The sequence below is a fragment of the Sinohyriopsis cumingii genome, chromosome 19 (genome assembly GCF_028554795.1).
Source record: "Sinohyriopsis cumingii isolate HCF-2022 chromosome 19, ASM2855479v2, whole genome shotgun sequence".
In the NCBI taxonomy this organism is placed as follows: domain Eukaryota; kingdom Metazoa; phylum Mollusca; class Bivalvia; order Unionida; family Unionidae; genus Sinohyriopsis; species Sinohyriopsis cumingii.
In genome coordinates, this window is record NC_142979.1 from 671,292 (window position 1) to 959,649 (window position 288,358).

Sequence of the window (288,358 nt, forward strand, 5' to 3'; positions counted from 1 at the left end):
TTCACAAATCTAAGGGTGTGTGTGTGTGTGTGTGTGTCTGTGTGTGTGTGTGTGTGTGTTAGTGTAAGATCGTGTGGATAGTATTTTGTTTTCCCCGTGTGTGGTTAGTATATTTGTTGGTTTTTCCTGTTCCCTGTGTGAATAGTATATTTTGGGTTTGTTTTTTCTTCTTCCCTCTGTAGTGTGTGTGTGCGCGCGCGCTCTCGTGTGTGTGTGTGTGTGTGTATTGGTCTATGTTTGTCCTTATAAAACTCCCTTTATCCCTATCAAATACATTCTACCTACCTACCTACCTAAGTAGCGCGTATTCAGGTCAGCCACTTGCAACACTCTTGCCATTTATCCCCTAGTGTCCAGTACAGTGACGTCACTGACGCTGGAAATTTTGAGACTATAAATATGGACTTGGGGGTTTTCCACAGGTTGTAGCTATACATATGTACTAGAGTTCATAAACAGGAACATCACTCAAGCTGAGGCTATAATATGTTAGTGGGTTTTTCCAAAGGAATAACCTACAAGTTGTAGCTATAAATAGTGAGATTTCATAGGAATTTCAGCTGATCATAGCTATAAATAGATACATGAGTGTTTATCCACGATCGTCACACAAGTTGATATTGTAAGTAGTTACTAGGTTTATCCATTTTAGTCTAAACCATTGTAACTTAATTTTCGGGGATATGTTTATTCTCCTTTAAATTCTGGGACAATTTCATCATTTATGCGTTACTTTGAGCTTTTCCGTGATTATAGCTATTTATAGCATCATTACAATTATGCAAATTTTGTAACACCCCAACAAAATTTCAGGTCTTGGTAATGCTCTATATATAAATCTCAGGCTTGTACTAGTGTATGTCTGTCTCTGTCTCTGTTGTGTTGGCCCTCTACCATCATTGTCCCTAGACAGGCCCTATACAATTTCCCCATTGTCCCTAGACAGTCCCACCATGTTAAATTCCCCTTGAGGCTAGAGTTGCCCAAGACTTTTTCCCATGTTAAATTCCCCTTGAGGCTAGAGTGCCGGGCTTGTTTTCCTCATGTTAAATTTCCATTGAGGCTAGAGTGCCGGGACACTATTTTAACGTTAAGCTCCCATTGAGGCTAGGCTCCCCCACATTACTACTGTAATGCCAGTGTGATTTACATCACCTAAAGTTTTTTTTAAACAAACTAAAGCCTATCGCGCCATCAGTCTCAATACTCACTGTGTTTTACTTAACATTACCCAGTGACAGTTCATTTGATGTGTTTCTCCACAATACACTATATTTCACTGCAATATTACCTCGTGTCACCCAGTTGGATCACGAAGCCCATTGGGAAGTGGCTGTGGTCGACATAATTCGCCCTAAACAAATCAAAAACATCGCTCAAAATAAATAAAAACTTTTGAGGTCGAAATTCTGAACGACCAAGTGCAAAAATACTTGACTGAAAACTAAACTGTAGATGCCTCTATGAAACGACCAGTGTTCCCCAATACTCATCGGTACATCTATATGTTGAAAATTACTGCAGGCTTTTATTTTAGTGGCCAACATTTGGTGGATACGATTGCTTCCAAATTCAATGCTCTGTTTGGCAAAGCCTTGGACAAAACCAAACGAAGTGTCACCTCGAGTGCCATAAAGTGGCTAGTCGCCTACTTATGACATTTTCTGAATCCAAACGTTGTCCATTAAATGTTATCCTGAATTGTTTTACATTTTGGGAGGAGACCATTCATCGTCTATTCATGATATCCATCACCATCAACTTGGATGTTTCGTATTTTCCGTTACCCTGTAGAACTGAGCCAAGGATTAAATTTGATCTTTGTGTACCCTGATGTGGTGGAGTACAACGTGGTAAGACACAAATCCGCACCGTTACTGAGAGTCATTCCTTTCAAAGTGGATTCTGCCACAACCAATGACGAGGAAGGTTGAAGCACCTATCATGTTCACCGCGAATTTGTACACCCTCACTATTTACCCGTTAGTAAGTCGTATTTCGACAGTGTAAACATTAGTATGAAATGAGATCTGGGACAAAATATTCCATTCTCCAAAGCGAAAGTTACAGTGAAACTGCATTTTCGAAAACGATTCTCTAACGACTCTTAAATCATGTATCATGTGTACCGAGGAGTCACTCAACCGCGAGGACATGGTTTAGGAGATACGCTGAAATCGGCGTCTCGTTCGGTGGCCCCCGTTTTGAAACTGACGTTGACACGAGGATTGCACGATTTGAAAGGTGTCGCTTTTGATGCACGTCAAAGAATTTCTCCAAAATGTCATCATCAACAAACAAAACCCTAAAGAAGCTTTCTTGAGAGCAGGCAAAAATGCCTTGCTTCAAACTGGCAAAGATATTTTGGACCAACGAGAAACTCCTATAAATGCCCTGGACGCTGCTGAGCCAGGTATTCCTGCTTCCCTGACACCACAGTAAGGACAAGGTAGAAAGAGACGACCAAGACACCCCTCCAGAGGACTTCACATCCACAGAGCTAGACAAACCAAGAAAAGATGATCGGTCCGAGAATTATACTTTTTTGATTATTAAATTAGATAGAAAAAAGATGCGCCGAGAGTCTTACGCATGTTCCAAGTCGGAACTGGATCTGTTTGCAATGCCAACCACTATTATGACGATGTAAGAATCCCAATGGGTATAATTTCATCCCATCTCCTCTTTGACAACCTCGTCCCGCATCGAATTTGAAATCAAAAGACATCCTGAAAATTACATCGATCTGTGTAACAGTTATTTGTGTTTGAAATTCAAAGTGTAAGAGCCAGGTCGGTACCGAACTAGACACCGAAGAGGCAGTAGCTCCCGTCAACAGTTTCATGCATTCGTTGTTTAGCGAAGTGGATTTGTACTTGAATAACAAACTGGTCAGCATTAGCATGGATACTTACCCTTATCGACCGTACCTCAAAAATCACTTGACGTACGGAAAAGAAGCCAAAGCCACCCATCTGGATGCCTGCGTGTTATGGACACAGTTGGCGAATTCAATAAGGTGGCGGGTAAAGTTTCCACCAATAAGAGATTCGACGAACGTCAAAAGAAATTCAAACTAAGCCGTAGTTTAGAACTGTTGGATCGTTTGCTTTTGGACATGTGGTTACAAGAGACGTATTTGCTGAACGTTGTGGATGTACTCCTAAGACTGAATTGAAGCAGTATCGCTTTCCATTTGATGGCTGATGATGCTGATTACAAAACCATCATCCAAGAAGCCTGACTTTACGTGCAACGCGTGGTAGTGTTACCTAAAGTGGAAAACGACATATGTCACACTTTGAGCAGAACGACTGGCAAGTATCCGATACGACGCCTGGAAGTGAAAACCTTCATCATTGCCACTGGACTCCGATCCAAGATCGAAGACCATCTTATCCAAGAACCCAAGCGTTTAATCACTGCATCGTTAGCAATGCAACCTTCAACGGAGACCATGATCAAAATCCTTTCGAGTTTCAGCACTACTAAAGTTAGTCGCGATCGCAAGACCTTGTGTATCATTCCGCTCAAACCTGACATCGAAAAGAAGAATTGCTTGAGGTCATACTTGTCCCTGTACGAAGCTGCCGGACAATTAGAGATGAACACCACACAGCATTTCGTTCGACGATTATGCAGGAAGCTACACTTTGTGGGCCTTTGATTTCACTCCAGACCAAGGCAGCGACGAGGAACATTTCCACCCTATAAGATCCGGTCAGACTCGTATGGAATTTCAGTTTGCAGAAGGTCTACCTAACACAGTGAACGTCATCTTGTATGCTGAATCCGACAATACGATATAAATCAACATTATGAGAAGTCATTTTTGACTATTAGAAGCTATAGAAGACTCTTATCCCTCTTTAAATGGTGGAGAATGTTCAGAAGTCGAATGGAAGGATATCGTGGAAGCAGAACCACCCACCCAAAAAACAAACCAAAGACGAAGCAGTGATGATGGTCATGTCCAGATGGCCAGAACAAGAACAACAATTAGTCTCCTGTTTTGCCAAACACATGTCAGAAACCATTACAGGTCTGGTCAAGAAAGATTGCTATGGATGTCAAAACGATCATCCCAGTCAAATTCAACACGATAACTGTCTGATGCTGAGTCAAGAAGAAAAATTAATCGATTATCTGGAGGACGTTTGTGATCTAATCTCGGACGATGCAGTCTTGCATCAGTGGTATAAAGACTTGCGTGATCATTCCTTTCCTCCACTGATTGCTCTAGAGATCCAATCGCATCGAATCTCTCTTGGCCCAGAGTACGGAGACGAAGAGAAGAGACGATTACTTGACAGAGATTTTCAAGCAACAAGTCAGGATTGAATTAAGGACTTATCATTACCTGTGAAAGAACAAAAAATGGGTACCTGAGAACTTTATTGCCTTTTGAAAAACAGTTTTTTACACCGCTTCTATTATCCTGTGAACTTCCTCATCGCAAACCTAAAAACCATGAAGCTTATGTCATCAACAAGGACGAAAGTTGTCTCCCAGGAACCCACTGACTAGTCGTCTACTTTCCCCACGATAACTGCCGTGGAGCATTTTGATTCGTACGGATTGCGGCCTTTGGAAGGCGACATCATTGAATTTTGAAACGAATTGCCCAGACGACACCATTAGAAAATGTGAAATTACAAGGCACAGATTCCATGGTGTGTGGACAATATTGTGTGTCTTTTATTCATCAACGCAGTCTTGGATATGCCTTAAACCATTTATTGACTTATTGTGATCGTAACTCTTCTAGAAACGTTGGAAAAGTAGATATATGGTTTTGTGACCATTGCGGATATCTCTTGTCTTTAGCTAGGAAACGAAGTGTACGTCAATGTAGACTGTCGAGTGGACACGAAAGAGTTCTCCTTCTCCTTCCGCAGAAGCAGACCTTATCCTGTGGGAAAGCCTGCAGCCAGGCGGGACGCAATCTTAAACGATAAGAGATTGCCACAACTCTCCAACAAAACAGCCCTTTTCGGGCTTACCCGCAACAATCTGCAAAAGAGATAGTAATCAAATTCACAAAATATTTGTCTGTCTTGTTGTTTGTCTGAAGGTTAAAAATAGACGTGTCTATAAACACTTAGCTTCTCTGATTTTGTAAGAGAGTGTGTATGTGTTTGGAAGAAAAACGTGTACGTGAGTGTTTCTTATAGGCCAGCGTGCACCATGTTATGGACAGTGAAGTGGGTACTGTTGAGTTTTTCATCTTTTTATCATCATTCAGGTTGCCGTTTAGAATGGAGAAAAATTAGCCACCAGTCCTACAAGGACTATGATATAGTCGTGGACAGCGAAGATTGCTGCCGAATTACATCAATAATATGAGTCTTTTTGACTTAGATGATTGGTACTGTTGTGTGTGTGTATATATATATATATATATATATATATATATATATATATATATATATATATATATATGTGTGTGTGTGTGTGTGTGTGTGTGTGTGTGTGTGTGTGTGTGTGTGTACACCTTGTATACTAAAATTCCAACTCTAAATAGAATGATTTAGGAATTTTTTTAACTTTTATTGATTTGACATATTGCACAGGTGGCTTACATATTATTATTATATTGTATTGTCCATTAAAATACCTGGACTGGATATGATTGAGTACGGACTGGCGTTTCAGGGCTATGTGTGTTTGCACATTCTGCTGGGTCAATTTCCTCCCTTGCCTATCCCAGACATCAGTAACATGACGAAGATGTGGACAAACTTCCACCCGTCAAAACACAGGTGGCCCGATGCGACGTCATAGTAGCGACCAATCGCAACGGGCGTCACATACTGCTTTGGTAGACACCTGGCTCAGTAGAACACACTGATGAATTATTATTGAACATGAGTGCGTGTTGGGTTCATTCCCACTCATGCAAGCCTTACATTCGGGTCGTTAGGGACATTAACCTTTAGGTGTTAGTCCAACTACCTGATGGTTTAATTAAATAGTGCTCAAAGAGTACAGCAATGCCTGGGAGATGAGGCAAAAGCGTCTCAATTACAAATAGTCAGTTAGTCAGTCATTGTGAGTTTTTGTGTAAAAGGCTGTTTTCCTTCATGTCCGCGCTTTAGACGTATAAAGCAGAGCGTTCGTTAGGCTGCTACCCATTGTTGATTCGTCAACTTCATAAATAATTAACAGAATCAGTAAACTTCTTGAACTCCAAATGCAACTGGAGTATGCCAGGCGCCTCCTGGACGAGCTGGCCATGGATGCGATCTAGAAAACTGTCAGGATTGAAGAAGAGAAGCAGGAGAGGAAAAATAAGAAAGAAGAGAAGAGTACAGTCCTTCCACACCTGATGATTAGGTCTCTGTGTGAGGTAAAGCCTGGGGTGGGGAAGCCACCACGTCAATCACAGCCAGATCCACAACCACTACCACAAGTACCAAGAGCTGTTGTCCCCCAAACAGTGTCTTCAGAATCCGAGAAACTGAAGATTATGGTAATGAAGCCAATCAAACTGCCTCTGCGCTCCAAACCAAAACTGTGAATTGGGACAATGACTCGAGTAGGAGATGTGTCTATGGTGCCCGGCTTGGGAGATGTCAGCATTAACCAGGTGTATTTTGGAGTTGGAAAAAAAATCTCTTCTTATGGCTAACCAGATCTCTAGTAAAGAGAGACTGATCAAGTTGCGAATTTGTGTGAATGTGAAACAGTGTGACTATAAACACTAACTCCTTTACTGATATGTGTGTGCTTGGAGCGCGTACGCTTGTGTGCATTTGTGTATGTGTATTTGTGTGTGTGCGTACGTTTGTATGTGTGTTTGCATGGATGTGTGCACCCGTACGTTTGTGTGTGTATGTGTATTTGTGTGTGCATGTACGCTTGTGTATGTGTTTGTTTTATATCTTAAAAAAAATATGTTCCTACACTCAAAAAGTTTGATATTAATGTCTTGGCTTGTAAAAAAATTTTTTAAGTTACCAATCTCATCATTGTGTATTGTTGGGTAGGTGGTACGGCTAGCTGATGAGACGGGATGTTTTCCTTCAGGTCCGTGCTTGAAAAATATAAAGTGAAGCATTCGTCATTCGCGCCATTCAACATTGAATAAAAAAAAAATGATCAGCAATCACCTAGACAAAACGATTAAAGTGCAGGAAGTAGTGGATATCATAGAAGATATATGAAATGTTAGTGAGGATGCAGGATGGGGCTTATAGCTCGTAAAGACTCAGCATGGAGGTTACTATTTTGAGGAAAGGGAAAGAAATATTAAATAAAATAATCAAAGAAAACGAAGAAAACGAGGATGAGGATGATAAAAGAACAAATGAAAAGATGGAACGAAAAAATTGAAAAAGAAGAGAATGAGAAGAGAAGAAGACAGGGACGAAGAAACAGGAGAAGAAGAAAAAAAGAAAGTAGTGGAGAAATTAAGATGTTGTTGGAGGAGAAGACGAGAAGACAGAAGTTAGACGACAAAAAGAAGTTACCCAAAAGCCCAATTCAGGGTCATACAATTTCCTCGAAGAAAAAAAATTATCTTGCCTAAAAGTGGGGGGGGTATGTGTGCGTACGTACGTTTGTATGTATGTGTGTTGTGTGTGTGTTTGTATTCGCTCGTGTGTGTGTGTGTGTGTGCACGCTTACGTTTGTATGTGTGTGTTTGTTTTTATATGTCTATGTCTCTAACCCTGTCTCCAGCCACGTTTCTATGTCTATATCTACTTGTTCCTAGGGTAACACGTATTCAGATCAGCCCCTTGCCACATTGTTCCACCCGAGTGAGGTCAGCCACTTGCAACATTATTACCAGTGTCCAGTACCGTGACGTCACCCCTCTTCAACTGCTATAAACCCTAGACAGTCCCAATGCATTGTCGCTCTACATTCCATAGGTTAAATTCCCATTGACCCTATACAGTCCCAACCTATGTTCAACTTTCCATTGATCCGCTATAGTCCCACCCATGTTAAATCTCCCCTTGGTATTGTCACATAGACCCTATAGGCCAACAAACAGCCATTTTTTACATAAAAGTCCCATAGACCGTATATTGTCCCCCTTTACTACTTATATATGTTCTTGCAGTCGATATAGTTGAGTTTTAAGAGCACTGGTGCGTGAGATAACATTGTCGTTGTGCCGAAGATCAACAAGGAAATTCGTGCCAGATATATGGGCTCTGGTATGCATTTAAAACGTTGTACGTAAGACTTCGTTTCGATAGTGGGAATAATAAGAATACGAGTATCGGTAGAGAGGGGTAAGTATCTGGAAGGGGGGTGTACACGTGGGTATTGGCGTCATGGGGGTGACACCAAAATAACTGTATATAAAATTTTGAATTTTTGTACAGAAAGGGGTTCCATGGGGTTGACACCATAAGTTACCGCACATGACTGTCTATACAAAATTTTAATTTTTTGTAGGAAGGAGTTTCATGGGGGTAACACCATGAGTTACCGCACTGGGTGACACCAATCCTAGGGACGCCATTGCTGTACATGTGGGTTAGATAGGTCAGATAGGTATTTTGGTCTGGAGGCAGTCAGCGAAATGTATCATAGAAAACAGTTTGTGTATTTGATCCTGTAGCGATCAAACCAGTGGTAGCAGGGGAGGAGTACTCGGTTCTTGGTATTCAAAGGATGATTCGATAAGGTGTGTTTTGAAGTTTTCAAGTTTCTGTAGAAGATAGCTCATACGAACCAGACAGAAGAGAATTACATTAGTCTAGTCTAGAGAGTACTAAGGGACACACAAGTGGTATCAGTTGTAAGAAAAGAGCTGAATACCTCTCGATACTTAGAGAATGTGGAAAGTGCATAAGGATACACAGTGCAGGATTACCCATTAAGCATGTTAAGCACGTATTTAAGGTACCAGCCCAACTGGGGCACCAAAAATGATTCAAATTAATTGCTGATGATAAAATTGAAATGAATTATATATGACCAGTATATAACCATTTCGATCTGCATGCACGTGTATTTGATTTAGAATGATCACAACACTAGTATTTTCCCACCTTTTAGCTTTTAATATTGTTTTTTTTTGTGTCACGTTTTTTGTGAGTGGGGGGGTGCGGGTGGGGGTGGGGAGGTCACCATAATAATTTCAGTACTTAGAGCTTTGGAAGGCCTTAATCCGGTATTCAGGATACTTGCTATAAAATTACAAGGAAATGTGGCATACTATAAGAATGAATGTAAATCTTGGTAAGAGCGAGTCGGTCTGTTAGTAATTGCGTGTTTTCAACAACAAAAAAAAGACTGTTACTTTGCTTTTATCCCGCGAACGAATGTTTGTCATTAAAAAGCGTTATGTGATTGTGTGTTTTTATGACAAAATATATCTACCTGCCGTCCTTCCTTTATCGGTTTGTTTGTAAGTGTCGTTGCGCGACTGCGTGTTTTCTTTTAAACTAATACCCCTTTTTCCACTCTTTCCATTATTAATTTATAGCTGTCAAAGTCCAATTGTGTGTTTGCATGATAAACCCGTATTAGCATGTGTCTGCCCTTTACTGTTATGTTTGTAAGTGTGTCAGTTCTTTAGCTGAATTTTCATTTGCTATTTCAAACAACATAACACCGATATTATTATCATTAGAAATATCAAAACTGAGAACGGAGCAAACATTTCGAGAAGTTTACTCTCTCTCTCTCTCTCACTGAACCAACTGATCTTAGTTTAAATGTTTCAATTCATTTTTTTTATTTTAACAAAAAGTTGTAAACGTAATATTTTTAGAATCGAAACTTGCACTATATACAAAATCCTTGTGACATTCCTTGAAAACTCAATGAGCAGACGACAAAAACGATGTGTTTGTCCTCTATGAATTTTTAACGATAGAAACATGAGATGTACTTAGAAACATGTAAAAAAATGAAAATAGGTTTTATTTGTGATATCTTTTCTCTGAAAAAATCGGGCTTTAATTTTTTTTAAATGTTTATATACTTTCCAACCTTTTGAGTCTGAAGTTGTACTATTTCTAAATGACGGGCCATAAAGTATGAACAGCTTACCCTAAACAATAAGTCATGTGTGTGTACAACAGTGTATGTATATTCTTTATCAATGACGCTTTAAATTCCTTTTAGCCCATTTACTGACTTGGGTACCGATGATTTCATAAAGGGTGGACAGAGGGCATGGATTTTCTTTTGAGTCGGAATATAATGTTTGCTGTACATCAATACAGTTCGCTGGTTTTCTTTTCTGGCTAATGCAGTTACTAAATATCTACCCTATATATCCGAACAAGATTATCTCTTTCAGCTAATGGAGTTACTGAATATCTACCTCCGAGCAAGATTTTCTTTTTCAACTATCGGAGTTATAAATATCTACCACCGAGCAAGATTATCTTTTTCAACTAATGGAGTTACAAAATACCTACCTCCGAGCAAGATTATCTTTTTCAACTAATGGAGTTACTAAATACCTACCTCCGAGCAAGATTATCTTTTTCAACTATCGGAGTTAATAAGTATCTACCTCCGACCAAGATTATCTTTATCAACTAATGGAGTTACTAAATATCTACCTCCGAGCAAGATTATCTTTTTCAACTAATGGAGTTACTATATATCTACCTCTGAGCAAGATTTTCTTTTTCAACTAATGGAGTTACTAAATATCCACCTCCGATCAATATTATCTTTTTCAACTAATAGAGTTACTAAATATCTACCTCCGGGCAAGATTATCTTTTTAACTATCGGAGTTACTAAATATCTACCTTCGAGCAAGCTTATCTTTTTCAACTGATGGAGTTACTAAATATTTACCTCCGAGCAAGATTATCTTTTTCAACTAATGGTGTTGCTAAATATATCTACCTCCGACCAAGATTATCTTTTTCAACTAATGGAGTTACTAAATATCTACCTCCGAGCAAGATTATCTTTTTCAACTGATGGAGTTACTAAATATTTACCTCCGAGCAAGATTATCTTTTTCAACTAATGGTGTTGCTAAATATATCTACCTCCGACCAAGATTATCTTTTTCAACTAATGGAGTTACTAAATATCTACCTCCGAGCAAGATTTGCTATTTAAAATAATGGCGTTACTAAATATCTACCTCCTAGCAAGATTATCTTTTTCGAGCTATGCGAGAGCCGGAAATCTTTGTCGAGAGAAACAAAAACATGCCAAGAAAAGAATACTTGGTCTAAAAAGAAAATGCTGCAACTCCCTACCCAGGAAAATGAAGTGGTTTGCCCTTTAGTGCATGAAAAATAATTCCAAATCTGTTGCGTAATAAACGAATTTTTATGGTTTTCCAGCCTTGTTCAAATTAGTGGATTCTGAGTGAAAAAGCTGATGTCTAATATGAATTGAGCCATTACAGAGAATAAGAGGAAATATTGATTGAACTAGGAAGCTGCATGACACTTTTTTCCTCGATAATGTAAATTCAATTACTAGATTGTGATAATACCATACGACTGTCAAATGATTATCTGACGGTTTACATTCCGCAAGGCTAGAACACTAACAGCCTGCTGTATAGATTCTTAGATATTGGCTTTGAGATAAACACGGTTTCAGACGTGTCACTTGTATGCTGTGTTTCGCCATCGCTCATATACAAAGCTTACGTTAGGTCTCACTGGATAGTTTATCTGGTGAATTTTCATACGACAATGACCTATTGCAGAAAAAGGAGAATAATTTTACACTGAAGATACAAATTAAAACAAAGTAATGATTTTTGTTGAAAGTATGCATGTGAGATTTTGACTGCGGCAATCAGGCTAATTCCTTATACAACTCGTGGCTTTTATACTGAACCAATACTGCCACCAACCCCTCTTTATTACATTCATTTTTACAGCAAATAGCTATTTTGAATGTTTTCCTGTGACAAGGCAGCTAAATAAATCAGTATGTGCCTTATGCATGAATGAAATTCACTAGTACTATAACAAATTAGCATACTTTTCACTATCCCTCGACCATCTTGATTTTTAGATATTTACCTCTGTAGCACACATACGCAAATACGTAAGCCAAGTCGGCAGTTCGTTTGCAGCCCAAGTTACGCATTTGATCTCCAATGCTAGTCTATTTTTTTATTGTTGTTGTAGGGTTTAACGCCATTTTCCAGCACACGATAGGATATACATGGCGGCCAGTATTAATGGTGGAGTAAGAATCCGGGAAATCCCCGGAAAGAACCACCGACCCTCGAGAAGCAACTGGCAAGCTTTCTCACATACCCACACTGGCCGAATCCGAGACTCGAACACACGCAGACAGAGGTGAGATGGCAGTGATCCGTAACGGAGAGCGCTTTAGACCACTCGACCACTTGGGGCCCCCCAGTGCTAGTCTAACTGTGACAGGCAATCACCAAACAAGCCAACCCATTTTCAAGCCTAACTCAAAGCAAATCTAAACCACATTACAGAATTAGCTTATGTGCGAATTTATAAATGCTAGGCTTATGATAATTATGTTCATGCCTTGTACGTAAAAAAATATGGAGGTATCAAAATACAAAACTATCTAGTGAGACCTTATCTTGGAGATGGAAAATAGAAATAGAGCAGGTATTCAGTGGATGTTTGTGTAAAGCAATTTCTATTTAAAGCTATTTAATGAAACACATACAGAATAATATCTATATGTCTATCTATATAGTTATCTATTTGTCTGTCTGTCTGTCTGTCCATTCGTGCGCCCAACTAGAAAGCGATTGTTATTTTACTATCAATATATACATGTCAGAGGCCAATAGGCACAAGTGTACAGAAGAAAGTGAGTTCTTTGTTTACATCTTCTATCCAGTGCTTTATTATTTGTTTAAAAATCACCGGCCATACTGCAACATTTTTCTGTTTACATCAGATTTGCATTACATGAATAAAAGTAGTTATGCTCGCACAAAAAGAATTTTTAAAAATTATAAAGTGTAAAGAAGAAATAATATTTTGATTATTCAAACTTATCTACGATTTTCCACTTACAGAGTACGCTAACCGGAAATGACATGCATTTATCCCCACAAGACGATGTACATGCTTCTTCTTGTTAAAAAATAAAACACTATAAACTATGGAAAGGAAACATTTAGATTAAACTATTGGACACGAATTTAATGTTCATTCTTATATCGATGTGCGTGCACGACTCACTAGATTGTGTCACTTTCAAAACTGTTCCATTGTTTAAATTTTGAAGGTAATGTACATATTAAGTTAATTTCCTTCTGTTAGATTTTGATACTCAACACCAATGAGAAATATATTAAATACCTATGACCTTCCATATTGGACTGGTAGTCTTTTATTTCTCTGTGAGTGACAGACAATTACATAAGTAAAATGTTCACACCTGTATGCGCAACGTCACCGTTATTTTGATTGCCCTGTCTCTTGTCTCCGATGTTGCCTATCGGAATCGGATATATGGTTGTTCAAAAAATACTTAATGCCATATAAAGATTCGTACCTACGCAGGTGCCAGTGATTAAGAATCAATACAAGTAAGAAAGGTAATATTTTATGTTTTAAAACATTGTACTAAATGGGAGATGAACATTTCTATCGGAAATTATAAGTCAATTTTCCTGTCAATGTATTTGTTCACCTTTCGTGGATCAGATTGTTTAATAATGAAGCATACGTGTATCTAAGTGATGGATAAAAATAGGTCAGAACCGACTTCCCTATATTGGTGATATCGATATTTAATCAGCTCCAGTAATAACGGTTTGCGAGTATAATTGCAGAGTCAGGTTTGGCACTAACCCATTCTCGTCCGACAGCACTAAAAACTATATAAAAAAATTCCTAGCGCAGTATGTTATATATAAAACTACTAGTTTGAAGAAAAAAAGAATTACAAGAGAAAACACAGCAACTCATTTGTTTGGCAATATTACAACACTAAAATAAAATAATAAAACACTTTCTGCGCACAATGCAGCGAAACAGCGGCATCCTAAGTCAAGTAGTGCACATTCGATGCACACTAACCGCTGTGCAAACAATAGTTTAAGAGTTTGTACACATTGTTATAATGCAAGAAAGCTACATCGTACTGTGTTTTTAGAGGACGGTGATAGAAAGATTTAGAGAAAATACGTTTTTGTTTACAACTTTGGATGGTAAAGTGTTGAAATATAGCACCCAGATGATTTAAAGTGTTCATTTTTTAAATTTCAAATATCCGATACTAACCAAAGTTTTAAATAAAAACCAGGTTTACAGTTTGCTTTCAGTGGGGATCTTTATACCTTTCAGCTTATTGCTCATGGGCTACTCGGGAAAAAGGTACTGACTCTCTGGGTGAATGTAATTTTTATAAATATGTCGTTGCATTCTTAGTAAACGAGTATATGGTTACAAACTAAGAGTAGTGAAGGGGGGCACCCTACGGACAATGGGAATTAGCATTACAGGGACCCCTGGGTCACTCTACGGACAAGGGAAATTTAACATGGAGAAAAATCGTGGGTCACTCTACGGACAAGGGGAATTAACATGGAGAAAATCGTGGGTCACTCTACGGACAAGGGGAATTTAACATGGGAATAAATCGTGGGTCACTCTACGGACAAGGGGAATTTAACATGGGATTTTTTTTTTAAAAATTTTTTTAAAAAAGGGGTAGGCAATTCAAAAGACTATCTCTTTTCGAGAAATATGGCTGGCCCTGAAAAGGGCCTTTGGTTTTTCTTCTTCTAATTTCTTCTTTTCCTCCACCAACTTCTTATTTTATCTCCAACACTCTTTCTCTTCTTTTTTTTCTCCTTCTCTTCTTTCTTCTCTTCCTCCTCTTCTTTCTTCCTCTTCTCATTTTCCTCTTCTTTTTCAATTTTTTCATTCCATTCTCTCATCCTTATCCTTTCCTCTTCATCCTCCTTTTCCTCCTTTATTTCTTTCAACAGATCACTAATGATTACCTTCATTTTTCGTAAATTGTTTATCTCCATCTTCACTCTATGGGGACTATATGAGTAGTGATCCTCGTTTAGGTTAACCAACATTTGCTCAAACATTCCTAAATTGTCCATCACGTTTTGCAATTTTTCCATTTTGTTAAGGTGGTTTGATGCCATCTTCTTTTTATTCTTTGCAGAATGGTTTGAACAACTAATACTGTGGGTTCTTATACGAAAAGCGCGAACGTGAAGGAAAACATCCCCTAAAAACATAAAATGGATCTTACCTAGATCATGACCCAACAACGCGCGGACGTGAAGGAAAACATCCCCCTACTTTCTCATTTCATATAATATAACCCTAACTATACTCTCCACATTTGCTAAGAAACCCATAATCTACTATTCACACAAACTTACCTGAGCTCTTACTAACACACAAACACATACACTTATACTATTAATAAAGAGTTAGTGTTTATTTTCACACTACTCTACCTACGCACATTGGCAAATTAATAGTTATTTCTTTTCTAGAGTATTGGGTAGCCCTGAAAAGGGCTGTTTTTTTAAACTCCAGATGCACCTATCTAATGGTTGCACCTTCCTGGCCTTGCGCCGCACACGCATCTTCTTCCCCAGTCTTCTTTCACCTTTCTTCTGGGGAGCGCAGAGGGAGGATGGTTCGCTTCAGCACCCCAATCCTCTGTTTCAGGAATATTAAATGACATCCTCTCTTCTCTTTTCTTTTCCTCTTCTTCCCTCTGTCTTCTCTCCTCTTCTTCCTTCTTTATTCTTGCTTCTTCTACTATAGCCTCCGCTGATAGTTCGTTTACTATCCGCCTGGCATATTCCAGGTGCATCTGGAGTTCTAACAGTTTCACTATTCTGCTAGTCATTCTTCTGGCTGTGTTGATCAATCAACAAGGGTAGCTGGACTGCCCAACGAGTTTCAATTTATACTGAAAGCGCGGACGTGATGGAAAACATCCCCCTAAAATCATAAAATTCATCTTACCTAGATCATGACCAAAAACAACAACGCGCTGACCTAAAAGAAACACTCGCTCACTTTTTTATGCTACCCATCACTTCAATAGACTATCCACATACGCAAAGCAATCCAATCTAACCCCTAATATACACCTCAAACAACCCCAAAAACAAACATCATTTTAATCTACTATCCACACCAACCTACTTTATCACTTACAAACACAATCACACTAACTCATACGCTTACATTTTTAAAAGCTAGAGTTAGTGTTTATTTTCACACTACTCTACCTATACACATTGGCAAATGGATCGTTATTTCTTTTCTAGAGTATTGGGTAGCCCTGAAAAGGGCTGTTTTTTGTTTTTTTTTTGCTATGGCATTCTTTTTTCAGTTTCTAAGAATGCGATGTCCTCTGAGGATAGACTTTCTGGCGATTGGTCTGCTTCTTCGGAAAGAGAAGAAGAATTCTTTGGTGTCGATACGACAATCCACAAAGCCTCTGTCAGCTTCAGGTTGCTGCTGCTGTTGCTGTTGTTGCTGCTGCTGCTGTTGCTGCTGTTGCTGCTGTCTCTGAAGTCTGTACTTCTCTGTCCATTCTTCTTTCTCCCTGTTCATTTCTTCTCTGAAGAGCTCTTCTATCAGGTCTTCAGTGATTTTTAACATTCTCACATTCTCTATTTCTTCTGGCTTCGGTATCAGACTGTGTCTGACCCTATGCAAATTCACGTAGGCTTCGTTGAGCTTAGCTAGTTTGGAGCACATCTTCTTAGGAGGATGAGTCGACAATGGATGGCTAGACTGGGAACAACCCGGTTCTTAAAGTGAAAGCGCGGACGTGAAGGAAAACATCCCCCACACGGTTTTCGAGCCGCAATGTTCATGAGAGGGATAGTAAGAAATGAAAGAGCATCAATCCAACATTCTTCTAGCTAAACAAACCACAAAGGCATTTTTTTCAAAACACAACATTTTTTATTCAAAAAATCACTTAACACTAAACAGCAACATTTTTAACAATAATCCATCACTATAACATCAAACAATTTTTTTCAAATCACAAACATTTTTTTCTTCAATTACAATCTACTTCAAACAAGGCTGACAACGTTGTGAATGAAATTGTGATTTCCACTGTTGGAAATCATTAGGCCATTGATGGACACTACGTTTCCTAGCTTGAGACAAAAGATAAGCATAATGGTCACAAAACCATCGATCTACTTTCACATCGTTTCTAGCAGAAGAACGAGGATCGAAATGAGTCACTAAATGTTCTAAGGAATAGCCCAGGCTGCGATGATGCAGAAAATACACACAATATTGTCCACACACCAAGGAATCTGTGCCTTGTAATTTCACGTTATTGAATCGGGTGGTTTGAGCATTTCTTCTCATAAAGTCAATGATATCGTCTTCCAAAGGGGGCAATCCGTACGAATCGAAATATTCCACACATCCTTCTTGAGGAAAGTAAACGGCTACCCAGTGGGTTCCTGGGAGATGACTATCGTCCGTGTTGATCACGTAAGCTTGATGGTCTTTAGGTTTGCGATGAGGGAGTTCATCTTTAGCACAGACGACGGGATTCCAAGAAGACGTATACGAACTGTGGTTCAAAAGGTAATAAAGTTCCCAGGTATCCATGTTTTATGTGTGCTTTTTTCTTCTTCACAGGTAATAATAAGTCGTCAATTCGATCCTGACTTTTTGCTTGAAAATGTCTGAGGAATAAACGGTTATTCGTTCTGTTTCCTCACTCTGATTCAGGAGAGCTTCGATACGATGGATCTCTTGAGTGGTTAATGGTGGACAAGAATGTTCACGCAAGTCTTTATACCACTGGTGCAACACGTCTTTGTTCGAGATGAGACTCCAAGCTTCGTCCAGATACTCGTCCAATTTTTCTTCTTGACTTAACATCAGGCATTTATCGTGTTGAATTTGACTGGGATGATCGTTTTGACATCCATAACAATTTTTTTTGATCAATTCCGTCATTTTGTCGACCAAGTGTTTGGCAAAACAGGAGACTAAATGGGCTTCTTGTTCTGGCCATCTCGACTTCATCAGAACTTCTTCGTCTTTGTCTTGAGATTCTTCTCCTTCCACGGTCTCCTTACATTCCATCTCCAAAGTTTCTCCACTAGGTAAAGAGGGATAACAGTCTTCCATGGCTTTCTAATAATCTAGAATGACTTCTCTCAAACTGTTGATTTCTATGGTATTATCGAATTCTGCATACAGGATGACGTTCACCGTTACATCAGGGGCTGGGTCTGCAAACTGAAGTTCCACACGAATCTGGCCTGATTTTATAGGGTGGAAATGTCCCTCGTCGCTGCCTTGGTCTGGAGTGAAATCGAAAGCCCACAAAGCGTAGCCTCCTGCATAATCTTCGTACGTAATACCGTGACTGGTGTTGGTTCCTAACTGACCAGTGGCTTCGTACAGGGACAAGTACGATCTCAAGTAATTCTTCTCGGGATCAAATTTAGGCTCAAAGGGCCGGGTACACAAGGTCTTGCCATCGCGACTGACTTCGATTTTCTTCACGTTGAAGTGTTGAAAGTTGAAAGGATTTTGATCGAAGTCTCCATTGAAGGCTGAATTCAGGACCATACCAAGGATTAAACGCTTGGGTAACTGTCCTTGGAACAGATGATCTTCGATTATGGATTGATGGTTACGGGGAATGGTGAACGTTTTCACTTCCACACGTCGTATGGGATACTTGGCAGTCGTTCTGCTCAACGTTTGACTGATGTCATTTCCCACTTTAGGTAACACTTCCACGCGTCGTACGTAGAGTTTGGCCTCCTCGATTTGGCTTTTAGGATTGCCACCAGTAGTAGCATCACTATCAGCCAACAAATGGAAAGCGGCACTGCTCCGATTCAGTCTCAGGCGAACATTGACACCGTTCAGCAAATATTTCTCTTGCAACCACATGTCCAAATGCAAACGATCCATCAGTTCTAAACTCTTCTTATTTAAGATTTTGCTTCGTCTTTCCTCAAAGCCGTCATTGTCTTTTTGTATTATGTCAAACTTGTTCGCTTCGTCAGGTTCCCATACCACACAAGCATTGAGATGAGTATTCTTGGCATCTATTCCGTACGTCAAGAGATTTTCCAGGTAGGCACGGTAAGGGTAAGTATCCATGCTGCTGCTGACCAGTTTGTTGTTCAAGTACAAGTCCACTGAGCTGAACAAGGAATGCATGAAATTGTTGACGGGAGCTATATTCTCAGTGCTTTCAACTCCATCACCATTCTTATCTATAACTTTGACTTTCAGGTACAAGTAACTGCTATTCAGATCGATGTAATCTTCGGGCTGTCCTTTGATTTCAAACTCGATGGGAGCTGAGGCTGTCAATGAGGAGACGGGGTGAAATTCCACCCATTGGGATTCTTGCATCGTCATCATGGTGGGGGGCATGGCAAACAGATCCAGTTCCGTCTTGGAACAGGCGCAAGACTCTCGGTGCATCATTTTTTTGTTGTTGCTGTGTCTCAATAATCGAAAACGTCTAAGTCTCGAACGGTTCTTCTTTTCTTGGCCTTTCTCGCTTGAAGTCTGGTGAAAGGGTGTTTTCTTTGTCGTCGTCTCTTTCTGCCTTGTCCTTGCTGAATGCCTGATTCGGTAGCCTGCAGGGCATTTATAGGTGTGTCTCGTCGGCCTAAAATGTCTTTGCCTGTTTGCAGCAAGACATTTTTGCCTGCCCTCATGAAGGCTTCTTTAGGGTTTTGTTTGTCGATGATGACATTTTGGAGAAATTCTTTGCCTTGTGTCAGTGCCGCATCTTTCAAGGCGTGCAATCCTCGTGTCACCATCGGTTTCAACACCGGGGCCACCGAACGAAAGGCCGATTTTAACATGTCTCCTAAACCGTGTCCTCGCTGTCGAGCCACCCCTCGGTACACTGGATACATGACTTACGAGTCGTGAGAGAACCGTTTTCGAAAATGGAGTTTCACCGTGACTTTTCCTTTGGTGAATGGAATATCTTGTCCCAAATCTCCTTTTATAGTAATGTTGACCGTGTCCAAATACGACTTGCTGACCGGCAAATAGTGAGGATGGACAAATTCGCGGTGGACGTGGTAAGTGTTTCCACCTTCCTCGTCAGCGTTTGTGGCAGAATCCACTTTGAAAGGAATGACACGTAGTAACGGCACGGAGGTGTGTCCCACCACGTTGTATTCCACCACATCGGAATACACGAACATCAAATTCTGTCCTTGGTTCAGTTCTACCGGGGTACGAAAATACTGGCCAAAAGTCTCGTTGTCGTAAATGATGGATAATTCGGGGGGTTTTTTTTGTTGTTCTACTCTCTTCCTCATCTCCATGTCACCACCCAACATGTCGAACAATTCATCACAAAAATAGAAACCCATGATTTTATCCTCAGGAAATTTTATCAGGAAGCGACGAGCTGTTTTGTGGTATTCCAGGGTGACAGTTTTGTTCTTGACATTCTTAAAAGCTTCCCCAAACACGCCATTAAACCTGTTGGTTATGGTGTTGACCAAATGTTGACCACTAAAATAATAACCTGGGGGAACGAACAAGTGATAGATGGTGTAATGTTGTTTTTTTGTGCTAGGGGTTTTATGCTTATATTTGATATTGTCATCCATCCACTTTTGCAGTTGTTCGTCATAAACTTCCACATCAAATTTATTTTGATTGGCAACGACATTGAGGACTTGGGTCGGGTGAATCATTTCTACTAAAGCCACTTCCCAATGGGCTTCGTGATCTAAGGGGATGGCTTGAGGTAATTTGGCCGTGTAACAGCACAACGTGTTGTTGGGAAACACCTCCATGGAACTGTCACTGGGTAAGGTTAAGTAAAATTGGTTTTCGTGACTCATAATTCCAGAGTTCTGTGGCTGTCCGAGGGGTTAGTGGATGTCAGAGGCGTGTCTCCGCCCAAAATGGGGTTCTGGTTGTGGTTGTTGGAGTGGTGACTGGCACTGGCACTGGACACAACGTTCCCGTTCGAGGAGAATTTCAGGGAGGGATTGGGAAGCAGGTAACCGATGCAACTGCTCAATAAAATGGTCCACAATTGTTTGTCTCCTTGTTGCAAACTCAAATTGGCGATGGCTGCCCCGATGACACAATACACCACGAAGATTTGGCAGAAAAAGACGATTTGCGTTTTAGGCACACGTTCTCCACACCACACCCACAAGGGTTGTTTTTGTAAATCTTGCACAGAAGAACTAGGGGAAGAAGGACTGGTCGACGTAGCTGCGTCTGTTGCTGTGTGAAAGGGCATGATGGTCACTTCTTCTTTTTATAGTCGATGACTTGCGAAGCGTCGATCCAAGAATCGAAACTGGGTGGATATCCTTTCCAACGTACTTTGACTTCTTTGACACGTCGTTTGCCCACTTTACGGGTTCTGCGTTCGAGAATGCTTTCGATGTCGTACACGTCGTCTTCTTTTTTGGTGACACGTTGTAACTCGGGCAAATAAAACGTTCCTTTGAGTACTTCTCCGTTCATGTCTTCCAATTTATAGACGGCAGGATGACGGCCATGCACTCGTCCAGTGACGCGAAACAGTTCGGTCGTCCAGTTAGGTAAGTAACCTTTGTCGAAAGTGCGTTTGGTTTTGCCAATGCGCACCCAATCTCCTACGGTCAACTCTCCACTTTTCTTGGGGACAGCCCTCGTCGGGGACGTACCGAACAGGCGCTCGAACACCAGCACTTCGTTGTCGGGAGTCACGTCTTGCGGGGCACGTCCGATGCTTCGATGGTAAGATTGGTTGTACGCTTGCACCAGGTGCGGTAAGATGTCGATGTACTTCAGAGTGTGGTGATGCGTAAAATATTTCCACATGCGTTCTTTCAAAGTGCGTTGAAAACGTTCCACGATGCTGGCTTTGGTTTCGGGATTCTCGGTGGTAAAAAAATGAATGTCACGTTTCTTTAATTCTTTTTGGAAAGCTTGGTTCAGAAATTCGGTGCCTTTGTCCGTTTGCCATCGAAGAGGGCGACGACCGCTTTGTTTCAACACTCGTTGCAGGGCTCGCACTAACTCGCTGCTGGATTTGGAAGTCAAGGGCACGACCCAGGCAAATTTGGAAAAGACGTCGATGACACAAAACAAATATTTGTAACCACGATTGTAGCTGGCCAAATGAGAGACATCGGCTAAATCGGCTTGCCATTGATGATCGATGCCTTCCACTCGGGTGCGACTTCTGGCAAACTTGCGTCGAATGGGTTTGTGTAAAGTGTAGGTAGCTTGTTCTTGTAACCATCGTTGCACTTGAGGTAAACGGAGACTTTTCAGTCGCGTTTTGGCAGCACGATACAATTTTTGAACTCCTGCGTAACCTGCAGGATGCGAGGGATCGTAGTAAATGCTGGCTAAGACTTTTTCCATTTTTTTATTTTGTGTTGGTGTGTTAATAAGTCACCCACTCTTCGGTGATGCTACTTTGGGTGGGTCGAAAGGGTGGTTTGGAAACGGATTTACGTGTCCGATGGGCTACGGGAGTAGAAGTCAAAGGTAGTGGTGGAGGTGGCAATGGAATGGCTTTGGTTTTCTTTTCTTTTTTCACTTCTGGTTTCCCTTCTTTCTTTTTCACTTCTGTCGAAGAAGGCGTGGACATCATCTTTTTAACCCAAGCTTTCATTTCTTCTCGTTGGGGTGTGGGGGACGGGGTCAACAAGGATCCTGCAATCTTACTCGAAATGGGAGCTGCTGACGGTGTTTGAAACACTTCGCGCGTCTCTTCTTCCTCAGGTCTTTGTGGGGTAGCATCTCTGGTGACGGTTGGGGATGACAGTAGTGGTGGTGGTGGTAATGATGGTGCTGGACTTTTCATCAAGGTCTTAAAATCTTTTAGAGTGGGTAAAGCTGTTTCGTCTAAAGCTTTCTGGTGAAAGAGTTGCAGTCTTTGCAAGAGTTGACCATACTTTTGCGATTTTTCTGTTTCGGACAAATCTTGACGATCCATCAAGGACTGCAATTCGTGTTGTAACTGGGACATCTCGCTCAAATTGGGATTGGGAGGTAAATGCGGGGTGCGTTGTTCTTGCCACCGATGGTATTCCATCCATCGTTTGTAAGGCACTAAAGCTAGTTTTCGTCCTTCCATGGGGTTGTCAGGGGTCGATTCTGAGATCTTGGGACTTCCGAAGGCCTTTTTATCTTGCTCCCATCAGTCCTCCCAACATGGTTCCCAAGACTCCTTTTAGTATGGGGCCTAACAAGAGAGGTAAAATGCCTCCACGTTGGACCAACATCTTCTTTTTTTGACGAATGGGAATTTTCTTTTGAACCATTTTCCGAAGAACGTGACGATGTTTGCCTAAGCATTGTTTCTGGTGTTTGGACAAAGGGATCGTGCCTTTCAAAACGTTCAAACAACATTCGCACACGGTATCGATGACCTCTTTGGAGGCCGTTTGAATGAGTTTTTTTCGTAGGGGTGGAGAAGCTTTGGACAGGACAGATAACATGTCCCCATGTTTGGCTAAACGTGGTGGCAGTCCTTTCCTTTTCTTTCCTTGGGGTTTTCTGGAGGGTGACATTTTTTTTGCTTGTGGGTTCCGGGACATTCACCGAACAGACACTAACGTCGATGACTTAACGCACACCCTTTTATCTTTTTTTGGGACTATCGCTTTGTCATAAAGGTAACAATGTTTTTCCGAAAATCGCCAAGGAATCCTCCCCTTTGTTGGCGCCTCTTTTTCTTGGAACGACTGTGTCTTTTTTTAGGGTAACGTCGATGCTTGGCTAAGCGCTTTGTCGGATGACGCGTCTGCCTTTGTCTCTTTCTTTTGTGGCTTTTTGGAGGTGACATCTTTTACAAGTTCACTGATACCCCCGACTTGGTCACAGGTCTTTTTATACTGGAACGCGTCGCCACTGATTGTCTTTACGTTTTATCAGTTTGAGGACAGGCATGACACGTCGTGCAGGGGTACGTAACGGACTAAATCGAGCCAGTTCTTGTTTGGACAAATCCAGTAAACTTTGTAACATGCCCGATCTTTCTTGGACTTTGATTTTGGGAGAAGGTACTTTGTGAGCAGCAGCCACTGCCGCTAAATTGGAAGGTCCTGCCACTGGGGAAGTTCTTTTGGGGGTCATCAACGGAGAAGTTCTTGGTGTAATCAACGTCTCCAAGTACTCTTCAGTTCCTGGTGACATCAACGGAGAAGTGGACAAACGTGAGGCTGCCGGAGACGCTGTGGCAGGTCGTGGCTTGCGAGTGTAAGGTTGCGTCCTGGCCGAAGTGCCTCTCTTGCGACTAGTTTTCTTCTTCTTCTGTGGACTTTTCTTTTTCTGGGGACTTTTTCTCTGTTTCTTTTTCTGGGGGCTTCTTTTCTTTTTTCGGGGTGGTGTCTGGTAAGAGGAGGGTCCTGCCACTGGAGAAGTTCTTCTTGGGGACTTGGTCTTTTTCTTTTTCTTCTTGGGGCTTCGTTGAACTTTTGTCTTAGGGATAACTTTGGGGGCATTAGGATCCCATCTTAAGAGTGAGCGAATGATGACCCCTCCTAGAGTACCGCTCCCTCCAGGTTTCAAAATGATTTGTTTTTTGGTTTGAGTGTCGATGCGGGGATCGGCCAGTTGGACCAAAGCGACTTTGTTTCTATCGAAAAAGCGTTGGGTTTGATGAGGAATCTGAATGATTCCTTGGAGTAATTGACGTGCCGTCACCGTGAACCATCGTAAGACTTCTTTGAGACTAGCTTCTAAGACACGAGCTCGTGTTTGTGGATCTTTTTCTCGGCTGATGCCATACAAGGCACGAATCAATTTGACGGGAAGATGCGACTGAAGGGACGTCATGTTCACACTGTGTGAGACAGACGAAAAAGGGTCTGAGGTTTTTATAGATTTTTTTCATGGGAGGAGTGAAATGAAGTCGAGGACGGAGACGTGTACAGGACAGGCCCTCCGTCTTGGCACCAGTGGTGAAACAAGTGGGTACGAAATCGCAAATCCTCGGGGGTCGTAGGTTTCAAATCGACGAGTAAATAGGCGTGTGGCGTTTGAGTGGCATCGTCGTACGCCTGAGTCAGCCAAGGCGTTCCTAACTGTTTGGCTAAGACTTGCACTTGCGATTTATCTCGAGGACTTTTAAACAAGACCACGTAATGCGCATTGAGACTGATGGTGCGATGGGCTTTACTTTGTTGAAACAAATTTTGGGTGATGTAAACGACACTGGCATTACGGTGATGCCCTTTGCGCGTGAACCACAATTTAATTTCTTCTTCGTCTTCTCCTAACATGTCGTCGAAAATGACCAAATGGGTTAGACGGGAGTCAGAGACGATGCCATCGTCTTCTTTAGGAATGCCTTCCACAAACACGATGGAATCGCCTTGACTTTCTCGCAAGAGGTTGTACGCCGATTGCCACTCTTTGTAACACCACACGATCCGTTGAGGGGGCCGATCGATCAAATGATGTTTATGTTCGATCAAACGTTTGACGAATTCGGTTTTGCCAGAACCACTAGGTCCAGCAATGAGCATGTTAAAGGGATGGCGAAGATACAAAGCCTCCCAACTGGCACGATCTAAGTGTTCGTCGATGACTTTGACAGTAGAGGAAGAGGGAGCAGAGACAGCAGAGGTAGCCATGGTGTGAGAAATGTCACTTGTGACACGAAAAACAAACAAGACAAGAGTTTATATACTTTTTCAGAACACGTTTATTGAATGTTTCAAATATGAACACGAAAGACAAAAATACATACAACCCAAATAGTGATGTACAGGAATATAAAACACAGCAAAGCGATCAAAGTGAAATATAAACAAGTGTCTGTACAACATGTTTTGGGTAACCAAGATGTCCTAGGGACAGTGTGTAATGTTCTTACAGTCTCTACATGAGGTATTGTCACACAAGTGTCCTCCCGGAATGACCTTTCAGGCATGTCCATGACAGTCCTGTCCTGAAGCGAGTGGTTGTTCTCGGTGACGGGTTCTTCTGGCACCGTCACTAACACGGGTTGAAAAGTAACTTTTTTCCTTGAACAACTCTTGTGCATACTGGGCCACTTCTTGGGTCCAAGCCTCAAAACCCCCCTTTTTCCAATCACGAACATCTGTCCAATGAGGGTGTAAGTCACAAGCTACACACACATCGTCATACACGTCTTGGGTCGCTAAAAGTTGACGAATCTTTTTTTCCTGTTGAGGTCGAGAAGTATCCAGATGAAAACGCAAGGCTTTGAACAAAAGGAGTTTTTCGTGACCATTTAAGGCCATGGAGGTGGTAAGTAATGATCGTAAAGAGTCCACAAAGAATCGGCTGGTAAACGAAATCCCAGAAAACAAGTCACTAAGACACACACCACTTGTCGTCCAAAATTGAATGGATAAAGTTCTTGTAATAATTGATGGTAATGATCCACGGTTTGAATATGGTCATTGAGTTCCTTCCACGGAATCTGTTGGATGACATGTGACATAAACCGTGGCATGGCAGCCTCTTTTTATATTCTCTTTTTTTCGGATGCAATAGACGTACTTTCTAGCCAGAGATCTTCGTTCTCCAGTAGGGAATCTAAATCTTGCATACTGTAACCGAAACGTCAGAGTTCGTTTAGGTGTTTCCTCTTCCTCTAAGTAGATTCCACGTAAAATATGTTGGTAATCCTTTAACTTGTCTTCCTCAATGCATTGCACTAGGTGAATCTCGAAGTAACCATAATCATGAACATGTCGATCATTAGCGACCTCAAAGTTTTGAACAATGTCTGACCATTGAAAGAATTTCTGACGAATCAGTTCTTTTATACCATTCAAGTACCAGTGGTTAAAGATCTGGTGACGTATCGGATGCAATTGTTCTTTACGTTTCACTTGTATTTTGACCAGCTCTCGGTAAATCCTTTCTCTCAACTCCACAGGCAAAGCACGAATGTTCTCTTGTAAAGTATCCATGAATAGGTCATACTAAATCCTCTTTGGTCTGACACAAGAAATGTACTCTTTGCACAAACATGGTTTCACTTCAGTGTCGAATTTAAATCGTTGAGTCACTAATCTACACATTACAATTCGTTCAGAAGTTTCCTCTTTCACCAAGTTGACATTGCGTGAAAGATGTTGGTAATTCGTTAACTCTTCCTCTGGAATTCGATGCAGTACGTTTACAATGTAGTAGATAGAATCGTCAATACCAAACCATTCCTTTTTATAACCAGGAGGTCGTTGATCAATGTCTGTCCAATGGAACACTTTCAATTGAATCAGTCCTTGTATAGCCTGAAGGTACCAGTGGTTCAAACACCGGTGACGTATCGGATGCAATTGTTCTTTACGTTTCACTTGTATTTTGACCAGTTCTCGATAAATGCGTTCTCTCAACTCCACAGGCAAAGCACGAATGTTCTCTTGTAAAGTATCCATGAACAGATGATTATGGTAAAAAGTTTCTTCAATGTCTCGGTCCCACTAAGGGTAAGTAATGACAATTCGGTGACCATCGAGCATGTTCAACGTAGGCCGAATCTTGCGGTTCCCAGTGGTGAAGTGACACACCGCAACTGAAGCACTTGACTTTATCTCCTTCGCCCAAGTAGAAAAATCCGGCTCTGGCTAATTCTTCGGGGGTCGGTCCTCCCAGATACTTTGGCCATTTTCCTTTGAACGATTGAAGACGATTTTCAAAGTCGCAGTATTCCGACAAACGCACAGGAAACGAATATTCGTCTTTCACAGGTTCGTTTCGATAAGGGTTGGGTGACATGAACAGGAGTTTGCTCAGGGCTGGATGACATCCGTAGGGGGGTAGACGTGAAGGTGAACATTCCCCTTTAAACCCGGTAAAATGTCTAAGAGGACGAGCGGCATCGCTTTCGCATCCCTCAGGTTTGACACGCACAGCATCACTTTCCATGACAGGGGCAGTGAAAACAAAGTTCCCATGATGCTTTACGGCATCACTCAGGTCACAACGTGCAGCATCGGTCCCATCGCAAGGCTCACAATCGCACTCGTCTGCAAACTCCGTTACGCAATTACAATGGTAACCACATGGACAATCGCAGTTTCCTTCCGGACATTTTCCGTCGCAATGCATGGGTCTTATCCATCCAGTATTAGTCACACTAGAGGAAGATACAACTTTTTTACAATCCCCAAACTGGAACGATGTCTTTTTCAAAGTATTCATCTTGTTCGCTCGGTCTTGGTAGTCACAATGAACTATCGATCTTGACCATAGCCCTTTTTTATACTAGTCTCAATGCAGTCTCCAACTTGTACATCTTTCCTTTTTTACGTTTTTTATGTCCTGTTCTGGAAGGTACCGTCTCTAAGGTACCGTCAACATTGTACCGTAATGTGATGGATGGAAAGGCCATAGAAAGGTAAGGGCAATTCGGAGACCATCGAGTATGCTCCAGAATAGCTGAATCTTTATAGATACATAGATCCATTCGTAACTTCAGTCCGCAAGCGAAACACTGTACCTCGTATCCCAATCCTGACTCAGGTCCCAAGTAGACAAATCCTGTTCTAGCTAAAACATGCGAAGAAGGTAATCCTTCCCTATCCGTAGGCCATTTCTGAAACGTGTCCAATCGACGGGCACAATCACAATAGTCAGGTAAGAAGACTGGAAAATGGTAGGGTTTGAACTTGGAGTTCTCATCGGGTTTCTCACTCGATTCTTGCTGTGGCGAAGTCATCTTTCTGGTGGGTGGCTATCCTCTTACAACCAATGTTTTATACCAACGTGTCCATACGGTAAGGTGAAATGATTGGGAAGTCGAACTCGCTTCTGGTATACAATTTGATAGACTTTTTCCAAGGGTCGACTGACGATGTGGTGAGTGGGTAAACGTACAATCTTGTTAGGTTGATAGGTGGTCACTTTAAAGTTTCCATCCTCTCCCGATTGCAAGGCTTCTTTCATTACCCCAAAGTTGACCACTCGACTGGTACGATAATTCAGAGTCAGTCCTTTCACTTTGCACGTCGTGTGCACTTCTCCTTGTTTGTCACGGTATTCGTAGCCGTAATTTTTGGGACCGCCACTGACAAAACTTAGAATCTTGTCGTCGGGATGCTCGTCTGTCCAGGCTCCTAAACGGTCTCCTTCGATGCTAGGGTGATGTTGAATCGGGTGATGGATGTAGATGCAACTGTCCGTGTCAAAGTACAGGACGCGTTCTTCTAACAGTTCTAAAGCTTCGTACAATTTTAAGCGAGCATGGGCTGTCACGTAAGCCGCAATGATGACATTTCCAAAAGGGTCGTCTTGTACAAAGTCCAGATCTTCTTCGTAATTGACCAAGATCAAATTCTCTCGAACGACGTCCACGTGTTTCATGTATTTGGTTTTGTCGTGAATCATCTGGAAGTAGCGGGAAGGTTCTGTCAAATATTCCGTCTTGGGTAAACACGGCCGTTGTGCCATTTTACCCCACAAGCAATTTAACATCACTTTGGCAAACGATCGCCTGCCTTCGTTTTTCTCGATGTGGTCTAAAGTGATGCCTTCTTGTTCGTAATATTTCTCTTTGAATTTTATTTGGTCTTCGGGAGTGTGACACCAGGAAGGATAGCCGCTAGCTTCTTGCTTCAGTTTCAAAAAGGCATCCACGTAGTCGGCGAAAATGCCTTTCTGAGTAGGGTCACCCTTGCGATACTGTTGTGTCTTGGGAAAGTGGCAAATTTCGTACACTTCTAACAGTTGGTATCCCATGTCCAGAGCTTTGAACAATTCCACGCTGACCCAGGTTCCCGTCAAGGCCCGTTCTTCCTGGCTGTGCTGACAAGGCTGGTCTTGGTTGCACGTTTCGGCACAAGTACGGCACAAGGGAAACATCAGTTTGCCTTGACAATGGTGAGGTAAGACGGGATGGTATAGGTTCGTGGGAGGCAAAACTTTGCACTTGATCAAGCCTTCGTATTGTCGAATGTTTTTCAGGTCGATGTGTTCCGTCAGCAATTGCGGGTGCCCTACGGGAAAGCGACAATATTTGCACACGTAGGGATACAGCGAACACACGTCCAAGTATTTGATTTCTTCTCCTTTCTCTTCGTCGGCTTGGTACAGCAAACAGGTGGCATTGGTCCTTCCTCCGTACAAACTATCCCTCGGATTCAGCGGGTCCACGAACTGGTAACTTTCCACGGCACGTTTAAACTCGGGATCGGTTTTCATACGGTGATCGTACTCGTGTTCCCACATTTCCACCACTTGGTATCCTTGCTGTTCTAACTTTAGGCGTCGCTGACAAGTGTCCTGGTACAAGTCTTCCATGGTTCGTTGCAAAAACTGATTTTTAGTGCCACGGTCAGGGTAACAGACGGGACATCCGTGAAATAAGCAACCGTTAAACTCGTACACGATCTTGGGGTTTTCTAAGTCCCAGCCATCGACCGAATACGTTCCGATGGTCTTTTCACCCCCTCCGTTGCGGGCATGCTGAATCCACTTGTCTTCCTTGTCGCACAAGTAATGTAACCAACGTAGGGCTTTGACCGAGTATTGACGTTTGACAAAGTGGGTCGTTTGAGGACTGATGACAGCCACGGTCTTTTCAGGCATGAATCGTTGTCGATACACTAAGGAACACGCTTTGGCAATGGTGCAAGCTTCTTTCAAAGGATCGACCCCTCCGTGTTCCATGAACAGTTCTCGAAATTTTCCACAGCAACGCCGTAAAATGTCCACGTCGGAACGACAATACTTCAGCATTTCTTCCTGAAAGTCGAAAGGGTCCGAGGCGTGAGCCTGGTACCAAGCGTAGAAAGCTTCTCGTTGTTCGGTACGCATGTTGTCGGGGTCGTAATAGTGAGCCTCAGGTAAATGGGGTAGAACGGCATGTTGATTGGCTTCCGTATTGAAAAAGTGTGGAAAGTACCCTTTAGCCATTTCTGTCATTCCAAACGTTTTAGGCATTCGACTCAAAGGCATGGCCAAATAGCTCATCGAATCTTTAAACTGTACTTGTCCCACTTGCATGAAAATGATTTTGGCCCCGTTCAAAGTCACTTTAGGACGTTCGGTGCCTTGTTCCGTATAGTACCTCAAAAGAAACTGTCCATCGTATCCGGAGAAATTGTGAGCCATCACCGTGGCATGACGATGACAATCTCCGTAACGTTCGATGTCCTCTTGGCTCCACGTCTTGTCGACGGGGTCTAAGACCCATTGGGCAAAATCGGCTAACGTGTTTGGTCCCCGAAAGATTTTTTCACGCCCTCCAGGAATCTTGCTGCAGTGAGGGCAATGACTGAAGATAGGTTCTTGAATGCACTTCTCGCACGCTCGATGAGACACGCAGAAATTAGGAATGTGAATGCCAGTCTCTTGCATGCATTCGAAATCGAAAAAGATGAAATTGCCTTTCTTCTTGTGACCGTCCTCTTTCTCTGGTGGGGGTTGGTATTTTTGCACGTAACATTGGTGTTCCAAGTCCACGATGTGGTGACAAATGTGACATTTTTTCTTTCCTGAACATACGTGTGCCTTGGTATTATTGGTACGTATGACTTGTTCACACGTAGAGCACAATCTCAGCAGTTGACAAGCACATTTCTGCTGTGAACCTTGCGTCTTCAAATGTTGTTGGTAACATTTAGGGCTGACAAACGTGCGCAGACAAGTGGAACAAGGCACTGGTTCTTCGCTCAGACAGGGTGGAGAGGCCAAACATCCTGAGCATTTCCATCCACAATGTTTGTGTTGCTCTCGATTATTATAACCATGGTCACATTTCTCACAATAATAAACATATCTCAGGAATCCAGTGATACTGGTAATGGTATCGAAATGGTCATCGTGATGATAAAGGTGAATGTATTTTCCGTCCTTAAAGTCTTGGCCTCGAAACAACAGAGGTCCGCGCACTTCTTGAGGGTGCACTTTCAAGGTGTAGCGTGGAGCTAGGGCATCTTGCAATTTTTGCATCTCAGGAATGCCACAGGGTGTGTCTTTGGGCAGTCCGGCTTGTTGTAACAGGAGTTCTGCTTCGTTTCGTTGTTTGGCTCGGTCGGAACGTTGAATAGTGTCCCAGGTTCTTTTCCATTCTACCGTGTCGTTCTTGTTGGCATAGGTTCGTCCCACCACGATGGCACGGGCTAAACACATCTGGTCATGAGGGTTGTTAATTCGGACGAGACTCGTTTTGGTGTTGCGAAGGTCGTCCACCAATAACATCTTTTTGCGTCCTGTCCCTTGAGGAGGAGAGACGTGGGTCATGTCCAGTGTGGCTTTACCATCGGTGATGTCAAACTGATCGTTAGATTGTTGTACGTGTTGAATCTTGTCCATGACTTTGGAAGCAGTCAATTCTGCAGGGGTGCTAAACTCGATCCAAACAGGGGATTTCAAACCGTCGTGTTGTATGGAAAGTCTCAAGCGATCGTCTTCTTTGGGTTGACATTGCTGCTTGAGTGAAGTGAGCAAAGAATCCCACACCTCGGTGATGAACCCTTCTGCTTTCTCTAACGGCACTTCAGCCTTGAAATCTTTAAACTTCACCGTGTATTTGTAAGCCGTGGTTCTAAATTTTCTAGAGGAGCGCTTTTCCGTCTCTCGAATGGAATAGTACTTTTCAGGGTTGACTAAGGGTGGTGAACTTGGTTTAGAGGGTTCTGATTCTGGTTCACTCATGTCCTCTTCAAAATCACTGGCATGAATTTGTGCCAAGATTTCAGCCCTGGTACGAGGCGATAGATCACGTTTCTGCCTCTTACTTTCTTCTTCTTCTTTCTTCTCGAATGAATGGGATCGTTTCATCTTGAAAGCAAAAAGTCAAATGACTCAAGTTCAAACACCATAAACTACTTTATAGTCATAGCAAACCAGCGTATATAAAAGGGTGTGTGTCTTGTCCTTTCACTATTCATTTCACTCTCAAACCAAGCACAACGATGGAAGAGACTGACCAGATGGAACGTTTCGTCAGAGCTTTGCGAGGGGTCATTAGAAAATTCTCTTCAGACCAGCCTACGGACTACTCTCCTTCCTTTAGAGATAAAAGTCAAGATACTTGCTATATCTGTCAGAAGAAAGGGCATTGGTCTTCAGAGTGTCCAGACCGTCAAAAAAGAAAAAAAACAGGGGATAAAAAAGACAAAAGTCAAGATACCTGTTATTATTGTAAAGAAAAAGGACATTGGTCTCCAGATTGCCCAAAAAAGAAACAAGAGGAGTCAGAAGAAAAGAGGAATTCTTCAGAGGAAGAGAGGGATTCTTCTGAGGAAGAAAGAAGACAGGTGAAGAAACAGGAGAAAAAAAGAAGAAGGGAAGAAAGCGAGGAGGAAGAAGAAGAAGAGGAAAAGAGTGTAACGGTGAAGAAATTCAAAAAACAGAGAGACTAAACAAGGAGAAAAGAAGAAATTAATGAACTTTTCATTAAAGTGTTGTGTTATAAATTGTGAATTGGATTGTAAAAAATGGAGAAAAGAATAAATGAATGATATAAGGTAAGTGTCTTTGAGTTGTGATTTTAAAATAAGAAGCTACACTCACGCACTCATACACAGACACGTACTAAAAGGGTAACATGGGTGAGTTTTTTTGAGTTATTGGCAAATTGAAATTGTATTTCTTTTCGAGAAATGTGGGTGGCCCTGAAAAGGGCCTTTTTTCTTCATGGTGTAGGGGTGAGTTTAAGCAATCAATTTTAACTGCCTTAAGCCTTTGCCACGGCCAAGGCCTACTTCTGGACTGCGTAATGTTGATGATGATGATAATGATTGGGTTGAAATCACTAAGGGTGGTACGGTAGGCTTAGTCACAGGGTTGACGTGTTTAGCTCGGGAAGGTCGTATTCTCTTCGGTCGTGATAAAGAAGTCTGATACATTTGTTTCAGACTTCTTAACTCCGCTAAAATGTCCAACAGTACCGTGACCGTTTGATTTTCACCCTCTTGTTTCTTTGCTGCTACTTCTTCTTGCTGTTGTTGCTGTTGTTTTTTTCTTACCTCTTCTTCTTGTTGCTGTTGCTGTAGGAGAAAAGTCTGTTCCGCTTCCTTTTGTCGTTGTATAAATTTCTCCAATTCTTCTTTCTGTCTCTGTCTAAAATTCTCCACTTGCGGTAATGAAGAAAGTAACGAAGGTTCCGGAACAAATTCTTGCGAGGAGAGAAAATCCACAAAATCCCAATTCACCTCTTCTGAAAGTAAGTCCGGGTTCCCTTGGGCAGTCTCCCCTGCTGGTGCACCCCACTGGATCGTTTTCTGAGTTTCCGTCATGTTGAATCACTGTCGCATAGATTGACTGCACACAAGCGCTAGCGAATCTATATTGACTAAGTGACGTCACAGACTGCTCTCTTCGGATTGGATGCGGCTGGCTGAATTTTGTAACGCGTGTTCGGATTGGTAAATGAACTCAATCCGTTTCAATCCTTCCTCCGCCTATAAATAAGCGCCGTTGACTGCATTGATTCACCTGTTCTCGTCGCTTCAAGATGTGGACTACAGTTGAGTCATCCACCCTTGTGTCTTCCATGATGTTTCGGACAGACTTGCTCATGTATGTCCGATCGAAGTGGACCGTTGTCCACAGGACCAACACCAGCCTGTGGATACGTAGGATCTACGTTGAAAGACAAGGATGCCTAAAAAGAGTGCTGATGTACGGACCAACAGTGAGACGTAGCCTAAGAACAAGAAGAAGACCAATGCGGTGCCATTTATGTTAATGAATACATTAACATAAAACCCAAAGGCCCTTTTCAGGGCCAGCCATATTTCTCGAAAAGAGATAGTCTTTTGAATTGCCTACCCCTTTTTTAAAAAAATTTTTAAAAAAAAAATCCCATGTTAAATTCCCCTTGTCCGTAGAGTGACCCACGATTTATTCCCATGTTAAATTCCCCTTGTCCGTAGAGTGACCCACGATTTTCTCCATGTTAATTCCCCTTGTCCGTAGAGTGACCCACGATTTTTCTCCATGTTAAATTTCCCTTGTCCGTAGAGTGACCCAGGGGTCCCTGTAATGCTAATTCCCATTGTCCGTAGGGTGCCCCCCTTCACTACTACTAAGTAACAGAGAGAATCAAAACCAACAAGTTTTGTAAAACAAAACAAATAATTTAATTATCAATGTTATAAATGACAGGTAATAAACAGAATAGTATTTGCCTAAAGACAAATGTCGCGTTAAACACAAAACATTAATTAACTATGTTTTCTATGCAGCATATTAATATCCACTCCAAGTTGTATAATTTATGTTTTTGAAAAACCTGCTTAAGAAGTTAATAGGGCCACCATCCAACATGAATATCAAGGTTGCTATAAAACCAATTAATCCATATGACCACCTGATATATGGGGCCCCGAGTGGCCGAGTGGTCTAAAGCGCTCGCCGTTCCGGATCACTGCCATCTCACCTCTGTCTGCGTGTGTTCGAGTCCAAGGCTCGGTTAGCGTGGGTACGTGGGTACGTGGGAAAGCCTGCCGTAGCTTCTCGTGGGTCGATGGTTCTTCCCTGGGTTTTCCAGGGTTCTTCCTTCACCAGTTATACTGGCCGCCATGTATAGCCTATCCTGTGCTAAAAAATGGCGTCAAACCCTAGAACAACAACAACAACAACAACTACCTGATATGACACGGGTTTTTACCCGACAAACATTACAGCTCCGGTTGCCTAAGTGGTTAGAGCATCCGAATCGGTTACGGAAAGTCGCGGGTTCGAACCCCAGCCAAGTCAAACCAAAGACTTATAAAAATGGGCTCAGCATTAACAGGTTAGTATTAGGACATGATGGCTGAGACACGATGCTACATGTCTGCGGCGTGATACGACTGGACGAGACATAATGCTACATGTCCCCAGTACTGGACAACACTATAAACTGCCACACTGCAGACATCGTACCGATATGACTGGAAAATTGTTAAGGCTACGTTAAAAATCCAAATCACACAACCTCACACACACAGACAAAACTTTACAGCAAAATTTCATCTCTTAAGACTTAAGGCTTTGTCTCTATGGGTTTAAAATGGCGTATGCTTGCACAGCTTTTATCGTTAGATACCTAGCATGACATTTGCCTCCAGCTCAGTGTAAACTTAAACAAAACACGATTTACCATACAACATTAAGCGCCTGGTAGCGCCTAGCACGCTTTATGAAATAACTACTGAGGTTTACAACTGGTCCGAGGACAGTCATAGATAATGAAGACATCTGAACCTGGCAACACGTGCATTTTTATACCAATTAAGAGGCACGGGTCAAGTTTAAAGTTAATACTTATATAAGCCTTTGAGACTGACCAAGAGTTTAACTATGATACCTGCAGCATTATGTCTTAAATGTAACGAACAGGATTAACTAACTAAGACTTCAACTGGAGATTTTGAAAATATTTTCTAACGAGGGTAGTGAGGTGTTTTTAGAATTTAAAATTCACACTACTATACATGTGTATTTAATTGTCTTTTTGAAGCCGACCTTTAATTATGCCGATCAAGTATCTCAAGGACGGTGCAGGAGACGTTATACGTGTGCTTGAAATAGACGGTTACTACTTTCCCTCAGTTGATAAAACCATTCCGAACCATGAAGAAGTGGTCCAGTCCATAAATACATGGAAAGCTAGAAATGACGACGTCATGATATGTGCGTATCCCAAAGCAGGTATGTGCATTGCAGTTCAATTCTTAGTAGAAGACTGTTTATATTCAACTGCAAAATTTACTTTTTTAATCATATTTTAAAACTAGCGAAAGAAAAAGCTTTATTTATACAATATCAAGCACAATATGACCATCAGAAAATACTATTAATATGTTATATGCGGAAAATGAAGGAAAACGATGTTCATAATAGTATGACTCTATGGTCTTAAAATAAGCATTACCTAAGAGCGAAAGCCAACAAGTTTTGTAAAATTCAACAAATAATTAATTTTACCTAGAATACAAAGTGAAAATATAAAAACAATTACGGCATTGCAAATTAAATCCCAAATAAACATAGAATGGCTCATGCAAGTCCTAATGAATAATGTTATAAAATTTAGTGATATTACAAATAATTTCCATCAATAGAAGATGTTGATTTGCCTGTGGCGGCCATTAGTTTCAAATGTACTAATGTACCAACGACCTGAATTGCATTGGTGTGCCAGCACTTTTTGTTGAATCACAGTAATATAATCCAAGGTTTCCTTGATTGAATTAACTATAATTCCCATTTAATGTCTCTTTCCAAGAACATTTTAGATGAGCACTTTGTATTTCTAGAGAAGACTACTTTGATTTAAATAATTTCAGCCCAAATCAAACACTGAACACAACAAACGATTCTGTCTGAAGATCTTATAACAAGAATAAATAATGTTCCCAGTAAACAATATCGTATAGCCCTATATTTGAATTAGGTCACAATTAGCATTTTCTATATATATAAAATATTACTTAATGGAATCATCAGTTCTAGAAGAGTCTGCTACTAAAATTATAATAAACAAAATGGTAAACACAAACGTCCTTGACTCAAACCAAAACAAATATGCTTAATTCTATTGATAATTATCTTAAATATTAAACCCACATTCATATAGAAACTATTAGAGAGAAAAAGTAAAGATTTTCGTCAGGTAGCCAATGAACTTGATTTCGAACAAGATCAGCTACAAGATATAATTTTTCATAGCCCATAGCAGATAATACATTTAAAAAACTAGTAAAGAATGAAAATTAAATTTGCATACCAATAATTAATTCAACAATATATGTGCAATTATAATTATGGATTTGAATGAAGTTAACGCAACGTTTTATATATATATATATAAGTGCATTTATGGTCAATATTTTCTTCCCACATTTTGGATGATTTTGTGACTGAAAGTCAAATCTTGCATAACATGGAACAGGTGTCAGATTAGGTCATAATGGTTCCTCTTTTCGTTCAGTAAAATGGTTGCCTCCTCAGTCATTCATTCTTCTTGACGCCATTTCCCATCGAAATCTCCTGCAGGCACCCATTGGTTATGGGAAGTGACGTCAATGTTGCTGAATGGGTCAGCCGAGCGAATACCTGTGAGCAAAGACACGGCCATGTTGGAAATCGTGACTCAGGAAACATATGACAACATCAAATCACCGAGAGTTCTTAACAGTCATGTTTATTTCCGCATGCTTCCAGAGGACTTCGTGAGACAAAGATGTAAAATTGTACACTGTCTGAGAAACCCGAAGGACGTTGCAGTATCGTTTTACAACCACCATTTTAAACTTCTGGAATATGAGTACAACGGAAAATGGGAGAATTATATCCATCGCTTTATCGACGGACAAGGTATTCGTTATTCGTCTGGATGCAGTATCATTGAAAAGAGGTGTTAGAGATTTACTTGTGCATTTGTATCATATCCTAAACAAAATTTAGTTTCTGTGTTTGCTTTTTGCTTTCGTTCACCAATCGAAATACAATTTTCATATCTATGAACGTGAAAAGCTTCGTTAAGAATATATTGTGTTTAAGGGGTGTTTTATGTATATATTTCATTCAGGGTTTGTTTGAGGAATGAGGGTTGGGAAGGCGTTTTGTTTTTGTTGGTTAGAGTATTGGCTATATCCTGCCGAACAAATGGAAACTAAGTGTCGTTTTTCGCAAGGACATCCAAAGTCAGCTGACCCCAGCTGGCTTGAGTGGCTGTCGAACACGCTTAACCAATGAAACATGGAAACGCTGTGATATATATATGTGTGTGTGTGTGTGTGTGTGTGTGTGTGTGTGTGTGTACATATATATGGTAAAATGTGACTCTTATCTTGACATTCAACATAGATGAATTAATTATCAACGTCCTGTATAGTTTCAATCAATATAAAAATTATTAATATTTATGACTGTTCCAAGATTGTATCATTTCGCCTTAAAGCGTGACATAACATATCTCTGACAAAGTATTTGAAATATTCTTTCAGTGGACTATGGTTCTTGGTTTGATTATACCTTGGACTGGGAAAAAGTGATCCGAGACCATCCAGGGTATCCAATACACGTCGTAAGATACGAGGACATGAAAAAGGTATAACCAGATAAACAAAAAGCAACAACAACAAGAATCATCATCATCATCATTATCATCATCATCATCATCATCATCATCATCATATAGAGCGTATACTTGCTATTGTTAAAGGCTGCAGGATGATATAACTTACATACTAAAGAAAACATCTCTTCAACTTGTAATAACATTTATCATGAAACGAACGAGTTTGTTAGAACGATACATACAGTTTCTAACAACCAAACTAATGACTGTTGGCATAATACAGACAGGACATCTGAACTGCAGAACAAACTGAATAACACAGCCGTAAAACTAGACGTAATCTGCCTACAGGAAACCCTCATAACACAAGAACACAAACGCCTGCCCAAACTACAAGGCTATACCCAGGGAATCTTTAAAAACAGACCCATGGGGCAGAAAGGGGGTGGACTAGCAATTTTTTTAATAGATACACTAATCTACTATGAAATAATAGAAGTACCATCTAACCTAAACATCAATAACAGCATCGAAATAATGTCAGTAATGATAAATATAGGAACCACAAACATTCAAATAAAAAATGCCCTACCAACCTAATCTCACTAAAGGCAATCACTAATAACAACAACAATCTAATGATCTGTGGCGACTTCAACGCACACAGTGAATTATAGGGAGGTAAAGAGAAAGATCAAAGAGGGAAAATGGTTGAAAAATGGATAACTGAGAACAATCTGGTCATCTTAAATGACGGGTCGAAAACTAGATTAAACCCTGAGGATGGCACTCTCTCAGCCATAGACCTAACCATCACTACCCCAAAATTGGCTCAAATCACAAATTGGTGGATAGATCAGGAAGATACGTTAGGAAGTGACCATTTTCCCATCACAATCAATATTCAAACAAAAACTCAACACATTCCAAACGAAACCCCACCTAAATGGAGGTACCAACAGGCAGACTGGGACCAATTCCAATTATTACTAGCTAGAGTAAATCCAGATAACTTAGAAAGCCCAAGTATTGACATGTATTATGATAACATAACAGATACAGTTATAGAAGCAGCTAACCGATGCATCCCAAAGACAACTAATATCCAAAATAAAACCCTGTACCATGGTGGACTAAACAGTGCACTATAGCACATAAAGACAAAAAAATGGCCTTAAATAAATATAAACGCACCAAAAATTCTATCTACTTCCAGCAATATAAAGATAAAGAAAAAGCACATACAAAACTATAAAAACTGCTAAAATTAATCTATGGCAAACCTTTTGCTCTAAACTGAGTCTAAAATCAAACTCGAAACAAATATGGGACAAGATAAAAACCATAAAAGGGAAAGCAACTACCTCCGCCCCAAAAATTAAAAATGCCATAACAAATAAAGATAAGGCAGACCTCCTAGCGAAGCATTTTTCGAACATGAGTAGCAACAATAATCACACCAGAAGCTTTCAAGAACACAAAAAACTAATGGAGGTAACCCAACCTCAAATGTTTCAAGACCAAGGAACAAAAGAATCTCACCTAAATAGCGACATCACAGTACATGAATGGAGGATAGCCCTACGATCCAAAAACGAAACATCCCCTGGTAAGGATCAGTTAGGTTACATTATCTACAAAAAAAACTACCTATTAATATAACAATAGCCATAATCAAACTCTTTAATAGGATATGGGATAAAGGCCAACTACCCACCAAATGGAAACAGGCCATAGTAATACCAATCCCCAAGCTAGGTAAAGATCCCAACAGCATAAATTCGTACCGACCCATCTCCCTTACAAACAATATTTGCAAAATAATGGAGACAATAATCGCAAATAGGTTAAAACACCACCTAGAAACCAATAACCTACTCTCCATAAATCAATGTGGCTTTCGGAACAAACGGTCCACCACTGACCAACTTCTCAGATTGGAAACAGACATCAAACTCGCTTTTAACGCACATAGGAAAACCGATCGCAACCTCATAGCGGTTTTTTTAGACCTAGAAAAAGCGTTCAACATAGTATGGACCAATGGACTAATGGCCAAATTAAACCAATTTGGAATAACTGGACGCTTGTTCAACTGGATTGGCGATTTCCTCACAGGCCGGAAAATTACCACAAGAATAGGCAACACCCATTCGGAAGAATTTTCACTTGAAATGGAACACCGCAAGGCAGTGTAATAAGTCCCTTACTATTTAATCTAATGGTAAACGACCTTGACCTCATTGCAGCCTCCGCAAAAATAAACTTGTCACAATTTGCAGATGATAGTGGCATATTGAGGAATGGAAATCCTGCCAATAACACAGTATTTAAAGAAATCCAGCAGAGCCTAGACAACAAAGGGAGATGGGCGGACATATGGGGTTTCAAAATATCTCATGAAAAAACTGTGGCAATCATATTCACCCCCAAACGAAATAACAACCTAGTCTATCCAAACTTCTATATACAAAATCAATTAATCAAATACGTAACAGTAGTAAAATTCCTAGGAATGTTCTTTGATAACCACCTCACATGGAAACAGTATATTGAACAACTCACCCAGAATTGTAACAAAGATCTCAATTTACTCAGGAACATCACAGGGACTGACTGGGGATCCAACCAGGAAACCCCCCTCACGATATATAAAAGCCTAATTAGATCAAACCTGGATTACGGTTGCCAAGCATATAACTCGGTAAGCAACCTGTACTACAAAAACTTGACACTATCCAGAGAAAAGCCGTACTATTATGCACAGGAACACTCCCCTCAACATCATTAGAAGAACTACAAACACTAACAGGAGAACTACCCTTACAATTACGTAGGCAAGAACTGCTCCTCCGATACTCCATTCGATTAGATGCCCACCCAGACATCCATCCCACCAAAATAGCTATAAATAAGTGTAAAGTTGTCTTCAAACCCAAAATCATACCCATCACACCAAGTGGCAAAGTAATCCTTGAACTAAGAGAAAAGATACCTCTACTAAAAAACAGGTAACAAACAATACAGACCAGAACAAATCACCATGGTTACCAAAACCACCAAGGATTAACATTGAAGCTACCAAATTAGGCAATAAAGAAGGACAAGAAAACTTACTAAAACCTGTACTGGTAAACGAAATCAACCAAAAATACCCGGACTATGTTAAAATATATACCGATGGATCAACAACAAACAACCCACCAAGAACAGCAGCAGCAATAGTCATCCCTGAATTCAATATACAAACGGGATCCAGATTATTTGACTATTGCTCCATTTACACCACTGAATTCTGAGCTATACTTGAATCACTACAATGGATCAAAGACAACCAAATACCTAAAGCAGTCATTATAAGGGATTCCCCACGTTATCAAATCGATCCAAAATCGCAATACACACTCTAGGGAACAATTCCTCGACAGAGCATGCCAATTAATCGACGATATCACCACAGCACATAAATTAGTCGAGCTCATGTGGATACCGTCGCACATTGGAATATCCGGCAGACAAAGTTGCAAAAACCAAACTAGGAGATCAAAACTCTATCAAGCTTAACTATAGCTCTACAGAAGCAATAAGCTTCGCACAAACATATAAAGACCAAACATGGCAAGATTTTTGGAACTCCTCCACAAAAGGTAAAAAGCACCATGAAACAAAAAAAAAAACTTAGATAGGAACATACAGCTACCTAAGGGTACCTATTTAGAACAGAAAACCATAAACAGGATAATAACTGGAAAAACTAAACTAGCAAGCAGTTTTGGAAGGTTTATAGGACCCAAACCAGCAACCATTAACTGCTTTAACTGCCACACCACCGAAGATCTACACCAGGTATTCAATATATGCCCAAAATATAAACCCGCTCGGAAAATATTTATCAAAAACCAAAAAGAGATTGGATCATCACACACATACCCAGAGTTACTTATGGACTCTAATAAAAATAAACCATCAGCATATAAAAATATAAATCAATTCATAGACTCAGCAGGACTTAGGAGAAAATGTAATTACTATCCCCACAAAACCAAAAGACCCAGTAACTAGCTAAATAAATTTAAAAGCCACCACATAAAAACCCATAACATATCATTCAATTTTATAAAAGTATTAATAAATAATTCACTTACGAAGCACCTATAAAAAACTAAGGACACCGCAAAATCGGATGTCCTAGATGTCCTTAACGAACCGAGTAATCAGCTAGGATTCCGATCCTAGATGTCCTTAACGAACCGTGTAATCGGCTAGGACTCCGGTCTCTTGCTAAATAAAGTATGAATAACATTCAGTCTCTAAAAACATTAATTAATGAATAACTTAAAGGGGTAATATCTAAAAACTTATAAATAACATAACGTATGAAACACACCCTAAACACCTCGACTAGTAATACCATAATAACCTTGAAAATCTCTCGTCATGCATGATTTCTACTAAGAACCTCTATAAACAGCATAGAACATTCCCCCCCTCCTTTTAGAACATTTTGAAGAAGAAAAAAAGGAAGAAAAAAATTGAAATTTTTTCTTCTCAAAAAACACCAGGCAAATGCAACAAGAAACCAGCGATGTAAAGCAAGTAGGTCCTACTTGCTTTACATCGCTGGTTTCTTGTTGCATTTGCCTGGTCCGTTCCCGAGCTCTCCTTCCCACTAATGACAGCCAACCATTCAAATGTAAGGACCTTTATGGACACACAGATTGAGGTCAAACTATCAGGGTTCCTTGAATCCATAAAAGCCTGGGGGAGGTGGCACCATTCCCTTCCCCAGGAATAACTAGCAGGCTGCGGTACAGTCAGAAAAAAGTGGCACATGCACAATTGTGCGCACGCCACTATAATTAAACTCAACAACAACAACAACAAGACAGGGCCGGATCATGTCTAATGATTGGGTGTTGGCGGGGTTTCCAAAATTTCAAACCGGCCTTGAAATTCCTGGAAAGGGTACCAAAGTGAAAGTCTGTGTGCATATTTATTCAAAATGTTTGCTTAATACTCAATAAACATGTCCAAGAAGAAGAAAACAAACGATGGTCATATTTCAAGTGACAAGTGACTACGTTTGTGTAAGTTTTTTCTGTTTAGCCGGGGGGCGGGGCGGAAAGCCCGGAAACCCTGAAAGTAACAATACTTTGTAAACTTGGCCCCAATAAAACCCATTTACTAAATCATGCTTGTACGAACGCTCCCCTGAACCACTTTTGGACGACAAAATTAGTAACCTTTGCATTATCCGACTCACCTGTGTACAAACTGATCCGACGAGAGAGAGAGAGATTATATAGTCTAGTCTGTCTATTACTTACTCCGAAACCTAACTAAATCACTTTAACGCGGCTTTTAAATTATTTCTATTTTTTAATACCCTCGTCGATGTGACATGATCATTTTCACAATTTATCAAATTTCATGTGAGAATCCACCATTTTTACTTTTGTTAAAAAGCTGGATAACCTAAGTCAAATATGTCAGCAACCTCTAATTTCCTTTTTTCTAAATGATGGCTGACCGCCATGTAAATACTCCTCTATGCTTACTCTTTTCAAATTTCGGAAAAGAAGTTGACTCGCCGCCATTTAAAAAAAAAAAAAAACAATACTTTTGCATCTTTCGCAAAGAAAGCTGGCTCACCACTACTTTAGCTCAATCGACCACGTTACACCGGTTGAAAATCCTGGAATAAGTTTAGAGAGCAAATTGAGCAGATTAGTTACTGTGTTATTGACCTAATAAAATTAATTTACTTTCTAAAATTAATAATAATAAATTTGGTTCTGAATCAATCGATTTAGTCCTCAATAACAGATTATCAAAATGATAACTGCAACATATTTGTATCAATATAAATCTAATTTACTAAAATGTATGACATAAAATACATATTCATATACTTCTTAGCTTTAAAAAAAAAAAAATATGCAAGATACACATGTAGATTTGGAAGAGGAAGCTGGTGAATGTACCCAACGTAGGTATCTCAAATTTTTGCTGCAGAATATCAAAAATATGTTATGTAGAGAGTCTTTTATGAATTAGGGCAAAGGAACATTCAAGTACGAAATAGACCGCAGGTCGTGTAAATGGATGTTTAAAGATGGAGTTAGGAGCTGGTTGATATATTGTAGACATATATTATGAAAAGACTGTAATGTCAAAATGGCTTCAAACTAATATATGCATTAATTAAAACGTAACCACTATTGTACTGTAGTAAGTCCTTATTATGATACTATATAATCAAACAAAGCATATATATATATATATATATATATATATATATATATATATATATATATATATATATATATATATATATATACATTGTAAGACACTATAACAAAGATTCTGGCAAGTACCGAGACCGTATGGTAAATAAAGCTATTCAAAGGGGTCTTGAGAACTGCACGCGCTTTCTTTGATTTTCCCATGATAAATGCCTGTCAACAATTACAATTTCAAGTTATGGATATTATTTAATTTGGTTCCCTGGACAAATATATTGATATCCTCTAATTTCTATATTCTTTGCAGTGGTCCATTTGGCATACAGCTAGATTTTTTAATTGCATTTTTGTTTGCGATGGGGTTGTCGCCACAAAATAACAGTAAATAACAGTATCAAAGGGATTATATTACTCATGGCGGATAAGGTCGAGTCATCAGCAAAAAAAGATCGTTTCAGTGGCATTCATATGAACAGGTAAATTATTAATGAAAATGAATTAAGCTAGTGAGAGAATCAGTGATTAAAGAGAACGAGTTCTGGAAGTTCGTTGGTAACCTTGTTATATGAATGGTATAAACACATAAGTACTTTAATAACTACTCGTTTGGCCTTTTCAGTATAAGTATTACTTTAGAATTATGTATTTTCTGTCTTTTTTTTCTCTGAGGCCGAGAAAATTATTTCATAAAAAATGAATTTTGGGAACTGATGAAAGGTTCTTCTCTTACTAATGGTACATCATGCTAACTTTAAAAAGCATATAATCTAACTGAACTCTCTCCAGTTCTGTTTTTGTAATAAATGAAATATTGCTGATAGATATTTTTTTGATTAATAAAAAAAGTATTTTATCTAGAACTTAATTGCACAAATTAATGGAACAATGATTATAACCACTTATTTGAAATTCTGAGTTACCTTTTATGATATTTAATAATATTTCAATTTTTTCAGAAGGTTAAGGATGTTTATTTTGCTCTCTAATTTGTAAGTTTTATCTATTTTAATACTGATTTGCTAACTTAACTTCAGACTTGTTCTCTTCGATTTTCTGCTGTATGATTATTTGGCTCTCTCACTAACTCACTATTCTTTCTTTCAACCCATAATGCGTTGGTTCACTTAGGCTCATGCAATTACTTCATTATTTTAGTCAATATATCTTGTGCAGTCAAGCAATCAATAGCAAATCGACTTATTTAAATTGGAATAATCAGCTTACCAACTACTTTAAACCTCACGTCCGATGGTGGTCTTATTTTGGATCTACATTCATGTTCAAATGCAAGCTGTACCAGCTGTAAAAGTATAATGTAATGCTACCTGATTAGATTATTACTTATAATGTGTGTCTCAATTGCCATTTATTTAGATAAAATCGACAAGTAATCATACACGAATAAATAATTAGACATAGATAATCAGACATAACAAATTTCCTATTTTAAACTCGGTTTTAATTGGTAACATACTACATTCAAAGTTTGCACGTCTCACAAACCCAAGTTCCGGAATATCTGTTTTTAACAAATATCAGTACACCCACTATAAGCAATATTTATAATTTGATAGTTTCACAGACAAAATATTTGTAACGGACTATAATTAGGATTTATTATAACATTTTGACAGTCAATTGTTTTAAATGCTAAATTAAACATATTTATTTGTTTATTTAAACACGGTAATATCAGTTAACCTTTTATTGCACATTTCGTATTTCAATGGATTCTCTCTGAAATTTATCCGTATGTGCATCGTTAGAGCATAATTGTAAAGAAGAAGAAAAGAACAAAAACAAACATTTTATTGCAAACTTTACAGTGGTACGTATTCAATAGACAGTTCATCATATACTTTATACTTGGATGGTTTATCTACCAAATGTATCAATATATTTTCATTATTTACAACAACGTTGCCAGGAATGTTTGATTGTAAATATACCATCATAATCAACAACATTTTATTAGAAACACATTTTAATAGCTTTTATCTTTAGTTCGAGAACATGGGGTTGCAAAGTTGGAACTTGTGAACTTTTTCGCGTTGTTTATTTCGATACTTTATCTATTTCTGGACTGTTATCCTCATCTTAATCATCAAACAAATACTTATTATATCATTTAAATAAGATTACTTCTAAAGTGTTAAAAGTAGTAAGTATACGTTATGAAAATGGTGACAAGCCAGTTTTTCTTTCTCAAAACTTGTAAAAGTAGATATTGTAGACGAGCATTTTTCAAATTGGCGCTGAGATACTGTTTTGGCGTTGAGCCAGCTTTTTCCAAGAAATGAATGCATCTTGACGTTTATCTAACCCAGGTGATCCTCTTTTTTCAAACAACAAAAATGTTGGATAGTTATACGCTGGTTGAAAAATTCTGAAAATGATGCATGGTTACATTGATGAGCTCTGTTGTGTTTTTGTTCTTGTTTTATTTTACTTCAAAAAAAAAAAAAGGCTGAATACCTATGTAAATTGTTGACTTTCTCGTTCGGCATTTTCCGTCTACTTTCAAAGAACACTTTAGATTATAAAGTGTAAATATAGAAAATACGGGATTTTAGAAAGGGCAAGGTTTTGTCCCAGTGTATTAATATATTTTGTGTTGTGAAATATATGTATGTGTAAGAGTGCTTGTCGATGACAAAAAAAAAAGCACTAAACATAAAATAGTTCAATACATCACATGTATCTCAAAATCTGATTGGTTAACAGTTCACGTGTATCATCAATAAACAGTAATTGGTCGAAAGTGGTCGATAAGACATTTGATTCATAATGACCATTATTGTCTCGTAGGACAGAATAAAGGAGACACGGCGTCTGGCTCGATTTTTGGATGTGAAGGCGGATGAGGAGTTAATACAAAACATCTCGGAGGCGTGTGAATTTGACAGGATGAAACAAGAGAAAGATCCTGTTGACATGGGAATGTATCGAAAAGGTGCGGATACACATAAAATGAATTTAATATAAGTTGTTCCTTCGTGTCCTTCGTTGTTCAGCCTAGCAAAGACTCTTGAAAGTACTACTGAACCATAAAAATGAACTTTCGGTTTTCTTCCTAGTCATACAGTAGTTACCTCCCTTATATAGATACCATTGTAATATCCGTTTATTTGCGAGACAAACCGACACTTCACACAATACAAGTATATTAAGTATACGTACATTTATCCCTACAAGACGAAGTACATGCTTCTTGTTGTCGAAATATAAAACACTATAAACTATGGATAGGGAATATTTAGATGAAACTAAAGAAAACTGATTTACTGTTCAGCCTTATATTGGTATGCGTGCACGACCTACTAGATTGTGTCGCTTTCAAAACTGTTCTATTGTTTCAATTTATTTTGAAAATTCCTGTTAATACAGGTAAAAAGAATCAATGCTGGCTTCCCTGTATCGGCAGACTTTATTAAAAAAAAGATGAAAGAAATCGGCACACTTAAAGAATCCAAAGGAACCAAACTTGACTTCCTTTTGTTGGCCGACTTCAGAAGAAAACATCGGCACACTAAAAAGATACCAAAGTCAATTTTCCGGGGTTGGTTTGCATTGTAATAAAATAACCTATGTATTTGATATCCTGTCGGTAAGTTTAAACAATTAGTTTTTTGCTCCATGCCAGTTGTGTTTATCACCCGGGCTTCTATTTGTTTGCCATATGTAATCATAACTGATGTTTGCAGGTCAAATATTATACACAATAATAACTTGCTTTAATAATACTTATGTAACCCATGCTAGCAAAAAGATTATCATTTGCACTCACATTGAATGCATTTTAAAATAATGATTTTTTTTATTTGCGAGATACCGACTTATAGTTAAGCTGGATACAATACAATCAGTTTGCAATAAGTAACTTATCATGCGTAAATGGCAGGTGCCTTCATGCAATCGGGTGATACTTTCGTCTCATTTGCGATTTTGTTATTTGTCATAAGCGATACACACTACACTAAGGATGCATACGCAAGCCGGCATCCGCTACATATACGGAGTTCGTGGATATATATTTTTTAAAGATAATTTTCGCATGATGAAAAAAGAAGGAATATATGATAACAATGCAAGGTTAATTTCTTTCATTTTATTTTCAAACAAGTGTATGTTTATCAATTTATTTTGTACCGTGAGTGTGTGTGTAGGGTGGGGCGGGGGCACAAATTAAACACAAAATATTTCCTTCCTAATTTGTACTGAATAATGGAGCAAATATGATTGACGATATTGACAAGTAATGACAAGCTTTCAATTTACGCGCGCACACACTAAGACAACTTGAAAAAATAAAAACAAACAATAAAATTAACTGGTAAGAGTTTCAGATTGCAGCAACTAAATAATGACAAAATGCTCAGCATTATTCTCTCTCTCTCTCTCTCTCTCTCTCTCTCTCTCTCTCTCATGTGTAATCTAGTATGTATTGTATGCAGCTGTGTTACAATGTGAAGCCTAAAATTAAGTATATTTGTTATAATATCTCATGTACACTACCCTTAGCAAAATGTATACGTATTATGTAGAGTATTATCTGTTACGTATTTTTGTTTTATAAATGATTATTGATAATTTGACCGGAAGACTTAAATTGAGAATGTCGTTGTGTAGATGCATATATTTGTTTGCATAAAAAATGTATATAAATATTTTAATTAGAACAAGCAAGATATGTCAGTTTGTGCTTTCTCTCATAAATATGTACGTTACGAAGTATGATTATTTTCTTTCAAAGAATATCAAAATAGCTTGTTTAAATTTAGTTTTTTTTCTCCCTGAAACCTATCTTACATAGCGTCTACTTTTTTGTTGAAGAAAAAGAACGTACAAACTATTGTTAAGTTTGGCCGAATTGTATTTCAAGTTGGGCCGAATTGTCTTTGGGCCAAATTCACTATAATCCGGCATAAATTATACAACTTTCCCATCCCTATCCTAATAAATCCCACAGATTAAATACACTTTTTTTCTGGTAAACATGGTTTTTCGGAAAAAGAAAGAACGCTTTTTCCCCATCATCACTCTTTTGGTTACATCCGTATGCAACACAGTGCACCATATTTGCTGTACAAAAGCACGATTGTACGCTGTATCACATAGACATTTACGTGGGGAAATTAAGCACTTGAATGGCTAGGTTGAATAGAAGGGATAAATGTACGTCATATCCGGTTTTGGTACGCGGAAACTACCGATTGTTTACGGAGATTGCCGAATAATTTTTTCATGTTATAAAGCGGAGTTTTAAGTCTAATTAAACATTTTTATGGTGTGCATGCATAACCAATGCGTTTTGTTTATAACTATAATAATATCACACGTTTGTACAATATAGGTGGCAGGTGACCTTTAGTTAAATTGGCTTTATTCTACAGTGGTATTTTACTTTCATGGCCGGCATATTATGCAAGAAAATGTAACACATTATCTTTTAATGAGTTTTCTTTGTCTTATATATATATATATATATATACATATATATATATATATATATATATATATATATATATATATATATATATATATATATATATATATATATCCAACTAATCATTTTCTTACAATCTGATACAGATGTTTGTATCAGCTTATGTGTCACCAGTCCGACGAAAACTGGAAACTACTTCAAGATGTCACATAAATTACCCCCAATTCATTAAGATCTAAAGAAGTTAACAATAGCTATAGAACTGAAACGAGTGTATTATTTTTTGAAAAGTATGAGCAGTTTCGAAATTTGTACCGTAGCAAAAGTCCAACAGTCTTTTCAACAACGTATGAAAGCAAAATAACTATCCACAAGTCGTTTCGTAACGATCGCAGTCCATCTTCAAGTCTCACATCGTCTGCATCCAGTGTGAACAATGAAATCGCTGAAATACTTCGGTGCGTAAAGCAGATGAAAAGCAGCATCACCCTCAACCACTTACATGAAATAAATTCTCCATCATGAAGGGTAATTCAAATTACTAACGCTGACATCGAGTCAATTCAGCGTGAACACGTTCATGAGAATGTGTGTGCGTGCGTACGCGCGCATTTATGTATGTGCGTGCTTTATTTTCTTTAAGCGATTCTGTGTTACTTGGATTTCAAGTACTGATAAAATATCTAATCGATGCTTGCATGTTTTAATAATATCAACAAGATATGCAGTTGTTCTTTATATAACAAAACGTTTGTTGTACATAAACGTCTTACTTTTAGAGTGCTCCTCACATAAATAAAAAAAATTGACTCTGTTGTATCGAGAGTTTTGTTACGAGAGTGTTTTTGATCGAAATAAAACATTTAAGTTTCTTTTAAAAAATTAGTCTTCAAGATATTCAGACTTTCAAAAATTCAGCGTGAATGTGCAATCGGTATAATTATGGCGGGACGTCCAATGCTTATGTGTTCTACTAGCATATGAATATGCAATCTGGATAATTATGGCGGGAAGTCCAATGGCCATGTATAGTACTTGCATAACTGTGAGCACACACAGCGACTTCAACCAATCATGAACTCTTCAAACGTCGAGTTACTCGACAAACAGTCCGGAATTGGTAGAGTGTTTATAATTCGCCAAGACTTCCATACAAGGACTCAGTTTAGCACCATTAACACGTCATTCAATAAGGTAATTGCATTGTATTCCCTTGTATATCTCTTCCACGACCACTCATTCATATATGTTAATGATACAAGGAACAAAATCAAACTCGACTTCTCTCACATTTTGAACTTACCTATTGTGTTTTCTTGTCAGGTCAAGTTGGGGACTGGAAGAATTGGTTTACTGTTGCACAGAACGAGCTCTTTGACGCAGTGTATGTCGAAAAGATGAAAAACTCTCAAGTCCAGTTTAAATATGCATTATGACATACATTTGGAGTAAAGACAGGGTAATAGTCAATGAAACAAGCGCCTCGTTTCAATTATATCTACAGCGCATTCGTACATAGAAAAAAAATTGTATTTCAACAAGCATAATATTTCTTTACTTTTGAATATACATTGGCTCCTATACTCTTGTTGAGTCCTTGTCTCATTACAACTTGTGATTCAATTATAATTCTCTAAATATTAGTGAATCACACATACACACACACACACACACACACACACACTACATAATTGGTACATTTCATTAGATGACGAACGTGTTACTTAGAATTGATACTGTTCATTTTCATATTGAGGATCTTTTCCTTCTAGGATCAAAGAATATTTTTTATTTTAATATTTTGTTGCCTTTGACGATAATTTCAATATGCAATAAAAGAAATCACTACTTATATGAATATCAAAATAAATAAACAGAATGTATTTTCGTACCTATGTATTCACTTGATGTACTATAATAAATGGCTTTAAAAATAATCTCTTTACTTGTTAGCTTTTTAAGTCTGATTTTTTAGCTGTTACAAAACTCATTTCATAATCCTAGTCCTGTAAATTCTTACTAACTAAAACACACATCCAAACAAGGACAGGCTTTTGCAAAGATACACAAATACGGATACGTGCACATGTCGATGACGTGTTTCATGTCGAACGAGTTAATTACGAGAGAACCACTTTTCCGGCGTAACGGTGACGGTGGTATCAGTAATATTTAGTAGCTGCGTTTAAGTGGTTTTTTAATCCAATAGAAATAATAGTATAATTAATCCTTAATATGTTATAAATTTCTGTCTTGCCGGAAGCGGAAATATACGTCATGCATATGGCGTTTATAAACAAGACTTCGCGTTCCACGAATCATTTGTTTCAGTACCGTACCTCATTGCCATCGGATAAAATCGAATCTCCATAGTCCTACGCGTGGATCTGACAGACACTGAAAAAGTTCATGTTTTGGTAACGTTTAGAATTTCCAGTCCACTTATTTTTTAGTATCCTATCAGATAAAGTATTGCAAATTCATGTTAGGGAGAGTTATAGATTTTAATTATATATTCCAAATGACGCGTGTCGCTTTCAGAAATTGAAAGTTGGCGTTTGACTGGTGAACCGTAAGGTCAAAAGAACATGGTCCCTTATTATTGTCTGTCAGATATACACGTAGGACTGAGATCTGATTTTATTCAGATTGGTATCGTTCTACAGCGTCGAGCAAACCCCAAGTTTCAGAACAGAATCTGTAATTATAGGTATTCATGGAAATATGTCACAAAATAAATAATAGAAGACAAGATTTATTCTTGTTTCCATTGACGATAAAAAAGTAAATGTGAAAATAGTATAATATATTTAAAAAGTAAAGTGCAAACCAGGATTTCTCGATATCTCTTGTTTACGATATAGAAAGTTTATTTTGTGCAACTCAATACGTCAAAAGCAAATTTGTTTCCCAGGAAGAAAAAAAAACATAAAAAGTATCGATTTGTGAAGTTAATTAAAGCTGAGTTGCAATAAACCGACAGAGATTCAAATTGCATCCCTTTAGAAAAGACAGTATTTATTCGATCGCTAAACAATCGTTAATAGTATGGGATAAATGAGTCCTCACCCACCCACCCCTTTATACAATCAGTCGTGGGCGGCATTATGATTTATTTTAAAAAGAATTCAAACAAATACACGAGATGTTTTCTAAAATTATGAGTAACAACTGTATATAAAAAGAATAAAGAAAACGTTAAAAACAAATTTGTTCCTGTATTTTGACAAATTATTCGGTGCTCTAAAGGTTACTCAATAATCTGGAATAAATTTTTAAAAAAGTAACAATAAAGATCAAGAATTTGTATTGCTTGCCACTCTAAATTTACATGAATTTTAATTTAACCTGATAATAATCGATGCAAATGCACATGTGTTCATTCGCGTTGAAGACAATATTTTTTATTCCTTTTAGATATAAAAGTGACTGCACCCATGAGTTGCAGGTTTTGTGAGAGTGAGAGAGCACGCACACACAACCTTCCGTAGCAGTAAAAAGTGAATGGGGCTTCAGATTTTTGTCAGATACTCATAGTAAAAATATTTCTTTTTAAGATCGCATAATTATACAGGTATAGTTGGGACTATGTGGATAGGCTTTAGAAAAGCATTTTACACGTGTACAGTCGGGACAAAGAGGGTATGTTTTAGAAAAGCATTTTACAAAGGTATTGTTGGGGCTAAAAGGGTAGGTTTTAGAAAGGCATTTTACACGTGTACAGTCGGGACAAAGAGGGTAGGTTTTAGAAAAGCATTTTACACAGGTATTGTTGGGGCTAAAAGGGTAGGTTTTAGAAAGGCATTTTACACGTGTACAGTCGGGACAAAGAGGGTAGGTTTTAGAAAAGCATTTTACACAGGTATTGTTGGGGCTAAAAGGGTAGGTTTTAGAAAGGCATTTTACACAGGTATAGTTGGGACCAAGGGGGTAGGCTTTAGAAAGGGATTTTACACAGGTATTGTTGGGGCTAAAAGGGTAGGCTTTAGAAAGGCATTTTACACAGGTATAGTTGGGACCAAGTGGGTAGGCTTTAGAAAAGGATTTTACACAAGTATAGTTGTGACAAAGAGGGTAGGTTTTTAAAAGAGCATTTTATGTGTACAGTCGCTTATAACGACTTTGTATACTACCGTATTATTTGCTTATAACTCGAGTTCAGACCCAGATCTGCCTTCGCAAAATGTACTGGCACATCTGGAGCTGTGTTGTTTGCAGTTGGGCTAGACTGATAAATACATACGATGCGTCTTGTCCTTTACTTAACATAGGTGGCTATACGCATTTTTAAAAAATCTTGAGTGTGAAATAGAAATCACTACATTTGGAAAACATAAATGTTCTATTATTAAGGTCTTAATAATGACACTTTTAGAATTATCGTAACATACATTAAGAAACGGGTAAATGGCATGAAACGACAAAAAATTACAGGAAATTATAAATTAAATTTGTTTTCTACGCACAACTGTTCAATAACCGTATGTGCTCACTTATACATGTAACTAGAGTCAGACTAAAACCTGCAGAAACCCAGATTAGCAATCGCATGATGTGCCCAAAAATCTATTTCTTTATAGTTTGTAAAGAGTTATCAGTGGAACAAACAATGTAGACCCTTATCAGCCGGTGCATTATGCGACGGTACATCAGTCTGTTTGTTGTCTGCAGCTGGACTCAAGTTGTAAGCGAATATATACGGTGATTGAAAAATACTTTATATTGTAACATGAGAATGGCGGTTTCAGTATTTGCAATGAATTCAACTGAGGGTAAAGCAAAGAAGTAGAATACCGAATTGAAAACACCAAGGAAACACAAAGTAACCGTTTTACAAATTATCCTGCATTATTGTCCCCAGGGTAGAAATAAAGAAACTAAATACACTATCGCATCTTCTCACCCATTCACCTCGCACGACTACGTTGCCCTTAATTTGCACATTTCCACAACTAAGATTTTCCCCTTCTAAACTAATTTCTGTCCTTGCATTTTTAGCCCTTTTCTTCGTTTTTATTCTAACTTCATTTATTGTTGATCTGAAAGAAAAATGTTATTGGCTTACCTGGTTCAGAACGACTACCGCCAACATCCTATAAAATGTAACGTCGCTAATTAGATTTTTTTAAAAAACAATTCATGTTTTCACGTTTTTGCTGAAAAGTCGTCAACCAAGCCTAAATAAACCAAACCATAATTTCAAAGGGTGATGTGTAGGTAGGTGCTAGTATGCACTTGGACAGAGATTACATTAAAATGGATGCGACTAGGCTTTACAAAATGAGGAATCAAAGTGAAGCGCAAACGCTTGAGCACCAAGGATAAAGACATACATACTTCAAGTATTAAAATACTGCAACATGCTTCCATAAAACGTACACAAGAAGACAAAGCTTGATGACATATGCCTGGCTACAATGCATAGTAACAACATCCAAATATGCAAATAAATGTGAAGCAGTGTTTGAAAAGAACATCTAACGTATTAGGACTGAGTTCAGATTAGACCGGATGGTATTAGACTTTACAAACGATCCCACGACAAGTACATGGAAGACTAATCCTGCAAGTAAATAATGCAAAACAGTTTACGAAAATCATATTTTCTCACAACATTTAGAAAATATTTTAACAGCGAATGAAACTTGTCTTCTTGTGAATAGAAAAGATATTTCATAGTTATATTTATATATATATATATATATATATATATATATATATATATATATATATATATATATATATATATATATATATATATATATATATATATATATACTTCCACTTAAGAGACCGCTCCGGTGGCTAGTGGTTAAAGCATCCGCCTCGGATGCGGGAGGTCGTGTGTTCGATCCCCGACCGAGTCATGCGAAAGACTTACAAAAATGGTACTAACAGCTCCCTCGCTTGGCGCTCAGCATTAAGAGGTTAGTGTTAGGACTGGTTGGCCTGGTGTCAGGATAATGTGACTGGGTGGGACATCCTGTTACATGTCTGCGGCATGATGCCCCAGTGCTAGACATCACTATAAACTGTCACACTGCAGACATCGTAGCGATATGACAGAATTTTTTTAAAGCCACGTTAAAAATCCAAATCACACACACACACACTTCCACTTAAGAATTTACGTATACAGTTAATGACGACGTAATTTCTGGTTTGTTTAGTAAAAGTAAATGCTAGCATCTAAAACAGACAGAACAACTGAAAATGCTCAACATACTGTGATCGCGGGAAAATGATGGTCCATTATTTATTTGAGTTTTTGCAGCTATAATGTTTGCTACAAGATTAAAGCAGTGCCATAACTTGACTAGATGTAGTGAGTCGCAAACATATACATCAGCACGCGTATTTCGTTAATAGTCTGCAACCAAACACCTACATCAACAACGTACGTTCTTGTATGAGGCGCCGTAGCGGACAAATGCTGGTCCAATCAGAACGGCGCCGTTGAAATTTTAATGTAATATTTCCAGAATTCCAGTTTCATATGTTGTATGTAAAAAAGATCTTGTCCTTAAAGTTCCATTTTCTAGGTCGAGATTTTAGATTGTATCTATTGAATTAAACAGTAGTGGTTGAAAGTTATATTTTCAATGTCGAAGTTTTAGACTGAGTCTTTTGAAATACACGGCGGTGGTTGAAATTTCAATGTCATACGTCGAGAATTCCTAATTTGCGTATTGATTCAAAGAGTTTATGTTGAAAGTTCCATTTCATATGCTGAGTATTTATATTTCATTTGTTAAATTACACAGCGTTGGTTGAAAATTCCATATCCAATGTCGAGCTTTTAAATTGTATCTTCTAAATTACACAGCGGTTGATGAAACTTTAATGTCATATGTCGAGAGTTTCAATTTAACATGTTGAAAAATATTGATTGTGCTGAAAGTTCCATTTCGTATGCTGAGTTTTTAGATTGTATCTGTGCTTTTCAGAATTTTTGTTTTTATATGGTGAAATGATGTGTCTTTTGAGGCCAGTGAAAATAGATATGCGATACTTCACTTGGGGCCGATGATTTACCAAACGGATACGAATATCTTCATAGTGATAATGCCCCTTTTGTTCATTTAGTTACTAGAGGGTGATGACTGCATATATATATATATATATATATATATATATATATATATATATATATATATATATATATATATATATATATATATATATATATAAAATGAACCCTATCTTGGAGTCAGTCAGTTACCTTAGGCTGTTTCATGTCTGTGTCGTACTAACCACCTCGCTGGGTTTTTTTGTTTTTTTTAGCTGTTGGTGAAACATGTCTTTTTGGTTCTAACCTTCTCTTTGGGCATTCATTTAACTGCGGGTGATGGTTGTCTATGTGGTAATAATCATCTTTTGGTCTGTCAATTAATTGGGTCTAATTCGTCTTTGTCGCACAAACAATCTCTTGGACAGTCATTTACCTACGACTGATGTTACGTGTTTAGGCTCGGATAAACAGTAACACAGAAAGAGTGAAAACAACAAGCTTTTTAAAATTTAACAAATAATTTATTTCACTGTGAAAATTCTGTAAAAATGAAAAAATAAGAAATTACGGTTTCAAGAATTAAATCCAAAACTAATCTAAGAATAATCCACGAATTATTTTGCAAAAGTCATAGTAACAAATGTTCTAATAATTTCAAGTTGGAATCCTGATGGAAAATCCAAGATGGATGACGATGACGTATGCTGTAGTCAGTAATGTGCTTATCTACAGTTCCTTGTAGAAATACAAATAATGGCACACCGGTGTTGGAAATCCAAATTAAATCTGTAAGCAGTATCTTTCCAAAAGTTCTATATGAGCACTCTTCAAATATTTCCAGAGAATAAAGAATTAATCTTTTTGAAATCCAAATGATCTGAAGATAATTAACTCAAAATCTGGAAACAACAAAGAAAACAACTTGATACCACGTGCAAAAGCCCAAAAACTGAGAGAGAGAGAGAGAGAGAGAGAGAGAGAGAGAGAGAGATCTAAAACAAATGTTATATTGCATCATAAGACGCATTTTTCAAAATTCCCCCAAGTTGCGAAATCAGAGGGGGGTCACGTGATCATGTTTATATCATGTACACACAATATGGCTTTGATTAGACCAATGATTTTATTCCCATAATAATAAAAAAAGGTGCTAACTTCTTAACCCACGTAGTCCCTTCATGATCTTGACAACAATCAATCATTTTAAAATAAAATAGAACTTTGTTTACTAATTTTGAATCAAGGTCAGCTTCCAGGCCAACACCTGGTGTTTATGAAAAGAAGATATGTTTGTAAAATGTTTTCTTTTAGAAAGGTGTAAATGATAATTATCTTTTATTGAAAATGGGCTTTTTCGTAGATGAAAACTACTTTCATATTGTGAATATACACATGATTGTGAGAAAAATTGTTTTAATTTTAACGATCTTGTGCATTTGAAAAATGCTTCTGCTAAATTAATATTATCGCGTACCTTGGTTCTCGGACAATATGATAACCCCTTACCTAGAAGAATGTAATCACTATTAGTTAGAATTCGCTTAGAAATGTTTAACATATTTTCTTTTCCTCTTTCGATTTCCTTTTTCCTTTTCTTTTCTTTCCTCTATCTGTTGTATTCTAATAAATCTCCTATTCTTTCTTCTGCTTGTATTGTCTGCAACAGATCCTTGCAGGTTTCCATTTGTCTTTGTATTGTTGCTATTACGGATATGTTGGATTACTGTGTAATTTTCTTTGCCCTATTGTTTTATTACTGTATCTACATAGGTTGCCTTTTGTGTGCCTGGGACTATTACGTTTTTTGCTTGATCATTTTTGGAATTGTTTTGAATGGGTCTATCATATTTTTCTGTGTGATTTGGTTGATAGGTGATTCTTGCTTTTGGCAACTCTTGTTCCATTTTATTTTCATTTCTTGGTTGTTGTTTATTCCGTGAGTGATTTTTAGCTACTGTGCGTTTATTATTAACATTAATGAAGTTAATTTCCTCTGCTGATTTATTTGGTTGTTGATTATCTTTTTTTGATTTCTCTCTAGTAATTTTTTTTATACTGATGTTCTTCGTTGTAGATAGATAAATAGATATAAAGACAGACAGACGGATATATATATATATATATATATATATATATATATATATATATATATATATATATATATATATATACAGACAGACCGATAGATAGATTAGATAGATAGATAGATAGATAGATAAACCACTATGATAATTAAATTATTTGCTAAGTTTTACAAAACTTTCGGCTTTTTTGCTTCTTTCTGGCACCTTGTTTGTAACAGATTGTCAGTTTCTAAAGCAAATGTGTATTTTTTCTAGACGGTAGACTAGCGGGCAGTTTGTTAATGTACGATCCATGTTTGGATTTAAATAAATTATCTTGTAGAATTTAATTGTTTTTGTCTGTTTGCAAAATCTACAGATTAAGTCATAGTTTGATTATACCTTATCCCCATAATCTTTAAAAATTTGTTCTTGCTGTTGTCTTTTGGGTTTGTTAATAGTTAAAACCATTAGTATTGCAAAGTAGGGTGATAACATATTATAATATAATACAATATAATATAATATAATATAATATAATATAATATGATATAATATAATATAATATAATATGATATGGTATGATATTATATGATATAATATGATATAATATAATATAATACAATATAATATAATATAATATAATATAATATAATATAATATAATATAATATAATATAATATAATATAATATAATCTTTGTCCGATACTATAAAATATAGTTAGTGAACTTTCCTTTCTTATTTGCCAACAGAGTACAACGAACAATAATAGATTGTATTGGATGCATCTGGTAGTCAAACTGATCAAAATTAACTCATCTTGCGTCAGAGTTCATTTGTGTCTATCTTTGCTGGACGCTTTTTATTTTCTTTTAATGACCCTAGACAATGTCCATAAATTATATAGCTTATATTACTCGTTTCGCAAATGCCCAGTTTTAATCATTTTCAAAAAAATATTTCCTTATATCTGCCTTGGAGCAACACCTCGGTCATACATGTGTCAGGCATGAGTGATTATCGCACTTGGTCATAGATGTGTCAGGCATGAGTGATTATCGCACTGGGTCATACATGTGTCAGGCATGAGTGATTATCACACTGGGTCATAGATGTGTCAGGCATGAATGATTATCGCACTGGGTCACAGATGTGTCAGGCATGAGTGATTATCACACTGGGTCATAGATGTGTCAGGCATGAGTGATTATCGCACTGGGTCATAGATGTGTCAGGCATGAGTGATTATCACACTGGGTCATAGATGTGTCAGGCATGAGTGATTATCGCACTGGGTAACAAGTAAAATTTGAAGAGCACAAATTTAATCCGACTGCATTCCACAATGCAGATTACAATGAAGATATGAGACACAAAACAAGACAATGTGCTTTAACATATGACGTCATGTAGAGATAACGCTAGGATAAAGCTGGGTCATATTTCACCGTTCCTTTGAAACGTTGTAACTTGTAAGGCTTAGCACACGCCACAAAAGCTCTCGTATTTTGGAAATAGTTCGTTATTAAAACATTTCCAATGCTATATTTATCTCCATAATCAAATGATCGCCTTTACAAATCTACTTTTTAAATAAATTATTTTGTGTGGCTGTTTATCTCAAACAATCTCACGACTCTCTTCAAATATTTATTTTGAAAATTTCTTTTTTTTCCTCTTCTTTTTTGTTTTTGTTCTCAATGCACTATACACAGGCATGATATGGCTAATAATGTATTAAAAATGCCGTTATAGTTAGTGAAACTGAGACAAAAACCAGCTTCAAATAAGACTCTTGAACTTTTAAAATTATGAAAACAATCAGTACAGCGGACCTTGCATTTAACTTAATCTTTCCTTAAGACAAGATACACTCTACATTTTCAAACAGAAAGTAAGATATAGAGCACAGCTACTTTTGAGTAGATATTAGGAATTATTTCCCAAGTGAAGTGAAAGCATTGTATAGTCATCTTTTTTAAAGCAAACACGATCGATCTGTAGCGTTACTACATCCATTGAGAAACTTGCGAAATGTTACAGTACTTTTGGAACAGCGCCTTTTTGTACAAATTTAGTTAGTACCATTACTGCTTCAAATTGTGTATTTTGTCAACTTTATGAATGTGTTCCAGCAAAAATCAAGCGATTTTTGATTTTGTCAAGACATTTTTCCACCAATTTATACAATGAACATTCTGTCTGGGAGCATTGTGGAAACATCACAGAGTGGTCATATCTAACAGACTTCAGAGCAAGCATCTTTAAGAAAAGATCGGAAGGATCGTGAGTTTCCCTGTAAGCATTTTGGTCCTCTATTTACCCATATTTTGATCATCACTGGCAGTCATCATTTATCGCTAGTTGGAATGAACTGCTTCTTGATCAATGACGCAAAGCGACCATGATCCCATTCGTCAATGCTATCAAAATACTTCTTTTCCACCAGCAGCAATACATTTGATATTCAACCATTTGTCAATAGTTTTTAGATTTAAGCTGTGTTGTAAACTTATTCTGTATATCTAGTTTATTTCATTTAAACCCATTTTTATGTTTCTTGCTATTTTTGGTAATAATTCATTTGTTTTTATAGTGTTTGTTAGACTTTTTTTGTTTTATGTTTTTTTGTATGCATACTGTTCTTATTCCTTTATGTGTGAACTTAAAATTGTAAAGCGCTTGGATATATTTTTTTAAAAGATTAATCGTTCTATTAAGTCATCATCATCATCATCATCATCTTATTATTATTATTATTATTATTATTATCATCATCATCATCATCAACATCATTATTCTTATTATTATTATTATTATTTATTATTATTATTATTATTATTATTATTCAATAACATCCTTGACGTGTGTAAAGTTGTATAAATATTTGAATACGATTCGTTCTGTAATTTTCAGACACAACATTATGATGAGATTGATCGCTAGTTTGAGCCAAAAAATCTGTTTCGTTTCCTGTTCACTGCCATTACATGGGTAACTTTCCACTGATCGTTGTATGTAATGGAACTAAGAATTTATTAATAAGGATGCGTTTCGGAAATACAACTCTCGATAACCAAGCATTTCAGTAGTCTGCGATTGCTCTTTTCTAGAAATAAACGTTGCTTAAGTTCCAGTTACTTTCCTAAATATATTTAATATACGTAAATATCAATGACTGATTTTTACCGATCACATGGACCAACCTCTCAGCGATGATGGTGATGATGATTTTATCAGTTTTTGCACGTCCATATCTCATGTGATTTTTTTTTTATTAAGAGAGAGAGAGAGAGAGAGAGAGAGATTCTTTGCAGGATAAATTATGTTTTAAATTCATTAATATGTATGTCAAAGTGCAGTAACAACGATGGAGTCGACCTCTCCGGTGGCCTGGTGACTAGAGCGTCCGCCTCGAATGCGGGAGGTCGTGAGTTCGATCCCCGGCTGAGTCATACCACAGACTTACAAAAATGGTACAACAGCAACCTCGCTTGGCGCTCAGCATTAAGAGGTTAGTGTTAGGCCTGGTTGGCCTGGTGTCAGGATAATGTGACTGGTGGGACATCATGCTACATGTCTGCGGCATGATGCCCCAGAGCAGGACATCACTATATACTGTCACACTGCAGACATCGTAGCGATATGACTGAAAAATTGTTAAAGCTACATTAAAAATCCAGATCACACACACACACACACGGTGGAGCCAGAGAATCATGACTTGAGTTCTGAATGTGCTCACCAGTGAGATTTATTTTCACTTTATACGTGCGTGTCCTCTAAAATATACACTATTAATTAATTAATTAAAAATGAATATTTTAGAGGACACTCTCACGTATAAAGTGCAAATAAATCTCACTGGTTAATTCTACGCATTTGATTTAGAAACTGGCAAACTGTTACAAACAAGGTACCAGAAAGAAGCAAAAAAATCCAAAAGTTTTGTAAAACTTAGCAAAGAGTTTAATTATCACATTGTTCAAATATCTATCTATCTATCTATCTATCTATCTGTCTGTCTGTGTATCTATCTATATATATCAATCAATATATCTATCTATCTATATATATATATATATATATATATATATATATATATATATATATATATATATATATATATATATATACAACGAGAAACGTCAGCATTGAATATGACTAGAGAGAAATCAAAAAGAGATATCAGCAACTAAATAAATCAGCAGAGGAAATTAACTTCATCAATGTCAAAAATAAACGTGCAGTAACTAAATATCACACATTGAATAAACAACAACCAAGAAATGAAAATGAAATGGGACACGCATCGCCAACAGCAAGACTTTACCTATCAACCAAATCACACAAAAGAAATAATAGACCCATTCAAACCAATTCCAAAAATGATCAAACAAAACATTAATTAATTAATTAATTGATTAAGTAATTAATTAAGCAGGCAGCTAATCAATTAACCAATTAATTAATTAACGATTTAGCCTTCCGAAATGCAGGCCCGGATTAAGAAAGCGGTGGGGGACATAGTGGGCATACCGTTACATTCATGCTGTTTTAATACAAAATTTGCAAACATCCGGATCAAGGTGCATGTCTGTTCTTTAGATGAATATCATCACCACACCATTATTCAAGACTTTACTTTATTACATTCAAAATTAACCTTGTATGTTTATTAACAAGCTTACAATAAGCGTTGGAATAATGAAATCATCTCTGTCCATACACCCATAGTTCTGTCCATCCATCATGATAACTCATCCTACAGTTGTATAGAGAATTTAATGAAACCTGGTGGAACTAGAAGAGTCTTTGTTTTCTTTCTCCCCCACCCCTTCTATTTTACGGCAACTAGAAAACCTAACTGGGTCAACATACAAACACATGTATGGCTACAAAATTTCATGTCTGCCCCCAGTGTAATTTCATTATTATGTATACAAGATTTTGTAACATATTTCGAAAAGTAAAAACAAATTAAATCTATTTTAAAAAATGTAAACTTGCTGTATAGTCCTTAAAATCTAATAGTGGCATCTGCATAATAATACAAAGGTGCCAATTAAATTTCATTTGTTTATCTAAAGTGAATCTTACTTAAGCCTACTTATACTGTTATGTCAAGAAAGCTAAGCCTGGATTTACTTATATGGCTTAAAAAAGAGAGGGAAGGAAAGACAGGTTACTATACTTCTAATGTTGATAATTATATTATGTTGCAAACGTTTCAAAAATTTTTTTTTTTGAGGGGGGTGTCCTCATTTTGAATGGTATAAGCATGAGTTCCTATTAGATGTTTTCGGTCACCTTTTTCAATTTTGTTTTCATTGTCTATTCGCATGTGTATTGTTTTCTTGATTATATATTTGTGTTCCCTTGTTACATCATTCGATTATTTTGTCATGGAACAAAATCGTTTTATTGTCTGAATTATCGGGTTACCGTGTCCTTCACTTGTTGAGGGTAAAGCTTTGAAAACCTTAGACATAATGCAGGTGAATTTATACAAACATTTATGACAAATAGTGGTGTGAAATCTTATAAATATATAAATTTTCATGGACATTTTATTTTTATCCTCGATTTCGTTTGTTTTTTCTCTGCCTCGAACAACTTTCTCTTTGATATCACCAGTCAACCTATTTTGAACTCTTAAGATTTGAAAATAATGTATTCGTAATTTAGTTAGCGAATATATTCAAAACTGAATGATCGAATGCTGGAACATAGGAACACAGGAATTTATGATCAAGAAGTAATACACCCCTTGGTATTGTCACATAGACCCTATAGGGCAACAAACAGCCATTTTTTACATAAAAGTCCCATAGACCGTATATCGTCCCCCTTTACTACTTATATATGTTCTTGCAGTCCATATAGTTGAGTTTTAAGAGCACTCGTGAGTGAGATAACATTATCGTTGTGCCGAAGATCAACAAGGAAATTCGTGCCAGATATATGGGCTCTGGTATGCATTTAAAACGTCGTACGTAAGACTTCATTTCGACAGTGGGAATAATAAGAATACGAGTATCGGAAGAGAGGGGTAAGTATCTGGAAGGGGGGTGTACACGTGGGTATTGGCGTCACTGGGGGGGGTGCTGACTGCACCGGGTGACACCATCAGAGGGGGTGACACCAAAATAACTGTATACAAAATTTTGAATTTTTGTACAGAAAGGGGTTCCATGGGGTTGACACCATTAGTTACCGCACATGACTGTCTATACAAAATTTTAATTTTTTGTAGGAAGGAGGTTCATGGGGGTAACACCATGAGTTACCGCACTGGGTGACACCAATCCTTGGGACGCCATTGCTGTACATGTGGGTTAGATAGGTCAGATAGGTATTTTGATCTGGAGGCAGTCAGCGAAATGTATCATAGAAAACAGTTTGTGTGTTTGATCCTGTAGCGATCAAACCAGTGGTAGCAGGGGAGGAGTACTCGGTTCTTGGTATTCAAAGGATGATTCGATAAGGTGTGTTTTGAAGTTTTCAAGTTTCTGTAGAAGATAGCTCATACGAACCAGACAGAAGAGAATTACATTAGTCTAGTCTAGAGAGTACTAAGGGACACACAAGTGGCATCAGTTGTAAGAAAAGAGCTGAATACCTCTCGATACTTAGAGAATGTGGAAAGTGCATAAGGATACACAGTGCAGGATTACCCATTAAGCATGTTAAGCACGTATTTAAGGTACCAGCCCAACTGGGGCACCAAAAATGATTCAAATTAATTGTTGATGATAAAATTGAAATGAATTATATATGACCAGTATATAACCATTTCGATCTGCATGCACGAGTATTTGATTTAGAATGATCACAACACTAGTATTTTCCCACCTTTTAGCTTTTAATATTGTTTTTTTTTGTGTCACGTTTTTTGGGGGTGGGGGGTGGGGGTGGGGAAGGCACCATAATAATTTCAGTACTTAGAGCTTTGGAAGGCCTTAATCCGGTATTCAGGATACTTGCTATAAAATTACAAGGAAATGTGGCATACTATAAGAATGAATGTAAATCTTGGTAAGAGCGAGTCGGTCTGTCAGTAATTGTGTGTTTTCAACAACAAAAAAAGACTGTTACTTTGCTTTTATCCCGCGAACGAATGTTTGTCATTAAAAAGCGTTATGTGATTGTGTGTTTTTATGACAAAATATATCTACCTGCCGTCCTTCCTTTATCGGTTTGTTTGTAAGTGTCGTTGCGCGACTGCGTGTTTTCTTTTAAACTAATACCCCTTTTTCCACTCCTTCCATTATTAATTTATAGCTGTCAAAGTCCAATTGTGTGTTTGCATGATAAACCCGTATTAGCATGTGTCTGCCCTTTACTGTTATGTTTGTAAGTGTGTCAGTTCTTTAGCTGAATTTTCATTTGCTATTTCAAACAACATAACACCGATAATATTATCATTAGAAATATCAAAACTGAGAACAGAGCAAACATTTCGAGAAGTTTACTCTCTCTCTCTCTCTCTCTCTCTCTCTCTCTCACTGAATCAACTGATCTTAGTTTAAATGTTTCAATTCATTTTTTTATTTTAACAAAAAGTTGTAAACGTAATATTTTTAGAATCGAAACTTGCACTATATACAAAATCCTTGTGACATTCCTTGAAAACTCAATGAGCAGACGACAAAAACGATGTGTTTGTCCTCTATGAATTTTTAACGATAGAAACATGAGATGTACTTAGAAACATGTAAAAAAAATGAAAATAGGTTTTATTTGTGATATCTTTTCTCTGAAAAAATCGGGCTTTAATTTTTTTTAAATGTTTATATACTTTCCAACCTTTTGAGTCTGAAGTTGTACTATTTCTAAATGACGGGCCATAAAGTATGAACAGCTTACGCTAAACAATAAGTCATGTGTGTGTACAACAGTGTATGTATATTCTTTATCAATGACGCTTTAAATTCCTTTTAGCCCATTTACTGATTTGGGGACCGATGATTTCATAAAGGGTGGACAGAGGGCATGGATTTTCTTTTGAGTCGGAATATAATGTTTGCTGTACATCAAGACAGTTCGCTGGTTTTCTTTTCTGGCTAATGCAGTTACTAAATATCTACCCTATATATCCGAACAAGATTATCTCTTTCAACTAATGGAGTTACTGAATATCTACCTCCGAGCAAGATTTTCTTTTTCAACTATCGGAGTTACTAAATATCTACCTCCGAGCAAGATTATCTTTTTCAGCTGATGGAGTTACTAAATATCTACCTCCAAGCAAGATTATCTTTTCAACTAATGGAGTTAATAAGTATCTACCTCCGAGCAAGATTATCTTTTTCAACTAATGGAGTTACAAAATTTCTACCTCCGAGCAAGATTTTCTTTTTCAACTATCGGAGTTACTAAATATCTACCTCCGAGCAAGATTATCTTTTTCAACTAATGGAGTTACTAAATATCTACCTCCGAGCAAGATTATCTTTTTCAACTAATGGAGTTACAAAATATCTACCTCCGAGCAAGATTATCTTTTTCAACTAATGGAGTTACTAAATATCTACCTCCGAACAAGATTATCTTTTTCAACTATCGGAGTTACTAAATATCTACCTCCAAACAAGAATATCTTTTCAACTAATGGAGTTAATAAGTATCTACCTCCGAGCAAGATTATCTTTCTCAACTAATGGAGTTACTAAATATTTACCTCCGAGCAAGATTATCTTTTTCAACTGATGGAGTTACTAAATATCTACCTCCGAGCAAGATTTTCTTTTTCAACTAATGGAGTTAATAAATATCTACCTCCAGGCAAGATTATCTTTTTCAACTATCGGAGTTCCTAAATATCTACCTCCGAGCAAGATTATCTTTTTCAACTGATGGAGTTACTATATATCTACCTTCGAGCAAGATTATCTTTTGCAACCAATATAGTTACTAAATGTCTACCTCCGAGCAAGCTTATCTTTTTCAACTAATGGAGTTACTAAATATCTACCTCCGAGCAAGATTATCTTTTTCAACTAATGGAGTTACTATATATCTACCTCTGAGCAAGATTTTCTTTTTCAACTAATGGAGTTACTAAATATCTATCTCCGAGCAAGATTTTCTTTTCCAACTATCGGAGTTACTAAATATCTACCTCCGATCAATATTATCTTTTTCAACTAATGGAGTTACTAAATATCTACCTCCGGGCAAGATTATCTTTTTAACTGTCGGAGTTACTAAATATCTACCTCCGAGCAAGCTTATCTTTTTCAACTAATGGAGTTACTAAATATCTACCTCCGAGCAAGATTTATCTTTTTCAACTAATGTAGTTACTAAATATCTACCTCCGAGCAAGATTATCTTTTTCAACTATCGAAGTTACTAAATATCTACCTCCAAGCAAGATTATCTTTTTCAACTAATGGAGTTACTAAATATCTACTTCCGAGCAAGATTATCTATTCAACTAATGGAGTTAATAAATATCTACCTCCGAGCAAGATTATCTTTTTCAACTGATGGAGTTACTAAATATTTACCTCCGAGCAAGATTATCTTTTTCAACTAATGGTGTTGCTAAGTATATCTACCTCCGACCAAGATTATCTTTTTCAACTAATGGAGTTACTAAATATCTACCTCCGAGCAAGATTTGCTATTTAAAATAATGGCGTTACTAAATATCTACCTCCTAGCAAGATTATCTTTTTCGAGCTATGCGAGAACCGGAAATCTTTGTCGAGAAAAACAAAAACATGCCAAGAAAAGAATACTTGGTCTAAAAAGAAAATGCTGCAACTCCCTACCCACGAAAATGAAATGGTTTGCCCTTTAGTGCATGAAAAATAATTCCAAATCTGTTGCGTAATAAACGAATTTTTATGGTTTTCCAGCCTTGTTCAAATTAGTGGATTCTGAGTGAAAAAGCTGATGTCTAATATGTATTGAGCCATTACAGAGAATAAGAGGAAATATTGATTGAACTAGGAAGCTGCATGACATTTTTTTCCTCGATTCTGTAAATTCAATTACTAGATTGTGATAATACCATACGACTGTCAAATGATTTTCTGACGGTTTACATTCCGCAAGGCTAGAACACTAACAGCCTGCTGTATAGATTCTTAGATATTGGCTTTGAGATAAACACGGTTTCAGACGTGTCACTTGTATGCTGTTTTTCGCCATCGCTCATATACAAAGCTTACGTTAGGTCTCACTGGACAGTTTATCTGGTGAATTTTCATACGACAATGACCTATTGCAGAAAAAGGAGAATAATTTTACACTGAAGATACAAATTAAAACAAAGTAATGATTTTTGTTGAAAGCATGCATGTGAGATTTTGACTGCGGCAATCAGGCTAATTCCTTATACAACTCGTGGCTTTTATACGGAACCAATACTGCCACCAACCCCTCTTTATTACATTCATTTTTACAGCAAATAGCTATTTTGAATATTTTCCTGTGACAAGGCAGCTAAATAAATCAGTATGTGCCTTATGCATGAATGAAATTCACTAGTACTATAACAAATTAGCATACTTTTCACTATCCCTCGACCATCTTGATTTTTAGATATTTACCTCTGTAGCACACATACGCAAATACGTAAGCCAAGTCGGCAGTTCATTTGCAGCCCAAGTTACGCATTTGATCTCCAATGCTAGTCTATTTTTTTATTGTTGTTGTAGGGTTTAACGCCATTTCTCAGCACACGATAGGATATACATGGCGGCCAGTATTAATGGTGAAGTAAGAACCCGGGAAATCCCCGGAAAGAACCACCGACCCTCGAGAAGCAACTGGCAAGCTTTCTCATATACCCACACTAGCCGAATCCGAGACTCGAACCCACGCAGACAGAGGTGAGATGGCAGTGATCCGTAACGGAGAGCGCTTTAGACCACTCGGCCACTTGGGGCCCCCCAGTGCTAGTCTAACTGTGACAGGCAATCACCAAACAAGCCAACCCATTTTCAAGCCTAACTCAAAGTAAATCTAAACCACATTACAGAGTTAGCTTATGTGCGAATTTATAAATGCTAGGCTTATGATAATTAGGTTCATGCCTTCTACCTAAAAAATTAGGGAGGTGTCAAAATACAAAACTATCCAGTGAGACCTTATCTTGGAGATGGAAAATAGAAATAGAGCAGGTATTCAGTGGATGTTTGTGTAAAGCAATTTCTATTTAAAGCTATTTAATGAAACACATACAGAATAATATCTATATGTCTATCTATATAGTTATCTATTTGTCTGTCTGTCTGTCCATTCGTGCGCCCAACTAGAAAGCGATTGTTATTTTACTATCAATATATACATGTCAGAGGCCAATAGGCACAAGTGTAAAGAAGAAAGTGAGTTCTTTGTTTACATCTTCTATCCAGTGCTTTATTATTTGTTTAAAAATCACCGGCCATACTGCAACATTTTTCTGTTTACATCAGATTTGCATTATATGAATAAAAGTAGTTATACTCGCACAAAAAGAATTTTTAAAAATTATAAAGTGTAAAGAAGAAATAATAATTTGATTACTCAAACTTATCTACGATTTTCCACTTACAGAGTACGCTAACCGGAAATGACATGCATTTATCCCCACAAGACGATGTACATGCTTCTTCTTGTTAAAAAATAAAACACTATAAACTATGGAAAGGAAACATTTAGATTAAACTATTGGACACGAATTTAATGTTCATTCTTATATCGATGTGCGTGCACGACTCACTAGATTGTGTCACTTTCAAAACTGTTCCATTGTTTAAATTTTGAAGGTAATGTACATATTAAGTTAATTTCCTTCTGTTAGATTTTGATACTCAACACCAATGAGAAATATATTAAATACCTATGACCTTCCATATTGGACTGGTAGTCTTTTATTTCTCTGTGAGTGACAGACAATTACATAAGTAAAATGTTCACACCTGTATGCGCGACGTCACCGTTATTTTGATTGCCCTGTCTCTTGTCTCCGATGTTGCCTATCGGAATCGGATATATGGTTGTTCAAAAAATACTTAATGCCATATAAAGATTCGTACCTACGCAGGTGCCAGTGATTAAGAATCAGTACAAGTAAGAAAGGTAATATTTTATGTTTTAAAACATTGTACTAAATGGGAGATGAACATTTCTATCGGAAATTATAAGTCAATTTTCCTGTCAATGTGTTTGTTCACCTTTCGTGGATCAGATTGTTTAATAATGAAGCAAACGTGTATCTAAGTGATGGATAAAAATAGGTCAGAACCGACTTCCCTATATTGGTGATATCGATATTTAATCAGCTCCAGTAATAACGGTTTGCGAGTATAATTGCAGAGTCAGGTTTGGCACTAACCCATTCTCGTCCGACAGCACTAAAAACTATATAAAAAAATTCCTAGCGCAGTATGTTATATTCAAAACTACTAGTTTGAAGAAAAAAAGAATTACAAGAGAAAACACAGCAACTCATTTGTTTGGCAATATTACAACACTAAAATAAAATAATAAAACACTTTCTGCGCACAATGCAGCGAAACAGCGGCATCCTAAGTCAAGTAGTGCACATTCGATGCACACTAACCGCTGTGCAAACAATAGTTTAAGAGTTTGTACACATTGTTATAATGCAAGAAAGCTACATCGTACTGTGTTTTTAGAGGACGGTGATAGAAGATTTAGAGAAAATACGTTTTTGTTTATAACTTTGGATGGTAAAGTGTTGAAATATAGCACCCAGATGATTTAAAGTGTTCGTTTTTTAAATTTCAAATATCCGATACTAACCAAAGTTTTAAACAAAAACCAGGTTTACAGTTTGCTTTCAGTGGGGATCTTTATACCTTTCAGCTTATTGCTCGTGGGCTACTCAGGAAAAAGGTATTGACTCTCTGGGTGAATGTAATTTTTATAAATATGTCGTTGCATTCTTAGTAAACGAGTATATGGTTACAAACTAAGTAACAGAGAGAATCAAAACCAACAAGTTTTGTAAAACAAAACAAATAATTTAATTATCAATGTTATAAATGACAGGTAATAAACAGAACAGTATTTGCCTTAAGACAAATGTCGCGTTAAACACAAAACATTAATTAACTATGTTTTCTATGCAGCATATTAATATCCACTCCAAGTTGTATAATTTATGTTTTTGAAAAACCTGCTTAAGAAGTTAATAGGGCCACCATCCAACATGAATATCAAGGTTGCTATAAAACCAATTAATCCATATGACCACCTGATATATGGGGCCCCGAGTGGCCGAGTGGTCTAAAGCGCTCGCCGTTCCGGATCACTGCCATCTCACCTCTGTCTGCGTGTGTCCGAGTCCAAGGCTCGGTTAGCGTGGGTACGTGGGAAAGCCTGCCGTAGCTTCTCGTGGGTCGATGGTTCTTCCCTGGGTTTTCCAGGGTTCTTCCTTCACCAGTTATACTGGCCGCCATGTATAGCCTATCCTGTGCTAAAAAATGGCGTCAAACCCTAGAACAACAACAACAACAACTACCTGATATGACACGGGTTTTAACCCGACAAACATTACAGCTCCGGTTGCCTAAGTGGTTAGAGCATCCGAATCGGTTACGGAAAGTCGCGGGTTCGAACCCCAGCCAAGTCAAACCAAAGACTTATAAAAATGGACTCAGCATTAACAGGTTAGTATTAGGACATGATGGTTGAGACACGATGCTACATGTCTGCGGCGTGATACGACTGGACGAGACATAATGCTACATGTCCCCAGTACTGGACAACACTATAAACTGCCACACTGCAGACATCGTACCGATATGACTGGAAAATTGTTAAGGCTACGTTAAAAATCCAAATCACACAAACTCACACACACAGACAAAACTTTACAGCAAAATTTCATCTCTTAAGACTTAAGGCTTTGTCTCTTTGGGTTTAAAATGGCGTATGCTTGCACAGCTTTTATCGTTAGATACCTAGCATGACATTTGCCTCCAACTCAGTGTAAACTTAAACAAAACACGATTTACCATACAACATTAAGCGCCTGGTAGCGCCTAGCACGCTTTATGAAATAACTACTGAGGTTTACAACTGGTCCGAGGACAGTCATAGATAATGAAGACATCTGATCCTGGCAACACGTGCATTTTTATACCAATTAAGAGGCACGGGTCAAGTTTAAAGTTAATACTTATATAAGCCTTTGAGACTGACCAAGAGTTTAACTATGATACCTGCAGCATTATGTCTTAAATGTAACGAACAGGATTAACTAACTAAGACTTCAACTGGAGATTTTGAAAATATTTTCTAACGAGGGTAGTGAGGTGTTTTTAGAATTTAAAATTCACACTACTATACATGTGTATTTAATTGTCTTTTTGAAGCCGACCTTTAATTATGCCGATCAAGTATCTCAAGGACGGTGCAGGAGACGTTATACGTGTGCTTGAAATAGACGGTTACTACTTTCCCTCAGTTGATAAAATCATTCCGAACCAAGAAGAAGTGGTCCAGTCCATAAATACATGGAAAGCTAGAAATGACGACGTCATGATATGTGCGTATCCCAAAGCAGGTATGTGCATTGCAGTTCAATTCTTAGTAGAAGACTGTTTATATTCAACTGCAAAATTTACTTTTTTAATCACATTTTAAAACTAGCGAAAGAAAAAGCTTTATTTATACAATATCAAGCACAATATGACCATCAGAAAATACTATTAATATGTTATATGCGGAAAATGAAGGAAAACGATGTTCATAATAGTATGACTCTATGGTCTTAAAATAAGCATTACCCAAGAGCGAAAGCCAACAAGTTTTGTAAAATTCAACAAATAATTAATTTTACCTAGAATACAAAGTGAAAATATAAAAACAATTACGGCATTGCAAATTAAATCCCAAATAAACATAGAATGGCAGTAGTAAATGGGGTGAGATTAGCGACAATGGGAATTAGCATTACAGAGACCCCTGGGTCAGATTAGCGACAATGGAAATTTAACATGGCGAAAAATCGTGGGTCAGATTAGCGACAAGGGAAATTAACATGGGAATAAATCGTGGGTCACTCTAGCGACAAGGGGAATTTAACATGGAACTATAGTGTGGGTCTGTCTAGCGACAAGGGGAAATTAACATGGGGAATAGAGTTTGGGCTTTTGGGATTTTTTTTTTAAATTTAAATTTAAAATTAAATTTAAATTTAAAAAAGGGGTAGGCAATGGAAAGGCTATCTCTTTTCGAGAAATATGGCTGGCCCTGAAAAGGGCCTTTGGGTTTATGTTAATGTATTCATTAACATAAATGGTACCGCATTGGTCTTCTTCTTGTCCTTAGGCTACGTCTCACTGTTGGTCCGTAAATCAGCACTCTTTTCAGGCATCCTTGTCTTTCAACGTAGATCCTACGTATCCACAGGCTGGTGTTTGTCCTGTGGACAACGGTCCACTTGGATCGGACATACATGAGCATGTCCGTCCTAAACATCATGGAAGACACAAGCGTAGAAGATTGCACATCGGTCCACATCTTGAAGCGACGAGAACAAGTGAATCAATGCAGTGAACTGCGCTTATTTATAGGTACAGGAAGGATTGAAACGGATTGAATTCATTCACCAATCCGAACACGCGTTACAAAATTCAGTCAGCTCGCATCCAATCCGAAGAGAGCAGTCTGTGACGTCACGTGGTCTATATAGATTCGTTAGCGCTTGTGTGCAGTCAATCTATGCGACAGTGATTCAACATGACGGAAACTCAGAAAACGATCCATTGGGGTGCACCAGCAGGGGAGACTGCCCAAGGGAACCCGGACTTACTTTCAGAAGAGGTACATTGGGATTTTGTGGATTTTCTTACCTCGCAAGAATTTGTTCCGGAACCTTCGTTACCTTCTTCATTACCACAAGTGGAGAATTTTAGACAGAGACAGAAAGAAGAATTGGAGAAATTTATGCAACGACAAAAGGAAGCGGAACAAGCTTTTCTCCTACAGCAACAGCAACAGCAACAAGAAGAGCTAAGAAAAAAACAACAGCAACAACAGCAAGAAGAAGTAGCAGCAAAGAAACAAGAGGGTGAAAATCAAACGGCTACGGTTCTGTTGGACATTTTAGCGGAGTTAAGAAGTCTGAAACAAATGTATCAGACTTCTTTATCACGACCGAAGAGAATACGACCTTCCCGAGCTAAACACGCCAACCCTGTGACTAAGCCTGTCGTACCACCCTTAGTGATTTCAACCCAATCATCAGAAGTAGGCCTTGGCCGTGGCAAAGGCTTAAGGCAGTTAAAGTTGATTGGTTAAACTCACTCCTACACCATAAAGAAAAAAGGCCCTTTTCAGGGCCACCCACATTTCTCGAAAAGAAATACAATTTCAATTTGCCAATAACTCAGAAATAAACCCCACCCATTTTACCCTTATAGTACGTGTCTGTGTATGAGTGCTTGAGTGTAGCTTCTTATTTTAAAATCAAAACTCAAAGACACTTACCTTATATCATTCATGTATTCTTTTATCCATTTTTTACAATCCAATTCACAATTCACCACAGAACACTTTAAAAAGTTCTTACACTTCTTCTTTCTCATTATTTAGTCTCTCTGTTTTTTGAATTTCTTCACCGTTTTTTCCTCATTTTCTTCCCTTCTTCTTTTCTTCTCCTGTTTCTTTGCCTCTTTTAAATAGAATTGTCTTCTTTCTTCCTCTTCTTCCTCTGAAGAATCCCTCTCTTCTTTCGAAGAATCCCTCTCTTCTTCTGAAGAATCCTTCTTTTCTTCTGACTCCTCTTGTTTCTTTTTTGGGCAATCTGGAGACCAATGTCCTTTTTCTTTACAATAATAACAGGTATCTTGACTTTTGTCTTTTTTAGCCCCTGTTATTTTTTTCTTTTTTGACGGTCTGGACACTCTGAAGACCAATGCCCTTTCTTCTGACAGATATAGCAAGTATCTTGACTTTTATCTCGAAAGGAAGGAGAGTAGTCCGTCGGCTGGTCTGAAGAGAATTTTCTAATGACCCCTCGCAAAGCTCTGACGAAACGTTCCATCTGGGTAGTCTCTTCCATCGTTGTGCTCGGCTTGAGAGTGAAATGAATAGTGAAAGGACAAGACACACACCCTTTTTATATACGCTGGTTTGCCAAGACTATAAATTAGTCTATGGTGTTTAAACTTGAGTCATTTCACGTTTTGCACTCAAGATGAAACGATCCCATTCATTCGAGAAGAAAGAAGAAGAAGAAGAAAGTAAGAGGCAGAAACGTGATCTAACGCCTCGTACCAGGGCTGAAATCTTGGCACAAATTCATGCCAGTGATTTTGAAGAGGACATGCGTGAACCAGAATCCGAACCCTCTAAACCAAGTTCACCACCCTTAGTCAACCCTGAAAAGTACTATTCCATTCGAGAGACGGAAAAGCGCTCCTCTAGAAAATTTAGAACCACGGCTTACACCTACACGGTGAAGTTTAAAGATTTCAAGGCCGACGTACCCTTGGAGAAAGCAGAAGGGTTTATCACCGAGATGTGGGATTCTTTGCTCACCGCACTCAAGCGACAATGTCAAGCCAAAGAAGACGATCGCTTGACACTATCCATAGATCACGACGGTTTGAAATCCCCTGTTTGGATCGAGTTTAGCAGACCCGCAGAACTAACCCCTTCCAAAGTCATGGACAAGATACAACAGGTGCAACAATCTAATGACCAGTTTGACATCACCGATGGTAAAGCCACACTGAAAATGGCCCACGTCTCTCCTCCTCAAGGAACTGGATGCAAAAAGATGTTATTGGTGGACGACCTTCGCAACACCAAAAAGAGTCTCGTCCGAATTAACAACCCTCAAGACCAGATGTGTTTAGCCCGTGCCATCGTGATGGGACGAACCTATGCCAACAAGAACGACACGGTAGAATGGAAAAGAACCTGGAAAACTATTCAACGATGCGACCGAGCCAAACAACGAAACGAAGCAGAACTCCTGTTACAACAAGCCGGACTGTCCAAAGACACACCCTGTGGCATTCCTGAGATGCAAAAATTGCAAGATGCCCTAGCTCCACGCTACACCTTGAAAGTGCACCCTCAAGAAATGCGTGGAACTCTGTTGTTTCGAGGCCAAGATTTTAAGGACGGAAAATACATTCATGTCTATCATCACGATGACCATTTCGATACCATTACCAGTATCACTGGATTCCTGGGATACAGTTATTATTGTGAGAAATGTGACTATGGTTATAACAATCGAGAGCACCACAAGCATTGTGGAATGAAATGCCCAGAATGTTTGGCCTCTCCACCCTGTCTGAGCGAAGGACCAGTGCCTTGTTCGACTTGTTTGCGCACGTTTGTCAGTCCTACCTGTTACCAACAACATCTGAAGACGCAAGGTTCACAGCAGAAATGTGCTTGTCAACTCTTGAGATTGTGCCCTACGTGTAGACAAGGCATACGTACCAATAGTACCAAGGCACACGTATGTTCAGGAAACAAAAAATGTCACATTTGTCACCGCATCGTGGACTTGGAACACCAATGCTACGTGCAAAAATACCAACCCCCACCAGAGAAAGAGGACGGTCACAAGAAGAAAGGCAATTTCATCTTTTTCGATTTCGAATGCATGCAAGAGACCGGCATTCACATTCCTAATTTCTGCGTGGCTCATCGAGCGTGCGAGAAGTGCATTCAAGAACCTATCTTCAGTCATTGCCCTCACTGCAGCAAGATTCCCGGAGGGCGTGAAAAAATCTTTCGGGGACCAAACACGTTAGCCGATTTTGCCCAATGGGTCTTAGACCCCATCGACAAGACGTGGAGCCAAGAGGACATCGAACGTTAGGGAGATTGTCATCGTCATGCCACGGTGATGGCTCACAATTTCTCCGGATACGATGGACAGTTTCTTTTGAGGTACTATGCGGAACAAGGCACCGAGCGTCCTAAAGTCACTTTGAACGGAGCCAAAATCATTTTCATGCAAGTGGGACAAGTACAGTTTAAAGATTCGATGAGTTACTTGGCCATGCCTTTGAGTCGAATGCCTAAAACGTTTGGAATGACAGAAATGGCTAAAGGGTACTTTCCACACTTTTTCAATACGGAAGCCAATCAACATGCCGTTCTACCCCATTTACCTGAGGCTCACTATTACGACCCCGACAACATGCGTACCGAACAACGAGAAGCTTTCTACGCTTGGTACCAGGCTCATGCCTCTGACCCCTTCGACTTTCAGGAAGAAATGTTAAAGTATTGTCGTTCCGACGTGGACATTTTACGACGTTGCTGTGGAAAATTTCGAGAACTGTTCATGGAACACGGAGGGATCGATCCTTTGAAAGAAGCTTGCACCATTGCCAAAGCGTGTTCCTTAGTGTACCGCCAACGATTCATGCCTGAAAACACCGTGGCTGTCATCAGTCCTCAAACGACCCACTGCGTCAAGCGTCAATACTCGGTCAAAGCCCTACGTTGGTTACATTACTTGTGCGACAAGGAAGACAAATGGATTCAGCATGCCCGCAACGGAGGAGGCGAAAAGACCATTGGAACGTATTCGGTAGATGGCTGGGACTTAGAAAACCCCAAGATCGTGTACGAGTTTAACGGTTGCTTATTTCACGGATGTCCCATTTGTTACCCTGACCGTGACACTAAAAATCAGTTTTTGCAACGAACCATGGAAGACTTGTACCAGGACACTTGTCAGCGACGCCTAAAGTTAGAACAGCAAGGATACCAAGTGGTGGAAATGTGGGAACACGAGTACGATCACCGTTTGAAAACCGATCCCGAGTTTAAACGCCTCGTGGAAAGTTACCAGTTCATGGACCCGCTGAACCCGAGGGATAGTTTGTACGGAGGAAGGACCAATGCCACCTGTTTGCTGTACCAAGCCGACGAAGAGAAAGGAGAAGAAATCAAATACTTGGACGTGTGTTCGCTGTATCCCTACGTGTGCAAATATTGTCGCTTTCCTGTTGGGCACCCGCAATTGTTCACGGAACACATCGACCTGGTCAACATTCGACAATACGAAGGCTTGATCAAGTGTAAAGTTTTGCCTCCCACGAACCTATACCATCACGTCTTACCTCACCATTGTCAAGGCAAACTGATGTTTCCCTTGTGCCGTACTTGTGCCGAAACGTGCAACCGTCCTGTAACCGTCTTGCCATCACAGCCAGGAAGAACGTGCCTTGACGGGAACCTGGGTCATCGTGGAATTGTTCAAAGCTCTGGACATGGGATACCAACTGTTAGAAGTGTACGAAATTTGCCACTTTCCCAAGACACAACAGTACCACAAGGGTGACCCTACTCAGAAAGGCATTTTCGCCGACTACGTGGATGCCTTTTTGAAACTGAAACAAGAAGCCAGCGGCTATCCTTCCTGGTGTCACACTCCCGAAGACCAAATACAATTCAAAGAGAAATACTACGCACAAGAAGGCATCTCTTTAGACCACATCGAAAAAAACGAAGGCAGGCGATCGTTTGCCAAAGTGATGTTAAATTGCTTGTGGGGTAAAATGGCACAACGACCGTGTTTACCCAAGACGGAATATTTGACAGAACCTTCCCGCTACTTCCAGATGATTCACGACAAAACCAAATACATGAAACACATGGACGTCGTTCGCGAGAATTTGATCTTGGTCAATTACGAAGAAGATCTGGACTTTGTACAAGACGACCCTTTTGGAAATGTCATCATTGCGGCTTACGTGACAGCTCATGCTCGCTTAAAATTGTACGAAGCTTTAGAACTGTTAGAAGAACGCGTCCTGTACTTTGACACGGACAGTTGCATTTACATCCATCACCCGATTCAACAGCACCCTAACATCGAAGGAGACCGTTTAGGAGCCTGGACAGACGAGCATCCTGACGACAAGATTCTAAGTTTCGTCAGTGGTGGTCCCAAAAATTACGGCTACGAATACCGGGACAAACAAGAAGTGCACACGACGTGCAAAGTGAAAGGACTGACTCTGAATCATCGTACCAGTCGAGTGGTCAACTTTGGGGTATTGAAAGAAGCCTTGCAATCGGGAGAGGATGGAAACTTTAAAGTGACCACCTATCAACCGAACAAGATTGTACGTTTACCCACTCACCACATCGTCAGTCGACCCTTGGAAAAAGTCTATCAAATTGTATACCAGAAGCGAGTGCAACTTCCCAATCACTTCACCTTACCGTACGGTCACGTCGGTATTGGTCTGTATATAAAAAGGAACCCTAGGCAAGATCGATAGTTCATTGTTCATTGAAGTAACTTACCATGTCGTTGACGAAGAAGAAACCAGATTGGTTAGGAGTCAAATGTTGGACATCACCGAGACCAGGGTTTTGAGGCTTGGACACAAGAGGTGGCCCAGTATGCACGAGAGTTATTCAAGGAAAAAAGTTACTTTTCAACCCGTGTTAGTGACGGTGCCAGAAGAACCCATCACCCAGGACAGGACTGTCGTGGACAGGCCTGAAAGACCCTTTCGGGAGGACACTTGTGTGACCTTACCCCTACTATAGAACTGGTTAGAACTTTACCCAAAACATGTTGTACAGACACTTGTGTTTATTCCACGTTCATGGTTATCATGTGCCTTTTATTCTTGTACTTAAGTCTTTGGCTTTTATGTATTTTTGTCTTTCGTATTCATGTTTGAAAAAAACATTCAATAAACGTTTTCTGAAAAAGTATATAAACTCTTGTCTTGTTTGTTTTTCGTGTCACAAGTGACATTTCTCATACCATGGCTACCTCTGCTGTCTCTGCTCCCTCTTCCTCTACTGTCAAAGTCATCGACGAACACTTAGATCGTGCCAGTTGGGAGGCTTTGTATCTTCGCCATCCCTTTAACATGCTCATTGCTGGACCTAGCGGTTCAGGCAAAACCGAATTCGTCAAACGTTTGATCGAACATAAACATCATTTGATCGATCGACCCCCTCAACGAATCGTGTGGTGTTACAAAGAGTGGCAATCGGCGTACAGCCTCTTGCGAGAAAGTCAAGGCGATTCCATCGTGTTTGTGGAAGGCATTCCTAAAGAAGACGATGGCATCGTCTCTGACTCCCGTCTAACCCATTTGGTCATTTTCGACGACATGTTAGGAGAAGACGAAGAAGAAATTAAACTGTGGTTCACGCGCAAAGGGCATCACCGTAATGCCAGTGTCGTTTACATCACCCAAAATTTGCTTCAACAAAGTAAAGCCCATCGCACCATCAGTCTCAATGCGCATTACGTGGTTTTGTTTAAAAGCCCTCGAGATAAATCGCAAGTGCAAGTCTTAGCCAAACAGTTAGGAACGCCTTGGTTGACTCAGGCGTACGACGATGCCACTCAAACTCCACACGCCTATTTACTCGTCGATTTGAAACCTACGACTCCCGAGGATTTGCGATTTCGTACCCACTTGTTTCACCACTGGTGCCAAGACGGAGGGCCTGTCCTGTACACGTCTCCGTCCTCGACTTCATTTCACTCCCCATAAAAAAATCTATAAAAACCTCAGACCCTTTTTCGTCTGTCTCACTCTCAGTGCGAACATGACGTCCCTTCAGTCGCATCTTCCCGTCAAATTGATTCGTGCCTTGTATGGCATCAGTCGAGAAAAAGATCCACAAACACGAGCTCGTGTCTTAGAAGCCAGTCTCAAAGAAGTCTTACGATGGTTCAAGGTGACGGCACGTCAATTACTCCAAGGAATCATTCAGATTCCTCATCAAACCAAACGCTTTTTCGATCGAAACAAAGTCGCTTTGGTCCAACTGGCCGATCCCCGCATCGACACTCAAACCAAAAAACAAATCATTTTGAAACCTGGAGGGAGCGGTACTCTAGGAGGGGTCATCATTCGCTCACTCTTAAGATGGGATCCTAATGCCCCCAAAGTTATCCCCAAGACAAAAGTCCAACGAAGCCCCAAGAAGAAAAAGACCAGGTCCCCAAGGAGAACTTCTCCAGTGGCAGGACCCTCCTCTGACCAGACACCACCACCACCCCGGAAAAAGAAAAGAAGCCCCCAGAAAAAGAAAAGTCCACAGAAAACTAGTAGCAAGAGAGGCACTTCGGCCAGGACGCAACCTTACACTCGCAAACCACGACCTGCCACGGCGGTGACTGCGTCTCCGGCAGCTTCACGTTTGTCCACTTCTCCGTTAATGACACCCAGAACTGAAGAGTACTTGGAGACGTTGATCACACCAAGAACTTCTCCGTTGATGACCCCCAAAAGAACTTCCCCAGTGGCAGGACCTTCCAATTTAGTGGCAGTGGCTGCTGCTCACAAAGTACCTTCTCCCAAAATCAAAGTTCAAGAAAGATCGGGCATGTTACAAAGTTTGCTGGATTTGTCCAAGCAAGAACTGGCTCGATTTAGTCCGTTACGTACCCCTGCACGACGCGTCATGCCTGTCCTCAAACTAATACGACGTAAAGACAATCAGTGGCGACGCGTTCCAGTATAAAAAAGGCCTGTGACCAAGTCGGGTATCAGTGTTTTTTGGTGCTCCTGAAGACTCAAAGATGTCACCCTCCAGAAAACCACAAGGAAAGAAAAGGAAAGGACTGCCACCACGTTTAGCCAAACATGGGGACATGTTATCTGTCCTGTCCAAAGCTTCTCCACCCCTACGAAAAAAACTCATTCAAACAGCCTCCAAAGAGGTCATCGATACCGTGTGCGAATGTTGTTTGAACGTTTTGAAAGGCACGATCCCTTTGTCTAAACACCAGAAACAATGCTTAGGCAAACATCGTCACGTTCTTCGCCAAATGGTTCAAAAGAAAATTCCCATTCGTCAAAAAAAGAAGATGTTGGTCCAACGTGGAGGCATTTTGCCTCTCTTGTTAGGCCCCATACTGAAAGGAGTCTTGGGAACCATGTTGGGAGGACTGGTGGGAGCAAGATTAAAAGGCCCTTGGAAGTCCCAAGATCTCAGAATCGACCCCTGACAACCCCATGGAAGGACGAAAACTAGCTTTAGTGCCTTACAAACGATGGATGGAATACCATCGGTGGCAAGAACAACGCACCCCGCATTTACCTCCCAATCCCCATTTGAGCGAGATGTCCCAGTCACAACACGAATTGCAGTCCTTGATGGATCGCCAAGATTTGTCCGAAACAGAAAAATCGCAAAAGTACGGTCAACTCTTGCAACGACTGCAACTCTTTCACCAGAAAGCTTTAGACGAAACAGCTCTACCCACTCTGAAAGATTTTAAGACCTTGATGAAAAGTCCAGCACCATCACCAGTACCAGTACCAGTACCAGTGACCAAGACAGAAAAAGGAAAAGAAGAAGAAGAAGAAGGGTTTCAAACTCCACCAGAAAAAGTACGCAAGTTAACAACACCACCTACCTCCAGAATTGGATGGATTAAAAAGATGATGGCCACCCCTTCTTCCTCACAAGAGAAAAAGAAAGTGAAGACAGAAGTGAAGACAGAAGTGAAATAAGAACCGATATCCCCCGCTCAGACATCCTCCTCGTCTTCGACACCTATTGCCGGTCGCACACGCAAAGCATTGCAATCCAAGAAAATACCCCAAGAGAAAAAGAGTAGCATCCTCCAAGAGTGGGTGCCTTATTAACACACCAACCAACACAAAAAAATGGAAAAAGTCTTAGCCAGCATTTACTACGATCCCTCCCATCCTGCAGGTTACGCAGGAGTTCAAAAATTGTATCGTGCTGCCAAAACGCGACTGAAAAGTCTCCGTTTACCTCAAGTGCAACGATGGTTACAAGAACAAGCTACCTACACTTTACACAAACCCATTCGACGCAAGTTTGCCAGAAGTCGCACCCGAGTGGAAGGCATCGATCATCAATGGCAAGCCGATTTAGCCGATGTCTCTCATTTGGCCAGCTACAATCGTGGCTACAAATATTTGTTTTGTGTCATCGACGTCTTTTCCAAATTTGCTTGGGTCGTACCCTTGACTTCCAAATCGAGCAGCGAGTTAGTGCGAGCCCTGCAACGAGTGCTAAAACAAAGCGGTCGTCACCCTCTTCGATGGCAAACGGACAAAGGCACCGAATTTCTGAACCAAGCTTTCCAAAAAGAATTAAAGAAACGTGACATTCATTTTTTTACCACCGTGAATCCCGAAACCAAAGCCAGCATCGTGGAACGTTTTCAACGCACTTTGAAAGAACGCATGTGGAAATATTTTACGCATCACCACACTCTGAAGTACATCGACATCTTACCGCACCTGGTGCAAGCGTACAACCAATCTTACCATCGAAGCATCGGACGTGCCCCGCAAGACGTGACTCCCGACAACTAAGTGCTGGTGTTTGAGCGCCTGTTTGGTACGTCCCCGACGAGGGCTGTCCCCAAGAAAAGTGGAGTGTTGGCCGTAAGAGATTGGGTGCGCATTGGCAAAACCAAACGCACTTTCGACAAAGGTTACTTACCTAACTGGACGACCGAACTGTTTCGCGTCACTGGACGAGTGCATGGCCGTCATCCTGCCCTCTATAAATTGGAAGACATGAACGGAGAAGTGCTCAAAGGAACGTTTTATTTGCCCGAGTTACAACGTGTCACCAAAAAAGAAGACGACGTGTACGACATCGAAAGCATTCTCGAACGCAGAACCCGTAAAGTGGGCAAACGACGTGTCAAAGAAGTCAAAGTACGTTGGAAAGGATATCCACCCAGTTTTGATTCTTGGATCGACGCTTCGCAAGTCATCGACTATAAAAAGAAGTGACCATCATGCCCTTTCACACAGCAGACGCAGCTACGTCGACCACTCCTCCTTCACCTAGTTCTTCTGTGCAAGATTTACAAAAACAACCCTTGTGGGTGTGGTGTGGAGAACGTGTGCCTAAAACGCAAATCGTCTTTTTCTGCCAAATCTTCGTGGTGTATTGTGTCATCGGGGCAGCCATCGCCAATTTGAGTTTTCAACAAGGAGACAAACAATTGTGGACCATTTTATTGAGCAGTTGCATCGGTTACCTGCTTCCTAATCCCTCCCTGAAATTCACCTCGAACGGGAACCCCGGGAACCTTGTGTCCAGTGCCAGTGCCAGTCACCACTCCAACCACAACCAGAACCCCATTTTGGGCGGAGACACGCCTCTGACGTCCAGCAATATCCCCTCGGACAGCCACAGAACTCTGGAATTATGAGTCACCAAAACCAATTTTACTTAACCTTACCCAGTGACAGTTCCATGGAGGTGTTTCCCAAGAACACGTTGTGCTGTTACACGGCCAAATTACCTCAAGCCATCCAGTTAGATCACGAAGCCCATTGGGAAGTGGCTTTAGTAGAAATGATTCACCCGACCCAAGTCCTCAATGTCCTTCCCAATCAAAATTTTTTTGATGTGGAAGTTCATGACGAGCAAATGCAACAGTGGATGGATAGCAATGTCAAATATGACAAGAAAACCCGTACACAAAATCAAAAGTACACCACCTATCACTTGTTCATTCCCCCAGGCTATTATTTTAGTGGTCAACATTTGGTCAGCACCATAGCCTCCAGGTTTAATGTCGTGTTTCTGAAAGCTTTGGAGCATGTCAACAAAAGTGTCACCATGGAGTACCACAAAGCAGCTCGTCGCTTCTTGATGAAATTTGAACGAAGTAAAATCATGTCCATTTTATTTTGTCCTGAATTGTTTGACATGTTGGGCGGAGACATGGACATGAGAAAGACCATGCTCAAGAAAAACGAATTACCCATCGTTTACGACAACGAGTCTTTTAGCAAGTTATTTCGTGCTCCGGTAGAACTGAACCAAGGACTGAATTTGATGTTCGTGTATTCCGATGTGGTGGAGTATAACGTGGTGGGACACACCTCCGTACCGTTACTGCGTGTCATTCCTTTCAAAGTAGATTCTGCCACGGACGCTGACGAGGAAGGTGGAAACACTTACCACGTCCACCGCGAATTTGTCCATCCTCACTATTTGCCTGTCAGTAAGTCGTATTTGGATACGGTCAACATTGCTATAAAAGGAGATTTGGGACAAAATATTCCATTCACCAAAGGAAAAGTCACGGTGAAACTCCATTTTCGAAAACGGTTCTCTCACGACTCGTAAGTAAGTCATGTATCCAGTGTACCGAGGGGTTGCTCGACAGCGAGGACACGGCTTAGGAGACATGTTAAAATCGGCCTTTCATTCGGTGGCCCCGGTGTTGAAACCGATGGTGACACGCGGATTGCACGCCTTGAAAGATGCGGCACTGACGCAAGGCAAAGAATTTCTCCAAAATGTCATCATCGACAAACAAAACCCTAAAGAAGCCTTCATGAGGGCAGGCAAAAATGTCTTGCTGCAAACGGGCAAAGACATTTTAGGCCAACGAGAAACACCTATAAATGCCCTGCACGCTACCGAGTCAGGCATTCAGCAAGGACAAGGCAGAAAGAGACGACGAAGAAAACACCCTTTCACCAGACTTCAAGCGAGAAAGGCCAAGAAAAGAAGAACCGTTCGAGACTTAGACGTTTTCGATTATTGAGAAAAGAGACAAAAAAAATGATGCACCGAGAATCTTGCGCTTGTTCCAAGACGGAACTGGATCTGTTTGCCATGCCCCCCACGATGATGACCATGCAAGAATCCCAGTGGGTGGAATTTCACCCCGTCTCCTCACTGACCGATTCCGCTCCCATCGAGTTTGAAATCAAAGGACAGCCCGAAGATTACATCGATCTGAATAGCAGTTACTTGTACCTGAAAGTCAAAATTTTAGATAAGACTGGAGGTGCTATAGACGATGAAGCAGTAGCTCCCGTCAACAATTTCATGCATTCCTTGTTCAGTGGAGTGGACTTGTACTTGAATAACAAACTGGTCAGTAGCAGTTTGGATACTTACCCTTATCGTGCCTACCTGGAAAATCTCTTGACGTACGGAATAGATGCCAAGAACACTCATCTCAATGCCTGTGTGGTATGGGAAGCTGACGAACCTACCAAGTTTGAAATATTGGAAACTGATGAAAAGAAAGACAACAATGATGGATTTGTAGAACGAAGAAAGAGAATCACGGGAGCCGACACAAGTTTAGAACTGATGCATTTGGACATGTGGTTGCAAGAAAAGTATTTGCTGAACGGGGTGGATGTCCGCCTGAGACTGAATCGTAGCAGTGCCGCTTTCCATTTGATGGCTGATAGTGACGGTTACGAAACCAAAATCCTAGAAGCCAGACTCTACGTACGCCGTGTGGAAGTGTTACCTAAAGTGGGAAACGACATCAGTCAGACGTTGAGCAGAACGACTGCCAAGTATCCCATACGACGCGTGGAAGTGAAAACCTTCACCATTCCCAAGGGACAGCGATCCATGATCGAAGATCATCTGTTCCAAGGACAGTTACCCAAACGTTTGATCGTTGGTATCGTCGAGAATACAGCCTTCAACGGAGCTGCCGAAAAAAATCCTTTCTACTTTCAACACTTTGGCGTGTCCAAAATCGAAGTCAGTCGCGATGGCAAGACCTTGTGTACCCGACCTTTCGAACCTGACTTTACCAAGAAGAATTACTTGAGATCGTACTTGTCCCTGTACGAAGCCACCGGACAGTTAGGAACCAATACCAGTCACGGTATTACGTACGAGGATTATGCAGGAGGCTACGCTTTGTGGGCTTTCGATTTCACTCCAGACCAAGGCAGCGACGAGGGACATTTCCACCCTATAAAATCCGGCCAGATTCGTGTGGAAATTCAGTTTAAAGACCGAGACCCTGATGAAACGGTGAACGTCATCCTGTATGCAGAATTCGATAATACCATAGAAATCAACAGTTTGAGAGAAGTCATCCTAGATTACTAGAAACCATGGAAGACTGTTATCCCTCTTTACCTAGTGGAGAAACTTTTAGTGTTGGATTATTGCTAAAAAAATGTTAGAGTTGTTGTTGTTTAGTGTTAAGTGATTTTTGAATAAAAAATGTTGTGTTTTGAAAAAATTGTTTGATGTTATATTGTTGGATTATTGTTAAAAATGTTAGAGTTGTTATTCAGTGTTAAGTGATTTTTGAATAAAAAATGTTGTGTTTTGAAAAAAATGCCTTTGTCTTTTGTTTAGCTATAAGAATGTTGGATTGATGCTCTTTCATTTCTTACTATCCCTCTCATGACACTCACTAAACGTTGCGACTCAAAAACCGTGTGGGGGATGTTTTCCTTCACGTCCGCGCTTTGACTTTAAGAACCGGGGTTGTTTCCAGTCTAACCATCCATTGTCGACTCATCCTCCTACGAAGATGTGCTCCAAACTAGCTAAGCTCAACGAAGCCTACGTGAATTTGCATAGGGTCAGACACAGTCTGATACCGAAGCCAGAAGAAATAGAGAATGTGAGAATGTTAAAAATCACTGAAGACCTGATAGAAGAGCTCTTCAGAGAAGAAATGAACAGGGAAAAAGAAGAATGGACAGAGAAGTACAGACTTCAGAGACAGCAGCAACAGCAGCAACAACAACAACAGCAGCAGCAACCTGAAGCTGACAGAGGCTTTGTCGATTGTCGTATCCACACCAAAGAGTTCTTCTTCTCTTTTCGAAGAAGCAGACCTATCGCCAGAAAGTCTATCCTCAGAGGACATCGCATTCTTAGAAACTAAAAAAGAATGCCATAGCAAACAAAAAAAAACAGCCCTTTTCAGGGCTACCCAATACTCTAGAAAAGAAATAACAATCCATTTGCCAATGTGTGTAGGTAGAGTAGTGTGAAAATAAACACTAACTCTTTTTTAAAAAAAGGTGAGGGTATGTGTTTGTGTTTGTAAGTGGTTAAGTAAGTTGGTATGGATAGTAGATTAAAATGATGTCTTTTTTTGGTGTTTGAGGTGTAAATTTGGGGTTAGATTGGATTGCTTTGCGTATGTGGATAGTCTATTGAAGTGATTTATAAAAAATTTTAAAATAGTGATGGGTAGCATAAAAAAAGTGAGTGAGTGTTTCTTTTAGGTCCGCGCGTTGTTGTTTTTTGGTCATGATGTAGGTAAGATCAATTTTATGTTTTTAGGGGATGTTTTCCTTCACGTCCGCGCTTTCACTATAAATTGAAACTCGTTCGGCAGTCCAACTACCCTTGTTGATTGATCAACACCAAAAATGAACACGAGACTGGAGAAACTGTTGGAACTTCATGTGCATCTGGAATATGCCAGGCGCCTGTTGAATGAACTGGCCGCGGAAGCCATTGTGGAGGAGGGAAGGATAAGAGAGGAGGAAAGAAGAAACAAAGAAGAGGAGGAGAGAAGATATAAAGAAGAAGAGGAAAGAAGATACAAAGAGGAGGAGAGAAGATACAAAGAAGAGGAGGAGGAGGAAAAGGAGAGAAGAAGAAGAAATTTCAGAATCCCAGAGAGCGAAAATTGGGATTCTGAAGCGACATATCCTGCCTCTGCTCTCTCCCGCCAAAAGGTAAAAAGTAACTGGGGGATAAGATGTGTATGCGGCGCCAGGCCTGGAAGGTGCCACCATTAACCACGTGACCATGAAGTTCCAAACAAAAAACAGCCCTTTTCAGGGCTACCCAATACTCTAGAAAAGAAATAACCATCAATTTGCCAATGTGTAGGTAGAGTAGTGTGAATATAAACACTAACTCTTTTTCAAGATAGTGTGAGGGTATGTGTTTGTGTGTTGGTGCTTGTAAGAGCTAAGGTATGTTTGTGTGAATAGTAGATTATGGGTTTCTTTATTGTTTCTTAGCGTAGGTGAAGAGTATAGTTAGGGTTCTGTAAGCGCTCACGTACGATTGTGTGGATAGTAGATTATGGATTTTGTTTATTGTTTCTTAGCGTATGTGGAGCGTATAGTTAGGGTTTTGTAAGCGCTCACGTACGATTGTGTGGATAGTAGATTATGGACTTTGTTTATTGTTTCTTAGCGTATGTGGAGAGTATAGTTAGGGTTTTGTAAGCGCTCAAGTAAGATTGTGTGGATAGTAGATTATGGATTTTGTTAATTGTTTCTTAACGCAGGTGAAGAGTATAGTTAGGGTTTGTAAGCGCTCACGTACGATTGTGTGGATAGTAGATTATGGATTTTGTTTATTGTTTCTTAGCGTATGTGGAGAGTATAGTTAGGGTTTTGTAAGCGCTCAAGTAAGATTGTGTGGATAGTAGATTATGGATTTTGTTAATTGTTTCTTAGCGTAGGTGAAGAGTATAGTTAGGGTTCTGTAAGCGCTCACGTACGATTGTGTGGATAGTAGATTATGGATTTTGTTAATTGTTTCTTAGCGTATGTGGAGAGTATAGTTTGGGTTTTATTATATGAAATGAAAAAGTAGGGGATGTTTTCCTTCACGTCCGCGCTTTTCGTATAAGAACCCATAGTATTCGTCGTTCTAACCATTCTACAAAGAATAATCTAGACAAGATGACGCAAGTGACTGATTTATTTAATCAATTGAGGCATATCTATTTCTGGATAATAGATGCAGTATATGCTATAGAAAGGATACAAAAGGAATGGGAGTATGAAGATAAAGAACACTTGGTAACCAGTCAAGTCGAACGTATAAAGGCCGCCAGACATATAATAGAAGGAATGATAGAAGATGAAGTCAACAAATCAAGAGGATTTATTGACCCACCTTATGTAAGAGTGGGGAGTTTGAAGGAAGCACTGGATTATGTCATCCAAGTCCGGTGCTTCCTAGAACATATAGTGTATTGGACGGAGTTGTCATATATGAAGAGGGGACTGAACAGGTTGAAAAAAGTAGAAGAAATAATGAAACAAGTGATGACCCAAGAAGTAGAAAACATAAAGGAAAGGTGGACTAAAGAAAGAAAGGAAGAACAGAATAAGAAGAAGAAATTAGAATTCGACCAACTGAATAACAACTGGATGAAAATACAGGCCAAGTTCCGAGCCATGGGTCACCCGGACTGGATACCAGAAACAGAAAAGAAAAAGAAGAAAGGAATGATGGACAAAATAAGAGGATGGTGGAAAAAGTTAAGAAGTTAAAAGAAGAAGAAGAAGAAGAAAAAACCCAAAGGCCCTTTTCAGGGCCAGCCATATTTCTCGAAAAGAGATAGCCTTTCCATTGCCTACCCCTTTTTTAAATTTAAATTTAAATTTAAATTTAAATTTAAAAAAAAAAAATCCCAAAAGCCCAAACTCTATTCCCCATGTTAATTTCCCCTTGTCGCTAGACAGACCCACACTATAGTTCCATGTTAAATTCCCCTTGTCGCTAGAGTGACCCACGATTTATTCCCATGTTAATTTCCCTTGTCGCTAATCTGACCCACGATTTTTCGCCATGTTAAATTTCCATTGTCGCTAATCTGACCCAGGGGTCTCTGTAATGCTAATTCCCATTGTCGCTAATCTCACCCCATTTACTACTAATGGCTCATGCAAGTCCTAATGAATAATGTTATAAAATTTAGTGATATTACAAATAATTTCCATCAATAGAAGATGTTGATTTGCCTGTGGCGGCCATTAGTTTCAAATGTACTAATGTACCAACGACCTGAATTGCATTGGTGTGCCAGCACTTTTTGTTGAATCACAGTAATATAATCCAAGATTTCCTTGACTGAATTAACTCTAATTCCCATTTAATGTCTCTTTCCAAGAACATTTTAGATGAGCACTTTGTATTTCTAGAGAAGACTACTTTGATTTAAATAATTTCAGCCCAAATCAAACACTGAACACAGCAAACGATTCTGTCTGAAGATCTTATAACAAGAATAAATAATGTTCCCAATAAACAATATCGTATAGCCCTATACTTGAATTAGGTCACAGTTAGCATTTTCTATATATATAAAATATTACTTAATGGAATCATCAGTTCTAGAAGAGTCTGCTACTAAAATTATAATAAACAAAATGGTAAACACAAACGTCCTTGACTCAAACCAAAACAAATATGCTTAATTCTATTGATAATGATCTTAAATATTAAACCCACATTCATATAGAAACTATTAGAGAGAAAAAGTAAAGATTTTCGTCAGGTAGACAATGAACTTGATTTTGAACAAGATCAGCTACAAGATACAATTTTTCATAGCCCATAGCAGATAATACATTAAAAAAGTAACAAAGAATGAAAATTAAATTTGCATACCAATAATTAATTCAACAATATATGTGCAATTATAATTATGGATTTGAATGAAGTTAACGCAACGTTATATATATATATATATATATATATATATATATATATATATATATATATATATATATATATATATATATATATATATATATAAGTGCATTTATGGTCAGTATTTTGGATGATTTTGTGACTGAAAGTCAAATCTTGCATAACATGGAACAGGTGTCAGATTAGGTCATAATGGTTCCTCTTTTCGTTCAATAAAATGGTTGCCTCCTCAGTCATTCATTCTTCTTGACGCCATTTCCCATCGAAATCTCCTGCAGGCACCCATTGGTTATGGGAAGTGACGTCAATGTTGCTGAATGGGTCAGCCGAGCGAATACCTGTGAGCAAAGAGACGGCCATGTTGGAAATCCTGACTCAGGAAACATATGACAACATCAAATCGCCGAGAGTTCTTAACAGTCATGTTTATTTCCGCATGCTTCCAGAGGACTTCGTGAGACAAAGATGTAAAATTGTACACTGTCTGAGAAACCCGAAGGACGTTGCAGTATCGTTTTACAACCACCATTTTAAACTTCTGGAATATGAGTACAACGGAAAATGGGAGAATTATATCCATCGCTTTATCGACGGACAAGGTATTCGTTATTCGTCTGGATACAGTATCATTGAAAAGAGGTGTTAGAGATTTACTTGTGCATTTGTATCATATCCTAAACAAAATTTAGTTTCTGTGTTTGCTTTTTGCTTTCGTTCACCAATCGAAATACAAATTTCATATCAATGAACGTGAAAAGCTTCGTTAAGAATATATTGTGTTTAAGGGGTGTTTTATGTATATATTTCATTCAGGGTTTGTTTGAGGAATGAGGGTTGGGAAGGCGTTTTGTTTTTGTTGGTTAGAGTATTGGCTATATCCTGCCGAACAAATGGAAACTAAGTGTCGTTTTTCGCAAGGACATCCAAAGTCAGCTGACCCCAGCTGGCTTGAGTGGCTGTCGAACACGCTTTACCAATGAAACATGGAAACGCTGTGATATATGTGTGTGTGTGTGTGTGTGTGTGTGTGTGTGTGTGTGTGTGTGTGTACATATATATGGTAAAATGTGACTCTTATCTTGACATTCAACATAGATGAATTAATTATCAACGTGCTGTATAGTTTCAATCAATATAAAAATTATTAATATTTATGACTGTTCCAAGATTGTATCATTTCGCCTTAAAGCGTGACATAACATATCTCTGACAAAGTATTTGAAATATTCTTTCAGTGGACTATGGTTCTTGGTTTGATTATACCTTGGACTGGGAAAAAGTGATCCGAGACCATCCAGGGTATCCAATACACGTCGTAAGATACGAGGACATGAAAAAGGTATAACCAGATAAACAAAAAGCAACAACAACAAGAATCATCATCATTATCATCATCATCATCATTGTATAGAGCGTATACTTGCTATTGTTAAAGGCTGCAGGATGATATAACTTACATACTAAAGAAAACATCTCTTCAACTTGTAATAACATTTATCATGAAACGAACGAGTTTGTTAGAACGATACATACAGTTTCTAACAACCAAACTAATGACTGTTGGCATAATACAGGCAGGACATCTGAACTGCAGAACAAACTGAATAATACAGCCGTAAAACCAGACGTAATCTGCCTACAGGAAACCCTCATAACACAAGAACACAAACGCCTGCCCAAACTACAAGGCTATACCCAGGGAATCGTTAAAAACAGACCCATGGGGCAGAAAGGTGGTGGACTAGCAATTTTTTTAATAGATACACTAATCTACTATGAAATAATAGAAGTACCATCTAACCTAAACATCAATAATAGCATCGAAATAATGTCAGTAATGATAAATATAGGAACCACAAACATTCAAATAACGCACATAGGAAAACCGATCGCAACCTCATAGCGGTTTTTTTAGACCTAGAAAAAGCGTTCAACATAGTATGGACCAATGGACTAATGGCCAAATTAAACCAATTTGGAATAACTGGACGCTTGTTCAACTGGATTGGCGATTTCCTCACAGGCTGGAAAATTACCACAAGAATAGGCAATACCCATTCGGAAGAATTTTCACTTGAAAATGGAACACCGCAAGGCAGTGTAATAAGTCCCTTACTATTTAACCTAATGGTAAACGACCTTGACCTCATTGCAGCCTCCGCAAAAATAAACTTGTCACAATTTGTAGATGATAGTGGCATATGGAGGAATGGAAATCCTGCCAATAACACAGTATTTAAAGAAATCCAGCAGAGCCTAGACAACATAGGGAGATGGGCGGACATATGGGGTTTCAAAATATCTCATGAAAAAACTGTGGCAATCATATTCACCCCCAAACGAAATAACAACCTAGTCTATCCAAACTTCTATATACAAAATCAATTAATCAAATACGTAACAGTAGTAAAATTCCTAAGAATGTTCTTTGACAACCACCTCACATGGAAACAGTACATTGAACAACTCACCCAGAATTGTAACAAAGATCTCAGTTTACTCAGGAACATCACAGGGACTGACTGGGGATCCAACCAGGAAACCCTCCTCACGATATATGAAAGCCTAATTAGATCAAAACTGGATTACGGTTGCCAAGCATATAACTCGGCTAAGCAGCCTGTACTACAAAAACTTGACACTATCCAGAGAAAAGCCATACTATTATGCACAGGAACACTCCCCTCAACATCATTAGAAGAACTACAAACACTAACAGGAGAACTACCCTTACAATTACGTAGGCAAGAACTGCTCCTCCGATACTCCATTCGATTAGATACCCACCCAGACAACCATCCCACCAAAATAGCTATAAATAAGTGTAAAGTTGTCTTCAAACCCAAAATCATACCCATCACACCAAGTGGCAAAGTAATCCTTGAACTAAGAGAAAAGATACCTCTACTAAAAAAACAGGTAACAAACAATACAGACCAGAACAAATCACCATGGTTACCAAAACCACCAAGGATTAACATTGAAGCTACCAAATTAGGCAATAAAGAAGGACAAGAAAACCTACTAAAACCTGTACTGGTAAACGAAATCAACCAAAATTACCCGGACTATGTTAAAATATATACCGATGGATCAAAAACAAACAACCCACCAAGAACAGCAGCAGCAATAGTCATCCCTGAATTCAATATACAAACGGATCCAGATTATTTGACTATTGCTCCATTTACACCACTGAATTCTGGGCTATACTTGAATCACTACAATGGATCAAAGACAACCAAATACCTAAAGCAGTTATTATAAGCGATTCCCCACGTTATCAAATCGATCCAAAATCGCAATACACACTCTAGGGAACAATTCCTCGACAGAGCATGCCAATTAATCGACGATATCACCACAGCACATAAATTAGTCGAGCTCATGTGGATACCGTCGCACATTGGAATATCCGGCAGACAAAGTTGCAAAAACCAAACTAGGAGATCAAAACTCTATCAAGCTTAACTATAGCTCTACAGAAGCAATAAGCTTCGCACAAACATATAAAGACCAAACATGGCAAGATTTTTGGAACTCCTCCACAAAAGGTAAAAAGCACCATGAAACCCAAAAAAAAAAACTTAGATAGGAACATACAGCTACCTAAGGGTACCTATTTAGAACAGAAAACCATAAACAGGATAATAACTGGAAAAACTAAACTAGCAAGCAGTTTTGGAAGGTTTATAGGACCCAAACCAGCAACCATTAACTGCTTTAACTGCCACACCACCGAAGATCTACACCAGGTATTCAATATATGCCCAAAATATAAACTCGCTCGGAAAATATTTATCAAAAACCAAAAAGAGATTGGATCACCACACACATACCCAGAGCTACTTATGGACTCTAATAGAAATAAACCATCAGCATATAAAAATATAAATCAATTCATAGACTCAGCAGGACTTAGGAACATGATGTAATTACTATCCCCACAAAACCAAAAGACCCAGTAACTAGCTAAATAAATTTAAAAGCCACCACATAAAAACCCATAACATATCATTCAATTTTATAAATGTATTAATAAATAATTCACTTACGAAGCACCTATAAAAAACTAAGGAAACCGCAAAATCGGATGTCCTAGATATCCTTAACGAACCGAGTAATCAGCTAGGATTCCGATCCTAGATGTCCTTAACGAACCGTGTAATCGGCTATGACTCCGGTCTATTGCTAAATAAAGTATGAATAACATTCAGTCTCTAAAAACATTAATTAATGAATAACTTAAAGGGGTAATATCTAAAAACTTATAAATAACATAACGTATGAAACACACCCTAAACACCTCGACTAGTAATACCATAATAACCTTCAAAATCTCTCGTCATGCATGATTTCTACTAAGAACCTCTATAAACAGCATAGAACATTCCCCCCCCCTCCCTTTTAGAACATTTTGAAGAAGAAAAAAAGGAAGAAAAAAATTGAAATTTTTTCTTCTCAAAAAACACCAGGCAAATGCAACAAGAAACCAGCGATGTAAAGCAAGTGGGTCCTACTTGCTTTACATCGCTGGTTTCTTGTTGCATTTGCCTAGTCCGTTCCCGAGCTCTCCTTCCCACTAATGACAGCCAACCATTCAAATGTAAGGACCTTTATGGACACACAGATTGAGGTCAAACTATCAGGGTTCCTTGAATCCATAAAAGCCTGGGGGAGGTGGCACCATTCCCTTCCCCAGGAATAACTAGCAGGCTGCGGTGCAGTCAGAAAAAAGTGGCACATGCACAATTGTGCGCACGCCACTATAATTAAACTCAACAACAACAACAACAACAAGACAGGGCCGGATCATGTCTAATGATTGGGTGTTGGCGGGGTTTCCAAAATTTCAAACCGGCCTTGAAATTCCTGGAAAGGGTACCAAAGTGAAAGTCTGTGTGCATATTTATTCAAAATGTTTGCTTAATACTCAATAAACATGTCCAAGAAGAAGAAAACCAACGATGGTCATATTTCAAGTGACAAGTGACTACGTTTGTGTAAGTTTTTTCTGTTTAGCCGGGGGGCGGGGCGGAAAGCCCGGAAACCCTGAAAGTAACAATACTTTGTAAACTTGGCCCCAATAAAACCCATTTACTAAATCATGCTTGTACGAACGCTCCACTGAACCACTTTTGGACAACAAAATTAGTAACCTTTACATTATCCGACTCACCTGTGTACAAACTGATCCGACGAGAGAGAGAGATTATATAGTCTAGTCTATTACTTACTCCGAAACCTAACTAAATCACTTTAACGCGGCTTTTAAATTATTTATATTTTTTAATACCCTCGTCGATGTGACTTGATCATTTTCACAATTTATCAAATTTCATGTGAGAATCCACCATTTTTACTTTTGTTAAAAAGCTGGATAACCTAAGTCAAATATGTCCGCAACCTCTAATTTCCTTTTTTCTAAATGATGGCTGACCGCCATGTAAATACTCCTCTATGCTTACTCTTTTCAAATTTCGGAAAAGAAGTTGACTCGCCGCCATTTAAAAAAACAAAACAATACTTTTGCATCTTTCGCAAAGAAAGCTGGCTCACCACTACTTTAGCTCAATCGACCACGTTACACCGGTTGAAAATCCTGGAATAAGTTTAGAGAGCAAATTGAGCAGATTAGTTACTGTGTTATTGACCGAATAAAATTAATTTACTTTCTAAAATTAATAATAATAAATTTGGTTCTGAATCAATCGATTTAGTCCTCAATAACAGATTATCAAAATGATAACTGCAAAATATTTGTATCAATATAAATCTAATTTACTAAAATGTATGACATAAAATACATATTCATATACTTCTTAGCTTTTTTTTAAAAAAAAAATATGCAAGATACACATGTAGATTTGGAAGAGGAAGCTGGTGAATGTATCCAACGTAGGTATCTCAAATTTTTGCTGCAGAATATCAAAACTATGTTATGTAGAGAGTCTTTTATGAATTAGGGCAAAGGAACATTCAAGTACGAAATAGACCGCAGGTCGTGTAAATGGATGTTTAAAGATGGAGTTAGGAGCTGGTTGATATATTGTAGACATATATTATGAAAAGACTGTAATGTCAAAATGGCTTAAAAGTAATATATGCATTCATTAAAACGTAACCACTGTTGTACTGTTGTAAGTCCTTATTATGATACAATATAATCAAGCAAAGCATATATATATATATATATATATATATATATATATATATATATATATATATACACACACACACACACATTGTAAGACACTATAACAAAGATTCTGGCAAGTACCGAGACCGTATGGTAAATAAAGCTATTCAAAGGGGTCTTGAGAACTGCACGCGCTTTCTTTGATTTTCCCATGATAAATGCCTGTCAACAATTACAATTTCAAGTTATGGATATTATTTAATTTGGTTCCCTGGACAAATATATTGATATCCTCTAATTTCTATATTCTTTGCAGTGGTCCATTTGGCATACAGCTAGATTTTTTAATTGCATTTTTGTTTGCGATGGGGTTGTCGCCACAAAATAACAGTAAATAACAGTATCAAAGGGATTATATTACTCATGGCGGATAAGGTCGAGTCATCAGCAAAAAAAGATCGTTTCAGTGGCATTCATATGAACAGGTAAATTATTAATGAAAATGAATTAAGCTAGTGAGAGAATCAGTGATTAAAGAGAACGAGTTCTGGAAGTTCGTTGGTAACCTTGTTATATGAATGGTATAAACACATAAGTACTTTAATAACTACTCGTTTGGCCTTTTCAGTATAAGTATTACTTTAGAATTATGTATTTTCTGTCTTTTTTTTCTCTGAGGCCGAGAAAATTATTTCATAAAAAATGAATTTTGGGAACTGATGAAAGGTTCTTCTCTTACTAATGGTACATCATGCTAACTTTAAAAAGCATATAATCTAACTGAACTCTCTCCAGTTCTGTTTTTGTAATAAATGAAATATTGCTGATAGATATTTTTTTGATTAATAAAAAAGTATTTTATCTAGAACTTAATTGCACAAATTAATGGAACAATGATTATAACCACTTATTTGAAATTCTGAGTTACCTTTTATGATATTTAATAATATTTCAAATTTTTCAGAAGGTTAAGGATGTTTACTTTGCTCTGTAATTTGTAAGTTTTATCTATTTTAATACTGATTTGCTAACTTAACTTCAGACTTGTTCTCTTCGATTTTCTGCTGTCTGATTATTTGGTTCTCTCACTAACTCACTATTCTTTCTTTCAACCCATAACGCGTTGGTTCACTTAGGCTCATGCAATTACTTCATTATTTTAGTCAATATATCTTGTGCAGTCAAGCAATCAATAGCAAATCGACTTATTTAAATTGGAATAATCAGCTTACCAACTACTTTAAACCTCACGTCCGATGGTGGTCTTATTTTGGATCTACATTCATGTTCAAATGCAGGCTGTACCAGCTGTAAAAATATAATGTAATGCTACCTGATTAGATTATTACTTATAATGTGTGTCTCAATTGCCATTTATTTAGATAAAATCGACAAGTAATCATACACGAATAAATAATTAGACATAGATAATCAGACATAACAAATTTCCTATTTTAAACTCGGTTTTAATTGGTAACATACTACATTCAAAGTTTGCACGTCTCATAAACCCAAGTTCCGGAATATTTGTTTTTAACAAATATCAGTACACCCACTATAAGCAATAATTATAATTTGATAGTTTCACAGACAAAATATTTGTAACGGACTATAATTAGGATTTATTATAACATTTTGACAGTCAATTGTTTTAAATGCTAAATTAAACATATTTATTTGTTTATTTAAACACGGTAATGTCAGTTAACCTTTTATTGCACATTTCGTATTTCAATGGATTCTCTCTTAAATTTATCTGTATGTGCATCGTTAGAGCATAATTGTAAAGAAGAAGAAAAGAACAAAAACAAACATTTTATTGCAAACTTTACAGTGGTAGGTATTGAATAGACAGTTCATCATATACTTTATACTTGGATGGTTTATCTACCAAATGTATCAATATATTTTCATTATTTACAACAACTTTGCCAGGAATGTTTGATCGTAAATATACCATCATAATCAACAACATTTTATTATAAACACATTTTAATAGCTTTTATCTTTAGTTCGAGAACGTGGGGTTGCAAAGTTGGAACTTGTGAACTTTTTCGCGTTGTTTATTTCGATACTTTATCTATTTCTGGACTGTTATCCTCATCTTAATCATCAAACAAATACTTATTATATCATTTAAATAAGATTACTTCTAAAGTGTTAAAAGTAGTAAGTATACGTTATGAAAATGGTGACAAGCCAGTTTTTCTTTCTCAAAACTTGTAAAAGTAGATATTGTAGACGAGCATTTTTCAAATTGGCGCTGAGATACTATTTTGGCGTTGAGCCAACTTTTTCCAAGAAATGAATGCATCTTGACGTTTATCTAACCCAGGTGATCCTCTTTTTTCAAACAACAAAAATGTTGGATAGTTATACGCTAGTTGAAAAATTCTGAAAATGATGCATGGTTACATTGATGAGCTCTGTTGTGTTTTTGTTCTTGTTTTATTTTACTTCAAAAAAAAAGAAGGCTGAATACCTATGTAAATTGTTGACTTTCTCGTTCGGCATTTTCCGTCTACTTTCAAAGAACACTTTAGATTATAAAGTGTAAATATAGAAAATACGGGATTTTAAAAAGGGCAAGGTTTTGTCCCAGTGTATTAACATATTTTGTGTTGTGAAATATATGTATGTGTAAGAGTGCTTGTCTATGACCAAAAAAAAGCACTAAACATAAAATAGTTCAATACATCACATGTATCTCAAAATCTGATTGGTTAACAGTTCACGTGTATCATCAATAAACAGTAATTGGTCGAAAGTGGTCGATAAGACATTTGATTCATAATGACCATTATTATCTCGTAGGACAGAATAAAGGAGACACGGCGTCTGGCTCGATTTTTAGATGTGAAGGCGGATGAGGAGTTAATACAAAACATCTCGGAGGCGTGTGAATTTGACAGGATGAAACAAGAGAAAGATCCTATTGACATGGTCATGGCCAATATATGGAAGGACCAACAGCTGGGAATGTATCGAAAAGGTGCGGATACACATAAAATGAATTTGATATAGGTTGTTCCTTCGTGTCCTTCGTTGTTCAGTCTAGCAAAGACTCTTGAAAGTACTAGTGAATCATAAAAATGAACTTTCGGTTTTCTTCCTAGTCATGCAGTAGTTACCTCCCTTATATAGATACCATTGTAATATCCGTTTATTTGCGAGACAAACCGACACTTCACACAATACAAGTATATTAAGTATATGTACATTTATCCCTACAAGACGAAGTACATGCTTCTTGTTGTCGAAATATAAAACACTATAAACTATGGATAGGGAATATTTAGATGAAACTAAAGAAAACTAATTTACTGTTCAGCCTTATATTGGTATGCGTGCACGACGCACTAGATTGTGTCGCTTTCAAAACTGTTCTATTGTTTCAATTTATTTTGAAAATTCCTGTTGATACAGGTAAAAAGAATCAATGCTGGCTTCCCTGTGTCGGCAGACTTTATTAAAAAAAAGATGAAAGAAATCGGCACACTTAAAGAATCCAAAGGAACCAAACTTGACTTCCTTTTGTTGGCCGACTTCAGAAGAAAAAATCGGCACACTAAAAAGATACCAAAGTCAATTTTCCGGGGTTGGTTTGCATTGTAATAAAATGACCTATGTATTTGATATCCTGTCGGTAAGTTTAAACAATTAATTTTTTGCTCCATGCCAGTTGTGTTTATCACCCGGGCTTCTATTTGTTTACCATATGTAATCATAATTGATGTTTGCAGGTCAAATATTATACACAATAATAACTTGCTTTAATAATACTTATGTAACCCATGCTAGCAAAAAGATTATCATTTGCACTCACATTGAATGCATTTTAAAATAATGATTTTTTTTATTTGCGAGATACCGACTTATAGTTAACCTGGATACAATACAATCAGTTTGCAATAAGTAACTTATCATGCGTAAATGGCAGGTGCCTTCATGCAATCGGGTGATACTTTCGTCTCATTTGTGATTTTGTTATTTGTCATAAGCGATACACATATCACTAAGGATGCATACGCAAGCCGGCATCCGCTACATATACGGAGTTCGTGGATATATATTTTTTAAAGATAATTTTCGCATGATGAAAAAAGAAGGAATATATGATAACAATGCAAGGTTAATTTCTTTCATTTTATTTTCAAACAAGTGTATGTTTATCAATTTATTTAGTGTGTATGTGTGGGGGGGGGGGGGCAAAAATTAAACACAAAATTATTTCCTTTCTAATTTGTACGGAATAATGGAGCAAATATGATTGACGATATTGACCAGTAATGACAAGCTTTGAATTTACGCGCGCACACACTAAGACAACTTGAAAAAATAAAAACAAACAATAAAATTAACTAGTAAGAGTTTCATGTTGCAGCAACTAAATAATGACAAAATGCTCAGCATTATTCTCTCTCTCTCTCTCTCTCTCTCTCTCTCTCTCATGTGTCATCTAGTATGTATTGTATGCAGCTGTGTTACAATGTGAAGCCTAAATATAAGTATATTTGTTATAATATCTCATGTACACTACCCTTAGCAAAATGTATACGTATTATGTAGAGTATTATCTGTTACGTATTTTTGTTTTATAAATGATTATTGATAATTTGACCGGAAGACTTAAATTGAGAATGTCGTTGTGTAGATGCATATATTTGTTAGCATAAAAAATGTATATAAATATTTTAATTAGAACAAGCAAGATATGTCAGTTTGTGTTTTCTCTCATAAATATGTACGTTACGAAGTATGATTATTTTCTTTCAAAGAATATCAAAATAGCTTGTTTAAATTTAGTGTTTTTTTCTCCCTAAAACCTATCGTACATAGCATCTACTTTTTTGTTGAAGAAAAAGAACGTACAAACTATTGTTAAGTTTGGCCGAATTGTATTTCAAGTTGGGCCGAATTGTCTTTGGGCCAAATTCACTATAATCCGGCATAAATTATACTACTTTCCCATCCCTATCCTATTAGATCCCACAGATTAAATACACTCTTTTCTGGTAAACATGGTTTTTCGGAAAAAGAAAGAACGCTTTTTCCTCATCATTACTCTTTTGGTTACATCCGTATGCAACACAGTGCACCATATTTGCTGTACAAAAGCACGATTGTACGCTATACCACATAGACATTTACGTGGGGAAATTAAGCACTTGAATGGCTAGGTTGAATAGAAGGGATAAATGTACGTCATATCCGGTTTTGGTACGCGGAAACTACCGATTGTTTACGGAGATTGCCGAATAATTTTTTCATTTTATAAAGCGGAGTTTTAAGTCTAATTAAACATTTTTATGGTGTGCATGCATAACCAATGCGTTTTGTTTATAACTATAATAATATCACACGTTTGTACAATATAGGTGGCAGGTGACCTTTAATTAAATTGGCTTTATTCTACAGTGGTATTTTACTTTCATGGCCCGCATATTATGCAAGAAAATGTAACACATTATCCTTTAATGAGTTTTCTTTGTCTTATATATATATATATATATATATATATATATATATATATATATATATATATATATATCCAACTAATCATTTTCTTACAATCTGATACAGATGTTTGTATCAGCTTATGTGTCACCAGTCCGACGAAAACTGGAAACTACTTCAAGATGTCACATAAATTACCCCCAATTCATTAAGATCTAAAGAAGTTAACAATAGCTATAGAACTGAAACGAGTGTATTATTTTTTGAAAAGTATGAGCAGTTTCGAAATTTGTACCGTAGCAAAAGTCCAACAGTCTTTTCAACAACGTATGAAAGCAAAATAACTATCCACAAGTCGTTTCGTAACGATCGCAGTCCATCTTCAAGTCTCACATCGTCTGCATCCAGTGTGAACAATGAAATCGCTGAAATACTTCGGTGCGTAAAGCAGATGAAAAGCAGCATCACCCTCAACCACTTACATGAAATAAATTCTCCATCATGAAGGGTAATTCAAATTACTAACGCTGACATCGAGTCAACTCAGCGTGAACACGTTCATGAGAATGTGTGCGTGCGTGCGCGCGCATTTATGTATGTGCGTGCTTTATTTTCTTTAAGCGATTCTGTGTTACATGGATTTCAAGTACTGATAAAATATCTAATCGATGCTTGCATGTTTTAATAATATCAACAAGATATGCAGTTGTTCTTTATATAACAAAACGTTTGTTGTACATAAACATTTTACTTTTAGAGTGCTCCTCACATAAATAAAAAAAAATTAACTTTGTTGTATCGAGAGTTTTGTTACGAGAGTGTTTTTGATCGAAATAAAACATTTAAGTTTCTTTTAAAAAATTAGTCTTCAAGATATTCAGACTTTCAAAAATTCTGCGTGAATGTGCAATCGGTATAATTATTGCGGAACGTCCAATGCTTATGTGTTCTACTAGCATATGAATATGCAATCTGGATAATTATGGCGGGAAGTCCAATGGCCATGTATAGTACTTGCATAACTGTGAGCACACACAGCGACTTCAACCAATCATGAACTCTTCAAACGTCGAGTTACTCGACAAACAGTCCGGAATTGGTAGAGTGTTTATAATTCGCCAAGACTTCCATACAAGGACTCAGTTTAGCACCATTAAAACGTCATTCAATAAGGTAATTGCATTGTATTCCCTTGTATATCTCTTCCACGACCACTCATTCATATATGTTAATGATACAAGAACAAAATCAAACTCGACTTCTCTCACATTTTGAACTTACCTATTGTGTTTTCTTGTCAGGTCAAGTTGGGGACTGGAAGAATTGGTTTACTGTTGCACAGAACGAGCTCTTTGACGCAGTGTATGTCGAAAAGATGAAAAACTCTCAAGTCCAGTTTAAATATGCATTATGACATACATTTGGAGTAAAGACAGGGTAATAGTCAATGAAACAAGCGCTTCGTTTCAATTATATCTACAGCGCATTCGTACATAGAAAAAAAATTGTATTTCAACAAACATAATATTTTTTTACTTTTTGAATATACATTGGCTCCTATACTCTTGTTGAGTCCTTGTCTCATTACAACTTGTGATTCAATTATAATTCTCTAAATATCAGTGAATCACACACACACACACACACACACACACACACACACACGCTACATAACTGGTACATTTCATTAGATGACGAACGTGTTACTTAGAATTGATACTGTTCATTTTCATATTGAGGATTTTTTCCTTCTAGGATCAAAGAATATTTTTTATTTTAATATTTTGTTGCCTTTGACGATAATTTCAATATGCAATAAAAGAAATCACTACTTATATGAATATCAAAATAAATAAACAGATTGTATTTTCGTACCTATGTATTCACTTGATGTACTATAATAAATGGCTTTAAAAATAATCTCTTTACTTGTTAGCTTTTTAAGTCTGATTTTTTAGCTGTTACAAAACTCATTTCATAATCCTAGTCCTGTAAATTCTTGCTAACTAAAACACACATCCAAACAAGGGCAGGCTTTTGCAAAGATACACAAATACGGATACATGCACATGTCGATGACGTGTTTCATGTCGAGCGAGTTAATTACGAGAGAACCACTTTTCCGGCGTAACGGTGACGGTGGTATCAGTAATATTTAGTAGCTGCGTTTAAGTGGTTTTTTAATCCAATAGAAGTAATATTATAATTAATCCTTAATATGTTATAAATTTCTGTCTTGCCGGAAGCGGAAATATACGTCATGCATATGGCGTTTATAAACAAGACTTCGCGTTCCACGAATCATTTGTTTCAGTACCGTACCTCATTGCCATCGGATAAAATCGGATCTCCATAGTCCTACGCGTGGATCTGACAGACACTGAAAAAGTTCATGTTTTGGTAACGTTTAGAATTTCCAGTCCACTTATTTTTTAGTATCCTATCAGATAAAGTATTGCAAATTCATGTTAGGGAGAGTTATAGATTTTAATTATATATTCCAAATGACGCGTGTCGCTTTCAGAAATTGAAAGTTGGCGTTTGACTGGTGAACCGTAAGGTCAAAAGAACATGGTCCCTTATTATTGTCCGTCAGATATACACGTAGGACTGAGATCTGATTTTATTCAGATTGGTATCGTTCTATAGCGTCGAGCAAACCCCAAGTTTCAGAACAGAATCTGTAATTATAGGTATTCATGGAAATATGTCACAAAATAAATAATCGAAGACAAGATTTATTCTTGTTTCCATTGACGATAAAAAAGTAAATGTGAAAATAGCATAATATATTTAAAAAGTAAAGTGCAAACCAGGATTTCTCGATATCTCTTGTTTACGATATAGAAAGTTTATTTTGTGCAACTCAATACGTCAAAAGCAAATTTGTTTCCCAGGAAGAAAAAAAACATAAAAAGTATCGATTTGTGAAGTTAATTAAAGCTGAGTTGCAATAAACCGACAGAGATTCAAACTGCATCCCTTTAGAAAAGACAGTATTTATTCGATCGCTAAACAATCGTTAATAGCTCTGATGTCGTCAATTGGGGCACTGTGAATTCACCATTTTCATGGAGTACCAACTTTCTAGGATTTTATGGTTGTTGCAGATCATGAATGCAAAGATATAAAACAACAGTTATTTTCTGTTGAAACAATAGAACCCCTCCCCGATATACGAGTTTAATTAGCAGCAAAATTGTAATTTTTCACAAAACCTCGAAAATTTATACATGAATTTACAGTATGGGATAAATGAGTCCTCACCCACCCACCCCTTTATACAATCAGTCGTGGGCGGCATTAAGATTTATTTTAAAAAGAATTCAAACAAATACACGAGATGTTTTCTAAAATTATGAGTAACAACTGTATATAAAAAGAATAAAGAAAACGTTAAAAACAAATTTGTTCCTGTATTTTGACAAATTATTTGGTGCTCTAAAGGTTACTCAATAATCTGGAATAAATTTTTAAAAAAGTAACAATAAAGATCAAGAATTTGTATTGCTTGCCACTCTAAATTTACATGAATTTTAATTTAACCTGATAATAATCGTTGCAAATGCACATGTGTTCATTCGCGTTGAAGACAATATTTTTTATTCCTTTTAGATATAAAAGTGACTGCACCCATGAGTTGCAGGCTTTGTGAGAGTCAGAGAGCACGCACACACAACCTTCCGTAGCAGTAAAAAGTGAATGGGGCTTCAGATTTTTGTCAGATACTCATAGTAAAAATATTTCTTTTTAAGATCTCATAATTATACAGGTATAGTTGGGACTATGTGGATAGGCTTTAGAAAAGCATTTTACACGTGTACAGTCGGGACAAAGAGGGTATGTTTTAGAAAAGCATTTTACAAAGGTATTGTTGGGGCTAAAAGGGTAGGTTTTAGAAAGGCATTTTACACAGGTATAGTTGGGACCAAGGGGGTAGGCTTTAGAAAGGATTTTACACAGGTATTGTTGGGACTAAAAGGATAGGTTTTAGAAAGGCATTTTACACAGGTATAGTTGGGACCAAGTGGGTAGGCTTTAGAAAGGGATTTTACACAAGTATAGTTGTGACAAAGAGGGTAGGTTTTTAAAAGAGCATTTTATGTGTACAGTCGCTTATAACGACTTTGTATACTACCGTATTATTTGCTTATAACTCGAGTTCAGACCCAGATCTGCCTTCGCAAAATGTACTGGCACATGTCGAGCTGTGTTGTTTGCAGTTGGGCTAGACTGATAAATACATACGATGCGTCTTGTCCTTTACTGGGGCCCCGAGTGGCCGAGTGGTCTAAAGCGCTCACCGTTACGGATCACTGCCATCTCACCTCTGTCTGTGTGGGTTCGAGTCTCGGATTCGGCCAATGTGGAAATGTGAGAAAGCTTGCCAGTAGCTTCTCGAGGGTCGGTGGTTCTTTCCGGGGATTTCCCGGTTTCTTCCTCCACCATTAATACTGGCCGCCATGTATAGCCTATCGCGTGCTGAAAAATGGCGTTAAACCCTACAACAACTACAACAACAATTGTCCTTTACTTAACATAGGTGGCTATACGCATTTTTAAAAAATCTTGAGTGTGAAATAGAAATCACTACATTTGGAAAACGTAAATGTTCTATTATTAAGGTCTTAATAATGACACTTTTAGAATTATCATAACATACATTAAGAAACGGGTAAATGGCATGAAACGACAAAAAATTACAGGAAATTATAAATTAAATTTGTTTTCTACGCACAACTGTACAATAACCGTATGTGCTCACTTATACATGTAACTAGAGTCAGACTAAAACCTGCAGAGACCCAGATTAGCAATCGCATGATGTGCCGACAAATCTATTTCTTTATAGTTTGTAAAGAGTTATCAGTGGAACAAACAATGTAGACCCTTATCAGCCGGTGCATTATGCGACGGTACATCAGTCTGTTTGTTGTCTGCAGCTGGACTAAAGTTGTAAGCGAATATATACGGTGATTGAAAAATACTTTTTATTGTAACATGAGAATGGCGGTTTCAGTATTTGCAATGAATTCAATTGAGCGTAAAGCAAAGAAGTAGAATACCGAATTGAAAACACCAAGGAAACACAAAGTAACCGTTTTACAAATTATCCTGCATTATTGTCGCCAGGGTAGAAATAAAGAAACTAAATACACTATCGCATCTTCTCACCCATTCACCTCGCACGACTACGTTGCCCTTAATTTGCACATTTCCACAACTAAGATTTTCCCCTTCTAAACTAATTTCTGTCCTTGCATTTTTAGCCTTTTCTTCGTTTTTATTCTAACTTCATTTATTGTTGATCTGAAAGAAAAATGTTATTGACTTACCTGGTTCAGAACGACTACCGTCAACATCCTATAAAATGTAACGTCGCTAATTAGATTTTAAAAAAAAACAATTCATGTTTTCACGTTTTTGCTGAAAGTCGTCAACCAAGCCTAAATAAACCAAACCATAATTTCAAGGGGTGATGTGTAGGTAGGTGCTAGTATGCACTTGGACAGAGATTACATTAAAATGGATGCGACTAGGCTTTACAAAATGAGGAATCAAAGTGAAGCGCAAACGCTTGAGCACCAAGGATAAAGACATACATACTTCAAGTATTAAAATACTGCAACATGCTTCCATAAAACGTACACAAGAAGACAAAGCTTGATGACATATGCCTGGCTACAATGCATAGTAACAACATCCAAATATGCAAATAAATGTGAAGCAGTGTTTGAAAAGAACATCTAACGTATTAGGACTGAGTTCAGATTAGACCGGATGGTATTAGACTTTACAAACGATCCCACGACAAGTACATGAAAGACTAATCCTGCAAGTAAATAATGCAAAACAGTTTACGAAAATCATATTTTCTAACAACATTTAGAAAATATTTTAACAGCGAATGAAACTTGTCTTCTTGTGAATAGAAAAGATATTTCATAGTTATACATACATATATATATATATATATATATATATATATATATATATATATATATATATATATATATACTTCCACTTAAGAGACCGCTCCGGTGGCTAGTGGTTAGAGCATCCGCCTCGGATGCGGGAGGTCGTGTGTTCGATCCCCGACCGAGTCATGCGAAAGACTTACAAAAATGGTACTAACAGCTCCCTCGCTTGGCGCTCAGCATTAAGAGGTTAGTGTTAGGACTGGTTGGCCTTGTGTCAGGATAATGTGACTGGGTGGGACATCCTGTTACATGTCTGCGGCATGATGCCCCAGTGCTAGACATCACTATAAACTGTCACACTGCAGACATCGTAGCGATATGACAGAATTTTTTTTAAAGCTACGTTAAAAATCCAAATCACACACACACACACTTCCACTTAAGAATTTACGTATACAGTTAATGACGACGTAATTTCTGGTTTGTTTAGTAAAAGTAAATGCTAGCATCTAAAACAGAACAACTGAAAATGCGCAACATACTGTGATCGCGGGAAAATGATGGTCCATTATTTATTTGAGTTTTTGCAGCTATAATGTTTGCTACAAGTTTAAAGCAGTGCCATAACTTGACTAGATGTAGCGAGTCGCAAACATATACATCAGCACGCGTATTTCGTTAATAGTCTACAACCAAACACCTACATCAACAACGTACGTTCTTGTATGAGGCGCCGTAGCGGACAAATGCTGGTCCAATCAGAACGGCGCCGTTGAAATTTTAATGTAATATTTCCAGAATTCCAGTTTCATATGTTGTATGTAAAAAAGATTTTGTCCTTAAAGTTCCATTTTCTAGGTCGAGATTTTAGATTGTATCTATTGAATTAAACAGTAGTGGTTGAAAGTTATATTTTCAATGTCGAAGTTTTAGACAGTCTTTTGAAATACACGGCGGTGGTTGAAATTTCAATGTCATACGTCGAGAATTCCTAATTTGCGTATTGATTCAAAGAGTTTATGTTGAAAGTTCCATTTCATATGCTGAGTATTTATATTTTATTTGTTAAATTACACAGCGTTGGTTGAAAATTCCATATCCAATGTCGAGCTTTTAAATTGTATCTTCTAAATTACACAGCGGTTGATGAAACTTTAATGTCATATGTCGAGAGTTTCAATTTAACATGTTGAAAAATATTGATTGTGCTGAAAGTTCCATTTCGTATGCTGAGTTTTTAGACTGTATCTGTGCTTTTCAGAATTTTTGTTTTTATATGGTGAAATGATGTGTCTTTCGAGGCCAGTGAAAATAGATATGCGATACTTCACTTGGGGCCGATGATTTACCAAACGGATACGAATATCTTCATAGTGCTAATGCCCCTTTTGTTCATTTAGTTACTAGAGGGTGATGACTGCATATATATATATATATATATATATATATATATATATATATATATATATATATATATAAAATGAACCGTATCTTGGAGTCAGTCAGTTACCTTAGGCTGTTTCATGTCTGTGTCGTACTAACCACCTCGCTGGTTTTTTTTGTTTTTTTTAGCTGTTGGTGAAAAATGTCTTTTTGGTTCTAACCTTCTCTTTGGGCATTCATTTAACTGCGGGTGATGGTTGTCTATGTGGTAATAATCATCTTTTGGTGTGTCAATTAATTGGGTCTAATTCGTCTTTGTCGCACAAGCAATCTCTTGGACAGTCATTTACCTACGACTGATGTTACGTGTTTAGGCTCGGATAAACAGTAACACAGAAAGAGTGAAAACAACAAGCTTTTTAAAATTTAACAAATAATTTATTTCCCTGTGAAAATTCTGTAAAAATGAAAAAATAAGAAATTACGGTTTCAAGAATTAAATCCAAAACTAATCTAAGAATAATCCACGAATTATTTTGCAAAAGTCATAGTAACAAATGTTCTAATAATTTCAAGTTCGAATCCTGATGGAAAATCCAAGATGGATGACGATGACGTATGCTGTAGTCAGTAATGTGCTTATCTACAGTTCCTTGTAGAAATACAAATAATGGCACACCGGTGTTGGAAATCCAAATTAAATCTGTAAGCAGTATCTTTCCAAAAGTTCTATATGAGCACTCTTCAAATATTTCCAGAGAATAAAGAATTAATCTTTTTGAAATCCAAATGATCTGAAGATAATTAACTCAAAATCTGGAAACAACAAAGAAAACAACTTGATACCACGTGCAAAAGCCCAAAAACTGAGAGAGAGAGAGAGAGAGAGAGAGAGAGAGAGATCTAAAACAAATGTTATATTGCATCATAAGACGCATTTTTCAAAATTCCCCCAAGCTGCGAAATCAGAGGGGGGTCACGTGATCATGTTTATATCATGTACACACAATATGGCTTTGATTAGACCAATGATTTTATTCTCATAATAATAAAAAAAAAGGTGTTAACTTCTTAACCCACGTAGTCCCTTCATGATCTTGACAACAATCAATCATTTTAAAATAAAATAGAACTTTGCTTACTAATTTTGAATCAAGATCAGCTTCCAGGCCAACACCTGGTGTTTATGAAAAGAAGATATGTTTGTAAAATGTTTTCTTTTAGAAAGGTGTAAATGATAATTATCTTTTATTGAAAATGGGCTTTTTCGTAGATGAAAACTACTTTCATATTGTGAATATACACATGATTGTGAGAAAAATTGTTTTAATTTTAACGATCTTGTGCATTTAAAAAATGCTTCTGCTAAATTAATATTATCGCTTACCTTGGTTCTCGGACAATATGATAACCCCTTACCTAGAAGAATGTAATCACTATTAGTTAGAATTCGCTTAGAAATGTTTAACATATTTTCTTTTCCTCTTTCGATTTCCTTTTTCCTTTTCTTTTCTTTCCTCTATCTGTTGTATTCTAATAAATCTCCTATTCTTTCTTCTGCTTGTATTGTCTGCAACAGATCCTTGCAGGTTTCCATTTTTCTTTGTATTGTTGCTATTACGGATATGTTGGATTACTGTGTAATTTTCTTTGCCCTATTGTTTTATTACTGTATCTACATAGGTTGCCTTTTGTGTGCCTGGGACTATTACGTTTTTTGCTTGATCATTTTTGGAATTGTTTTGAATGGGTCTATCATATTTTTCTGTGTGATTTGGTTGATAGGTGTTTCTTGCTTTTGGCAACTCTTGTTCCATTTTATTTTCATTTCTTGGTTGTTGTTTATTCCGTGAGTGATTTTTAGCTACTGTGCGTTTATTTTTAACATTAATGAAGTTAATTTCCTCTGCTGATTTATTTGGTTGTTGATTATCTTTTTTTGATTTCTCTCTAGTAATTTTTTTTATACTGATGTTCTTCGTTGTAGATAGATATATAGATATAAAGACAGACAGACGGATATATATATATATATATATATATATATATATATATATATACAGACAGACCGATAGATAGATAGATAGATAGATAGATAGATAGATAGATAGATAGATAGATAGATAGATAGATAGATAAACCACTATGATAATTAAATTATTTGCTAAGTTTTACAAAACTTTCGGCTTTTTTGCTTCTTTCTGGCACCTTGTTTGTAACAGATTGTCAGTTTCTAAAGCAAATGTGTATTTTTTCTAGACGGTAGACTAGCGGGCAGTTTGTTAATGTACGATCCATGTTTGGATTTAAATAAATTATCTTGTAGAATTTAATTGTTTTTGTCTGTTTGCAAAATCTACAGATTAAGTCATAGTTTGATTATACCTTATCCCCATAATCTTTAAAAATTTGTTCTTGCTGTTGTCTTTTGGGTTTGTTAATAGTTAAAACCATTAGTATTGCAAAGTAGGGTGATAACATAATATAACATAATATAATATAATATAATATAATATAATATAATATAATATAATATAATATAATATGATATGATATGATATGATATGATATGATATGATATAATATAATATAATATAATATAATATAATATAATATAATATAATCTTTGTTCGATACTATATAATATAGTTAGTGAACTTTCTTTTCTTATTTGCCAACAGAGTACAACGAACAATAATAGATTGTATTGGATGCATCTGGTAGTCAAACTGATCAAAATTAACTCATCTTGCGTCAGAGTTCATTTGTGTCTATCTTTGCTGGACGCTTTTTATTTTCTTTTAATGACCCTAGACAATGTCCATAAATTATATAGCTTATACTACTCGTTTCGCAAATGCCCAGTTTTAATCATTTTCAAAAAAATGTTTCCTTATATCTGCCTTGGAGCAACACTGGGTCATACATGTGTCAGGCATGAGTGATTATCACACTGGGTCATAGATGTGTCAGGCATGAGTGATTATCACACTGGGTCATAGATGTGTCAGGCGTGAGTGATTATCACACTGGGTCATAGATGTGTCAGGCATGAGTTATTATCGCACTGGGTAACAAGTAAAATTTGAAGAGCACAAATTTAATCCGACTGCATTCCACAATGCAGATTACAATAAAGATATGAGACACAAAACAAGACAATGTGCTTTAACATATGACGTCATGTAGAGATAACGCTAGGATAAAGCTGGGTCATATTTCACCGTTCCTTTGAAACGTCGTAACTTGTAAGGCTTAGCACACGCCACAAAAGCTCTCGTATTTTGGAAATAGTTTTTTTCGTTATTAAAACATTTCCAATGCTATATTTATCTCCATAATCAAATGATCGCCTTTACAAATCTGCTTTTTAAATAAATTATTTTGTGTGGCTGTTTTTCTCAAACAATCTCACGACTCTCTTCAAATATTTATTTTGAAAATTTCTTTTTTTTCCTCTTCTTTTTTGTTTTTGTTCTCAATACACTATACACAGGCATGATATGGCTAATAATGTATTAAAAATGCCGTTATAGTTAGTGAAACTGAGACAAAAACCAGCTTCAAATAAGACTCTTGAACTTTTAAAATTATGAAAACAATCAGTACAGCGGACCTTGCATTTAACTTAATCTTTCCTTAGGACAAGATACACTCTACATTTTCAAACAGAAAGTAAGATATAGAGCACAACTACTTTTGAGTAGATATTAGGAATTATTTCCCAAGTGAAGTGAAAGCATTGTATAGTCATTTTTTTTTTAAAAGCAAACACGATCGATCTGTAGCGTTACTACATCCATTGAGAAACTTGCAAAATGTTACAGTACTTTTGGAACAGCGCCTTTTTGTACAAATTTAGTTAGTACCATTACTGCTTCAAATTGTGTATTTTGTCAACTTTATGAATGTGTTCCAGCAAAAATCAAGCGATTTTTGATTTTGTCAAGACATTTTTCCACCAATTTATACAATGAACATTCTGTCTGGGAGCATTGTGGAAACATCACAGAGTGGTCATATCTAACAGACTTCAGAGCAAGCATCTTTAAGAAAAGATCGAAAGGATCGTGAGTTTCCCTGTAAGCATTTTGGTCCTCTATTTACCCATATTTTGATCATCACTGGCAATCATCATTTATCGCTAGTTGGAATGAACTGCTTCTTGATCAATGACGCAAAGCGACCATGATCCCATTCGTCAATGCTCTCAAAATACTTCTTTTCCACCAGCAGCAATACATTTGATATTCAACCATTTGTCAATAGTTTTAGATTTAAGCTGTGTTGTAAACTTATTCTGTATATCTAGTTTATTTTATTTAAACCCATTTTTATGTTTCTTGTTATTTTTTGGTAATAATTCATTTGTTTTTATAGTGTTTGTTAGACTTTTTTTGTTTTATGTAATTTTGTATGCATACTGTTCTTATTCCTTTATGTGTGAACTTAAAGTTGTAAAGCGCTTGGATATATTTTTTTAAAAGATTAATCGTTCTATTAAGTCATCATCATCATCATCATCATCTTACTATTATTATTATTATTATTATTATTATTATCATCATCATCATCAACATCATTATTCTTATTATTATTATTATTAATTATTATTATTATTATTATTATTATTATTATTCAATAGCATCCTTGACGTGTGTAAAGTTGTATAAATATTTGAATACGATTCGTTCTGTAATTTTCAGACACAACATTATGATGAGATTGATCGCTAGTTTGAGCCAAAAAATCTGTTTCGTTTCCTGTTCACTGCCATTACATGGGTAACTTTCCACTGATCGTTGTATGTAATGGAACTAAGAATTTATTAATAAGGATGCGTTTCGGAAATACAACTCTCGATAACCAAGCATTTCAGTAGTCTGCGATTGCTCTTTTCTAGAAAAAAACGTTGCTTAAGTTCCAGTTACTTTCCTCAATATATTTAATATACGTAAATATCAATGACTGATTTTTACCGATCACATGGACCAACCTCTCAGCGATGATGGTGATGATGATTTTATCAGTTTTTGCACATCCATATCTCATGTGATTTTTTTATTAAGAGAGAGAGAGAGAGAGAGAGATTCTTTGCAGGATAAATTATGTTTTAAATTCATTAATATGTATGTCAAAGTGCAGTAACAACGATGGAGTCGACCTCTCCGGTGGCCTGGTGACTAGAGCGTCCGCCTCGAATGCGGGAGGTCGTGAGTTCGATCCCCGGCTGAGTCATACCACAGACTTACAAAAATGGTACAACAGCAACCTCGCTTGGCGCTCAGCATTAAGAGGTTAGTGTTAGGCCTGGTTGGCCTGGTGTCAGGATAATGTGACTGGTGGGACATCATGCTACATGTCTGCGGCATGATGCCCCAGAGCAGGACATCACTATATACTGTCACACTGCAGACATCGTAGCGATATGACTGAAAAATTGTTAAAGCTACATTAAAAATCCAGATCACACACACACACACACGGTGGACCCAGAGAATCATGACTTGAGTTCTGAATGTGCTCACCAGTGAGATTTATTTTCACTTTATACGTGCGTGTCCTCTAAAATATACACTATTAATTAATTAATTAAAAATGAAGATTTTAGAGGACACTCTCACGTATAAAGTGCAAATAAATCTCACTGGTTAATTCTACCGTCTAGAAAAAAATACGCATTTGATTTAGAAACTGGCAAACTGTTACAAACAAGGTACCAGAAAGAAGCAAAAAAATCCAAAAGTTTTGTAAAACTTAGCAAATAGTTTAATTATCACATTGTTCAAATATCTATCTATCTATCTATCTATCTGTCTGTCTGTATATCTATCTATATATATCAATCAATCTATCTATCTATCTATCTATCTATCTATCTATCTATATATATATATATATATATATATATATATATATATATATATATATATATATACACACACAACGAGAAACATCAGCACTGAATATGACTAGAGAGAAATCAAAAAGAGATATCAGCAACTAAATAAATCAGCAGAGGAAATTAACTTCATCAATGTCAAAAATAAACGTGCAGTAACTAAAGATCACACATTGAATAAACAACAACCAAGAAATGAAAATGAAATGGGACACGCATCGCCAACAGCAAGACTTTACCTATCAACCAAATCACACAAAAGAAATAATAGACCCATTCAAACCAATTCCAAAAATGATCAAACAAAAAATTAATTAATTAATTAATTGATTAAGTAATTAATTAAGCAGGCAGCTAATCAATTAACCAATTAATTAATTAACGATTTAGCCTTCCGAAATGCAGGCCCGGATTAAGAAAGCGGTGGGGGACATAGTGGGCATACCGTTACATTCATGTTGTTTTAATACAAAATTTGCAAACATCCGGATCAAGGTGCATGTCTGTTCTTTAGATGAATATCATCACCACACCATTATTCAAGACTTTACTTTATTACATTCAAAATTAACCTTGCATGTTTATTAACAAGCTTACAATAAGCGTTGGAATAATGAAATCATCTCTGTCCATACACCCATAGTTCTGTCCGTCCATCATGATAACTCATCCTACAGTTGTATAGAGAATTTAATGAAACCTGGTGGAACTAGAAGAGTCTTTGTTTTCTTTCTCCCCCACCCCTTCTATTTTACGGCAACTAGAAAACCTAACTGGGTCAACATACAAACACATGTATGGCTACAAAATTTCATGTCTGCCCCCAGTGTAAGTTCATTATTATGTATACAAGATTTTGTAACATATTTCGAAAAGTAAAAACAAATTAAATCTATTTTAAAAAATGTAAACTTGCTGTATAGTCCTTAAAATCTAATAGTGGCATCTACATAATAATACAAAGGTGCCAATTAAATTTCATTTGTTTATCTAAAGTGAATCTTACTTAAGCCTACTTATACTGTTATGTCAAGAAAGCTAAGCCTGGATTTACTTATATGGCTTAAAAAAGAGAGGGAAGGAAAGACAGGTTACTATACTTCTAATGTTGATAATTATATTATGTTGCAAACGTTTCAAAAAAAATTTTTTTTTTTGGGGGGGTGTCCTCATTTTGAATGGTATAAGCATGAGTTCCTATTAGATGTTTTCGGTCACCTTTTTCAATTTTGTTTTCATTGTCTATTCGCATGTGTATTGTTTTCTTGATTATATATTTGTGTTCCCTTGTTACATCATTCGATTATTTTGTCATGGAACAAAATCGTTTTATTGTCTGAATTATCGGGTTACCGTGTCCTTCACTTGTTGAGGGTAAAGCTTTGAAAACCTTAGACATAATGCAGGTGAATTTATACAAACATTTATGACAAATAGTGGTGTGAAATCTTATAAATATATAAATTTTCATGGACATTTTATTTTTATCCTCGATTTCGTTTGTTTTTTCTCTGCCTCGACCAACTTTCTCTTTGATATCACCAGTCAACCTATTTTGAACTCTTAAGATTTGAAAATAATGTATTCGTAATTTAGTTAGCGAATATATTCAAAACTGAATGATCGAATGCTGGAACATAGGAACACAGGAATTTATGATCAAGAAGAAATACACCCCTTGGTATTGTCACATAGACCCTATAGGGCAACAAACAGCCATTTTTTACATAAAAGTCCCATAGACCGTATATCGTCCCCCTTTACTACTTATATATGTTCTTGCAGTCGATATAGTTGAGTTTTAAGAGCACTCGTGAGTGAGATAACATTATCGTTGTGCCGAAGATCAACAAGGAAATTCGTGCCAGATATATGGGCTCTGGTATGCATTTAAAACGTTGTACGTAAGACTTCATTTCGACAGTGGGAATAATAAGAATACGAGTATCGGAAGAGAGGGGTAAGTATCTGGAAGGGGGATGTACACGTGGGTATTGGCGTCACTGGGGGGGGGGGTGCTGACTGCACCGGGTGACACCATTAGAGGGGGTGACACCAAAATAACTGTATACAAAATTTTGAATTTTTGTACAGAAAGGGGTTCCATGGGGTTGACACCATTAGTTACCGCACATGACTGTCTATACAAAATTTTAATTTTTTGTAGGAAGGAGGTTCATGGGGGTAACACCATGAGTTACCGCACTGGGTGACACCAATCCTTGGGACGCCATTGCTGTACATGTGGGTTAGATAGGTCAGATAGGTATTTTGATCTGGAGGCAGTCAGCGAAATGTATCATAGAAAACAGTTTGTGTGTTTGATCCTGTAGCGATCAAACCAGTGGTAGCAGGGGAGGAGTACTCGGTTCTTGGTATTCAAAGGATGATTCGATAAGGTGTGTTTTGAAGTTTTCAAGTTTCTGTAGAAGATAGCTCATACGAACCAGACAGAAGAGAATTACATTAGTCTAGTCTAGAGAGTACTAAGGGACACACAAGTGGCATCAGTTGTAAGAAAAGAGCTGAATACCTCTCGATACTTAGAGAATATGGAAAGTGCATAAGGATACACAGTGCAGGATTACTCATTAAGCATGTTAAGCACGTATTTAAGGTACCAGCCCAACTGGGGCACCAAAAATGATTCAAATTAATTGTTGATGATAAAATTGAAATGAATTATATATGACCAGTATATAACCATTTCGATCTGCATGCACGAGTATTTGATTTAGAATGATCACAACACTAGTATTTTCCCACCTTTTAGCTTTTAATATTGTTTTTTGTTGTGTCACGTTTTTTGGGGGTGGGGGGGTGGGGGGTGGGGAAGGCACCATAATAATTTCAGTACTTAGAGCTTTGGAAGGCCTTAATCCGGTATTCAGGATACTTGCTATAAAATTACAAGGAAATGTGGCATACTATAAGAATGAATGTAAATCTTGGTAAGAGCGAGTCGGTCTGTCAGTAATTGTGTGTTTTCAACAACAAAAAAAGACTGTTACTTTGCTTTTATCCCGCGAACGAATGTTTGTCATTAAAAAGCGTTATGTGATTGTGTGTTTTTATGACAAAATATATCTACCTGCCGTCCTTCCTTTATCGGTTTGTTTGTAAGTGTCGTTGCGCGACTGCGTGTTTTCTTTTAAACTAATACCCCTTTTTCCACTCCTTCCATTATTAATTTATAGCTGTCAAAGTCCAATTGTGTGTTTGCATGATAAACCCGTATTAGCATGTGTCTGCCCTTTACTGTTATGTTTGTAAGTGTGTCAGTTCTTTAGCTGAATTTTCATTTGCTATTTCAAACAACATAACACCGATAATATTATCATTAGAAATATCAAAACTGAGAACGGAGCAAACATTTCGAGAAGTTTACTCTCTCTCTCTCTCTCTCACTGAATCAACTGATCTTAGTTTAAATGTTTCAATTCATTTTTTTATTTTAACAAAAAGTTGTAAACGTAATATTTTGAGAATCGAAACTTGCACTATATACAAAATCCTTGTGACATTCCTTGAAAACTCAATGAGCAGACGACAAAAACGATGTGTTTGTCCTCTATGAATTTTTAACGATAGAAACATGAGATGTACTTAGAAACATGTAAAAAAAATGAAAATAGGTTTTATTTGTGATATCTTTTCTCTGAAAAAATCGGGCTTTAATTTTTTTTAAATGTTTATATACTTTCCAACCTTTTGAGTCTGAAGTTGTACTATTTCTAAATGACGGGCCATAATGTATGAACAGCTTACGCTAAACAATAAGTCATGTGTGTGTACAACAGTGTATGTATATTCTTTATCAATGACGCTTTAAATTCCTTTTAGCCCATTTACTGATTTGGGGACCGATGATTTCATAAAGGGTGGACAGAGGGCATGGATTTTCTTTTGAGTCGGAATATAATGTTTGCTGTACATCAAGACAGTTCGCTGGTTTTCTTTTCTGGCTAATGCAGTTACTAAATATCTACCCTATATATCCGAACAAGATTATCTCTTTCAACTAATGGAGTTACTGAATATCTACCTCCGAGCAAGATTTTCTTTTTCAACTATCGGAGTTACTAAATATCTACCTCCGAGCAAGATTATCTTTTTCAGCTGATGGAGTTACTAAATATCTACCTCCAAGCAAGAATATCTTTTCAACTAATGGAGTTAATAAGTATCTACCTCCGAGCAAGATTATCTTTTTCAACTAATGGAGTTACAAAATATCTACCTCCGAGCAAGATTTTCTTTTTCAACTATCGGAGTTACTAAATATCTATCTCCGAGCAAGATTATCTTTTTCAACTAATGGAGTTACTAAATATCTACCTCCGAGCAAGATTATCTTTTTCAACTAATGGAGTTACAAAATATCTACCTCCGAGCAAGATTATCTTTTTCAACTAATGGAGTTACTAAATATCTACCTCCGAACAAGATTATCTTTTTCAACTATCGGAGTTACTAAATATCTACCTCCAAACAAGAATATCTTTTCAACTAATGGAGTTAATAAGTATCTACCTCCGAGCAAGATTATCTTTCTCAACTAATGGAGTTACTAAATATTTACCTCCGAGCAAGATTATCTTTTTCAGCTGATGGAGTTACTAAATATCTACCTCCGAGCAAGATTTTCTTTTTCAACTAATGGAGTTAATAAATATCTACCTCCAGGCAAGATTATCTTTTTCAACTATCGGAGTTCCTAAATATCTACCTCCGAGCAAGATTATCTTTTTCAACTGATGGAGTTACTATATATCTACCTTCGAGCAAGATTATCTTTTGCAACCAATATAGTTACTAAATGTCTACCTCCGAGCAAGCTTATCTTTTTCAACTAATGGAGTTACTAAATATCTACCTCCGAGCAAGATTATCTTTTTCAACTGATGGAGTTACTATATATCTACCTTCGAGCAAGATTATCTTTTGCAACCAATATAGTTACTAAATGTCTACCTCCGAGCAAGCTTATCTTTTTCAACTAATGGAGTTACTAAATATCTACCTCCGAGCAAGATTTTCTTTTTCAACTAATGGAGTTACTAAATATCTATCTCCGAGCAAGATTTTCTTTTTCAACTATCGGAGTTACTAAATATCTACCTCCGATCAATATTATCTTTTTCAACTAATGGAGTTACTATATATCTACCTCCGGGCAAGATTATCTTTTTAACTATCGGAGTTACTAAATATCTACCTCCGAGCAAGCTTATCTTTTTCAACTAATGGAGTTACTAAATATCTACCTCCGAGCAAGATTTATCTTTTTCAACTAATGTAGTTACTAAATATCTACCTCCGAGCAAGATTATCTTTTTCAACTATCGAAGTTACTAAATATCTACCTCCAAGCAAGATTATCTTTTTCAACTAATGGAGTTACTAAATATCTACTTCCGAGCAAGATTATCTATTCAACTAATGGAGTTAATAAATATCTACCTCCGAGCAAGATTATCTTTTTCAACTGATGGAGTTACTAAATATTTACCTCCGAGCAAGATTATCTTTTTCAACTAATGGTGTTGCTAAGTATATCTACCTCCGACCAAGATTATCTTTTTCAACTAATGGAGTTACTAAATATCTACCTCCGAGCAAGATTTGCTATTTAAAATAATGGCGTTACTAAATATCTACCTCCTAGCAAGATTATCTTTTTCGAGCTATGCGAGAACCGGAAATCTTTGTCAAGAAAAACAAAAACATGCCAAGAAAAGAATACTTGGTCTAAAAAGAAAATGCTGCAACTCCCTACCCACGAAAATGAAATGGTTTGCCCTTTAGTGCATGAAAAATAATTCCAAATCTGTTGCGTAATAAACGAACTTTTATGGTTTTCCAGCCTTGTTCAAATTAGTGGATTCTGAGTGAAAAAGCTGATGTCTAATATGTATTGAGCCATTACAGAGAATAAGAGGAAATATTGATTGAACTAGGAAGCTGCATGACATTTTTTTCCTCGATTCTGTAAATTCAATTACTAGATTGTGATAATACCATACGACTGTCAAATGATTTTCTGACGGTTTACATTCCGCAAGGCTAGAACACTAACAGCCTGCTGTATAGATTCTTAGATATTGGCTTTGAGATAAACACGGTTTCAGACGTGTCACTTGTATGCTGTTTTTCGCCATCGCTCATATACAAAGCTTACGTTAGGTCTCACTGGACAGTTTATCTGGTGAATTTTCATACGACAATGACCTATTGCAGAAAAAGGAGAATAATTTTACACTGAAGATACAAATTAAAACAAAGTAATGATTTTTGTTGAAAGCATGCATGTGAGAGTTTGACTGCGGCAATCAGGCTAATTCCTTATACAACTCGTGGCTTTTATACGGAACCAATACTGCCACCAACCCCTCTTTATTACATTCATTTTTACAGCAAATAGCTATTTTGAATATTTTCCTGTGACAAGGCAGCTAAATAAATCAGTATGTGCCTTATGCATGAATGAAATTCACTAGTACTATAACAAATTAGCATACTTTTCACTATCCCTCGACCATCTTGATTTTTAGATATTTACCTCTGTAGCACACATACGCAAATACGTAAGCCAAGTCGGCAGTTCATTTGCAGCCCAAGTTACGCATTTGATCTCCAATGCTAGTCTATTTTTTTATTGTTGTTGTAGGGTTTAACGCCATGTCTCAGCACACGATAGGATATAAATGGCGGCCAGTATTAATGGTGAAGTAAGAACCCGGGAAATCCCCGGAAAGAACCACCGACCCTCGAGAAGCAACTGGCAAGCTTTCTCACATACCCACACTGGCCGAATCCGAGACTCGAACCCACGCAGACAGAGGTGAGATGGCAGTGATCCGTAACGGAGAGCGCTTTAGACCACTCGACCACTTGGGGCCCCCCAGTGCTAGTCTAACTGTGACAGGCAATCACCAAACAAGCCAACCCATTTTCAAGCCTAACTCAAAGTAAATCTAAACCACATTACAGAGTTAGCTTATGTGCGAATTTATAAATGCTAGGCTTATGATAATTAGGTTCATGCCTTCTACCTAAAAAATTAGGGAGGTGTCAAAATACAAAACTATCCAGTGAGACCTTATCTTGGAGATGGAAAATAGAAATAGAGCAGGTATTCAGTGGATGTTTGTGTAAAGCAATTTCTGTTTAAAGCTATTTAATGAAACACATACAGAATAATATCTATATGTCTATCTATATAGTTATCTATTTGTCTGTCTGTCTGTCCATTCGTGCGCCCAACTAGAAAGCGATTGTTATTTTACTATCAATATATACATGTCAGAGGCCAATAGGCACAAGTGTAAAGAAGAAAGTGAGTTCTTTGTTTACATCTTCTATCCAGTGCTTTATTATTTGTTCAAAAATCACCGGCCATACTGCAACATTTTTCTGTTTACATCAGATTTGCATTATATGAATAAAAGTAGTTATACTCGCACAAAAAGAATTTTTAAAAATTATAAAGTGTAAAGAAGAAATAATAATTTGATTACTCAAACTTATCTACGATTTTCCACTTACAGAGTACGCTAACCGGAAATGACATGCATTTATCCCCACAAGACGATGTACATGCTTCTTCTTGTTAAAAAATAAAACACTATAAACTATGGAAAGGAAACATTTAGATTAAACTATTGGACACGAATTTAATGTTCATTCTTATATTGATGTGCGTGCACGACTCACTAGATTGTGTCACTTTCAAAACTGTTCCATTGTTTAAATTTTGAAGGTAATGTACATATTAAGTTAATTTCCTTCTGTTAGATTTTGATACTCAACACCAATGAGAAATATATTAAATACCTATGACCTTCCATATTGGACTGGTAGTCTTTCATTTCTCTGTGAGTGACAGACAATTACATAAGTAAAATGTTCACACCTGTATGCGCGACGTCACCGTTATTTTGATTGCCCTGTCTCTTGTCTCCGATGTTGCCTATCGGAATCGGATATATGGTTGTTCAAAAAATACTTAATGCCATATAAAGATTCGTACCTACGCAGGTGCCAGTGATTAAGAATCAATACAAGTAAGAAAGGTAATATTTTATGTTTTAAAACATTGTACTAAATGGGAGATGAACATTTCTATCGGAAATTATAAGTCAATTTTCCTGTCAATGTGTTTGTTCACCTTTCGTGGATCAGATTGTTTAATAATGAAGCATACGTGTATCTAAGTGATGGATAAAAATAGGTCAGAACCGACTTCCCTATATTGGTGATATCGATATTTAATCAGCTCCAGTAATAACGGTTTGCGAGTATAATTGCAGAGTCAGGTTTGGCACTAACCCATTCTCGTCCGACAGCACTAAAAACTATATAAAAAAATTCATAGCGCAGTATGTTATATACAAAACTACTAGTTTGAAGAAAAAAAGAATTACAAGAGAAAACACAGCAACTCATTTGTTTGGCAATATTACAACACTAAAATAAAATAATAAAACACTTTCTGCGCACAATGCAGCGAAACAGCGGCATCCTAAGTCAAGTAGTGCACATTCGATGCACACTAACCGCTGTGCAAACAATAGTTTAAGAGTTTGTACACATTGTTATAATGCAAGAAAGCTACATCGTACTGTGTTTTTAGAGGACGGTGATAGAAAGATTTAGAGAAAATACATTTTTGTTTACAACTTTGGATGGTAAAGTGTTGAAATATAGCACCCAGATGATTTAAAGTGTTCGTTTTTTAAATTTCAAAAATCCGATACTAACCAAAGTTTTAAACAAAAACCAGGTTTACAGTTTGCTTTCAGTGGGGATCTTTATACCTTTCAGCTTATTGCTCGTGGGCTACTCAGGAAAAAGGTATTGACTCTCTGGGTGAATGTAATTTTTATAAATATGTCGTTGCATTCTTAGTAAACGAGTATATGGTTACAAACTAAGTAACAGAGAGAATCAAAACCAACAAGTTTTGTAAAACAAAACAAATAATTTAATTATCAATGTTATAAATGACAGGTAATAAACAGAATAGTATTTGCCTTAAGACAAATGTCGCGTTAAACACAAAACATTAATTAACTATGTTTTCTATGCAGCATATTAATATCCACTCCAAGTTGTATAATTTATGTTTTTGAAAAACCTGCTTAAGAAGTTAATAGGGCCACCATCCAACATGAATATCAAGGTTGCTATAAAACCAATTAATCCATATGACCACCTGATATATGGGGCCCCGAGTGGCCGAGTGGTCTAAAGCGCTCGCCGTTCCGGATCACTGCCATCTCACCTCTGTCTGCGTGTGTTCGAGTCCAAGGCTCGGTTAGCGTGGGTACGTGGGTACGTGGGAAAGCCTGCCGTAGCTTCTCGTGGGTCGATGGTTCTTCCCTGGGTTTTCCAGGGTTCTTCCTTCACCAGTTATACTGGCCGCCATGTATAGCCTATCCTGTGCTAAAAAATGGCGTCAAACCCTAGAACAACAACAACAACAACTACCTGATATGACACGGGTTTTTACCCGACAAACATTACAGCTCCGGTTGCCTAAGTGGTTAGAGCATCCGAATCGGTTACGGAAAGTCGCGGGTTCGAACCCCAGCCAAGTCAAACCAAAGACTTATGAAAATGGGCTCAGCATTAACAGGTTAGTATTAGGACATGATGGTTGAGACACGATGCTACATGTCTGCGGCGTGATACGACTGGACGAGACATAATGCTACATGTCCCCAGTACTGGACAACACTATAAACTGCCACACTGCAGACATCGTACCGATATGACTGGAAAATTGTTAAGGCTACGTTAAAAATCCAAATCACACAAACTCACGCACACAGACAAAACTTTACAGCAAAATTTCATCTCTTAAGACTTAAGGCTTTGTCTCTTTGGGTTTAAAATGGCGTATGCTTGCACAGCTTTTATCGTTAGATACCTAGCATGACATTTGCCTCCAACTCAGTGTAAACTTAAACAAAACACGATTTACCATACAACATTAAGCGCCTGGTAGCGCCTAGCACGCTTTATGAAATAACTACTGAGGTTTACAACTGGTCCGAGGACAGTCATAGATAATGAAGACATCTGAACCTGGCAACACGTGCATTTTTATACCAATTAAGAGGCAAGGGTCAAGTTTAAAGTTAATACTTATATAAGCCTTTGAGACTGACCAAGAGTTTAACTATGATACCTGCAGCATTATGTCTTAAATGTAACGAACATGATTAACTAACTAAGACTTCAACTGGAGATTTTGAAAATATTTTCTAACGAGGGTAGTGAGGTGTTTTTAGAATTTAAAATTCACACTACTATACATGTGTATTTAATTGTCTTTTTGAAGCCGACCTTTAATTATGCCGATCAAGTATCTCAAGGACGGTGCAGGAGACGTTATACGTGTGCTTGAAATAGACGGTTACTACTTTCCCTCAGTTGATAAAATCATTCCGAACCAAGAAGAAGTGGTCCAGTCCATAAATACATGGAAAGCTAGAAATGACGACGTCATGATATGTGCGTATCCCAAAGCAGGTATGTGCATTGCAGTTCAATTCTTAGTAGAAGACTGTTTATATTCAACTGCAAAATTTACTTTTTTAATCACATTTTAAAACTAGCGAAAGAAAAAGCTTTATTTATACAATATCAAGCACAATATGACCATCAGAAAATACTATTAATATGTTATATGCGGAAAATGAAGGAAAACGATGTTCATAATAGTATGACTCTATGGTCTTAAAATAAGCATTACCCAAGAGCGAAAGCCAACAAGTTTTGTAAAATTCAACAAATAATTAATTTTACCTAGAATACAATGTGAAAATATAAAAACAATTACGGCATTGCAAATTAAATCCCAAATAAACATAGAATGGCAGTAGTAAATGGGGTGAGATTAGCGACAATGGGAATTAGCATTACAGAGACCCCTGGGTCAGATTAGCGACAATGGAAATTTAACATGGCGAAAAATCGTGGGTCAGATTAGCGACAAGGGAAATTAACATGGGAATAAATCGTGGGTCACTCTAGCGACAAGGGGAATTTAACATGGAACTATAGTGTGGGTCTGTCTAGCGACAAGGGGAAATTAACATGGGGAATAGAGTTTGGGCTTTTGGGATTTTCTTTTTAAATTTAAATTTAAATTTAAATTTAAAAAAGGGGTAGGCAATGGAAAGGCTATCTCTTTTCGAGAAATATGGCTGGCCCTGAAAAGGGCCTTTGGGTTTATGTTAATGTATTCATTAACATAAATGGTACCGCATTGGTCTTCTTCTTGTCCTTAGGCTACGTCTCACTGTTGGTCCGTAAATCAGCACTCTTTTCAGGCATCCTTGTCTTTCAACGTAGATCCTACGTATCCACAGGCTGGTGTTTGTCCTGTGGACAACGGTCCACTTGGATCGGACATACATGAGCATGTCCGTCCTAAACATCATGGAAGACACAAGCGTAGAAGATTGCACATCGGTCCACATCTTGAAGCGACGAGAACAAGTGAATCAATGCAGTGAACTGCGCTTATTTATAGGTACAGGAAGGATTGAAACGGATTGAATTCATTCACCAATCCGAACACGCGTTACAAAATTCAGTCAGCTCGCATCCAATCCGAAGAGAGCAGTCTGTGACGTCACGTGGTCTATATAGATTCGTTAGCGCTTGTGTGCAGTCAGTCTATGCGACAGTGATTCAACATGACGGAAACTCAGAAAACGATCCATTGGGGTGCACCAGCAGGGGAGACTGCCCAAGGGAACCCGGACTTACTTTCAGAAGAGGTACATTGGGATTTTGTGGATTTTCTTACCTCGCAAGAATTTGTTCCGGAACCTTCGTTACCTTCTTCATTACCACAAGTGGAGAATTTTAGACAGAGACAGAAAGAAGAATTGGAGAAATTTATGCAACGACAAAAGGAAGCGGAACAAGCTTTTCTCCTACAGCAACAGCAACAGCAACAGCAACAAGAAGAGGTAAGAAAAAAACAACAGCAACAACAGCAAGAAGAAGTAGCAGCAAAGAAACAAGAGGGTGAAAATCAAACGGCTACGGTACTGTTGGACATTTTAGCGGAGTTAAGAAGTCTGAAACAAATGTATCAGACTTCTTTATCACGACCGAAGAGAATACGACCTTCCCGAGCTAAACACGCCAACCCTGTGACTAAGCCTGTCGTACCACCCTTAGTGATTTCAACCCAATCATCAGAAGTAGGCCTTGGCCGTGGCAAAGGCTTAAGGCAGTTAAAGTTGATTGGTTAAACTCACTCCTACACCATAAAGAAAAAAGGCCCTTTTCAGGGCCACCCACATTTCTCGAAAAGAAATACAATTTCAATTTGCCAATAACTCAAAAATAAACCCCACCCATTTTACCCTTATAGTACGTGTCTGTATATGAGTGCGTGAGTGTAGCTTCTTATTTTAAAATCAAAACTCAAAGACACTTACCTTATATCATTCATGTATTCTTTTATCCATTTTTTACAATCCAATTCACAATTCACCACAGAACACTTTAAAAAGTTCTTACACTTCTTCTTTCTCATTATTTAGTCTCTCTGTTTTTTGAATTTCTTCACCGTTTTTTCCTCATTTTCTTCCCTTCTTCTTTTCTTCTCCTGTGTCTTTGCCTCTTTTAAATAGAATTGTCTTCTTTCTTCCTCTTCTTCCTCTGAATAATCCCTCTCTTCTTTCGAAGAATCCCTCTCTTCTTCTGAAGAATCCTTCTTTTCTTCTGACTCCTCTTGTTTCTTTTTTGGGCAATCTGGAGACCAATGTCCTTTTTCTTTACAATAATAACAGGTATCTTGACTTTTGTCTTTTTTAGCCCCTGTTTTTTTTTTCTTTTTTGACGGTCTGGACACTCTGAAGACCAATGCCCTTTCTTCTGACAGATATAGCAAGTATCTTGACTTTTATCTCGAAAGGAAGGAGAGTAGTCCGTCGGCTGGTCTGAAGAGAATTTTCTAATGACCCCTCGCAAAGCTCTGACGAAACGTTCCATCTGGGTAGTCTCTTCCATCGTTGTGCTCGGCTTGAGAGTGAAATGAATAGTGAAAGGACAAGACACACACCCTTTTTATATACGCTGGTTTGCCAAGACTATAAATTAGTCTATGGTGTTTAAACTTGAGTCATTTGACGTTTTGCACTCAAGATGAAACGATCCCATTCATTCGAGAAGAAAGAAGAGGAAGAAGAAAGTAAGAGGCAGAAACGTGATCTATCGCCTCGTACCAGGGCTGAAATCTTGGCACAAATTCATGCCAGTGATTTTGAAGAGGACATGAGTGAACCAGAATCCGAACCCTCTAAACCAAGTTCACCACCCTTAGTCAACCCTGAAAAGTACTATTCCATTCAAGAGACGGAAAAACGCTCCTCTAGAAAATTTAGAACCACGGCTTACACCTACACGGTGAAATTTAAAAATTTCAAGGCCGACGTACCCTTGGAGAAAGCAGAAGGGTTTATCACCGAGATGTGAGATTCTTTGCTCACCGCACTCAAGCGACAATGTCAAGCCAAAGAAGACGATCGCTTGACACTATCCATAGATCACGACGGTTTGAAATCCCCTGTTTGGATCGAGTTTAGCAGACCCGCAGAACTGACCCCTTCCAAAGTCATGGACAAGATACAACAGGTGCAACAATCTAATGACCAGTTTGACATCACCGATGGTAAAGCCACACTGAAAATGGCCCACGTCTCACCTCCTCAAGGAACTGGATGCAAAAAGATGTTATTGGTGGACGACCTTCGCAACACCAAAAAGAGTCTCGTCCGAATTAACAACCCTCAAGACCAGATGTGTTTAGCCCGTGCCATCGTGGTGGGACGAACCTATGCCAACAAGAACGACACGGTAGAATGGAAAAGAACCTGGAAAACTATTCAACGATGCGACCGAGCCAAACAACGAAACGAAGCAGAACTCCTGTTACAACAAGCCGGACTGTCCAAAGACACACCCTGTGGCATACCTGAGATGCAAAAATTGCAAGATGCCCTAGCTCCACGCTACACCTTGAAAGTGCACCCTCAAGAAATGCGTGGAACTCTGTTGTTTCGAGGCCATGATTTTAAGGACGGAAAATACATTCATGTCTATCATCACGATGACCATTTCGATACCATTACCAGTATCACTGGATTCCTGGGATACAGTTATTATTGTGAGAAATGTGACTATGGTTATAACAATCGAGAGCAACACAAGCATTGTGGAATGAAATGCCCAGGATGTTTGGCCTCTCCACCCTGTCTGAGCGAAGGACCAGTGCCTTGTTCGACTTGTTTGCGCACGTTTGTCAGTCCTACCTGTTACCAACAACATCTGAAGACGCAAGGTTCACAGCAGAAATGTGCTTGTCAACTCTTGAGATTGTGCCCTACGTGTAGACAAGGCATACGTACCAATAGTACCAAGGCACACGTATGTTCAGGAAAAAAAAATGTCACATTTGTCACCGCATCGTGGACTTGGAACACCAATGCTACGTGCAAAAATACCAACCCCCACCAGAGAAAGAGGACGGTCACAAGAAGAAAGGCAATTTCATCTTTTTCGATTTCGAATGTATGCAAGAGACCGGCATTCACATTCCTAATTTCTGCGTGGCTCATCGAGCGTGCGAGAAGTGCATTCAAGAACCTATCTTCAGTCATTGCCCTCACTGCAGCAAGATTCCCGGAGGGCGTGAAAAAATCTTTCGGGGACCAAACACGTTAGCCGATTTTGCCCAATAGGTCTTAGACCCCATCGACAAGACGTGGAGCCAAGAGGACATCGAACGTTACGGAGATTGTCATCGTCATGCCACGGTGATGGCTCACAATTTCTCCGGATACGATGGACAGTTTCTTTTGAGGTACTATGCGGAACAAGGCACCGAGCGTCCTAAAGTCACTTTGAACGGAGCCAAAATCATTTTCATGCAAGTGGGACAAGTACAGTTTAAAGATTCGATGAGTTACTTGGCCATGCCTTTGAGTCGAATGCCTAAAACGTTTGGAATGACAGAAATGGCTAAAGGGTACTTTCCACACTTTTTCAATACGGAAGCCAATCAACATGCCGTTCTACCCCATTTACCTGAGGCTCACTATTACGACCCCGACAACATGCGTACCGAACACCGAGAAGCTTTCTACGCTTGGTACCAGGCTCATGCCTCTGACCCCTTCGACTTTCAGGAAGAAATGTTAAAGTATTGTCGTTCCGACGTGGACATTTTACGACGTTGCTGTGGAAAATTTCGAGAACTGTTCATGGAACACGGAGGGGTCGATCCTTTGAAAGAAGCTTGCACCATTGCCAAAGCGTGTTCCTTAGTGTACCGCCAACGATTCATGCCTGAAAACACCGTGGCTGTCATCAGTCCTCAAACGACCCACTATGTCAAGCGTCAATACTCGGTCAAAGCCCTACGTTGGTTACATTACTTGTGCGACAAGGAAGACAAATGGATTCAGCATGCCCGCAACGGAGGAGGCGAAAAGACCATTGGAACGTATTCGGTAGATGGCTGGGACTTAGAAAACCCCAAGATCGTGTACGAGTTTGACGGTTGCTTATTTCACGGATGTCCCATCTGTTACCCTGACCGTGACACTAAAAATCAGTTTTTGCAACGAACCATGGAAGACTTGTACCAGGACACTTGTCAGCGACGCCTAAAGTTAGAACAGCAAGGATACCAAGTGGTGGAAATGTGGGAACACGAATACGATCACCGTTTGAAAACCGATCCCGAGTTTAAACGCCTCGTGGAAAGTTACCAGTTCATGGACCCGCTGAACCCGAGGGATAGTTTGTACGGAGGAAGGACCAATGCCACCTGTTTGCTGTACCAAGCCGACGAAGAGAAAGGAGAAGAAATCAAATACTTGGACGTGTGTTCGCTGTATCCCTACGTGTGCAAATATTGTCGCTTTCCTGTTGGGCACCCGCAATTGTTCACGGAACACATCGACCTGAAAAACATTCGACAATACGAAGGCTTGATCAAGTGTAAAGTTTTGCCTCCCACGAACCTATACCATCCCGTCTTACCTCACCATTGTCAAGGCAAACTGATGTTTCCCTTGTGCCGTACTTGTGCCGAAACGTGCAACCAGGACCAACCTTGCCATCACAGCCAGGAAGAACGTGCCTTGACGGGAACCTGGGTCAGCGTGGAATTGTTCAAAGCTCTGGACATGGGATACCAACTGTTAGAAGTGTACGAAATTTGCCACTTTCCCAAGACACAACAGTACCACAAGGGTGACCCTACTCAGAAAGGCATTTTCGCCGACTACGTGGATGCCTTTTTGAAACTGAATCAAGAAGCCAGCGGCTATCCTTCCTGGTGTCACACTCCCGAAGACCAAATACAATTCAAAGAGAAATACTACGCACAAGAAGGCATCTCTTTAGACCACATCGAAAAAAACGAAGGCAGGCGATCGTTTGCCAAAGTGATGTTAAATTGCTTGTGGGGTAAAATGGCACAACGACCGTGTTTACCCAAGACGGAATATTTGACAGAACCTTCCCGCTACTTCCAGATGATTCACGACAAAACCAAATACATGAAACACGTGGACGTCGTTCGAGAGGATTTGATCTTGGTCAATTACGAAGAAGATCTGGACTTTGTACAAGACGACCCTTTTGGAAATGTCATCATTGCGGCTTACGTGACAGCTCATGCTCGCTTAAAATTGTACGAAGCTTTAGAACTGTTAGAAGAACGCGTCCTGTACTTTGACACGGACAGTTGCATTTACATCCATCACCCGATTCAACAGCACCCTGACATAGAAGGAGACCGTTTAGGAGCCTGGACAGACGAGCATCCCGACGACAAGATTCTAAGTTTCGTAAGTGGTGGTCCCAAAAATTACGGCTACGAATACCGGGACAAACAAGGAGAAGTGCACACGACGTGCAAAGTGAAAGGACTGACTCTGAATCATCGTACCGGTCGAGTGGTCAACTTTGGGGTATTGAAAGAAGCCTTGCAATCGGGAGAGGATGAACACTTTAAAGTCACCATCTATCAACCGAACAAGATTGTATGTTTACCCACTCACCACATCGTCAGTCGACCCTTGGAAAAAGTCTATCAAATTGTATACCAGAAGCGAGTGCGACTTCACAATCACTTCTATTGGTCTGTATATAAAAAGGAACCCTAGGCAAGATCGATAGTTCATTGTTCATTGAAGTAACTTACCATGTCGTTGACGAAGAAGAAACCAGATTGGTTAGGAGTCAAATGTTGGACATCACCGAGACCAGGGTTTTGAGGCTTGGACACAAGAGGTGGCCCAGTATGCACGAGAGTTATTCAAGGAAAAAAGTTACTTTTCAACCTGTGCTAGTGACGGTGCCAGAAGAACCCGTCACCCAGGACAGGACTGTCGTGGACAGGCCTGAAAGACCCTTTCGGGAGGACACTTGTGTGACCTTACCCCTACTATAGAACTGGTTAGAACTTTACCCAAAACATGTTGTACAGACACTTGTGTTTATTCCACGTTCATGGTTATCATGTGCCTTTTATTCTTGTACTTAAGTCTTTGGCTTTTATGTATTTTTGTCTTTCGTATTCATGTTTGAAAAAAACATTCAATAAACGTGTTCTGAAAAAGTATATAAACTCTTGTCTTGTTTGTTTTTCGTGTCACAAGTGACATTTCTCACACCATGGCTACCTCTGCTGTCTCTGCTCCCTCTCCCTCTACTGTCAAAGTCATCGACGAACACTTAGATCGTGCCAGTTGGGAGGCTTTGTATCTTCGCCATCCCTTTAACATGCTCATTGCTGGACCTAGCGGTTCAGGCAAAACCGAATTCGTCAAACGTTTGATCGAACATAAACATCATTTGATCGATCGACCCCCTCAACGAATTGTGTGGTGTTACAAAGAGTGGCAATCGGCGTACAGCCTCTTGCGAGAAAGTCAAGGCGATTCCATCGTGTTTGTGGAAGGCATTCCTAAAGAAGACGATGGCATCGTCTCTGACTCCCGTCTAACCCATTTGGTCATTTTCGACGACATGTTAGGAGAAGACGAAGAAGAAATTAAACTGTGGTTCACGCGCAAAGGGCATCACCGTAATGCCAGTGTCGTTTACATCACCCAAAATTTGTTTCAACAAAGTAAAGCCCATCGCACCATCAGTCTCAATGCGCATTACGTGGTCTTGTTTAAAAGCCCTCGAGATAAATCGCAAGTGCAAGTCTTAGCCAAACAGTTAGGAACGCCTTGGTTGACTCAGGCGTACGACGATGCCACTCAAACTCCACACGCCTATTTACTCGTCGATTTGAAACCTACGACTCCCGAGGATTTGCGATTTCGTACCCACTTGTTTCACCACTGGTGCCAAGACGGAGGGCCTGTCCTGTACACGTCTCCGTCCTCGACTTCATTTCACTCCCCATAAAAAAATCTATAAAAACCTCAGACCCTTTTTCGTCTGTCTCACTCTCAGTGCGAACATGACGTCCCTTCAGTCGCATCTTCCCGTCAAATTGATTCGTGCCTTGTATGGCATCAGTCGAGAAAAAGATCCACAAACACGAGCTCGTGTCTTAGAAGCTAGTCTCAAAGAAGTCTTACGATGGTTCACGGTGACGGCACGTCAATTACTCCAAGGAATCATTCAGATTCCTCATCAAACCAAACGCTTTTTCGATCGAAACAAAGTCGCTTTGGTCCAACTGGCCGATCCCCGCATCGACACTCAAACCAAAAAACAAATCATTTTGAAACCTGGAGGGAGCGGTACTCTAGGAGGGGTCATCATTCGCTCACTCTTAAGATGGGATCCTAATGCCCCCAAAGTTATCCCCAAGACAAAAGTCCAACGAAGCCCCAAGAAGAAAAAGACCAAGTCCCCAAGGAGAACTTCTCCAGTGGCAGGACCCTCCTCTGACCAGACACCACCACCACCCCGGAAAAAGAAAAGAAGCCCCCAGAAAAAGAAAAGTCCACAGAAAACTAGTCGCAAGAGAGGCACTTCGGCCAGGACGCAACCTTACACTCGCAAACCACGACCTGCCACGGCGGTGACTGCGTCTCCGGCAGCTTCACGTTTGTCCACTTCTCCGTTAATGACACCCAGAACTGAAGAGTACTTGGAGACGTTGATCACACCAAGAACTTCTCCGTTGATGACCCCCAAAAGAACTTCCCCAGTGGCAGGACCTTCCAATTTAGTGGCAGTGGCTGCTGCTCACAAAGTACCTTCTCTCAAAATCAAAGTTCAAGAAAGATCGGGCATGTTACAAAGTTTGCTGGATTTGTCCAAGCAAGAACTGGCTCGATTTAGTCCGTTACGTACCCCTGCACGACGTGTCATGCCTGTCCTCAAACTAATACGACGTAAAGACAATCAGTGGCGACGCGTTCCAGTATAAAAAAGGCCTGTGACCAAGTCGGGTATCAGTGTTTTTTGGTGCTCCTGAAGACTCAAAGATGTCACCCTCCAGAAAACCCCAAGGAAAGAAAAGGAAAGGACTGCCACCACGTTAAGCCAAACATGGGGACATGTTATCTGTCCTGTCCAAAGCTTCTCCACCCCTACGAAAAAAACTCATTCAAACAGCCTCCAAAGAGGTCATCGATACCGTGTGCGAATGTTGTTTGAACGTTTTGAAAGGCACGATCCCTTTGTCCAAACACCAGAAACAATGCTTAGGCAAACATCGTCACGTTCTTCGCCAAATGGTTCAAAAGAAAATTCCCATTCGTCAAAAAAAGAAGATGTTGGTCCAACGTGGAGGCATTTTGCCTCTCTTGTTAGGCCCCATACTGAAAGGAGTCTTGGGAACCATGTTGGGAGGACTGGTGGGAGCAAGATAAAAAGGCCCTTGGAAGTCCCAAGATCTCAGAATCGACCCCTGACAACAAGGACGAAAACTAGCTTTAGTGCCTTACAAACGATGGATGGAATACCATCGGTGGCAAGAACAACGCACCCCGCATTTACCTCCCAATCCCCATTTGAGCGAGATGTCCCAGTTACAACACGAATTGCAGTCCTTGATGGATCGCCAAGATTTGTCCGAAACAGAAAAATCGCAAACGTACGGTCAGCTCTTGCAACGACTGCAACTCTTTCACCAGAAAGCTTTAGACGAAACAGCTCTACCCACTCTGAAAGATTTTAAGACCTTGATGAAAAGTCCAGCACCATCACCAGTACCAGTACCAGTACCAGTGACCAAGACAGAAAAAGGAAAAGAAGAAGAAGAAGAAGGGTTTCAAACTCCACCAGAAAAAGTACGCAAGTTAACAACACCACCTGCCTCCAGAATTGGATGGATTAAAAAGATGATGGCCACCCCTTCTTCCTCACAAGAGAAAAAGAAAGTGAAGACAGAAGTGAAGACAGAAGTGAAACAAGAACCGATATCCCCCGCTCAGACATCCTCCTCCTCTTCGACACCTATTGCCGGTCGCACACGCAAAGCATTGCAATCCAAGAAAATACCCCAAGAGAAAAAGAGTAGCATCCTCCAAGAGTGGGTGCCTTATTAACACACCAACCAACACAAAAAAATGGAAAAAGTCTTAGCCAGCATTTACTACGATCCCTCCCATCCTGCAGGTTACGCAGGAGTTCAAAAATTGTATCGTGCTGCCAAAACGCGACTGAAAAGTCTCCGTTTACCTCAAGTGCAACGATGGTTACAAGAACAAGCTGCCTACACTTTACACAAACCCATTCGACGCAAGTTTGCCAGAAGTCGCACCCGAGTGGAAGGCATCGATCATCAATGGCAAGCCGATTTAGCCGATGTCTCTCATTTGGCCAGCTACAATCGTGGCTACAAATATTTGTTTTGTGTCATCGACGTCTTTTCCAAATTTGCTTGGGTCGTACCCTTGACTTCCAAATCGAGCAGCGAGTTAGTGCGAGCCCTGCAACGAGTGCTGAAACAAAGCGGTCGTCACCCTCTTCGATGGCAAACGGACAAAGGCACCGAATTTCTGAACCAAGCTTTCCAAAAAGAATTAAAGAAACGTGACATTCATTTTTTTACCACCGAGAATCCCGAAACCAAAGCCAGCATCGTGGAACGTTTTCAACGCACTTTGAAAGAACGCATGTGGAAATATTTTACGCATCACCACACTCTGAAGTACATCGACATCTTACCGCACCTGGTGCAAGCATACAACCAATCTTACCATCGAAGCATCGGACGTGCCCCGCAAGACGTGACTCCCGACAACGAAGTGCTGGTGTTTGAGCGCCTATTTGGTACGTCCCCGACGAGGGCTGTCCCCAAGAAAAGTGGAGTGTTGGCCGTAGGAGATTGGGTGCGCATTGGCAAAACCAAACCCACTTTCGACAAAGGTTACTTACCTAACTGGACGACCGAACTGTTTCGCGTCACTGGACGAGTGCATGGCCGTCATCCTACCGTCTATAAATTGGAAGACATGAACGGAGAAGTGCTCAAAGGAACGTTTTATTTGCCCGAGTTACAACGTGTCACCAAAAAAGAAGACGACGTGTACGACATCGAAAGCATTCTCGAACGCAGAACCCGTAAAGTGGGCAAACGACGTGTCAAAGAAGTCAAAGTACGTTGGAAAGGATATCCACCCAGTTTTGATTCTTGGATCGACGCTTCGCAAGTCATCGACTATAAAAAGAAGTGACCATCATGCCCTTTCACACAGACGCAGCTACGTCGACCACTCCTCCTTCACCTAGTTCTTCTGTGCAAGATTTACAAAAACAACCCTTGTGGGTGTGGTGTGGAGAACGTGTGCCTAAAACGCAAATCGTCTTTTTCTGCCAAATCTTCGTGGTGTATTGTGTCATCGGGGCAGCCATCGCCAATTTGAGTTTTCAACAAGGAGACAAACAATTGTGGACCATTTTATTGAGCAGTTGCATCGGTTACCTGCTTCCTAATCCCTCCCTGAAATTCACCTCGAACGGGAACCCCGGGAACCTTGTGTCCAGTGCCAGTGCCAGTCACCACTCCAACCACAACCAGAACCCCATTTTGGGCGGAGACACGCCTCTGACGTCCAGTAATATCCCCTCGGACAGCCACAGAACTCTAGAATTATGAGTCACGAAAACCAATTTTACTTAACCTTACCCAGTGACAGTTCCATGGAGGTGTTTCCCAAGAACACGTTGTGCTGTTACACGGCTAAATTACCTCAAGCCATCCAGTTAGATCACGAAGCCCATTGGGAAGTGGCTTTAGTAGAAATCATTCACCCGACCCAATTCCTCAATGTCCTTCCCAATCAAAATTTTTTTGGTGTGGAAGTTCATGACGAGCAAATGCAACAGTGGATGGATAGCAATGTCAAATATGACAAGAAAACCCGTACACAAAAGTACACCACCTATCACTTGTTCATTCCCCCAGGCTATTATTTTAGTGGTCAACATTTGGTCAGCACCATAGCCTCCAGGTTTAATGTCGTGTTTCTGAAAGCTTTGGAGCATGTCAACAAAAGTGTCACCATGGAGTACCACAAAGCAGCTCGTCGCTTCTTGATGAAATTTGAACGAAGTAAAATCATGTCCATTTTATTTTGTCCTGAATTGTTTGACATGTTGGGCGGAGACATGGACATGAGAAAGACCATGCTCAAGAAAAACGAATTACCCATCGTTTACGACAACGAGTCTTTTAGCAAGTTATTTCGTGCTCCGGTAGAACTGAACCAAGGACTGAATTTGATGTTCGTGTATTCCGATGTGGTGGAGTATAACGTGGTGGGACACACCTCCGTACCGTTACTGCGTGTCATTCCTTTCAAAGTAGATTCTGCCACGGACGCTGACGAGGAAGGTGGAAACACTTACCACGTCCACCGCGAATTTGTCCATCCTCACAATTTGCCTGTCAGTAAGTCGTATTTGGACACGGTCAACATTGCTATAAAAGGAGATTTGGGACAAAATATTCCATTCACCAAAGGAAAAGTCACGGTGAAACTCCATTTTCGAAAACGGTTCTCTCACGACTCGTAAGTAAGTCATGTATCCAGTGTACCGAGGGGTTGCTCGACAGCGAGGACACGGCTTAGGAGACATGTTAAAATCGGCCTTTCGTTCGGTGGCCCCGGTGTTGAAACCGATGGTGACACGCGGATTGCACGCCTTGAAAGATGCGGCACTGACGCAAGGCAAAGAATTTCTCCAAAATGTCATCATCGACAAACAAAACCCTAAAGAAGCCTTCATGAGGGCAGGCAAAAATGTCTTGCTGCAAACGGGCAAAGACATTTTAGGCCAACGAGAAACACCTATAAATGCCCTGCACGCTACCGAGTCAGGCATTCAGCAAGGACAAGGCAGAAAGAGACGACGAAGAAAACACCCTTTCACCAGACTTCAAGCGAGAAAGGCCAAGAAAAGAAGAACCGTTCGAGACTTAGACGTTTTCGATTATTGAGAAAAGAGACAAAAAAAATGATGCACCGAGAATCTTGCGCTTGTTCCAAGACGGAACTGGATCTGTTTGCCATGCCCCCCACGATGATGACGATGCAAGAATCCCAGTGGGTGGAATTTCACCCCGTCTCCTCACTGACCGATTCCGCTCCCACCGAGTTTGAAATCAAAGGACAGCCCGAAGATTACATCGATCTGAATAGCAGTTACTTGTACCTGAAAGTCAAAATTCTAGATAAGACTGGAGGTGCTATAGACGATGAAGCAGTAGCTCCCGTCAACAATTTCATGCATTCTTTGTTCAGTGGAGTGGACTTGTACTTGAATAACAAACTGGTCAGTAGCAGCATGGATACTTACCCTTATCGTGCCTACCTGGAAAATCTCTTGACGTACGGAATAGATGCCAAGAACACTCATCTCAATGCCTGTGTGGTATGGGAAGCTGACGAACCTACCAAGTTTGAAATATTGGAAACTGATGAAAAGAAAGACAACAATGATGGATTTCTAGAACGAAGAAAGAGAATCACGGGAGCCGACACAAGTTTAGAACTGATGGATCGTTTGCATTTGGACATGTGGTTGCAAGAAAAGTATTTGCTGAACGGGGTGGATGTCCGCCTGAGACTGAATCGTAGCAGTGCCGCTTTCCATTTGATGGCTGATAGTGACGGTTACAAAACCAAAATCCTAGAAGCCAGACTCTACGTACGCCGTGTGGAAGTGTTACCTAAAGTGGGAAACGATATCAGTCAGACGTTGAGCAGAACGACCGCCAAGTATCCCATACGACGCGTGGAAGTGAAAACCTTCACCATTCCCAAGGGACAGCGATCCATGATCGAAGATCATCTGTTCCAAGGACAGTTACCCAAACGTTTGATCGTTGGTATCGTCGAGAATACAGCCTTCAACGGAGCTGCCGAAAAAAATCCTTTCTACTTTCAACACTTTGGCGTGTCCAAAATCGAAGTCAGTCGCGATGGCAAGACCTTGTGTACCCGACCTTTCGAACCTGACTTTACCAAGAAGAATTACTTGAGATCGTACTTGTCCCTGTACGAAGTCACCGGACAGTTAGGAACCAATACCAGTCACGGTATTACGTACGAGGATTATGCAGGAGGCTACGCTTTGTGGGCTTTCGATTTCACTCCAGACCAAGGCAGCGACGAGGGACATTTCCACCCTATAAAATCCGGCCAGATTCGTGTGGAAATTCAATTTAAAGACCGAGACCCTGATGAAACGGTGAACGTCATCCTGTATGCAGAATTCGATAATACCATAGAAATCAACAGTTTGAGAGAAGTCATCCTAGATTACTAGAAACCATGGAAGACTGTTATCCCTCTTTACCTAGTGGAGAAACTTTTAGTGTTGGATTATTGTTAAAAAAAATGTTAGAGTTGTTGTTGTTGTTTAGTGTTAAGTGATTTTTGAATAAAAAATGTTGTGTTTTGAAAAAATTGTTTGATGTTATATTGTTGGATTATTGTTAAAAATGTTAGAGTTGTTATTTAGTGTTAAGTGATTTTTGAATAAAAAATGTTGTGTTTTGAAAAAAATGCCTTTGTCTTTTGTTTAGCTATAAGAATGTTGGATTGATGCTCTTTCATTTCTTACTATCCCTCTCATGACACTCACTAAACGTTGCGACTCAAAAACCGTGTGGGGGATGTTTTCCTTCACGTCCGCGCTTTGACTTTAAGAACCGGGGTTGTTTCCAGTCTAACCATCCATTGTCGACTCATCCTCCTACGAAGATGTGCTCCAAACTAGCTAAGCTCAACGAAGCCTACGTGAATTTGCATAGGGTCAGACACAGTCTGATACCGAAGCCAGAAGAAATAGAGAATGTGAGAATGTTAAAAATCACTGAAGACCTGATAGAAGAGCTCTTCAGAGAAGAAATGAACAGGGAAAAAGAAGAATGGACAGAGAAGTACAGACTTCAGAGACAGCAGCAACAGCAGCAACAACAACAACAGCAGCAGCAACCTGAAGCTGACAGAGGCTTTGTCGATTGTCGTATCCACACCAAAGAGTTCTTCTTCTCTTTTCGAAGAAGCAGACCTATCGCCAGAAAGTCTATCCTCAGAGGACATCGCATTCTTAGAAACTAAAAAAGAATGCCATAGCAAACAAAACAAACAGCCCTTTTCAGGGCTACCCAATACTCTAGAAAAGAAATAAGAATCCATTTGCCAATGTGTGTAGGTAGAGTAGTGTGAAAATAAACACTAACTCTTTTTTAAAAAAATGTGAGGGTATGTGTTTGTGTTTGTAAGTGGTTAAGTAAGTTGGTATGGATAGTAGATTAAAATGATGTCTTTTTTTGGTGTTTGAGGTGTAAGTTTGGGGTTAGATTGGATTGCTTTGCGTATGTGGATAGTCTATTGAAGTGATTTATAAAAAATTTTAAAATAGTGATGGGTAGCATAAAAAAAGTGAGTGAGTGTTTCTTTTAGGTCCGCGCGTTGTTGTTTTTTGGTCATGATGTAGGTAAGATCAATTTTATGTTTTTAGGGGATGTTTTCCTTCACGTCCGCGCTTTCACTATAAATTGAAACTCGTTCGGCAGTCCAACTACCCTTGTTGATTGATCAACACCAAAAATGAACACGAGACTGGAGAAACTGCTGAAACTTCATGTGGATCTGGAATATGCCAGGCGCCTGTTGAATGAACTGGCCGCGGAAGCCATTGTGGAGGAGGGAAGGATAAGAGAGGAGGAAAGAAGAAACAAAGAAGAGGAGGAGAGAAGATATAAAGAAGAAGAGGAAAGAAGATACAAAGAGGAGGAGAGAAGATACAAAGAAGAGGAGGAGGAGGAAAAGGAGAGAAGAAGAAGAAATTTCAGAATCCCAGAGAGCGAAAATTGGGATTCTGAAGCGACATATCCTGCCTCTGCTCTCTCCCGCCAAAAGGTAAAAAGTAACTGGGGGATAAGATGTGTATGCGGCGCCAGGCCTGGAAGGTGCCACCATTAACCACGTGACCATGAAGTTCCAAACAAAAAACAGCCCTTTTCAGGGCTACCCAATACTCTAGAAAAGAAATAACCATCAATTTGCCAATGTGTAGGTAGAGTAGTGTGAATATAAACACTAACTCTTTTTTAAGATAGTGTGAGGGTATGTGTTTGTGTGTTGGTGCTTGTAAGAGCTAAGGTATGTTTGTGTGAATAGTAGATTATGGATTTCTTTATTGTTTCTTAGCGTAGGTGAAGAGTATAGTTAGGGTTCTGTAAGCGCTCACGTACGATTGTGTGGATAGTAGATTATGGATTTTGTTTATTGTTTCTTAGCGTATGTGGAGAGTATAGTTAGGGTTTTGTAAGCGCTCAAGTAAGATTGTGTGGATAGTAGATTATGGATTTTGTTAATTGTTTCTTAACGCAGGTGAAGAGTATAGTTAGGGTTCTGTAAGCGCTCACGTACGATTGTGTGGATAGTAGATTATGGATTTTGTTTATTGTTTCTTAGCGTATGTGGAGAGTATAGTTAGGGTTTTGTAAGCGCTCAAGTAAGATTGTGTGGATAGTAGATTATGGATTTTGTTAATTGTTTCTTAGCGTAGGTGAAGAGTATAGTTAGGGTTCTGTAAGCGCTCACGTACGATTGTGTGGATAGTAGATTATGGATTTTGTTAATTGTTTCTTAGCATATGTGGAGAGTATAGTTTGGGTTTTATTATATGAAATGAAAAAGTAGGGGATGTTTTCCTTCACGTCCGCGCTTTTCGTATAAGAACCCATAGTATTCGTCGTTCCAACCATTCTACAAAGAATAATCTAGACAAGATGACGCAAGTGACTGATTTATTTAATCAATTGAGGCATATCTATTTCTGGATAATAGATGCAGAATATGCTATAGAAAGGATACAAAAGGAATGGGAGCATGAAGATAAAGAACACTTGGTAACCAGTCAAGTCGAACGTATAAAGGCCGCCAGACATATAATAGAAGGAATGATAGAAGATGAAGTCAACAAATCAAGAGGATTTATTGACCCACCTTATGTAAGAGTGGGGAGTTTGAAGGAAGCACTGGATTATGTCATCCAAGTCCGGTGCTTCCTAGAACATATAGTGTATTGGACGGAGTTGTCATATATGAAGAGGGGACTGAACAGGTTGAAAAAAGGAGAAGAAATAATGAAACAAGTGATGACCCAAGAAGTAGAAAACATAAAGGAAAGGTGGGCTAAAGAAAGAAAGGAAGAACAGAATAAGAAGAAGAAATTAGAATTCGACCAACTGAATAACAACTGGATGAAAATACAGGCCAAGTTCCGAGCCATGGGTCACCCGGACTGGATACCAGAAACAGAAAAGAAAAAGAAGAAAGGAATGATGGACAAAATAAGAGGATGGTGGAAAAAGTTAAGAAGTTAAAAGAAGAAGAAGAAGAAAAAACCCAAAGGCCCTTTTCAGGGCCAGCCATATTTCTCGAAAAGAGATAGCCTTTCCATTGCCTACCCCTTTTTTAAATTTAAATTTAAATTTAAATTTAAATTTAAATTTTAAAAAAAAAATCCCAAAAGCCCAAACTCTATTCCCCATGTTAATTTCCCCTTGTCGCTAGACAGACCCACACTATAGTTCCATGTTAAATTCCCCTTGTCGCTAGAGTGACCCACGATTTATTCCCATGTTAATTTCCCTTGTCGCTAATCTGACCCACGATTTTTCGCCATGTTAAATTTTCATTGTCGCTAATCTGACCCAGGGGTCTTTGTAATGCTAATTCCCATTGTCGCTAATCTCACCCCATTTACTACTAATGGCTCATGCAAGTCCTAATGAATAATGTTATAAAATTTAGTGATATTACAAATAATTTCCATCAATAGAAGATGTTGATTTGCCTGTGGCGGCCATTAGTTTCAAATGTACTAATGTACCAACGACCTGAATTGCATTGGTGTGCCAGCACTTTTTGTTGAATCACGGTAATATAATCCAAGATTTCCTTAATTGAATTAACTATAATTCCCATTTAATGTCTCTTTCCAAGAACATTTTAGATGAGCACTTTGTATTTCTAGAGAAGACTACTTTGATTTAAATAATTTCACCCCAAATCAAACACTGAACACAGCAAACGATTCTGTCTGAAGATCTTATAACAAGAATAAATAATGTTCCCAATAAACAATATCGTATAGCCCTATACTTGAATTAGGTCACAATTAGCATTTTCTATATATATAAAATATTACTTAATGGAATCATCAGTTCTAGAAGAGTCTGCTACTAAAATTATAATAAACAAAATGGTAAACACAAACGTCCTTGACTCAAACCAAAACAAATATGCTTAATTCTATTGATAATGATCTTAAACAGTAAACCCACATTCATATGGAAACTATTAGAGAGAAAAAGTAAAGATTTTCGTCAGGTAGACAATGAACTTGATTTTGAACAAGATCAGCTACAAGATACAATTTTTCATAGCCCATAGCAGATAATACATTAAAAAACTAACAAAGAATGAAAATTAAATTTGCATACCAATAATTAATTCAACAATATATGTGCAATTATAATTATGGATTTGAATGAAGTTAACGCAATGTTGTATATATATATATATATATATATATATATATATATATATATATATATATATATATATAAAGTACATTTATGGTTAATATTTTGGATGATTTTGTGACTGAAAGTCAAATCTTGCATAACATGGAACAGGTGTCAGATTAGGTCATAATGGTTCCTCTTTTCGTTCAATAAAATGGTTGCCTCCTCAGTCATTCATTCTTCTTGACGCCATTTCCCATCGAAATCTCCTGCAGGCACCCATTGGTTATGGGAAGTGACGTCAATGTTGCTGAATGGGTCAGCCGAGCGAATACCTGTGAGCAAAGAGACGGCCATGTTGGAAATCCTGACTCAGGAAACATATGACAACATCAAATCGCCGAGAGTTCTTAACAGTCATGTTTATTTCCGCATGCTTCCAGAGGACTTCGTGAGACAAAGATGTAAAATTGTACACTGTCTGAGAAACCCGAAGGACGTTGCAGTATCGTTTTACAACCACCATTTTAAACTTCTGGAATATGAGTACAACGGAAAATGGGAGAATTATATCCATCGCTTTATCGACGGACAAGGTATTCGTTATTCGTCTGGATACAGTATCATTGAAAAGAGGTGTTAGAGATTTACTTGTGCATTTGTATCATATCCTAAACAAAATTTAGTTTCTGTGTTTGCTTTTTGCTTTCGTTCACCAATCGAAATACAATTTTCATATCTATGAACGTGAAAAGCTTCGTTAAAAATATATTGTGTTTAAGGGGTGTTTTATGTATATATTTCATTCAGGGTTTGTTTGAGGAATGAGGATTGGGAAGGCGTTTTGTTTTTGTTGGTTAGAGTATTGGCTATATCCTGCCGAACAAATGGAAACTAAGTGTCGTTTTTCGCAAGGACATCCAAAGTCAGCTGACCCCAGCTGGCTTGAGTGGCTGTCGAACACGCTTTACCAATGAAACATGGAAATGCTGTGATATATGTGTGTGTGTGTGTGTGTGTGTGTGTGTGTGTGTGTACATATATATGGTAAAATGTGACTCTTATCTTGACATTCAACATAGATGAATTAATTATCAACGTGCTGTATAGTTTCAATCAATATAAAAATTATTAATATTTATGACTGTTCCAAGATTGTATCATTTCGCCTTAAAGCGTGACATAACATATCTCTGACAAAGTATTTGAAATATTCTTTCAGTGGACTATGGTTCTTGGTTTGATTATACCTTGGACTGGGAAAAAGTGATCCGAGACCATCCAGGGTATCCAATACACGTCGTAAGATACGAGGACATGAAAAAGGTATAACCAGATAAACAAAAAGCAACAACAACAAGAATCATCATCATCATCATCATCATCATCATCATCATCATTGTAATGAGCGTATACTTGCTATTGTTAAAGGCTGCAGGATGATATAACTTACATACTAAAGAAAACATCTCTTCAACTTGTAATAACATTTATCATGAAACGAACGAGTTTGTTAGAATGATACATACAGTTTCTAACAACCAAACTAATGACTGTTGGCATAATACAGGCAGGGCATCTGAACTGCAGAACAAACTGAATAATACAGCCGTAAAACCAGACGTAATCTGCCTACAGGAAACCCTCATAACACAAGAACACAAACGCCTGCCCAAACTACAAGGCTATACCCAGGGAATCTTTAAAAACAGACCCATGGGGCAGAAAGGGGGTGGACTAGCAATTTTTTTAATAGATACACTAATCTACTATGAAGTAATAGAAGTACCCCCTAACCTAAACATCAATAATTGCATCGAAATAATGTCAGTAATGATAAATATAGGAACCACAAACATTCAAATAAAAAATGCCCTACCAACCTAATCTCACTAAAGGCAATCACTAATAACAACTAACAACAATCTAATGATCTGTGGCGACTTCAACGCACACAGTGAATTATAGGGAGGTAAAAAGAAAGATCAAAGAGGGAAAATGGTTGAAAAATGGATAACTGAGAACAATCTGGTCATCTTAAATGACGGGTCGAAAACTAGATTAAACCCTGAGGATGGCACTCTCTCAGCCATAGACCTAACCATCACTACCCCAAAATTGGCTCAAATCACAAATTGGTGGGTAGATCAGGAAGATACGTTAGGAAGTGACCATTTTCCCATCACAATCAATATTCAAACAAAACCTCAACACATTCCAAACGAAACCCCACCTAAATGGAGGTACCAACAGGCAGACTGGGACCAATTCCAGTTATTACTAGCTAGAGTAAATCCAGATAACTTAGAAAGCCCAAGTATTGACATGTATTATGATAACATAACAGATACAGTTATAGAAGCAGCTAACCGATGCATCCCAAAGACAACTAATATCCAAAATAAAACCCTGTACCATGGTGGACTAAACAGTGCACTATAGCACATAAAGACAAAAAAGGGCCTTAAATAAATATAAACGCACCAAAAATTCTATCTACTTCCAGCAATATAAAGATAAAGAAAAAGCACATACAAAACTATAAAAACTGCTAAAATTAATCTATGGCAAACCTTTTGCTCTAAACTGAGTCTAAAATCAAACTCGAAACAAATATGGGACAAGATAAAAACCATAAAAGGGAAAGCAACTACCTCAGCCCCAAAAATTAAAAATGCCATAACAAATAAAGATAAGGCAGACCTCCTAGCGAAGCATTTTTCGAACATGAGTAGCAACAATAATCACACCAGAAGCTTTCAAGAACACAAAAAACTAATGGAGGTAACCCAACCTCAAATGTTTCAAGACCAAGGAACAAAAGAATCTCACCTAAATAGCGACATCACAGTACATGAATGGAGGATAGCCCTACGATCCAAAAACGAAACATCCCCTGGTAAGGATCAGTTAGGTTACATTATCTACAAAAAAACTACCTATTAATATAACAATAGCCATAATCAAACTCTTTAATAGGATATGGGATAAAGGCCAACTACCCACCAAATGGAAACAGGCCATAGTAATACCAATCCCCAAGCTAGGTAATGATCCCAACAGCATAAATTCGTACCGACCCATCTCCCTTACAAACAATATTTGCAAAATAATGGAGACAATAATCGCAAATAGGTTAAAACACCACCTAGAAACCAATAACCTACTCTCCATAAATCAATGTGGCTTTCGGAACAAACGGTCCACCACTGACCAACTTCTCAGATTGGAAACAGACATCAAACTCGCTTTTAACGCACATAGGAAAACAGATCGCAACCTCATAGCGGTTTTTTTAGACCTAGAAAAAGCGTTCAACATGGTGTGGACCAATGGACTAATGGCCAAATTAAACCAATTTGGAATAACTGGACGCTTGTTCAACTGGATTGGCGATTTCCTCACAGGCCGGAAAATTACCACAAGAATAGGCAACACCCATTCGGAAGAATTTTCACTTGAAAATGGAACACCGCAAGGCAGTGTAATAAGTCCCTTACTATTTAACCTAATGGTAAACGACCTTGACCTCATTGCAGCCTCCGCAAAAATAAACTTGTCACAATTTGTAGATGATAGTGGCATATGGAGGAATGGAAATCCTGCCAATAACACAGTATTTAAAGAAATCCAGCAGAGCCTAGACAACATAGGGAGATGGGCGGACATATGGGGTTTCAAAATATCTCATGAAAAAACTGTGGCAATCATATTCACCCCAAAACGAAATAACAACCTAGTCTATCCAAACTTCTATATACAAAATCAATTAATCAAATACGTAACAGTAGTAAAATTCCTAGGAATGTTCTTTGACAACCACCTCACATGGAAACAGTACATTGAACAACTCACCCAGAATTGTAACAAAGATCTCAGTTTACTCAGGAACATCACAGGGACTGACTGGGGATCCAACCAGGAAACCCTCCTCACGATATATGAAAGCCTAATTAGATCAAAACTGGATTACGGTTGCCAAGCATATAACTCGGCTAAGCAGCCTGTACTACAAAAACTTGACACTATCCAGAGAAAAGCCATACTATTATGCACAGGAACACTCCCCTCAACATCATTAGAAGAACTACAAACACTAACAGGAGAACTACCCTTACAATTACGTAGGCAAGAACTGCTCCTCCGATACTCCATTCGATTAGATACCCACCCAGACAACCATCCCACCAAAATAGCTATAAATAAGTGTAAAGTTGTCTTCAAACCCAAAATCATACCCATCACACCAAGTGGCAAAGTAATCCTTGAACTAAGAGAAAAGATACCTCTACTAAAAAAAACAGGTAACAAACAATACAGACCAGAACAAATCACCATGGTTACCAAAACCACCAAGGATTAACATTGAAGCTACCAAATTAGGCAATAAAGAAGGACAAGAAAACCTACTAAAACCTGTACTGGTAAACGAAATCAACCAAAATTACCCGGACTATGTTAAAATATATACCGATGGATCAAAAACAAACAACCCACCAAGAACAGCAGCAGCAATAGTCATCCCTGAATTCAATATACAAACGGGATCCAGATACTTGACTATTGCTCCATTTACACCACTGAATTCTGGGCTATACTTGAATCACTACAATGGATCAAAGACAACCAAATACCTAAAGCAGTTATTATAAGCGATTCCCCACGTTATCAAATCGATCCAAAATCGCAATACACACTCTAGGGAACAGTTCCTCGACAGAGCATGCCAATTAATCGACGATATCACCACAGCACATAAATTAGTCGAGCTCATGTGGATACCGTCGCACATTGGAATATCCGGCAGACAAAGTTGCAAAAACCAAACTAGGAGATCAAAACTCTATCAAGCTTAAAGGAGACCAGAAACCAATGGAAATATAGAATAATAATAAAAGTACTATAGCAGAAAACCTTATTCTGAAGTATCATCTGCGACTGTAATGCCAATATTTAAATATTGGCCTATCTTCTAGGAGCTGAATTTCCGTGACCTCGTATGCAAAATTTCCGCGCCTATTCGGTTACTTTCGGGATGTGACGTCATAGTAGCGACTCCAGCAACCCAAGTGGGAGTTGCCAGAGTAAAAGACAATACCGTTTTGCGTTGCTTACGGGTGTAATAGAACATTAAGAAAAGCCTGTGAACATATTTTTTTTTCTTTTCCGAAAGATAAAGGCATCATGAAAGCATGGGTACATTATTACAAACGAGTCGATTTCAAAGCAACACCATACAGCACTATGTGCACGTTACATTTCTCAAAGGAATGTTACGAGAGGGATCATGAAAAAATAGCAGCTCAAAGATACGCAAATGCTAGGCCTAGACTAAAAGTTGGCGCTGTTCCAGACATACCTTTGAACATTTTAAATCCTGGGAAAAGCGTTAAACGTGTGAGTTACGAAAATGGGCAGAAGGACGAGTAAGTGACCACAAAATGCAACAATCAATCCACATATCTTCTATCTAAAACAGCAGTGCTAAAAACAAATCTGATAGCCCGACACCCTGGGCCCCTTCTGGTTTTAGTTCCGGCCCATCCTGTATTCAAAGTGAGGTGCCCGTCAGGCTTGTCGAAACAAAAAGTGTTTGCCTGAGGAAACTTTGATCCCGCTGGTGAAATGAGTAAATGTATTTTCAAGATGTTGACATACATGCCTTAACACGGCACAATCTAAATCAAATCACCACTGTCGTAGGTGAAATTTAGATTTGATTTTAATCAAATCGAAGCTTTGCTAAAAATAAGATTCTAAACCTGTCGTGTTTCAAGAAAACACAATTTTCAGTAATCTTATAAAAATTAAATTTAAAAAAAAATGCATTGTATACATGTAGTATGCATAAACGGTAATCTGTATTAATTGGAACTGATATAAAACTATTCCTTGGGCAGTTTAAAAAGGAGCGATTAAAAAAAAAGGTCAAAGTTTCACATTAACTGTCTGACAATAGAACGGGGGAGGGACTATTGACCCCCCCCCCCTTGCCCCAATGTGCGACCGCCCATTTGACGTGCCTTTTCTCGCTGTGATACGCCTTATTATTCCCCCATGACAAGCCCCTTTTGCATACTCTGGTCAGTTCTGGCTAAATTGCAAAATAGCTAAAGTTTTGATTTAAGTACGCAAACAATAAAGCCTGTGTGACTAATGAACAGAATCCTTATCCTTACATTGATCTTGTGAAAAGGACTGCCCTTCGGACATACTTCAAAGAAACCATGTTCGACAGTGTGTGTATGTATAAGCACCAGCAATTGATTGCCAAATAAACGATGCCTATTTTGTTGTTACTTACGATGCCATGGACTTCATTTTAACAGTTCAAATCTGCAGTCACAAGTTACCGTACATCTGGCAACTGTTTTTCTCAAGTTTTATGCCCCACCTTATTTTCTTAGGTTTAAGTCTTAATGCATGTAACACTGTTTGCTGATTAAAATATTTATTTAGAATTAGTTCTTTAGGGCCACATATACTGCATGGTATATTTTGTTTTATTCCTTGTAATTTAATCATGGTAATTAAACTTTTCATATATGGTAGAGGAATGTCAGGTGTTAACTGGCCGAGTTTCTTTGGCGGAAATGGAGATGCGATTCTGTTTGCAGAGAAAATTTCAACGTGATCCTTCATTTAAGCTAATTGGTGACAATTTTATTCTTTTAATTATTTTTTTTTACTATAGTACTGTTGTAGTTGTTTAAAAAATCTGAAATTTACTTGAATAATGTTTAATCTTCATGTTCTATTTACTAAAGATGAAAAAACTGTTGTGTGATATTAATTATTTCGTCCAGTGCAGGGTTTAGACGTGTGTGCGTGTGATTTGAATTTTTAACGTAGCTTTAACAATTTTTCAGTCATATCGCTACGATGTCAGCAGTGTGGCAGTTTAGACTGTGGATGGCATACGTTATATTTAAAAATGGTTTGGGGTTGGGTTTTTTCTTCTGACAAATGAAAATTGACAGACATAATGTAATAATCGGGACTTCGCTGCACAAAATTGAGAGATATTACGAGATCGGGATGTAGATGAGGAAATACCCCCAAAATCGGGAGGTTTTTCTCCCGGCTTGAGAGTTGACAGGTATGAACTGTCCGGGCTTGTGGAATTTCATTCAGGACTTTAGTTTATTTAAGTCACCAGCCCGGGGCCTGTGCCTAACAAATTTCTTTTAGTACTTATCAGTACAGTACATAAACTATTATATCAACTTTTGAATGTGCAACCCAAATGTGGTCTCCTGTCTGACTCGCTCGCCAATGTTTATGTTTGTATTCGAGGACTCGCTAGTATAGCGTCACGGTACCACGTGATCTGTCGTCTCATTAAAACTCGGAAAAACTCGGCAATTTACGGAATCGTGGTATCTTCCACGCAATATAATCACTACCCGCTTACGATATTTCATTTATAAACATTGCAGTGGAATTAAAATCTGTAGAGAATTACATACGTAAAAGGAAAATTTTGATTTCTAGTCTCCTTTAACTATAGCTCTACAGAAGCAATAAGCTTCGCACAAACATATAAAGACCAAACATGGCAAGATTTTTGGAACTCCTCCACAAAAGGTAAAAAGCACCATGAAACCCCCCAAAAAAACTTAGATAGGAACATACAGCTACCTAAGGGTACCTATTTAGAACAGAAAACCATAAACAGGATAATAACTGGAAAAACTAAACTAGCAAGCAGTTTTGGAAGGTTTATAGGACCCAAACCAGCAACCATTAACTGCTTTAACTGCCACACCACCGAAGATCTACACCAGGCATTCAATATATGCCCAAAATATAAACTCGCTCGGAAAATATTTATCAAAAACCAAAAAGAGATTGGATCACCACACACATACCCAGAGCTACTTATGGACTCTAATAGAAATAAACCATCAGCATATAAAAATATAAATCAATTCATAGACTCAGCAGGACTTAGGAACATGATGTAATTACTATCCCCACAAAACCAAAAGACCCAGTAACTAGCTAAATAAATTTAAAAGCCACCACATATTAAACCCATAACATATCATTCAATTTTATAAAAGTATTAATAAATAATTCACTTACGAAGCACCTATAAAAAACTAAGGAAACCGCAAAATCGGATGTCCTAGATGTCCTTAACGAACCGAGTAATCAGCTAGGATTCCGATCCTAGATGTCCTTAACGAACCGTGTAATCGGCTATGACTCAGGTCTCTTGCTAAATAAAGTATGAATAACATTCAGTCTCTAAAAACATTAATTAATGAATAACTTAAAGGGGTAATATCTAAAAACTTATAAATAACATAACGTATGAAACACACCCTAAACACCTCGACTAGTAATACCATAATAACCTTGAAAATCTCTCGTCATGCATGATTTCTACTAAGAACCTCTATAAACAGCATAGAACATCCCCCCCCCCCTTTTTAGAACATTTTGAAGAAGAAAAAAAAGAAGAAAAAAATTGAAATTTTTTCTTCTCAAAAAACACCAGGCAAATGCAACAAGAAACCAGCGATGTAAAGCAAGTAGGTCCTACTTGCTTTACATCGCTGGTTTCTTGTTGCATTTGCCTGGTCCGTTCCCGAGCTCTCCTTCCCACTAATGACAGCCAACCATTCAAATGTAAGGACCTTTATGGACACACAGATTGAGGCCAAACTATCAGGGTTCCTTGAATCCATAAAAGCCTGGGGGAGGTGGCACCATTCCCTTCCCCAGGAATAACTAGCAGGCTGCGGTGCAGTCAGAAAAAAGTGGCACATGCACAATTGTGCGCACGCCACTATAATTAAACTCAACAACAACAACAACAAGACAGGGCCGGATCATGTCTAATGATTGGGTGTTGGCGGGGTTTCCAAAATTTCAAACCGGCCTTGAAATTCCTGGAAAGGGTACCAAAGTGAAAGTCTGTGTGCATATTTATTCAAAATGTTTGCTTAATACTCAATAAACATGTCCAAGAAGAAGAAAACAAACGATGGTCATATTTCAAGTGACAAGTGACTACGTTTGTGTAAGTTTTTTCTGTTTAGCCGGGGGGCGGGGCGGAAAGCCCGGAAACCCTGAAAGTAACAATACTTTGTAAACTTGGCCCCAATAAAACCCATTTACTAAATCATGCTTGTACGAACGCTCCACTGAACCACTTTTGGACGACAAAATTAGTAACCTTTACATTATCCGACTCACCTGTGTACAAACTGATCCGACGAGAGAGAGAGATTATATAGTCTAGTCTATTACTTACTCCGAAACCTAACTAAATCACTTTAACGCGGCTTTTAAATTATTTATATTTTTTAATACCCTCGTCGATGTGACTTGATAATTTTCACAATTTATCAAATTTCATGTGAGAATCCACCATTTTTACTTTTGTTAAAAAGCTGGATAACCTAAGTCAAATATGTCCGCAACCTCTAATTTCCTTTTTTCTAAATGATGGCTGACCGCCATGTAAATACTCCTCTATGCTTACTCTTTTCAAATTTCGGAAAAGAAGTTGACTCGCCGCCATTTAAAAAAACAAAACAATACTTTTGCATCTTTCGCAAAGAAAGCTGGCTCACCACTACTTTAGCTCAATCGACCACGTTACACCGGTTGAAAATCCTGGAATAAGTTTAGAGAGCAAATTGAGCAGATTAGTTACTGTGTTATTGACCTAATAAAATTAATTTACTTTCTAAAATTAATAATAATAAATTTGGTTCTGAATCAATCGATTTAGTCCTCAATAACAGATTATCAAAATGATAACTGCAACATATTTGTATCAATATAAATCTAATTTACTAAAATGTATGACATAAAATACATATTCATATACTTCTTAGCTTTTTTAAAAAAAAAAAATATGCAAGATACACATGTAGATTTGGAAGAGGAAGCTGGTGAATGTATCCAACGTAGGTATCTCAAATTTTTGCTGCAGAATATCAAAACTATGTTATGTAGAGAGTCTTTTATGAATTAGGGCAAAGGAACATTCAAGTACGAAACAGACCGCAGGTCGTGTAAATGGATGTTCAAAGATGGAGTTAGGAGCTGGTTGATATATTGTAGACATATATTATGAAAAGACTGTAATGTCAAAATGGCTTAAAAGTAATATATGCATTAATTAAAACGTAACCACTGTTGTACTGTTGTAAGTCCTTATTATGATACAATATAATCAAACAAAGCATATATATATATATATATATATATATATATATATATATATATATATATATATACACACACACACACATTGTAAGACACTATAACAAAGATTCTGGCAAGTACAGAGACCGTATGGTGAATAAAGCTATTCATAGGGTCTTGAGAACAGCACGCACTTTCTTTGATTTTCCCATGATAAATGCCTGTCAACAATTACAATTTCAAGTTATGGATATTATTTAATTTGGTTCCCTGGACAAATATATTGATATCCTCTAATTTCCATTTTTCCATTTGGTCCATTTGGCATACAGCTAGATTTTTTAATTGCATTTTTGTTTGCGATGGGGTTGTCGCCACAAAATAACAGTAAATAACAGTATCAAAGGGATTATATTACTCATGGCGGATAAGGTCGAGTCATCAGCAAAAAAAGATCGTTTCAGTGGCATTCATATTAACAGGTAAATTATTAATGAAAATGAATTAAGCTAGTGAGAGAATCAGTGATTAAAGAGAACGAGTTCTGGAAGTTCGTTGGTAACCTTGTTATATGAATGGTATAAACACATAAGTACTTTAATAACTACTCGTTTGGCCTTTTCAGTATAAGTATTACTTTAGAATTATGTATTTTCTGTCTTTTTTTTCTCTGAGGCCGAGAAAATTATTTCATAAAAAATGAATTTTGGGAACTTATTTAAATTGGAATAATCAGCTTACGAACTACTTTAAACCTCACGTCCGATGGTGTTCTTATTTTGGATCTACATTCATGTTCAAATGCAAGCTGTACCAGCTGTAAAAGTATAATGTAATGCTACCTGATTAGATTATTACTTATAATGTGTGTCTCAATTGCCATTTATTTAGATAAAATCGACAAGTAATCATACACGAATAAATAATTAGACATAGATAATCAGACATAACAAATTTCCTATTTTAAACTTGGTTTTAATTGGTAACATACTACATTCAAAGTTTGCACGTCTCATAAACCCAAGTTCCGGAATATCTGTTTTTAACAAATATCAGTACACCCACTATAAGCAATAATTATAATTTGATAGTTTCACAGACAAAATATTTGTAACGGACTATAATTAGGATTTATTATAACATTTTGACAGTCAATTGTTTTAAATGCTAAATTAAACATATTTATTTGTTTATTTAAACACGGTAATGTCAGTTAACCTTTTATTGCACATTTCGTATTTCAATGGATTCTCTCTTAAATTTATCTGTATGTGCATCGTTAGAGCATAATTGTAAAGAAGAAGAAAAGAACAAAAACAAACATTTTATTGCAAACTTTACAGTGGTAGGTATTCAATAGACAGTTCATCATATACTTTATACTTGGATGGTTTATCTACCAAATGTATCAATATATTTTCATCATTTACAACAACTTTGCCAGGAATGTTTGATTGTAAATATACCATCATAATCAACAACATTTTATTAGAAACACATTTTAATAGCTTTTATCTTTAGTTCGAGAACGTGGGGTTGCAAAGTTGGAACTTGTGAACTTTTTCGCGTTGTTTATTTCGATACTTTATCTATTTCTGGACTGTTATCCTCATCTTAATCATCAAACAAATACTTATTATATCATTTAAATAAGATTACTTCTAAAGTGTTAAAAGTAGTAAGTATACGTTATGAAAATGGTGACAAGCCAGTTTTTCTTTCTCAAAACTTGTAAAAGTAGATATTGTAGACGAGCATTTTTCAAATTGGCGCTGAGATACTATTTTGGCGTTGAGCCAACTTTATCCAAGAAATGAATGCATCTTGACGTTTATCTAACCCAGGTGATCCTCTTTTTTCAAACAACAAAAATGTTGGATAGTTATACGCTAGTTGAAAAATTCTGAAAATGATGCATGGTTACATTGATGAGCTCTGTTGTGTTTTTGTTCTTGTTTTATTTTACTTCAAAAAAAAAGAAGGCTGAATACCTATGTAAATTGTTGACTTTCTCGTTCGGCATTTTCCGTCTACTTTCAAAGAACACTTTAGATTATAAAGTGTAAATATAGAAAATACGGGATTTTAAAAAGGGCAAGGTTTTGTCCCAGTGTATTAACATATTTTGTGTTGTGAAATATATGTATGTGTAAGAGTGCTTGTCTATGACCAAAAAAAAGCACTAAACATAAAATAGTTCAATACATCACATGTATCTCAAAATCTGATTGGTTAACAGTTCACGTGTATCATCAATAAACAGTAATTGGTCGAAAGTGGTCGATAAGACATTTGATTCATAATGACCATTATTATCTCGTAGGACAGAATAAAGGAGACACGGCGTCTGGCTCGATTTTTAGATGTGAAGGCGGATGAGGAGTTAATACAAAACATCTCGGAGGCGTGTGAATTTGACAGGATGAAACAAGAGAAAGATCCTATTGACATGGTCATGGCCAATATATGGAAGGACCAACAGCTGGGAATGTATCGAAAAGGTGCGGATACACATAAAATGAATTTGATATAGGTTGTTCCTTCGTGTCCTTCGTTGTTCAGTCTAGCAAAGACTCTTGAAAGTACTAGTGAATCATAAAAATGAACTTTCGGTTTTCTTCCTAGTCATGCAGTAGTTACCTCCCTTATATAGATACCATTGTAATATCCGTTTATTTGCGAGACAAACCGACACTTCACACAATACAAGTATATTAAGTATATGTACATTTATCCCTACAAGACGAAGTACATGCTTCTTGTTGTCGAAATATAAAACACTATAAACTATGGATAGGGAATATTTAGATGAAACTAAAGAAAACTAATTTACTGTTCAGCCTTATATTGGTATGCGTGCACGACGCACTAGATTGTGTCGCTTTCAAAACTGTTCTATTGTTTCAATTTATTTTGAAAATTCCTGTTGATACAGGTAAAAAGAATCAATGCTGGCTTCCCTGTGTCGGCAGACTTTATTAAAAAAAAGATGAAAGAAATCGGCACACTTAAAGAATCCAAAGGAACCAAACTTGACTTCCTTTTGTTGGCCGACTTCAGAAGAAAAAATCGGCACACTAAAAAGATACCAAAGTCAATTTTCCGGGGTTGGTTTGCATTGTAATAAAATGACCTATGTATTTGATATCCTGTCGGTAAGTTTAAACAATTAATTTTTTGCTCCATGCCAGTTGTGTTTATCACCCGGGCTTCTATTTGTTTACCATATGTAATCATAATTGATGTTTGCAGGTCAAATATTATACACAATAATAACTTGCTTTAATAATACTTATGTAACCCATGCTAGCAAAAAGATTATCATTTGCACTCACATTGAATGCATTTTAAAATAATGATTTTTTTTATTTGCGAGATACCGACTTATAGTTAACCTGGATACAATACAATCAGTTTGCAATAAGTAACTTATCATGCGTAAATGGCAGGTGCCTTCATGCAATCGGGTGATACTTTCGTCTCATTTGTGATTTTGTTATTTGTCATAAGCGATACACATATCACTAAGGATGCATACGCAAGCCGGCATCCGCTACATATACGGAGTTCGTGGATATATATTTTTTAAAGATAATTTTCGCATGATGAAAAAAGAAGGAATATATGATAACAATGCAAGGTTAATTTCTTTCATTTTATTTTCAAACAAGTGTATGTTTATCAATTTATTTAGTGTGTATGTGGGGGGGGGGGGCAAAAATTAAACACAAAATTATTTCCTTTCTAATTTGTACGGAATAATGGAGCAAATATGATTGACGATATTGACCAGTAATGACAAGCTTTGAATTTACGCGCGCACACACTAAGACAACTTGAAAAAATAAAAACAAACAATAAAATTAACTAGTAAGAGTTTCATGTTGCAGCAACTAAATAATGACAAAATGCTCAGCATTATTCTCTCTCTCTCTCTCTCTCTCTCTCTCTCTCTCTCTCTCTCATGTGTCATCTAGTATGTATTGTATGCAGCTGTGTTACAATGTGAAGCCTAAATATAAGTATATTTGTTATAATATCTCATGTACACTACCCTTAGCAAAATGTATACGTATTATGTAGAGTATTATCTGTTACGTATTTTTGTTTTATAAATGATTATTGATAATTTGACCGGAAGACTTAAATTGAGAATGTCGTTGTGTAGATGCATATATTTGTTAGCATAAAAAATGTATATAAATATTTTAATTAGAACAAGCAAGATATGTCAGTTTGTGTTTTCTCTCATAAATATGTACGTTACGAAGTATGATTATTTTCTTTCAAAGAATATCAAAATAGCTTGTTTAAATTTAGTGTTTTTTTCTCCCTAAAACCTATCGTACATAGCATCTACTTTTTTGTTGAAGAAAAAGAACGTACAAACTATTGTTAAGTTTGGCCGAATTGTATTTCAAGTTGGGCCGAATTGTCTTTGGGCCAAATTCACTATAATCCGGCATAAATTATACTACTTTCCCATCCCTATCCTATTAGATCCCACAGATTAAATACACTCTTTTCTGGTAAACATGGTTTTTCGGAAAAAGAAAGAACGCTTTTTCCTCATCATCACTCTTTTGGTTACATCCGTATGCAACACAGTGCACCATATTTGCTGTACAAAAGCACGATTGTACGCTATACCACATAGACATTTACGTGGGGAAATTAAGCACTTGAATGGCTAGGTTGAATAGAAGGGATAAATGTACGTCATATCCGGTTTTGGTACGCGGAAACTACCGATTGTTTACGGAGATTGCCGAATAATTTTTTCATTTTATAAAGCGGAGTTTTAAGTCTAATTAAACATTTTTATGGTGTGCATGCATAACCAATGCGTTTTGTTTATAACTATAATAATATCACACGTTTGTACAATATAGGTGGCAGGTGACCTTTAATTAAATTGGCTTTATTCTACAGTGGTATTTTACTTTCATGGCCCGCATATTATGCAAGAAAATGTAACACATTATCCTTTAATGAGTTTTCTTTGTCTTATATATATATATATATATATATATATATATATATATATATATATATATATATATATATATATATCCAACTAATCATTTTCTTACAATCTGATACAGATGTTTGTATCAGCTTATGTGTCACCAGTCCGACGAAAACTGGAAACTACTTCAAGATGTCACATAAATTACCCCCAATTCATTAAGATCTAAAGAAGTTAACAATAGCTATAGAACTGAAACGAGTGTATTATTTTTTGAAAAGTATGAGCAGTTTCGAAATTTGTACCGTAGCAAAAGTCCAACAGTCTTTTCAACAACGTATGAAAGCAAAATAACTATCCACAAGTCGTTTCGTAACGATCGCAGTCCATCTTCAAGTCTCACATCGTCTGCATCCAGTGTGAACAATGAAATCGCTGAAATACTTCGGTGCGTAAAGCAGATGAAAAGCAGCATCACCCTCAACCACTTACATGAAATAAATTCTCCATCATGAAGGGTAATTCAAATTACTAACGCTGACATCGAGTCAACTCAGCGTGAACACGTTCATGAGAATGTGTGCGTGCGTGCGCGCGCATTTATGTATGTGCGTGCTTTATTTTCTTTAAGCGATTCTGTGTTACATGGATTTCAAGTACTGATAAAATATCTAATCGATGCTTGCATGTTTTAATAATATCAACAAGATATGCAGTTGTTCTTTATATAACAAAACGTTTGTTGTACATAAACATTTTACTTTTAGAGTGCTCCTCACATAAATAAAAAAAAATTAACTTTGTTGTATCGAGAGTTTTGTTACGAGAGTGTTTTTGATCGAAATAAAACATTTAAGTTTCTTTTAAAAAATTAGTCTTCAAGATATTCAGACTTTCAAAAATTCTGCGTGAATGTGCAATCGGTATAATTATTGCGGGACGTCCAATGCTTATGTGTTCTACTAGCATATGAATATGCAATCTGGATAATTATGGCGGGAAGTCCAATGGCCATGTATAGTACTTGCATAACTGTGAGCACACACAGCGACTTCAACCAATCATGAACTCTTCAAACGTCGAGTTACTCGACAAACAGTCCGGAATTGGTAGAGTGTTTATAATTCGCCAAGACTTCCATACAAGGACTCAGTTTAGCACCATTAAAACGTCATTCAATAAGGTAATTGCATTGTATTCCCTTGTATATCTCTTCCACGACCACTCATTCATATATGTTAATGATACAAGAACAAAATCAAACTCGACTTCTCTCACATTTTGAACTTACCTATTGTGTTTTCTTGTCAGGTCAAGTTGGGGACTGGAAGAATTGGTTTACTGTTGCACAGAACGAGCTCTTTGACGCAGTGTATGTCGAAAAGATGAAAAACTCTCAAGTCCAGTTTAAATATGCATTATGACATACATTTGGAGTAAAGACAGGGTAATAGTCAATGAAACAAGCGCTTCGTTTCAATTATATCTACAGCGCATTCGTACATAGAAAAAAAATTGTATTTCAACAAACATAATATTTTTTTACTTTTTGAATATACATTGGCTCCTATACTCTTGTTGAGTCCTTGTCTCATTACAACTTGTGATTCAATTATAATTCTCTAAATATCAGTGAATCACACACACACACACACACACACACACACGCTACATAACTGGTACATTTCATTAGATGACGAACGTGTTACTTAGAATTGATACTGTTCATTTTCATATTGAGGATTTTTTCCTTCTAGGATCAAAGAATATTTTTTATTTTAATATTTTGTTGCCTTTGACGATAATTTCAATATGCAATAAAAGAAATCACTACTTATATGAATATCAAAATAAATAAACAGATTGTATTTTCGTACCTATGTATTCACTTGATGTACTATAATAAATGGCTTTAAAAATAATCTCTTTACTTGTTAGCTTTTTAAGTCTGATTTTTTAGCTGTTACAAAACTCATTTCATAATCCTAGTCCTGTAAATTCTTGCTAACTAAAACACACATCCAAACAAGGGCAGGCTTTTGCAAAGATACACAAATACGGATACATGCACATGTCGATGACGTGTTTCATGTCGAGCGAGTTAATTACGAGAGAACCACTTTTCCGGCGTAACGGTGACGGTGGTATCAGTAATATTTAGTAGCTACGTTTAAGTGGTTTTTTAATCCAATAGAAGTAATATTATAATTAATCCTTAATATGTTATAAATTTCTGTCTTGCCGGAAGCGGAAATATACGTCATGCATATGGCGTTTATAAACAAGACTTCGCGTTCCACGAATCATTTGTTTCAGTACCGTACCTCATTGCCATCGGATAAAATCGGATCTCCATAGTCCTACGCGTGGATCTGACAGACACTGAAAAAGTTCATGTTTTGGTAACGTTTAGAATTTCCAGTCCACTTATTTTTTAGTATCCTATCAGATAAAGTATTGCAAATTCATGTTAGGGAGAGTTATAGATTTTAATTATATATTCCAAATGACGCGTGTCGCTTTCAGAAATTGAAAGTTGGCGTTTGACTGGTGAACCGTAAGGTCAAAAGAACATGGTCCCTTATTATTGTCCGTCAGATATACACGTAGGACTGAGATCTGATTTTATTCAGATTGGTATCGTTCTATAGCGTCGAGCAAACCCCAAGTTTCAGAACAGAATCTGTAATTATAGGTATTCATGGAAATATGTCACAAAATAAATAATCGAAGACAAGATTTATTCTTGTTTCCATTGACGATAAAAAAGTAAATGTGAAAATAGCATAATATATTTAAAAAGTAAAGTGCAAACCAGGATTTCTCGATATCTCTTGTTTACGATATAGAAAGTTTATTTTGTGCAACTCAATACGTCAAAAGCAAATTTGTTTCCCAGGAAGAAAAAAAACATAAAAAGTATCGATTTGTGAAGTTAATTAAAGCTGAGTTGCAATAAACCGACAGAGATTCAAACTGCATCCCTTTAGAAAAGACAGTATTTATTCGATCGCTAAACAATCGTTAATAGCTCTGATGTCGTCAATTGGGGCACTGTGAATTCACCATTTTCATGGAGTACCAACTTTCTAGGATTTTATGGTTGTTGCAGATCATGAATGCAAAGATATAAAACAACAGTTATTTTCTGTTGAAACAATAGAACCCCTCCCCGATATACGAGTTTAATTAGCAGCAAAATTGTAATTTTTCACAAAACCTCGAAAATTTATACATGAATTTACAGTATGGGATAAATGAGTCCTCACCCACCCACCCCTTTATACAATCAGTCGTGGGCGGCATTAAGATTTATTTTAAAAAGAATTCAAACAAATACACGAGATGTTTTCTAAAATTATGAGTAACAACTGTATATAAAAAGAATAAAGAAAACGTTAAAAACAAATTTGTTCCTGTATTTTGACAAATTATTTGGTGCTCTAAAGGTTACTCAATAATCTGGAATAAATTTTTAAAAAAGTAACAATAAAGATCAAGAATTTGTATTGCTTGCCACTCTAAATTTACATGAATTTTAATTTAACCTGATAATAATCGTTGCAAATGCACATGTGTTCATTCGCGTTGAAGACAATATTTTTTATTCCTTTTAGATATAAAAGTGACTGCACCCATGAGTTGCAGGCTTTGTGAGAGTGAGAGAGCACGCACACACAACCTTCCGTAGCAGTAAAAAGTGAATGGGGCTTCAGATTTTTGTCAGATACTCATAGTAAAAATATTTCTTTTTAAGATCGCATAATTATACAGGTATAGTTGGGACTATGTGGATAGGCTTTAGAAAAGCATTTTACACGTGTACAGTCGGGACAAAGAGGGTATGTTTTAGAAAAGCATTTTACAAAGGTATTGTTGGGGCTAAAAGGGTAGGTTTTAGAAAGGCATTTTACACAGGTATAGTTGGGACCAAGGGGGTAGGCTTTAGAAAGGATTTTACACAGGTATTGTTGGGACTAAAAGGATAGGTTTTAGAAAGGCATTTTACACAGGTATAGTTGGGACCAAGTGGGTAGGCTTTAGAAAGGGATTTTACACAAGTATAGTTGTGACAAAGAGGGTAGGTTTTTAAAAGAGCATTTTATGTGTACAGTCGCTTATAACGACTTTGTATACTACCGTATTATTTGCTTATAACTCGAGTTCAGACCCAGATCTGCCTTCGCAAAATGTACTGGCACATGTCGAGCTGTGTTGTTTGCAGTTGGGCTAGACTGATAAATACATACGATGCGTCTTGTCCTTTACTGGGGCCCCAAGTGGCCGAGTGGTCTAAAGCGCTCACCGTTACGGATCACTGCCATCTCACCTCTGTCTGTGTGGGTTCGAGTCTCGGATTCGGCCAATGTGGAAATGTGAGAAAGCTTGCCAGTAGCTTCTCGAGGGTCGGTGGTTCTTTCCGGGGATTTCCCGGTTTCTTCCTCCACCATTAATACTGGCCGCCATGTATAGCCTATCGCGTGCTGAAAAATGGCGTTAAACCCTACAACAACTACAACAACAATTGTCCTTTACTTAACATAGGTGGCTATACGCATTTTTAAAAAATCTTGAGTGTGAAATAGAAATCACTACATTTGGAAAACGTAAATGTTCTATTATTAAGGTCTTAATAATGACACTTTTAGAATTATCATAACATACATTAAGAAACGGGTAAATGGCATGAAACGACAAAAAATTACAGGAAATTATAAATTAAATTTGTTTTCTACGCACAACTGTACAATAACCGTATGTGCTCACTTATACATGTAACTAGAGTCAGACTAAAACCTGCAGAGACCCAGATTAGCAATCGCATGATGTGCCGACAAATCTATTTCTTTATAGTTTGTAAAGAGTTATCAGTGGAACAAACAATGTAGACCCTTATCAGCCGGTGCATTATGCGACGGTACATCAGTCTGTTTGTTGTCTGCAGCTGGACTAAAGTTGTAAGCGAATATATACGGTGATTGAAAAATACTTTTTATTGTAACATGAGAATGGCGGTTTCAGTATTTGCAATGAATTCAATTGAGCGTAAAGCAAAGAAGTAGAATACCGAATTGAAAACACCAAGGAAACACAAAGTAACCGTTTTACAAATTATCCTGCATTATTGTCGCCAGGGTAGAAATAAAGAAACTAAATACACTATCGCATCTTCTCACCCATTCACCTCGCACGACTACGTTGCCCTTAATTTGCACATTTCCACAACTAAGATTTTCCCCTTCTAAACTAATTTCTGTCCTTGCATTTTTAGCCTTTTCTTCGTTTTTATTCTAACTTCATTTATTGTTGATCTGAAAGAAAAATGTTATTGACTTACCTGGTTCAGAACGACTACCGTCAACATCCTATAAAATGTAACGTCGCTAATTAGATTTTTAAAAAAAACAATTCATGTTTTCACGTTTTTGCTGAAAGTCGTCAACCAAGCCTAAATAAACCAAACCATAATTTCAAGGGGTGATGTGTAGGTAGGTGCTAGTATGCACTTGGACAGAGATTACATTAAAATGGATGCGACTAGGCTTTACAAAATGAGGAATCAAAGTGAAGCGCAAACGCTTGAGCACCAAGGATAAAGACATACATACTTCAAGTATTAAAATACTGCAACATGCTTCCATAAAACGTACACAAGAAGACAAAGCTTGATGACATATGCCTGGCTACAATGCATAGTAACAACATCCAAATATGCAAATAAATGTGAAGCAGTGTTTGAAAAGAACATCTAACGTATTAGGACTGAGTTCAGATTAGACCGGATGGTATTAGACTTTACAAACGATCCCACGACAAGTACATGAAAGACTAATCCTGCAAGTAAATAATGCAAAACAGTTTACGAAAATCATATTTTCTAACAACATTTAGAAAATATTTTAACAGCGAATGAAACTTGTCTTCTTGTGAATAGAAAAGATATTTCATAGTTATACATACATATATATATATATATATATATATATATATATATATATATATATATATATATATATATACTTCCACTTAAGAGACCGCTCCGGTGGCTAGTGGTTAGAGCATCCGCCTCGGATGCGGGAGGTCGTGTGTTCGATCCCCGACCGAGTCATGCGAAAGACTTACAAAAATGGTACTAACAGCTCCCTCGCTTGGCGCTCAGCATTAAGAGGTTAGTGTTAGGACTGGTTGGCCTTGTGTCAGGATAATGTGACTGGGTGGGACATCCTGTTACATGTCTGCGGCATGATGCCCCAGTGCTAGACATCACTATAAACTGTCACACTGCAGACATCGTAGCGATATGACAGAATTTTTTTTAAAGCTACGTTAAAAATCCAAATCACACACACACACACTTCCACTTAAGAATTTACGTATACAGTTAATGACGACGTAATTTCTGGTTTGTTTAGTAAAAGTAAATGCTAGCATCTAAAACAGAACAACTGAAAATGCGCAACATACTGTGATCGCGGGAAAATGATGGTCCATTATTTATTTGAGTTTTTGCAGCTATAATGTTTGCTACAAGTTTAAAGCAGTGCCATAACTTGACTAGATGTAGCGAGTCGCAAACATATACATCAGCACGCGTATTTCGTTAATAGTCTACAACCAAACACCTACATCAACAACGTACGTTCTTGTATGAGGCGCCGTAGCGGACAAATGCTGGTCCAATCAGAACGGCGCCGTTGAAATTTTAATGTAATATTTCCAGAATTCCAGTTTCATATGTTGTATGTAAAAAAGATTTTGTCCTTAAAGTTCCATTTTCTAGGTCGAGATTTTAGATTGTATCTATTGAATTAAACAGTAGTGGTTGAAAGTTATATTTTCAATGTCGAAGTTTTAGACAGTCTTTTGAAATACACGGCGGTGGTTGAAATTTCAATGTCATACGTCGAGAATTCCTAATTTGCGTATTGATTCAAAGAGTTTATGTTGAAAGTTCCATTTCATATGTTGAGTATTTATATTTTATTTGTTAAATTACACAGCGTTGGTTGAAAATTCCATATCCAATGTCGAGCTTTTAAATTGTATCTTCTAAATTACACAGCGGTTGATGAAACTTTAATGTCATATGTCGAGAGTTTCAATTTAACATGTTGAAAAATATTGATTGTGCTGAAAGTTCCATTTCGTATGCTGAGTTTTTAGACTGTATCTGTGCTTTTCAGAATTTTTGTTTTTATATGGTGAAATGATGTGTCTTTCGAGGCCAGTGAAAATAGATATGCGATACTTCACTTGGGGCCGATGATTTACCAAACGGATACGAATATCTTCATAGTGCTAATGCCCCTTTTGTTCATTTAGTTACTAGAGGGTGATGACTGCATATATATATATATATATATATATATATATATATATATATATATATATATATATATATATATAAAATGAACCGTATCTTGGAGTCAGTCAGTTACCTTAGGCTGTTTCATGTCTGTGTCGTACTAACCACCTCGCTGGTTTTTTTTGTTTTTTTAAGCTGTTGGTGAAAAATGTCTTTTTGGTTCTAACCTTCTCTTTGGGCATTCATTTAACTGCGGGTGATGGTTGTCTATGTGGTAATAATCATCTTTTGGTGTGTCAATTAATTGGGTCTAATTCGTCTTTGTCGCACAAGCAATCTCTTGGACAGTCATTTACCTACGACTGATGTTACGTGTTTAGGCTCGGATAAACAGTAACACAGAAAGAGTGAAAACAACAAGCTTTTTAAAATTTAACAAATAATTTATTTCCCTGTGAAAATTCTGTAAAAATGAAAAAATAAGAAATTACGGTTTCAAGAATTAAATCCAAAACTAATCTAAGAATAATCCACGAATTATTTTGCAAAAGTCATAGTAACAAATGTTCTAATAATTTCAAGTTCGAATCCTGATGGAAAATCCAAGATGGATGACGATGACGTATGCTGTAGTCAGTAATGTGCTTATCTACAGTTCCTTGTAGAAATACAAATAATGGCACACCGGTGTTGGAAATCCAAATTAAATCTGTAAGCAGTATCTTTCCAAAAGTTCTATATGAGCACTCTTCAAATATTTCCAGAGAATAAAGAATTAATCTTTTTGAAATCCAAATGATCTGAAGATAATTAACTCAAAATCTGGAAACAACAAAGAAAACAACTTGATACCACGTGCAAAAGCCCAAAAACTGAGAGAGAGAGAGAGAGAGAGAGAGAGAGAGAGAGAGATCTAAAACAAATGTTATATTGCATCATAAGACGCATTTTTCAAAATTCCCCCAAGCTGCGAAATCAGAGGGGGGTCACGTGATCATGTTTATATCATGTACACACAATATGGCTTTGATTAGACCAATGATTTTATTCTCATAATAATAAAAAAAAAGGTGTTAACTTCTTAACCCACGTAGTCCCTTCATGATCTTGACAACAATCAATCATTTTAAAATAAAATAGAACTTTGCTTACTAATTTTGAATCAAGATCAGCTTCCAGGCCAACACCTGGTGTTTATGAAAAGAAGATATGTTTGTAAAATGTTTTCTTTTAGAAAGGTGTAAATGATAATTATCTTTTATTGAAAATGGGCTTTTTCGTAGATGAAAACTACTTTCATATTGTGAATATACACATGATTGTGAGAAAAATTGTTTTAATTTTAACGATCTTGTGCATTTAAAAAATGCTTCTGCTAAATTAATATTATCGCTTACCTTGGTTCTCGGACAATATGATAACCCCTTACCTAGAAGAATGTAATCACTATTAGTTAGAATTCGCTTAGAAATGTTTAACATATTTTCTTTTCCTCTTTCGATTTCCTTTTTCCTTTTCTTTTCTTTCCTCTATCTGTTGTATTCTAATAAATCTCCTATTCTTTCTTCTGCTTGTATTGTCTGCAACAGATCCTTGCAGGTTTCCATTTTTCTTTGTATTGTTGCTATTACGGATATGTTGGATTACTGTGTAATTTTCTTTGCCCTATTGTTTTATTACTGTATCTACATAGGTTGCCTTTTGTGTGCCTGGGACTATTACGTTTTTTGCTTGATCATTTTTGGAATTGTTTTGAATGGGTCTATCATATTTTTCTGTGTGATTTGGTTGATAGGTGTTTCTTGCTTTTGGCAACTCTTGTTCCATTTTATTTTCATTTCTTGGTTGTTGTTTATTCCGTGAGTGATTTTTAGCTACTGTGCGTTTATTTTTAACATTAATGAAGTTAATTTCCTCTGCTGATTTATTTGGTTGTTGATTATCTTTTTTTGATTTCTCTCTAGTAATTTTTTTTATACTGATGTTCTTCGTTGTAGATAGATAAATAGATATAAAGACAGACAGACGGATATATATATATATATATATATATATATATATATATATATATATATATACAGACAGACCGATAGATAGATAGATAGATAGATAGATAGAGAGATAGATAGATAGATAGATAGATAGATAGATAGATAAACCACTATGATAATTAAATTATTTGCTAAGTTTTACAAAACTTTCGGCTTTTTTGCTTCTTTCTGGCACCTTGTTTGTAACAGATTGTCAGTTTCTAAAGCAAATGTGTATTTTTTCTAGACGGTAGACTAGCGGGCAGTTTGTTAATGTACGATCCATGTTTGGATTTAAATAAATTATCTTGTAGAATTTAATTGTTTTTGTCTGTTTGCAAAATCTACAGATTAAGTCATAGTTTGATTATACCTTATCCCCATAATCTTTAAAAATTTGTTCTTGCTGTTGTCTTTTGGGTTTGTTAATAGTTAAAACCATTAGTATTGCAAAGTAGGGTGATAACATAATATAACATAATATAATATAATATAATATAATATAATATAATATAATATGATATGATATGATATGATATGATATGATATGATATAATATAATATAATATAATATAATATAATCTTTGTTCGATACTATAAAATATAGTTAGTGAACTTTCTTTTCTTATTTGCCAACAGAGTACAACGAACAATAATAGATTGTATTGGATGCATCTGGTAGTCAAACTGATCAAAATTAACTCATCTTGCGTCAGAGTTCATTTGTGTCTATCTTTGCTGGACGCTTTTTATTTTCTTTTAATGACCCTAGACAATGTCCATAAATTATATAGCTTATACTACTCGTTTCGCAAATGCCCAGTTTTAATCATTTTCAAAAAAATGTTTCCTTATATCTGCCTTGGAGCAACACTGGGTCATACATGTGTCAGGCATGAGTGATTATCACACTGGGTCATAGATGTGTCAGGCATGAGTGATTATCACACTGGGTCATAGATGTGTCAGGCGTGAGTGATTATCACACTGGGTCATAGATGTGTCAGGCATGAGTTATTATCGCACTGGGTAACAAGTAAAATTTGAAGAGCACAAATTTAATCCGACTGCATTCCACAATGCAGATTACAATAAAGATATGAGACACAAAACAAGACAATGTGCTTTAACATATGACGTCATGTAGAGATAACGCTAGGATAAAGCTGGGTCATATTTCACCGTTCCTTTGAAACGTCGTAACTTGTAAGGCTTAGCACACGCCACAAAAGCTCTCGTATTTTGGAAATAGTTTTTTTCGTTATTAAAACATTTCCAATGCTATATTTATCTCCATAATCAAATGATCGCCTTTACAAATCTGCTTTTTAAATAAATTATTTTGTGTGGCTGTTTTTCTCAAACAATCTCACGACTCTCTTCAAATATTTATTTTGAAAATTTCTTTTTTTTCCTCTTCTTTTTTGTTTTTGTTCTCAATACACTATACACAGGCATGATATGGCTAATAATGTATTAAAAATGCCGTTATAGTTAGTGAAACTGAGACAAAAACCAGCTTCAAATAAGACTCTTGAACTTTTAAAATTATGAAAACAATCAGTACAGCGGACCTTGCATTTAACTTAATCTTTCCTTAGGACAAGATACACTCTACATTTTCAAACAGAAAGTAAGATATAGAGCACAACTACTTTTGAGTAGATATTAGGAATTATTTCCCAAGTGAAGTGAAAGCATTGTATAGTCATTTTTTTTTTAAAAGCAAACACGATCGATCTGTAGCGTTACTACATCCATTGAGAAACTTGCAAAATGTTACAGTACTTTTGGAACAGCGCCTTTTTGTACAAATTTAGTTAGTACCATTACTGCTTCAAATTGTGTATTTTGTCAACTTTATGAATGTGTTCCAGCAAAAATCAAGCGATTTTTGATTTTGTCAAGACATTTTTCCACCAATTTATACAATGAACATTCTGTCTGGGAGCATTGTGGAAACATCACAGAGTGGTCATATCTAACAGACTTCAGAGCAAGCATCTTTAAGAAAAGATCGAAAGGATCGTGAGTTTCCCTGTAAGCATTTTGGTCCTCTATTTACCCATATTTTGATCATCACTGGCAATCATCATTTATCGCTAGTTGGAATGAACTGCTTCTTGATCAATGACGCAAAGCGACCATGATCCCATTCGTCAATGCTCTCAAAATACTTCTTTTCCACCAGCAGCAATACATTTGATATTCAACCATTTGTCAATAGTTTTAGATTTAAGCTGTGTTGTAAACTTATTCTGTATATCTAGTTTATTTTATTTAAACCCATTTTTATGTTTCTTGTTATTTTTTGGTAATAATTCATTTGTTTTTATAGTGTTTGTTAGACTTTTTTTGTTTTATGTAATTTTGTATGCATACTGTTCTTATTCCTTTATGTGTGAACTTAAAGTTGTAAAGCGCTTGGATATATTTTTTTAAAAGATTAATCGTTCTATTAAGTCATCATCATCATCATCATCATCTTACTATTATTATTATTATTATTATTATCATCATCATCAACAACATCATTATTCTTATTATTATTATTATTAATTATTATTATTATTATTATTATTATTATTATTATTCAATAGCATCCTTGACGTGTGTAAAGTTGTATAAATATTTGAATACGATTCGTTCTGTAATTTTCAGACACAACATTATGATGAGATTGATCGCTAGTTTGAGCCAAAAAATCTGTTTCGTTTCCTGTTCACTGCCATTACATGGGTAACTTTCCACTGATCGTTGTATGTAATGGAACTAAGAATTTATTAATAAGGATGCGTTTCGGAAATACAACTCTCGATAACCAAGCATTTCAGTAGTCTGCGATTGCTCTTTTCTAGAAAAAAACGTTGCTTAAGTTCCAGTTACTTTCCTCAATATATTTAATATACGTAAATATCAATGACTGATTTTTACCGATCACATGGACCAACCTCTCAGCGATGATGGTGATGATGATTTTATCAGTTTTTGCACATCCATATCTCATGTGATTTTTTTATTAAGAGAGAGAGAGAGAGATTCTTTGCAGGATAAATTATGTTTTAAATTCATTAATATGTATGTCAAAGTGCAGTAACAACGATGGAGTCGACCTCTCCGGTGGCCTGGTGACTAGAGCGTCCGCCTCGAATGCGGGAGGTCGTGAGTTCGATCCCCGGCTGAGTCATACCACAGACTTACAAAAATGGTACAACAGCAACCTCGCTTGGCGCTCAGCATTAAGAGGTTAGTGTTAGGCCTGGTTGGCCTGGTGTCAGGATAATGTGACTGGTGGGACATCATGCTACATGTCTGCGGCATGATGCCCCAGAGCAGGACATCACTATATACTGTCACACTGCAGACATCGTAGCGATATGACTGAAAAATTGTTAAAGCTACATTAAAAATCCAGATCACACACACACACACACGGTGGACCCAGAGAATCATGACTTGAGTTCTGAATGTGCTCACCAGTGAGATTTATTTTCACTTTATACGTGCGTGTCCTCTAAAATATACACTATTAATTAATTAATTAAAAATGAAGATTTTAGAGGACACTCTCACGTATAAAGTGCAAATAAATCTCACTGGTTAATTCTACCGTCTAGAAAAAAATACGCATTTGATTTAGAAACTGGCAAACTGTTACAAACAAGGTACCAGAAAGAAGCAAAAAAATCCAAAAGTTTTGTAAAACTTAGCAAATAGTTTAATTATCACATTGTTCAAATATCTATCTATCTATCTATCTATCTGTCTGTCTGTATATCTATCTATATATATCAATCAATCTATCTATCTATCTATCTATCTATCTATCTATCTATATATATATATATATACACACACAACGAGAAACATCAGCATTGAATATGACTAGAGAGAAATCAAAAAGAGATATCAGCAACTAAATAAATCAGCAGAGGAAATTAACTTCATCAATGTCAAAAATAAACGTGCAGTAACTAAAGATCACACATTGAATAAACAACAACCAAGAAATGAAAATGAAATGGGACACGCATCGCCAACAGCAAGACTTTACCTATCAACCAAATCACACAAAAGAAATAATAGACCCATTCAAACCAATTCCAAAAATGATCAAACAAAAAATTAATTAATTAATTAATTGATTAAGTAATTAATTAAGCAGGCAGCTAATCAATTAACCAATTAATTAATTAACGATTTAGCCTTCCGAAATGCAGGCCCGGATTAAGAAAGCGGTGGGGGACATAGTGGGCATACCGTTACATTCATGTTGTTTTAATACAAAATTTGCAAACATCCGGATCAAGGTGCATGTCTGTTCTTTAGATGAATATCATCACCACACCATTATTCAAGACTTTACTTTATTACATTCAAAATTAACCTTGCATGTTTATTAACAAGCTTACAATAAGCGTTGGAATAATGAAATCATCTCTGTCCATACACCCATAGTTCTGTCCGTCCATCATGATAACTCATCCTACAGTTGTATAGAGAATTTAATGAAACCTGGTGGAACTAGAAGAGTCTTTGTTTTCTTTCTCCCCCACCCCTTCTATTTTACGGCAACTAGAAAACCTAACTGGGTCAACATACAAACACATGTATGGCTACAAAATTTCATGTCTGCCCCCAGTGTAAGTTCATTATTATGTATACAAGATTTTGTAACATATTTCGAAAAGTAAAAACAAATTAAATCTATTTTAAAAAATGTAAACTTGCTGTATAGTCCTTAAAATCTAATAGTGGCATCTACATAATAATACAAAGGTGCCAATTAAATTTCATTTGTTTATCTAAAGTGAATCTTACTTAAGCCTACTTATACTGTTATGTCAAGAAAGCTAAGCCTGGATTTACTTATATGGCTTAAAAAAGAGAGGGAAGGAAAGACGGGTTACTATACTTCTAATGTTGATAATTATATTATGTTGCAAACGTTTCAAAATTTATTTTTTTTTTTGGGGGGGGGTGTCCTCATTTTGAATGGTATAAGCATGAGTTCCTATTAGATGTTTTCGGTCACCTTTTTCAATTTTGTTTTCATTGTCTATTCGCATGTGTAATGTTTTCTTGATTATATATTTGTGTTCCCTTGTTACATCATTCGATTATTTTGTCATGGAACAAAATCGTTTTATTGCCTGAATTATCGGGTTACCGTGTCCTTCACTTGTTGAGGGTAAAGCTTTGAAAACCTTAGACATAATGCAGGTGAATTTATACAAACATTTATGACAAATAGTGGTGTGAAATCTTATAAATATATAAATTTTCATGGACATTTTATTTTTATCCTCGATTTCGTTTGTTTTTTCTCTGCCTCGACCAACTTTCTCTTTGATATCACCAGTCAGCCTATTTTGAACTCTTAAGATTTGAAAATAATGTATTCGTAATTTAGTTAGCAAATAAATTCAAAACTGAATGATCGAATGCTGGAACATAGGAACACAGGAATTTATGATCAAGAAGAAATACACATGCGAAAAGATAATGAAAAGAAAACTGAGAATAGACGGGAAACATCCAAAGGAATTCGTGCACAAATTATTCAAAATGAGGAAACGACAAGGGAGGTGAATGAAATAGCAAGATAGGTATGACCCCGAAACAAATCAAAGAATCTAAGCTGGCAGTTTGGTACAGTGTTACTGTCTTCATCGGTAAGTAAATAAATAAATAAATAAATAGATAAATAAATAAATATAGTTAGTAAATAAATGAATGGTTTCTTCCATCACTCAATAGCTTGCTTTATTTTTGCTCCTTTCTCTTTTATTTACTTATGAAGAATCTTGTATTGCATATTAGTCGACTGACCATTTGCAAGCATATAAATACAAAATTAATTAATACCTCCACCAAGTAATGGTAGACACATACTAAACAATATGCAGCATAAATAATAATAATAAGAAAAAGAATAAGGACTTTGTATAGCGCCAAATCTCTAGAAGCTCTAAGCGCTTTACAACATTAGACAACACATAAAACATTAAAAAACATATATATTGCTATTATTACAGAAAACAAACACCATGAAATTAGAAAACAAGTATCGTCAAATCAATAAGTGTGATTAGCATTACATTTAATGAGTAAACAAAGAACCAATCAACTAGTTACCGTTCCCTTTGTAGTAAAATAATTTACCAAACAATTAGAAAATAATATCTAATCTTTGTTGTATTGTGAACAATACTCTTAATGCGCCATGGGGTTTATTTTATATACTTTTTGCACGTTTTATTTAATGTCTTTCATATTTTGTTTCTTAACTTTGAAACATAATTGAAGCAATACTTTAAAAAATTCCCTCTTTTGAATAAATTTTAACAATTATTGGTTCTATATTAAAAAAAACTATAAAATTTGAAATATTTTATACGTTCGTTGTCATTGTGATAAACTTCACCGCGTGGGTTAATGACAAAAAAAACAAAACAACAACATCTAATTAGAAATAACAGTACATCTTGCTCTGTTGTTATAACATTAATGTGAGGAAACTGTCACTGGGGGGGGGGGGGGGGGCAAACATAAATCACCAACATAACATCGGCCTCGGCCCACAGTGACAGAAAATTATAAACATTTAAGAACCAATTTATCAGGGATTTGTGGGCCCTAGGGAGAAAAAAAAAAAATCTCCAGTAGGCCTCTATGAATTACGGCAGTGGGTGCCCTGACCGTTGTGGGCCCCATAATTTTGTCCGAGTTGCCCATAGTCTACGGCCCTGCAATTTACCAATCTCATTATTTAAAATTGTATCTTTCAATGTGCGTCATAGTGTGTGTGTGTGTGTGTGTGTGTGTGTGTGTTTCCCTTATGGATATAAATGGGTACTTTCTGCAAGAATGGACATTATTATTATTATTATTATACAGTAACAAATGATATGATTTTTTCTTGCAAATGTTGCATACCATGATGATATTTATTATAGTGAAACAATTTGATCCAGGTCGATTTGCTTTTAGTGTTAGACGACTTTAAGATAGAGTAAATGGGGCAAAACATTCCGGAACCAAGCAGCTCACACCGGTTCGTTTAACACCATGTAAAAGTAAAGGATTACGTTTGTCATTCAGGGGGCGCTCCGACCAGTTGGTGGCGTTAGTTGTTCTTGATATACGATCACGTGACACGCACATTGCCTTCTAACACCAGCGACATAATGGCGGACACACGTAAGTAAATCTACAAATGTACAATTTGTAATACGTTACAATTAGTAATTGTATAAACATTTTTCTGTATTACGAGGGAATAATTCCTTTGTAACGTCTGGACAGAATTATAGAAAGATGTTTTAAGAGTATATGGAGAACATGGCTCTGGTTCGATGGTGAGAACAATGAAAATGTTGGACCAAAGTAACTGTGTCGTAAAGATAATTAGCCCATTCCATCGTCTTAATTGTTTGACTTGTATAGTATGATTTGTGCGAAGCATATATTTTTGTTTCAGAATGCTTGCGATTAACTACACGAGGAAACGAAATTTTTATGTTTTTCGCAAAGCGCGCGCGCCAGTTTCATGATGATCATTGAGTATTGCCATGTGCCAGATGCGTCACATTCCGTTTATTTAAAACAAAATGGACGATAAATTGGGATAAAAAAACGAAATTTAGTACTTGAAATTTTGCCCATTCTTCAGGAAGTCCATTAATGATCGGTAACATCATTTTTAGAGTTTATTCTATAAAATCTTCATGCTTAATCTCGTTAATTACAAAAGCGATCGGCACAAGTCACCATTCACACTGGACATCGGACTTGTTTTCTTGTTTAAAAGATAAACACGAGTGCAAGCATGTTCATACTTGAATTTACACATGCATTTGGAGGATAATAAAAAATGCCACATTTCGTTCAATTTGTTCTCTGATTGGTAACCGATTCACAAGTCCAGTGCAACGGACCACAGGTGCTCGACGCGAGCTTGATGTTAAGAAAAAAAATAATAATCTAAAGGAAAAAAATCATACAGAGTGACAAAAATACCTTAGGTTACCCCCACGACCCGTTCTGACATAGGACCCTCTCTATTATATAAGAGAGAAGGTACGGAACTTCCAAATACTTCGCTCCACCCATGACCTTCGATTTCCTTCTGCTATTTCCGTCTTTAAAGGCACGCGACCATACTATACGGCTTGTTTTACTTCTGAGATATTTTTCTATCCATCAAGCCATCGTTGACTTTTCTACGTTGTACCAAACTGAAGTTACGGGCTGTGAAACGTGCAATTTTTGCGAAGTTTTCGCGAAGTTTTCCTTTGTGGACACTTCCGTGCTCCTATGAAAACCAGTGACAAGAGCGATATGGACAATGTTTTCAACTCTATGGTGCATCCCTTCTTGAATTACAGAACAGCGGTAGATGCAAAAGTAAGTTTTTTACTTACCATTAACTCAATTCAACTTTAGGAATCCTGTTCCATGCAAGTATTATACATTGTCTTCACTGCACAAAACGTCATATACATGCATCTCTATTTTCAAAATAGGCGGCACTACCGTCAACGCCGAAATATGATTGGCTCAAAAGGTTATTCTTATTATCATAGAAGCACAGAAGTGTCCACAAAGGAAAACTTCACGAAAATCGCACGTTTCGCAGCCCGTAACTTCCGTTTGTATCTAAAGTAAAACTTCCAGGACTATCTCGCACAACTGGCAGCTAAAATAATGTCGCTTTTCATCAAAGTAATGTCATAATGTTTTAGTCAGACTTTACATACTCTTCATGTCTTTAATAAATTCAAATTCTTGCAAAAGAAATGGACAAGTTTTCAAGTTTCATTGGCCTACATTTCATTTGGCTGGAAAGCGAAGGGGTAAATGCCGAAATCGGGTTAAGTTAATCAGACATGAGCTTTCTCCGTTTCAAAGCAGAATTCTGCTTTTCTCCTGACTTAAGATTTTTCTTGATGTAGTCTATTTTTTATATCATCTCTAATCCAGTTTTTTTAAAACTGTCTCCCTGGTCCCATTCCACAACGAACCTTGTAAATTATTTGTTCTCGTAAAGAGTATTCTGATTGGTCAAAGATTTAAATTCATCATTGAATCTTCATGTAATGGAAAATGATGGCAGTGGCATGAAGAAGCATGCTTGGAGAACATGGTGGCGCAAGTTTTTGAGAGAGACCATGACAAGAAAAGTTTAGATAAAGGTTTACAAAACATGGAAATGGGAATGGCTGGAGCCAAAAGTTTACTGAAATTTAGCTGGTCAGTTTATAAGAAAACTAAACGCTAGAGGACTTTCATTTTGTGACCTCTGCAAGAAAGATCTGAATTAAAGTAATCATGATTGGAAGAGTTTAGAAAAACACCCAATGTGTATCCCTCAGGGGTATAAAATTGAGAGTAAAAAGAAAAGCCAGGGTGTCAGAACTGGGGTCAAATAAACAATGTGGGGGTCAGAAACGTACAGATTTTTTTTTTAATGACCTGTACTACTTCTTGAAATAGGATATTACAACTTCCATCTCTCTCTCTCTCTCCCCATTCAAATAAATCAGCATGCACAATTAACAAAGAAATGCATTGTCCATTCAAATAATACTTTTATTAGTTCATTTCTCTTTTAGTTTAAAATCATACTTTAAACAATCTCCTTTTAATCTTTTTGTAGCAATATTAAAGACCAACACATTACATACATGTCGACACAAAAAGCCAAATAAATCTTGTTAACCAAATGGCAGTTAATTTACTGCCTGTCATAAAATGTGTACTATCATCAGTTTCATTGTACTTACATGAAACATTTATCAAAAAATCAAGGAGGCTAATGATTCATCTTTCTAACGAGTCACACTTGAACTTTCAAGATCTTTATTTTATTGCAGCAAAGTTAAAAACTAACAAAGTCTGCAATGAAACCCCTTTGGAAAAATCTAGCAGATTGCCCTGAGATCTTTACAAGTCGAGATAAACCCAAACATTTTAATTTATTTCCATAATCACAAATAAAATGCGTTGTTAGATTTGGATATAGTAGCGTTTGCCTGGTTTCTTTATTTTGATGACCCCTTGTTTCATCTCATCATCGAAGAAAATTGTAGTATTTTGCATTCATTGTTTTCTCATACAACAATACCTGTTGAAAATCTGTGCTCTTTGAAAGTTTGGGAAAAGTTTTTGGATTTATCATTCAGAATTCTGTATGAATCCTGCCCGACTTTGTAAACCAAATAATGCATGTGTCTCTGCAAGCTTTCTGTTTCTTTGTTGTGAAAGAATGTCTTGAGTTATAGTTTGTACAAAGATATTTTGAGGCAAATGAGGGTAGATTTTGTAAAATTCTTAAACCCTGTCATGAAAGGATTATTCACTTTTGCAATCACATGATACAAGTCACACTGGTAATCCTTATGGATGTGCCATATTCCAAAGGAATTATTTTCTCCATTTTTTTATTAAAGTTAAATCCAGTTACTCCACTGTACGAATAGAAGAATGTAATGCAGGGTGCAAACAAAGTAGGGAACCAATTTGCATCCCCGAAGTATACACAATGCCATCTCTTATCCAAAGCATTGGATACTTTAAAAAATCCTGATCATGTGAATCCTTTTCATCAAAAAACGCACAGCAACAAAATGCTTGCATCAGTTTTCTCCAGCACATGTCCCTGACACAAGTGCACATAAAGGGAAACGCTGAGCACCTACAAAAGAAGCTGCAATCAGAAAAATTGAAAGTTCAGTAGGCATCTGGAAAAAGTGCATTTAATTTCTAGAAGAAAGATTTCTTGCACGCGTGAACAGATGTAGCCCTCTGTCATAATATGTATAATGCATGTCATCAATTCAAGCTCCAGCCTAAAAAGAAAAAGGGCTGTCATTGAGAAGGAAAATAAACGACTGCAGATTGAGCAAAAAAAAAGTAAAGGGTGACAAAAAGAAAGACTAAAGAAATCTTTGCCTTAGTGGCAAAAAGAACTTGCATGGCTTTTCAACAGGTTGCGTCAATTGGAGAAAAAGACGAGTGAATGTATGGGATTGTTTGTATATGTGGTTACTAAGGATGTTTATTTTAAAGATTTGTTATGAAAAGAGGGGAAAGTACATGTGGCTTAATTACAATGTGAACACTGACGTGCACATGAAACAACTTGAGCATCAATAGTATTAGAGAACAAATTCATTTGACTATAAATATTGTGAAATTATTGAAGTCAAGTTGATTGTGTTTGGCAAGTTGATTAGGTTCTTCTGGTTTATTTTATGATCACAAGTTGAAAGAGGAGCATTTTTTATAAGTGTAAAATGTATTTTTGGACAGGGGCCTTCAGCCTCCTATACCCTCTGATTCAGGCCACTGCTCCTCGATACCCCATGGAGGTAGGAGACCCCCAACCTCTAAAATTTTGTCTGCTTTTTTGAAAATGAAAGACCAAAATCATGCCTGCAATATACATGCTTACAACTGTATTTTGAAATATGACTTTAAAGAAGAAAACAATTTTTTAAAAAATCACGATGTTCACTGATTTTTTTCATGAAGATGAATGAATTGCTCCCAATAGTATGTGAATAAAATAAAGATAATTCTATTTCTAGTATTTTGGACCAGATTTTAAGTGTCTAGCACTGTTAGTTCAAACGTTCTAATTTATTGGTGAACAACAATCTGCGCATGCATGCTTGAGTTCTTTCATGTGTTGGTGAAGAAGTACTCGAATATTTGTTAATGTGTAACAGGTTTCTAGAGACACTACACACATGTAGTAGAATACGACCATAGTCGTATTCAGCATAAAAAGGATTACCACAGGCGTATTCAGGATAGGAGGTAACAACTAGTCCTGTTCAGGATAAAATGGGTTAACAAAACAAAAAAAAATTCTGTCCATTGGAACTGTAAGTAACATTTCATTTTGTTCAAGAAACATACGCCCAACATACTTGAACATTCTTCGGCATACCCAGACTAATGTCGCATTTAAACAAATTCAAATGCATGTCAATGGAACATGAAAAAGCATCCATATGCTTGTCTAATTTGATTCCACCAGGATAAAAACTGCACAATAAGTGTATTAATCACTAATCAATTTGTGGATGAGTGTTGATACTTGCTGCTACGTGTGCAAGATATTCGTAAACCATGGTTACTCGTTCCGATGTCTACCGACATCGGAACACGCTATACAAGCCCATTATTTGGGTAGTAAGACATAACACTACAAAAATACATATATGTCTACATTTTAGGATTATACAAAGGACCAGCATGGCCTCCAATTAACTTTTATCAGTTCTTCTGAAATTTTTATGGTTTAAATGTTTTCAGCCAGCAAAGAATGCTATTTTTGTGGCAATTAGCACGATTCATAGTTAAAACCAAGATGTATCTTAGATCACTGGGTCAGCATCTCCAACATGGCAGTGCACATATTGTTTCATGTATAGTTGTTTTGTCCTTACACCACTTGTTTCATACATGCAAAAAATAGTATACATGTTACGCATCATGTTGATCAAGTTGTGGACAAGTCCACTTTTGATACAGAACTGAATGGCTCTGTGAGCTGTAGAGTTTTAGGTAGACGAAACATCAACCTGTTGCATAAATCATAGAATGAAGTGTTAGTGTAAATTAAATTCGCTGAATGTAAACTTTCCACTGTAATTTAATTTGCTTAATATTCTCTACCCATATCATGTTGCCAGATATCTTGCAGTACACTGGGGTCACTTCATAAACATCGCCAAAAAGTAATTTACGACAATGTTTAAAGTCTGCTGATCTTCTCTTTTTTCCATTACTGACCCTAGCTATCCCCTGGGTAAAATATTTTCACTCCAAAAATTCCCCAATTGATTTGTGCATCTGATTGAACTAGTTTACCTTGCACTTGAATGACGTGCTTAGTGTGTATGTGTGTGTGTGTCTATATATATACACACACATACATGCACATATTCACATACCCTAATTTTAAAAACTGCAATTGGAAATGCTTATTTTTATCCGTCATTGCTGAAATCTGAAAGCAACATTTTGCTTTTCCCTCTAATCACTTTGGGAAGAGCAACTATAAACTTGTGCTTCAAAAACTTTGCTGGCTACTTCCACTATTGCAGATTGCTCTCCACTTGCAAGATGATTTATTCTTGTGTTGAGAAGATGGTACCTTTATAATGGGACTAACCAGTGCCATGCAATCAGATGAGCACTACATGGTTAAACTGTGAAATTGTGTATACATGTAATGAGGTATTTAGTGTAAATAAGTTATCTGAAGTTTTGATGTTTTTATATCTATTTAAAATAAAAAAATTTAAGCATTATGATAATAAAAATGATTTCTCGTGTGCAGTTGAAGGTTTTTGTTGGAAATGTGACCATTTTGCATCGAAGCACTGTTTGCTAGAAGTGGTGCAGGGCAAGTCAATTTGTCACTAGCAGTATACCACAAATAGCCAGCTGGATATATCTGAAGCCCATAGTTACTGATAACGTGTATAATGCTTGTTCTGAATTATTATTGCCAGAATTTAAAATTTAGTACCAGACAATTATGACTGGAATCTAAGCTAGAAGAATCTGTTCACATGAGAAAGGGCACTTTTGCATTTTGAATTTTTTAAAACCAGATTAGTATGAACAAAAACACTTGCATTGCAATTTGAGGTCGGATACTTGGTCGTCGCAGTCGCAAAACGCAAAACTATTTTGAGGACGGCCATTTGTGCTACTCGAGAGCTAACCCAGTGTCCTGATTATTAAGATGATTAATCATCACATTCTAAACGCAAAAGTTTAATGTATTTATGACCAGGTGCATTGTTCTATCAGCCGCAAGTCGGAATTTTCTAGTGAATTTGGTTTTTGCAGTTTTGCCGTGTTGGACAGACTGGTTTGTATCCATTTCTTACATTTTTCTTTACTGTGTTTACCGCTACCTTGAAATAGATGAAGAGAGCTTATGTGATGGTGATGTTCTGCCTATTGGCACAAGATGAAAACTAACATGAAAAGAGTAAATCGGGGATATTCATTACGACTGTCGATATAACATTTGATATGGTTGCCAAAGTGATCTGCTTGAAATTCGGACTTTGAATGCTCACATTAGCATCAGTATTTTACTAAAGACCTTAACCCTTTCATCACTAAGGAACTTTGGGGGCATAGAGTCCTCAACATTAAGTAACTTTGGACTTGTAAAGCAAAATGACTTGTGGCTTTTGAAATAACATAACTTTAAAGATATCTGGCTGGATTAGATGTCAAAATCAAGGTTAAAATCAAATTTTATGACTAACTGACTAAATTGTGCATATCTATTACAACTGTTAAAATACAGGTGCAAACAGGTAAAACATGAGTAATTATCTATTTACTTCTTACCAAGTTCCCAAAACTTGTTCAATTGACCCTAGATGTACTCCTGAATAATTCCAGTAGCCACACAAGTCTTTCTTACAGGTATATGACATGTTGAAATTAGAATTTCATAAAATGCCTTGATTTCATCCAAAGTGAAATTGGTCCACACCTGTATCACCTCTGGCACGTTTGTCGCATTCAAATTCGTTAGACAATGTTTCCAAAAACTTCATCTAAATAGAATTGAAAATATTCCAAAGCTGTCCTGGAGCCATCTAACATTCGGGTACAACTCTTGCAGAAAACTGAAACAAATCTCTTTGGTTTTCCAACTTTGTCCCAACAAAATTAAGTGGAGTATACACTTCCTGTTTCAAAATCCTCTTCGTCGTCATCAGTCACCCACAAGTGCATTCCATTGCCTCTCCAGACGCCTTCTCTGTCGCAATTGATAAAATCCTCTGATAATTCAAAATCTAACATTCACTCAATTTCGATACAAATTTCACCATTTGGAAAACTCGTTAAAAGTGCCTACATTGTTTGATATTTCTAGTTGTATACAAGCTAAACTCAAGAGATAATCCAAATATATTTACATTACAAGTAGGAAGTTTTCAGAGGTATCCCAGACCGGTAAAGCGGTCCATAGTGTTTACGGACTTACTTCCCCATGACCGGAAAACCAGTCCATAATGATGAAAGGATTAAACATTAAATTTAAGCCTAAGTTAAAATGGGACTGATTTGAATTTGATATGGCCATCTTGAAAATCTTTTTGCCTGTCTTAAATGTAATGAAAATTACCCTTCAATATGGCTACTGTGTTGGTTGTCACATATGTAGAACATCTCTCTTCTTCCAAATAGTTTGCTATATTAATATGGGTTTTCACGAAGTCCTTTTATATCCTTCATCCTTAATTTAGAGACCTTAATATAGTCACCACAGGAGCTAATTTGAAAATCTTTGCACCACTCAAGTATGGTAATGGCGCCAAGCCAACATACAATAATGCGTTCCACTACAGCCAAGGAATTGTGGAATAAGGGAATATAGTTGAGGGTATAGAGGTCACTTGCATCTTGCCTTGGTCCATCAGATTTGAGCTTGCTCATCCATCGTGGTTTGTGAGAAAGCTTGATGGTTCTTCAGTAATGTACAGGACACCATCTATAGATGATCATTAGCAGACAAATGGCATTAAAGCCCCACAGAACTAAGGCATTAGTTGTGGCTAGCTGAGGAGCATTAAAAAAAATGGCAATAGTTTATTTATTAATACATCATTGATGCAAACAACTGGCAACAGGTTAATATTGGTATTGATCACCTTGGTGTTGGGATAATGCGACTGGGTAGGACATGATGCCACATGTCTGCACTAATGCTATAGATCATTATAAATTGCCACACTGCAGACTTTATACTGATACAACCCAAATTTTTAAAGCTACATAAAAAGTATAAATAATAAAATCACAGAAATTCAGTGGAATTGACCAGGGCAGCAGATCAACTTTACCAGAATACCTCAGGTGCTTTAGACTAAGCACGTGTTGTGATGCAAAACATCCTCATAGTTGAGCTGCTGCTCAAGTTTTTGTAAAATTGTGTCAAACTGTAAAAAGTCATAATGATGCAGACGAATAAAGAAAATAATATGGAGGGGGGCCACGAATGCATTAAGTAGATGTGTATTGATTTGGATATGTTGCAAAAGAGGAAAGATGATTGCCATCGCCATGGTCCACTTGCCATTTGTTAAACCCTTTACATCATGCAAGTGTCTTTGGACACCTGCACCAATTGCATGGAAGCACCTTTTGACACCTCTACTCTAGTTGTATGGAAGCACCTTTTGATGTCGGCTGTAAACATGAGCCATTTTAAGCTGGTTTTCATAGCTCCACCTTCAGGGAAAACCTCTATTAGATACTGCATTAATTTCTGCGAATGTCAATTACATCAGATCACGTCACTGCTCATGCACTGGTTGATATCTATTTAAAGTAACTGGGTCATAATCTCCACTCTGCAAAATGGCGGTCGCGGATTTCATTCAATACTTACGAAGTTTTCACGATCAGAATCACAACCATGAAAGATTCAATAACTTGTGTAAAGGCTCTGATATTGATGTGCGTATGAGAAATGGCAGCTAGGGCTGGTCACATGGCCTCACTGACAAGATGGTGAACGAGTTCCCGCAAGATTTTAAAGCACATATAAAATTCTTCCGTGAAAGATAATTACACAGCTAACAGTCTGACTTTACTCTTAAATTTTTCCACATATAGCTGTGTACCAAAAATGTAAAATAGTTAACATTTGCTTAACAGTTCATAGGCAGGCTTATGTGTATGTAGTTGAATAGGTAACATGTTCTGTTTATGCATGCTGCACTTTGTAACTATGCTCTTGAGGTAAAGGGTTATGGATTACCTCATGTTGATATGGAGAAGCCATTGAGCTGTTGTTCTGCATATGCAGCTTGTGAAACTACTGGAGGTAATTGAGTTTCAAATTAACTTTAGAAACTTTCAATTTGAACACAATGAGTACCATTGCTTCATCAGTCTTTAATAGCAAATGCCGATACATTTAAATGCACGTTTTCTTCCTTGATAATATTACATTATATTTTATTACACCTTGCTGAAAATGGTCCAACTTGGGGTATGGGGGATGGATACCTTGCAGAGGTCTTATGCATGTCAGGTTTGTGTTTTCATTAATGATAATCGTGCCCTGCAGACAGCCAGTGTGGCTGAAAGGATGAACCTGTTGAAAATCTCCTTATTTCTCCTGAATGGATGGTGATAATTAGATGGTTTATTTTGACAAACGAGTCAATATGGCGGCAACAGTGGCTAATTTGACAATCTTGCTGCTCAAAAGTATCTGATGCTTTCTCCAAATGGAAAAAATATGTTATGAATTCTCACAAATTCTTTTCATATTGTGCTGTGGGATTTTTGATAAAGTGTAATATTTTAAATTGGAATGGAACTGGTAGCGTTATGCTTGGTGTATATTTGTGTAAATAGTTAAAAGAACAAAAGAGAGGGAGTTTAAAAATTGCACCATAAATGTTAAAAGAATGATCATAATTAATCACTAGATTTTTGTTTTTCTTTCAGAATACGGTGGTTTTCCATCTGGCACTGCAGCACAGTCCAGGTAATGTCTAGCATTTCCCATTATTTTGAATTAAATTATGTTGTAAATATTTTATTGTAAAAATAGTAGATTGGTTTTATATCGGTACAGGTAACAAACGATTGCATTTTTTCCATAACGATGAGACCCCAATAATGTTCCATTATTTTAATACTGCCACAAGTGCAAATACATTACAATGTTCTTTTTAATTTTCTTTCAGCTACAACTATGGTAGCTATGGCGGAGCAGCAGATTCTTCCTCTTATTCACAAGGAAGTTATTCTGTAAGTTGTCATCTCAGAAAATGTCTTGTTGTTTGCTACTTATGACCATGGATATGTGAAGCAAATGTAAATCTGCATTGTAACCACAACCCCCACACTCAGGGTTCGCAGGTCTTCTCCGTGTCAGAACTGGGGATCAAATAAAAAAAAGGGGGGGGGGTAAAATTGTGGACAAATTTTCATCTGACCCAGATTTTTTCAGCTTGATATGTTGTTGCAACTTGCACAACATTCTCTATAACAATACAACTAAACCAACACGGACAGTTAACACACTAATGCTTTGTTGATTCAAAGGATATTTTTAGTTTAAAGTAGAACGATCTCCTCATACTATTTTTGTAGCAATGTTGTAGACCAACACATTACATACAAGCGAATACAAAAAGCCAAACTAAGCTTTTTAACAAACAGTTCATTTACTTCTGTACTATTGTCGGTTTCATTGTACTTTGTCCTAAATCACATTTATCCAAAAACCAAAGAGGCTAATGATTCATCTGGTCTTGAACAAGTTACACTTGAACTTCTAGAGATATCTTCCAGCAAACAATGGAAGATTTATCAAATTTTTAAGCACTGTCACGAAGGGATTATTCACGTTTGCAATCTTGACAATTGTGTAATCAAAAGTCGCATTGGTAGTCCCAATGGATTCCAGTCGGGGGAATTATTTTGTCCATTTATCATCAAAGTTAGATCCACCTTTAATCTTTTGTGTTCTGCTTCTTTCACTTTCTTGGCCGATTCTTAATCCATGCTGTTTTAATCTGGAGATCACTTTCTAGGTTAAACATCTGGACATCTTGCTGAGCTCAAAGGAAATTGCATGAGAACTTTGCGAGATTTGGGGGAAACTACTCCATCATAACATTGCCTATGCTAGTCTGGTTCTGTTTCATATACTCCATACAGCAGAGTGCAATGCAGGGAGCATAAGAGACAGGACACCAGACTGCCTATGCTTGAAGTACACACTATGCCATCCCTCATCCAATGAATTGGATAATAAGTAAATCCTTTGTCATAAATGCCCGACTACAAAATGTGTGCACCAATTTACTCCAGCATGCATTCCCTGATGCACATATGTCTGTAATGGGGAAACACATTTTGTTTTAAACATGCCCTAGAACAGGGCTTGAAGTAGGTCTGATAATTGGTCACAGAATGACCATCAACTAAAATGTCGTTCCCATTTGCAAACATCTGGTCGCCAGACTTTGCTATGTGAAATGTAGCTTACAATAACATACAAACACAACATTGTTATATATTTTTTAATGAACTGGAGAAGTGCAATCCATGAGACAAAATGAAGTGATCGAAAGTGTAATGATAATACCAAGAGCATATTTGTTGGTATTGGTAGTATGCGTGATATGTACATTGTAAGTAAATTTACAAGTCCCTCTGATCAATGTTGATGAGCTTCAGCCTTGTTTTTTGAACTTTTTGAGCAATTGACTGTGGGAATCTGTAGAACAATGGTGACCAGACCTTTTCGAGTCCAAGGACCCGTTCCGAACTTAAAAGGAAAATTGCAGACCACCACCCACATGCTAATAGTTGCATGTTAAGCTCTGGTGCTATGTGAATTTGCAAACCTTTTTTGGAATCTCCCTTGGTACATGGGTTGTGAATCACCAGCCTCTTTCCTTTCATGTACAATTGAGCTCATTAAGGTGCAGTTAAAGGAAAAATTGATTTCAAACAGTTGTAAAAATTTTGCATTACAAAGATGTCATTGTAAAGTTGTTTTAACAAGATCAGCTATAGCTAATGGACCTTAGAGATGCTGCATAAAAATTATACCACAGTGACATTGGAACATTTTGCTTGCAATATGTCCAAAACGATATATACAGCTATATAATCAACATGATAAAACATTTACACAAAGTGAGCCTATTGACTTTCGTTTAGAAACGATTCTGCAACTTGTTTACAATGTGAAACGTTACTGTATTATTTTTACGCATGTCTGCTGTATTCTCTTCCTATTTGTTTTTCATTCTTAAAGTAAGATGGCTGTTTTTGAAATTTTTTTAGCAGGCACCAGGAGGTGGCGGTGGTGGTGGTGGTGGTGGCGGTGGCAGCAGTTCTTACTCACAGGGTGGTTACGGTTATGATCAGAGCTCGTATGGCCAGTCCACACAACCAGCTGCCTCTTCATATGGCCAGAGTGCCAGCAGCTATGGTACAGACTCCTCATATGGGAGCCCAACATCTTATGGATCTGGGGGTAAGTTGGCAAGACCTGAACCTTTACCTGAGATTTCATGTAGAATGCAATAGTTGGTATAAAAATGACTTGGAATTCTTTTAGCTATGAAGCAGTAACATCACCTGAATTTAGTACAAGTGACATTAAAGTTTAAGAGGTTGTGCATTACAATGGATCGAAATTGACGTTTACTTTTCATCAAACATACTGTTGTCTTCAGCGCATGTTATGATTTCAAACTGTCTGGTCTAAAAGAATTAGCTTTTTATTCTGGTCAGTTACAACAATTCATGTTAAGTTTCCATCAAGACTGTTTTCACATGCTTTTGTTTTTTTTTGTATTTTTTTAATTAAAAAGAAAACCTCTTTTATACATGCACACAAACTGGGTGATCATGCCACAATTTTGGTGTTTTTTCCAGGACAAGCTCTTGCACATATCTTGCCTTAAAGTGCGATGCCAGGTTATTTTTTGGTGTTGAATCCAGGACATGCTTTTGTCTCGTTACAGTGAGCTACCACATGCACAAATTAGCTTTTCAATGAGCATAACAATGTAATCAATTTACATAACAATAAACAAGCACTTGCTGAGTGGTTTTTTTTTTTTAAATGGGGCTACCTCTGTACTAGAGAATCAAGTTTTGTTTTCATTCATTAGAAAAGGTACATCATGTGCATGTTAAAATGTGGCCAAGTATTCAGTGATACTGCTCGTTAAAAAAAATTGCAATCTGTCCCCAAGATTTCAAAATTTAGGGTGGTTTGGTTGGTAGTTGTGTAAATGTCCTGTAGAAATCACTGCCAAAAAGAAAGCTTTTTCAGTGGGGTGGGGTAGTTAAGGCACAATCACATGGATGGCTTTGGGACTAACTCCAATTAGAAAAACTAAATTTGGAGTTTCCTGTCCATTTTAGGCGCTAGTGGTACAGGTGGTTACGGGTCCTATGGTCAGAGTTACGGTACCAATAGCAGTGGGTACGGACACCAATCAGGTATGAGGTCTCTTGTGTTGTGAATCATATCTAGCATGCAGTATCAGGGTTCCCACTGAGAGAAGAAACAAAACAACCCAGCTCCTTGTAAAGCCTAAATAATAACACAGATCAGGTGGAAGATGCATAGTTCATTGAACATAATTATAGATAATAATATCAAGAACAATTCGTTCTAATGGCTCAGATCTGATATGGCAAACAGATGAACCTAGATTACATAGATGAAAGTTGAAAAGATGTATTTAAATTTTGTACTTGTAGAAGTCCAATGTCATGCAAATGCTAATTTTGTGTAAATTTGAAAATGTTTGCTTTGTCTGTGGGAACCCTGAAGGAAAAGTCCACCAGCTAATACATATTTTGAACCGATTCTCTTTATATTTACAATCTTGTTTCAGACATCAGTAGCTGTAAAGTCTGTGAACATGCCCTGGTATTTGGCACTCTGTACATGTGTACATTACATTCCTGTATTCTAATTTATTTTATAAAAATGCAACGAGGCCAGATGGGCTGCGATTACAGATTTTAAAGGGAGAGATCTGACCAGACCTCTGTTCATTTACATGTGAGAAATAGTGGTTGGAACATGCACACACTCAGTGGAGAAGATTTTCCTAATTAGAACAATTGCAAATTTATAATAGTAATTTTTGCAGGTTACTCATCTCAGACTGGTGCTTCCTCATATGGTCAGCAAGGTTATGAGCAGTCATCTGGGGGCTATGGACAAACACCCTCAGCTGGGGGTTATGGACAAACTGCTGGGAGTGGAGGATATGGACAGTCCTCAGGTGGTGGATATGGGGTTCAGGCACCTTCTGGAGGAGGTGGTGGATACAGCCAGTCACAGTCTTCTGGAGGTGGTTATGGCGACTATGGTTCACGCAGTGGTGGTGGCGGAGGCAGCAGTGGTGGTGGTGGTGGATATGGAGGAGGTAATTTAAGCAGATATTATAATCATGGGTGCATACACATATTTTTTTTTCTTTCATTTTTTGGATGCCACATCTTCAGATTGATATATTGCTGTCTGTCAAATGTGTGCAAGTTGTAGACAGTAATGGTACAGATAAGAACTGGAACCTTTCTATCTGTAATTTTTGACAGAATTACCAAATTTGTTGTTCAAACAAATCAGGAATTATACTGCTAATAAGCCCTTCTAGTCTCATCACCCTACTCTAATTTTAAAGCCAGTGTAGTAGGATAAAATAGATGCATGAGAATTTTCGAAGTTCAGCATGTTGGTACATCTTTTTTACAGTTGTACCTTGGTTGATCTTCTAATAAAGCTGTTGCCGTAAGGTGTTGTGGCTCAAACTTGTGACACTGTATGTTCAGCTGCAGATGGCATGTACATATTGAGCAAATTCATAAATTGCTTACTGATCACTTTTTCTTCCAGGAAGGGATGGTGGTGGACGTGGGGGATTTGGGTAAGAACCTTTTTTTTTTTTGTTATTATTTTAAGAAATTTAATGCAGTTATTTTCTTGTGGAATAAAGTATGAAACTTGAAATTCAGAACTCAAAAACATGAAATGTATTGATTTCTATTTGTAGTTTTGTGATTTAAAACATTAATGATAAAATTTAAATGGTACGCTTGGTTGAATTAAATGGTTTATGTAGAAAATTGAATCATTTTGCTGGATTGGGTTTTATATTCCAAGCAAAATTTGAGTTCCTTTGTGCCACCTAAGAGCGGGTTAATTGGTGTCGAATATCGAGAGAGTTCTGTTAATAAAGTGTTTTGGCAAATCCAGTTTTTGTACATCCTATTAGTGATCAATTTTCTTGGTGTGCTATTACTAGCAGGTCATCTTAAGAGGCTTTCCAAGCCACAATTGCAAAAAGAAAAACAACAAGGTGTGTGTTAAAAATTTATCATTATGAAGAGAATTAAAATGTCTATAGAGCTCATTTGATACAGCTCTGTTAAAGGTTCTAAAATGGTAATTGAAACAAGATTTAAAATAAAACCTGCTTTTTACACTATGAAACATCTTGATTCATGCGCAGGAATTTGCTATAACGTTCTAGGCATCTGCATTGTTGATGTGAACATGTGCACATGCCATTGTCTTTAATATTATTGCTTGCAGTTGTGAAACTTGATTTGCATGCATTCCGATGAATACTAAACGATACCAAATGCTGGTCATTTTGACCTATGCCTTGATTTGCATACACTGTACACCAATCCTCCAATGTTGTTGGTTATTGTCACAGGCATGAGCCTTCATATGTCCTGATCTGCATAATGACCATAATAAATACTCTGAACTTTAATGCACTTTTTGCTCCACAAATTGTATACAATACTCTAATTTGCAACTAAATTGATTGCATTTGCAACTAAGAATTAAGGAGTGAAATTGATTTTGCTCACTCTGGGCATCATAATGAAATATTGTAAACATGACACTGTAAAATTTAAGTATATGCCACATTTTATTCTGAAATGTTCTGATGTAATTTAATTTGTCCCACAACTCATTATTTCGAGAGTACCAGTTTGTACATTAAACCTCAATCATTGCATGAAACTATTCTGGTTGAGTTGGTAAGAAGAATTACTGTTAGTCAAAGTAACTTCAATGAAGATGTGTTTAGGGCTTGATAATATATAGTCAGAAAGATGAAATGATGAATGGTTAATGAAGTATATTCAATGTCATGTTCAAAGACATCATATAGAGAACTACAAGTGGTACTTTTAATGGCTGACTGTAGGTTGAAGGGGAATGATCACCATGTTTACACTAAGTGGCATTGCACACATTTTATGCATAGAGTAGCGTCCATGACACATTACTACTACTACTGTTGTAAACTAAGGTTCTGGTGACCTACTTAAAAGTTATTTGTAATATACTCATTTTTGTTCATCTTGCATGCACATTTACAACATCAGTTTGTTTTATTGAATTAGTTCTTGAATAAGATGTATTAATTGCAATCCAGGTTGACAAAAACATCTGAAAAATTGCTCTCCCTCTTCACACACATGCACACACACTCTATATATAAATATTCACGGTTTGCTGCATTTTCAATGTTCCATTAAACATTCAGAATTTGAATCCTGTTTTTAAAAAAAAAAAATTTTAGGTTTAATTATAATATAGTAGAAAAATGATAACAAGGTTCACATGATAGTGTTGTAGCAAATTTAATTGTATATACTTGACAATTGTTTTAATGATGAATGTTCTTGGTGCTCTATTTCTAGCAGGTTGTCTTAAGAGGCCATCCAGGTCATTGTTGCAAAATACAAGATAAAGGGTTGAAATTTGTTGAGTACAAAGAGAATGGGGTAAAACGGTTCTTCAAAGCTCACTGGACTCACTGGACACTAAAATACATGGTGTTTTTTGTACAAAACATGTAGCAGGTATAAGAGAATATTATTTGCCTATTGTTTGCAGTGTAGAACAAAGTATGTGATGGAGGACATGCTGTATACCATGTATCATAGTTGTCAACAAAGATTGTGTGGTCAAGAACAAATGTACATCTCAATTACTCAGACATTGCTTGCGTAGTCGGTACTATGCAAAACGAAACACAGGACACCCAAGTTTACTGCTCATAAATCGTGTTCAGGTCAAGTTTCTTCACACTTCTGCAAATACAGGAGTGAATCTGTATGCACATATCCTAAGGAGTACTACAGGAGCAAAATGGAGTAAATCTGGCCAATTTTGGCTGAAGTGTTCATATCTCAGGAGAGACAATGGGGTTGCCTGTTTATTTAATGATCATTCAGCCGAAGCTAATAATGCTCCTCATAAAATGACTAGTGTATAGTTTCTATTGCATTCATGAAGTCATTTGGCCAAAATAAACAATGATTCATCAACTTTGTGGTGTCTATTTGGTCCTGGATGAAGCTGAATCTGATGCCCATTATAGCTGCCACTGTGGCCATTTTTAACTTCATTGCTTTTTTTTAAGAAGAAATCTGGGATGCTTTCTACACTGCGGTTAAATATAAGGAATTGTCTTGTCTTCAATTCCTGGAAATCCTTGGGGACTTTAAAGCATTAATCAATCAAGGGACTCTTGTTTGAACATCGTTCATACTTTTTGTTTGATCAGTTTTAGAGATTAAGCTGGTGTCCTAAAAAAAAAAGCTTCATTGCCATATTTAAAAAAGTCCTAGTGGTTTGCATACTCCTCTTTTTCTTCTTCACTGCCCATTATTGATCTTGACATTGACAAATATGTACCTGGTGTCAAAACTTTGCCTACAGCTGTTTTTAAAGCCCATTTTGTACAACTCGTGCATATTTAAAGCAATTGCCTTAAGATTTTTATTTTTGTAAAATGTATGCAAGACAAACCACTCCGATGGCCTAGTGGTTAGAGTGTCTGCCTTGGATGCGGGAGGTCGTGGGTCAGATCCTCAGCAGTCATACCAAAATCTTACAAAATGGTGCTCAGCATTAGAGGTTAGTGTTCCGACTGGTCACCCTAGTGTCAGAACGCAACTGGGTGGGACATCATGCTACATGTGCTAGACATCACTATAAAGAGTCACAGTGCAGACATTGCGATATGACCGAAAAATCGTTAGAGGTACGGTAAATATCAAACTCTCTATAATCTCTCATCTGTATGTAGGACAAACGTATTTTTATGCTTTTTGTGCCCACTGAGTGTAGAGAGCATGTAGTGTTGCCATTGTCCATTTCTCATGTCTTGGATAATATTTCATGCTTGTGTTAATTTTTTATTTATTTTTGGTGTCATTCCTGAATGCGTTTCATATTAATTGATAAAGTATGTTTAAAATGGGTACAGGAGCTGAGAATGTAAAAAAAAAAGAATCATTTTATTATCTGAGATCTGATCACAAAAAGAAGGCATGTGCAACATCACGTCAGTTGGATTTCTGGGTACTGTTACATTATAAAGCTTAACACGTTTACCCTACACTGGCTATCCATTAGATACAGAATCAAACGCAAAATTTGTTCTCTGTGCTACGTTTCACTGTCGGACTCCAGTCCAACATACCTATCCGACCTCACCCACGTGTACAGACCGTCAAGATGCTTACGCTCCACTTCTGACAATTGTATACTCATTATTCCCACTATGAAAACAAAGTCATATGGACAGTGTTCTTTTGCATTCCAGGGCCTAGCAAAGTGGAATGAATTGACCACTGAACGTAGACGCAATGATCACACTCAAGACGGCTCTCAAAACTCGCTTATTTCAACTGCAAGAACAAACTTAAAAACCTAATGTTTCCTACCTTAAATATTCTCAGCATGTTTTTTTTTGTGTAATGTTTTCAAATTTCATGGTGTTTGTTTTTGTAATCATATCATTATTTTTTTTTTATCTTATAGGTCTTGTATAATGTTGTAAAGCGCTTTGAGCTTCTAAAGATTAGGCGCTATATGAAGTCCTCCTTATTATTATTATTATTATTATTATTATTTATAATGGCACATCTACATGGCATCGTTGTAAGCCATTGCTCCATCATACCTTTGCAGACATTTTGTTTCCCATGGAATATTGATTCCCAGCTATATTAATCACTGGATGCACAAATAATTTTTTGCATCTTGTGACCCAACATGACATTCCACAGTTAAGTGAATCGTAATCGGTTTACCAAGAAGTTGTGTCTATCAATAAAATGGACACTGTCAGTGATTTATAGAATATTATCTTGTGTTGTGGATAGAACCTTGTGCTTGTGTGAAACAAAATGCCAAAGAAATCTCAACACACTGGTAGGATTCTGACTTGTGATGGTACTGACTAAACATCAATATTGCATTTATTTCATGCTGTAATTTAACATTTTTGATAACCCATATAATGTAACAGATCAAAAAGTTTTGCATAGTGATGTTGCTCCGGGAATGTAATCTAGATAATTTACCTTGTTTTTGGGTTGCATAAAATTTTAATTGAATCATTCATAGAGCTGGAAGAGCTTGTGGCATTGTATGTTTGCTGTCTGTTCATTCATTCACATAATTTTTTAAAATTTTATTGCAATGCTACAAATCGAAGTGGTGCTACTCAGATATCCATCATACTGCCGCTTCTGATAGGATGGTCATATTGACAGGTGGTCCTTAATGAAAATAATCCTTATCTGATTTGCATTATGGTGATCGTTTTGAAAATATTTATTGCTACTTGTGCACAGAAAGCAAAAACAGGTTTTCCCAATGGTGTCTGGTTGATCAAGACTAGAAACTGCTGATTTCATGTCTGTTCTAGTAGCCATTGTGTCCATCTTAACATATTTTCGTTAGTTTGACTAGATGGAACATCATATATTTGTTTGGTTTTCATTCTAATTTTGACATCTCATAGGAACTGAAAGAAAATTATGGCAATTTGGTATTCAGTCTAAATATCATGCTAATTCTAAATGGAAAATTGCATTGATGGGGTTTTCACTAGAATAATTACTATACCTAGTTGGTCCTGAAAGAAAACTGCTGTTTTAACCTATAAATATGAGCTGCCGTAATGAACATGAAGATCCTGTCACCAAATCTCAGAATTGATAGTGATGTCAATCATTTCATCTAATAATGTTGCCTAGTTTGTCCATGAACAAAAATTGTGCCATTCTTGCATCCATTATGTATGCTTGATACAATTTGAAAATGTTTCTCAATAATGAGATGGTTTTAACACTGGGCAGTTGAATTCCAGAAAATGCTTTTCACAGTAGACAGCACAGCATCTGTCCCATTGAGAGACTGCTGTATGTCTGATGACAGCCATAGGATACTTCCAACAAAGTCTTAATATCGTCATTTATTTTTCCTTTTAGAATATTCACCAGCATAGTGACCTAAATTGGATTCATTTGATTGTTTCGGGAATTATTTTAATAGTTGGCTGTTGTTGGGTTTAACACAATTTTTCACCACAAGATATGGTATAAATGGTGGGTTACGAACCCAAGAAAACCCCCTAGAGAACCACTAACCCCACGAGAAGCTACTGGCAATTTTTCTTGCATACCAACATTGGCCAAGCCAGAGATGCTAACCCATGCAGATCTTTTAGATTGTAATGGTGAGTGCTTTAGACCGCTATGCCACTTGGGGCCTTCTATTTTTATGGCATAGTTTGAATGTGCTTTTAGAGTATATTTTTTGAAATTTATTTTATGTATGACATGTGCTACTTTTCTATAGCTGATCATTGAGAACCACTTCGAGAGTTAATTGGCTATTCACACAGACAATAACTTTGATCATACGTATTGCCAGCAGAGTTGAATCTGGTCATCATGGTGATGATGGATGCTACCAAATTTGTTGTTGGGCTTACATTCTGGCAAACGTGTACCATTACATTTTAGGCCTGGTTAAAATTGTATGCTAGTTTTAAAAAATTTTAAAAGAAAAGTGAATTGGTGTAAATTATGCATTCATTTATTTAGTGGATTAAAATTGTGACGAACATAATTCTGTTTGCAAAAATTGTCAAACTTGAGTTTTAGTTTGTCCAGTGAGTCCTTCAAGCCCTTCATGGGAAATAACATACTACAGGACAGTGAGCTTTTTTTTTTTTCTTCTAAATTAAAATAAAAATCGCAGGTGGCTCTGATCATCAGGAATTTATTTGTACATGAGTATTTTTTTATGGTGTTTTATTAGCTTGTGATTCAGGTAATTTTCTCCCGATTTTTCTTGATATAGTCAGTTTTTTATATTGTCTTCGATCCGAAAATTTTTTTAATGGTCTGTCCAGTCCCATTCCGTAACAACCCTTGTATTTGTCTCAATATCAGTTGGCACAAGTCTCGTAAAGACTATTCTGATTGGTCAAAAGTTTAAATTCATCCATTCAATCTTCGTGTCGTGGAAACTGATGGTAATGGAAAGAAATATGCTTGCAAGAAAACATGGCATCCAGAGCTGAGAGAGATCATGAGACGAAAAGATTACATAAAGGTTTAAAATGTGTATGGGAATGGCTGGAGTGAAAAGTTGAAGGAAATATAGTTGGTCAGTTTATAAGAAAACGCTAGAGGACATATATTTTGTGACCTCTGCAAGAAAGGTCTGAATTTCGGTAATGAGTTGGAAGAGTTTGGAACTGCACCTACAAAAAGAAGCTGCATGTGGAAAAATGGAAGCTCAGAAGGCATCTGGAAAAAGTGCAATTAATTACTTTAAGAAAGATCTCTTGCACGAGAACAGATGTAACCCTGTCGGAATGTGTACTGCATGTTGCCAATACAAGCACCAGCTTGAAAGGAAAAGGGCTTTAATTGAGAAGGAAAAGAAATGATTGCACATTGAGCCAAAAAAGTCTGTGGTGACAATAAGGAAGGCTAAATGAATCTTTACCAAAATGTAAGAAGAGCTTGAAAAGCATATCAACACCCTGTGCCCAGTGGAGAAAGGGACAAGTGAATGTTGGGGAATTTTTTGCATATAGCTATGTAATTGGGTATTACAGATTTGTTCTGAAAAGAGAAGTATAATATGTTTGCTGCAAAAATTTTGAAATTGTGACTTAATTTTGATGTGAACATTGACATGCACATGAAATAACTTAAGCATCATTAGCATTGGAAAACAAATTCATGTGACAGTAAATATTGTGAAATTATTCAAGTTTAACATTTTTGGTAAGTTTATTAGTTTTTTCATATGATTATTTTGATTTATATTATGATCATAAGTTGCACCAGGAGCAGTTTTTTTTTATTGTAAGATTTGTTTTTCTCTGAACATTATAGAAGAGTTGACATATCCAGGTACTAGGTATTTAATGGAAACCCTAACATGGATTATGCCATGCATTACCAATTATCTTTAAACATCTGAATTACTATGCTAGTTGACAAATTTTATGTAAATATTGAAAAAAAGTTGAAGTTACCTGTGGGTGGAATGCAAATTGTTGGACTTGTGCAATAGATTTTTGTCATGTTTGTTATCCCTAAATACACTTGTAAATATTTTTATGAAATGTTTACACACATTTTCTTGCCTACATCCCCCAGGAAAGTGGCTAAGATTGTGGAGATAGAGCTAAAAGGTGAAAAGACATTTGTTGCTTGCAAGACGACACTTAGTTAAGAATGCTGCACTGTTGTAATAAAATGTGTATTTTGTAAGTTGTACATATTGTAATCCTGAATAGGATCAGAGCCACTTAGGGTTACCAGTGAGGTATCATGTTCTCTGTTAACTTCATTTTTTCTGAAAATGTGGAGGATAAAAAAGGGAATGGATAGTTCACATGGTTAAAAATTGGTGGTGTTTACACTTATAAGGTATATGTTTATCTACACAATAGACTTTTGAATCTAGTACAGAAAGAGATTTTAACAAATCTTGTCTACATGTACCATTTTAACCAGTGTAGCTATTGTCAGTGTTTTGCAACATCCAAAATTTTACTGGTCTGAGCTATGCTCAACCTCCTACCACCAAGGGTAGTAGAACAAGCCAGAGGTCTGCATTGCTTCATGTATCATCAACCAGGACGAGGGACAGTTTCCAAGTGAAGCATCACAGACCTGCATCCAGAGTATGGACTTGTCTGACGAACTGCCATCAGGCATGTGTGCTTTCCCATCATTTTGCTGTCAGCCTTAGCCATCAAAGTGCACAACTGCCCCTTTTCACATCTCTTGGATCAGATTTTGAAAATGCATGATTATATTCATGGAGTTTTTAAGGGCATTTTTTTGCCAGAAAATGTATGGAGATTTTGCTTGTTTAATGAATTTTAACTTGTTATATTCTGTCATGGTAACGATATGATCATGGTGTATCAACTTGTAAATAATGGCAGATGTTATTTGGGGCTATTGTGTATAGTGATGGCCTTTCACCAACCCTGGGCGGCAGCAACAGATGGGTGGTGCGTTGGTTCTGATGGCTGGTTGTCACTCACAAGTTTTCTAATATCTTTCAGCGGTGGTAGAGGAGGGTTCAACAAAGGTGGTTTTGGTAGTGGTAAGTCAGAGTCATGCTCTGGCGAACATGACTTTACATTTCTTATTGTTCATCATTGTGTTAAATTTCTTCTAAAGGTCATAAGATATTGGAGATTTGACAATTTTATAGCATATAATAATTGATAATATTTATTTAACAAAGAAGTGTCAAAAGGTTTATGTCGGCCAAACTAATTAATTGCAAAATTGCAATTTTCCCCACAGTTCACCAATTTGTACTTGTCACTAAAGGTTTTAATTTCTATGCATGATCCTAGTTTCTTTTTATTAAAAAAAAATACAATTCCTTTAATGGTACTGGTCAAAAAGTAAGAAATTCTAGCATGCAGACTATATCTGTAAGGTTTACATATTATTTGATTGAACTTTTTTGATGAACACATTTTGTTTTCTTTTGTATGTTGCATATTTACTCATTCCACCAGCTTAAATCTAGCAAAGTTACTAAGAACCAACAGGTTGTTATGAGTCTTGAAGATGAGTAACATAGGAGTAGGTTTGGGGTTGAAATAGGTATTTGTTATACAGGTGTAAAAATTAAAAATCCAATTGCACCTTGAGGTAAACCTTGAGATTGTACATATCTTGAGGATAATTTGTGGTGGATAGAGGGTGTAGCAAGGGAAGTGAAAATGAAATTTTATAAAATGTTGAATGGTAAAACAAACACAATTGTCCCCTTAAAACTAAACAAACGGTGCAGGTACGAGGGTTTAATGACATCAGCAGAGTTTTGGCTTTATGTGCCAATCTAAGGTGACGCTATAAACATAAAATAAAGGTACATGTGTGGCTAATACTGCGAAAAGGGATTGTAAACAAAGAATGGTTTCAAATGATTCTCTGCATAGAACACGAGTCATTTGGGTAAAAAGTATGAAGTCTTAGCAAGAAAGACTTGAATATTGCATAGTTTGTATAAAGTACCATTGTCAAGTGACATTTTCACATGGCGGTTAATGGTTAACCATGCATCGGTTCTATTTGAGTGATCTTTGAGATCAGAAATGGTGTACAACAAGGAAGTAAATTCTTCTATTCACAGGGTATATTTGAAAGTTTTCCGATGGAAAATATTGGATTTAAAAAAAGTGTTTTATCTAATAGAAAGTGGTATTGATGATAAACAAAAGCAAGGTGACACAATTAATAAAGGGATATGACATGAAAAATTAAGATGCATTTTGTTCAGTATTGGCATCTTACAGATGCACTTGTACCTGTGCTTTTAACTTGTTTAAGATGCAATATGTGGTGTAAACACCGTTTATTGGAATCTTTGTGCATAGAAATCAACATTAATCTTCTTAAAGTGTCTGTTCACGTTTATTGCCAAAGATGTACTATAGAGGTACCTACTTGAAAATGACTTCAAGTGTTGATTTTTGTTCAAGAGAAATAGGGCGTCTGTAATTAAAAGCAAGTCTGTATCATCAGAAGTGAAGAAATTTTGTTCATGCCAAGTTGTATGTTGAAGACCAGTTAGAGTAAAACTTTTCCAAGAAATGGAAAACCTGTTCAGAATACACGTGTGCAAAGTGTGAATCTTGGAGGGGAAAAATTGTATAATAATGTTCGTTTTCATGTTAGGTTAAGGAGATGACCTAACATGGGTGATGCAATAGATAAGCTGTATAAATGGTCACAAATTGAAGTATTTGAAATGTGAACAGAATTGAATGAATGGAAAAGAACATTTATTTAATGCCAATTTTAAATGCTGTATTCATGAGTGTAGCTTGAAGGAAAAGCTGTAGTGTTGGGATTTTGAAACAAGTAAATGGAAAACAAAATGAAAATTTTCAAGGTTTTGTCTACCAAAAGCATTGGTATTATTGCCCAAAAAAATTCATTGTTCTCCAGTGGTGACATAGGAATCTTTTTTTTTGTTTTTTACAAGCCTCACATTAATTGCTGTTGAACATTGATAATTGAGAACTTTAAAGCTCTTTGAGAGGTGTAGTTAGAAATCATAGAGCTTTGCCACTACCAAGAGAAATTGCAAAAAAGTTGACTGTTGAAAAATGCATCTGAAGGTATTTCATTTTAATGGTTTTTCCAACAGCTTTAAAGGTTGCTAAATGAATAAATGAAATTTACAAAAGTTTTTCTGTCAAGGTTCCTACTTGTTCTGCACAAACTGTTGTGTATTAAAAATATCTAAATTAAAATTAAAGAAATGTGAGCAAACAAAGACTTTCTTACATTAGAGGTGTATCATTTTTACAATGTATGCAGTTAATGACTTTAGTCTTCATACATCACTTAAAGAACTCAACATATACAATGGTTTACAATGTGTATTCTCACATGTACTTGACGATCTATTTCTGTACACAGAAATAACTAGAAGAAATTTTATAAAATCATTAGATTACACTGAATCTAACACTACCATTACACAATTTAGACAAACACAACAAAATTATGGGTTTAGTTTTTAAACAGGGCAAGAATTGTTCCCTCGGATGTATTTAAAACTTGTGTGATTTAGTGGTGGTTCATGGTAATTATAATTCGGATGTGTCAGTTTTCTTTTCCCATGTACTTTATTACCTTGCTATAATGAACTATATCTGGGAGGTGTTAAAATAAAACATGCTTGTGCAAATGATAATGAGTCTTTCCCCAGATAAATGACCTTTTTTTATATTTATAGATGGACAATTCAGTATAATAAGAATGTTCATTATAGCAAGGGAATTGGTCCATTTTGTATTAACTGTATTTAACATATGGTGAGACATATGCATCACTTTGCTGTCAAAAGTACTATCATTGCTGGTTCAATATTTGTGTATGTCTAAACCATTGTTGCACATATAATTCCAAAAACAAGAAACATTGTCCCCCTCCCTCCAGATCTGGGAGACTTGCCTTTTTTGAGGGATAAATAAAAACCAAAGTACACGAGTGTTACGAAAATGAGACAATTGGTTATTTGAACACTTGTATTTATTGCAGTAAAATCTGTTATGTGATCAAACTTGTGAAAAATATTCACCCTTTGAGGGTACACTCGTAATCTACCAGCGTTTATTAAAATACATTTTCTGAATTTTCAATATAAAAAAATCCATGGCAAGTTTTATCAACCTCAAAATTTGATTATATTCCTCATTGTTGCAGAGGCTTTAACCTGGGGTGGAGGGGGGGTGAGTTGCTCTCAAACACACTTGACATTGCAACTTGGTCAAGTCACAAACATTAAAAGCTTTCATTGCCAGAATGTTTTAAAGAAATATTTGTTGTCATCTTAATGGTTCATCACCTTCTGCGACTTGGACAGAGTCAGCAGAGGTATGGGTGGATATACATTAGGCTAGACGGGGCACAATTATGAGATGTTTGCATCACTGAAAATGTGCCCAAATATTTAGGATTCTCTACCATGATCAGCAAGCGAAGCATAGTAATGCGCATAACCATTTTTGATAAAAGTTCAATCCAGACAATGATATTCCTATTTTTCTTTTAGACAGGAGAGATCGGGGTGATCGTGGGGACCGTGGTGGTGGTGGTGGTGAGACAAGAATGGAGGAAACTCCTGACACTATCTTTGTCACTGGTCTTGGAGAAGATATTACAGAAGAGGATCTAATTCAGCACTTTGGCAGTATTGGAGTGATCAAGGTTACTAGTTCTTTTCACATAGATAAGAATTTTGGTAATTAATACATTTGCCTTAAAGTAAATATTTTGGTACATAGCAGATGATTTGACATTGTTTAAATTATTTACATATTCTTTGCATTGGAAAGTTTTAGGTATACTGATCATAGACCATGCACATATTTTCATGAATGTCTCATGGTCTTGGACAAAATTTATTCCAGTTTTATTTTGGATTTTATGGTAGTACATAATGAACAAAACCTAAAGTCCCAAAACTTAATTATGTGATATAAACTGGAGCTCAGTGATGTTGTCTTGAAAAAAATTGCAGTCCTGTGTGAAGTGTCGTAAATGGGGTTATACAGTCCTACCCACTTGTATCGACATCACTTACGTCAACAAGCTGCCTATTTCAACAAAAAATCCCCGGTCACTTGGTCTAATAGTACCAAAATTGTCATGCTTATATCGACATAGAGGTATTTTTAAAAAATGTACAGAAGCCCTTGGTCCCAGCTTAAACAAATCTAATCATTTATGTCGACAAACTGCAATTTCCGACCCATACTTTGTTCAACAATTACCCCGTTAGCATGTGTCAATGTATACAATAATATTATGGCTTCATTAATCATATCAGCCGCATAATATCTTGTTTGCTTTTATGTACTTTTCGATGACTTCTGTAACTAAATACATGTACTGTTTAACCCAACTTGAGAGGTTTTCATTTCCCTGTGAATAGCCCCGTCCCCTTGGTAGCCTCAATAAGATGGGAACTGACTGACCAAAATCTAGGTCAATTTAAGTACATGTAAATAACTATGCAACCATGTGCTAATGCCGACATTGAATATCGTAAAGAATGTTTTTCATATCAGGATGTGAGCGATGCAGTACTCTTGTGGATTTTATTACACAAAGGTAACGAAAATGTAATTTTTCAATATACAAAGAATTTCACGCTGGTTTTGTCTTCATGTACTCTAAATTTCCATCGTTTTCTCTAAGTGTAAATGCTACACACTGACGACAGGTCACACCTTACTGATGAATTAAACCTGTATCTTTTTCAGCACCACACAAACACACTTATCTCGACATCTGCCTATTTAAAAAATATATTTAATCGGGCCCGAGGATGTCTACATAAACGGGTAGGATTGTAATGTATACAACACTCGTGCTTGGATTTTCCCCAAATGTAACCAGAAAGTGTCATTTAAAGACCAGTTCCAATCAACTGAAACACGTGCTTAACGGTGATACACACATGATCCACCAAATAAGTTTAAACAGTATTTGCAGATTTTAAAAATAACTTTAAATTTTCACCTTGAAATTGCTTATTTTTATTATTGTTGTGGGGTTGGGGAAGGTGGTTCAATTTGTTATAAAAATGAAAGTGGGGAAACATTTTTGTTAAAACCTCGGAAATATTGCAGGATTTGACTACTTTTTATTTTGTTGGCTTGGTTGTTAGCTGGGGAAAGGGAGATCAATATTTTTCCATGTATCAGCATTGTGGGAATTGTAATAAGGCAACTTTCTCTTTGCCTCGCATCTCATAGCCTTGTTTTGAAGAAAGACACGTGCTAGAATGGTAAAGTGACAGATTTCTACATGAAAAATGCTGTGTGTGGTGGGGGGGTGTTTTTAAGTTCAAGCATGAATGGGGAGCGGTTGTACCTATATTGGTGTAAATGGGAAAGGAAAATGCAGTTACATGAGCCACACCTCAGTTTGAAGGTTATTCCAAATGTATATATCTCTAGTGTGTTAACTATCAGACACCTTGAAAAGCAATAAAAGTCCTTGAAAGTCTTCGAATTTTGTCATATGCAATGAAGACTAGTTTTATTGCATTTTCAGTAAAAACAATTTATAGAGGGTTATTACTGTTTTTCTAGACTGATAAAAGAACTGGGAAACCTAAAGTGTGGATCTACAAAGATAAGATGAGTGGAAAACCCAAAGGAGAGTGTACAGTGACATATGATGATCCTGAGACAGCCAGTGCTGCAATCAACTGGTTCAGTGGCAAGTATTAATTGACCTATGATAGATATATGAACTTCTAAGAAAACATCACAGTGCATGGATTCAGACCATGTATTTTTAAGATTTTTCATGTCTGAAGTAAAATGATCTTTGATGAGATGATGAGCCATTTTCCAGGTAAAGGGTAAATGTAGCCTGCCAGATGAGACGAGGTTCTTCAGAGTCCAGTACTTCAGAGGAGCATGTGGTTAAGGACAGCATCTTTTTGTTCACAAGTTTGGTTGATTTAGCAATGTCAGTTTGTCATAGACTAGATTACTTCTGCAGCAATACTCTTAATTTGTGATGTACAGCAAATATGGCTGACATTATTCAAAATGAAGCATTTGCAGAGTGTAAAAGTGGAATTGCAATGGCTCAGATTGTCAAGTGTTGGACTTGTAACTTGTAATCCAGTGATAGTGGGTTTCTGCTTTGGCTGGTTGGTTCATCTGTCGAGTGCAGTAGAGAAATATACTTGACTCCTATTTCTGCAGCATGAACCAACTTTACAGACCTGCTAAGTCTTACCTTTTTGCCTCAAGTCTTGTGAAAATTACCATTAATAAAATACGGACCTGCAACATACTAGCAAAAACTACGGAAAAAAGATCCAGATAATTGTTTTGTCCATGGTTTATTTGTATCTGGTTTTATTTTAGAAGTAGTCAAATTAGCCTAACCAGACTAACTTTACAGCAGCACCCTAAATGCTTTACACTGTCCCTATTTGTTCATGTTTTGGAAGCAAACTACTGATCCAGATTTCTTGGCCAGCTGCTGTTTGGCTATTTGGCACATTTGAGGTGAGCAGTTTTTTTCAGTTTTGTGTCCTGTGGTCTGTAATCAGAATTCTTGGTATATAGTGCTGATTTAAAAGTTCAGATATTTTCTTTAAATTGGACCCAAAAAATCTTTAGAGCACTCTGGTCCAAATTTACTTTCTGCAAGACAACATTTGAAATTGGCTGCTTGAGACTCGCAATAATGTCTTTGGTATTGAGAAGTTTGGGTTTGGTACAGTAACATAAGTTGGTTTTTTTTAGGAAAGTGACAGTAGCTGACCTAGGCTCTTCAAATTGTAGTATTCAAACCCACATCCTTTTGATCACAAGTTGGGTGTTCTGGCCATCTGAACACTGCCTTGATTTGCATTCATTTAAACAAGCGTTTAAAGTTTGAAAGCGTTCTTTTTTTCAAATATAGCATGTGGAAAAAAATATTCAGATCATTTATAAAGAAGGTAAATGTGGATTTTGGGAACACGGAGGGATGCATTGATGGGGTTGTGTCACAGGTCACCTTTCAAATCTTCCTAGCTGAAACGTGATACTCGACAATATGCTGACATTGTTTACTCTATAATTTATTGTCATTACAGACAAAGAATTTAATGGGAAAGTCATCCATGTGCAGATAGCACAAAGGAAGATCAGTGCATTTGGAGCCAGAGGTGGTGGATTCGGTGGCGGCAGAGGAGGTGGAAGAGGTATGAAAAGACTGTTTTAATTTTTGTAAAATTACCTTTTTGTCCCAGATAGACCTGGATTAGATCAAATCAGACAATCTTAGGCAATATGTAATTTGTGAAGCAACTTTATTTATTGTGGGAATAATGGGATAATGTTTCTACTCGTCCAGTGGCATCTGATGGAAATAAAATCGAAAATTATCGAAAGACAGAGACACTACCAGTTGAAAAATATGGAACAGCATAAAATTGATTGGAAACCTGATTGCTCAATTGGCAAGTAAACTGATCACCTGTGAATTCGCATTTTGCAGTCTTTCGCAAAATGACTGGAAATTCAGTTGCCACATTTCAATACAGGGCATCTAATGTTTTCGAGTTTTATAACTATGATTTGAAAGTTGGAAGCTTCCAAACTTATTCTCTTCCAAAATTTCAGGAGGGACAGTCATTAGAGTTGTTTTCATTTCAGTCAATGCTGTAAATGTTCATAACAAATTACGGAGGAGGGAAGAAAATTTTTAAAAAAATAGTTGGTTTGGTGGGAGGGTTCAACAAAAGTGAGGAGGAGGTTTATGAACAAACTGGCATATTGTGGCCACTAAAGTGTTAAATCTATTCAAATTGTCTCTGGGGGAGCGTTCTACAAAAAAGGAGGAGGAGGAGGAGCTTTATGAACAAGCTGGTGAATGGACAAGGTAGATTCTCTTGGTCTAATATACTTTTTTTTTGTTCGTACCCATTGAAAATAATGAAGAAATTTGCAGATTTAATTTGATAGTTCAGCTGTACCAGGGTCCATCTGCGTTTATTTAATGTGCTTGTTGACCCTTTTTTTTTAGGAGGCCCTGGAGGCAGAGGAGGAGGAGATGGTGATCGTGGAGGAAGAGGGGGTAAATATTGCCTTTTGTATTTCCAAGCATTTTAGACTTCGTTATATTTTGATTCAGACTTCGTTTTTGGTATAAAAAAAAATTGTGGCAGATTGGATTTATGTCAAGACTAAAAATTAACTTTTAGTCTATAGTTTGTATCTTGGTGTTGGCATTTGTTTGGGATTTTCCAGTAATGCAGACTTGTTTATCCCTACAGATTGTCTGTATTTTGAATTGATGAAGCCTGAAAATACTTGCTGCAGAATGTTGGTCAAGATTACAGAAAACAGCCGATTCTGCAAATTGTCATTTCACTTCTAAAATTTCTTTAAAAAAATTTGATGCAATTTAGAATTACCCATTTTCATCTGAGCTCTGAAAAGAATCACAATACTCTGGCATATATTTTTTTTAAAAAATAATCTAATATTGTTAGGTGTAGCAGAAGATTCTTAACTTAAAATTGCAGAAGTCATGAAAATTGGGCCGTTTAGTATTGCAACAGACAGGAGTAGTGATTGTGACAAACAGTTGTACCCAGTCTGTGGAAGACTATTTGACAACGATACGGGTGAAGTCATAGTGCTCTTCTTTCATTAACAGTAGATTCCACTAAAGAAAATTTTATTTTATTTGCTTGATACTGCTTTGAATAAATGTAAGTTGGCAGAAGTGTATGGGGGTTTCAGCTGATAATGCATCAGTGATGACTGGAATTCATAAAGGAGTTGCATTCTGTATTTTTAAGAACGTCTCCATCATTGTACATATCAGGTTGTCTCTGTCATATGATGCACCTTGCTGCAGGAAAGGCTGCTGATAAATTAGAAGAACTCCTGAAGTACCAAATTAGCACTCTACCTGACAATGTACTTCATGTGGACAGAGTTGATTTTTGCATCTCATCTCCCAGCTAAAATACCCAACAACTGTAAGATATAAATTTCCTCTTTGTCAGGTTATGAAAATAATATTGGTTCTTTACCATTCTGATGTTGACTGAGATTGTTCAGTATTGTTAACAAAAAACGGTGAATTCAGTTCAAGGCCCTGTAATCCAGCACTTCGTGCTCTGCTGGTTTGCAAAACATTCATAGTCTCAGCTGGTACAAAGTGTTTTGAAATGTAGTATGAGAGTGTTGCTTTTTAAAGCTCAAATTTATTCTCTATGAATACTTAAAGCACTAATTGGTGTTAAAAGCCCAGAGGGATAAATAAATCATTTTATACATGTGCTCATTGAATTTTTATCATGTTATATGATGATTACTCTTTTTGTGCACTTGGATTACACTTTTCCTGGGTTGAATATAGTGTCTTGACAGCAGATTGTGCTCAAGCAAATAAAAATGGTCATGCTCAAATCTGCCATTAAATTGTGCATGCTTTTAAAAAACATAAGAAAAAACAACCTTGGTAAGATATAATTTTATATATATATATAAAAATTCTTTTTCCAAGGTATGGGAGGATTTGGAGATAGAGATGGTGGTAGTGGCGGTCGCCAGGGAGATTGGACGTGTCCAAAACCGTAAGTTGTTCCTGTAAATAATTATAATATTCTCCCAAAATAAGATTTGTAGCCATCTTGTCTTGGCACTTCGGTACTGACTTTGCACTGGATGTGATGAGGGTCCATTCCAACCAAAGGAATAGTCAAGAATAGCTACCATGGTGTATCCTTGAACAAAACAAGTTCACTTGCCAGAGCTATAAAATTCATTCTGAATATGACAGGTAATGGGTGAATTGTCTCTTGATTTAAGAATGGAGTTTATAGCTGCTGGTTCCATAAAAGACTGCTTAGGGAAATTGAACATCTGATGTGGACTAGCTAGTGACGCATTTGGAAGTTGTCAAGTGATAAAGTGACCCCATTGTTTTTTTGTTGGGGTTGAATAGAGTTATTTCTTTCCTTGGCACTTTCTGTATAACCTATTTCAATTCATTTTCACTGAAATTTTTTTTCTTCACTTGGCATATTTCAGTATGAATTGTCTATTTGGTGAATGATGACAGAAATATGCAAATTTTGTTTTGTGTTCAAGAGACCAAAATTTATTTATATTGACATAATTATGTGATCATTTAAAATGATGTGAATAATGAGATTTGGTAATTTCGAGTCGATTGTTAAAATGGCCTTTGGCTGCTTTGCATTATGTAACCATTCTGATTTGCATAGTTTACCCACAACTACATTGCAGTAAGTTCTAGACACTTATTTTGCCAAAACTTTTGATCCATATTTGAACAGAAAATAATGCTTCATATAACAGTTTGATTTTTCTGGGAGCAAACACTAATAACTAACAATACAAAAGTTGCCTAAAATGTTTCACATTTCCTTCTTGCTTCTCTCTCTATAGGGACTGTGGTAACAACAACTTTGCCTGGAGGGATTCTTGCAACTTGTGCAACAGTCCCAAACCTGAAGGAATGGGGGGTGATGATGGTGGTAAGTACATTTTTCATCTCGTTAATACAAGCAAACCCATTGGGTCAGCAGAGTCCAAGCCTCTGATGCGTGTATGTGGACAGAGAGAGACAGATCAAACATGAAATTCAGTATTACTTGAAGCTTAATTCAGTGCAACTGCTCCAATTCATAAAACCCATGGGATGGGGGAAAGTACGAGAAACTTGGCTTTTTATAGGCCTAATGCAAGGCAGGTTGTATTTTTGTGTTGGCATATACCAGTCTGCTTATCTCTGCACACTAGCTAGTTCTCTGCCTACCCTAATTTTAAAACTGGTTAATTAGAAATGCTTTTATTTTTATTTATTTTATGGCTTAACCCGCAGATCCTACATACATATAAGTTGACAGAATGTTGTTTTTGACTGAATTGTAATTCGTGTAAATCTGAATATTAATCATTAGTAAGGTTATTTATGTAATGTAATACGAGTAAAACCAGATACTTGTATCATGTCAGCTTGACTAAATTTTATTGAACAGAGCATAACATATCCTTCACATATTGACCAGGACAATGATTCTGTGTCTAGCCGATCCACATCAATATAGAACTTGTCTAGCGGCTGGTTTTCATACTCTTAATAGTGATGAATGAGAATCGGGACACTAGACCATTTATTTTCATGGACAGTATTGGAACAAGGCCCAGCTGGCCAAGATGAATCTTGGTATCCAATATACAACTCTGAACTCGTATAGTCCTTGACAGTTTGAGGGAAATGAGGTGGCACAGTCAAGGCCTTGAAAGTTTGGGAAAATCGGGCAGAAAACCCTGAGGTCTTTAAAAGTCTTTGAAAATTGAAGTAAACTCAAACATTTTAACTTCTTTCCATAATCACATCAGATTGTCCAGGTTTGTTAGATTCGAATGTAGTAGAGTTTTCATGGTTTCTTTCTTTTAATTAATTATAGTTTGAATTTCATCACTAAACACTATTGTATTTTGCATTCGTTGTTTTCTCTTATAACATAACTTGTATACAAAATGTTAGCAAAATAGGTCTTGGAAATCTCCGATCTTTGAAAGTTGGGGAAAATCTTTGAATTCTGTGTGAATCTCTTGAATTTGGTCTGTGGAAAGGTCATTTTCAGCTGTGTTTTCCAGATTTGGATCAAATGTTTCCATATAAGTAGAATGCAGTGGAACAGTTGTAGCTTCTTGAGCTTCTTAAGTGGTATTCATTTGTTGCATGATAAATTTTTACAATGGTTTTCTTGAAGTGCAATTAAAACATCATATGCATCATTTAGTTTCCTTTTAACTAATTTACGTTTTTACTTGCATGTTTATGGTATAATTTGTCTGAGAAGAGCATGATTATTTACCAGTGGCATGTGTCCATACTTGTCCAGTATGACATATGAACCCTTTCATAATTCCAGGGGCAATTTGGTTGATAACATAGCCTACTATTTTTCGGGATATTTTGAACAAGTAGTGCTGCTCGTTATGTTGATACAAATGGTGTTGAAATCATTTGTGTACTAAAAAAATTGGGCAACTTTACACACATTATGGGAGGCTCTTGTGCACAAATTCAGAGCTACAGTTTTGGATAACATTAACAAAGTTGAACAGAATGAACCATAACAGTATTGTCATTGTTTAGCGTGCACCCTGATCCCAAGTGAATTATGTAAACCAACTATCTTTTTTTTTTTTTTTTTTTTTTTTTGGGATAGTGGTTTTAAGACTCAACGAGTGGTCATGAGAAACAATTCATCATATATGTGATTTAGCAATGTAGGGCGTAGACAAAGAACTGATAAATTTCGAGTAAGAGAAAAGGCAGCTATGGTTGGTCACACTGCTTCACTGGCTTGACAGTGAGTTCTCTCAAGATCTTAAAGCACATAAAATAATTATACAACTGTGATGGTGTGATTTTACTCTTAAATTTTTCTATACATAATAGATGTGAACCAAAACTGTAAAATGGTTACAAATGATGTTGAACGTAATGTGTAGTAATTTGCTTTAACTATTAACAGGCAGGCCTATCCTGTATGGAGTCAAATGGGCAACAGGTGTTTTGTTTATAGAACACTGCACTGTGCAACCTTGGTACATGCATATCAACTACCTACAAAGCCATACACTTTGAGATAAAGGGTTAACTGACCATAACCAGGCTACATGGATGGCTTGCATTATTGACCAGAAGGCACCAAATAATATTGGTGGGGGTAAATGGTAAGGTTTACTGTCCTTATGGCCTGTTTTCCGTTGTCCAACATCCATCCATTATTACATATTAATGCTACTCCCAAAATGGAGCATTGGTCCTAAATGAAATGGATGCTGCTCCATGGCACATAATTATTGGCTGCTAATTTCCTTTCAGTCTTGTAGTTTTTGTAATTTCATTCATCTGATCAGTTTAATCTCGATATATACTGACATTGTTCCGTAGATAGGACTAGTGAGAGTGAGGATTGAGCAGGAATAGTAAACGGCAGAAGTTTACTATTCCCACTTGTGAGCAAAAACATTTATATTAAATTCTAGGCCTGTGCTCAGGTATCCATAATGACTGCCATAAGAGCCATCTTTCAAAGTTTGGCACTACTTTGAATAGATGTGAGGTTGGCAGGTCTGTAGCCATTGAACCACCGCTAAATCTTGGAATTTGTGTGACAATCGTCTATGTCAAAACTCAATTTCTGTAAAGGTATTATTGTGGATATTCGCTATTTGTCAACAGGTGGAGGCCGAGGTGGTCGTGGTGGATTTGGAAGAGGAGGAATGGGTGGCAGAGGGGGACCACGAGGTGGTGGTGATGGCTTTAGAGGAGGACGTGGAGGAGGAGGCGGTGGAGGTATGGGAGGTAGAGGAGGTGGAGGGTTCAGAGGTGTGTAGTATCAGATTTGATAATCACGTAATTGAAAATTCAGATTCACGACTACTTTGCCAAATTGTAAAACAAGGACCAGTTATATATTCTCGCTCACCTGGAAGAGAGCTTTAATTAAGAAGTTCGTTGAAAAGTTTTATAATCTTGCATGTGGCAATACCTAAATTCCTCAATTTTAAGTCCACTGGTCATAGAAGAGCTTATGGGGATGACCTACTGTCTGTCCATGTGCACAAGATGGTTGTTTTTACTCTTCATTGGTGGATGATTGCCTGGAAACCGTTGGTGTTCAATAGATCGTTTTAACTCTTTGTTGTGCTTTCAAGCCAATAAAGTTACTTTGTTACCCTTTTTAAACACTTGAACTTAATGAAGTGTATGTCGAATACTTGGGAACTCGGATGGCAACCAATTTTGACTTGATGACCATGATACTTTGCAAATATACATTCCTCAACTGGAGATAATGCACATTGACTAATTCCTGTGTTTGTACTATTTCCTGTCATGTTCTGAGTACAATACATTGCTACTTACATGCCAACCATTATGCTTTTGGTGTGGTTATCACGCTTTCATTTTCACGAAATTACATTTTCTGCAAGACTTTGGATTATGCTCATTTGCTACATTGAAAAATAAATTAATAAAAATTGTTTTGTCATTTTATTTTCATCTCTTTAATTCAGTGTCTTATAAATTTGAGAATATTCTTTTTTAAAAAAGGTGACTGCTATGTAAGAATGGTGCAAGAGAATTTTCCTTATTTGCTACTGATAGCAGCTTTATTGACCCATTTTGAAGAAAATAGATGGTCTTCTTTAGAAGGGAACTCTCCCCATAAGATTCATTTTAATGATCAGGTAGTTTGTGAACCAATAAGTAAATCTAAGAGCAGATAGATCTTTTCAAACTTCAAAACCTGTCAGATGAGAAAAAAAGTGACAAGTCATCACCACTTTACAAACTTCAAAAAGAATGAGAGTATTGTAATGCATCATTCTGAGCACCTGACCATGATCATTGCAGAATTCCAGTTCACGATCATTCAGCAAAGTTGCACGTATAGACTAGTTGAGTGAGTGCTGCCTATAAATAATTTTTCAGTATTTTTTGTGATTGCATGCTGGTTTAATCCATATGGATTTTTTTCTGTGACAAGAATTTCGACTAGCTGCAAAACCATGTTAGTCGTGAAAATGCATCTTTTTTCATGCATGCTGTAATTCTGGCATGTAATATATAGATTGCACTTGTTATGCCCCAAATTACACTTATTTATCACTTATAATAGCAATAATTACACTTACCTCTTGGTGATTGGCATGTATGTTACTGAATCTTGTGAATGCCACTTTTATTAACCGTTGGGATTCTTTGTATTAATTGTGAACATTAACACTGTATGTACTGACATATCTTGGCTTCGAGGATGATTTCAAGGTTTATATTTACTTATCTGGATGCAGTGTTCGACCAGATTTTGTGAGTGCAATTTTTGGCAGTTCTATATGGTTGGCTGTGAAACTTGGTGCAGATCATCAGAAAATGTACATTGTCGTGTGATTATTTTTAAGAGTTGTGCACGTATCAAACCTACATTTGTAGGAAGTGGGAGGATGGTCACTTTCTAGCTCCTGCTAGCAATGTAGACAATTTATGACCTTGACTTAATTTGATTCATTTTTGTGCTATTTCAGTAAACACCATGATAGATTCTTGTAGTACTTGGTATGAATTGTTGTGAAAAATTCCTTTACATGTGCTTTCATACGCAGTTCAACTTCACAGTTGTTGAAAAGATGCATTACGGTTTGGGTTGTTTTATTATTTTGTTTCCTTTATTTGTTCAAATAAATTTAAACCCATGATTGATTTTCTTCATACCATGAAATGGATTTGGAAGATGAGGCGAGTTGTTGTTCAGTATGCTTATCAAATCTTTTGACCAGTTTTTAAGCAATTTTATAATATGGACACAACTCGTTATGGAGTAGTGAATGTGTTTTTGTGAGTAAATTGCTCATTATTCCTCTAGTTAGTATGTTGTGGATAATGTCAGCAGTAATTAGATGGGAGGGGGAATGCTTTTCGTATGTACAAGGAGCCAGGAAAGTGTGAAAAACATTACATACTGTTTATATATAGATGCTTACAAGAAAGCTTGTAAATACTGTTGGTCTCTTACAGGTGGCATGAGAGGAGGATTTGGAGGAGGAGATCGTGGGGGACGAGGAGGTGGTGGCAGAGGAGGCAGAGGTGGGGGTGATAGGTAAGTTACACTAGACAATCTTTGACACATGAACCTCTGGGAAACATTTCTTGCAATGGAATGTAAAATTGGACTAGTTAGGGGTTGATGCTTGAAACAATTTTTCATTTTACATTACAACTTTATTAGCAAAAATGGAAGGTGTAGCTGTATCTCATAATTTTAAATCTAGTGTCCTAACAAAAGCTAAATTGGACATGATTTTCTGTAATATTTTCAGACACTTTCATCCCCCAAAAATTCCAAATTGTGATGCACAGTATTCATGTCTTAATAATTTTAGCACATATAATACAATGGTCTTGTGCTACTGTGTAGTTAGGGGATTAAGAATAAGTTTCCTCCAAATTGAACGAAGCCTATTTACTGTGCCAATATTGATCCAAGTCTGGAATTTTCTGCTACCACTTGAAGAAGAAAAAAAATTCACATTAAATATAAAGTTCTTTTTTGGAATGTTAGGAGATTGCGGAACTCTTCAATCGGTTTAGATACTGTTGCTATTTGGGTGTGGTGCTGAAGATAGCCGATCCTCATTGTCGGCTTCATATTGGTATGTTGTGCAGAGTATAAGACTTCCAACATGTCAGCCAATGTTAGAGAAAAAAATAATATCCCCACTATTTCTTTAGGTTCGTGAAGTCAACAAAATGTCTTGTGATAAATCATTTGGTAGTTGCAACGGGAACAAATTGAGTATTGTCATCAATATTAACTTTTGACACCTTGCCTTATACAGTGAATGTTACTATCATAATCAGATCTTGCTAAATATGTAAAACTCGGAAGACTGTTGGTGCAATTTTCAGTGCAGAATCTTATGCTCTGGATTTTTGGAAAATAAATGCATTTAGCGTATACATTAAAGTGCATTTAGTGTATACTACATTAAAGTACATATTGAGTCAACAACCAGATATGAACAAGGTGGTTGGGAGAGAGCACTTGTTCTATTATCCCAGGGAGCAGTAAATGCCGATTTATACCTTGAGTATATGGGAGCTCATGTTCCACACTTGAACAAGTTGTGAAGTGAAAATGAAGCTGACATTGCTTTTTACTAAGGCATCCAGTGCAAACCTGATGACAAAATGGATTTAACTGTTTGAGAATGTGTTCAGGTTGAAGAATGCAGCATTGAAAGCCCAGTAGTATACATTTAGCTGGTGCCTTTATTGTTTTAGTAAGAACAAGAGTAGGAGTCTATTGTATTGCTTAGTGATTTCAGACCTCCCCCATAAAGGTGTACAATTTGTAAGGTCCTGCCTAATTTTAAAACAATCTTTTTCTTTAAAAAAATGTTTCTGCATGACAACATGTGCAGACTTGATACGATTTACTCAGGATTTTCCAAATGTTTGTTTAAAAATCGGAAAATACCTTTTTAAAAATACCTTTTGATTTATGATGGCTGTGCAAAGAGAGCAAAAGGGAAACAAAAATTCTGCAAGGAACACGGTACAATTAATATCAATATAAAAGATGACACTGGAAAAATAATTTACATTTTATGGCTGGAGCATTTATTTTAACATCAGGTAAAAAGTATATGAGAGCAGAGATGTCAGTTCCTTTGTAAAGTTTTGTAAACACTGAGCTTGTTTTTGTGGGGGTTTTTTTCCCCTCCAAATCCTAATTGTTTTTCTTTGGCATGATTTTCATTCCACTCAAGGTGACGGGTCTGCATATACTGTAAAGCAGAGTGAAGTTGACAATTTTATTCTGCAAATTAAAAATTATTATCTTGCTAGTTACGTCTTTTAAATCAAAAAAAAGATGTGGAATAAAAAAGTTAAAAGGCATGCAAATATTACATAAAATCTAGTGGCCCCAGTTTTATGTCGGGTGAACTCACTTCATTTAATCAATCGAACACTGGTTATACCTGTTGTGTACGTAACATAAGCTACATTAAATTAACCGACTCATTCACAACTGGGATTAAAGATGGCAAAGCAACCAAGCAAAACAAATACTTTGTAAAGAGCTTCATTTCACCTAAGTAGGCAATCAAGTTTCAGAGAATTCCTGAACTGGCACTTAGAATATCCTCGAGGATGATAAGAAATTTCACCATTACTTCCAATAAAATCATGACATCAATATTGTACTACCAGAATAATGCAAAAATTTAGTTTCGACATAGACGATTATCACACAATATAAATTTCATTAGATTTTGAAAAAATGTGAAATCTTGTTTGGTGCCTCAATAGTTAATCTCGTTCTCTGCTACTTCAACTCCCAACATGGCAGTATACTATTAAATACTATGGGAACAAGACTAATCAACAAAAAGCAGTGACATGTAATCCAGATTTTTGGCGTACATTTGACGGTTTCTGAAACCAGTAGAAATGATCTTTCACATACTGGACATTTTGAAAATAAATGCTATTTATACAAAATAACGAACAACTTCATGAGAAAAAGCGTATTATTAACAATTATTATTGACATGATTGTAAAACAAGGATTCGGTCATTAAACCACCCGTTGTTTTTTTTCCTGTCTTCCTCCTCCCCCCCTTTGCAGATTTTTTTAATTTTTGGATGTCCCTCCTCGCACCCTTGATTATGGTGCTGTCTATTTGTGGACCCCATTGTGCGCGAATTATTTAGGGAGAGGTGTATTCATTTGTTCATTTAATTCATTTCATTCTACTACTTTTATTTGCCAGCTTCTATATACCTGCTTTTGTTAATCCATTTCATTTTGCACTCCATTTTCAATGGCAACATCTAAAACTAAATGATTTATTAATACAAAATATGTAGAAGTAAAAAATTAAATGAAAAATCATGATGCACATAATTAGATTCCTGAAGATTTATCTTCTTGCATCAACATTTTCTGATAAAAAGATTTTCAAATTGGCATGAAAAGAAAAATCTATTGTCAGGAATACAAATCATTATGGAATTTTGAGAAATATCTCAAAGATTGCCTTTCTACATTTGTCTATATGTAAATGTGCTAACCATAAACATGATAATCGGGAACTATGCATTTTTGTTTTTATTTATGAATAGAGCAAAAATTTTATAAATGTTGGCATACCTGTCAGAGTTGAAAAAATTAAACATTTCATTTGTTAGCTTGACATGTAAGACTACTTGATGTCTGACAGTTATGCAAAAAGTGCTTTGTGTGCTGGCATAGTGACCATTTCTATATGTATTGTAGGATGGTAGCCTAAAGTACTGAAAACAAAAAGAAAATAAATTTACTTAAGTTTCTGCTTTTAGGGAGATCACTTTGCAACTAACCTTCAAGTTGTACAACAGTGATCTTCTATTAGGCTGCAAGGTAAATAGGCCATGCAAACATCAAAATGTAACCACATATTTGGCTGACATGTTACAATGGTTAAAGAACCTGCCCATGGGGTTATCGTTAGGCAGAAGGGTCAGTATACTTTGCATCATGTTTGCCCAATTTGTCTTATGTTGCTGATGTTGTGTAGTCTCAAAATTGAAATGCATTTGATTTTTAGAAAATGCACATTTTCCCACAATATTTTCAAATTCAGTTGAATCTGGGTTACAAGTAAACAATGGAGAAAAAAATTTCATCCTGGAAATAAAATCTGGAATGTTTGCTTCAAGCAAAGCAGATGCCTGAAGATGCACATTTAAACGTCCATTGCCTTTATTCTTTTGCAGACCTAACCGTGATGACAGACGTCCTAAACCTTATTAGGATCCCACATTCCCAAAGTTGACATAGAAAGCAATCGGACATTAATAGGGTGGCAAGGATAAAGGATTCCAGTGTTGGCGAAGGAATTTTTGAGACTTTTTTGTAAATAAAATGTTCACTTGACTGTGAACAAGAACATCGAGATTTCTGCTGCTACCTTGCATTGCCATTGTGAAGTTGCTAGGTGTCAGAATTGTGTAATGAAGAACTAGTTTTTATTTTCTGCATCTTTTTTTATACAATGAAACTTCGTTGCATTTTAAATTAAAAAATTCATCTTTGTCATAAAAATCATGTCTGTGTTAATTTTAACATTCTAATGTCATGTAACAGTTCACCGTTTTCATGTTGTCATGATGTAGAAGTAAAACAATCCATGGATTAGTGTTTTGGTGTTTTATTTTAGATCACCAGATGATCAGTTCCAGTGGGCTTGTGGTATGATCTTGTGTGTTGTAACAGTTACTACTTTCAACTTATCATAAATCACCAAATTTCAAGCACTTTTGTCATTCCTGCTCAATATCTAAAAGATTTTGCTAGGGATGCAAAACCGCTATCAGATATGACCACTATTAATAACAAAATTGGCATCCTATAGTTATACCCCTCAAAAACATATGGAAAGAAAAGCCCATTTTAATGGAAGACTTTAATCTTGTACACAGAAATGGTGTTGATCTACCATAAAATGAGGGTAAACATACATGGTACCCAGGTAAGGCAGGTTTTTAAAAAAAAGAAAATGTATGCCAGTATACTGTTATATTAAAAAGATAAATTTCTAAATTGCATCTATGGGCAAGTACCCCACATTGAAAGTGCTTTCCCTGTGTCCCATGCATGTTTTACTGGAACAGCCCTGAACATGACTCTCCAAGAGGAAGAAATTTATTTAATGCTGATGCCATTAAAAACAATTAGAACAACTTGTTCAAAACTGCTGCATAGAATTTGTAACAGAAAGTATGCTGGCACAAGAGACCGGTCATTTATAGGGTGTCGGGGTTACTGGATTGTTTGAGCCCTGCTAGTCTTGGACTGAAAGAGTTATGGAAGGGTCTGTTTTCCATCCATCATTACATTTGTTTATGATGCTAGTCCTAAGCTACTTGAAGGATAGCCATGAAATTGACAATTTCATCCCATGATCTAGTTGGTCATAAAGGAATATGGAGTCAGACTGATATCCAATATGACCATATCAGTGGCCATCTTGAAAACTTCATGCTACTCTAACAGAATGGATGGAATTATCATCATGGGTTTTTCACTAAAAGACTTCTTGTGCTGTCTAGTTGATCCTAATTGGTGATGGTCATATCAGCGTAGTTTTCTAGTTGGTCCTAATAGTGCCATTCAGATGTTCAATATGCCTGCTGTAGTGATACTCGCTGGGGTTTTCATTGAAGGACTTGTTAGGTTATGTAGTGTGAGAAATGGTCATCAAAAAATTTGGTTACTTTGAAATGGCTGGCAATAAAAGCATTGTGCTTTCACTGAAAGATTTTTATGATTTGTTACGACTATGATTCTGGCCCCGAGTTGCCAAGTGGTCTAAAGCGCTTTCCGTTGCGGATCACTGAAATCGAGTCTTGGATTTGGCCAATGTGGGTATGTGAGAAAGCTTTCCAGTAGCTTCTCAAGGGTCGTTGGTTCTTTCCAGGGATTTCCTGGGTTCTTCCTAACCATTAATACTGGCCGCTATATATAACCTATCATGTGCAGAAAAATGTCGTTAAACCCTACAACAACGACAGTGCTCTAAGCCATGTAACAAATGGTAAAATCTCACAAGTTTTGTGATGTGTTTACAAACTTTTGATGTATCAAAGAATAAATCCACAATGACCTTGCCTGAATTGACTACAATTACAACTGTTTTAGTCCAATAATGAGCACATTTTAATTTGTTACAAGTCTATGCTCTTAAAATAACTAGCAGAAAAGAGTGAAGACAACAAGCTTTGTAAAATTTAACAGAATTTATTTACCTGCCATGCAAAGAGAAAAATGAGAGGAAAAAAAGACTGTTTTACAAATTGTAATCCAATAATTAAAACAAGTAATTTAAAAGTTCTAAGTGAATCTCGGTTCAAAATCCCGATTAAATTCAAGATGGAAAGCGATGACATCTGTAATAGCATTGTACTGATGTGTTGAGTCTCTTGTTGAAAATAATAATCACATTTTGAATTCCAGTGAATGTCTTTGTCCAAGAATTGTATTGGAGCACTTTTGTATTTCCAGAGAAAATAATAGCTTGAATTAAGTAATTTAAAGAAAATGAAAATTCAGCCCTAACTGGTCACAATATGATGCAACTTGACGTGTCAGATGTTCTAATCCTGATTGACTAGATTTGATCAAGACATTAGTTACACGACTAAGACGCAAAATAGATTCCTGGGTGGGAGGTAAAAAGATAATGTTTCTGGAAAAAATCGAAGTTTATTACCAATTAACACGTGCTACTTGTGATGTAGTGCAGGTATGACGTTGACTCAATCTACTGATTTTTGCCAAGATAAAAAAAATTTCCTATACTGTCACTGATTTTGGAACAAGGACAGCAACTAGATGTAATGTTATTATTAGTTGTTTACATGGAAAACAAAATAATTTTAAAAAATTTGAACAGTGTCAAATCCAGTAAACTTGTTACATTACGATAGCATGTAATGGAATAATAAAAAAAATTTAAACAAATAGAATATGTATAACATAGTCCAGTAAATGATTAATTAATTCACCCAAATTAGAAGCTGGACACAACAACTGGAGTGAATCTGATGTAAACCAGATTATATTCCCCTCTGCATGTCCCAGGGCACAATAGTGGAAATACTGTCATCATAAGGTGAAATTGACATTCTGGAAGTCGAGGTTAAAACTAGACTCTTAAAATTCAAATTGAACTAAACATGTTTAAAGTAAATGATCTATTAGCTATGTATTGTGTACAAAATGGATGTCACAGGTTAGGTACGCCATTAACTATCTGGGACAAAGGTCGAGTACAGAAGTCGTGCAAAACAAATGAGGAAAGCCAACAAATTGTGCAAATTTATGCGCTTTGAGTGCAGTGATCTGCAAGAACTCCCACAAAATAGTGTAGTCGCTTATAAAAATAAACAGTATACAAGGGCTAGTGGTGACAGGTTGAAATGCTGGTCGAGGTGTCGTAGTGCTTGTTGTAGGCAACTGGGTACTTCGGCATGACAAAAATGGGTGTTGAATCAAATTTGATCGGTATGTTGTAGTTCTAATGTAACACTAATCATGGAACGTTTACAAATGATTGTTTTTAAGTGTGGGCTACCTAGAAAACTCTGACTGGCTGATGCCCAGTATTCATCTTAAGTCGATTTCATCAAATACCAACTAGATTATAGGAGATGGAAATGCATGCGAGATTTTGAACTCAGAAATGATGTTGAATGCAAGTCAAATATACATGTGAGATGGACAAAAATATGGCATGCTGGTGAACACCATATTCAGTGGCATTTTTAAATTAAAAGTAGAAAGAATACCAAACCAATTTTTAAAAAAACGGGGCAATTTAAGAATAAAATCAAATTTTCATTTTTCTCAGACTATTAAGCACTTCGGGTACTATCTAGCACTGGAAAGTTTAAGTAAACAAGAATCTAACGGGAAATTAAAATATAAGTATATTCATTTGATCAAAATACCTTGGTCTGAACAAACAGACAATGGTAGTGATTGACATTGGACCCTAATACATCATAACAAAAATTTGGTAGTCTGTGGTTCAGGAACATGCAAGTTTGGCAGAGTTTCTGTTTGCAATAACTTGTTTTGTAGCTAAGATGTCCAAGAAACATATGAGCTGCAGAAATTTATTACCGTAAAGAATAGTGCCTGACCTTGTTAAAGCTGGTGAAGCTTGGGTTTACAGAAGCCCTTTAATACACCAGACTGTTGCAGTGGGTTTGCGGCAGTTTGTCTTTTGTACAAGGTTTAGCCAAAACAAGAGAGTTAGACCATCCATTTACACCAATTTCATGTGAGAAAGTTTGCCAGTAGCTTCATGCGGGGTTTTCATCCACCATTAATACTGGCCGCCATGTATCGTGTGCTGAAAAATGGCGTTAAACCCTACAACACCACCACCAATTTCTCGAGCTGCCTGGACCAAGTTTTATATTTACCATTTGTATTTTGTATCTTGGGTTTTTATTAGCTTTATAAATAAATTTATTCTTTGCTTTAGGAGTGAAGTTTTGTCTAGTATTACATGGAAATTATATCTACTTTTTTAAAAAAATTATTCTTTTTCCACTTCATTGATGTGTTTAAGTGTTGTTTTATTTTATCAAAACAGCAGCAGCAGAGGATGAACAGACCTTTTGCTGAAACGTCATTTGCCAAAAATAAAAGCTTACGAATTGAAAAAAATTAGGTCACCAATGCTAAACCAAAGCCTCTATCCTTGCCAAGAGTTCCTCTAATTGGGTTGGTTTTTTCCTTCTAAATTTGTATGCACGTTTTCCTTTACCCACCTGAGGTCGCATCCTCTCTGCTGCCATAATTAGATAAGTATTATACCAACTGAATATAACTTGGCCCACTTTAACCATCTCATTATCAAATTAAGTAATAATTGCGTTTTACCTGATCTGGAAGGACCTATTATCATTCCTATAGAATTCGGAAATGCTGAGATATATTTTAATGGCTCTTGCTATCGCGTCGCTGAGAAATCAATGACATCCATGTTATACAAATATAATAAATAATATGAATCTTATATTGTGTTCGATGTAGAGCATCCACCCCTGCTAGTGGATTGGCAACAATATAAAAAAATAAAAGACATGCACTTACAGGTAAATGTTTACAACATGGTTAAAAAAATATATATTTATTTCTACCAGTAAAATCGGTGGTGATATCGATACTTTATTAGGAAAATTCCAAGGAACTCCTTGGGCTAAATACCCAGGAGTAAACATCTTCCAGGATATAATATTCATGATGCATATAAAAGCAATGATTTACAAAAAAGACATTGCAGATGTAGAATTTATGCATTAAATTCCATAAAAGATTTATCTTTTAAAGAAAAATTAGCTAGATTGGCAATAAAATATGCATTGAAAGGTAAATTGCTATTCTGAGCCAGTAATTAACCAATTATTAAAATAATGCACTCAATTTATTATAGCCCAAGAGGATATTGGAGGGGTAGAATAGCAATTAGTAAATTCGCTGATGCAGCAAATGTTACACATTCTGCTGCTGAAAAATGGTTAGCACGAGAGGCATTATGGCAAATTTACCTACCACCAACTAAAAAAATTCAGCATGCACGTTTTGATGTCAGCATTTCATTAGAAGTTCATCAGGCTGAAATTTTATTTTTACAACACGATACTATTAAAATTGGAAGAAGTCAATTAACATACATGTTGACGTTGCAAGTAGGTATAAGGAAGCAGAACCATTATCAACTAAAACAGCTGCTAAAGTTATATCTCCTATTAAACGAATTTATAAACGAGGACCCTTGCTATTACCACAGTTATTACAGGTTTATCCTGACAAATAATTTCTTGGTGTAGTATCATCTCTGATGAAAAAACGTGTCGAAATCAGATGAGGACATACCGCAATTCATAGTGATGAGGCAATTTTGAACAATTTAATCGAACACTTGCTGAGCAACCGGTTATTTGGATATCAGTATGCAAAGGAAAGAGCTCAGAAAAATACGAGATCCCGCGAATGGGTTGCAAGATTACCAAGTGGGATAAATGCATTAATGAAATTACTCCAACAACTGCCATGAAACACGTTAATGTGATTACAAAAAAACGTATACCAATACAACGACATGAGTTTTCAAAACGACCAGTATTAGGTAATGTGACTAAGATAGTTATATGAACCCGCTGAACTTGAAGGCGGTAAATAAGAGCGACTGATCCTATTTGGAGTATTACGACACATAAATATCGAGCGTGGTAAGATCTACTGGTAGACCCGCAATCTACAGATTAATTTCAACTGCCCCTCAACGTGGATTTGTACGTCAACAATTGCAAGTAATTCCTAAAGATGCACAATTACCACCGCTTTCATTTTTGTAAACTAGCATCTCGACTTGCATTACATCAAAGACTGGTCAGTATCACATTTTCAAGTGTGTAACCAAGACTACTATTAATTCTGTATATGGTAAATTGTCTTGATTATTATTTGAATTCTGCCACAACATTACTGTGTTACAGCGCGCAGAATGATTATTCTGTTCTTTTAATGTCGTCATAATTCAGCATCAAGATGAAAGTCGCTCTTAATTTTTTTGTCATATTGTTTATAGCTAATTTTTTTCTTACTATATCATCGCTATTGCAAGCAGGTTAATCATTTTTTTCTGTGAAGTCTATGATGTTTTACTAACTCTAGACACTGCGAGGAAAACTAAATTCGACCATTTGAAATGATCATCGACGATACAAACATTTGTATCAGAGATGGTTAATCCTTGAGGTGCATGAATCGTCAATGCGTATCCTAGCGTCCACGGAGTTTTGTCTATTAACGCGCTCTCAACAACACTGTCATCAACTAAAACAATATCATTTAAAACGATTTTGTTTCTTCCTTGACTCTGTCAGGGGTCGAGGTATATCAACGTCGATATTTTGTTGTCGCGTATCTGATGGTCGAGAACACAATGATACGGTTAGATTTTAAAACTTTTGTAACAGAAATAGTTGTGGTTGAAGTGTATCTCTGACTATTTTTCTACTTGCATCTATTAAGTCATTTGGTCTCCATAAATTCCAAAAATTGTTAATAGGAGTTTCTGAAATTATATCGCGCATTATTTCACACTGAACTATATTCGGTTGTAGTATGACTCATTTCTTAAGCTCTTTTAATTCTGGATCAAGCGCTCTATAATCATCTTTTATTTCTTCATTCTTCAACCATTTGTGTGGGGACAATTCGACTATAGGTGGCGGTTGACCATGATCGCCGCACATTATTACAGCAGTATTTTTTGTTAATAACCAATCAAGAAATATTTTTAACGTTTCTAATGAAACGGTGCATATTTCATCCCAATCGATAATCTTTGGAATATATTTCTAACTCATTCGATCAGGAGTCCATTTATCTCCCTTCCATCGAAAGAATTTATGATAAATATATGATTTAATATTTCTATAATTACTCTTGCGAGTCTGTATGTAGGTGTTAAAACGACCATATCAAAATTCCGAAATAGTTAATTCACACGAGTTGTTTTACCAGGACCTCTTGTCCATTGAGATAAACTGTTTTATGTCTAGCTACAGGATAATACACTGGCGGTGCAGATGACATATTTGATATTTCATCATTTATTAAATAAATATATTTGATTTCAACGTCGGCGGATTCAGAATAATTAAGTATATTTTCTTTATTCTCGACTCGCCTCATGATGCATAAGTGCCGATATTCAATTTTTCCAACAATCCTGAGTATTTTTATTGATATAAAACGAATCCGTAGCGACTCTGTCAGCAAAATTAGAAACTCTATTTATCATCGATAATAGATTTATCGAAACGTACGCGAGCATTGCAGATCTTAAATGAGTCAACTGTGATGACTCAACATCAATATAACTCATAATTGTACATAATTTAGTTCCGTCCGGTTAGTTAACATTGCTTCGACTTATGAATGTTTTTTTTCCCCGTTGGGTCAGCAATTATAAACTCTAACTCAGCATCGTCTATAATCAATCTTGTACAATGTTGTTGATGATCATATGATCCTATAGCTTATTTTTTTGTCGAGATCTTTTGCGACTTTATTCTCAAAATCGGTTATATCAGGATTTTCATCATCAGAATATTTCTTTTGTTGTGGTTACCAAACTTCTTTCTTTGGACAATATCATATAATTGCTTAGCTTACAATCGACGATAATATTTTTACATCGAGCATATACAGTAATAAACTCTTGGTGTCTACATTTTTTTCTGAAAAAAGTTTGCCAAACCAGACATAACAAATTGGGTGAAGATTTTCGGCAAACTTAAAGGACTCGATACAAGCGAATCCATTCAAGTCAAAATCCGGTAATGGTATGTTTTTCGATACACTGATCATCTCGTGTGCTGGACGACCAAATCTTTTAATATATACAGAACCCTTCCGTTCCAAAAAAAAACTTCCAGGATAACATGCAACCATATCAACCGAGATAACATCTTTATGATCGTGTTTACTACTCCATAATTCACCGTGTCCGTATTCGACACAACTCGATATTATATCATCGAGAAAATCAAACCGAGTTGGTTTCCACGAATTTTTCTCTCTAGCAAAATGAGCTGAGACTGACGGAACTGTAAAACAATTACTGGATAATTGTTCAGTATCATCTGTATATTTCAACGCAAGATTTTTCACTTCTTCATGGAGAGATTCTGTTCGAAAAATAACGCCATTAGGTCGTACAAATTGATCATAGTTCCCATTATCTGAACTTTGAAATAACCACACAGACATATGATCGTTTATACTTATTTCGTTAATAAAATCGGATGTATCTCCTTGGTAAAATTTAACAGTTCGATTTCGTTGAAATATTGTTACTGCATTAGTCCAAGCATGCTCATTATAATCAACAATTTCAAACGAAGCTTCTATTGATTTATATTTTGATTTGTACAAAATCTCTCCGGTTATCGTTTTTATTGTTATTGGAAGTTTTAGTTTCTTTCCTGGCTCAGCGACATCTTTGACAGACGCTTCGGTATCCTTAACTATTTCTCCCCACTCATTTATTATTTAACGTCTTTTATCCGTTAGACCATTTCCACGAGTCGAAACGGTAACATGTTCCGTTATTCGTTTGGCTACACAATTTAGCCTTGTATTTTTCATTGGTTTTAAATTATTATTGCTGGGTTTATCACTTATCGGATATAACGCGTAGATAATTGTTGTTACAGGTTACACTTGTTCATAATACGGTTCGTCAATACTAGTCAACATTCCTGGTTTGGAATTTTTATTTAATACGGCGATTTTTTTCATTATGAGGAGACTGGACTATTGTAACTTAATTCTGTCTGGTTCATCTCAATATCTGCTCCAGAAACTTCAAAAAGTTCAAAACGCAGCTGCTCGGAAAATACTTAGAGTACCACGATCACAGCACACATCCCCGCTGCTCTGTACTCTACACTGGCTATCTATTCGATCCAGAATCAAACACAAAATTTGTTCTCTGTCCTACGTATAACTGTCGGAGTCTAGTCCAACATACCTATCCGACCTCACCCATGTGTACACGCCAGCAAGATACTTACGCTCCTCTTCTGACAATCGTATACTCATTATTCCCACTATGAAAACAAAGTCATATGGACAGCGTTCTTTTGCATACCAGGGCCCTGCAAATTGGAATGAATTGCCCACTGAACTTAGACACAAAGACACAATGATTACATTCAAGAAAGCTCTCAAAACTCACTTATTTCGACTGCAAGAACAAATTTAAAGACCTAATGTTTCCTACCTTAAATATTCTCAGCATGTTTTTTTTTTTTTTAATGTTTTCTAATTTCATGGTGGATTTTTTTATTAATCATATCATTATATGCTTTTTATGTTATAGATGTTGTCTAATGTTGTAAAGCGCTTAGAGCTTCTAAAGATTAGGCGCTATGCAAAGTCCTCATTATTATTATTATTATCATTATTATTATTATTATTATTATTATTATTATTATTATTATTATTATTATTATTATTATTATTTAAATTATTATTATTATAATTATTATTATGACGATGATGATGATGATGATGATGATGATGATGAAGGACAGTGTCACGTTTGTCACTGACAATTCAAGTATCGTCTACTTTCTTAATAAACTTTACTCTGAAAAAATATTTTTGACAGTCGAGATAATTAATGATCGTTGCCGCTCGTTTCTCCTTCATCGTAGCATTGACACCTATAGTTTTGCGTGTGATTATGAACGCTGACCACACATGAGATGCGCCATCTTTGCTGAGTTCTTTCTTGTCGTCATGAATTTTATTAATCAAAGTTTTACTCATCGGATCAACCACAGCTTTTATCGCTAAGTCAGGGGATATTCTGTCAAGATTAAAGTTTACTTTAGAAGGCTTGATCATATTTAATCTCTCAAATTCGTTCATGTTATAATTAAGACTATATATATATATATATATATATATATATATATATATATATATATATAATGAATCAAACAAAGTACAAATGCAAGTGGTTAATGATAGGTTCTGCAATTCCTTGAAACAGCGCTTGCGTACACGAATTCTGCGGATACCGTTTACAAGGCGTCCGGAATAGGAGTCTAGGACCAAAACCGTGTTTGAAATGCGGTGTTGGAGTTACAGGAGAAACGCGGTTGTACGTTGAATATGGTTTTAAAAATTATAGAGACCTGAAAAGATATTATGATAAAAATAATAACATCGACAATAATGATAAGGTTAAAAGATTCTAGAAGATTTTCTAGCAAGATTTTCAAAGAAATGATTACGACAAAAATGATTTAAACAAATGATATTATTATATAAAATTGAAAATGAATTTGTGAAACACCTAATCATCAAGAATTACGAAGCAAATCTTGATGGTGTAATCAGGTATTGTCGACTAAAAGAAAGTCCGAAATGTTATTAATACTGGTTATATCATATTGAATACAAGGAAAAATAAAATGTATCTTTGTCAAAGGTTCATATTTGAATGTTTCCTTGGATTACTCGACGACGTTCTTGTGATCGGTCATATTGATTCAAATCCAAAAAGTATTCAATTGAGTAATTTAAGAATCGTCACACAGAGTCAAAAGAGCAAATTTGGAAATACTGTTTATAATAATAAGAGCGCAAGATCAGTTGTATCTGCAAATAAAGAGACAGGAACAAAAACGGTATTTTCATCCATGTGTGCAGCTGGTAAATATTTCGATATTTCAAATCATTTGTCGTAGATCCTATTACTAAATCTGCAGTTTCAAAAAAGTATAAAGAAAAAATAGCTTTTCATTATTGTTGAAGGGAGACTCTGTTTCTTTGGCAAAAGTTAATTAAGTAGTTATCGTGATTATATTACTCACTATTTCTTTAATTACTACTTTTGTATCATGATAATCATTGTTAAAATAATTAAGATAGAACAGATATTTTATCCATTCTGAAGTGTCTCTCGACAGTCGTGAATGTGTACCAAATTATTATAAAATATATATTTAGTGCACTTTTCCTCTTTCACAAAACTTATGATATTTTTATGTTGAGTAAAATATCAAGATAGAACAATTTGTTATTCTGATATATATATATATATATATATATATATATATATATATATATATATATATATATATATATATATATATATATATATATATATAATGTAATTAGCGCCGTTTTCTCAACCATGAAATAATCAAGATAGAATAATTATTTATTTTCCGATACCTCAATCAAATTTCAGTATTATTAAAGAGAGATAACTCTTGTCTCCTTGACTGAATAATTTATTAGTTACCTCCCTTTTCAAGCTGTCAATGACCTAAAGAAGAAAGATAATAATAATAATAATAATAATAATAATATAATAATAATAATAATAATAATAATAATAATAATAATAATAATAACAACAACAACAACAACAACAATAATAATAATAATAATAATAATAATAATAATAATAATGACTTTGTATAGCGCCTAATCTTTAGAAGCTCTAAGCGCTTTGCAACATTAGACAACACCTATAACATAAAAAAATAATGATATGTTTACAAAGATAAACACCATGAAATTAGAAAACATGAAAAACATTATGAGAATATTTAAGGTAGGAAACATTATTCGGTCTTTAAGTTTGTTCTTGCAGTCGAAATAAGTGAGTTTTGAGAGCCCTCTTGAATGTGATCATTATGTCTCTGTTCAGTGGGCAATTTATTTCACGTTGCTGGGCCCTGGTATGCAAAAGAACGCTGTCCATATGACTTTGTTTTCATAGTGGGAATAATGAGTATACGATTGTCAGAAGAAGAGCGTAAATGTCTTGCTGGTGTGTACACATGGGTTAGGTCGGATAGGTATGTTGGACTAGACTCCGACAGTGAAACGTAGCACAGAGAACACATTTAGTGTTTGATTCTGGATCAAATGGATAGCCAGTGTAGGGTACAGAGCAGCGGGAAGGTGTGCTCTGATCGGGGTACTCTAAGCATAATCCTTGCAACTGTGTTTAGAACTTTTTGAAGTTTCTGGAGTAGATATTGAGATAAACCAGACAGAATTGAGTTGCAATAGTCCAGTCTTGAAAGTACTAATGAACACACAAGTGTTTTAGTGGCATGAATTGAAAGATATTTGCAAATTGAGCTGATGCGTCTCAGCTCAAGATATGCAGTTTTGCATATGTTTATGACATGTTGGTGCAATGTGAGAGTACTGTCCAGAGAAACACCTAGATTTCGTACTGATTGTGTGAATTTAATGTTGCTGTTGCTGTTATTCATTGTTTGAGGTAAAGGATGTGAATGAGAAAGTCTTTGTGTTGTGATTAGAATGGCCTCAGCTTTATCATCATTCATCTGCAGCTTGTTATATGTCATCCATGATTTAACATCAGAAATACACCTCTCTACACCTTCGATGGTAGTATCAACTTCAGTTGGGTGGCTAGATTTGTATATTTGGGTGTCATCAGCGTTCAATTGGTGAGACACTGGATGATGATCCATGACACTTGAGAGCGACTGAGTGTACAGAATGAAGAGAACAGGTCCAATAACAGACCCCTTTGGAGCACCACAACATAGATCAACTGGGTTGGAGTGTATTCCATTTGCAGATACAATTTGTGTCCTGTTGACCAATTAGGACTTGAACCACAGTAGTAACTCTGTATATAGCGTTCTCCGTAGATCTTACTTCATTTTGTCTCATCGTAATTAATTAATTAAACCATCTGTGTGATAATTAACATAATATATTTAATAAAATGTTTTACTTGCCTCTTTCACTCTCGAAGTCAGCTCCAGTCTGACTGGGGATAGAGAAATTCTCTGCTTTGATAGTCTATGCGCAGAAAGTTCCAGAAAATTACGTGATTGAGTTCTAAAACCCACGTGGGTTTTCATGACTATAAAAACCATAGAACATTCTAGAGATGATAGGGATTTCCAGAATAACTTAATCACGTGATTTTCTTGAACATTTTGCGCGGGTCTTCATGACTATTGAAAGCATAGAACATTTTAGAGATGATGGGGAGTGCCAGAATAACTTAATCACGTGAATTTCTAGAACATCTGCGTGGGTTTGTTCATGACTATAAAAGCGGAGAATTTCTTTATCCCCAGTGAGACTCGAAGTGCACTAGGGAAAACGAAAGGTGAGTGAAATATTTATTTAGTAATCTAGAGGTTGTGTTTGCGTTATATTACACAATTGTATTATATCGTCTTGGCTGAGGAGTACAATTGAAATATATATTTTATAATATATAATAAAATGAATTTTGAAAATACCAGTTCTATTAGTTCTCCACTTAAAGAATTAAAACATAACGGCATAAAAATTCAACTCGATCCCGAAAACTTATTTCTGATTTTGAATCATTACAAAATCGTAAATTTGAAGGTGGATATACACTATCAGCAGAATATAAATTGATTAAAACCATCCAGCAAATTATGTTGCAATCTTTATCAACAGTGAAAGATGCAGAAGTTGAGAAATTCGCCCCGCTTTCAATCGGGATTGAAAACAGATCGAAATTATCTATCGAATATGAAACAAAAAAGATTATCAATACACGCGTAAGACAACTTAAAACGATTATATCAGATCGTGAAAACGGAAACGTTGTCACTTATGAAAGTGATTGTAGTAACACCGTCACTAGTGATGAAAATAAAAGTTATGAGTAGTGATTGTGAAAGTGAAAGTTAATTTTATTCTGGTTATAATATTTTCTTAAATGTTGATTTTCCGAGATTGTAGTGAATTTTAGTCAAAATTCATCGTTTTTTCACCGATTTTAGTCGATTTGTAAGTAAAAATATCAGTGAAATTGCAGATTTTGAAGGTTGAAAACCCCCAGCGATTCTATAAATGATTTATCGAAAAATCGTTACATTTTCCTTTTTCTGTTTAAAAAATAACTAAATTCAGTTATAATTTAGCTTTAAAAAATCATTTTGTGCTGTGTTTTATGCAGATTTATCGATTTATTGATAAATCATGTTGAGAATCGCTGCGGTTTTTACCGAATAAAATTATAAAATATTACTACTTTTCATTATTTTAGTAGCATTTACCCAATCAAATTATAAAATCTGATGATTTTCATTATTTATGTGAAATCTGTATAAAAAAATTCTGTATTAATATATTTTGTTAATTTTTTTTTGAATATACCAATCAATGTAATGAAATCAAATTTTTTATTCAGAATTCGACAATATTTTTAAAGCTGATCAAATTTAATACAGTAATGTGCATAATCCAGAATCTGATCTCTATCACACGTGATCATATAAATATGTTCTCGCCACAGTTGATTCAAATGTTCCTGCGTCAATAAAAAGTCTTTGTTGCCATATTCATCAATGATTATATGAACACTAAATTGTTTTGTGTCAACTGGAGACTGTGTCATTATTTTTCTGATAGCGTTTTCAAGTACCTCCTCCTTGTCGTGTTTGAAAACTCGCACACGTTGGTGCATTATGTTATATACCTCTTGACTAAATTATTAATTGTAAATCACTCTACAAAAAAAAATCTCGTTAAGACCTGACGTATAAATTTATATTTTAAAATTCAATTAAGTGTCCGGATTGATTAGTAAGTTTGAAATGTATTCTTGATAATAACGTATTATGACACGTCCATAAATCGGATTGATTGGTTCTTGTACGATTTAATATACATGAGGTACACTTGCGGAGTAAAAGTATACAGAATATATCCTTGCTGAGTTTGATTTGATTTTCAAGACCTATTTGATAACTGCCATCAATTACATCGCATACAAGATTGACTGCAATAGTTGAAGTTATATTAACGATTGCTGGTGAAATATGACGACCTTCACCATACGGATTATTGTTATGTTTGAGAATACCTGGAGGAGGGACTATTTTGTTCCTTGATTCAACGTTTTTAGGAAAGTTTTCGTTGATAATTTTTTTTAGTTCATCCTTATTATATTTTGGTACTGCAAATGTAAAATCACCTGGTCCTTCATATTCTTTTTCTGTTATTTTATGATGATTGATAAATAGTTTTCTAGGGCGGGGGAAAGAAATAGCATGATTAAATAACTTCTTAATGAAAGTGTCATTAACATGATTATAATCTGATTCCAGTTGATTTAGATGTTGTATTGTTTCAATGATTTGTTGCTTTATATCATCATTATACTGTTGTGATAACGACAAAAACAGATTTTCGATTGATTGTTTGACTTCAGAATTAATGGGGTCGGAATACATTTTATAAACGTCAAGTATCTTATTTCGCCACTAAAATTATAAATATTGTCTACATCATTAGTTCCATTCCATGGAAAAATATTTCGGTATTTTGGAGTTGTTATAAAAAAAGTTATCATCTGTGATAAAATCATCTCGTTTCGGTTCTGGCGGTCCTTGATATTTTGGTGCTATTTCAGGCCATCATAAAACAGATCTGATTGACGATTGATAAATATCTACAACGAAGTCTGTCAAATATATATTAATCACAGCCGATACTGTTGTTTCGTGAACTGTTATATCTATCTTTGCTTCTCCTCCGCTTAGATTTTATTCTGCGCTGAAATTCATCTTTGATTTATTCAATCTGATAATTTCCTGTAGGAATAGAAACAACTAGCCAGTTGGGAGTTGCATCTGGTTTATTTGTATCTGCTAATACTAGTGAATTATTCGCCTGTAATCCACCAAATGATTTTGATCTGATATTTGACCAACTATAATATACTCGTAATTGTGCAAGCGCTATTTCTTTCACTGGAAGTGCAGTTGGAAGGTTAACACTAAATTCTGGATTAGTTGAGCTTACCGATACCTTTGTTCTTTTTACGGAGTTGTGTTCGTTACGATTTGTTGAAGTAACTCGTTCGGAGCTGACATTATTATTTAAATCTTCATTTTCTAAATCAATCACAGTTATTGCTTCTTTGTAAATTTTAATCATATCCGTGTTCTCAAAATCTGTTATTTTTCCATCACTAAGACATGTTGATAATAATGAATATAATTTGGGGTATGCTAACGTTGCTGTGCGTAATTTTATTATATAATCATGCAATTTTGCATTTGTGCACGTACATATTTGTTTTGCAATGATATTAAGAATAACGGCAACCGTTGTCGCAGCTGAAACACAAATTGTAACAACTACTGGTGCCATTACAAGATGGTGTTATTGCTGAAATTAATACGCCGATTCACGTGCTTGATTGTATCTAAAACAATGAACGTTGATCGGAATACTCATTGTATATTAATTAGTTGGGAATTTCGCTACTTATTCAAGGCACCCATAATAAATCAAGCCGAGTTTTTTCTTCGGGTTCCACAGTAAATGTTACCCTCGTCGTTTTGATCTAAAATCACTAACATAGATCCAGGAGATCCAGTTAGTGGATAACGCCGCAAAATCGTGGTAGATAGTATAAATGTTACAAAACCAAGTATTGAGAACCTGTATATACCGGTAACCTCAGCGCGATGTTCAATGGATTTATTGACTGGTGACCACAATGCTTCGTCAGACGCTACTGTATATACCAGGTTCATAACATGCTTTTGGGGAATTTTAATCAGTTCAATTATTTTTCGATATCAGGAATTCCACTTATAACATCTTCTAGTTTTTTTTCCTAATCGTTTCACTGCATAACATAGATGTCTTAATATCGCCGTGTTTTGTATAAATATCAACGAATTTCACGTCAACAGTCGACGGGGTGCCAAAGAAATCATCTGCAATTTTATTAAGTTTTTGACAATTTCTACGAGTGTTCATAAACACATTTACGTGAATGTCATACTCGGCCCGCAGCGTGGATAATTTAGTATCTACTGTATTATAGTTATTGTGTGTAATTTTTTGTTATTGCGGAATCTTGATCAGATGTTGGATCTCTTAAAACAATTATTTTATTTCCGTTCATGCCAAGTTCACCTGTCATTATATCACAGGTGATCCGCAAACGATTAGCAACACTTTTGGTAATTTCATCTCTAATATCTGCAAGTGATATATTTTAGTCTCCGAGTCTACCGTCGTCAGTAAATACTGGACTATTATCCGTAGTAGCACCGAGAACTCTACGAACTATGTCATTCCATTTGATATTACTAGTCTCTATAACACCGTGTTTATCCTGAAAAATAACAACTTCATCTCGGTCGACTCCAGAGAAAGGTTTATAATATCGGCAAGTTCATCTTTAGTCGCGTTATTTGACAAATCAATGTCATCTTTTTTTTCTTGCCCTTAGTGGTACCACTAAGAGAAGATCTTCCGTAAATATCAACCATTATATTTTAAGATCTGTTTAAAACGACGCGGTTATTTGTATACTCGTGATCGATTTTATGAAGTGGTAATGTTGATTTTGATATAGGGTCGAGTACATCAATTGCTTCACGGCCGCATGTTGGCGGATCTGTCCTTGTTTGTTTGGTAATGTTGAATACCAGACTGGAATATTTTTGCTGTGTTTGTATATTTTAAAAATTCGGTTGATGGTGCCAACCCATACGAATCAAAATAAACAATTCCACGTGGATCATTGCGTATGCAACCTAGTCAGTTCCTGGACCAGAACTGTTATCAAGATTAATAATTCCTGTTTCCAAATTGGCTTGCTGTTTTGGCAATTGATCACGCATAAAAACACCTCTGAAATTGTTTATATTTAATTTTTTAGCACCATCGTTAGCGAAGTGTTCCTGGAAGTCTCTCACCTTTTCCATATCGATAACGGGTTCCCGGTAATCTTAGACCCCTTCCCTATTTATACCCTTTTCCTGTTATTTTATCAGCAAGCATACTACCAACCTTTCCGGAACACCGCTTGAAACACAAAGTGCTGCTGTTTTTGCAATGGCTGGGGCTTCAGTGGCTACTAAATCTGGTATAGCTGCAAGAAGAGGAATTATTCCACCAACTTTAACTATATCTTTAATAGCGCTCGGAGAAAGATGAAGTTGAACTCAGGTTTTTTTAAATTCTAAAGCCTTATTAAAATGTTTGAGTTGAGTCTTGGTTAATGATAATTTGTTTGGACCACCACTAGAAATTTGATCTTTATTTAGTGATATTTTTGTTCCGCGCTTACTAGCAAGTTTTGATTGTAATTTTTTCCACCTAACCGGAAGTCAGAGTGACATTAACATGACTATACGTCATTTTTATAACATGATAAGTGATTTAATTACATCTTTTCTACTTTTGCGTCAACAACTCGCATTCGTCCACAAACACCTTCAAGTAACATTGCTTTATCTGAAAGAAAACCTGCAACTGCTCTGTAATTAGGAACAGCTTCAGTGTCTCTATTTACTCGAGCTCGAAAATAAACATCAACGACAGATTTTCTAGATAAATCAAGATGTTCCATTTAAAAGTAATTAATCCGATATAGATTTGTAAAATCTAACTGTGATATTTGTAAACCAGTATCTATATTTTGATCACGTCCATAAAAGTCATTAAACGATGATATACACGTGCTACATGATTTAACTGAAAATTGAACAATATATCTTCAGATAGTTCTTGATGTCCATTTATTCTTAAAGAAACCTCACTAACTCCAAGTTTGTCAAATATCATGACTTTTTTCTTGCGGGTTTACTCGTCCAGCATTTTGTAAAGCACTGAAAATGTGCTGTAGTGCAGAGACACCTTGCTGTGATGCTATACGCCATGTAAATAAACCATAGACATTACTTTGAAGACTATCCGTAGTTACTGTTAACCATGATAATATTGATTTACCGCTTTTATCCATAAAAGAAAGTAATTTTTGTTCTTCACCACATGTTGGAGTCATTACCGAGAGTTTTGTTAATATTAAATTACCAGCATCAAGACCACAATGACGCCAGACAGCATCATCGTCAGTAGCTTTTCTAACAAGTACAACTGTATGTTTAGCTCCAAAAATAACTTTTCTAATATTTCTACAAAATCCAAAGATGTGTGAAAATGAAATTGCGCATGAAAATCTTCTACGAACATTGTTGGATGTGTTGCAAATCCTAAATTGTAATTTACATTCGTTGATATTACTGCGGGGTTTTCTCCATTTCCTGCAGCGTTTCTTACGTTACCTGTACTTAAATTTATATATTCTGGAAAGTTAGAAGTGTATTTAGCAAACATCATTCTTTGACCAGCTGACCTTGAATAATCATCAGAATATCTTGCTAAACCTATGAGTGTTGTAGCAACATCAACGTCCTTTTGAATATTTTAAAAATTTATTCCATCAATCATATATGTAACACTGTCAAGAACGCCATAATTCCATTTTTTTAAAAAACTTATTCTGTCAGCGGTGTCATATTCAGTAACGTCTGTTTTTATAATTTCACCTTCTACTTCAATAAATGCTTCGGCGGGTAAGAAATATATAATTTTATCTCGAACTTGAAATTCGATTCTTCCACGCTGATTTGGTTGTCTTGCGTAGTAAGAATAAAATTGATAATCACGTATAGATTCATTCTTGAGAACTGGCGCGTCCATATCGAACGCTGGATCGGATATACGTTTAAACATTTTATTATATTTATCATCGTCTAAAACGAAGACCACTTCCTGCTATCATACTAGCAGTTCTATTTTTTCTGCTTCACCAGCCAACTCTGATGACTTTTATTTGCGGTTTGATTTATTATTTTACTGACATTTGCATGTATAATTTCAGTACTGGTTAATTGTACTGGTTGTGGTTTTCGTCTAATTAACCGTGCTAGTCTATCCTTGATTGTCGAGAACGCATTACCGGCAAGATTGCCAAGAGCTCCGATGCCTTTATCACGAACAAAATCAATAGCTTTCATTCTAGTTGTTTTGCAGTTGGTATTGCTTTTGGGCCTATCCTTCTAAATAGACATTGAACAACATCACCGATTCCATCTCCGTTAAGTTGCTTTATAGGTTGGTAATCGCGAATTTACTGCTTTAACCATGATTAGTCCACGTTGAGCAGTGTGTATAATCATTTTATTTATTACTTATTTATATAATCACTGTGATAATCATCAGCAATTTCGTCTATGACAGCACGATAAACATTGATATCCATAATACCGCCAGTAAATAATCTTCGACAAATATCAGATATTTCATTAACTATTTCCGGCGAATTATTTCCAGCACGTTTTCCTCCAATCAGAATTTATAATCTATCAACGTCAGAAAGAATATTGTTAGGGCAAGCAATAAAACCGCTTCCTCCTGGCGTAGTTGAGTAAAAACCACTTCCAGTAGCGCTGGGAGGATCTTCTGGATCATACAATTCTTCTTCTTCAGCAGCAGATGGTTCTACTAATGATTTAAGAAAACCTGAATCTCTTTCATCTTTTACCTTTTGTTGAAATTCAATAAAATCTGGATCGTTTCTTCTAATAGATTCCTTTTTTTTAGCAGCGATATATACCTCGATAAGGCAATTTTCAGGTTTTCGACTTTTAATAAATTTTGGTTATATATATTTTTCTATTTTCTCAAATCCATATACGGCAACATTTATTACATTGTTCGGATCATCAATTCCGGCAATACCTTCAGGAGTAAATTTATTTCTAATACTCGACGATTTTTGTTGTAGCCGAGAAATTCGTGAAGGAGATTGTGGTTGTTTTTGTCGTTCTATTTGTAGCTGCGATGGAGAAATTTAATAGGTAGGTTCTTGCTGGGGAGGTTGTGGTGGGGAAGGTTTTTGCTGAGAAAGTTGTTCCTTTTTATTATCATAAAGTCTTTTTTATTTCACTAACAAAACCTCTATATTTTAGATCATCATCTGTAGCTTGTTTTGTTGTTGTTGTTGTTGTTGTAATATATACGATATACCCACTTAACGAAATTATCGTCGTTCACAGTATCATATTTAGGTTTTTCAAATCTTTTTTTTTATTTAAAAAAGAGCATCAAGTGTCAGCATAGGCAAATCGTTCTCTTTAATTTCTTTAAGTTGTTCAATAACACCTTCCCTAAATGTTTTAATCAATTCAACATTTTCCTTTTCTACGTTAGGTTTGGGTGCATGATCTTCTATTATTTTACTAATACCTTCAATTATTTCTTCACCTTTGTCAGGAGGAAGCTGAGGCTGAGCAGCAAATATTGCGGTTGGAAGTTCTTTTAATTTTTGTTTTATGTTTTCTTAGTATATGTACCAGTGTGTTCTAACATTGGACTAAGAATAATTTCAGTAACTGCTGCAGCTTTTTCAGTTGCTTCTGTAATAGGTTGAAATACCTATTTTTATCTTCGGCAAATTCTACCTGAGATTCTTGATTTTCTTGAAGTTTTCGTCTAACAGAATCACGAACAGGAACAATTTTTGTATTGCTTCTAACCTTTCTCGAGCTAATCTAGCTGTATAAGATTCAACACCAGGTGCCATTATTGATATAATAATGATTTAATTACAGCAGCAGAGAGGGTGAGACCTCATTGAAACGTCCAGAGGGTAAACGAAAGCACACACAAATTTAGAAGAAACAAAAATGACACAGGCAAAGTACCAAAAACCTAACCCAATTAGAGAAACTCTCGGTAAAGTTAGAGGCTTTGGTTAAGCATTAGTGACTTTATTTTTTCATTTCGTAAGCTTTTATTTGAAGCACATGACGTTTCAGGAAAAGATCTGTTCACCCTCGCTGCTTCTAAAACTTAATAAAGATCCGCGTGCGTCAAAAAGGTGTTTAATAAATACAACACCCTTGTGATCTCCACCTTGTTTATCATTTAAAATTGTCGAAAGTTAATAAATTAAGAATATTTTGAGACGAGTATTCCTGAACTGTCTATGGTTCATTTTTTCATTGAGATCATGCATGGAAAACATTACACCAAAATATATTTTTAGTTGTTTTCGAGATTTCTATCAAATGCGTTTTCCTAATTGTAATACATATACGTCCAAATTTTCGGAGGCAAGTTTTTGCTATAAACCATCTTCGTTCAGTGCAAGGTGACTAATCTAGGACAGTTTATATAACATAAATGAGTGCAATTGATTCATATATAAACCCCTGTCCTTAAAGGGAACCATAACAGTATGTATTTTTACTCGCGCTTTCGCCACCCTAAATAAACCTGAAAAATAATGTATTCAGTCCATTTTCAGTATGGGGTGGAGGACTTGTAGAGTAGAGCAGCAAAATGATAAATACATTTTGGCAAAATTAATTTTTCCAATAATGAACAAATTTCTTCTGCTCCACCAGCCTAACGATTTCTTATCTCCATCAACTTTGTCAGATAATTAAGTTCAGCCATATCCTCCAAAATGAAAGTGTACTATGTCTCTCCTATAGACATATAATGGATGCATTCTTGTGTTCCACCCAGCAGAAAATATCATCTTTTTAAATTGAAACTATGTAGACCCCTGACATTCGATGACACAATTTTTATCTCGGTGTCCATTACTAGTTCTGTGTTTTGCGTTGATGTTTCACAGAGCTTATATAACTAGGCATTACACAACCAATATCGTAAAAAGAACCTAGGGATACGCATTTACACGCGCAACCACATGTTTAAAACAATGATTAGTGTAGTGAAGTGTCATGCACCACTGGGTACATATCTTGCCCGAAATAAAGACACACGAGGCCTGTTCTACACTGGGGTGTTTGGTATACTTATAAACTTTTAACGTCAATACAGTGTAGCTGTATATAAAAAAGTTACTAAAAAGAAAACAACTCAAAAACTAACAAAAAACCCACCGCTTTTGCTCGTTAATTTTTCATCCTTTTCGAAAAGCTTAAAAGCCATTATATACGAGCTACGGGTTCTTCTTCTGTTTGTTGGACATGTATATGAGCATAATAAGGTTAGTGAAACACAAGACGGATATACAAACGCACGCACACACGCACACACACACATGCATACATACACACATACATATTTATATATTCATATGATATATACACACACGTATACATGTATAAATATGACCAATGTATGACCAACACGAACGTCTTGCACTCATTTTTTTTCAAGATCAAGCACAAGTATAGCATAAGAACAAATTAAACTGCAAGGTCATGTGAAATTAGAAGGCAGAAGCTAGGAAGTGTCGGCCTGGTGTCAGGATAATGTGATTAAATGGGACATGATGCCACGTGTCTGCGGCATGATGGCCAAGTTCTACACATCACTGTAACCTGTCACACTGCATACATCGTAGCGATATGACTGAAAAAGTGTTCAAGCAACGTTAAATATCCAACATCCACCTACACACACACATCCACCCACCCACCCACAGCATGTTAACGCTGAAGGATTACAAGGATTTTCCCCCTCAACATTCCGCAGTCAAATTCCAATAAATTCTTTTCAGCCAGTAAAGCATCAGTCCCTTCGAGGGTCTCGGAGTGAATAAAATTCAGACTCCAAATAGCTTTAAAAATTGTTCCAATTAGGCATGTGCATTCTGTGGCCCGCGCCCTGGTTTCAACCGCTTATTTACATCAATGGATGTGCATTTAAACATCGCTTGTCCGGCCTGCGCCCGATCTTCGCTAGCCAATGTTCCATTATGATAAACCAATCTACACCTTGATGGATCGAACAGATATATCGGTGCTTTGTCCTGGCGACATCTGGACATAGAACACAATTAATTTTACTATATGTTTTCTACATTTGTTTCTTAATACTGACCTTTCCACTGTGTGACAATACAAATCGTATGTTAATCTAAAATACCTTCAAAGATGACTTCACGGTGAAGTTCTTGTCAAAGGTTGACCTGCATTTTTTTGAGAGGCTGGACTGTCAACAGAGCAGCATGTAAACAGAACACAGATTTTACTTCTGGATCATCACCAAGGCTTTATTACTCACTGTGCACTGTCGCCGACATACACACGGAATACCACACCCCGAGCTCATATTCTCAAGAATAAATAATTACCTTTAAATCCCTACAAAAAATGCATAAATATAACTCTTCTATTACCACTAAAATGAGAGAAGAAAAATGTTCTAAAAATAGACTAGAACTACATTCGTACTGAACTGGAAGTACTAATTGTGACCCGAGTCCATCTATTGGATTTGATGAGTTGCCTCCCTTAGTATGTAATGCCTCCTAAACTATAGTGTGGTGTACATCGGCCAAAAAGGGGTCGGGGCGACATAAAAGGATACTTTGGAAGTTAAACATCGAAAGTATGAATATGTACCAGATGGAAGCCATTGCAGTTGTATTTGAGTGAAAAGCATTTGTGCAAACACAGACCGGCACTGAAAAATTGCTTATTTATCAATCCATTCAAGTATTGTGCTGCCCTTGTCTCGGTTATGTACGAACATTGTTTATATTTGAACAACTTATTTTAGTTGGATGCGGTAGCGTGACTCCTCATCGAATGAAATTCACAGACCCGAAGCACAGAAATATATATGTAGACAGGGTTATCACATCGGAACCTTGGCTATCGAAGATGCTTGCGCCCTGGAGGTAGTTGTACATGCCTGCTCTACTTTGTAGAAATAAGAACTGATTATATCCAGGATAGCAGTTGAAAATATAAATACTGTTCAGTTACAATAAAATAAAAAAAAAAACAGATATCTGGCTCGAAAGAAAATCGCAGCGTTACTACCACCAGGAAAGTTAACTGGCTGGACCCAGGAGCCTAGAGCTTTAGACATTTTTGATAGAAAACAAGTCAACAAAATTTGAAGTTAACAGGATCCTGGCATGATGACCTTTCATGCTGATAAAACTAGTCCCGACGTGCCATTAAATGTGTATGCCAATAATACAAATAATTATATGTTGGAAACTGCTATTAATTTTACCAAATTTGAAAGAATCAAATTTTGTATTAAGAGATTTAAAATTTAAATGTCAGTTCGGGGTAAGAATTGGGGGCGGGATGGATAATGTCACTTTGAACATATTGCATTTTTGGACATTATGCCAAGGAAATGGGAACCAAGTGCCTTTCCCAAGGTTGCAAGGAATCACTCGACCTGGATGGATATTAGACCTGTTACCCTTGGACTACGAGTCCGTCATACTACCTATCTCCTATGACTCTATATGTTACCCTTGGACTACGAGTCCGACATACTACCTATCTCCTATGACTCTATCTGTTACCCTTGGACTACGAGTCCAACATACTACCTATCTCCTATGACTCTATCTGTTACCCTTGGACTACGAGTCCGACATAATACCTATCTCCTATGACTCTATCTGTGATTCATGATAAAATAGTTACCCTTGGACTACGAGTCCGACATACTACCTATCTCTTATGACTCTATCTGTGATTCATGATAAAATAGTTACCCTTGGACTACGAGTCCGACATACCACATATCTCCTATGACTCTATCTGTGATTCATGATAAAATAGTTACCCTTGGACTATAAGTCCGACATACTACCTATCTCCTATGACTCTATCTGTGATTCATGATAAAATATGGATTGTGGAACAAAAAATGCCGTTTAACCGTTACAACCTTTTGAAAACCGCTGAACAGAATTTGACTAATTTTTTTTTTTTTTTTTACATGGCATGACGAACTTCTAATTTTGTACAAATGATGCCAGTCTACCAACAAGTACAATAAAAATGGACAAACCTTGAACGTAACCTAATGTTTAAATGTTGAGTGACATGTTTCATTTGTAAAAATGGCAAAGTTATGCTAAGACGTATATGTACAACAATGGATAACGAATTGATTTTTTCCCCAGCTTCACGCTCAGATAATATAAAATACAGAAGATTCAGCACAGTATCTAAACCGAGAGAGAAGTCTAACAAAATGTTAAACATCACACGAGAAATTGTATTCAAAAATGGAACCGAAGAAGAAAAACAAGGCTTGAGAAATCGCATGTAAGCTGAAAGTGTGCAAAGACAGGTATCTAATATTTGGGGGTCATGAAATTGTAGATTTTTTAGTTTTCCGTCACTGTTAGAGTATTGTCAGAGTGTTACGGGGTACAAAAGTTGCAAACAATAACATCCAACACAAAGTATATCCCCAGCCAATATTTTAATGTTCACCCAAGTTATGGCTGAAGAGGACTGCTCTTTACAGAGAACAATTCTTTAGTTTTACACCAGGGCAAGAGTTTATCAAAACAACAATGATGACAAATGCAGACTCCAACTCCTATGGGTCAGAATCTTCATCAGTATCAGATGTGAACTAGGTAGAATTTGTTTCTAACATTACCATATCTGACCGCTTAAAATCCGTTAAACTAAAACTACCATGTACACCACTGTCTCCTGTCTTAATGATAATCAATATTTATACAATAAATTGGAGGGAAATGTTAAGCATTAATATGACGGCAACACAGAGACATCAGAGAAACTTTAAAGATTATTTGGTTTTCCACGTGTATCCAAAGCACCGAAATTAAACTTAAGCAATACAGAATGCAGAATTCAATCTGGTATGGAACTAAAAGAAAAATAATCTTCACGTAAATTGTGCCTTTTCCGCAGTTTCACGCAAGTAAGAGATTTTCTTATTTGCAACACTACTTTACACGAAAAATGTAGATAGAGCTAAACAGAAACATATGTGGAATTTTTTTATATCAATAACTTCGTAGATATTTTATTCCAAAAGTGTCTCCAAATAAACTCGTAGACACTGTATTGAGATTTTTAATAACTGATGTTGCCAGGTTCTTTATGTCATTCAGGGTTTACTGTTTAAATGATTCCGTAACTTTTCCATGCAACGTTTAATTCCTATAAGCTTAGAATAAATATATTGGAAATTTACGGAAAGGGTCTGCACCAGTTGCCGCAATGCAATATGTCTTTAAAACTACCCCACAACAAAGATAAAAGAAAGGAATATTTATAAACCTCCATCTTACATAACGTTCGTAAAGAACTGAGAATTACAAATACATACATAGAAACATACATACATATATACATACATACATACATACATGCATGCATGCATGCATGCATGCATGCATACATACATACATACATACATACATACATACATACATACATACATACATATATACATACAATGTGCATACGTTACCTATTACACGTTTAAATATGGATTTCTTGGAAGATTTAGCTATAAAGTGATACACTGGAATATGCACATATAAAAATTTAGCTTTTGTTAATTTGAATAGCACAAATTGTGTCTAATTAAGCGTACAGAGCGTATGCAAGATGTTACGAGTGACACATTTTCCAGTAAAATGGAGTAAAAATTTGCGAGAATTCACTTCAATCCATGCAAAGTGGGAGCTGGTTGAGAGAGAGAGAGAGAGAGAGAGAGAGAGAGAGAGAGAGAGAATGTATACATAGACGTCAGACGTTTGCATTTTATAATGTCTAATGTATGATGTTTTTAAACGGCTGAAAACATCCACGTGCGTGAGTTCAAAACTATGCACCTAAACTGTACATGTAATTTACTCGTTATTTGCAGAAATCAGTTTGAAATGAATCTGAAATACGGTTGTTCATATCTGTTTCACGTAATAATGGTACAATAATGGACAATTATTACTTGCAAGAGCATTTCTCCCATTTTTGCTGATAGATATGAAAGCGTCCATCTTAAAAAGTGGGTTTCTTGCAATGTATGTGTTTCACAAAACCACACATTCTGCTGTAGTAACAAATGTTTTCCCCGCATTAACTAGTGATAGCCTGAGTACTGTGCTTTTGTTTAGTTTCCATAAGTGACCTTCGTGATGGTAAATCAGAATCAGTATGTGTAGATCAGTCAGAAAAAGTGTTGGGTCAGTAAGTCAGAATATGTATTGGTTAGTCAGAATAAATTTTAATCAACAGTAAGTGACGTTTGGTCAGAATAGGTGTCCGGCTGTCACAAACGTTAATGTTACAATCCCCATAGATGGCCATACTAACTCATGCCCATGTTAAACTTCTATAAATGCGATAATGACCGATCCCCATTTCAAATTCACAAAGATATCCATTTTGGCCCATAACGTAAAATTTCCATAGAGACCGTAGTGGCCCATAATACGGGATTTTCAAAGATGACCACAAAGGCCAAATTGGACTTAGTTTAGTTCCATTAGATGGTCTTATTACTTTCCATAAACACTACCGTGAATCCGGTAAACCAGTTTCAGAAAAGCAGCTGTGAAAAGTTTGGGTTCTTCAGTAAGTTCTTTGAATCCTACCAACTTACCTTTACAAACCTGAATTCCATAAGGGGATGGGCTGGTTTTTGACTATTATAGAAAAAGCCTACGCCTTGGATAAAATGCGCAGTTTATTCACCAGGTCCTTCTTCTATCAAAATAATTAATACATAAAACGAGTAGACCCTAGACAAGATGACCGGCAAGGAATTATTTCCCATTTAAAGTAGGTAGACGCTGCGTCAAATTTCAATTTAAACAGATTTTTATTACATAAATATTTTCTTTGATGTATTTTAATATGTATTGTAGTGAAATAGCAAGGGTGGGGCGAACTGGCGGTTGCCCAGGGCGCCAGAGGTCTTGTGCCATCAAAATTCAAATGGGCCATCATCGTCGCCCCGGGTGGAATTACCCTTAGTACGCCACTGGATATGTATAAACAGATTAGATGAATAAATGGACGCAATGTTTCTGCAACATGACAAGAAATACGAATTGTGAAAATTTAAATTACATCTGCAAATTTCTTTATCATTTTTAATGTATAATAAATGTTGCCTGCATGCCCGATTCCATGTGATCCGACACGTGACAATGTACTATCCATTCGCCACGGTTATCTGTTATCATCTCAACCACCTCTGTGGTGGTGGGAAACACCTCAACGACGTCAGCACGGTGATCTTGATGGGTGCTGTGCATGTACATCTGTCCGTGAAAATGAACGGTGTGCACATCCAAAGAGGAACCGAGTCCTATAACGTACCATGCAATTTTCTCATTAACAGCCATCTCCAGGCCTTTAAGATTCCCATATATACGACCATTGATGGCATTCATGTGATTGCTTTGCATAAATAAATTGTCATTGGGGTTCACTCGATCTGGAGCGTAATTGGCAACGTTATTATTAAGATACCAACTCTGTTGTTCGTCTACAATCTGAAACATCAAAACAAATTCTCTATCGAAGGGACACGATCGTATGGGCAGGTAATGTATGCACAACTTATCAGGCTTTTGCTCAAGATAGCCTTTTCTGTAGATAATAATTGGACCAGAAAGACCAGAATTTACATCCTTTATTGGATCAACGTGGGAATAGTATGGCCAGACGACAGAATTTCCTCCAGTTAGGGAAGGTCCTGCCCTCTCTGGTACATCCCATGTGTACGTATATGTAGACCCCGGCGCAATGGAGTTATCAGACTTATCCATAGAATTATCTTGATATGCGGCTCCATCGTTATATTTTGTGTAAAGAACTCCATTTGGATGAATGGAATAGGGTCTGGTTGCTTTATTCTTAAAGATCACACTAATTTTGTCACCAACTTCTGCCCTGATTATTGGCCCTAGAAGTCCCAAATGCTCTTCTTCTGGTCCACGTTCTTTCTGTATTTGGAATGTAATGTCTGTATATTCCCTGTAAACAGCCTTTCTGTATTTGCTTCCGATAAATTCGTTATTACTGCGCACGTAGATTTCACCAGGCCTGATGCAAATAAAAGAGAACATAGTGTAAAATTCAAAGAAAAGGATGTATACTATATTTCGGGAACATAAAATAACAGATCCCACTAACATCAGCCTCTAATTCATTTTCTTGTACTGTAGCAAGATCTGGCAACATTGCATGATGCGTGTGTGCACGCGATCACATTTTGATGACTTTTTTTTTAAAATCGTTTATCAAACGACCATACAAATGTAGGACTGTTTGAAGATCTCGAACGAACAAAATTTATGCTCGTAATTAATATTTGGCTCACCCACAAAGACTGAAGCCTCTATGGATTTAGGTATCACTGGATAGTTTCTTTTTTTACACTCCCTCACTTCCCAATTTTAGGCTAGAGGTGATAAGCCTAAGAAGCCAATCAGATAACAATCAGACCTCCACTGACGTGAAGATCTGACAGCTACCACTTAAAAGTCATGTTATGGTGACCTTTGAATTAGCCAATGGAAATGCAGCTTCAACAATTTGAATGTGAACCAAATCGTTCGGCACACATCTACGCTCCTCACCCAAACGCGAAAATATAATACTTCATCTGATTGGCTGATAACATTAGAGATTATGGTAACAACAGAGGTCACCAGAACATGACCCCTACGCTGTCGCTGTCAGATCTTCACGTAGGACATTGGAGATATGATTTTGATCAGATTGCCTAATAAGTAAGAGTTTTGTGTTTACAAATTCAGACAGAAACAAAATATCTGGTTTACATTTACTGTGAGTTAGGCTTTAAATAGATTGGTTTGTTCGACTAGTTTTGGAGATCAAATACAACTTAGGCATGAAATGAACGATCAGCTTGGTTTAAGTGTTTATGCAGTACATGTCTGCTACAGACGTAAATATCTCAAAACAGTGAAATTCAATCATATATAGCACCTGTATTATTTGTTTCAACTGTCGTGTCAGAGAAAAATAGTCAAAATAGTTCTTAGCTGTCGAAAATGAACAATATTACTGAGTTTGAGGGTGGGGATGGTTAAGTGTAATAACTATCAGTTGTACAAGAAATTACCTTAATACAAGAACACTTATACTCAAAATATTATTCAGTTTGTTTTGTATCTTTAATGTAGAATTATTCTCATTTGTCTACAATATGCCCTAGTTTGGACTAAGTTAATTCATACGGGAGCATATCATAGTTTCAAACCTTTCCGTGACGAATACATTTTATATCTTCAAAATACGATATTTTATTTTCTAAAAGGTATAGACTACCCGTTTAGTTTGAGAACGTTCAATACTCAAGAATCTCTGAATGTTTCGTTTGCATTCAATGTTTTTATTTCTCCTTCTCGTAACCAGATTATCAATTATTATTACTGTAGAGGTTTCGTAATGGTTCAATAATTAGCATCTTTGCAAGCCAAGGTTCTGATGTGAAAACCCCATCTACACCTTGGCGTATCGAGCAGGTATTTTTGTGCTTAGGGTCTGTGAAATTCATTGGATGCGGCGGCAAGCCAGCGCATCCAATCAAAATTAAGTTGCTCAAATATGAATACTATTTCTACATACCGAGAAAAGGGTAGAACACAACCTGAACAGACTGATAAATAGGCAATTATCCAGTGCCGGTCTGTGCTTGCACAAACAGCTTTCAGTCAAGTACACATGTAATGACTTCCCTCTGGTTCATAGTCATACTTTGGATGTTAAACTTCCAAAATATCCTATTTAAGTCAATTGCCCCCATCATTTTTGGCCGATGTAAAATGCACCACGAAATAGATTAGTTGGCATTACATACTAAGCAAGGCAACTCAATATATGTCGCTAGGACAAAGCACCAATATATATGTTCGATCCGCCAGATTGTAGATAGGGTTATCATATCAGAACCTTGGCATCGAAGATGACAAATTAGGTGATATGTTTAATGCTATCCAACAATAACAACTGGCCAATGCATTATATATATATATATGTACGACAGAACATACGGAAAGCTCCGGTTCCCGATGAATAGTCCTTAATATTACTTGCAAGTAATCCTCGTTTCTCTTTCTTTTCTCTTATGGTCAATATAACACAGGTGATCTAGACACTGCCTCTTATACATACTGGACCATGTGTGGTTCGTCGTATTATTTTGACTCAAAGATAAAAAGGTATCAGTAAAATATACAGCCATAACAAACACTTAGCAAGGACTTACACAGTACGAGAAAACTACTGGTTTCATGTGCCTAAACGCTCCTCACAAGAATTTATCTCTTTCAGTCAGTCAGTCATACAATACTTACGTATTTGGGTCAGTCAGATTATTTCCTGTAACCAAACTTCTTTTGAGAGGTGCATAATCCCAAAGAACTTCTTCGGCTGCAATGTAGTAAGTCCGGACTTTTCCCTTGAAAGTGGGCCTATAAGTGTCTCTCCCACAGGATTCAACATTATATAGCACCTTCATTCCGGTAAAATAATGATAATTCGTGCGGCAAACCAAAGCCCATTTACCTGGGTAAAATAAATAGTGCAAATTAATTATTATACACTTTGAGAATGATGCAATTGTTTCATATTTTAAGAGCTACCGTTTCATGGAAACTTCACGAAGAATTGCAGGCAAAATATATCACAAGCAAATTTATAAAAATCGCTGCAAATGCTAATGTAATAATCTACCAGCATAATACACACGACGATGAAAATAATATTGATTGTTATAAAGTCCATCAAACATTTATAATTTATGTTGAATATTGGCACTTTATTTGGCATTTTAATGGATGGTGTTATGTATATTTGATTTAATTATATCTGATCTAATATATATATATATATATATATATATATATATATATATATATATATATATATATATATATATATATATATATATATATAATTAATTGTTTGTTTGTCAGTTTAATTTTATTTTTCATTACATGCCATTGTAATGTAAATTTATTCACTAGAGACAATACCTTTTTCAGAAAGTCGTTCGACCTTGACTGTTTGTTTTGTAAACACCAGGTGTAGATCTAGATCCTGACCTTGATTCAAAATTAGTAGCGACCAAGTGAATAAGTTCTATTTTTATTTTAAAAAGATTGGTTGTTGTCGAGGTCATGATGTGACTACTGATTTTAGGTGTAAACAAAACGTTTTTATTTTTATATTTCTTGGCGTAAAATGATTGGTTTTAGTCAGGGCCACACTGGGTGTACGTGATCTTTAACAAGTACATAATTTCGACGAGGTTCTGGAACATGATCACGTGACCCCCCCCCCCCCCCGCTTTTTTTAGCGTTTTAGAATACGATATAACCTTTGTTTTGGAGAGATATGCTCAGTGTGTTAGTTGGGCTCTTACACTGGAAGTTGTATGTTGTGCTGTTTGGAGTCATTTCAAATTGCTTGGATTCAAAAGGATTAATTATATTTTTCCCTGGAAAATACGCGTGCTCGTGTGAAATTGTTGAACAAGGACAATTTTTATAAAAAATTATTCAGATTTCCAAAACCGGAGTGATATTGTTTGTTTCTACAAGAAAATGTAGACTTCAACACTACAGATTACAGGATACGTCGTCGTCTTCCATCTTGGATTTTTTTTGTCGGGACTCGAACTTGAAATCATTAGAACATTTTATTATTAGGACTCCTAAAATTTTATTCGTGGGTTATTCTTGGATTATTTTTGGGTTTGATTCTTAAAACCGTTAGTTCATTTTTTTTTTCTTCATTTTTACAGAATTTTTCCAGGGAAATAAATAATTGTATTTTCAAAGCATGTTGTTTTCACTCTTTCTTGTGTTACCGTTTATTAGAGCCTAAACACGTAACATAAGAATGGATCTCACCACAGTGTTTACGTCAACAGAGTAGGTGTACTACTTGTTGGCGATGGTCATTTTTTGGACTTCATAGTGTTATGACTGTATTGTCTTAAACTACGTAACAAAAAAAAATGAAAACCAACACGCTTTGTAAAATTGAAAATATAATTTATTTCCCTAAATAAAAGGTTAAGAAATGAATAACAACTTACAGTATGGTTAATAAAATCCTAAACAGTCCTAAATATAGTATCAAGTCCAAAAGTATTGAGTAATCCAAATGAGTTCCAGTGGTATTCCGAATGATGTACTCTAATGTACTTTGTACCAATAGCACTGAAAGAATCACGACGATATAATCCAAATAAGGCTTTAAATGAATTCACAGTGATTCCAAGTAACTATAATTCAAAATGTTTTGAATGAATTCACAGTAATTATAATACAGCTATAAATCAAAACGTATTAAAATGAATTCACGGTAATTCCAATACAGCTAATTTGTCAAGTAACCCGATCACTTTATAACTCCAATGAATGATTGAATTAAATTAAAAAATCCTCACAAGCAAACAAAACTAAACGTCCTTTTAAGACTGATATTAACACCAGGAATGCCTAATTCTCCGTAATTCATCTCTTATATAGAAAGCTAGCATGCAATACAAAGAGCGTCACTCATAAATTGCAGAAAAATCTGATATCACAAACAGAATCAGGTGTTTTACACTGACATATCATAGATTTGGTCAGCTTGGCTTTTCAGAGCTCATGTACTGAAAATCTGATCACGTGATGTTACTTGAACTAATAGTGCAACTCAACCTTGGAACTCATGAACGGATTTACGCACTACAAGAATAACTTATCTTCAAAGTACGAACTTACGATCATTGTGGAAATTTAGTATTTAAAATATTATCTATTAAATTACCCGTAAAACTATTTATTATAAAAATAATACACACACTTAGAGATATAAATAAAAATAGAATTTCGAGGCTAAAGAATAATCAGATACTTAAAAAGTAATTGTAAAGATTTTTTAGATTTCTTGACATCAATTCTCGTTTCAAGGTTTGTAATAATGTTATGTTGTTTCAGATTTGGGCTTTCATATGCTAATGTGTATCATTTTTATGTATTATTCTTTGAATGGGAAAATTGTATACAATAGGGGCAGACGCAGGGCCTAAAGTGAAATCCGGCTTTCAGAGAGTCCATATAAAAGAGGTTACCAACGCAATCAATGTATATTGGTAGTGAGACTTACCAACATTATCCGTGTCCATGATACCGGTGAAAGAAGATCCGGGGATGACTAAGTCTGTCTCACGGTATATTCGGTCTACCGTCAGCATATTACCTTCGTAATTTACCGCGTGCAGATCGAGGTACCCTCCTTCTCCAATTACGTACCAGGCGACCCTTTCTCCCATGCATATGTTAAGTCCGGGCATCGTTCCGAACATATAACCATTTATGGCTGCAGAAACAACAATTAAACGTTTGGATAATCTGAGCTAGAATAAGTTTGGAAATACTCAGTAAGCATTTATGTAATGTACTTTGTCAGGTGATGGACACAACAAAGTCGCCTTATTCAAACTAAAAGATAGGCTGCTTTGGACAATCCCATGCAACAATGGCTCAAGTTTAAATAGCATGCATTTTATGTAAGGTGAAATATGATACAATTGAGAAAAAGTGGTTTAGATTTAGATAGTCTGTAAGGAAATGGTATGATTTTCATTCTTTTTATTCTTCTCCATCTTTCATGATGTATGTGTGTGTATGTATATATATATATATATATATATATATATATATATATATATATATATATATATATATATATATATATATATATATATTCTGGTCTTCACTGCAATTAAATTCTGCATTTTACACTATAAATTATTAAATATTTATAATTATACTATACTGACCGTGTCGTCTATTAGATGCACGGAAACCGACGTCCATTTTGTTGAAATTTGCTGGATTCGACCTGGTGTAGGTACGAATGTTTGTATCTAGGTACCATGACAAATTCTCATCGAAAGTGAAGAAAATGATTGGGAACTCTTTATCACTCTGAAAAGAAAAGAGAAACAATGATTTTAAAATATGAATAATGTGTACATTCCATGGCCACACTCGTAAATACTTTTAAGTTAATAGCTTATTTCAAGTTATATTTCAGATCATGTGAGAGGTGTTACAGGACATAGCTAGTCTGGTTCTCATTTGTCTGCAATATACCATCGTCTGCTGAAAATTCACAAATAAAGATGTCTGGTGAAACCTCAGAATACGCTACAGAAAAGAGAAGCCAAGCTTAGAACTAAGTAAATTCAAACTGGAGCATAGTGCAATTTCAAACCGTTGTAAATAATGTTCACATCATCCACTCGGTTTACTTTGTTGGCACTCAATAACATGATATGATAAATTTTCTGGAGAATGCAATCCAAATTTTCGAGTGGACTCTTGTCCCAAATATATATATATATATATATATATATATATATATATATATATATATATATATATATATATATATATGTGTGTGTGTGTGTCTGTGTGTGTGTGTGTGTGTGTGTGTGTGGTTTATAATGAAATTGTGTGACTGAATTTAATTTAAAGCTCAAGTTCGTTTGGTTAGGCATACTTAATGTCTGGTAATCTAGGCCCTTCATCGTTCTTTGAATCATAACTTTTGGCCTTTTACCATTGGCAATAAGAATACATATGATTGGCTGCAACTAACACCTTTAACCTACGGTCGTGCTAAATCTGAACCATCAGTAAAAGTATGTTTTCTTCTAACCAAAGTAACACAGACCGTAACATGTACCGGAGTATTTCACTTGCTGATCATTGTTTGTTTCTGGCTTGCAGTACTACTAATCTTTCACTGAGATTGAGATATAGAGTGTAGAAATGTACCTGTTCGAAAGACACAAATCTTCAACACGTTATCATGGCCTCTATCGTTTACTTTTTGTTCTTGGTATAAATTGAGTTTCCCATATTTGGAAAATCTTCACTTACATTTGCTGGAAATAATAATAATAATAATAATAATAATAATTATAATAATAATAATAATAATAATAATAATAATAATAACAATTTAGAACAGCGCTTAATCGTTAAGAGCTCTTAGTGCATACCAATATTTAAAAAATAAGAGACAGCGAGACAGCCAGAGAAGAATACCAGAAGTAGACCATGTGAAATATTAAACAAACGCATGCTGAAAATAATTAAGGGCAAGAAAAACATGTCAAGTCTGAAATCTGTTCTCGTGCTATTGAATGAGATCACCCTGTCGATGTGTCAAGAGATAATTCAAGCCTGTTGTTTGTGTTTTTTTGTTTTGTGGGGGTTTTTTTGGGGGGGGGTGTCTGTGAAGGGCAATTTAACTGTGAAATTCGTCTAAAATACGTTACAGCATAACTCAAGTTACCGTGAGAAGAAAGTAGCAAGACTAACATAAGGGCGAGCTGAAGGATCCAAACTGATGTGTCTATTCTCAACAACCAAGTTATCTGTAAATTTTGATAGCATAATATTCACTAACGCTCAAGAGATACAGCGAAGCTATTTGGCATTGTTAGATGATAGTGATCCGGTTTTCTTTTGATATATTTCGCACCAAAATTTAGTTTCCAATGTACCCCATAATCAACTCGTCTTTGTAGTCTAGTTGGGTTATTTGACATAGAAGTAACACTAGAATGCAGATAAATATCTATTACAAACAGAAATACATACGAACGAACAGACAAATATATACTATCATACTCGAGCGTAAAACATTAGAAGTTCTCTCCCTTTATTTCCTACAAGAATTGTATTAAGACCCAAAGTTTACGTTGACTGATGGTTTGAAATGTTAATGTATTGTGTTGATATTGATTATTTGCTCTTTAGACAATAGAGATTATACTTATAAAAATTAATTGCTCATACTGGTAACAGTCCGTCGGCTGTCTGTTGCAGTGGCTTGCACACCACCAGTGAACCAATAAGTCCGGAATTCACATCCTTAACAATGTCGACTGCGGAATGATACATATGAGTGATACAGTCCATATCTTGTATTGTCGGAGCTGCATTACTTGATACTCTGAACTTGTAAGAGATAACTTCACCAGGAGTAGCCAGTTTACCGCTTAATATACCGTCTGGGGGGAAAAAATAGTAATATGAAGACATGCTAGAATGATATTTTTGAGATATTGTGCTACTGTTGTTTGTTTTGTCTTAATTCAGCACACAATTAAATAGGTCATAAATAAATGGCATTAACATTGCTCTGAGTGACAAAGACCACAGTTCAAACTAGCATTAGAAACATATTATAAATTCTATGTTAACATCAAATCTTTGCTTAGAAAAAATAAATATGATTTATCAGTTTTATACTAAATATTACAAGTCGAAAAGTTGTACCAAAGCTAAGTTAATGTTTCAGATTTGGGCGCCAAAATGCGTCCTGAAAATACCAGCATATATCAATATTTCAAATCTGGACGCGAAAAGGCGTTCTGGAAACACAAATACGTACTTTCATTCTTGTAAACACACCCCTCTTCTGATTTATCAAATTCGACGCCATATGGGAGGATTGAATATTTTCTAGTCGCCATGTTCTTGAAAACTATATTTACTGTGTCTCCCGTTTCAGCTTTGATTAGTGGACCGATGATCCCCATATGCTCCTTTTCCGGTGACTTGATGGTAAAGGTGCTGTCCGTGTACTCAACGTATTTGGCCTTTTTGTACTTTCCACCTATTCGTGTGACACTCTGGATAAAGTATTCTCTCGACGGACTGGAAAACAATTTGCATTTTTTCTTTGTAAAAAGGCAAACATTGCTGTTTTTAACATGAAGTCAAACAAAACAAAAAGTCTGGCAATGGTGGTTTTGGAGTCCGAGAGTAACGTGACGATATCGAGACTCTTTGAGTAGATCTAAATCGCGTGATCACTCCTTTAAGAAGTTGGGGAAATTAATACATAAACGGGTATAAGTGTACCAAAGAAATATCTTTGTGCAATTATTTTTCTCACGTTCTGGTGGCTAACCATTAGAATGATCTAATGTAAACATAGTTCTGAAAGAGAAAGAACTTGAATACGAATTAGGTCCAAATGAACGTGCGTTTACTATTATTATGTTTGGAAGGTGAAAAATTACTCATCAAGAGTTAGCTAAGGTAGTTAAAAATATGAATACTGATAAAAGTCCAGGTCTAGATGATTTTACTGTATTTACTGTGTTGGTTATGTTTTGAGAGGAGGTTGTGGATATTTATTTATACTGAGATCAATGAATTGAATGATGGATATACCAAATGATGTATTTCTTGAAGATGTATAGTGGCAATTATAATGATTTATTTCATTTTGTTGGAAACGAGATCTAATTTAGATGTTTGAAAAGGCATTTGAGACAACATCCTGACATTTATTGATAAACGTTTAGACACTTTAACTTCAATACTAAAATGGATAAAGCTATTCATTAGAAGACATAATTTATATCTGTTGATTAATGGATAGACGTCAGATTTTATTAAAATAAATAGCAGAGATATGCAACTTTTAAAAAATATATTTAAGTGTTGAAGTTCTTCGGAAAACAATAAAACAATCAATATAATTACAATGAATAATACTGAAAATTACAAAGTCATGCTGACGATTCTCAATGAGTTATTGAGTGTAAAGATATAGCTCATAGAACTACATTAGATATGTTACAAAAAATGACGGACTGTTCGGCTAAAAGGTAAGTAGAAATAAATTAGGCAATTGGGGTTAGGAACATTAGCAATTTCAAAGGTAAATATATCGAGATTTTAATTTAGATTAACGTAAGGATCTTTTCAAATTTTGGGTGGAAATTTGTCAAGTCTAGAATAGGCTATGTGGGATTACTCTCAACCAAATTAATGACGATATAATCAACTCTTAACAGTTAGATGAGGGTAAAATTACAATGCGTGGAAAAATACCATAATTAACGTCACAACCTCATCCAAATTCACAGATTTATTCAGTACCTGGCTAATAATAGTATAGGGTGGCACCGTAGCTTCAAGACATGACACTACGCGCTCAACGGTAATTTAAGACCGAAGCTATAATGCTTGGTTTAAAAAATGACATTATGACAGTATAAATTTAACACTGATGCTATAAGCTTTCCTTTAAAAAAAATGACACTACATCATGAATGGTAATTTAAAATTAGTGTTTACTGACAAGCACCAACACGTACTACCAACATTAATGATTACTGACTAGTACCCACGCCTATTGACCATCTCCTAAATCTAGTGGCCGGCATCCACACCTACTCACAGAAAGTTATGCAGAGGTAGGATATAAAAAAGGGATGAAATATAAATCAAACCCCTTATATAAAAAAACCTTAGTAACGAAACTAAATAAACCTCCACTACTATACTTATAGTCAAATAATTCCCCATACAATCCCTCTATAAAAGAGAAAAAAAATTCCTTAAACCCATATAACCTTATAAGTGAAGTGTAAGGAGAATAACAGCACAAATGCTCACGCATAGAAGCATATTGATAAAATATCACCCATACAAATGAGCCAGGTAAAAGGAATCTTAGAGAAAGAAAAAAGCAGTAGCCAGATAAAATTAAATATTCATGTCATCATTTGAAAGGCAAAAGGATGTTAATCTTAGGATGTTGCAAGAAAGTGAGAAATGATGAATATCTGAAAGCAGAAAAAACAAAAGAATCAATTCCAGCGTAGAAATTTAAAAACAAGCCAAGTCGAAGAAACAGCCAATAAATCCATTCAGGCAAGAAATTCAAAGCAAGATATCCCGAGGGGGAAGAATAATGACTGGACCTTTGTGATTAGTTTAAAATTTGATTGTGATGTTTACGAGAACAATCTAACAACGTCTTGATTTGTTTTGGCTTTTAGTATTCCTACGATAGTGACACAAACATGCATATTTTTACGTACGATTTTAAAATAATTTTTATTTGGCAACCATGAACTAATATTTCTTTATGTAGAGAAATGAGGGCATGGACAAGGCCGTTGGGTTTGGAAAATGGAAAAAATAATGGGCTCCTCAGCATAAGCTGCAACTGTCTTAAACCCTTTATACGATCAAGCCCAAACCCAAGCTGATGCTTAGTGGCTGCTGCCGACATGGTTATGAACGGTTTCCGTATAGTAATATATCTGTTTCTGTAAGGTTTCACCGAAGTGACTCCATTCATTCCTCTCAAATGATTTAGCTCTTCCAAAATATTCTGTAAGGGACTGAAGTTATGTTTTCACACTCTTCAGTGTGTGAAATGTTCATCTTTTTATCTGTTGTGGTGTTGGTCAATAAATACTAAAGTTAAATTCTCTTTGAGGTTGTACTTCATATTTTAAAGCAAGTATTATAGTATCAGTTATAAACTCCCATTGAATCCATTTGATATTGTTTTTTAAGACAAACACAAAAACGTCAATGTCTAAGTCACATTTCGGCTATTGTGTCATTTGTAAGCGGCGGTGTCACCCTGTGCTACCAACATTAATGATAAGAAGGAACGAAAACTAATATTTTTCTAGACTTCAACAAATAATTTATTTCCCTAAAATGCAAAGAGAAATTTTAAAAAGAACAGTATTGTGAATTAGCTCCCAAATAGTTCATTAAGTTCTATTATAAATCTAAAATAATAAAGTATTCTGAATGAATTCCAGTGGCGTTCCGAATAAATTCTTATTTTGAATATGGTGATGTGACAGTAGCCTGAAATGTGGCGATGCGTTAACAATCTTGATGTAACACAATTATATAATCCAAATTGTTCTTGAATGAAATTACAATAATTCCAAAAGAGTAATTTCGTCTGAAAGTCAATGAGCACGTTGTAATGCCATTGAATAACTATAAATTAAAAAAGATAAATAAATATGCAAAAATCACAATTTTTTTTTTCGTTTGGGTTTTTTCTATTTGGTTCTATTCTGATGCGTATTATCATTAGCATTTGTTGCACGAAAACCAGCGAAACTGATTCGATGTCGATATTGTTAACCAGAAAACAATATTTATGTACATTGTTAACGTATTTATTTAATAAATTCATTTACGAACCTTCCTGGATCATTGAGTTTGCCGCCGTCAAAGAGATTCAATCCTCCTGGACCGTAGTCCCACTCCCCCTCTTCTGCCCCTATGTAATATGTCCGTGTTATACCACCTGAAGGCATTTCTGGGACGTATTCACCGGGCTCCACGGTTAGAAAGGCAGTCATTCCACCTAGATTTAATAATCACCACAAGATTCTGGACTTACTTAATTGTCATATTTACTGTGAATCAAATGCACCTAAATCTGAGGGATATTTTAAACATTAGAATTACAACTGCAGAACATGTATTATTGCCGAAATATCGCATAGGGGCTTAAACTAATTAACAAGAGAAAGAAATACACAACAAGCATTATATAATCAAAAACATGAAATAATTTCCATAAACTATAAAGTTAAATAAGGCGAGAGAATTCAAAAGAAATTACAGTATGGTATAAATTTATAGAGTTTCCTAAATGTACCTTCAATTTCACAGTAAGCCGGAAACGCTCTGAAACTATTCAGAATCAGAGTTCATATGTGCTATAACCACAGAAGAATCACTTTTTATAGGCCGAAATATTTTACTTTTTTTATGGTAAATCCAATGAATGCCACAAATGTCCCTGAACGTTACACCTAATCCAACGAAATTAATAAATATCAAAGTCCTTGAATAATTTCACAATAATCCATTATGGTACTGTCTGTTTCTAATGTTTTAGTTCTGCAATTTCCACAAATAATTTAAAAATAATTCAAAAGTCCTCTCATAACACTCATAATACTGGTACAACATAGAATGAGCACGCTAATTCATTTATATAATCACAATACTTAACGCAGTAGATAAAAAAAAACCTCGAAATCACAAGAATATAATCCCATGTATTTTTAAATTACACTCTATTACTGAATACTTTAGCAGTCAACACTTGACACATTTTTGTAACTAACCAATCTCTATCTAGGATAGTATGACCCTTGTACAGTATAAATGTAATCCCTAGATCACATGATGTTGATCTGACTTGTACGCAATACTCATGACCAATTTAGACCAAATTATAATGTTGACGTGAACTTGACTATTCGACCTTGATTTATAAATTGAAATAGTGCAACACATGTATACGTGACGTGACCTCACCTTTAAAGTGCATTCTACATTGCTATAATAACAATCATAAGAATATGGTTATTAACCCAAATGATTAAAAAAAAACTGTATCATAAATATAATATATGTAATAAAGATATACGTAACACAGAGGGAGGGGAGATACCTATCTGTTTAACTCCATTCAGATCAGAAAATAAACAGAACATGTTAATTGGCTTCTATTTAAATTGGATGAAACAGAATGTCTTTAATCACCATCTTACACGATTTCATTGAAGTTTAACCCATCAATCACAATGGCATACTTTTTATAACAACAAAGACTAAGATGTTAATAGGATCACTATAAAGTGTTCTATATATAAGAGTAATTGACACATAGAACTCAACCAAATTCTGTTAGCGTTTTTTTTTTAATTTTTATTTTGACCTTTTCTGAACCCTATACCTTCACCACCAGTGGTTATCATGAGTGACTCCTGATCAGTGTGAGTTACTGGTCCAAATCCTATCCAGACCATCTCGGTCGGGTGCTGCTGTGTCTCTGGACACTTGAAACAAATTATCTTGGTACTTAATGGTTTTTCATATGCTTATATCACGTTGAACATAAAAAACAAACATCTTCGTCACTACCGTACAAATATTTAATTTTATTTACGCTAGCATTAAAATTGTAACTGCCAGTGCATTTAATTGAATTTATTAACTCAATTAATTTAATTGAATTAAATGCATGGAATGCATGTTATGTCCTTCTTTTGTGCCATTTATACTTAAAGTCGTATATCATTGCCTGGTCTGAGGGGAATACAAACTATGTTCGGATATATTATGTTATTTTGAATCAAGTAATGCACTGGCACATTTTATTTTAACTTTTAAAACAGAATAAGCTAATTATGATTCCATATTACAGAAATCAATTTTAAGTACAGAAAAATTATATTATCCGTACCTTATTTATCCAGACTTTTCACTAACACGGACCAACTGAACGTCTTCAGAGTTCATTCGTTGTTTCATGACACCATTATTATTTATTTAGACGATTTTTTAAAAAAATCCCGACAATATCTATACTACCAAAAGAGCCGGATAACCGATGTTTGACTGCATGTCTCCTGTGTCACGGAGTGAAATAGCATTATACCAATCGACATTAGAGTAATTCTGTATTAAACAATTTAAAGACCAAACTTTTGTTACCTATTCCTGGAAGATTTCGGAATTTTTGGAATATTTAAAAATTAAACTGAATTTATACACATGATTTAAAAACCAAAATCATAAACTACTTTGGGAAAAAGTTCGAAGTTAATCTAACATTGCGAACTGCACTGTTTACTATATTAGTTCAAAAATGTTGTCACTCACCTAAATAATCGTTAAAATTCCTGGAATAAATAAGCCATCTTCCTACATTCACTGGACGCATCAGAGCCGTTGTGAATGTTGCAGGAAAAATGTTCAAATTGGACACACTGTAGAAAGGATTGAACAACATAATTAAAAACTTTTATATAATAAATTATAAATATATTTTGAATAGACACGCTTAGTGAAATGCCAACCAAAATCTTTTATTATATATACATTTTTATAAATTATGAAAGTAAGATTCGTGAGTTTAGAATGGAACAGAAATATAGTCAGTGATCTTTTATGATGGTATGATATTGCCGTGTGTGTATTAACCGGGGCGATTACTAACATTATATTTTCAACATTTAAAAATGTGATACACATTGTTCGATAGAGAACGACATCAAAAATGCATAACAATTCAAAGTTAGAAGTAAACAAAAAAATTCAAAATAGTAGTTAAGAATTTCATGTAACAATGAGAAGACAAGGAGAATATTTAGAAAATGTGGTTTGTAGCAAAACCTGTAACGATCTGCCTCTAGTGTTAAATTTGCAGAAGCATATATGGATTTTTTAGAGACAAAAATGTTCATATTATAATCATGATCTCACCGTCTATTCAGATTACACTGGTCAACAGTGAAATCATTACTGACTTGAAAAGGCCCTAATCTGTAGTATTTTGGTGTGCCGAACACGAATATAACCGTGAAAAATTTGTATTGGCTCTCGTTTTGAAGATATTCATATACCTCATTTTCTATGTTTCACTGTGTAAATTTCTCCAGTAGGACTGCAGCAACATCCGGAATAATGATGTAACATTGCATAATACCATCATGCTCACATCATCCACAGTTGATTGCATCATTTTCTGATGCAATGCAATACTAATGCCATGCGGCTGCTGAAGTAAGTTGACGTCAGCAGTGTACTATACATGTGTAGGCCTATTATACTAATGCCAGGCGGCTGCTGAAGCTGACGTAAGCAGTGTACTATATAAAGCCCAATCAGATAGGTTCAGCATTTAAAATATTTTAGACGTTGTGCGAGACAGTTCAAGCTACTGTTACATAAAACTTATTATTTTATCCATTTACGTACAATAAAGAACAGTAATGCCTCGAAAGTGTGTTAATACCGCGGACAATTTTTGCTATATTTGTGGGGAAGTGACATTTGCCAACCAGAAGAAAAGTATCAATTCTCAAGTGAAGAAGGCATATCATCTTTACTTCGGATGCAAGGTTGGTGACCAAGACAAGCCTTGGGCTCCGCATATATGCTGTGCTACATGTACAACACAGCTTTCACAGTGGTTGAATTGCAAAAGGTCATCAATGCCGTTTGCAGTCCCAATGGTGTGGAGAGAGCCATGCAACCACCTAAATGACTGTTACTTCTGCTTGGTTCCTCCTCTTTCCGGCGGAATAACGAAGCAAAAGAAGTCGAGAATAGTCTACCCAAACATTCCGTCTGCATTGAGACCAGTTCCACATGGTGAGGGACTTCCTATTCCAGAACCTCCAGCAGAATATTCTCTTGATTCATCTGACGAAGACAAAGGTGAGTCGACCTGTTCTTCTCCTGGTCCATCAGCATGCAGTGATCCAGATTTTCACTGTGGTGCATCATCAACCCCACACAGAATAACACAGGAAGAACTAAATGACCTGATTCGTGATTTGGACTTATCAAAGAACAAGGCAGAATTGCTAGGATCAAGACTCCAACAATGGAATCTTCTAGAAGAAGATGTCACAATTACTGCATATCGAAAGCGCCACCAGCAATTGGAGCCTTTCTTCAGAAAGGAAAGTAATCTGATATTCTGTTCCGATATTGAGGGCCTCATGAATGCTTTAAAAATCACTCATGACCCACAAGAATGGAGACTATTTGTGGACTCTTCGAAACTGAGTCTCAAGGCTGTGCTTTTGCACAATGGAAACATTCTTCCATCTATTCCAGTAGCGTATGCTGTCCACATGAAAGAGACATACGATAACTTAAGGCAGCTACTGAATTCCATTGAGTATAACAAGTACAGCTGGCACCTCTGTGGTGATTTGAAGGTAGTTGCCCTTTTAATGGGACTGCAGCAAGGATATACAAAATACATGTGTTTCTTATGCGAGTGGGATAGCCGAGCAAGGGAAATGCACTACATGAGGAAGGAATGGACTCACAGGCAGAATGTAGCCATTGGAGAGAAGAATATCCAACACCCAGCTCTGGTTGAGGCTCAGAAAATCTTGCTACCACCCCTTCACATCAAACTAGGTTTGATGAAGAACTTCGTGAAAGCCATTGACCGGACTTTGCCAGCATTCCGATACCTGCATGAAAAATTCCCTCAACTCAGCGAAGCAAAGATTAAAGAGGGAGTTTTGTGGGTCCTCAGATTCGAGAGCTTTTCAAAGATGACCAGTTCAACAACTTGCTGGAAGGTGACGCGAAACAAGCATGGAATGCTTTTCGCCTAGTTTCTACAAACTTCCTCGGAAATGTTAGGGCAGAAAACTATAAGGAACTAGTAGAAGACATGTTGATGAAGTATAAGAAACTTGGCTGCAATATGTCTCTAAAGATTCACTTCCTTCATTCCCATTTGGATTTCTTTCCTAGCAACTGTGGTATTGTTAGTGATGAACACGGCGAACGTTTTCATCAAGATATCGCAACAATGGAACAAAGATACCAGGGAAAATGGTCCACTACAATGCTGGCTGCCTACTGCTGGACACTCCTCAGAGATGCTCCCGAACAGCTGTACAAGAGACAGGCGAAGAAATCTAAGATGTAGTCAATGACTTGATTTTTTATAGGTAGGCTATTACAGTTGACCTTTTACTATTGGAATGCATTTCGTTATGTAAACATTAATTTCTTGCAGATTACAAAAAAACTAGAGCCAATTTTGCAATTTGACTGTCATATTCGTGTTCAGCACATAAAAATTGATAAGAATTGACTAATTTTATTTCAGTAACATGACTTTTGTAAAAATTTGTTGTCCAGTGTTACTGAATGTTTGTCCGAGAACAGTTTCACCGTGAATGCCACTCTCCAGGGACATTATATGCCAGACCACTTTTTCGCCCTCTCTGGCCACAAACCCAGGATGATTTCCGAAAATGTATCCATTTATGCTTTGCATCAAGTTACTGTTGAAGAAACTAACATTCTCTGACGCTTGCATCGCCTCACATGCCCTGCGATCACCGCATTGTTTCAGATTCTCGTCGAACAGCCAGCTTTCAGATTCGTCTACGGTCTCTACATACAAGATGTATTCTCTGTCAACGCCTTCTATACGAGGTTCTTCAAAGCTGTTCTCTTGCATTCTCAATGATCCTGAAATTCGAAACAGGTTAATGATATTTTCTTACATTCAAATGCCTTTTTCTTTAATTCCAGGAAAGATAAGGCAACTTTTTCGAGAACGTTTCCAATAGTAAGTTTACTCGGCAGTTGGATTCTTAAAATGCAAGAGCTTCTGATGGCTTCATCCTCTAGGCCACCAGTACAGTTCCACAGACCATTCGCCTACTTCATTATCCCCGACCCCCAACGATATTTCTGTGATCTGCAAATGTGGACCAAATTTAACATCATATTTTGAAACTGAGAAACACATCTTCTGATTGGATAATTTAATAATTTACCAGCAGCTTAATAGTCGAATACATGTACAAGACTGTAGTTTCGTAAAATAAATAATAAAACAAGCTATCTAAAGGTAAGAGAGACATGACACATAGATAGATAGATAGATAGATAGATAGATAGATGGATAGATAGATAGATAGATGGATAGAAGCTACTTAGTACAGCATCGGACATGTTGCGGGTTCAATATCCGCCAAGGCGAGCCTAGGTCAGGTACCTATGTGTGTCTGGGAAAGGCACTTAATTCCTAATTACTAGGAATGATATAGCCAGTAATGTATTAAAAGTACGAATAAAACCAACAAATATAACATTCACCTTTCTTGCACGTAACCAACGTTCCAACGAGTCCACTATTGACATCGCGAGCTGATTCAACATGGGAATGATATGCCCAAGACAAACATCTCTCATCTGTTATTGCAGGTTCAAAATTGTTCGCAATACCCCACTTGTACACGTGCATCCCACCAGGAGGGACAGTCTCATCTAGTTTGTCGTCGTTTGATGTTCCATCCAAATACAGTGCTCCTGTAAATACAAAATAATGACGATAATTTGGTAATAATAATAATAATAATAATAATAATAAATAGTTAGATACAAACCGTGGATCCTAGACCACATTCGATTATATTCGCTTTAAACTGGAATAACCACAATTTTCAAAATACAGACAACTAACAGACTGGCATACGAGCATGTATTCCATACCTCTTTTTTGTCAAACTAAAATATAAAAAACAATTACACATAGGTGTATGGCTACAAGTACTACATTCCGCCTTTTAAAAACACCACCACCAACGACAACAGCAGCAACCCTCCCAGAAACAATAATAATAATAATAATAATAATAATACTGAGAACTAGCGCCTAATCTTTAGAAGATCTAGGCGCTTTACAACATTAGACAACACCTATAAGATAAAAAGACATATAAAATATTATTACAAAAAATAAACACCATGAAATTAGAAAAACATTAAAAAATAAAAAACATGCTGAGAATATTTCAGGTAGGAAACATTATTAGGTTTTTAAGTTTGTTCTTGCAGTCGAAATAAGTGAGTTTTGAGAGCCCTCATGAATGTGATCACTGTGTCTTTGTGTCTAAGTTCAGTGGGCAATTCATTCCACGTTGCTGGGCCCTGTTCTGCAAAAGAACGCTGTCCATATGACTTCGTTTTCTTAGTGGTTACAATGAGTATACGATTGTCAGAAGAGGAGTACTGTCCAGAGTAACACCTATGTTTCGTACGGATTGTGTAAATTTAATGTTGGTGTTGCTGATATTTATTGTTTGAGGTAAAGGATGTGAAAGTCTTTGTGTTGTGATCAGAATGGCCTCAGTTTTATCATCATTCATCTGCAGCTTGTTACATGTCATCCATGATTTCACATCAGAAATGCACCTTTCTACACCTTGGATGGTAGCATCTACTTCAATTGGGTGGCTAGATTTGTATATTTGGGTGTCATCAGCGTACAATTGGTGAGACAGTGGATGATGATCTAGGACACTTGAGAGCGAATGAGTATACAGAATGAAGAGAACAGGTCCAGGAACAGACCCCTGTGGAACACCACAACATAGATCAACTGGGCTGGAGTGTATTACATTTGCAGATACAATTTGTGTCCTGTTGATCAAGTAGGACTTGAACCACAATAAGGCTGTATCATGAATGCCAAATACATGCTGGAGACGGTGAAGTAATATATTATGGTCTATTGTGTCAAATGCTGCAGACAAATCAAGGAGGGTGAGGACTGTAATCTTTCCGCTATCCAACGCAGATAGAATGTCATTAACTACTTTTAGAAGAGTAGTTTCAGTACTGTCGCAAGGAAGATATGCAGATTGTACATTGCTAAAAAGACTGTTTGAATTTAGATGAGATACAAGCTGTTATATAACAACCTTTTCTAAGATTTTTTATATGAATGGGAGATTAGAAACTGGGCGGTAGTTCTTTAAATCATTATGGTCTAGTGCTGGTTTCTTCAGCAGAGGCTTTACAATGGCACTTTTTAAAAATGATGGGAATTCCCCGGATGAGAGAGAGGTATTAATAACATGAGTTAGTGAAGACAATACTGGATCTAAGCACTCAAGCAGTAGTGATGTTGGAATTGGATCAAAGTCACATGACTTTGGTATACTATACATCAGGATTGTACGTACGAAATCCATAGAGACAGGTTCAAATGCTGCTAAAGGTTGCCACTCAAATTCTGTAACCCATCTGTATGGTGACGACGAATCAATTGAAACTGTGGTGTCAAGCTTATCTCTGATGGTTTGTACTTTGTCACAGAAGAAATTTGCAAACATGTCCTTGTTTCTGTCAGGAAAAAGATGTCAATATTCTGGTCGTATACCCACACCCCGTTTTACACGCACGCTATCAGTTGACTAATTCTCTTAATTTGTTGTTGTTGTTGTTGTTAGGAGTTTAACGCCATTTTTCAGCGTATGATAATCTATCTGTACATGGCGTAAAGAGTCCACGTGGGAATAAATGGGCCATATTCAGACGGACATGATTTTTTGCCGCAATTCCCTTTAGACATTCGATTCGAAAAAATGGCCCCCAAAATGTAAAAACAAAACGTTCATGTAGGTGGGTAATGAAATACTGCGAAAGAATTTCATGAGTTTATTTGGACCAATCAGAATCATATAAAGTGATATGTTAACATGTTATAATATCAAAAATATTACACTGCACACACTATCGATAAAATATGATAAATATCTCATTAAACAACTGCAGTGTTAGATATGAACCCATCAGAATACTTACCTTCAGAGTCTTTCGTATACAAAACACCGTGGGGGTGAACACTGAAATGTCTACCCGTAGTGTAGGCCATGTTTTTGAAGACAACAACCAATGTTTCTCCCACCTCGCCCTTGAGAGTGGGCCCTAGAAACCCCATCCATTTTGGGTTTGGAATCTCTTGGGTGTAGTATTCATTAGTGTATCTCTTGTAAACAACCTTTTTGTACATGCTTCCGATCCTGTCTGCCCTCCGTTGGGCCTTAGCATCAAAGGACCTGAATAAACAATTGATTTTATATCAATCTCTCCACTGGAATAAAAAAAGGATTGCAACTTACACTATTTATGAATTAGTTAAGGAAAGAAAGAAGCTTAAACATACTGCACAAGAAATAACAATTGTAGGGATAATTAAAGAAAAGTTTAATTTTCTTTAATTCCTGATATATTGTAATTTTAAATTCTCCCGTGTTAAATACCGCACTTGATGCAGAAATACATTTTAGTGTACATTCCAGAGTACTGCACATCACCAAAAATTTGACCTAATTGTGTAATGGTGTGACATTTTGATATTTAAGACGGTGTTGCAGTTATATTCTTTAAAGGTCATCCAATGAATAGCTATGTAACCATAAATAAATAAATAAATAAATAAATAAATAAAACCTACTGTTGATCTTCGTTGAACAAATTTTTACCCGAAGGGGCGTAATTCCAATCTACCTCAACAGCAGCTAGATAATAAATCCTCGCAGTCGGGTCGCTCTTCAAAGAATTCAGCATGCCAATAACATCATTGAGTTGCCATTCGACATTCTCCCTATTTTCAAATAGGCCACCCAAGCTTTTAGATTTCCAGTTTGGAAACTTTGGTCTTGTATTGAAAACGTTATACTGATCATCCTCCGTTTTGTCTGTTTCCCACGGCGGCGCACTAAGCCCGATGTCAACAACTATTACACAAACTACCAGAAAATTCTTCAGGCCAGACATATTTTACTTCAAATTATTTTTGAATTGTTGACGTTTAAAAACTGCAACTCTAACGCTTTCAGTTTTGTAAAAGAAGATTCCCATAAACTTCCAAAACACAGTTCAATTACAATATATATACGCTTTTAAAAATCCAGTTCGTTTGTAAACAGTTTCAAAAATATTCGTGTCATCTGATTTTCATAAAATTATAGCGGCAGCCTGAATGAAAACAAATACTAATGCATTTAATCATCACGAAATAAACTATTTCGCTCCCTGTTTCATTTTGTATTATATAGGTGCCATTGACAAGAGAGTTACATCATTTAAACGTTATAATGTACAGGAATTCTCGGGGTTAAGTTGTTTGATTGTAAGTTCTTTAAATGCTATAATGTTTATCGTGTTTCCATTGTTTGATTCTTTTGACATTCCATGCACACGGAACTGCCAATAAATATCGACTAATACTATGTTGTCACCCAATGATGTTACGACATTTGTTATTAATACGGATATTGAATATAGCGGCGACAAGAATGTATCAATATCAGAGCTGTATAAACACCCGGTTTTACATTTGTGTCAAAATAATACGCTTAATTCGTGACTTTGGGCCAAAAACACCTCAGAAGTGTAAATGAAATCAATGATATTGCTATCCGCACAAAATGGCTCTTAGATGGAATAACAGAAACTTAACCGATTATGTCGATTAAAAAAAGCAGCCATAGGATGTGGTGACGTATGCAAGTTAATATGGGAGATTTACTGGTATATAAAATTTACGATTACGAAATAAAACTAACAACCGACAAGATTCACCTTCACCCGCTACCCCTTTCTTTCTTTCACAATAGCTAACAAAAATATTCTTAGTGTTTCTGACATGACTGCCACAATGAGGACGCCTATGTTCAATGTAGGACACACACACACACACACATATATATATAAATGTATATATATATATATATATATATATATATATATATATATATATATATATATATATATATATATATACCCTTTGTTAGACCATTAATTGAATATGCCAATCTTACCTGGCATGACTAATGTCATATTATTATGTGTATAAAATCTCAGTGCATTATATATGAAGGGGGAAAAAAATGTATTAGAAGTTTCCTTGCCACGTACAGCTATGGCTGAGCGTGGCTGGTGTATTTAGCCATAATTATTTTAAAATACCGTGTTCCGTTTACTCACTGAGGCAAGAGCAAAATGCCTGCAGTGAGAAACATGATTTCTTTAAGTTCCCGGCGGCACATTTGAACATAGCCAAGGTACTTAAAAGGTAAATTCCCGTTGTATTATCACATTATAAAGAGTTTTCCCAGGAAATTGTCCACTTTACGGATAGTTTCTGGCCAACATAAAGCGTGTAAAGGCAATATTCATTATAGTGGGATCTGCCCAACGAAACCAGGTACTGACTGTGTTGAAAGAGACATTCGCCAATAACATTTAGGGAATCAGTCTTCAGTTGTGGGAGTATATGTAATATAGCATTGCATTATTTATTAGTATCAGTTTTTATGTCATGGAATTGTTTTTATATATTGAATCTTTCAGAAATGTGTTCTAAATTGTGCAGAGAGTCAGATCTAAGTAACACACACCATGTTATCAGATAGTCTATAGTCTGTTTCAAGTTAGTAATGTTTTATTTAAATGAACATTCAAGTTGAATTCAATTAAAACTTGCATGCATTAAACGATGAGTCATTTTCGAGTTCTTATAATTCAGCGAGATTATTCCTGTGGACACATATTCGTGTAATAATAATAATAATAACAATTTAATTACAGTAGTTCCAGTTGCGCGCATACGTAATGTATACTATTGCATTCGTGCTTAAACGTGTCTCAGGGGAAGTCGTGTAACTTTATGGGGGTTCGTGTAGCTCACCTCTATGCGTGTGGTTTCCAATCTCCGTCTTCGCGGTATCTGATGCCTGTTTTTATATCAAGAAAACACTTGAATTTATGTTAACGTTATATTTTAATAACAGCGAGAAAGCCGCTGTTTTGCAGAAGACAGGTTAAGTGGACTCCAATAACACCTTATATGAACAACAACATGTCTCGGTCTAGCCCCATTTTGCCCCATTTCACCGCACGCTCGATGCAAAGGGACTCTGGAGGAACAATTCAAGCAATATATACTAAAACCAAAGTCATACTGTCAGATTTTCGAATCTTGGCACCGACGTACTAGCACAAGGCCTTTACGATGAGTCATTATGACTAGGTAACCAGTCTTGTCATGTCTATAGACCTTTCGTGTAGACAGTGCTCACATAGTTATCTCCTTCTAGCCGATATGTGTCAGCAATAGCGTCGTCCATTAAGGTGCGGACGAAGCCTGGTTGCCTAGCATGAAAACTTTGTACTTTTGAATAGTTATGATAAATGATATGTTAACCTCACACTTATTTCAAATGACTTGATAATTCATCTCATGCAACTAACACAACCAATACTATTTGAGTGTCATTTAAAAGAAGATTCATAATGCACAAATTGATCAATTTTAGGCATTACTCCTTGTCCTCTATGGACAGACCACCTCTCTGGAGATTCTGTAAGTGTAATAACTTAGAGCTATAAAGAGTTCTACGTTTTTGGCATTGCCCGGGGATTATATTATACTAACTTTCTGATCATGCTAATCGTTTGTAATTTGGACTTACTTTTATGCGTTTTACTATAAAACATCACTTATCTGGTATCACTGTACCAATTGGTTTTCCATAGACCTCAATGCTAATGTTTTGTGAAATAAATATACTTTCTATGCTACCTCAGCGTGCATGTCACACACTGTTATAGGAACTAGACAGGGGTAGGAGTTATCTAGTCACAACAATCACATTTTTAGCCATGTGTACCACATTAAAAAAAATCATTAAAAATACTAAATATGATCTAGATAGGAATTAACATAAATTCACATGTTACCAAGAGGCTTAACTTTTTAAGCCTAACAGAAAGTTCAACTCTTACATAATGCACCAATCGCAGCTAGTGTTGTTCTTTATTTCTGAATGCAATGTTCCCTACACCTAAAGCACCATCCACCTGGACTTGCGCAATTAGTACATTTATACCATCTACACACATAAGCTTTTCTGTTGACATGACTACTTGAGGTAATCGCTGATATTCAGAATCAACAAGTAGGAAATACACGTCTCTAAGGCAAACCACAGAAGGGAACCAGTACCTTAATGGCGGACGGTCACATGATACGAATATGGCCGCACCCATGGAAACAAAAACTGAAAGGGCTGTATTGGCAGTAGGAGAAACGCATATCATCAGACACCATGGTGCGGTACCTGTATGCACCTGTAAAACTGGAATAAGGACAACATCGTGCTATCAACACAATCCGAGTTGTCCTTCATACTACTACGGGTGCCCTCCAAACATGTCAATCTCACTTTTCACTTCAGGCAATCTGATTAAAATCAGATATCCACTGTTATACCTGATTACCTGATAGAGACAGCGTGAGGCTCATGTTCTGGTCACCTATGTTATTACCATAATAGCTAATTTTATCAACCAATCAAATGAAGTTTTATATCTTCGCGTTTAGAGACAGAATAGTGTGGATGAAGAGCATGAATGTATATTAAACGATCTGATTCACTTTCAGATGTTTGAAAGCTGCATTTCCATTGGCTAATTCAAAGGTCACCAGAATATAACCCTTAAGCGGTTGTATTCAGATCTTCACGTAAGACAGCGTAGATCTGAATTCAATCAGATTGCTTTTCGAGTGGACTTCCACAGACTTTTAAGTGTCTACAAACCAGAGCGTGCGTTTGCTAAAATGATTCGCCCGCACTATATTATCTGCTTAGTACCGGCGATGCAGTGCTTAAAGTAGTTTTTGGGCCCAAACAGCTGCAAGATAGGCTCACTGACATACAGTTACCTCTGGATCAGGACTTCAGTAGCCATCCAACAATGTGTGTCTCTTTAGAGAGGCTAGGGCTTCATGTGCTTGCTGTTTTATCCCATAAAGGCAATATAAGTAGTATAGGGGGACGATTCAGCGACAATGGGAATTAGCATTACAGACCCCCCTGGGACTGTTTAGCGACAATGTAAATTTAACATGGAGAAAAATCATGGGACTGTTTAGCGACAAGGGAAATTAGCATGGAGAAAAAATCGTGGGACTGTTGAGCGACAAGGGAAATTAACATGGAGAAAAATCGTGGGACTGTTGAGCGACAAGGGGAATTGAACATGGGAATAGGGGACTGTATAGCGTCAAAGGAATTTAAACAGGGTGGGACCATATAGCGTCAAGGGAAATTTAACATGGAATTTTTTTTTTTTTAAAAATTAAAAAAATTAAAAAAAGAGGGTTGGCAATTGAAAGTCAATCTCTTTTCGAGACCTATGAGTGGCCCTGAAATTTCTAATTTCTTTTATTTCTCCACCAACTTCTTATTTTCTCTCCTACACTCTTTCTCTTCTTTTCTTCCTTCTTTTTCTCTTCTTTCTTCTTCTCCTCCTCTTCTTTCTTCCTCTTCTCATTTTCTTCTTCTTTTTCAATTTTTTCATTCCATGCTCTTATCCTTATCCTTTCCTCTTAATCCTCCTTCTCCTCCTTTATTTCTTTCATCACAGCACTGATCATTTCCTTTACTTTTCTTAAGTTGTTAATCTCCATCTTCACTCGATGGGGGCTATAAGAATAGTGATCCTCGTTTAACCTCACTAACATTTGCTCCATCATACCCAAATTGTCCAGGACATCTTGCAATGTTTTCATTTTATTAAGCTGGTTCGAAGCCATCTTCTTTTTTATTCTTTGTAGAATGGTTTGAATGACGAATACTGTGGGTTCTTATAGTGAAAGCGCGGACGTGATGGAAAACATCCCCAAGACATAAAATTGATATTACCTAGATCATCACCAAACAAACGCGCGGACGTGAAGGAAAACATCCCCTACTTTTCTCATTTCATATGATCTACTATCCACATACGTGAAGCATCAATAAACAAACCCCTAATCTACTATGTACACACGCAAAACAATAAACAAACCCTGATCTACTATTCACACAATCGTACGTGAGCTGTTACAAAACCCAAACTATACTCTCCACATACGCTAAGAAACAATAAACAAACCCATAATCTACTATTCACACAAACGTACGTGAGCGCTTACAAACACAAACACACAAACACAAACACAAACACATACCCTCACACTAGGAAAAAAAAGAGTCAGTGTTTATATTCACACTACTCTACATACACACATTGGCAAATAGATTACTATATCTTTTCTAGAGATTGGGATATCCCTGAAAAGGGCTGTTTGTTTTTAACTCCAGATGCACCTATCTAATGCTGGCACCTTCCTGGCCTGGCACCACACACACATCTTCTTCCCCAGTCTCTTTTCACTCGTTTTGGGGGGAGAGCAGAGGCGGGATAAGTGGCTTCAGAATCCCAATTTTCTGTCTCTGGGATTCTGAAATTTCCTCTCTCCTATTCCTCCTCTTCTTTTTTTCTTCTTTCCTCCTCCTCTTTCATCCTTCCCTCTTCGACAATGGCCTCCGCGGCCAGTTCATTTAGTATGCGCCTGGCATATTCCAGGTGCATCTGGAGTTCTAGAAGCTTTACAATTCTGGTATTCATTGTCTTGTTAACGAATGAACAGGGTAGCTAGACTGCCGAGCGATTTTCAATTTATACTAAAAGCGCGGACGTGAAGGAAAACATCCCCCTAAAACAAAATTGATCTTACCTAGATCATGACCAAACAAACGCGCGGACCTAAACGAAACACTCACTCACTTTTTTATACTGCCCATCACTATTCTAAAAAAATTTCATTAATCACTTCAATATACTATCCACATACGCAAATCAATCAAACCCCAAATCTACTCTCCCCACACGTCAAACAGCAAAAAAACATGATCTTAATCTACTATCCACACAAACGTACGTGAGCACTTACAAACACACAATCATATACACAAACACATACACTCACACTATAAAAAAGAGTTAGTGTTTATATTCACACTACTCTACATACACACATTGGCAAATGGATTACTATTTCTTTTCTAGAGTATTGGGTAGCCCTGAAAAGGGCTGGTTTTTTTGTTTGCTATGGCAATCTTTTAGTTTCTAAGAATGCGATGTCCTCTGAGGATAGACTTTCTGACGATAGATCTGCTTCTTCGGAAAGAGAAGAAGAACTCTTTGGTGTCGATACGACAATCGACAAAGCCTCTGTCAGGTTCAGGTTGCTGCTGCTGCTGCTGCTGTTGTTGTTGTTGCTGTTGCTGCTGTCTCTGAAGTCTGTACTTCTCTGTCCATTCTTCTTTCTCCCTGTTCACTTCTTCTCTGAAGAGCTCTTCTATCAGGTCTTCAGTGACTTTTAGCATTCTCACATTCTCTATCTCTTCAGCTTTCGGTATCAGACTGTGTCTGACCCTATGCAAATTCACGTAGGCTTCGTTTAGTTTAGCTAGTTTGGAGCACATCTTCGTAGGAGGATGAGTCGACAATGGATGGTTTGACTGGAAACTGCCACGGTTCTTAAAGTCAAAGCGCGGACGTGAAGAAAAACATCCCTTCACGGTTTTCGAGCCGGAACGATCAATGAGTGTCATGAGAGAGAGATAGAGAGAAGTCAAAGAGCATGAATCAACATTCTTATAGCCAAACAAAAGACAAAGGCATTTTTTTCAAAACACAACATTTTTTTTATTCAAAAATCACTTAACAAACAACTCTAACATTTTTAACAATAATCCAACAATATAACATCAAAAATTTTTTCAATTCACACTCTACTTTAAACAGGGCTGACAACGTTGTGAATGAAATTGTGATTTCTACTGTTGGAAGTCATTAGGCCATTGATGGACACTACGTTTCCTAGCTTGAGACAAAAGATAAGCATAATGGTCACAAAACCATCAATCTACTTTCACATCGTTTCTTGAAGAAGAACGAGAATCAAAATGAGTTACTAAATGTTCTAAGGAATAGCCCAGGCTGCGATGATGCAGAAAATACACACAGTACTGTCAGCACACCAAGGAATCTGTGCCTTGTAATTTCACATTATTGTATCGGGTAGTCTGAGCATTTCTTCTCATAAAGTCGATGATATCGTCTTCCAAAGGGGGCAATCCGTACGAATCGAAATATTCCACACATCCTTCTTGAGGAAAGTAGACGGCTACCCAATGGGTTCCTGGGAGATGACTGTCGTCCGTGTTGATGACATAAGCTAGATGGTCTTGAGGTTTGCGATGAGGGAGTTCATCTTTAGCACAGACGACAGGATTCCAAGAAGCCGTATACGAACTGTGGTTCAAAAGGTAATAAAGTTCCCAGGTATCCATTTGTGTGGTTTTTTTCTTCTTTACAGGTAATAATAAATCATCAATTTGATCCTGACTTTTTGCTTGAAAATGTCTGACAAATAACCGTTTCTTCGTTTCGTCTCCTCACTCTGATTCAGGAGAGCTTCGATACGATGGATCTCTTGAGTGGTTAATCGTGGACAAGAATGTTCACGCAAGTCTATATACCACTGATGCAACACGACTTCGTCCGAGATGAGACTCCAAGCTTCGTCCAGATACTCATCCAATTTTTCTTCTTGACTCAGCATCAGGCATTTATCATGTTGAATTTGACTGGGATGATCGTTTTGACATCCATAGCAGTCTTTCTTGATCAATTCCGTCATTTTTTCGGCCAAGTGTTTGGGAAAACAGGAGACTAAATGGGCTTCTTGTTCTGGTCATCTTGACTTCATCATGATCACTTCTTCGTCTTGGGATGTTTCTTCTTCTTCTTCTTCTTCTTCTTCTTCTTCTTCCACAGTCTCCTCACATTCCATCTTCAAAGATTCTCCACTAGGTAAAGAGGGATAACAGTCTTCCATGGCTTCTAATAATCTAGAATGACTTCTCTTAAACTGTTGATTTCTAGGGTATTGTCAAATTCTGCATACAGGAGGACGTTCACCGTTTCAGTTAGAGCTTCTGCAAACTGAAGTTCCAAACGAATCTGACCGGATTTTATAGGGTGGAAATGTCTCTCGTCGCTGCCTTGGTCTGGAGTGAAATCAAAATCCCACAAAGCATAGCCTCCTGCATAATCCTCGCACGTAATGCCGTGACTGGTGTTGGTTCCTAACTGTCCCGTGGCTTCGTACAGGGACAAGTACGACCTCAAGTAATTCTTCTTCTCAAAGTCAGGTTCGAAAGGTCGGGTACACAAGGTTTTGCCATCGAGACTGACTTCGATCTTGGACACTTTGTAATGTTTAAACTCAAAAGGATTTTGATCGTGGACTCCGTTGAAGGCTCTATTCTCGACCATACCAAGGATTAAACGTTTGGGTAACTGCCCTTGGAACAGATGATCTTCGATCATGGATCGCTGTCCAGCAGGAATGGTGAAGGTTTTCACTTCCACGCGACGTATGGGATACTTGGCGGTCGTTCTGCTCAACGTCTGACTAATGTCGTTTCCCACTTTAGGCAACACTTCCACACGATGTATGTAGAGTCTGGCTTCTTGGATGATGGTTTTGTAATTGTCACTAGCAGCCAGTAAATGAAAAGCGGCGCTGCTACGATTCAGTCTCAGGCGAACATTCACCCCGTTCAGCAAATACTTTTCTTGCAACCACATGTCCAAATGCAAACAATCCATCAGTTCTAAACTCTGTCCATTTATGATTTTGTCTCTTCGTTCTATAAATCCCTCATTGTGGTCTTTCTTTGCATCAATTTCGGTTTGGTCAAACTTGTCTGCATCGTCAGCTTCCCATACCACACAAGCATTGAGATGAGTGTTCTTGGCGTCTATTCCGTACGTCAAGAGATTTTCCAGGTACGCTCGATAAGGGTAAGTATCCATGCTGCTACTGACCAGTTTGCTATTCAAGTACAAGTCCACTCCGTTAAACAAGGAATGCATAAAATTGTTGACGGGAGCTACTGGCTCGTCATCTATAACACCGCCTGTTTTATCAAGAACTTTGACTTTCAGGTACAAGTAACTGCTATTCAAATCGATGTAATCTTCGGGCTGCCCTTTGATCTCAAACTCGATGGGAGCGGAATCCGTCAAAGAGGAGACAGGGTGAAATTCCACCCATTGGGATTCTTGCATGGTCATCATCGTGGGGGCATGGCAAACAGATCCAGTTCCGACTTGGAACAGGCGCAAGACTCTCGGTGCATCGTTTTTTTCTGTGTCTCAATAATCGAAAACGTCTAAGTCTCGGACAGTTTTTCTTTTCTTTGTCTTTCTAGCTTTAGACGTGTGAAGTCTGGTGAAAGGGTGTTTTCTTCGTCGTCTCTTTCTGCCTTGTTCTTGCTGTGGAATGCCTGACTCGGTAGCGTGCAGAGTATTTATAGGTGTGTCTCGTCGGCCTAAAAGGTCTTTACCCGTTTGCAACAAGACATTTTTGCCTGCCTCAAGAAAGCTTCTTTGGGGTTTTGTTTGTCGATGATGACATTTTGGAGAAATTCTTTGCCGTATGTCAATGCCTCATCTTTCAAGGCGTGCAATCCGCGGGTCACCATCGGTTTCAACACCGGAGCCACCGAACGAAAGGCTGATTTTAACATATCTCCTAAACCGTGTCCTCGCTGTCGAGCAACCCCTCGGTACACTGGATACATGACTTACGAGTCGTGAGAGAACCGTTTTCGAAAATGGAGTTTCACCGTGACTTTCCCTTTGGTGAATGGAATATTTTGTCCCAGATCTCCTTTTATAGCAATGTTGACCGTGTCCAAATACGACTTGCTGACAGGTAAATAGTGGGGATACACAAATTCGCGGTGGACGTGGTAAGTGTTTCCACCTTCCTCGTCAGCGAGCGTAGCAGAATCCACTTTGAAAGGAATGACACGCAGTAACGGTACGGAGGTGTGTCCCACCACGTTATACTCCACCACATCGGAGTACACAAACATCAAATTCAGTCCTTGGTTCAGTTCTACCGGGGCACGAAATAACTTGCTAGAAGAATCGTTGTCGGAAATGACTGGCAATTCGTTTTTCTTGATCATGGCCATCCTCATGTCCATGTCCCCGCCCAACATGTCAAACAATTCAGGACAAAATAAGAAAGACAACATTTTGTGCCCCTCAGGAAATTTCATCAGGAAGCGACGAGCTGCTTTGTGGTACTCCAGAGTGACACTTTTTCTGACACTCTCCAAAGCTTTCAGAAACACGACATTAAACCTGGAGCTTATGGTGCTGACAAAATGTTGACCACTAAAATACTAGCCTGGGGGAATGATCAAACGATAGGTCGTCTTTTGAGTTTCTGGGTTATATATTTTGTTATCATATTTGACGTGGGTATTCAAGTACTGTTGCATTTGCTCGTCATGAACTTCCACGGAAAAAAAAATTTTGATTGGGAAGGACATTGAGGACTTGAGTCGGGGGAATGATTTCTACCAAAGCCACTTCCCAATGGGCTTTGTGATCTAATGGGATGGCCTGAGGTAATTTGGCCGTGTAACAGCACAACGTGTTATTGGGAAACACCTCCATGGAACTGTCACTGGATAAGGTTAAGTAAAATTGGTTAGTGTGACTCATAATTCCAGAGTTCTGTGGCTGTCCGAGGGGTTACTGGACGCCAGAGGTGTGTCTCCGCCCAAAATGGGGTTGTTATTGTTGTTGTTATTGGAGTGGTGACTGGCACTGGCACTGGACACAAGGTTCCCGTTCGAGGAGAATTTCAGGGAGGGATTGGGAAGCAGGTAACCGATGCAACTGCTCAATAAAATGGTCCACAATTGTTTGTCTCCTTGTTGCAAACTCAAATTGGCGATGGCTGCCCCGATGCCACAATACACCACAAAGATTTGGCAGAAAAAGACGATTTGCGTTTTAGGCACACGTTCTCCGCACCACACCCACAAAGGTTGTTTTTGTAAATCTTGCACAGAAGAACTGGGTGAAGGAGTGGTCGACGTAGCTGCGTCTGTGTGAAAGGGCATGATGGTCACTTCTTTTTATAGTCGATGACTTGCGAAGCGTCGATCCAAGAATCAAAACTGGGTGGATATCCTTTCCAACGTACTTTGACTTCTTTGACACGTCGTTTGCCCACTTGACGGGTTCTGCGTTCGAGAATGCTTTCGATGTCGTACACGTCGTCTTCTTTTTTGGTGACACGTTGTAACTCGGGCAAATAAAACGTTCCTTTGAGCACTTCTCCGTTCATGTCTTCCAATTTATAGACGGGAGGATCACGGCCATGCACTCGTCCAGTGACACGAAACAATTCGGTCGTCCAGTTGGGTAAGTAACCTTTGGCAAAAGTGCGTTTGGTTTTACCAATGCGCACCCAATCTCCTACGACCAACACTCCACTTTTCTTGGGGACAGCCCTCGTCGGGGACGTACCAAACAGGCGCTCAAACACCAACACTTCGTTCTCTGGAGTCACGTCTTGCGGGGCACGTCCGATGCTTCGATGGAAAGATTGGCTGTACGCTTGCACCAGGTGCGGTAAAATGTCGATGTACTTCAGAGTGTGGTGATGCGTAAAATATTTCCACATGCGTTCTTTCAAAGTGCGTTGAAAACGTTCCACGATGCTGGCTTTGGTTTCGGGATTCTCGGTGGTAAAAAAATGAATGTCACGTTTCTTTAATTCTTTTTGGAAAGCTTGGTTCAGAAATTCGGTGCCTTTGTCCGTTTGCCATCGAAGAGGGTGACGACCGCTTTGTTTCAACACTCGTTGCAGAGCTCGCACTAACTCGCTGCTCGATTTGGAAGTCAAGGGTACGACCCAGGCAAATTTGGAAAAGACGTCGATGACACAAAACAAATATTTGTAGCCGCGATTGTAGCTGGCCAAATGGGAGACATCGGCTAAATCGGCTTGCCATTGAAGATCGATGCCTTCCACTTGGGTGCGACTTCTGGAAAACTTGCGTCGAATGGGTTTGTGTAAAGTGAAAGTAGCTTGTTCTTGTAACCACCGTTGCACTTGAGGTAAACGGAGACTTTTCAGTCGCGTTTTGGCAGCACGATATTATTTTTTGAACTCCTGCGTAACCTGCAGGATGGGACGGATCGTAGTAAATGCTGGCTAAGACTTTTTCCATGTGTTGGATTGTGTGTTAATAAGGCACCCACTCTTGGAAGATGCTACTCTTTTTCTCTTGGGGTACTTTCTTGGATTGCAATGCTTTGCGTGTGCGACCGGCAATAGGTGTCGAGGAGGAGGATGTCGGAACAGGGGATATTTTTTCTTGTTTCACTTCTGTCTTCACTTTCTTTTTCTCTTGTGATGAAGAAGGGGTGGTCATCATCTTTTTAATCCATCCAATTCTGGAGGTAGGTGGTGTTGTTAACTTGCGTACTTTTTCTGGTGGAGTTTGAAACCCTTCCTCTTCTTCTCCTTTTTCTGTCTTGGTCACTGGTAGCGGTGGTGGTACTGGTAATGGTGCTGGACTTTTCATCAAGGTCTTAAAATCTTTCAGAGTGGGTAGAGCTGTTTCGTCTAAAGCTTTCTGGTGAAAGAGTTGCAGTCGTTGCAAGAGTTGACCGTACTTTTGCGATTTTTCCGTTTCGGACAAATCTTGGCGATCCATCAAGGACTGCAATTCGTGTTGTAACTGGGACATCTCAGTCAAATCGGGATTGGGAGGTAAATGCGGGGTGTGTTGTTCTTGCCAACGATGGTATTCCATCCATCGTTTGTAAGGCACTAAAGCTAGTTTTCGTCTTTCCATGGGGTTGTCAGGGGTCGATTCTGAGATCTTGGGACTTCCGAGGGCCTTTTTATCTTGCTCCCACCAGTCCTCCCAACATGGTTCCCAAGACTCCTTTCAGTAAGGGGCCTAACAAGAGGTGTAAAATACCTCCACGTTGGACCAACATCTTCTTCTTTTGACGAAGGGGAATTTTCTTTTGAACCATTTGGCGAAGAACGTAACGATGTTTGCCTAAGCATTGTTTCTGGTGTTTGGACAAAGGGATAGTGCCTTTCAAGACGTTCAAACAACATTCGCACACGGTATCGATGACCTCTTTGGAGGCCGATTGAATGAGTTTTTTTCGTAGGGGTGGAGAAGCTTTGGACAGGACAGATAACATGTCCCCATGTTTGACTAAACGAGGAGGCAGTCCTTTCCTTTTCTTTCCTTGGGGTTGTTTAGAAGAGGGATGTTTTCTGGAGGGTGACATCTTCAGGAGCACCAAAACACTGATACCCCGACTTGGTCACACACCTTTTTTATACTGGAACGCGTCGCCACTGATTGTCTTTGCGTCGTATCAATTTGAGGACAGGCATGACACGTCGTGCAGGGGTACGCAACGGACTAAATCGAGCCAGTTCTTGCTTGGACAAAGCCAGTAAACTTTGTAACATGCCCGATCTTTCTTGGACTTTGATTTTGGGAGAAGGTACTTTGTGAGCAGCAGCCACTGCCACTAAATGGGAGGGTCCTGCCACTGGGGAAGTTCTTGGGGTCATCAACGGAGAAGTTCTTGGTGTGATCAACGTCTCCAAGTACTCTTCAGTTCTTGGTGTCATCAACGGAGAAGTGGATGAACGTGAGTCTGCCGGAGACGCAGTCACCGCCGTGGCAGGTCGTGGTTTGAGAGTGTAAGGTTGCGTATTGGCCGAAGTGCCTCTCTTGCGAGTAGTTTTCTTCTGTGGACTTTTCTTTTTCTGGGGACCTTTTCTCTGTTTCTTTTTCTGGGGGCTTCTTTTTTTTCCGCGGTGGTGTCTGGTCAGAGGAGGGTCCCGCCACTGGAGAAGTTCTTCTTGGGGACCTGGTCTTTTTCTTCTTCTTGGGGCTTCGTTGGACTTTTTTCTTGGGGAGAAGTTTGGGGGCATTAGGATCCCATCTTAAGAGAGAGCGAATGATGACCCCTCCTAGAGCACCGCTCCCTCCAGGTTTCAAAATGATTTGTTTTTTGGTTTGAGTGTCGATGCGGGGATCGACCAGTTGGGTCAAAGCGACTTTGTTTCAATCAAAAAAGCGTTTGGTTTGACGAGGAATCTGAATGATCCCTTGGAGTAATTGACGTGCTGTCACCGTGAACCATCGTAAGACTTCTTTGAGACTAGCTTCTAAGACACGAGCTCGTGTTTGTGGATTTTTTCTCGACTGATGCCATATAAGGCACGAATCAATTTGACGGGAAGATGCGACTGAAGGGACGTCATGTTCAAAATGTGTGTGAGACAGACGAAAAGGGTCTGAGGTTTTTATAGATTTTTGTGTGGAGTGAAATTAAGTCGAGGACGGAGACGTGTACAGGACAGGCCCTCCGTCTTGGCACCAGTGGTGAAACAAGTGGGTACGAAATCGCAAATCATCGGGGGTCGTAGGTTTCAAATCGACGAGTAAATAGGCGTGTGGAGTGTGAGTGGCATCGTCGTACGCCTGAGTTAGCCAAGGCGTTCCTAACTGTTTGGCTAAGACTTGCACTTGCGATTTATCTCGAGGGCTTTTAAACAAGACCACGTAATGCGCATTGAGACTGATGGTGCGATGGGCTTTACTTTGTTGAAACAAATTTTGGGTGATGTAAACGACACTGGCATTGGGGTGATGCCCTTTGCGAGTGAACCACAGTTTAATTTCTTCTTCGTCTTCTCCTAACATGTCGTCAAAAATGACCAAATGGGTTTGATGGGAGTCAGAGACGATGCCGTCGTCTTCTTTAGGAATGCCTTCCACAAACACGATGGAATCGCCTTGACTTTCTCGCAAGAGGCTGTACGCCGATTGCCACTCTTTGTAACACCACACGATCCGCTGAGGTGGCCGATCGATCAAATGATGTTTATGTTCGATCAAACGTTTGATGAATTCGGTTTTGCCTGAACCGCTAGGTCCAGCTATGAGCATGTTAAAGGGATGGCGAAGATACAAAGCCTCCCAACTGGCACGATCTAAGTGTTCGTCGATGACTTTGACAGTGGAGGAAGAGGGAGCAGAGACAGCAGAAGTAGCCATAGTGTCAGGAA

The 288,358-nt window shown here is 37.0% G+C and overlaps 5 protein-coding genes across 16 annotated transcripts; 4 read left to right on the forward strand and 1 right to left on the reverse strand.

Annotated features, from left to right (window-relative positions):
* Nucleotides 1-8,097: 8,097 nt before the first annotated feature.
* On the forward strand, nucleotides 8,098-52,511 carry LOC149775028 (sulfotransferase 1B1-like). 3 transcript variants are annotated; one of them, XM_089944368.1, is made up of 7 exons: nucleotides 8,099-8,246; nucleotides 8,413-8,644; nucleotides 36,319-36,509; nucleotides 37,857-38,177; nucleotides 38,810-38,913; nucleotides 47,937-48,081; nucleotides 51,898-52,511. In XM_089944368.1, the coding sequence occupies exons 3-7, from the start codon at nucleotides 36,332-36,334 to the stop codon at nucleotides 52,008-52,010; spliced, it is 861 nt and encodes a 286-aa protein (XP_089800494.1). In that variant the 5' UTR covers nucleotides 8,099-8,246; nucleotides 8,413-8,644; nucleotides 36,319-36,331; the 3' UTR covers nucleotides 52,011-52,511. The 3 variants fall into 3 exon arrangements, with proteins under 3 accessions (XP_089800495.1, XP_089800494.1, XP_089800493.1); XM_089944369.1 differs by lacking the exon at nucleotides 8,413-8,644 and having other exon boundaries at nucleotides 8,098-8,168; XM_089944367.1 differs by lacking the exon at nucleotides 8,413-8,644.
* Nucleotides 52,512-65,567: 13,056 nt separating this feature from the next.
* Nucleotides 65,568-106,301, forward strand: LOC149775029 (sulfotransferase 1B1-like). 2 transcript variants are annotated; one of them, XM_089944366.1, is made up of 6 exons: nucleotides 65,568-65,624; nucleotides 73,993-74,183; nucleotides 93,064-93,384; nucleotides 94,021-94,124; nucleotides 101,739-101,916; nucleotides 105,683-106,301. In XM_089944366.1, exons 2-6 carry the CDS (start codon nucleotides 74,006-74,008, stop codon nucleotides 105,793-105,795), a joined length of 894 nt encoding a protein of 297 aa, XP_089800492.1. In that variant the 5' UTR covers nucleotides 65,568-65,624; nucleotides 73,993-74,005; the 3' UTR covers nucleotides 105,796-106,301. The 2 variants fall into 2 exon arrangements, with proteins under 2 accessions (XP_089800492.1, XP_089800491.1); XM_089944365.1 differs by having other exon boundaries at nucleotides 65,602-65,702.
* A 13,102-nt stretch (nucleotides 106,302-119,403) lies between these two features.
* On the forward strand, nucleotides 119,404-163,653 carry LOC149775030 (sulfotransferase 1B1-like). Of its 4 annotated transcripts, none has more exons than XM_089943796.1 (6): nucleotides 119,404-119,547; nucleotides 127,936-128,126; nucleotides 146,871-147,191; nucleotides 147,818-147,921; nucleotides 159,086-159,263; nucleotides 163,043-163,653. In XM_089943796.1, exons 2-6 carry the CDS (start codon nucleotides 127,949-127,951, stop codon nucleotides 163,153-163,155), a joined length of 894 nt encoding a protein of 297 aa, XP_089799922.1. In that variant the 5' UTR covers nucleotides 119,404-119,547; nucleotides 127,936-127,948; the 3' UTR covers nucleotides 163,156-163,653. The 4 variants fall into 4 exon arrangements, with proteins under 4 accessions (XP_089799922.1, XP_089799925.1, XP_089799924.1 ...); XM_089943798.1 differs by having other exon boundaries at nucleotides 119,413-119,469; XM_089943797.1 differs by lacking the exon at nucleotides 119,404-119,547 and adding an exon at nucleotides 119,762-119,986.
* A 14,501-nt stretch (nucleotides 163,654-178,154) lies between these two features.
* Nucleotides 178,155-221,786, forward strand: LOC149775031 (uncharacterized). 6 transcript variants are annotated; one of them, XM_089944012.1, is made up of 17 exons: nucleotides 178,155-178,270; nucleotides 188,582-188,621; nucleotides 188,824-188,887; nucleotides 190,940-191,132; nucleotides 192,032-192,109; nucleotides 192,772-193,050; nucleotides 193,521-193,551; nucleotides 202,051-202,091; nucleotides 205,572-205,726; nucleotides 207,619-207,748; nucleotides 209,130-209,237; nucleotides 210,062-210,112; nucleotides 211,556-211,625; nucleotides 212,464-212,552; nucleotides 215,282-215,428; nucleotides 217,622-217,703; nucleotides 221,369-221,786. In XM_089944012.1, exons 1-17 carry the CDS (start codon nucleotides 178,258-178,260, stop codon nucleotides 221,403-221,405), a joined length of 1,608 nt encoding a protein of 535 aa, XP_089800138.1. In that variant the 5' UTR covers nucleotides 178,155-178,257; the 3' UTR covers nucleotides 221,406-221,786. The 6 variants fall into 6 exon arrangements, with proteins under 6 accessions (XP_089800138.1, XP_089800139.1, XP_089800141.1 ...); XM_089944013.1 differs by having other exon boundaries at nucleotides 215,282-215,395; XM_089944015.1 differs by lacking the exon at nucleotides 215,282-215,428.
* A 28,648-nt stretch (nucleotides 221,787-250,434) lies between these two features.
* Nucleotides 250,435-273,306, reverse strand: LOC149775032 (hephaestin-like protein). Its single transcript, XM_089944329.1, has 13 exons — nucleotides 272,984-273,306; nucleotides 272,332-272,585; nucleotides 269,839-270,051; nucleotides 268,903-269,205; nucleotides 266,368-266,383; nucleotides 265,855-265,961; nucleotides 263,374-263,539; nucleotides 259,787-260,052; nucleotides 259,189-259,403; nucleotides 257,157-257,304; nucleotides 256,574-256,693; nucleotides 253,672-253,882; nucleotides 250,435-251,392 (listed from the first exon to the last, which is right to left on the reverse strand). Exons 1-13 carry the CDS (start codon nucleotides 273,304-273,306, stop codon nucleotides 250,435-250,437), a joined length of 3,300 nt encoding a protein of 1,099 aa, XP_089800455.1.
* Nucleotides 273,307-288,358: the final 15,052 nt, after the last annotated feature.

Coding starts and splice junctions, on each gene's coding strand:
- LOC149775030 (XM_089943796.1), top strand. CDS start 127,949: ATGCCGATCAAGTATCTCAAGGACGGTGCAGGAGACGTTATACGTGTG. Junction 128,127..146,870: donor ATGTGCGTATCCCAAAGCAG/GTATGTGCATTG, acceptor AATCTCCTGCAG/GCACCCATTGGTTATGGGAA. Junction 147,922..159,085: donor GATACGAGGACATGAAAAAG/GTATAACCAGAT, acceptor ATTATCTCGTAG/GACAGAATAAAGGAGACACG.
- LOC149775029 (XM_089944366.1), top strand. CDS start 74,006: ATGCCGATCAAGTATCTCAAGGACGGTGCAGGAGACGTTATACGTGTG. Junction 94,125..101,738: donor GATACGAGGACATGAAAAAG/GTATAACCAGAT, acceptor ATTATCTCGTAG/GACAGAATAAAGGAGACACG. Junction 101,917..105,682: donor GCTGGGAATGTATCGAAAAG/GTGCGGATACAC, acceptor TTTTCTTGTCAG/GTCAAGTTGGGGACTGGAAG.
- LOC149775031 (XM_089944012.1), top strand. Junction 192,110..192,771: donor TGGGTACGGACACCAATCAG/GTATGAGGTCTC, acceptor TAATTTTTGCAG/GTTACTCATCTCAGACTGGT. Junction 211,626..212,463: donor GATTGGACGTGTCCAAAACC/GTAAGTTGTTCC, acceptor CTCTCTCTATAG/GGACTGTGGTAACAACAACT.
- LOC149775028 (XM_089944369.1), top strand. CDS start 36,332: ATGCCGATCAAGTATCTCAAGGACGGTGCAGGAGACGTTATACGTGTG. Junction 36,510..37,856: donor ATGTGCGTATCCCAAAGCAG/GTATGTGCATTG, acceptor AATCTCCTGCAG/GCACCCATTGGTTATGGGAA. Junction 38,178..38,809: donor TCGCTTTATCGACGGACAAG/GTATTCGTTATT, acceptor ATATTCTTTCAG/TGGACTATGGTTCTTGGTTT.
- LOC149775032 (XM_089944329.1), bottom strand. CDS start 273,306: ATGTCTGGCCTGAAGAATTTTCTGGTAGTTTGTGTAATAGTTGTTGAC. Junction 272,586..272,983: donor TTGTTCAACGAAGATCAACA/GTAGGTTTTATT, acceptor TTGTTTATTCAG/GTCCTTTGATGCTAAGGCCC. Junction 253,883..256,573: donor GCACGCGGTAAATTACGAAG/GTAATATGCTGA, acceptor TATTTTACCCAG/GTAAATGGGCTTTGGTTTGC.